Source organism: Lasioglossum baleicum, chromosome 5, assembly GCF_051020765.1.
Source record: "Lasioglossum baleicum chromosome 5, iyLasBale1, whole genome shotgun sequence".
In the NCBI taxonomy this organism is placed as follows: Eukaryota; Metazoa; Arthropoda; class Insecta; order Hymenoptera; family Halictidae; genus Lasioglossum; species Lasioglossum baleicum.
Window position 1 is genome coordinate 11476575 of NC_134933.1, and position 216256 is coordinate 11692830.

Here is a 216256-nt window from a genome sequence, read left to right on the forward strand (position 1 = left end):
ATTTTATAACAGAAGAAATTTTATTAATCATTTAACTGGATACGGATTTTATGGAGAACCAGGAAAAAAATTATTTTCTCCTATTTAGTGCATTTTAATATAAGCGTGGTTTTAGCAAAGATTTTTTTTATATATTTTATTTTCTAATTTTATTGTCATCGGAAGCAAGTATGTATACAAAATTTCAGCAGATTGGACTATGGGAAGAGGTTTAAAATTCGATTACAAGATTTGACGCATACAACAACACGGCAAAGTAATATAAGCGTGTTAATTAAATTAGATAATATTAGAAAATGTTGACGCTGCTACCTCTTTCTAAAATGAACGGCTTAAAACTCGAAAATATTTTTGAAGTGGAAACTTCCTTAGACGCACTGCGTACTCAATCGCTCGGCAGTGAATGAGTCTGATCCGTCACGCTCTGAGATGTAACATTATTCGGCTCCCTTGAGTTTATCCGAGCGAGCGGGAAAAAAGTGTGCCATAGAAGTTTTCACTTCGGTCACAGTATTTGTTAAATAAAGACTCCCAGATTTTCAGAAAAAAATTCTCAAGAATCACTTGAGCCTTTTGTGAGCCTCCTGATCGTATCCGATACTCCAGAAACGTGATTTTCGAACAGAATTGAGTAGTGTAAAAGATTAGCATCAGAATATTATCGTGTTACTTTGTTCGGCCGGCTGAAACGATTCGAATGGCAATAGCCAACAATTTCACAATATCATCGTAAATACCATTGGCAGATAAGAAAAAAAAAACAATGAACTGGACCAACATCGAATCGTCGAGATCAGCATTGAATACACGGTTTGAATACACCTTCTACGGTTATCCGTCGCGCAGGTAGCGGTCTTCAGGCCTCCGTCCGTTTCTTTACCGATAACTCTACATACGCATACAGTCGCATTAAATTGTAGGCGGCACGGAAGTGCTGATAAGACTGATATCGCGCGTGAGGCGTCCATACATGGCTGCGTAAAAGTATAAATGGAACATTCTTCTTCCACCGATAATACCACGAGAAAATGTCTTCTGCTCCTTTATAGTCTCGTTCGAAATCGCCCAACCACGATTTCGAGGGCGTTACGATCCTCGATTATGATTCGACTCGCCAAGAAGCACGTTTTATAAGCGAAATTATATTTCAATGAGCATCCATTATCTGCGACTTTCTTCGACTAATGTTCGATTGTGCTGTGGCTAACAATCGTGATCGATATTAAATTCTTGTTATTTTCTAATCACCGCTCACGTTTTCACTTTTGATGTGCGATAAGAAATCTACGTTACCGACATCAGCGCGTGCTTGTGTTGCCATCTAGCGACGCTCATTACATACCAACATGGCGGCGCCTTTACTTGACAAAAACTATGCAAGTTGCTGAACTTTAAACAAGCATAACTTTTGAACCAGTGAGTTAATGAGATTGAAACTTGTATTTTCTGCACTTTTTCACCAGAATCTACAAGATTACATTTGAAAAAAAGTTAAAAATTTCTTAGGACGGCTTCAGTACTGGAATTAGTAGTACTAAGAAATTCTACAAACGTTGTCGACACATGGAAACATAGTTTACCAACGTGAAGATCATGATTTTAAGAAAACTCGGTTGAAGTTTGAAGTAAATTACTGGATCAATGAATATTCATCTACAAAAAGAACTTGACCAGTTTGACGGGGAATAATCGGCAACGAAGATTGATAGCAAACGAAGCACAAATATCAGAAGAAGTTTCGCTCGATCTAGATCTGGCTCGGCCGTTTCAATGAGCGAACAAGTGCAGCCGAAACGATGTTTTGATCTTCGAATAGATCGTTCAATTAGCGAAGCGAGAGATGTAACGTGCGTTAAGCCGTGGTAGATGTCTACTTGCTCGTGTCGTAAAAGCAGAATCGATATGAAATAAAGAAGCAGCCGTGCACCGTGTACGCGTATCGTTGTAAAAGTCGTTATATAAGATCGTTCAAGCATAAAACTTTGAACCAGTCTGCAGGCGTGCGAAGGAAACGCCGCGGCGCGCCGCCGCGAATTCTAACGATGACACTTGCTCGTTTCGTAACTCCGCTGTCCGCAGATCTGAGATGTCAGATAGGCTTTCAAGACTGAAACTTTCGCTGTCCATTGGTCACGGCACGCGTAACGAGACGCGACAGAGTTAATTATTGTTTCAGTTATTGCTGAAACCGGTGCGGCGAACGTTCGGACTTGTCCGGACGTGTACTAAAAGCGCGGTACACGCGTATGATAATTCACTTAATACGTCTACAATTATGCAAAAAACCGTGGCGAATAACAAGAACCAAGTGCCGTGTAACAAACAGTTTGAGACTCGTAAAAAAGAAATGAATCGGCTGGTTATCGGGGGAATCGAATTGCGGGAACGTTGTTTAGATAAATCGTTTTGCAGGATGCATTTGTTAATAACCGGGATATTTTCGTTTGGCGGAACGAACGATGCAATTTTTCTCCGGCAAGGTTGAACCGTGCGAGACACGCAGCTAGTTAACGCAACGTTGATTGCGATACGGGGCGCAAGGCGCGCATGCAACGACGCGTTTCTCGCTTTATGTACAAGCGACATAAACTGAATGTGGCTCGGCTTCTTCCATCCACCAGCGAGACTCGCTCGTGATCTTTTATGAAAGCATAATGCAGCGGATCCACCTCGGGATACTTCACAGTCATTACGAGCGATTCCGTTCGTTTTATCTCGCTCTATGTCCCGCCACCGTTGGACCTTTCCCTCTCCGTCTTTTTCCCTTGATTATTCGCGGTTCGCACGGCGGAATCGTAAATCGCGAAACCGGCTTAACGAGCGGTGGACAACGAGTCGTGAAACGGCCAAGGCGAACCTCGGGGCACGGGCAAAACGCGCTTGCCGATCACCGATCGGCTCTACCGATTATAATTGCGCGAGACAAGGGTGAAATCCTTCGGGCACCTACTTACACTCTCCGACTCGAGATTTCAGAGATCATTCCCGATGAACGCCTCCGAGTCCTTTCACTTTTTAATCCTCGAAACGCGGACAGTAGATCGACCCGCCGAGACCGGTATCACGGTCGAACCGATTCCAAGCGAGATTTCGCTTTTCACCGGTGCGGTACTACAAAATAGTGACCGTACCGATTTGCAATTAACATTTCTTTCGATAATTACTCGGGTATCGCACTATCATAAATTCAAATTAATATTACACGAATGTTTATAGATGCTTATATGATCATCGGGATCGATCGGTCGGGGTGTGGTCGCTCGAGAAGTGAAAGTATCGTCGTGACAATAAAGACTGTACGTTATTATGTCTACCATCTTTTACGAAACCATTGTCGACAGACGCAAGTTGCGTTGAAATGGCGATATTTCTGTGGTGGCGAGGAAAAACGGCGCATGTCACAATCTCAAAAGTTGACTAATTTTTAACGAACTAATACGAACGATGAAAATAAATAAAACTTTCTCAGAAGGTGTTACGTCAATCGTTGGGGATTGTTATCGCCACTATGGGCGGGGGACATCGCTTCATGAAAATTTGTCAAGCGCACGCACTCTCTCCCGAGGACAGCTGGAGTAGCTAATTACATGCAAGATACGAAACATTTCACTGGTACCGGTCCATTAATATTGACTTCGACAGACGCGAACACGGTGGTCCACGAGGGAGGATTTCTCGAGCCGTCATTAATCACCGTATCAGTAACAGTACAACTTGAGAGACTTAGAAAGTATACCAAGTTTCTTCTACTAACGCCGCACCTACGATCGCGAATTGCGATTAAGAAAAATTTTGTTCTTGACCTTATCGCCGAGCAACTTGATGCAGAAACTATTAATCATTTTACCTGGTTTAATTGAATGCTTAGTCGTATTTCCTTCGTCTCGAACGAATGTAACATGTAGTTTGTTAAACATTCTTTTCGGTTAGAAGAATTACACCATTTCTGTATTCACATGTTTTAATTGTAAGTTGCTAATTAAGTAAGACCGCACAACCGAAGTGAACCATGACTGACCATTGAGTGACAAGTAACTGTAAATTTATTATTTTCAAACAATATCAATAATTTATGTAAGGTGTAGACTTCGGATCTTCATGCATTTACGGCGTATGAAAATGTTCAAAAAAGGCTAGAATATAAAATTTGATAGAATTTGGTACAATATTTATTTGTTTTAGATCTACAAAGCTTGTTCCCATTAAAAACAGGATTTTATTTCATTCCGCTTTCTTAAAAGTCTACAAAAATTGGAACTTACATAAACATCCGCAGTCTAGTAACGTGTCTATAAAATTGAATACAGTAAAGTCGCGATCTAGCTCCCATCGTCTGTTCCGAGCAGAGACAGAGATCGTGTAGGGAAACTATTTTGTTATGGCTGCATCGACCGCACCGAAAATCCAAAGGATGCCGAACGTAGAAAAGGACACCATGTAAACACGGCAGTTCAAGCTTCTTGGTCCCTCACGGGAATTCCCCCAGTGGAAGGGGTAGGCAAAGGGACAGTGATCGTGGAGATCCTCGGAGAGCAAGCTCGAGACTTCACTGTATGTACTATGGAACGACGTGCGCATTTTTTTTTTTTTTTTTTTTTATTTAAGCTTTAGGTCAATCTTGGCCCATAAGCTGAAAATATACAGGTACATAACTCTTATACATGACTCTTATCTATACTTACAGTACTAATAGAAGTTTATTCTTATTATCTACGCTCTCTATAATCTTCGTCTCTAACGACGTGCGCATTAAATACATCGTTGCACCATCTGTAGTGGTTTGTTCAAAGTTGTAAGACGAAATCTGAAAATCCGTACAACCTTCTGCACCGACGAAATGCCGTCAGTGGCCTTCCGTTTCTTAATCCAGCCACGACATATTCTAGAGAGCGTAAGAAAACGGCGAATTATTCGATCGATTACACGATCTACCGTAAAGTTATCTCGTCGACGGACTATTGAGCTCGCTACCTTACCAGAGCATTTTCTTCACAGTCGGTTATTCAGAACCCTAGATACAAGACGATAGTCGGAGCACCGACGAGGCTGCCAGACTACTGCCAGCACTGACGAGATACTATTAAAGACTGCCAGCCTTATGGGAGTTGGTGTCTCTCGAATATGTCGGTATTTCCTACGCCTTCTAGGATATATTCTGGCTCCATCCAGAGAAACAGAAGGCCATCGACGGCATTTTGTCGGTGAAGAAGACCATTGTGGAGATTCTCGTCGCGATGTATCGGTGAGAATGCGAATTATCACGAAACCATACCGATTATTATTAAATGTTACATTCTCCGCCATATTTCAGACGATGTTTTGGCATTATTGTGGCACTATTTCGAATTTTTAGCGATGTGGTATATCAGATCACTGTAACTTTCACGTTATCCCCGCGCCCGGTTACCCGTCACCCGTCCCCCTGAATAACACAGGGGCTGACAGTCTCTCGTCGGTGCCACAGGCGCTGGCAGTCTCGTCGGTGGTCGGAGTTATCCACGTAGGATTTTGAATTTATATAAATTAGTTCTACAAAATGTTGTCAAGCATAGAAAATAGACGCTATTCGTATTTGGTAATTTATTCTTTCTTACTTAATCTATAACTTAATAGAACGAATACATAATCTCAATCGGATACTTGCGCGAAATACAGTTACATTTGTCGAGTTCTTAAAATCTATTTTCAATAGAAATTGTACTAACATTTGTTGCTTGTATCAATCAATCTTAGAAATATTAGGGCACTGGAGTATTTAAAAGTTCGTATAAAAATTTATTAGATATGCATTTTTGGTTGTGTAAAGCAACCAGCTACAAAAATTTCTCTATTACATAAGTTTGTTTAACAGAAGTATAAAGAACTCTGAAATTTGGACGGATGTTTTCTTAGACCAATATCAGTCTTCTGCTATAAAATGAATGTCCCAGATCTTCGGGATGTGGGACTGGTTGTACATTAATGACACTTAGTATTATACGTATTGAAATAAATAATTATAAAGCAAGTCAAACATGGCAGATAATCGTGTTTTTGCTTAATTTATATTATTGTAAATAATGGTGTCTCTCTTGATCTGGCTATCGTTTATAAAATATATATAAAATAAAATCTGAGAGATAAACTCGTCTCTAACGACGTTGTATCTTACTTTGGTGCCAATTAATGTACTCTGTGACTCGAAAGTACTTAAATGTGAATACTTAGGGCCATAGAAGCTCGATATTCGGAGACTGCAGCTTCTCGAATATTTTGTACATAGAGAGAACAACCAACCAACAATATACCTATAAATTAAATTGGGAGAACATTGAAATACATCGCTATACTAGAGTCCCAGGTTTTAAGGGGGTAAACACGTTTCTCATTTCTCGATAATGCAAGGATGGGATTTTTCAGTAGTCAAAAGAGCTGGATAAAAGATCAATCTAGGCCGCAGCCCCCAAATTTCCTATTTTTACGTTTACTTCTAATTCGTATGCTATCTAGATTCTTACATGGAAATTAAAACCTGAGACAATCTGTATGTTACATGAAAGACAGTACTCACATTATATGACATCCAAAGCCAGAGACACATTGCTGCGAATGTTGCTTCAAGCTGGAAAAATGAATACCAAGGTATTAATTTCATAATTCCCAAAGTCTATTTACAATTCATTGGAGAACTTACGTAGATATAATATCCTCCTACGAGCCAAAGCCCGAAAACTAGTTGGAAGAGACATGCGATAAACCACAATATAAGCCAAGGCAGTAGCCAGCCTCGTATTCTTTCCTTTACTCCGTATATCATTATTAACGAGGCCATGATGAGAAAGATGAAATAAAGTATGAAAAACCCTCCAACGATTTGCATAGCTGAAAATGATACGTGTAAAAATTATATTATTGTGTAAATGATATGTGTCAAAATGATATTGCACTAGAACTTACATTCTCTGATATCAGCTTCGAATAAAGGATTATACAGTTGTGATGATTCTCCTCCATGTAGCTGGTAACTAACTAATGTAATCAGTATTATACATATTGCCTGAAAGAAAGAAAATTCTTGAACTTCAATGAATTGATCACAAGCTTAACATATAGAGAAAGTAAAACTGATATATTGTATAAATACATACAATTGTGTAAACAGCAATGGCTTTGCATCCTGTTTTAACACTATTAGTCCAAACAAACGGCGACCAACAGGATTCCAGAACTGCCATTTTTATTCTGCAAAAAGAAAAACGTGGATATTGTTTACAGTCACAACAAAATACGAATGATCGAACTACATAGTATACAACACCCACTTGTTATTAGTGTAATGCTTGGGCGTCGACGCGCAACAGGTCTGCCAACTGTGTGTACGGTGAACTATGGTTCTAGCAGGTTCTAGTTGTAAAAGTGAAACGGAAACTCGAAATTGTATACAAATACGCATTAGTTTGCATTTAGCTGTGTCCATTACGTTAAATTAGTGATTAATACTACGAAATTATCAAGAATTCAGTGCATCAAAATTAATTAAGACGAGCATCACAATTATGAAAGAAACTTGTCCAGAAAGGATGAATCATTGTGGATGAGTACAGTCATATATTTCATATAAATATTTCACATAACAGCAAGTGAGATCTGTGATATAGAAGTATGTAGCTTATTGTCCAAAGTAGACTGCAGGCAAATGGACCAGTTTGTTATTTGAATCCAAAAAATGTGTTAGGAATCACTGTGTAACGTACCTTTATAAAAGGACTACTTACTAATCGTTAGAGAAAACTTGTTTGAAGCCAGCTCTGCTCCACTATATCTTTGGGCCTCGGTCTCCAAGATTCAAACCTCCTAAGATATTTTACGGATAGCATGCAGGGCCATGCACGCGTCGGTATAGTTGTCAGCTGAATCCCCTCCACTTTGGAAGCAGGTCACGATGCCGCGCCGGCTGTTTCAAACAACAGATGTGCTCATCTTCCAGGATTTACTGTTTCTTAAATTATCACTTTTTTAACAATGATGTTGGACAAAGATGTCCAATATCAAGTTCTATTTTATTGATTATTTCCACACTTCTGCTGACATTACTTTCCACAAAATATAAACATTATTACATAGATTATAATTTTGCATAATGAGATGGTATACGCAATAATTTCTACATTGTTGTGAATAATCAATTTTCTGCTAAATTATCGTTTTATTTGCACATGAAATGCGTAAGAGATGATGAAAGAAATGAAAATTATTTGTGTATAATATGTCACGTTCGGTGGACCGCAGCCACAAAATATAAACAGTAAATGAAAATATGTATACATTGTATAATTGATTTCACTATTTTGTATATATTTTGGATATGTTTTTGCATATGTCGTGCATATATTTTTGCATATTTTGCATATTAATTTTGCAAAAAGATCCGCTGTCTAATTATTACACTTATTGTTTCTTAAATTATCATTTTTCTAACGACGATGGCGAAAAATTAAACACAAAGATGTCCAATATCGAGTTCAGTTTTATTGAATATTTCCACACTTCCGCTGACATTACTTTTCACAAAATATAAACATTGTTACATAGATTTTAATTTTGCATAATGAGAGATGGTATACGCAATAATTTCTACATTGTTGTGAATAATCAATTTCCTGCTAAAATTACAGGAAATTGTATAAGTTCAAGAAGCCTTTAGATTTATAATGAAACTGAGGATCTCCGTGCAAAATGAACATTTTCTGCATGCATATCATATTAATTAATGTCGCTCACTTATTTTTGTCATAAATGTATATGAAAATATATGAAAAATATGGCGGTGATAAAATGCATCTTGACGATGCAGGGCTAAAAATATTGCAGTTAAGACACGCGTATTAGCAAGAGGCAAGCATTGTCGGTGATTAACCCGTAGAAAATGTAGTTCAATGGTTTCGAATTACCTGGTTGTGGTTTCCGCGGCGAGCAGCCATTTTGGTGCCGCAAAACAAAATAAACCGCCTGAAACCAGATAAGATCTGCGACTGATAATGCATAATGCAGTCATAAAGAAAAACGAGCCCCGCTCAATGCATTCAATGTTCACTCACTTTAGAATTATACCTGTGTATAAGGATAGGGATCTTCAATCTAATTGCACGTACGCCGATACTTATAGTTCCGGGACTCATGAAACAATGAAGTTATAAGCGTGATAACTATGTCCATGGAAGAATCCTTTAACTTTCTAAACCTATACACACACACGTGTACACGCATACACAGACTTACCGTAATCTCGTCCAGGGAACACAATGAAAAAAGAAAAAATACCTTTGCAGGCAATCTAATTGAAAGCAACGCATTTGTTCTAAATGTTGGGCGAATCTTCCGATAGAAACTTACTGTTGGAATGTCAGGGTTCTACTATACAATACAATCGTGTGGAACGCGGCGCAATCTATTCGATGGTTTTAAATTCCTATAGTCATCGAACACAATAGCGCACTTTGTAATGGATGTACCATTCTCCGAGACAATAAAATTGTAGGGTATCGCCGTAATATGCTTACCGTTTTCGCCGTGGGAATGCTTCGACTGCGTAATACAGACTCGTTTGAATTTGTGCAATTATTCAGCGAAGGAAATGTATAATTATTGTAAAATTAACGATATACAGTGGTGAGCAAACATTTCTGAAATTGGACCCAACTGCTTGAGCTTTTTTGAGACGTTAGAAGATCTTTATTTTGAATTGTTATTGGCCCAATCGCGAAGGAAAAAGTAAAGGTCATGATTTTTAAATTTTTTATCTGTGCCTGTAATGCAAATTTATAAGTATATAATTAAGTTACGAATAGACTGCGGGTTCGCGTTTTTATTATTGTCGACCGGCAAGTTACTAACATTTTTATCTGTTAGTACATTATTTGTGTGCATAATGAAGCACTCAAAAGTGCACATTACAGTCACTTCTTCGTGAGAAGATATAATTAAAAAGGAGGTGTACAAATACATTCTTGGTCCTGTATCTACTCTTTCGAAAAAGAAAAATGCTGGTCTACCTTGCAGAATAAAAGAAGAAAGCACGAATTCCCTTCGTAGCGAGACGCCAATCTTAGAGCCGCAGATGCGTTTCGTAGTCTCAACCCGGCTAGTCCAAAAGCTATAAATATGTGAGTATGAATGCGTGGAACTCCTCTCAATACCTCGGACCATCAAAATCGTCTGTCCTGCTTCAGTACACTGTATCCCTCCGTCCATTTCTAAGATAGTCCGTCACCATGTTGACAGTTTTAGAGGGCGATCGTAAAGTATAGTTCACACTCGGACACTCTACGTTCAAATTTAATGATATATGATTTTCACCATCATATGGAATGCATCTACTGTCATGTAATTCTTTACGCGAAGATGAAGTATGATTGCTGTTTTTGTTCACACTAATGGCGAATGAAAAGTATATTGTGGCTTCTAAGATACCTTCAGCTCCAGCTCTACGAGATGAAGATATTCGTAAAATTTCAAGATCTCATATTTATCAAAAAGGTGCTAGAAAATTCAAACATGATTCGCATTTCTCGCTGGGTCTGCTCGTGCACCGAGCTATCACAGTTATCAGAAACACGATATAGCGGACGCTTCCTTCGCGCGGACGACTCCAAACCTAACTCCAATTCTTCCCTATTTTGAACGCAACATAAATCCAAATATATTAATCTCATAATTATACAGCGGAATTTATGCATTTATAACAAAAATCAGTGTTGAGAAAACTAGACGAATTCAGAAATACTTTTATATCATTCCCAACCTATCGAACATATTAAGAGAAAAAATAAATTTCTATGTCACTCCGGTCTGTTGGAATTCAGGTGAAAAATTTTTATCTTGCATAAAGTTCCGCTGTCATAATACAAAATCATAATACAAACAATAAATCAAACTGTAAATGATCCAGCAAAGTGTGTAAAATATGTATACCCTAACTAAAGACCGTTCAAGTTCAAACGACGGTCGCTTCCCACCAAACCAAATGGTTAAGTGAACATTCCATCGAATCGAAAAGGAACAGGGACAAATATAAATACTGCAACCCAGCAAATGGAATTACAGGTCTCCCATAATTTTCAGAATATCTAGAATTGTTACTCGATTGCGAGTGTATTGTTACTCGAGAATGATCTTACGCTCGGAAGAGGCGACGTGAAACGTAGCTGTCCGAAAAAGCCTTAGTAGCACGAAGCCCGAAGAATTCCGAGTTGTACGTACACGCGTCTGGAGTTAAGAGAAAGGCGCTATAGGGGTCCCCTCTAGTGAGATTGGGGCCCGTTCGGGTCTCTGTTGCACACACTCTCGCGACGTCGAAGGTTTCCTTCGCACCGGTTCGCGCCGTCGGGTCCGGCTCGGCTCGTGCACAGCGCCATGGTTTCTCGTGTCGAATCGGGCCAGCTTCGTGGTGCCCAGCTGGATCCGGACGCTCATTTGTCGGTTTCTTCGTCGGCGTTTCACGCGGCCCATCGCCGAACCAGCACCGGATAATCCGTTCTCGATCGGTGTGTGTCATCTCGCCGTGGAAACCAGCGGCGTGTCTCTCGGAGTGATCTGATGTAACCCCCTTCTCTCTTTCTCTCTCTCTCTGTTCCCCTCTCTCTCTTTTTCTGTTCGCCGTGAAACCGCATCGGCCGTGTGTGGATCGCCTCGATTAGACCAGAACGGTTGAGCGTCGCCGAGCGGTCCCAACGTCTGGATCCGTAGAGCGCACTTGTTGGTCGCTCCGATGCAGCCTGCATTTTCTCGCGCGCGCGTGGCCACGGTCCGATCACGCGGCTGCTAATTAAACCTGCTGGATCCTCTTCGCAGTCGAACTCGATCGTGGACAAGCCGGAATTCGGGGCCCGAATGGTGGAAATAGCGCGGGCCCGTGCGGATCATCCGTCGAGAACAGGATTTACGATCGTCGTCATGTGCAGTGAATTTCGCCGGGGTTTCGTAGCGTGCTGACACCGTACCTTGAAGCTCCCGTGACTCAGTGCTCGGTCAACCTTGTGCTAATTTTCGTCCGGACGGGATAGCTTGGATCCGAGGCGTCTCCGAAGAAGTTTCGACTATCTGTCAAAAGGTGGTTCTTCGTTTTCGTCAACGGGAGTCTCGCTGACTTTTCGGAGCAGGAAAGCTCCGGCGAGGAGAAAGCCAAGATATTCCGTAATTAATCAATTAACCGACCCGAGACGATTTTCTCGAACTGGTTTCTAGTGGTTGTTCGTTGTTTAGCGTGTTTAACGCGCTACTGTTACGGACACACAATTCCGCGTATAACCGCGAGGAGGAGATTAATGTTTCCATTGCAACCGGGGCCCGAGTAAATCAAAGCGTTGGCGCGGTGTCGTTTCTCGTGAACTGATAAAGCGATACGTGCACTCGCGGGGACGATTAAGATAAAACTACGGAGCTCTCGAAAAGAAAAATATTTATATTCCACGGTCGAACGTCGTCGGTGTTCGCTAGGCTAACAACGTTCGTCGGAGTAATTCCTTGGTCAATTAACGCTCGAAAATCGATCGATCGTTCGCTTTGCTCGACTCCGTGAAAAAGTTTTCAAGTGAAAGTGCTTTCGTTTGGTCGCCGGTGCTCCGTTGCATTCCGCGCGGTTTAATTCTAAATGCATTCGTGATTAATTAAGACCGGAGAAATGCGGTCTCTCTGGCATCGCCGAAGGATCCTGAAGACCTGGCTCTCCGCTGATACGTGACTCCTGATGCAGAAGCGGATCCGTTATTTACCAATCTAGTCACATTGACTTTCGATCGGCGGCTGCTCGTCGAAAAGCGGTCCACAAACGTTGCTCGGACAGGTTTCGCGAATTGTAATCGACACGAACAGAGTCGCGAGAAAATATATTATTACGATAATATTATCTCCGCTCCGATAACGCCGAGCGGTAAGCGAATTCTCTAATCTTGGCAAGCAAGGATATCCGATAAATCTTTCTGTCGCTATCGGGAAGAGAGCAACGTTGCGATTTTATGAGTTCTGCTTTTGATCGTTCGAAAGAAAGAGTCTCGTGAACAGAGATCGAAAAGGAACAATCAAACGCAACTGGAGCATCTAGATTTGAGGAACGTTCATTTATCGTTTAAACGTGCTGCCTCGTTGTCGAGTAATGTACGCGATTGAACGACATCGAGTCAACGAACGTTTCCGAACGACACGCGATGCGGCCAGCTCGAGAATAAGACAAATTTCTGTTTCGAAGTGCAACGTGTCAGCGTTGTGTCTTGCGGCTCGTGTTTCGCCAAGGTGTCGGTGATAATTCTCTGTGAACGAAGCGTCGTTGATCTAACAAAGTTCTTGTTATGGATATCCGCACGTCTCTTCAACGGGAATATCTTCTCGTCTGGGATTATGTGGATGGCGTCGATGGAAGCATTTTCAAACCCTCGCAGGAGTAAGTACTCGTCATTCAGCGAGGCTTTTCATCTTCATCTGCACATTGTGTTTAAGCAGTGGATGGAATTAGCAATGCTTTTAACAAAACATATTACGCGGAACGCAAACGATGTTCAATCAACGACTGACAATTTTCACAACCAAATTCACCTCATACATTCTGCCTCTCGCTCATTATTAGACTGCGGATCTTTATGCACTTATGGCGAATAAAAATTTTATACTGACGATAAGATTCCAGTTTCTTCAAATTTATCTACAAAAATTAAAAATTGCACGAACATTCGGAGTCTACTCGTTCTGATTCTTTCTCATTCTCACCCCACGTAAATTTACTTCATACATTCTGCCTCTCACTCATTATGTTTCTCTCCCATTCACATTGTTTCCAAATGGAGTAGAACTATTAGTTTCTTCAAAACTTGTTGTAAACTCACTTAACGATTGTACGACATTCGTCGTGCAGCTTAGCGACACAAATAACGATGCTTTCGATTTTTATTTTCTTTAAACATGGAAGCTCGCAAAAATTTGTCGAATAATTTTCTACAAGAAAAATGGAGCTAGCCTACACAAGTAGGTTGCAGGAGACTGTGCTCGTTTCAGACTTCCATCCCGCTCGCTGTCATTGAAAATAGTCTAGCAAGAAGCAAAAAAATGGAAAACGTACTCCACCTGCTAAGATGTGCACGGTAAACTGTACCATAATCACGATCCGTATCCATCTGGTGAACGAGTGCAGCTTCGATAACCGTATGAGAAAGTACAATGGAGCATGTTGGTCCGCTATTTATGAATATAATGTTCGATCGTCCTGTGTAGCTCGGGGAAGTGTTAGGGTAGTGTTGAACGGAAAAGATCTTGATTTTTTCACGATCGGTGAAAGTCGAAGTTCGCCGGTAATCTCGGCAATGCCGGAAGCTCAGCTCTGCTCCTCGTTGGTCGTCGGAGAAGAAAGAAATCGGCATTGTGCTCTAGGAATCCTGTTCGCTATGCTGAGAGACTCTGGAACCGTGGCCCATTACGGCTATACCGAAACGACGAACCGTAACGGGTGCCGATGGTTTTTTGATTCCCGTTTCATAGAAGCTCTTGGCCAGGGGATATAAATCGCGCGAAAATCGGGGACGAATCTTGATCCCCGCAATGATAAAAGAACGCGTGGAACGAGGGACGAGAAAGTGGCTGGCGCGCGGATCGCTTCGTTTGCAATTTTTACCGGCCATGCGACAGTCCGTTTTTATGAAGTATCTGGAATTTATTCTAACGTTTGAACCCTTTGCGCAGACGAAGATTTTATAAAATATTAAAGAATATATTGCTCGGAGAAGTAGATCATGTATCGAAATCTTGAGTACTGGGAAAAATGGAAGGTATATGCTAATATTTTATCATGTACACAATTACATTATTTGTCTGCAACTTTAGGAATTGAATAATAGAAAGAATGGCACAGTCACGATGCCGTCAATGTGACGACATTTGTCCGCAAACGGTTAATGTCATAAAATAAATTAAAACCGCAGCTTCCCGTAAGCTAATACTTGATTGACGTAGATGTCCAAGCAGTGGATTGAATTATAAATGTTAATACACGAAATATTACATGCAACGCAAACGATAATCTATCAACGACTTCATGCACACTCATTTATTTATTTCACACTACCGAATTCACTTCATACATTTTTGTGTCTCACTCATTACGTTTCTTTCTCGTTCTCGCCACACAGATCAACACATTCACCCCCTTCGTTTTTTATTAAATACTTACTTACGTCACGTTTGCAATACCAACAATAGTTCTCATAATCGATTTTCATACATTACACGCACACTCTACTCACCACCCTTGTACAACGACTAACAAATGTTCAAACAAACGTTCCTTCGTGCACACTCATTTCTTTATTTCACACACACTCATAGACTGAAAAATTTGTTAAATAAATAATAGTCAAGTTCAAGGTCGAAGTAACGTACCAGTACATCGCAGTTTCTATAATATAAGTCGTCGATCATTCTCGTATTCGTATTCTTCAGTACCCAATTACGGTACGACGTCATTGCTCGAGGAATTCGGCATGGCTGGTGGTAATCAGTTTCGCCAGCTGTATTAAGACAAGTGTCGAACTATTCAAATAAATATTCACTTTTCGACGTCGCTACCGTTCCACGGAATGTGATTATTAGTGTTAAGTTTCTCTCATTCTTGGTCCGCAAGCGTTCATTAATAGTTGAAAATATTGCAGCGTCGGCTCAGACAAATCTTCCTTGTTTATGGATAAGGGAAAGTTCCTTATAGTAATGAAAATTGTAATATAAATCTGTTGGCGTAGTGAATTATTTGGTGGTAATCATTAGCGTGGTATCATGCGTAGTCGTGCGTGAAGAATCAATTTATCGAAGACCCGTGTCACTGGCTTGATCATTTCTTTTTAGGAGTAATCCCCAATGATCTAGGAATTGCGCGTACGCGGATAGCCTCGCGGAGTTATTAGTTATTTATTCGACAATAATTCTGATTTTCCTCCTATAGCTATTTTTAGGAACGAATAAAAAGGCCATAATATAGTACCTTCGGTAATAACTTCAGATTTTATTGAGTTCAGTTTAATGGCTGGGTTTATCCAAGATACCGAGCCACGATTTCTATTATTGATCGTTTATTCGTTTCTGGTTTGTTACTCGGAGTTTCTAGAAGGAATTATAATTGCATGTCATTATTATTTTGTTAACGACAATTTCATTGTTCAACCATACACTTTTTCGTAGCGACTTGCCACGCTCAAATGACCAGGTTTATAATATTCTATAATTATTAACCTTTTGCACTCGGAGATATTTTCACTCGAAAATTAAACATTTATTCGACCTAGAATATCTCCATTCCCTATGATTTTCCAAATTTTATGGATATGAAATTGGTATAATACCTCATACAATACCTAAATGTTTAGTAAATGATTAGATACCCACAGATTTAATAATATAAACGATATTTTGTATAGTGGTACAGCAATGTTTAGTGGCGCCTCTCTTTCAGAGTTACCACTCGAGTGCTAAGTGTTAAAATAGGAAGACGCTTCCGAAAATCATTTCATACTTTCCATACACTTTTTCGTAGCGACTGGCCATCAAACAAACCACGTTCAAATGACTGGGTTTATAATTATCCCATAATTATTAAAATAAGAGGACACTTTTGTGGAAAATGATTGAATAAATTTCATCAAGATTCTGCGAGGTATTCGAATTCCCGAGACGATAAACATTAAAGAAGGCATTCGTCCCGTTCCTCGAAGCCGAGAAGAGGGATGTTCCTGGTCCGAGTCTCATCCACTGGCTTTCCAAAAGACACGACGTATAAATACCACCTCGTTTCGGGTCCTCTCTCCCCGCACTCTCGCTCTCCCTCTCTCTCGACTCTCTGGTAGCACGGAGTCTATTTAGATAATCTTCCGCTTAGCGGGAGCGGCACTCGGCGCGGCAAGGGAGCCTCTTCTTCGCGAAGGCTTTCACCAAGGTGGCATCATATTCCTGATCCGCGAACCGACCGCGTTTCCTCGGTCCACGGCTGGCTACCCTGTGCCAGTACACGATCTAATTTTTTGGCGATCGCCACGCCCGTGTCGCACAAACTCGAACCTCGCGATTTTCATCACTCGTAACTTGCCGTGACGTAGACGTGACCTTGAGCCGGAGAAACCTCTCGAGGACATCCGTCGGTATCGGTGCTCGTGAAACATCCACGATGGACACCGGGAACCAGACATCATCGTCTTTCCACGTTGGATACTCGTCCACGTGAACATGCGTCTCGATTAACCGGTAAGCGACACTGTTTTCACTCGTGCTCTCGGCGATGATGTGTGTTTGTTAATGAGTCTTGTGCAATCGAAGGGTCTTGATGCATGGCCGCGAGAATTCGTCTTACAAGAAACATCGGATCTAGCGGAATAATCTTGATATAATGACACGGTTGCGGTAAATATAGAAACACATGATGAAAGAGCAACAGAGGATGCGCGTGTCTGTCTTCTTGGCAAGTGAAATTGAAACTTCGTAGTGTTTGTTGTTGCTTCTGTTTGTCTCCTTAATATATGTTGCGGTTGGAGGGAATGTGTTTACTCGTTTACTTTATTCTAGCGGTTCTTATGATTCATTCAATATTCTTGCACATTTCATGTCCAACATGCTTTCCTGGACTTAGGCATTGACATGTTGAAAAGCACATTTCCAAACTGGGGACTTATCATGTGCCTTCGATAAAGACATTCCTGTTCATCATTCCTGTTTATCATGTGCCTTCGAACATATTCTGTTCGAGGATATTTTTCTCTACTTCGTAGCAGCTGGTTATTCAACCAAAACAATTTCCAACATATTCACCTGGATTTAGGCGTTGGAATGTTGAAAAGCACATTTCCAAACTGGGAACTTATCATGTGCCTTCGATAAAGACATTTCTGTTGGACGATATTTTTCTCTACTTCGTAGTAGCTTGTTATTCGACGAAACCAATTTGAAAAATTGATTTGGGTTGAGAAAAGCGTGTTGCAGTAAGAGGAGGATCTTCTCTCGGAGGCAAGCCTTTAGCATTTACATTGAATGCGCGTTAGATCTACAGTATCAACACGGAACGGATTGTTCAAAGAGCAACGATAACGATCGACGGATAAAGTTGAGGCACGCGAGCCTTTTATCTCGGCTGTGTTCATTGTTTATCATTGACTGCAATTGCCTGGGCTACGTGTGTAGCCGTACCATCAGGCAGATGTTCACGACAATTAAAAGTGATTGACGCGAATCTGCCCGATTCGAGAAGCGTCGCGACAAATTAGGGCAGTATACAGCGTGCCGAGGGCGAACGACGTCCATGCTCGTGTTAAAAGGTTACAGCGTGCCCTCTATCTTTAGACACGTTTCCCCGAAAAGAAAGCCTCGACAATGCAAAAGTGTTCGGATTTTTAAACGGCCGGGTGCAGAGGTTGCATTGTATGAGCGACTCGTTGCAACCGTGTGATGCCTTCAGAAGTAAGTATTAGTTCGTCCTGCACATAATGGCGGACCACTCGCTCGAACTTCGACAGACGAAATTAAAAATTGTTATTGAAACAAGTAGCGCCACGAAGAGAAAAAGTGCATAGTTGCATTTATGCAATCAAAGATCTTTTCTATCGTTTTTATTCTGGAAAGTATCATTAGGCGCGACCTAACATCGCAACGAATTACCCTCGAGATTAATTAGAAATGTGTGAGCTAGAACAAATCTAGTTATCTCCGACTTTCTATCGTCAGTTATGCACGTTCGTGTGTGTTTCCGGTTGATTATTTCAATTATGAACAGACAGAAATGTGTGCACAGTTTGTGAAATTGATGTTTCTAACAAATAATTTAGAAAAATCGTATTTTAGATAACGATCTGTAGTCAAATTATTACTGTTCCACCGAATGTAGAATTTTGTTTCGAACATTTCAGAGGAGGCGCTGACACAGACTTGAAGAGAACAGTTCTTTTTTTGCTTTATTTATCATCCTAATGTGCTCGGAGGTGAAACTCTCCTTAAGTCAGTCTTGACCGAAAAAAAAGAATTGGTGAAAGAGTTCTCGTGGACGCATCTCAGCGTGTCGCGGCAGCTTATCGTTTCGCAAATAAACCCAACGACGCCTTCTGCCAGATTGCGATGACAAAGCAACGCGCATGTTTATCGGTTGTTTGCACCGAGGCGCGTTGCGTCTCTCGTGCAAATAACGTCGCCCAAACGGAATGCGGTTGCCTTTTTTTTCTTCGACGCTTTCCTTATTCGCATCCTGTCCTAATTTGCCAACGAAGGCGGTTCTCCAAATAATGAGCACCCAAAATCAATCTCGCAACCGTCTTTCTGTTTACTGCGGCGATTACGCACGGTAGAATCTTCGGATCATTTATGGAAGTACGCCACACTTTTTTAAAACACGCGGTAACATCGTAATCGACAAACTCCATGTTTCTAGCGTGTATTTTTATATTTTATATTGGTAGAATTAAGACATGTAGTAGTGTAGAAAAATATTGAAAACAAGAAAGAATTAGCATTAAATTAGAATTTTAAAAATGAGTTCATCAGTTATTTCACGTCACATTATTTTATACTAAATTAATTCAATGTAATGTTTACGATATTGTAAAAAATGAACCGTGTAGATAGTGCTTGATATTTCAACACTATATGGAATTCATTTAGAAACAAGAAATATGACCCGGACTACTTTTATAATTATGGGCACATTTATGTATCGTAGAAAATTATTTCTTCTCAAAAAATGAAAATTATCACGTGTTAATATAACGTAGAAAAATAATTCTTTTTAAAATAAAAGCTTCCATAGAATGAGTCTATTAATACTGGTAAAATTCTGGCTACATTTGATATAGACCTTTTCTCGTCTTTTATTTTACACACATTTCTGCTTACTTCGCCGAAGAGTCTGCGGCTCCCGCATTTTTTAGTAGCTGCTATTCTTTATATCGAACTGTACCAGCGATAAAATATTAGGTCCGCGTTCTCCGGTATTTATGTTACATACGTTGTCCCTCAAATTCTTCGTATATGTATATCCCGCGTGCCAAACCGCTTCAGCGTATCTGGAACCTCGTTTCGATCGTTGAATCATCCAAATCCGGCGTTGCAGTTCCCGACGAAAATCGTGACAGGCAGAGTGCCAATAAGTGAGTCCGACTGCGTGCCATTCACATATAAGACGTTCTTGTCATTTCGTTCGCGGATTTTTTATTGTGAACTTGAACATCCTCATAAGATCTATTCCGAGAAACGCACGGCTAGACGTGTTTGGGTTCTTCAGCATACGAAGGGGTGAATTTATATATTCCTGAAAAGAAAACCCGAAGAGATTCGAAGAATTCCTGAATATTATTATCAAAATATAAAAATCGTCTGCATCATTTACAAGTCACCCTGTATTTCGTTCGCACAGCTTCCTGAATCTCACACAGATCGACAAGATTGTAAAACCGTAAATCGACTAGCTCAAATTACTATTCACGCACTTCCGAGAAGATGAATACGACATTAACATTCGCGTTTCTTTGTTTTTTTATTTGTGTGTTAAAATTTATCGATCGTGTTTCCGTAATGTCCGTTCGATGCGCGTAGGAGGAACGGGTTTTCTGTTGTGAAAGAGGAGGAAAGTCACCCCCAGCTGTGTACAAGATGTTCGAAATTCCGCGCCGCAGTGTCGCGTTCTGAATTTAATTAATTTAGCTGTCGCGCGATTCCGATGGCACGTGCCGACATAAACCAAGATGAAAATTCAGAATAATCCGGTCGTGTGGGTGCGTGCGTGCGCGCGCGTGTATCTCCGACGGAATTCGAGAATATCGCGGGTGTCGGTTCGCGGAACGAAAAGAAAGTGAAAGAAAACACCCTCGACGTATCCTGCCGCGAGCACCACGCGTCGCGTTCTCCTCCTCTTTTTCTTCTTTTTATTCGCATCGCGACCCTGGCACAAGTTCAATTCGTTTCGGCCAATTGGACTCGGCACTCTGAAAAAGTGCGGACCGTTTCCCGTGCCCCAATCGACCGTTTTCTCGAAAGGAATGTATCGGCGTGCGCGAATTTATAACGAATCTCGTCCACAGTTGCTCTCAAACTTCTTCAGAAATTTCTTCAGTGATCGAATTATTATGTTCACTTTTTTTAAGTTCGGTAACAAATAGAATTAATATATTGTACTTGTTATAATATAATACCTCTTCCACTGCTGAAATCAATTTTTAATACAGAGAAAAATTTTTATATAGGATATAAAAGTTAAATCTTTTCTACTGTTCCAATTTGTACAATTTATTTGCCACTTTTGTACCAAAGTAAACAAAAATATAGTAATCACTAGACTGCGGATCTTTCTGCAAAATAAAAAATGTTTGGATTAATTAAAAGACACAGGAGCCAAATAAAAATTTCATTCTTCTTCTTTTGATTATCTTGTTATGGTGAAGCTGGAGGCCCTAAATCTTTTTAATACCACCACTGTTTTAAATTGTACGTACCCATTTTTGTCATAAATGCATAAAATCCGCAGTCTAGTAATCACTCATAAAAACATTCATTTATACGTAGGATAATAAAAGGGATCGATTGGTTGAAGAAAAAAATGTTGTTGCATTAAAGAATAAAGTGCAATTGCACACCTGGCGGGCGCATCGATGCATCCGCATAAAAAATAAGGCCACAGGAAGTTAGGATGTATTATGTCACACGATTTTCTCCTCTATCATTTTTTTCTATTTTTACGTAAAAAGAGCAGTAACTTGTCCCAGTTCCCAGAATCACCCTGTATAGTTGTCAGCCTATAAAATGGAGATTAAAGTCGAATCGTGATTTTTGCATTTATCGCGAATATCTTATCAAGATTTAGCCAAATCGATTTCAATGTTATCGGGAGTATCACTACTATATGATAGTGATACGAAGAAATAATTCACTTCGGGAATTGAGTGTCACTTGGCCGCCACTATCTGATAGAAAATATATTGCACGGATGCTACACGAACGTGACACGAAAATCAAACGGTCTTTCTAGGATTTACGATGCTATGAATAACTGATAAACACGTTGTAGGAAATTGCATTCGTATAAAAAATATTCTTACGACTGGACCGCGGGTCTTTATGCGAAATAAAAGTTTTGCGTATGTTGGATAAAAATTTTAACAGAAAGTTTTATGGTCGAATTGGACGAGAACTTTTGAGATCATCTAACACATTTCTAGTTCTATTAATGAAATATTGATCCGTTAGTCTTTATGGCGAAATTGGTTGTTTACCGATCGGAGGCTCGCAATCTTCATTGTTATTTCTTCGCTTATAAACTGTTCACGATAATGCCTCTTTACTACGAAGCCACTCTAACTTAACTTAGTTTAGTTAACTTAGTTAACCTTCAGCTCTTGGAAATAGAAAAGACATACGGGGGTATTTATAAACTCTCAATATTTGCATCTATAAAGCCGCCATCGCGGTGATATTTCGGTGGAAGGTGGATTTTTGGAGATTTCCACGGAGGTCGATTGCACTGGTTGCATTATACTGCAATTATTCGAGGATATATTAAGAGATCATACAACAAAATGTCATAAACTTGTTCCAATATTTACTCAAATTATTATCACAACGCATGTTTGCAAAAATTAATTTGTAAAACAAACCATTCATCTACATTCTGACAATACCTTAATGATTTTAATAGTCGTCGAAAGTTTTATTTCTAAAATTGAGTTCTTTCGGAACCAGTTTATGCGAGTACCGTTTATTTCTCTAATCCATATTGAATGTGTTCTCTCGTTCCTTTCACGAAAAAAATAAGTTGCATTGCAACATGTTTTGCTTACCCTTGTTTTATTAATGTTAAGTGCTTTCCTTTCTTGTTCACATTCAGTCAGTGACACCTGAGTCGGATGTAACGGTTTGATGACGTCGATTTCCGATTCACTATACATATACAGCTACGGCCTATGCAGCTAAACTTCGTAATTATTTTCTGTTCGAAGAACAGTCTCCGCGAAATTTCACTTTGAAGTATGCTATGCTGTATCGTAAACTAAACATTGAAATCAAGAAAATAAAATCGTATCGACAGATTTGATTGGATCGACTCGCTTATATGCGAAGTCACGCACGCACTTACGCACGCCTAACGATTGCTCAATTCCGCACGGATACCTGCGAACGTTTGCGCATTCTCTGACAACTGTTGAGAAGGACTTTATTTATTTACGGTGCGCCGACGCTAGTGAATGAAACTCGCGAGCGAGTTCCATCAAAGTTTATCCGAAACTTATTGCGAATATACGTCGCGCCGTTACCGAATGCTTTACCGCCATTTTATGGACCGTATCGGTTCGTAAGGAGCAAGGCAATTGTGCTGGTTGATTTGTGATGGAAGTGAATCTGAATTTGTGACATAATCTCCGTCCTTCTGTCGTTGAAATTTGTTAATGTAAATGTTACAAATGTAAATGTATTTTCTTCAGGAAATTGCAGTATTTCGTGTGCTATAAATTGAGAGTGAGGGAAAGTGATTAATTATTAAAGCCTTTCAGAAAATGAAAAAGACGTCGCAATAATTCTGAATATATAAATTACAGTGTTTCATTAAATATTAATAATAATATGGTTGATTTGTGATCGAAGTGAATCTGAATTTGTGACATAATCTCCGTTCTTCAGTCGTTGAAAGTTAATGTATTTACATTTGTTACAAAGTGATTAATATTGAAACCATTTCAGAAAAAGATAGACGACGGAACAATTCTGAATAAATTACGGTGGGCAATTTAAATTACGGTGTTTCATTAAATAATAACAATAAATAGTTTAACGTCAACTTTGCGTAACAGGTGAACTAACGAACCCAAAAATGAGGAGTTTCGGAGACCAGAGACGTTAACGAGTGACGAAACAGGAGACTAACAAATCACCCTTCACATTCTTTATATGAACGGAAGAGAAAAGAAATATCCATCGGTTATTTATACTTAAACGTTTCGGCGTAATTTATATTCGTCTCTGCTAACAAATCGAGTCTGGTGCCTTGACGTCGTATTTACTCTAAATACAATTTAGATTTATCTTGCGCCATAAGGTTCGCCGTAATTCTATAAAACGTTGAGAAAAGCACACTGTAATGTGATATATTGTAATAAAGTTACTGCAGAAAGTAGTTTCATAGGACGTACCTTCGTGTTGTAGCGGTAATAGACTTGAATCTGATTATTTTATTTAGAGTGGTCCTTTTTGAGGGAGCATTTTCTTAATGGTTTTCCTATGGTGTCTGTGTGCAGGGTGAAGGGAGGATGAAGAATGCCCCGCGTCGGTGGAGACGGGGGTGGCGGGTCGGAGAAGGCAGGAGGGAGCGGATTCGGAGGATGGCTCGGGGGTGCAGCAAGAGCCATGACTGGGGCTACTGTTGGTGGCGGATACGTCGTTTTGGGGGGCACGAGATACGGTCTACGACTTTCTCAGGTAAGAATTTTATCTCGTTCATGTAATTTAGTACTGTCCAACATCGGTTTCTTTATGACCGCTACTGCCCACAAGTGCTTAGAGAGCCTTAAGGATACATAATGTGTGTAGAAAGTATTCGTACACCTTTCAAAAACGAATGACTTTTTATTTTTACCACGCTTATATTAGCTTGCCGAGTTGTTGTTGTATGCGTCAAATCTTGTAATTGAATTTTAAATCACTTGCCGATGAGCTAGAGACTTGAAACTTCAAACATAACACAGAACTGGACGACAATCCAATATTAAAAAACAAATTTTTAAAAAACTGTGCGTTCAGGAGAACAAATTTTTTAATATTAACCGTCACACATCGTCGCGCGACACTCGGTAGTACGTCATCGCGTTCAGCGATCCTCACTCCGCACACCAGCGCTCCCTACTCCACTACGCGTTCCCACTCCGACTCATCCCCACTCCACTGACCCATTTTGCACCGAAAGAGCTCAGTCAGTGTGGTGTTCCGTTTATTCAGTTCCATTCCGGACAATTTCGGACTCCATCAAGAGACGTCGTCTCTCGGAGTCATCCTCTCATTCTATCTCGTGTATTTCCATATCTTACTATTTCATACCAGTATTACTATATCTTGCGTTCCATTTAAAAGAGACTAAAAAGTAGAAAATAAAAAATATATAAATAAACTTTTTAAAAACCCCGCTTATATTAAAATGCACTAAAAAGGAGAAAATAATTTTTTTAGACATTAGTGACTACAAATAAAAGCGTGGAGCGCCCACGAACATTACGTCAATACAGTTTAGCGTTCAACGCTTTTATTTATAGTCACCAATGTCTAAAAAAATGATTTTCTGCTTTTTTAGTGCATTTTAATATAAGAATGGTTTTTAAAAAGTTATTTTATATATTTTTTTATTAATATTTTTTATCTGTGCCGGTAATGAAAATCTAGAAGGTGTCTCTGGTAGGTCTAAGCAAGTTATTGTACCAAGTTTCGTCGAAATCGATCAAGGATTTATGAAATATAATTGATTGAAAGAAGCAAAAATTCTAAGAATCTGCGGAATTTAAAGATTTTTACAACCACAGATATTATGAAAAAAATCGTTGGAGAAAGAAATACGTAAATACTCGTTATTTTTCTGAAATAATGTAAAATAGGCAAACTTGTCCATATTGAGTACGTGACGTCCACTCGGCTAAGAATCCGAAGTCCTGTTGGCTGTCGTGACGACCTTCGACGGATCCGCGACAGCGAAGTTTTGTATGAGCAAAATGAAGACGTTGAGAAACCTAAATATAGAGCCGATCGCGCAAATAGAATGCCGCCAGTCAGTGACTCTGTCCGATTTTGAGCCATCTCCCCGTTTTCCTTCTTTCTTCCTCTTCCTATTTTTCTGGCTGGCCGTCCTCGCTCAACCGGAATAATATCCACGTTGACATCATACGCACACGTAGCGGGTACGTGAATCTCGCGCGACACACATCGACGAACCGGTGAACCTTTGCCAAGTCTTCTCAATCGCGACAAATCACCGCGAATACGCCGGCCGATCGGGAGCTGATCATTCGGCATACTCGCCAGCCGATTAAAACCACTCCCGGTATGCCTTTCAATCTCCCTTTCCATCACGGGCATAGAAAGCAACAGTTATCTTTTTAGAAAAAATTCTGTTGGAAATTCTATGTTTCGTTTAACACTAAACCTACCGCTGTCGGTCAAATGACCGGTTTTATATTTTCCATTTCATAATTAATGAAATTATGAAGTTGCTTACGTGGAAATTGGTTCGATAAAATTCTGTATCCAAGCACATATTGTTGTAAAAATTGCACAAAATCGAAATAAATAGAGCCTCGTCATTTTTGCAAACTAAAACATGTTAATCGTTGTTAGTGTTCAGTACGTTTAGTGTTAAAAGCATTAAAAGTATCGGTAAATGTCGCCTTATAAAAATGGCAACACTGAATTTATTCAGATTGCTCATAAGTAGACTGCGGAAGTTTATGCAATTTTCAATTTTTGTAGGTACACTTTGAGAAAGAGAAATCATGTAAATTCTTATTGTCAGTAGCCTTTGTCGTTCTGAAAAAAAAGTTTTCAGAAGCCGTAAATGCGTAAAGATCCTCAGACTACTCATGATTTTCCATTTTAGTTTCCAAAAATGAATTTTTATACTTTCAATAATTGTAAAAATAGATGCCGCTCATTTGACCGTGGCGTGGTAGGTTTAGCGTTAGCCCTTCTACAGCGGAACCTGGGTCTATCCTGACCCAGAATAGCAGCGTTAGATCCCCGGGCCACGTGAGTATAGATCTCTCGCGAAAATATAACGATACCGGGCACCGGCATTTTGTTATCTTCCTATTTTATGCATTTCTGCGTAGTATCGTGTTTCCAGGCGCGGAACGTAAAATGCGGCGTCAGAATGAAGATCGAAACAGACATTTCAGGACGTATCTCGTTATCTCTTGGAGGATTTCGAGAAAGGAGATTAGATGGTTCTACTTTCCCGCATATCCTCTGTACACCGTGTTGCATACATAAGAGTCAGAGATCTATTTCAGAGGAGTTTATCTCCAGCTCGTTCGTGGGAAGAAACAGCGTCACCTTACCTCAACGCCATTGTCTCCTCTCAGATCCTCTTTACCACAATCGTTCCACTATACACACAGACGAGGTTCAGTCGTTTGGACAAACGTGAACAACGATTTACACAGAGTTGCCGACATTTAAAAAACCCGGTCAGTTTTAATCGAAGGAAATCATTTCTTGCGTGACAGGTAGCATCTCGGGAAATTATTATCAATTATAGTAATGAGTAATGTAGCAAGAGATCATTTACTGTTGTTTGTATATTACAGTAATGAGTGAAACTCGACATCAATCTTCTTGCCAGTTGATTATTATGTAAAATGAAAATTGTCTAGACCAACTCTAGGAAACAGAAATCAAAGAAAAATCATAATCACTTAAAAATAATGTAGCAATCTTCTGAAATTCTTCTAATAGCTTAACAGTTTTCCATTTCACCTGTTCATGTTTATCAAATGTTTGATCGTGCTTTCGCGAAGATGGGCGAGGAATGTACAATACAATCTGAATTAGGAAAAATTTATTTCACAACGGGGCAAGATGAAATTACCTTGTAGAGGCGAGTTCTACTTCCTACGTTTCGTTTTATGTGCCGCGGCAAAAAGCGGTCTTTGATTCTCTTTATACACGAAGCCACTTCATAGGCTTTACGGTCTCATTTGTTCCGCTTCTTTCGTACTGTATCGAACGAGGAAGTAAAACTTTAAATTGATCTAAACACATAAATTGTCTCCTTTTTCTTCGTTGTAACCCGTAAATTAGGAGTAAAGTACTTTGTATGTTCAAATGAGAACATCATCGCTAGATATAACTAGATCCCTCTTCCTCGTGTTACTTAAATGCCTTCAGCGAAAGTATGCACGCGTTCTCTTCTTCGTATCTCGGAGAATACAAAGTGCGCATGAAATTAAATAAAAACATTTCGCTCCCATCATGATGACTATAACTGTGCACGGAAGTTGTAAAACGCGATCCTGCAGTTTTCATAACTCTGTGGCATCTAGTATTAAATGTGAACGGCACTCTTTTCTTTTAAATTGAAATATAATTTCTTTCTCTGTAATCTGCTGTCGGACGAAATTCTACACTTCTCGGTAGCATAACATGGTGCTGAATTCTTGGACGAAATTCCAATACCATGTTAACACTCGTACAGCTAATTTATTGCTGATTAGAAAGTTGTGATATGTCGATTTCAACGTTCAGCAATTATTGGGAGTTCATTTTTGGAGCTCTCGTATGTTGCCAGTAGATGCGGAAATTCGACGACGAGCAACTTCTGCGTGCAGGTATTCGTTGGACATGTACAATTTGTTTAATCTCCGTCGATTCACCTCGTATTTATTTAAACTTGCCAGTGGAAATTCAACGACGAGCAACTTCTTCGTGCAGGTATTTCTTGGACATGTACAATTTGTTTAATCCTCGTAGATTCACTACGTATCCATTCAATCTTGTAAGTGGAAATTCGAAGACGAGCAATTTCTACGTGAGGGTATTTGTTGTACATGTACAATTTCTTTAATCCTCGTAGATTCACTTCGTGTCTATTCAAACTTACCAGTGGAAATTCGAGATATAACGGTATGAATGATCCACATGGACAAATTGACGAACATATTTTGATGAACAAATACCTCAGATCAAAACCACGGCGAATATATTTTGATGAACGAATACCTCACATCGATCTTCCTGATCGAATTCCTGCAGATTCCAATTTGTTTAATCCTCGTAGATTCACTCCGTATCCATTGAATCTTGTCAGTGGAAATTCGAAGACGAGCAACTTCCTCGTGCAGGTATTTGTTGTACATGTACAATTTCTTTAATCCTCGTAGATTCACTTCGTGTCTATTCAAACTTTCCAGTGGAAATTCGAGATATAACGGTATGAATGATCCACATGAACAAATTGACGAACCTATTTTGATGAAAATAGGTCAGATCGGTCCTCGTGATCGAATTCCTTCAGATTCCACATGAAACCCACAGCTCGTTTGTTTGCAGGAAAGCCTGCCGCCATCAAGCTCGAGGGAGGAGTCTCAGGAGCGAAGGCAGAAGAGGAACTCTCGGGAGAACGACTTGCGGGAACGTTTAACGGAGAAATCCTTGGAGAGTCCTGTGGTGGACTTGAGTTCGAGCATCGCGGATTGTTGTTGCATAGGTCCGCGATCCCGTCTGCCGTTGCCGCGGATCCCTCCGTCGACGGTGACGGCGTCGTCGTACACGTCGTCGACGTGTGGTGCGGCCGTCGTCGGAGGAAGTGTAGGTGGAGCTGGAGGTGGCGGTGGAGGAGTAGGTGGACAGACTACTCCGTTTCCTGGGCCTCCCACGTCTTCGAACAACCGTGGTGCTGCCGGCATGGAACAGCCGGCGACGCTGACGACGCCAACGACGTCGGCGCAACCGTTGGTGAACTCTAATAATAACCAAGGGATGCTGCAAACGTCGGTGGGGAACAGCACTGGCCAGCACCATCCACCACAATCGTCCGCAACTGTAACGGCAGCGGTACCGTCCTCCTCGTCGTCATCCTCCTCGACGTCGTTCAACGCGTCGACCAACGTCCCGACGCTGCAGTCCGTCTCGGTGCCGCGGCAGCTCGCGCAGTGGACCAAGCATCAGACCCTGAAGCTGCAGGTATACACCTATATTGTGTCCATCTAGCTCGACAAATATTGTCTCCTCCTCGATCAACCGAATCGACAGTCGTCCAAGCATCAGACCCTGAAGCTGCAGGTATACTTCGTCGTCGTGTCCACCTAGCTGTTCAATCTTCTCGATCAACCGAATTGACAGTCGTCGATCGTTGGAATCGGAACGTTGCGTTGTGCTGTTAGGCTCGTTAATGGAGGATATTTTTGGTGAGCCGTCGATGGAGGGACCGCGGCCCCGTGGAAAAACTGTTGTGATTTCGTAAGAGTGAGTCGGATGGTAGGAATTTGGGACGATGTGTCTTCGACCTGGGACGCTTTGTGTCAAAACTTGAGAGGTGGGTTATACTGTGACTGCTATAGACGCAGCTCTTTTAATGGCTGCGGACATAGTAAGACACGTTCCGAGAACATTCGGTGTGAGTCGCACGCCTCACTTCTTCGTTCCCTTGTTTCCATCGATATCTCTTTCCACGGACGGTGTCGGTCTCTCGAATACTCGCTTCTGCGTTTTATCGCGGTTGTGCCAGAATTTTCGATAGGTCTCCACGTTCCAAGGTAGGAATTTCTTCTTCAAACACTTCGATCCGAGGATTACGAAGACGATTAACATGTCGTCGAGTCGCTAATCCGTTTAATTAGCTATTTGCTTTAATTTACGAATTTCAACGAGACAGCCCGAACAAGAGAATAGAATTGATCGTGAAAAAGTGGCCTAGAGAATCGGAAACTCGTACGTACGATACGTAGGTGTCTAGTCGAACAGCGATATTCTATTTCGGTCGTCATCTGTCTTTTCCCTTGCGGCAGGCACGAGGCAGCGCACGTTGCGCAGCACAGTCGATTCAAAAATTGGACTGGCTACAAGTGCATGATCTTAGGATGCGTCTTGACGTGAGCTTCTGATCTGAAGTTTGGTTCAACTGGAGGGGGGATTAATGAAAGGATTTTTGTCTCTGAGGAGAATTGATAAGAGGCATTGACTTTTTTTTTTAATTCAGGAACCAGCAGTGATAGCGGTGGACCGATTGCACAGGTTCCGATGGAGCGGGGGCGGAGGAGGAAGCGGCAAGAAGTCCTCTTCCGCCCCCCGGAGCGACAAGGCTGAGCGCCTTCGAGAGCTCACCGAAAAACTGAAGGGCCCAGCACCGGTACCACCCCCAAGACGACCTTCCAGGGTGCAAGCATCCTCTCCACCACCCAGTGGATATCTGCCAACTCCGCAAAATTATCCGCAAGTAAGAGCTACACACCCTAACTTCAATCTTTCAACCCCTTCTTCAAGTTTGCCTTCCAATAATTTTTATATAGACTTGATTAGATAAAAAAAAGTAGATGTTCAAGTCGGTGATAATATAAAATATGAAGGAGTCGGGAGAGACCCGAAGAACGCAGCACAGTTAAACATCTGGGTTTATACGTGTTAAATTATTTTGCTGCGCAAACACGTTCCTCTACGCTGAATTGTAAACTGGTATTCTCTGTTTTTGAAATTGGACACCTGAAATACGCTCATAGTCATACGATCTGTCCACTCTTGTGTTACAAATCTGAAATAATAAAAGTGAGGTGGACCGCCATTACGAGCATGAGCGTATTTCAGGTGCCGTGGTTAAAATAATCGTACGATAAAAACATGACAGTTTTTAATCACATCGAGATAATTGATCAGCAAAAATTTTAATTTCACGGACTTCGATTTCTGCATTTCTAAAACAAATCTGCTTAAACTGTGCTTTACGATTCATCGTAAAGAAACTATGCTGAGTTTGTTTATACACTAATTTTACGTGTAGAAATGAAGATCTTCGATCCGCGCAAACAACATTCGGCGATGTGAAAATGTTTATTAGCCATTTAACATTTCGTGTCTTCTTGTTCCTAACGTACATCTGATAGTCGGTCGAGATTTATACGTTGTATCAAAGGAATGTACACAAACCGGAATACTTAGTATCTGAAAATACGGAGTCTAACAAAACACATCGGTTTTTATGGACCGTTTTATTACAGTTCTTGGCTCCTACTTAAAAATGTTTACGATACCGAATTTATAAAAATCGAACTTCAGTAGAGTGAACGAATCGACCAATACAGTTTGAGTAGTCGCATAAAAAGGGAATAAACAATAAAGGCATTAAATTTAATGAGCCTTTACATTTTAAAAATGTAAAACTTTTTCTACGTCGTTCAAAACATTGTAGAGCGCGGGTTTCACAATTTCAGCACACATTTGTCTGATCTATGTGCACAAATAAATTATTTATTTTATATTTATTTATTTATACAGCTCTCACCTGTCAACTAGAAAGCCAAACAAATTTTAAGGGGGTAGACTCATTTCTAGAATTGCAAGGGTGCGGAATGCGCGTTCTCATTTCTCAATTATGGAAAGATGGAGCTTTTCAGTAGTCAAAAGAGCTAGATAAAACACCATTCGAGGCCAAAGTCGCCCTCAAAAGTCCTATTTTTACGTTTACGAGTCGTAATTTGCATTATTCGGCAGCATGTATTTAGCTGTCGCAGCTTTATGAAAATAGCTACATGCGCAACTGTATACTTCCGAATCATGCAAATTACGCCTTGTAAACGTAAAAATAGGACTTTTGAGAGTGTTCGCGACCTAGATTGATCTTTTATCTAGCACTTTTGACTATACTAAAAATCCCCATCTTTGCATTATTGAGAAATGAGAAGGCACTTCCCGGATCCTGCGATCCTGGAAAAACGAGTCTACTCCCTTAAAGAAATATTGAAAGTGGGATCAGTAAAAAACGGTATTGTTTTCCAGACAATCGGTCAAGGATGCGGTCGTTGCGATGGCCGTCTGAGTTGTCGGAGCTACACGTACAGCGAGGGAAGCGGCCACGGTTCAAACAACCAGCATCCTCAGCAACATCATCTGAAGACGATCGGTCGAAGTGACAGTGTCGGTGACGAGTGTTTCAGTGAGTCGGGTAGGGATACGTGCAGGAAGACTTGCGCCGATTCGAGGAGATCGTTGCGATCGGGCAGGCAACACGACAGGAGCAGTGGTGATGTAAGTGACATAAAAAACGAGCTGAACGCCAGTGTGAACGCGGCGAAACATTTGAGACAGTATAGTGATTCGGTGGTGGATAGTGCTACATATGTGGACGATTTGTGCGACAATCTGAACGCTGCCTCCAGCGGGAACGAAGAGGCAAGGGACGCCATCACCAGGTTAGAACCAAGAGGACCTCTTCTTACCTTCCACAGGGCTGGTGCACCTTTCCGAAGCGCCTCCTTTGGACAGGTAGACTTCAATCAAGGTAACTGAACACCTCGCTGCATAACAAAACAATTTAACCAAACAATCATTTAGTCAACCTTCTCTGAAGGGAACTAAACATACCTCACTGCACAACAAAACAATTGAAGGGGGTAGACTCACGTTTCCACGATTGCAAGGGTGTGGGATGCGCCTTTTCATTTCTTCATAATGCAAAGATGGGTAATCATTAATTTAACATTTCAGTAAACGTTAATTGAATCAACCTCCCCTCAAGGAAACTGAATATACCTCACTGCATAACCAAACAATTTATGCAAACCCCTCTGAATCTTCTTGGTCCACCACAAAAATAATCCTGGTTTTCATTGATCAGTAGACTGAGAACTTTTATGCAAAATATTAGGTTGAAGGGAAAGTTCTGTCGTAATTAAATAAGCAGTTAATTTTGCTTGTAAATCAAAAACACATGTTGCTAGTGAGTCTTGTGGAAATAGGAATTGACAGGTTATCTGAAAGATATTTAAACAATATTAAATATATAATAATATTAAACATATATTTTTATAAATTGAACTTTGAAATTTCCTCCAACCTAATAGAAATTGTTTACGTTGGTTGTAGGGGGACAAAAGAAAAATATATTTCTATTTATTCGAACAGCGTTCATGGATACATTAATAGTTTAATTCTGGAGTTTTAGAGCGAGTGAAATCTTCGAAGATGTTTTTAGAAGCTGCTCTCGCGTTATTGAAAATCTTCTTTCATAGTTGCCAAGACGCTTCTCGTCTAATTTTGCTATGAAACCATTCGCGCATCGGTATTTCCCACAATCGATGTATCAAATTCAGCGAGGAATAGGTCGTCTAAATGCTATACGAGTTCTTCAACGCGTTCACCACTCGGGTTCTTGCAGTTAAGGTTACTGGGTGCTGTATCGTTGTATCTTCGGAGTTTAGCCAACTGAATGCTGGCAAAGCAACTATGTCATTTTTCATCGGTACAGTACTCCTATCCGGAAGCCCGTACAGTTTTAAATGTCCTGTCGCATTAATACCCTTTCTATTTATTGAAACTGTGCAGAAGACGTATAAAATACTTAATTCCACGATATACAACCATTAAGTGTTCCAGGTATATTTTCCTTAAACCAATCAATGGTCCAATCAATTCTTCAGGGATTATTTTTTTAAAGAGAGGAGAGTTTCTATTGCTATTCTGAGAAATTCGTTAAGAGATATCAAATTTTACGGTCGAACGATCACAAATAAAACGCCAGGAGTTATTTAAATGGACGCGACGGAGGGAGCCGAAGCGATCCTAAGAACAGTTACTCCGAAGCATTCATTGTGCTTTGTTTCCGTGTTTATCTTTTCGGGTCTTCACCTGCTTGAAACTGGTTCTGCCAGTCGGTCCCCGCAGAAGGTTCTGCTTTACTTCCTCGGAAAATGTTATTGTTACCGATTATTCGAAGAATCTTTATCCCCATCTGAGTCGTTTCATCCGCAAAAATATTGGAACTGATCGAGGAAAAATTAACATGTTTCTAACCATGTGTATTACACATGCCAGAGGAACTAGGTAAAAATAGGTGAAATCGTATATTCCAAAACAATGATCTTCGATTGATGCTTCTCATTAAACGTGGAATTTATTCGATGTAATCTTTACACAATTTGTAATACGTATAAATGATTTCGTCGAGGCATTAGTTGCCAATGAAAAACTAATTTGGTTAGTTCATTAAGTCTTTAAACTTTGCAAATCTGTTTCTCGTGAGATTGTTTCAATAATCTTGCAGATAATGGTACACAGAAACAATTTTTGTTATTCGGTCGTGATTTTCAGAGAATGGTAATTCTGTATCTCGTAATTCGTATACCTGTAACAAATGTGGGGATGCCATTACCAAAGGGTCTCTAGATTCTAAGAGTTCACGGTCTGCTCCCCCTGTTAGGATTGACAAAGAGATAGCATAGGAGGTTCACTCGTTAAAACCCTTTTGGTGATCTACCTGGGGTGGCTACGGATGGGCTTCTGGAAGTATTGCGATTACAACACCGAACCCTCGCTATAGATCAAGTGTAGTCTACGAATAGAATGGTCAGGAGGGGGAAGTTGACCGTACCTGCTACCTGTTCGACCAACTATGAGAAGAGTCGTATGTTAACCGTTTGCACTCGAAGTCATTTCAACTCGGGAATCCAAATTTTAGTGAACCCAGCAATTTTATTCAACCCAGAACATTTTAAAGTGACATTGATCCGTTATCGTGTAACAATAATTACCCTTTCTAAATGTAGGCAATTTTACCCAGATCTAACCCAAATTTTATTGGACCCAGCAATTTCATTCAACCCAGCACATTTTCTAAAAAAGAAATAAAATTGAACTCACTTGAATTTTATTTTATAATTACATTAACATAGGCAGACAAAAAATTCTGCACTTAAGAGCTCAAGAAAGTTGTAGAACTGCATATAATATCAGCTTGATACGTATAATCGTCGTGGAACCGTCGAGATCGTCTTACGCCCGCGTTCGAGACGCGATAAATAATCGCGCGTGTGCCGCGAAACGCGGAAATTTGGAAGGGAAAACATTGTCAATTAATTATATGAGTTGTATACAGTAGCTTGTAAATATTGGCCAGAGCCGGGCTCCCGCGAGAATGCAGACTTCGGCGGCATGGCTGTTCGCCAAATAAACACTACCCATTATGTCTATTATTACATTCATGTAGGTGTCAGTTTGTATAACTAAGATAGGGACAAATCTAAATCCGTGAGAACGATCTCCTCGCAAAGTTCTTGTCATTCGGGAAACGCGGGTAGAATTTTTCAGTCTTTTCCCTCGATTTTTCTTGGGTGCTTCGCAAGGCTGATTTTAACGTTTCTCCGCGCGTTTAAAGAGGCGTTCGCGTCCTAAATTCGTCGACGGGACCGAGGCATATTTTATTCGTGAATTCCAGTTCAATAATTCCCGAGGGTACCGAACACCGTGGTCTCAGCAGCGAAATTTCCCGTCGATCAACGCTAAGCCCGTTGTCGCACTTAATCTTCAACTGCGAAGACACCACGAATACTCTCTAAAGTCCCCGATACAATTACACACGTCGTGTCGTTTCGCGACCGTTTTATCGCATCGGAAAAAGTCGCTGGGTTTTATTCGGGGGAGGGGGGGGGGGGCTGAAAATAACGATTGTCCCTGAGGACCTCGACGTTCCGTGTTTTCGGCAACGTAACATTGACTTTCGTCTAGGTGGATAGTTATAACCCTGAACTACATACTGACATGACGGCAGATTCGGTTTCATAGTAGAGAACTTGAAGCACCGGAGACACTAGAGACCGTTATCTGCGGCATTGATGGAATGCATTTGCGTCCCTGACCTGAATCAACCAGCACTTCGGTAATTATTAAGTAAATCTCGTTTCGTAAACGTTTTGTTAATTGCGCTCGAATATCCGTTGTTCCTTTCTCAGACTGTCGCAGATCTTTAGTAACGAATGTTTATAATCAAACATTAATCACATCTCTACTCTATGCTCACCTTAAACATGATAAATTGAACTTGTTCATCGTTATGATTTCTATAAAATAATTCATGGAAGCTGGAATTTGCATAAAGATCCGTAGACAAAAAATGAAGACAGTCTAATTGCAACATTGCTTGATGAAATGTTTAGGGTATATGCAGGGTGTCTCAAAATTCCTTCAACATCCGAAAATGGGAGGTTCCTGAGATCATTTGAAGCAACATTTTCCTTTGCGAAAATGGCGTCCGCGGCTTTGTTAAGGAGTTATTAACGAAAAACATCTACCAATCAGAGCGTGTTTTTTTGTTAATAACTCCTTAACAAAGCCGCGGACGCCATATTCGCAAAGGAAAACGTTGCTTCAAATGATCTCAGGAACCTCCCATTTTCGGATGTTGAAGGAATTTTGGGACACCCTGTATAATTGACACAGATCTACAAAATGTATTTCTTAAATTTTCAATATAGGCCCATATAAAAAGTTAAAACCAACAATTATAGTATTTTCTCTGTAGTTCCGACCAATTGCAGTTTTTCAAAGATTTTGTTGTTGTATGGTCCGTTGTTAAAAAAATTATCGTCCTTTTAAAAGTGTCCGAATATTACCGTGATTCGCCGTATGTGTAAAATTTGAGGAAAACCGGTTAATTCATTATCGAGATATCATGGTGATCATTAAAAGTGATATTCTGCACGAATTCTACGGTGATTTAAATAACGATGACGGTAATTGCATGAAAACTACACTGTATCATCTTGAACTACAGGGTGAACCACGAATCATGGTCAGTAGGGATTACTCTGTTATTAGCAGTCCGATCAAAAATGTTTTTATCAGATATGTTTTTCATCTGATGATTGATGGCTCTGAACGAGAACACCTCGTCGATGCAAATGAAAAGTAACAGTCGAAACCGAAGGAAAGCAAAGTAAAGAAGCAGTGGAAAAAGCGTGTGTTGATTTATCAGTGTGTAACAAGGCCGAAGGCGTGAAACGCAACGAATCGCGTGCGCCGCGCAAGCCGGAAACGCTTCGCGCTAACGCGCCAACAAATCTCTCGCGGGACACCTTTTATGCTCGGAAGACGGTTTACGAGGACGGGTAACTAGGTATCTTCTGAAATACGACCGTTACGATCTTCGACTATTAACGGTCCTAGAACGCGGCGTGGTCAGGGAATAAAAAAAACAGATCGGGCGAATTCAGAAGAGATAACAGATTTCCTTTATCCGGTCGTGTTGGAAATAAATGTCCGCGATGACGGCGATCAGTTCTGTGGGAACGATCCGTTCGAAATTGCTTACGGACGTGAAGACTCGACGTGGACGAGTGAAACGTTCTCATTAGAAATTTACAGGGTGTGTCGGACAAAGTGTTCTTCGTCTTTTTAATCCTCGATTGATCAAGATTTTTCTGACACTCCATCAATATTTTCAAATGACTAATAAGTACATTTATCGTTAGTATGAATACATTTTATTACTGCAAACCACCGTCAAGACCCCTTGGTGTAACATTTGCTTCACAGTTACAGTGGTTAAAATGTCTTGATCCCCAAAAATGTCGTGGAAGAGGAAAGAAAATTTATATTTTTTGTATGGATAGATTTCTTTTAATGCTTAAATATTGATTAGAAACGAATCAAATTTTATTTTAATCTTCATCACTTGTAGTGCACTCTAACCTTTCATGTGCACTAAAGAAAAAATTGTATGTTGTTTAAGGAGAGGATGTACCATCGGATACCATTATTCTCGCATTTCTCAAATTTTTAAATGGTAAAAAATTGGCTTTAATTTTCCCTTGAGAGAATGAAATGACTTTTTGAGCGACCTAGTACATATACCCAGAGAAAGAGTCATTTTGAAGAAATGATAAGTAAAGCTACGTAAAAGAGTTCCGTCAATTTTTTCTAACAACAATCCAGAATGGTTGAAACGCGGGTGTATCATCCCAACTCTGGCGTGCTATTACTATACGGTCGTGAATCACCAGGAACGAAAACATTTAAGGGTGAACGCACTTGTAAAGATGGCAATAGTTTGTCCCGTTGAATTTGGATGATACGTTCTACCGATGACAGATATAAAATCGATAAAGGATCAAGAGAAGCTTTGAGAAAAGCAAGGTCCGTCTGTTGATCAAACACTATCTTTGCCGGAATTCGGCCAAGAAGACGTGCTGTCGATTTGGAGCGTCACCGAGATTTTCGTTCCCGTTCCCACTCTCACACTCCGCTCTTGTTATTATTGGAATGGTCCACCTCCTCGTGTTGAGAGGGCTGCCAAACTTACCTAACACTCGACGAGGTAATTAGAACTTCCTCTCTCTTTCTCGCGTGGTCCCGCTTCCGATGGCCTTGTGGCAGCCGGCACAAAAACAGCCGAGATACTGTTAAAAATACGACGAACACACAGGATCCACCGATGTGTATTTTTTTTGTGTGCACGCGGTATTCCGTGACAGACAGTTCGATTAAAAAATTGATGATTCACCCGGTCGAGAAGGTGTCGGAAACAAATAGATTCCGTTGAAGTTTATTTTATACCGAGTCCCTCCACGCCGTTTCACGTGGAAACGTGTGAAAGGTCAATTACTTGATTGTGCTGGAATCAAATTGAGGATCGGACAGGCTTATCCTATCAAATACAGAAATTTATGTATATTAAAGAATGGAATCGGCAACATGTTCCTTATTATTTAGTATTTTCTGAGACGCAAGTGGTATAATTATATATGTGGAATGACAATCACTAGACTGCGGATCTTCATGCAAAATAAAAATTTTTTGCATTAATCACGGGGTACTGGAATGAAATAAAAATTTCCTTTCTTCCTTTAATAATTTTAATATATATCGACACTCTCTCTCTCTCTCTCTATATATATATATATATATATATATATATATATATATATATATATATATAAAATTCCTTTTATCTTTCTCGTATTTTACATTCCATCTGCTCATTTTTATTATAAATGCATGAAATCCGCAGTCAGCTTGTTACATGTAACGATAATTATCTCTTATTGCTAGACTGCGGATCTTTATGCAAAGTAAAACTTTTCTGTATTAATTACAAGGTACTGGAATGAAATAAAAATGTTCTGCCTTTAATAATTTTAATAAGCCGATAATAACATGTCACTCATTTTTATTATAAATGCATAAAATCCGCAGTCAGCTTGTTATAAAATTATTGCAACAGCGTCAGGTCAAAATGTTGAGCGGGGGTTAATAATAGCTATGACGTTTTATTGATGTATGATGTTACGATTATGTTATTTCAGTAGACTTCCAGAAATTGAACGACACTTGAATTTTTCAGGGAATCGGACAAAGGCTCAGCCAATAGCGACGTCGAACCGTACGGAGAACAAGGATGTCCGTGCGAGCACGTTGCCACGAAGGCGAGGGGATGTCAGTCCGGTGGTCTCGACGCCGCAGAACAGCCCGAATCGTCAAAGTCCACGAACATCGACGCCAAGCGTCGACAGCGCTGTCGGTTCGGCGGAAGGCTTGGGTGTACCGCAGACCGGAAATCACGAAGAGATTCGACCGAGAAGCGATGGTTCCGACAGCCTGGCAACATCCAGTGCCCTCACCAGCCCGGAACCGCCGGTTCCTGAAATCCACGAGCCGAGAGTCGATTTGGTGCAACCGGATGGTCTTCCGATCGAGATCGTCACATCGGAACCCGTGTTCCCGCTCGTCGAGAACTCGGCGATCGAAGAGACCGTGCAGAAAGGTGAGCGACGCCATTACAGTCATACAGGATTTCGAAAATTGTTTAACCCATCGCGGTGGTACATATTTCTTACACAGTAGAATCTCGATTAGATCCCGATTATAAACAAATATGCGTTTAGATATGATTATATTATGAAGAGAAATAAATTTTCAAAAATAACATATTCACTTTGGAATATAATGTACATTTTAATTATTACATTTTAATTGTGTACATTTCTCTCGGGTCTCGATTATCCATCGGGCCTCAATTTACCCGGGCTGTTTGTCTCCCGATCAAGCCGGTTAATCGAGGTCCTACTGTACATAACATTATTAGTCTATCGGAGCAGCTAAGAAGCACAATTGTTCTCACGTGCCATGCCATTTTGGCATTGTGGATAAATGTAATGTGTAGACAGCGGATCTTTATGCAAAATCAAATTTTTGTGCATCGAGCACAAGATACAGGAGCTAAGTGAACATTTATTTTCCTCGTTAATAATTTTAATATGTTGACAGTTTTCAATCCTTTGAATTGGTTTACTGTTTTCAATTGCATCTACCCATTTTTGTCATAAATGCAGGAAGATCCGCAGGCTAGTAATATGAATTGGTAAAATTAGTAAGCGCAAAAATCAATGTCGAGTCTGAAATCAATGTAAAACAGTTAACCCTTTTTTGCAGTCGTAGCTATTTTATTTGAAAATTAAACATTTCTTCCGACCTAGAATAATTCCATTTTACCCGATTTTTCTCATTTTATGGATATGAAATTGATATAATACCTCATACAACACTTAAATATGTAGTAATTGATTGGATACCAACATATTTAACAATGTACACAATATTGTGGATGATGGTACAGCAAGTTTTAGACTGCTTTTAGAAATGATCAAGTTTGCCGTACGAAACCTATGACGTCTCTGAAACGTGATTTTAAGGCAACGGTTTAATCCTTCGATTGCTTTAAATTGCTCCTATTCGTTCCTGTTATAAATATGTAAAATTGCTGTCTAGACGAAAGCTAGTATCGGGTACGAGATTACAACAATTTAGTAGCATTTCGCTGGGCAAACGAGATCTTTGACAAGAACAAGCCGCGATTTTTGTTCTTGAATGAAATGTCGTCTGTTGCCTGCGGAGCCGTGATTAGTGGGTTTTCTGCTAGGCACCTCTGGTTTTAAATACTCAAAGTGTCTGCTGCTCGTGTCACTTGCCAGTCCGAGACGCCTAGATCCGATCGTTGGGGATTAAGAAGGATTACTCGAAATCTCTTTCTTAATCGTTGACATTCAACACTCGGAAGCTCTACTGTGCGAATCTCGAGACCTTTAATAAAGCCACTAGATTATGCTGTCAAGAAAGAAATTACTGCAAAGGAGTATGAATGTTTCGTAACAAAAATTATTATGCGAAGCTTCTTGATATCTCGCACAGGCGATTTGTGCCTGTAGAACAGTGCTCCTGTAGGAATTTGTAAAGATTGGATTCACATTGTAATTTTATTTGTGCAATTTTCCGATTGACGCTTGACAGTGTTCAGGTAACAGGATTTTCAACGCTTGGGATACGGTAGAACTTGTAAATTGGTTTCAGTGTAACCTGACAGCTTATTATTATTCAACTGATTTCGTCAGTAGAAATTGGCAACATAGTATTATTAATGCTGACATCGTCAGGGCTTGTAATTTTAATTTAATGACTTTATTCGTGCCAGATTCACACCTTGTTCCGTGTGACTCGGTCATTCTGGACGTCAGGATCATTTTCATACTCTTGACGTCCTTCCTCTGAACCATATTGATCTATAACCTTTCGAATTTAATATCATTTCTTTACGCGAATTATTGGTGACGAAGATTAGCGATCATTCGTTGAGTGTGTGCTTAATAATCGACTGCTGATTTTATGTTTTATCAATCTTGATCTGTTAAAATTGTTAACAAAATAAATCATATCAGCGCCAAAGCGACACGGATAAACAACAAAATGTTTTCTCTCGTTCACCGTGACAAAGGCTAGAGCATAAAGCACTATTTTCGGTACTTCGACAGAAATACAGTCAGAAAGGTGCACCCGAGTTTCCATTTTATTTCACGCCGATCTATTTTCAGAACTGTGGTTGCCAGCAAACGAAATAGAAATTTCAGCGTCATCGGGTTATAGCCATCCTTATTGATGACTTCACGCCCGTTTACCCGTGGCTGGAGTTCGCTAATCACAATAAATCCCCTAGCTCACGGGGATCTGTTTGACTATGACGAATACTATTCGTCAGCGTGCCGTTTCTTCAACGACTGCAAACATTTATTTCGTTTCGTCTATGAATCCCAGATTCTAAACTGTCAACTATTGCGTTGTACACGCGATGTCCCTGAACATTTTCACCATACCTTGTGCTATTGGATTTGAACGAAAATTCGTAGCGTTTTTAAATTAAAATTCGAAGGTAAAATTAAGATATTTATCCATAGGTTTATTCGATAAGTAGATAGCGGATCTTCATGCAGAATGGACATTTTTAACCTAAATTGCAACAAACTGGAGTGAAATAGAAATTTATTTTCTTTCTTAATAGATTTAATAGGTCGACAATAATATGACAATATTTTTAACACTAAACCTATCGAGTACTAAAAGCGATTAAAATGTGTTTTATTTTACAAAAATGACAAGGCTCTATTTATTTAGATTTAGTGCTACTTTAATTACAATATGTGCTTGGATAAAGAAATTTATCGAATCAATTTCCATGTAAGCAATTTTGTAATTTCAATAATTATAAGACGAAAAATATAAAACCGGTCATTTGACCGGCAGTGGTAGGTTTACTGTTCAATTCTCCCACTATTTCCTAAAAAAAACTATAAGTTTTAAATTAAATTAAAATCCACTGTTTTAAACTAAAATCCGCTGTATAATCATAAGTTAGCTCAAAACTGGAAAAAAGTAATAGATCAGAATGGAAAGTATGTTGCCCAATAAATGATACGAAGTGGTATCTCCCAGAAAATAGGATAGAGCCGCACGAAGTGATAATAACACCGCCACCGGAGGAGCCACGGCTGAGCCAAGCTAGCGAGGGTAGCGAGGCAGCGAGTGAGGCACCCTCGGAGACGTCCTCGCCGTCGGGTAAAACGAGAAGATGCAGAGGGGATACCAGCAAAAGGAGAAAGGGCGTGTACATAACCCAATGGCCGGAGCCCTTGGACACCGACAGGAACAAGCTGTCAGCTCAGAGCAGCGAGGAACGAGACGAGCCACCTGCGACGCCCAGTGACCTCTCCGACTGCGAGGGCCACACGCCTAGAAGGTAACACGAGAACCACCGCTAATATATCGGAATAGAATGCAAATAGACCTGAAGTGTCTGCCTACGGATAGGATTTAAGAGGAGAGGACGTAACAGAGTCCGCTGTTTGCCTAAGAGTACCTTTTTTCGTCGCCTCCCTTTTGTGTATGTAGCGGGAAATAATCAAGCAGACGTTTCGGGATGGTTGTTGTACTTTATTAATGTTAATTAAGCTTTGAAATGCGTGAATTTTCAACAGAGATTTATACTGAAATGTAAAATCTATCTACACGGGGTGAACCACGAATTGTAACCAGTAGAGATTACTCTCTTATTAGCAGTCCGATCGAAAATGTTTTTATCAGGTATATAGCATGGTTTCAAAAGAGCTCTCACGTGATTATAGCAAATTTTTCGTCAACTCTTTTTTTGTGATTTTTCAAGGTCACCATTAATTATCTTAATTTGTTAGAGGAATTCACGACGAATTCGACAAGTATCATAACATTAAAAAATTGCTTTTTAAATTTCTTTACGAAAAATTTTCTATAAACCATGTGTATACCTGATGAAAACATTTTCGATCGAACTGCTAACAGTAACCTCTACTGATCACGATTTGTGGTTCACCCTGTATATAAAATTGACACTTCCTCTGTCCTCTGTAACGGTAAAAAAATCTTGAAACACAGAAGCCTTAGAAAGCTGACATTTGGTACACAGGTAGCCGTTAGCCCAAAGGGGTGAACGAATACGCTTTTATCCCGGAAGTCATTCAGGATCAAGTGTTAAAATTAAATTGGTGGCATACCTCCAGAAATAAGCCAGCCGTTGATTTTCCAACGGGAATTATACTATTATGTCGATATTTTTTGGTTATATTTCAGAAATACCAAAATACGGTGTGACATTGTTCCAATTTTTTCGGTTTTCTTCTTTTATTGTAATACAATTTACTTTATTTCTAATTCTAGATTCTTATTTATTTCTAAGATTAAAGATCTACAGTCACTGTCATATTTGTTTGTTCAGATATAGTAAGAGGCCTCTCCGCGGCCCCTACGGGCAGATGCTCGAGGCAGAGATGGCGAAGCCACGAGCGACCGACATCGCTCTCGAGGAAGGTCTTCGTCCACGTAGAAAAGTTTCCGCGAATCTTTCGTACACCACCAGCTCGAATAACAGCGGGTCCGAGCCGCCAACACCCTGCCATCATCGAACAACCTCCAGCCCGAGCAAACTCGAAGGACTTCCGGGACCAAGTCCTGAACTCCTGGCGGAACTACTTCGAGGTTCTTCGGAAAGGGTGGCCCGCGCACCAGCACATCGAAACGTGAGTACCATTAAGCTCAATATTGCATTAGTTCGATGGAAACGTCTAGAAACGCTTGCGCGACCCATAAAATGATGCTGGAGTAAAATGTTGTAAATATTATGATGAAAAAACAGCAGCTTATAGTTCACATTAAACAAATGTTTATTTATACGCGACCTAGTATTCATTTTGTAGCATAGGTCACCATATTTTTCACAAAAGTCGCTAATGAACTATGACCATAACAATACAAAGATGACCTTCAATTTCCGAGGCGATTCATCGTGTAAAAAAAGTTGTTGTCACTTACACGACAAATTTTTCAGTAACTTTTATACATAGTTGCGAACATATTCAAGGGTGTCGCTTTTATTTGTTCATAAACAGGGGTTCCGACTGATCCAAGAATAACTGTTTGTCATTGTTCAATGCAAGCTTTTATTGAAATCGCGAGAAATCTGAACGGTGTTGTTCAGTATTTTTTACACCAAAGTTTATTTATAAAAATGTCTTGTTGAAAGATTTCTGGATAATTATTAATTGGCTCTTGAGACATCCACTAATTAGTTCTTCCTGCGAATAGAAGTGAGAATTTGCAAAAAGATTCACAGCCTAGTTATGACACCGTAGGGGCTCGGTCACTCGTTCTTCGTCAACCTAATGTTTCCATGCTTCTCGGACAGGGCATTTCAGCAATGAACGAACAAACTATCCAAACAGTCGTCATTTGTAATACACGACTCCAGGCTGGCGGGGAAAATGTAATCTAATAATAATGTTCGGCCATATTTCTGGGATGAGTTGGTGCTTTGGCCAGTGCACTCGAGATTTGCAGAGTGTCCCCTTGATTCTGGCACAGCGGGGGCGGCTGCGCGAATATCTACGAGGATATTCCTGGCCTTAGGTGTACCCGGGGACTGATCGGTCTCTGCCGATGCGCGTGGAATCCGTCGACTAACATTTTTATGCAATCCGACCTTGATACCTTGACGAGATGGTCCTCTGTGTCACATGCCTGTGGAGCTACCAGTTCGATCATGTGCACCAGCTAGAATCCTGCGGTTGCAAGGAAAAACGCCGCATGCCACAATTTCGTCAAATTTTAGTTTACGCATTAATTGAGCTTTCTAGTATAGGATTCACGTATTTACCAGAAAAATAGTTATGAAAACAAAATCGAAAGTTTCAAAAAAATAATGCAATTCGAAACTTTAAACGGCAATATCTCGAAAGCGAAAGTATGTGACATGCGGCGTTCTTCCTGACAACCCCTAGGGGACCATCAGAGCTTTTCCACTCATTTTTGTTTAAAAAACTCACTAGCGAAGACACTCTTCGGAGATTTGTCTAAATGTAGCCACCTAAATATCCCTTTTATTTGTGATGACTAGACTGCAGATTTTTATGTATTTATGAAGAAAATGGTGAGGTGAAATACAAAACAGTAAAAAATTCGAAAAATTTAAGAATATCATAATGTTGTTCTTAATGCAATAAAGTCATTAAGGAATGAGATTTTTTATATGGCTACAGATTTATTTTAATACTTAAGCAATTGATTGCAAACGAATCAAACTTTAATTCATCTAAAAAAAGATTCATGACATTCATATTTGTTAGACTTTGTTGAAACCTTCATCACGAGTCTGACTCGTTAAAATACCGCAAGGGGTTAAAAATCACATTTTCACAGAAAAATCCAGACGAAATAGAAATGGTTGTACAATTCGTACGGAAGATGAAATGACTGCGACAAACCCGACGCACGAAAGTAGATTTGTTTTACTCGGAAAACAACATCAGCCGTATATATCGTGATTAGTGTGCGTGATGCGAACCAACGGCGCGCCGCGGCGTGCGGAAATTAGTCATACCGGAGAAAAATGGATTTCCTCCGATTGAGAGAAAGCAGAATCGTTTGTGATGCGGGGCACGGAACGTTTACGGAAATGTATCGGAACTCTGCGTTTCCTCAGGCTTATATTACTCACTTTTACTTCAGCTTGAAGTGACCATTATGCAGTGACATATAAAAATATTAAGTTCCAAGAATACAGAGCGGGATGAACGAAATGTCGAGTTACATAAACAAGTAAAACACGAAGAACACGTCCGGTGGTTGAATTTCATGCGAAAATCTCAACTTTCGATAGCCGATATGTCTCGCAACGGTTCAAAAGGGAATATACGTCGTTCAACGAAATATATTCGGACCTGCCAAACGTCGCGATACGTTGATCGGATTTTTTTCGTGAAATCGAGGAAAAATGAAAGTTGAACGTAACGCTCTCTCGGTAGTTTATGAAATACGAAGATTAACGGAAATAGCGCGCCACTATTCAGATACACAAAGATATTTTCAGGTGAGCTCTTTATCTATCTCCTGATGTCATCGGCTTGCACGCTATTGCGTAGATTTCGAGATCTTCATGAATGGATCGCGATGCTGACAATTTACGACATTCGGGCGCGGTGACGTCGACGGCAAACGTGACGTTCGATCGCACGTACGTTGCCCGCAATGTTATAGCAACCCTCCCGCCCACTTCATCATTTTGATGAATGCTGCGTGGTGTCTGAAATTCTGTTCTTTTTTTACAAATGCTCGATGCAGAGAGTTCATACCAACTACGCGAGAAAATAAAGCTCGAGTCCTCTCAATAATCCCTCTGACCGTTTAATTGCGAATCACTTCGTTAGAGGATTAATCATTTGGGAAGAATTTAGTCTACTTCAGTTGGTATTGAAAGTTTCGAGCTCGGTGATTTGGTACAGTCGAATTTTGTTATTTTATATTCTGCTGTTAGAATGAATTAGAAGTTTTCACGTTGAATTTGAATGTTTCATATTGAGTTCAATAAAAGGATTCACCTATTATCGTAACATTTTCTTTACAGTTACAGTAATTAAAACGGCTTCATCGCCAAAAATGTCGTAGAACATTTTGATTCAAAAAGAAACGCATAACATGCATATTTGGTAGACTTCGTTAAAATCTTCATCGCGAGTCTGACTCGTTAAAATACGGCAAAGGGTTAATCCTGCATTTACAAAATAGAATTTTCAGCATTGTTGTTCTATTATGTGAATATTCTCTTGTGTGAACACTATTGTTCCCCGATTAGTTCATATAACGGAATGATACAAGTTGACAAAACGGAGCGAAAGAAGAAGCAGGTGAAAATTTACCTGTTATAGTAACATCAGATAAATGGATGAAAATCAAGCAGGCTAAAGACAAAGAAGAGGAGAAAAAAATTAAGCGAGAAAAAAGACTAGTATAAGTAGAAGAAAATAATACAATTAATGCAAAGAAATACGGAAAAAGCAGAAAGAATAGGATTTGTTGCTACGAAAATAAAAAATATTGATAATCCCTACTATTTCTGTACATTTGTTGTGTCGTCTGTTCTAGAACAAAGATTTGTGGAAATTGAAAGCTACAATTCTCGTGTCCGCATAACCAATTTCACTAGCCAAAATGGTACATCTACCCTGGCTAAAAACATATTAGCAGCGTGATACCACAATTCTGAGGGCAGCGTTGAAAAACGTCAGAGCTTCATCGAAGGTCGGTATCGCGAAATAAACTCTAATGGTCGCGGGGAAGAATTCTACGGGAAGGGTGCAGGCTAGATCCGGGAGCTTTTGCAGGGTTGAACGGCGCACTATGGGCCAAACCAACGAAATCTGTGTCAAAATCAAAGAACTTTCGATAGAAATGAGATAGAGCTGAAAAATTAAAGCTGAAACATTGCAAAATATGGGAAACATAGAGAGATTATAGTAGGAACGTTTTTTAACCTTTAAAAATTCGTTAAACGTGCACAATTTCAAGAAAATTGTGGTTTATTAACTTTACTTCTCATCAACAAATTTTTTAACCTCTGGTGATAAAAATAAAGAAATAAGGTATCTTATACCTGATATTTTATATGTGATATCTTATTTTTTATTTTTATCACCAGAAGTTAAAAAATGAGAAGTAAATTAAAAAGCTGAAATGCTTACCTCACTTTCTGTGTAAATGAAAAAGTCAGTTGCACACACAGCCTACAAGGAGTGCCAAAGCAATCGCAGCGATTCATCATGCGACCGTTCGTCAAGTGATATACGTCAAATAACCGTTCAAATACTTCGTGATATTTATTTTTATTGTGTTTTATATATGAGAATACAATACATATACCTTCAAACTAGTGGGTTTATCAATTCATTTCAACGAAAACATGATTTCATTAGTTTTGTTCACAAAAATCGATTTCTTGCAAAATCCTGAGGTCGTAGACAAATTTTGAAACCAGATTTGAGATCTGCGTGAAAAAATCTACGGGGTATAGCATGTTAAAAAAAAATTGTTCTGCGCGTGGTCCTGGAAAAACCACGATTTTCTTGAAATTGTGCAAGTTTAACGAATTCTTTCAAGGTTAATATTCTGCAAAGTTTCAGCTTACATTTAAAAAAAATCAAATTTCATCGCTCTATCTCATTTCTATCGAGATTTTGACACACAGATTTCATTGGTTTGGCCCATAGTGCGGCGCAACTAAAGTTGTGAGTCGGGAATGAAAGCGTCGCTTTGCGAGAGAGGCGATTGTCGATCGGGTGTTCTTTTGGTGGCAAAGGTACAAGGTCGTCGGAGCTTGGCTCCCCGGGACAAGGTCGTGGCGGGAAAGCTCTGGCAGGCTGGACAAGGCAGATCAGAGCAGAACGGAGGAGAGCAGAGCGCAGCAGAGTAGAGGAGAGTACTGCACGCAGAGAGCAGGCAGAACAAGCAGGCAAGATACCGTGGCGCGCGTGTAATCCACGTGAGATTGCGCGCCGGCGTTCTGGAACCGAAACATCTGCCTCTCTTCCTCCGCAGCGGCCGCTATTCTCTTGGGCATCGATCAGACTAGCTGTGGTTGTGCGACGGGTCGCCAGTTTCAGGCGTAACGCCGTGTCTCGCTGTCGCTCCGCAAAAGCTCTCCAGCAATCTCGCGAATCTCGCCGGGATACCTGCCGCGAAAATCGAAAGCCGACACGTGTGAACCTACTAGGAAAATCGGGGTGCACCGGGACATGTTCGCCGGGATGCTCGGGAATATACCTTTGATAGAAGGGAATCATCGTCGTGTAGCTTAGAGCAAGAGGGACATAGGCACCCTTCGTGACGATCAGACGTTTCGGAGAGGTTTCACTATCTCCCCGAGGCCGCAGCTCTCGATACACCCGTCACGTCTGGTGTCCGTCACGTGTGAGTCCTTTGAAAAACGTATCCCGAGGATGGTAACGGTAATCGACGAGAACATTGTACGCTTTGTAGACTAGTTTCAATTAATTTCTCGATGTGGTAGAGCGATTAGTCACACCGGTGGTAGCTACGGCTTTTGTTTGCGTATTGTGATCGAGGAGAATAGCTCCGGAGATAATGTTTATTCGAATGGCAGGGTATACTCTGTAGACGGAGAGCTGATTAGAATTGTTGAAATATCCTTTCTCTGTTGGTAGGATCAGAGAAAACGAGTATCGACCGTAAAGTTGTTTGGAAGATTCCAAAGACTTCATAGTACTGTTAGCCGCGGCTAGAACTAATATTACCCGACTAGAGTAACGGCATATTTGCTAGTGCATCACGTAAGCTCGGCCACCTTCTATTTATTCTCGATTCTATTCGGATCAACGTGTACCACTTGCTGCTCATAATCTAAGAAATCGTGCGAAATAATCGCGTCTCTGCAACAAGTAGCACGGCCGGTTGCTAAATGCGAATCTTTAGACCTTCTGCTCTCGGAAGTCGAGTGGCCACTTCTACGCTCGTAATTATTTCACACGCCCGCGCCCGCGGACCGCACTCGACTCAAATATTTCGGATTACTAGACTGCAGATTTTTAGGTGAAACAGGAATGTTCTGTATACATCGCGATAAACACAGAAGCTGCGTAGACGTTTATTTCTTCTCTTAATAATTTCAAAAAGCGACTGACAAACGAACTTTTCAAATCTTTCTACATTTTCATTATTTTGTGGTTGCGCATTTTCATGCGAAATAAAAATTGTCTTCACTAATTGCAAAATATAAGAGCTATGCAGACAGTTGTTTCTTTTCTTTTTTTAATTCCGATGAGCTGAAAGGAATGCAGTAATTTTTTAAAATTGGAGTATAGATTCAACATTTGGAAAAATGGACACATTTAAAACAATTTAACACTAAACCCTTTACGATTATTGATCTAATAAAAATAATTGTATAAGAAATGATTGTATAGGTATCTTCAGTGGAGCACATATTACAATAGGAGCTGCACAAAATCTAAATAAAATCAATCTTGTTATTTTTATAAGGGAGCATGTACCAGTTACTTTTAAAGCTCGGTAGTTTTAGTGTTAAGAATATCAATATATTGCCCCCGGCATACTAAAATCATTGAGAGAAGAAAGAAATTTCTATTGCATTTGACTCCCGCATATTGGAATCAATGCAGATTTTCAAACAGAACATATTTCTAAAGAATCGTTAGTTTTACTAAGAATTTAGAGAACGTCGAATGCAATTACATTTTCATGGAAATCCTTTATACCGTACGGACAAAATTTCATATTTGACTGCACAGTTGCTGGAACGAAGCATCCGCTTCAATGCAGACTGCGACCAGTTAAAGTATTGTCTGATATTGAATTCGACCGTGGAACGTATTCCGATGATGCACATCGTTTTCCCATATCCCGTTCAATAATTAACATTTTCGAGGCACAATCGTGAGAAAACGGTCGATCATAATTTTTCACAGTTAATGGTAACCGCGATGTAATTGTATTCAGCTACTGCTTCCGCGTTCATGGAACGGCATGGCGGACCGTTGACGTTCGTTCTATTATTGTGCAGTGAATATCGAAAATTATCACGAGAATCGCGCAGCGATGCAGCTCGGAGTATCGAAGAAATAGTTGTTTGATCCGCCTAATTGGAGGATAACAGAAATAATATAAGTACTGGACGGGTAATACTGATACTTGGCAAAGGTCAAAGGTTAACCTTCGGTTCCGCCACTAGTTAGGCAGGATTACGAGCGCAGCTCCTTTGAAACACGTTAAAACTCGTGGGCTATAGTTTCGTAGCGGGATCCTTTGAGCTGAATCTGCGTACCGGTAACTAATTTTCGCGCGGGACTATTCAATACTAGTGATGGGAGCGATCCAGTTCTTTCTCGCGATTTTCAAGTAATTCGCTGATCAAACGTTTTTGAAATAATATTCTTTCGCGAGTTTTGACAGTATTAGATTGTGAAACTATCGCATCTTTTTGATACTTGCAGATTCATACGGACCTTAATTGCAATCATACGTTGTTATAGGTTTTGCACTCCAAATTCACCCATCAAGAATATTTAAAATTGATTATTTATTTATTTGAATTAAATTATATATTCATTTAGACACACATGAACGGTGTCATTACTGCGAGGGAAACATAAGACTCGATACTCAATAAATTCAATAAATTCATGTGTACTTTCATTTTTTAAATTTAACAATCAGAAAATGGCTACAATGAACACACATATCTGCACACAGTTTTCATACATTTTTAGCATTTGATGCGCATCCTTGCAATAAATAAAATTTTGAATTTTGAATTGACTTTTCTTACAAAAACTTACTTAACAATACTTTACTTCAGAATCATACCCATCACTATTTAACACACGCGATTATCCGTAACACCAAAACTGTAATAATATCTCTTTCGATTTGCCTCGTGCGTGTCCGACTTTATAGCCTCATCATTTCCGATTTTACAGTGCTGTTTGCTTAATGATTCTAGCATGCAATTATATTATATAATTTCTGCGTTATTTTAAATCATTGAACCCGCGTTTATCGCGTCGCATAGAACAATCGTAATTTATCTCTCTGTTACGTCGCGATATTATGGAGAAAATATGAAGTAACAAATGTAACATTTTCATCAATTGTCATCCATTCAATAATACAAACTTCTGATAACACGTTTATGTCGCACGATTATGTTTCCTTTTTAACACGGAAGGTTGTCGATAATAGTTACGAGTAAAGTCGCTCGTCATGTACCTTCTGCGTTGCAATAATAAAAAGGTCAAAGAGTGCACTCTCCGCTTGCCTGCCTCTTAGAAAAGCTCCTTAGTTCTCAGATCTTTTCTCGTTGAGCTGTCGTTGTTTAATGCCACATGGGGGCAGATCCACACAATAAATAAAAACGATATGTCCGACGTAAAACAGTATAGCAGAAATTGTGACAGATATCTGTATGGAATCTTAGTTCATCTTTCTCAATTTTTACTGCAGTCCCAATGTAAAGAAATGTCTTCGAATTCTTTTTGAAGACGATTAAAATAAAAATTATCTACTACATGCACAATAGATCTATTTTTCGTATTGCGGCTCCGATAATTTGATCTTCGACTGTAAATTTGGCACTCCGTTCCGACAAAACTGTAAATTGCATAAACATCCGCGGTCTAGTAATCAGTTCGGTAATCGTATGGAATAGCGAGGTTCTCGGTGGAAGAAGGAAAGCCTCGGGAGCGAAAAAGATAGAAAAGGGAGCTTGTAAGCTCACGAGGGGGGCCTGAGTCAGCTCGCTAAATATAACACACCGTGGAACGGCACACGTACGACGTGTTCGACGTATGATCATCCAACTCGAAGTGTGAAAGCTCTGTAAAACGCCAAAACTTTGGCGGACGAGTGCGGGCCGAGCTTTTAAAGTGGCGCTGCTGAATCACATGCCACTGCAACGAGAGCCTCCGGCAGGGACACGAGACAGCTTTTGTCCGTGATTCCGAGATCAGAATTTCTCCGATCGAGGGTACGCAGCCTGACGATCATTAAATCAATATACACGAGCCGTTGCCCATCAGTTTTTCCCACGAACCTTCAATGTTTTTCACTTCGTGTACAGGCCGCGTCACGGGGCCGCTGTTCCACATTCTTAGCAAAGATTTTATAGTTAGAAGACATGAGCAATTTTATTAAATTTTATTAAATTTTAATTATAATTTCTCATTTGCTGAACCCTTAGCAGTCGAGTACCATTATTGTTTACATTATTAAATATGTTGGTATCTAGTCAATTACCACACATTTAAAGTAGCTGATGTGCATATTGTATTATAAAAATAACAAGATTAAATTTATTTATATTCTGCGCGATTTCTATCATAATACATACTGGAATAAAAATATCTTTATAATTATAATTGCAGAATAAATTTTAATACTACATTTTGATACGAGAAAATTACCAAAATCGTATACAACGGAATTATTCTGGGTCGGAAGAAATGTCTAATTTTCAAGTTAAAACAGTTCCGACTGCAAAAGGGTTAATAGTATTTTTCGACTCGGATAAATACTTCAATGATTTCTTGCGACATCATATTTACGATTTTCATATTCACATCCTCTGCCAGGGGTAGTGCCAGCCGTTTTGTTTTATTAGAATCTATTTTCTATTTTAGTTGATCGTAGTCATAGCTAACGGATGCAGTTCACCTATTACACGTTCAATGAAGTTAGTACAGAAATAAAACGTCGTATGAAAAAATTTAACTGTACACGATCCACTCACTTTTACGCGTCGGATCATGTACTCTCGACTGTGCCACTGCTTTATGGGGTATGTACTTTGTTCTTGTATTATTTTCGGAATTATTTCTGACCGTCATCTAATATAATTAGTAGAGATTGCGGATTTTTTGTGGATAATTAGGAGCAACGTAACTCTCCTGTAATTATCCTTCTTTGTTATTAATAATGCTTATGCCACGGTGTCAAGGAAATGTTACCAATAAAAGTAGCGGTGTAAAATTAATGACCCTTGTAGCTGATAAGGGGAACCTTGATCGAAAGAAACCTCCTTTTCTCACATCGTTAATTTTTCCGATATTATAACTCTTTCGCTTCTGTAAACGGGTACAACTTTTACGCGATTCAGGGTATTTTTACTGGAACAGCCGATACAGGTAAACGTATTCTGAGAATGATCTCGCGTTCATTCCAGCAAACAAACGTGTGTTGAAATTACTGTTTGGCTAATTACAAGAAATTGCATTCAACCACAATAAATTTTTCAGAGAACAGAATCATCTACCTCGAACAAATCACGCTCGAACGTATCTCCCATCTTCTTGATCTTTTCCTCCCAGTTCCATTTACTTCTTTAATCTTGCGAAAGTAAACGTAAACGAGATTAAACTAACGCAGAGTATCGATACAGTCTATTTTAAAATGGGACCATGAAAGTTTAATATAAGGTGTTCCATAGTATTTCATTAAAAATAAAATGCAAGTGCTTCGTAAACGTGGGTTCGTAACAATTTTCCTAGGATAAATAATTATAATTGGAAGTGCTTCAAATTGGAATTCGTTCTGTTTTGAGAGGTGTGCGATTTAAAGGACCTATAAATTTTTATATGCTATTTTCACATTTCCTACCCACCAGTTTTATATTTCATTTTTACATTTTATTTTCGCCGTTTTTATCGTTTTATTAAATCGGCTCTGTTATCATTGGGGGGATATTACTTTCAACACAATTGTATTTATCTTTCTATATTTGTTACAAAGTGTACCGGAATATATAAATTGCATATATTCGGGGAAATGAACATTTTTTTTGTAATGGACAGCGGATCTCTATGCAAAATAAAAATTTTCTTCGTGAATTTCAACAAACTGCAGTCAAATAGAAATTTATTTTCTTAATATGTTTAATAGGTTGAAGATAATACACCAGTATTTAAAAATTCTTCTGATATATTTACTGTTTTAAATTATACCTACACATTTTTTTGATGCACATGTAACAAAAAAGTAATCGAATTTCGTAAAGAATCGATTTCGTGTTTAAATACCACAAGAGAAAGAACGATAGGGCAAAAATTGGAAAGAATCGTGTGTCTCGTCGGTTTAAGTATAGTACGGTCGACGCCGGAGAAAAAGTTGGATCGAGATGATAGTGGTTGTCGATTTTTCCGTGCAGTGTCGATCGAAAACGCGGAGCGATCCAGATAGGAGTCCGCGCGATTGATATGCAAGTGAAAAGTTCACGTAATTGCGAAGGATTAGCAAAGGTGGTAGAAGAGGATGACGATGAACGCTGGTCGGAAACTCATCAGCCAGACGTCGGTGGACAGCGAAAGTAACGAGCGTGTCAGCACAGTCCGCGTGGGTAGTTTTCCTTTTCATGCTTACACGAATCCGAGCCATCTAAACGTGCACTGTGCACCCGCATCGAAAACGGTGTTTGTTGTTACCGCCGTCACAAGTTTTTCCCTCTCCGCACTCGACCCGATTTTATTACACTTTATTACGCTGGGTGCTCAAATGACCAGGATCACCGTACACGAAATGTCAAGGGCCATCCAAAAAACGCGCCCACATGCTTCTCTTTAATAAAACGTAAACTATTTGGAATTTTTCCCAGCTTGTGTTTCCATTGAAAGTGAAATCTGTTACAATTACACGTGGAAATTTTCAATGACTTTTCGAAATGTTCCTGGAGTTGTTTCATGAATTGCAACTCAATTGTTATTCTTTAGCTCATTCTCGCGTGGATTGTTACGTGATTAGTAGACTACGGATCTTTATGCATCTTTATGAGGATCTTTTCCGCTTTTGAAAATTTTCAAAGAATGCTAGGATATAACATATGATAGAATTTAGTACGATTTGAATTTATTTCAGATCTAAGATGGCTACTACCACAGAAAATAAGATTCCATTTGAGTTTCTTAAAATTCGTGTACAGAAATCGCAAATTGCATAAACATCCGCAGTCTAGACATGAGATTGCGAATCGCGTCACGTGACCGACCGACGATCGTGACGGAAGGGTGGGAGAATAGATAGTGGAAGGGGAAAGTACAGTGGGGGACCAGTCTTAATCTGGCGACTCTAGTACTACATTCTACTGAAACAAACTGGCTTAGTGTTGACATCTGGGCTTCACATGTGGATGATCCTTTATTTCGAAAGCTTTTGACACGATGCACGATCACGTATGACAACAATAAGAAAGGTTCCCGTTGATTTTGCGTGAAGTCGTGCGTTTCGAGTGCCCTAATCATTTGAGCACCCACTGTATTCGCGAATGCAGAACGCGTTGCCATAAACACGATCATTCTACGCTTTCCCAACCGTGTCCCCCACCTAGTTCACCGCCTAGTCGATATACGACGCAAAATCTATGTATGTTTGCGCTTCCACCCACCACACTTTCTACATTTGCGAAATTTCATTTTATTAGTCATCTGCTGGAAAATATACGGGAGGTTGAGTCAGAAGGTGAAGGTTGTGTTGCCAAACGATTTGCACCGCTGCATTCCACTGGAAGGGTCGTTCTTTCTGGTAGAACGGGTCGGACCGTGAAACCAATTTGTTCTATTTTTTTTTCAACTCTGAAACTGCAATTGGCGGCACAGTCGTGCGATTTTTCAGCGCTAACGAAATTTCTTTAATGCATGCATCGAAGCAAACCTGTACACAGAAGCTTGTTCCATTGGCTTGTCAAGCTTTCAACTGTAGAGGAAAAATTGTGGTCGTAGTTTGTGGGTTTGACTCTACCTTCCAACAACAATTTCTCGTTTGTCGTTTACTCGATAATCCCTGCATTTAAACGTGTCGTATTATTTCTTATCACGAAATTCTTTAATCCTTTATTTCAGATGGTATTAGTTGTAAGGATAATTATTAAAGCTAAGTTCATATTCGATATAGTACATCTTGTCAGACGCAGTGAAATAATTGACACAGTACTCTATTAACGCATAAATTATTATATGCACGGGGATGCAACAACGCTTATGTCATAATCCCCGATTACGAGGCTGCAGCCGGGTACCAGGACGTAAGATTATCTGTTCAGTCTTACACGTTACATAATAGATACAGTTTTTCTCGTAGTTAGTGTTATGACAATAACGGTGAACACGTGACGGAGAGCACGTGCTCACGCGATATGTGGTTACATGTGATCTTTATCGTGAGTCAACGCGATCAGCATGTAACAGCCTCGTCGTGCCTCCAACAAGTGTTCAGGACACGTTAGCAAAGGTTTAGCTACTGAAAATTAGTATACCTGCTTAACGCGTTAATTATACCATGTCGTTCATATATGATCGGCGCAATTTTTTACTAGATTTCAACAGTAATTCGTACGGTTGTAGGCAGACTACACCAAAATTTCGTTAGGACGTACGAGTTATGAGAAAGATAAAAAAAACATTGACTGTAATAAATGTTGACTCTTCAGTTACTGGTTAAGGGAGTAGACTCGTTTTTCCAGGGGTGCAAGGATCCGGGATGTACCTTCTCAATTCTAAATAATGCAAAGATGGAGTTTTCCAGTAGTCAAAAGTGCTAGATAAAAGATCGATCTATTCCGCGATCGCCCAGAAGCCCTATTTTTACGTTCACGAGGCGCAATTTGCATTATTCGGCAGCATGTAGCTTTTTTTTTTATTTTGTAAGGATGAGAGGAAAAATACCATTACGTACACCCCAGAAGGGGGTAGTGTGAGACTCCGAGGGAACAGATCTTCGGTTCCCCCAATACCCACTAAAAAAACCTCTCATCCGGGACCTTTTTAGAACAAGCCCAATCCTCCCAGTCCGAACTAGTTCGATAAGGCAGCACAGGGACTCGCTTTTTGCATTACTAGTAGTAATTTACTGCCTGTGCTACCTTATGTATCGAACTCATGCCACTCATGTTCTTGGCTGTCCGGCAGCATGTAGCTGTCGCAGCTTTATGAAAATACAGTAAATTTCTTTATGAAAGTAAATCTCTATAGTCGCAAAAGCCTCGGGGAGGTTCCTTTGCAAAGTTCGTAGACGGACACTACTTTTTTGAGCTTCAAAACCTGAGCCGAACGTAGAGAAGGACAGCGCGTGTTAAGAGTCTCTTTTTTCCCATACGCTGTCCTTCCTTGCGCCCGAAACGTTCATCGTCAATTAAAACACTAAATATAGTTGAAATTATATCGTGTTTGGTTTTATTTTATTCGGAAAAATGCCACAAATATATATTGGTGAAAGTTTCATAAAAAAAATAAGTAATAATAAAAAAGATTTTATATTGGTATTACATTTGGAGGACGCACGGGCCTTTGAACTGTGCCGGCGACTGCGACTCTCCGCGTCGCATTAGTAGTGGTTCACACCGATATACGCGAGGTGAAATCAGATTACTATAGTGGAGGGGATATTTCTTTGCGTTTATCGTGTACGGCCTTTTTGCGACTATAGAGGATTTACTGTAGCTACATGCTCAGCTTTATGCTTCCGGATAGTGCAAATTATTGCATTTCTATCAATATTGTATTTATGTATTTGTTTCTGATTTCTTTGAAACCTGCTCACTTTAATTCAAGCTTCGATCATTGTCATACGAGCAGGAGTGACGCAGAAACGTTTGTAAATGATTAATTTTACATGGAAATGTTGTGTTTATGTTTCAGGACACCAGGACTCACGTTGTCGTGGAGCTTTATGATACTGAACGATCCTACGTGGAGGCACTGCAAATACTAGTCAATGTAAGTACACATTAATGGAAATTATAAATCAATTTTGCTATATCAAATTATCAAATGCGGTATGATATCGTATTTGGAAAGCGTATTTTACCGAAGTACCAATTTACTCGATAATTCTAGAATCCACGCGTACGTTGTTTACTAATAATGATATCACTGTAAAAATAATGTTACACGAATATATTAATACAAAATGCTCGAATTACTGGATAATGGATTGGGGATAATTTCGAGTAAGCTTGCATCAAGCAGTTAATTGTAAACTGCCATTAAATATAGAGGAACGTTCATTTTCATGCTAATTCACGTTCTCTTTTGATGCTAATAAGGGGACAGTTTCTTCTTTTTACCACGCTTATTCTTTTCTAAAAATGGTTTCGGTTAGGTGTTCGCTGCCGATTATTTTCTCTTCCGGTGAAGTATCGACTGGAACGTGTTCCACGAAAGTTCTTAGAACATTGGAGCCGCGACCTTGTTCCTCGTAAACAAGCTCGTTGTCCGTTTATTTACTTCGGACAAGGATTCCACTTCAGTGATCTACTTGTCGAGCAATTTCTCGCTAAGTTATGCAGCCCCGTAACTCTCCCGGTTGTTGTTTTGATTAAATATGCCGCGCGCGAATTACGAGCGCAGTGCGGTGAATTCTTGAAATTGTCCCGACAATCAGTCCGATCAATTATAATTACACAGCGGATTTGAGGCATTTATAACAAAAATGGGTAGGTGTAATTGGAAACAGTAAAAGCAAAGAATAAATTGTATCTAGAATTTGATTTAATTTATATGTCAAAAATAAGTCTGATGCTGTGGACATGATGACATTCGTTCTCAGAAGGTTACATGTGGAAACAGAGAAGAAATGGAAATGTTTGTCCATTTCACAAAGCTCTCGTGGAAGTTCTATTACGAAATTTGCAGATTTTTGCGAAAGCTACTTAACTGCTTTAATTTCGTTGACATGGTAACACTATCGCAGTGAGAATGCCCTGGTTCGTTCTTTTCCAGGAAAATTAAATGGAGAAAGAAAACGCCATGATGAATTACCATAAAATCTTGCAAATTTAGATAGTAAATTTAACATGTGTTGTAGAAAATTAAATTAAATCTGTCGTTATGCTGCATATTATTTCAATGGTTAATTATGATTAAGCAATTATTCGCTTTTGAAAGAATTATACAAAACTTCATCTCTAAAACGTCTAGTCAATGAAACAAAAACCACAGACTTTTAAATGAAAATGATTTCGTTGAAGCTCCCACTTTGCGTCACGAAGCAAAGCTTTTAATGTAATCCAAGCTTAGTAGAGCTCCAAAGCTCTACTCGAATTCCTCATTACCCGAATTGTGTGCGTCATTACAGTCCAACGTCACAGAATTTCACGTATCTAACTGTTGAACGTATTTCTGACATTTACAAAGATGGACTTCAAAGTAACGGCATTATGAGTTAGCGAAATCGGCATAGGTATTCAGAGAAATTCGGATCCGATGGTCAATGGGGGTTGCCATGACAATACGGAAATGACATTTCGCTTTCGACCGTGCAAAACTGGCCGATAGTACGTATAATTATATATAACTAAATTGTATTTGTATTGAAATCGCACCGATAAAATTGCGAAAATATCGTAAACTGTAAGGGGTTATTGAGCTCATGTTCGTAACGTTCAACTTTAAAATGGAAGGTGTACCAGATTGCAACGTTCCATGCAATATAAAATAAGAAGTTTAGCGGATAATAAGAAAGTCTGGTATGCTTATAATTCTTAGAGTCACTGTATGTATATCGCGTCATTAAATAGCTAGACAATTGCAACCTTCCGGGCGTTATAAAATAAAATCGATGTCCTTCGAAGTATCAAGGGGCAGTTATTCATCGTTACACTCTCCAATCACTTGCATTTCTTTTCTCGTAAATACGGGACAAGGAATGCAAAACCATTATGCGCAACACGGTAGTAACAAAACCCTCCCGAAGGAGAAAACACTTTTCCTCACCGTTTGACATTTCAAGAAGCTGGTCTCGAATGCGTCTCCGCTTTCGACGCGTTACTCGGTACCGGGAGAAGAGACGGCTCGCTAGACCCCCACCCCCTCGCGTCCGATCGATAAATAATGCCTGCAATTAGTTCCTCGTAATTACCGTACCGCCTCTGCGACTCGATATGATCAAGGAAGGACGATTCTTCATAAACACCATTGAAAATCTACGTGGAAAATAGGTCGCAACCTTCGCGCCCGCCATCCAACATCCGCCACCAGCGCGGCGTGTGTTCTGAATTCAACCCCTAGCACACGAGTGGTCACTCAGGGTCACCATTCTCAAATTTTGAATATTTGAAAATTGGGGCGCTTGAGCTATCATACAATATTAAAAAACCTCGGCGCTAGGAATTTTGAATATTTAAAAATTGGGGCGCTTCAGCTATGGAATATTAAATTTCAGCGCTAGAAATGTTGAATATTTGAAACTTGGGGCGCTTGAACTATTGAATATTAAAAAATTTCAGCGCTAGAAATTTTGAATATTTGAAACTTGGGGCGCTTGAACTATTGAATATTAAAAAATTTCAGCGCTAAAAATTTTGAATATTTGAAAATTGGGGCGTTTGAATTGTCAAATATTAAAAAATTTCGGCGCCAGAAATTTTGAATATTTGAAAATTGGAGCACTGGAAATTTAAATATTTACATGTTTTAAATTTGTGGCGGTGGCGATTTTAAATATTTGAAATTTGGGACGCTAGAAATTTTGAATATTTGAAAATTGGAGCGCTAGAAATTTTAAATATTCGAAATTTCTGGCGCCAGTCTCGTGTAAACGCTGAAGAGTTTATCAAGTTTCATAAATTATTTTCGAAGCGATGGTGCGTTTTACGGAACAATTTCTGTTGTAATACATTTAGTTGCTCTTCCTTCGTACAGAACCATTTTCCATATAGTTTTAATCATACTAAAATCACTGGTTCATTTCAGAAATACCTGCAACCATTGAAGAGTTCCGAAAATGCCGGTTTGGTGGATGCAGCGACAGTGGACGAAATCTTTTACCAGGTAAAAGAACTTTATCATTCTCATTATTAAGTTCTGCACATTGTGTGCATTATTTCTAAACAAATAATGTGAGGTAAATATATTGATAAAAAATATATTGATTAGTAGACAGCGGGTCTTTATGCAAAATAAAAATTTTTTACATGGAATTTATTTTCTATCTTAATAGGTTTAATATGCTGACAATAATATGATAGTATTTTAAAATCCTTCTAATGTTTTTACTGTTTTAAATTACACCTACTCATTGTTGTCATAAATGCATAAAATCCGCTGTCTGTCAGGTCTGACTATGTTCCGACTTCTCTACTTGCTTGAAATTCTATTAAATATAGTGCACTAGAATTTTCGCGTAACACAGTCGAAACCAGTATGAAAGCCGAATCTCAGACGATAGAGTCCTTGAATTCAGTTTACTGCATCCATATTCATTTCGCATAAAATACTTCCTGAATACAAGTGAAGTACAATACGACCCGTCCAGCACAGAGTGCCATTTATCCGGTCTATTATTTCATGTAGAATGGTTCCTTATCAACGAGACGAGCAGCATTGTTGAAAGATGATTTTAACATGTTTCAGGTACCCTCTATCCTCAATCATCACGAAGTATTTCTGGAGGAACTGCGCAAAAAGCTCGATACTTGGGAACTTAAACAGACAATTGGCGATGTCTTTCTCGATGTGGTATGTTTTCCTCTGTATATACACGATAGAACACTGTCGATCTCTATTAATTGAAATCCGATAAAGTTTATCCAACACCTCGTTTTTAGAATCTCTATTTGCCGGTGCTCGATTCGTAACCCAGACGTTTTTCATCAATTGCTAGAAATATGTATTTTTCAAGCACTACGAATTTACTAAACTAAAAATAAATAATTCTTGCATTTATCTTGCACCATTCAAAATTGCTATACAATTATTCTAATGAATTACTAAATATTTAGGTATTGTATGAGCTATTAAATACCAATTAAAAAATCATAGGGAATGGAAATATCCTAGGTCGGAAGAAATGTCTAATTTTCATCATTAGGAATGCAACACGATGAGTTTCGATATTTATTATAATTATACTGCGGATCTTCATGCGTTTATGAAGAAATTGGTTAAGTAAAATATAAAACAGTAAAGGATTAGAAAAATTTAAGAATATTGTAATGTCGTTTTTAATGTAACAAAGTGATTAAGGGATGAAATCAATTTTTATTTTGTCTCATCTTCCCACAATCAATGCAGAACATTTTTATTTTGCATTAAGATCCGCAGTCTAATTATAATAATTACAGTCGATGATGAATGTTGATGTTGGACACAATTTCTGAAATTTCCTTTACAGTTCACGAAGCCAGTCGTCCTGGACACGTACACCCTTTACCTTGATAATTGGAAGTCCGCGAGAGAGTCGATAAAGACGGCTTGTCAAGCGAAACCGGCTTTTGCACGATTCCTCGAGGTACGCAGGATCTATTCCCTTTCATTTTCTATATTCCAATTAGCGGTTTTGTTCCCTCTGCTTCTCCCGTGCCAATCCTGATCACGAATTAGAAAGACCCGCAGAAACACTCTGTATCGTGTTCGTTAAATTCTGATTAGAAAGATAATATTCTTGATTGTTGCGTCGCAGACAATGGAACGAGAGCACAAGGGAAAGCTCGGGCTAGATCAATTACTAATCAAGCCGGTACAAAAGATACCCCGTTACGAGCTGCTCATCCAAAGATTGTTGAAGCACACCGATGCGACGCATCCCGATTTTGAGTTACTTCAAGCCGCCCAAAAGGAGGTGCACGAGTTAGTTGTGAAAATCAATTGCACGGAAAGACAGTCCCTTGAGGCGCAGCAACAGCAAACTACTTTGAGGGAAGTTCAAGCCCTCGTCGAGGGTCTTGATGGCATCGTTACCAACGACAGGTAAGCATCTTGAAGTGACCATGCAGCTCGTGTTGCATTTATTACGTTATCCCAAATCCAGATCATCAAATAAATCAGCCGTCTTTCAGTTTCAAACAAGTCTTACACCAACATATTCGCCACGCTTTTCCGACGCGAATGACACCAAACACGACGCGATTTCGATCATGTCCACTCGTTTCATTTATAATACAGTAGAGTCTCAATTGAAGGTGACCTTGAAATACTGAACTAACTATAATCACGTGAAAGTTCTCTTGAAACCATATATCTGTATAATAATGTCTACTGATCACGATTCATGGTTCATCCTATACATATGAAATACATATCAAATATCATCGGTTCCGATAATCGAGGTTCCACCGAATCGTCGATTGAAGAAGCAAATATACTTAGAATTGTGTCGTGTTTGGGCTCATTTTAATCAGAAAAATGTCGCGAATATGTCAGTAAAAGTTTCATAAAAGGAAAATTAGAAACATCAAATTTCTGTCAGTGTATTTGTACCGTCGCATGTTACGCTTCGCGCCGCTTTGTCCCTCGTGTCTAGCGTTTCTAGTTTCTGCCATTTCAAACTGGACACGACGTGTTTTCCAGTTTGAATGGAAACGTATGTACAATGACTCCTTCGAATATGTCCGCGTCGCGTCGCAAACACGCGAAAGCGTTGTGCCCGGTTTTTCATTTCGCCAGCTATTCAATCTTTAAGTGCGCATACTGTATTGATTCCCAATAGCGGTGTTTGTCGCGGTTAAAACTGCTATGAAAACAACATAAAGATCCGTTCGCATTGGCATGTCTATTTTTGCCGGCAGAGCTTTCGTCCGCCACGATCTCGTCACCATTGCCTCGAACCAGGGAGCGCGAAAGGAACACGCGTTGTTCCTGTTCTCCGATCTGCTTGTCATCACTAGTATCAAGCGGAGGAGCGGAACCATCAAGAAACCGTCGACGTGAGTCTCCAGTCTTCCAAACCGCAAAGACTTTATTATTAAAATTTACAAGTATTTTACCATAAGGTTGCTGTTGCATTCGGAATGTCCAATTTTATCGGTAACATAGTAGGAATTTAATTGTTTGGTCCTCACTATTTACAAGGCAAAATAAACATTTTCTACGCTAATTGCAAGGAGCAAGGATAAGTAGGAATTTCATAGTTTCTTTAATAACTAAATGAACCAGAGAGAATTCATTGATGTTCTAAAATTGATTAATTTTACTAATTTTTAATTGTTTGGTCTTCGCTATTTACAAAACAAAATAAACATTTTCTACGCTAATTGCAAGGAGCAAGGATAAGTAGGAATTTCATAGTTTCTTTAATAACTTGAATGAGCCCGAAAGAATTCATCGATGTTCTAAAATTGATTTTTAAAATTGCACCTACTAAACCTAGTCGTCTCTATCGACTAGTTTACTATAGGTAATTTACAGTCACCCTGGCTCCGTGGTATACGCTTCTTAATAAAATATTTTTTATAAAGAATAGTATCTTTTTAGATACTTAAGCTTTATGTTTTCTAGGAGTTCCTGTCCGAACAGTTTGGTCGGCCTACTGGAAGCAAATAAGTACAAAATGTTAACGAGAATACCACTGGACGACCTAGAAGTTATGAAAGGTATTTCATCGAACTGATCGTCTGATTTCAAACATGAGGAGGTGCAATAAGATTAAAAGTTGAACCTTCTCTGAACAGCCAAAGATGAAAATTTGAGGCGAATGGCACGGGAGGTGGACCACCTTCGAGAAGACTGCACTACGTTGGTGCAACTTCAGGAACTCGCATCAACGTTACACGGCGCGAAACCGCAGCTGGAGGATCTTATCAAGGACATGCTAGTGCAAGCGCAACGTCAATTAGCTGAGAGAAATGCGGCGCATTCACAATTGGCCTGTTTAGAATTAACACTTAATACTCCGTGAGTAATAATTTACTATCACAGACTAGTTTCGAAGTTTCAAAAAATTGCTCTGTGTCTTCGAATCACACGATTAATTCTTCAAGATTGAAAATCACTTTTTCCGTGAATATGATGCGAAATTGAGTACATATTTTCACAAACCACTCTGTCAGACTTATGTACTTTCGAAGTTTCACAAAATTGCATTTATTTCGCCAAATTTTATTTCCGCCGCTCTGTGTCTTCAAATCACGCGATCAATTCTTCAAGATTGAAAATCACTTTCTTCATGAATATCATTCGAAATTGAGTAAATACTTTCACCAACCACTCTGTCAGACCTCTGTACTTTCGAAATTTCACAAAATTGCATTTATTTCGTCAAATTATATTTCTGTTGCTCTGTGTCTTCAAATCATTCGATCAGTTCTTCAAGATTGAAAATCACTTTTTTCGTGAATATCATTCGAAATTGATTAGATGCTTTCACAAATCGTTCTGTCAAACATACATGATAATATCTGAGTAATCCATGTTTCCTTAAAAAACCTGAACGTGACTTAGCGCCTTGTGACACTAGGGTCATCGTTAATTTTAGGGCCGGGATCGAGAATATCTCCGTGATGTTCACGAAACCGGACAAGAGGGCCAGCTGGGAGGAGAGTTTCAACGAGGCCAAACAGAAGCTAGGTGAGTATCGTAAATTTTCGTTAGGAGAAATCAACAAAGCTGACCACTCTCGATGTCTTCACTTACAGCGTTGTCCGCTGATAGGAGACCCTGCCCCGAGTTTGTGGGACCTCTACCGATCCGAAAGACTCGGGCTGGCTTGCAGTTCACTTGCGCTGCGCCCACCTTGACCAATGGTCAGGTCTCTAGGGATGTGTGGGTGTGCAATAGCGACGGCTTCGTTGGCCAGGTGTGCGTGTTGAGCCTGATGCCGGAACCACCGCATGTCACTTCCTGCAACGGTGTTTGCAACGCCAGGATTCTGTGTGTCGCGGGAATCCCGGCGTGTACACAAAGGTGATTATCCTCTTTCCCTAATTAAACACGATCGTACAACGCCTAATTTGTTTAGCGATCTGATAGTAAAATTGTTTTATTACGCAACGTTTTGGAAAACATTGATTTTTGTGAAAATGCATGGTTTCGGTAAGAAATGAGGTGTTACGCGAGAACTAAACGTGGAAGACAGTTCAGGTTCGAGTGAAAAGATAGAGGGGACTCTCCTCTATACATCCATATACTCAATTATATCTTTTTGCACTTTCTAATAGTTGTAAATGCTTGTTAAAGTTTGAGAAAGAGCTGACGCGGGCACTTTATACGCTCTATTTTTGTATTTCTGTGAGAAACCCTTTATCTAGCAGGAATTTCGAAAACGTTGCGTGATAGAGCAATTTTACTTCCGGATTTGGTTTTCGTTTTTAAATAAACATTTGGTAAAAAGTTTAATTTTGCTGGATTGTTTAATCTGAGGAAATCGTTTTGCGATAGCTCGAGCTCCGAGGACTCGGACTCGGACGACATTCCATGTGCAGATACGGGTAGCCTGACCTTGGGCGGCGACGTTCCAAGTATCGATAGTTCTACGACAGAGGAGGAGACCAATCAAGCCACCATGTGGCTGGGAACGGAAGACGGATGCATACACGTTTACAATTGCAACGACAACATCAGAATAAAGAAGAACAAAGTGAAGCTCCAGCATAACAGCAGCGTGCATAGTATCATGTAAGATTTGATGTCAATCCACTGTACGATTTTTATTAATAAGACTCTTCACGTTTTGCATTTGATGTTCTAGATACTTGGACAATAAGGTGTTCGTGTCACTCGATAATGGAGACATCACCGTCTACACTAGAGATCATTGTAAGTATGAAGAAAGACTTGAAAATCTTACAGATTAAAAAAAAAAACTGTTGGATGGACCCACCTACAATTTCCTTGATTTTTATATATGTATTTTACCAAGATCACTGTCCGGATTTTTATGCAAAATAGAAATTTTGTACCTGAATTGCAACAAACTGGAGTGAAACAGAAGTTTATTTTCTTTTTTAATACGTTTAATAGGTTGAAAAGAGTATTTTAAAACTCTCCTAATGGTTTTACTGTTTTAAATTACACCTACTCATTTTTGTCATAAATGCATAAAATCCGATGTCTAGTGATAATAAACGCTATTTCGTGGGTAACCTTTTAACGAACACCGAGTAGAAACTAAACCCCATCAAAGAACAAAGTTGACACGACTGTAAATTTCTAGTGGGTGGCTGGGACACACCAGACCCAACAACTGTGACGGTAGGCACCAAAGCAACTCCCATCACAAGAATGCTTTCGGTGTCCGGGAAACTTTGGTGCGGCTGTCGCAACACCGTGAAAATCCTACACACCCACACCTACGACGTCGAGCATAGTTTCGCTGTCAGCAACGACACGTCTACTCCAGTTTCCTGCATGGCGAGTTCCGGTGGTCTGGGAGTTTGGATTTCTTTGCACAACAGCGCCGTGTTGCGACTGTTCCATTCTACCACTTACGAGTGCTTGACGGACATCAATATTGCTCCTGCTGTCACCAAAATGCTTACCAGTAAGTCTCTACCCGGATGTGCAAGAGATGCACACATTCACGTATACCATTCTGTAATTTTCTTCAGACTTACTATAACAGGAATCACCATTGCCCGCCGTCTATGGTATTTATTTTAACGGAAGCTTTAAACTTGCTGCAGGTTGCGATGACATAATACGACAGCACAAGGCTGCCTGTCTTCGAGTTACCGCACTTTTGGCTTGCAACGAGTTGCTTTGGATCGGTACAAGCGCCGGTGTACTCCTGACCGTGCCAATTCCCCATATAAAGCCATCCACTCAGAGGATGTCACAGCCGCCAATTGTAACCGGTCAGTATTGACGTCAGATTTAATCGTCTATAAGCGAGCATCCTTATTGCTTTCGTTATAATTAGAAGCTGGCTAGACTCGAGCACTTCTCGCGACGTGTCCGCTCCGACACCACGGAGATACAGGTTCGATCAATCATTCGTGAAATTTTTGGACCCGTGTACGCGAGGTATTTATAAAATCCTAGCTAGTCGCAATTTAATAAATCAAAAGAGACAGTGCCCTTGAAAGTCGAACTCGGACTTGTCCGCCTTGGTTGCGAAAAAGTTCGTAAGAGGATCAATCTTATTTTGAGATTCAATAATTATCTGATAGTACCGCGTGTAATGGGTCTCCATTCAAATTCGTATCTTGATAGATTGGAGAAGATTTTGGAACTTTAGAACGTTCTAATAACGTAGTTGGCGAAACTTCAAGCACCGTATCATTAATTATGATCCTTATTTTTCAGGGATTCCCCATGGACACACCGGCCACGTACGTTTCCTCACGTGCGTGGAGACATTGACGCCATCGAAGCCGGATCCACGTCCAAAAACGAATAGATACTCCCTGAAACCTAACAAGAGCAAACCGAACAACATTAATCGCGGAAAGCTCCTCGTGATATCTGGCGGGGATGGCTACGAGGATTTCAGAGGACCTCAAGCTTCCGCTGAGCCGCAGGCTGGTCGCGAAGACTCGACCAATCATCTGCTGCTTTGGAAAGTGTGATGTGATCTAGAACGACCCTCGGTGAGCTATTCGAAAATCATTCTGTTCTCACTCGTACACACAGCATCAAATTTCAGTTGCATTAACCCTTTGCACTCGGAGCTATTTCAACTGGAAAACTAAACATTTCTTCCGATCTAAAATATATTTCCCTATGATTTTTGAAATTTTATGGATATGAAATTGGTACAATACTACATACAATACCTAAATGTTTAGTATTTGGGAACTCTTTCGAATCCAGGATCAGTCCAACACTTCCTCCTTTTCGGTTGAATTAGATCCCAACCATCCTCTCTTCGCTACAGCTTGTTTGTTGTCCAGATTCATCAGAGGATCCACCAGGGGATCGTATAGTAAAAGTTTAAAACACGTGCCTACATGTTTAGTAATTGATTAGACACCGATACATTTAATAATGTGGACAATATTTTGAATAATGGTGTTCCCCTCTCTTTCAGAGGGGACAACCAAATGCAAAGGGTTAAAATCGTGTGAATCTTGATGTGTGCTATTATTTGTGTAAAACTTTTTATTCAAATAATGGATTTGTTGTGACTGTGCGCTGCAATAGTAAGTAATCTCTGGGAAATTCTGTTCGACAGGCAAGGGTCGCAGTTCACGCACGTCGGCATGACACGCCGTGGGAATCGTTGTCACGTGTGCACCCGACACGTGGTCGGGTCCAACATCGTCCGATCGTGGCTGTTCAGGACGTATTCGCTCGACGATTTTTCAGGGAACGCGGGAAGGTTCTCTGGCTCGTTTTAGCCGAGTGGATCAAGAGCAGAATGAGGGAGGTTCGTAATTCGCAAGGTGCCAAGAGTAACGGGTCGCGCAGCATTATGGAACCCGAGTAGGTATGTTTCACGAGTTACCTTCGACGCTGATAACGCATCAGACTTCGAGAAACGGAGTGATTCGTTCGACGATTGTTGAAAATCGAGTTGTTTTGGACGGAGACGTGACGGGACTGTGCAAACGATTTACTGAAATCAGGCGAACAGAAGGAAGCTCTGAAATCGACTGGATGATCAATCGAAAAATTGATTTTAAGAGGGTAGTTTCGTTTCTAGGATTGCAAGGATCGATAATGCAAAGTTGAGGGTTTTGAGTAGTCAAAACCGATAGATAAAAGATCAATCTAGAATAATGCAAATTACGTAAAAGTAAAAATAGGACCTTCGAGGGCGACCCCGGCCTAGGTTGATCTTTTATCTAGCGCTTTGGCTACTGAAAACCCCCATCTTTACATTATCGAGAAAATGTCTCGAGAAACCGAGACAACCCCCTCAAACTGACTAATTAAGTTAGCCTGGCCTCGGGAAATCGTTTCACAGGATATTTGTATTTTTGCACTGAATCGCGAGAGAGTTTCGTGTTGGATTTGTCACGCACTCGCGTTTACTATCGATGTATTTGTTCGTCGAAGAGAAAGACTGCGTCGCTCCGGCAAAGAACGCGCATACTTGGTTTGGAGAAGAGTAATTAGCGTAATGAGGTACGGTACCTGGGAGAGCGTTGAATCGAGCTTATTATACAACCGATACTGGCCTAACTTTACGTAGACACTAAAAAGAAAAAGAGACTAATCAAATGAATTGTGCCAAAACGAATTTATCATTCTCCATCGATCGACGCTGCGCAAGAACTGACGTACTTCATTATTCGTTTTATTAACCGATAGAAAACTGAATGTGTTCGTGTTGAACGCGGTGAGATTCGTTCAGATTCCATTGCGAACCTGGATGCGAGTATAGTCTTTTGGAATTGTGATGTCTCTAGGGACAACTGTTACGTAGTTGTTTGTCGAGACGTAAAAATTATAATCTGTCTCCTTGAATGATTAAGGGGATGACAACCGAAGAAACTTGATTTGTTGAATGGGAGGTGATAATGTATTTAGTGAGGTTGTTTGCCCGCCTTCTTACGCGAGAAAACGTAGTCGCAGGTGAAAAAGAGATTCAGAAAAGTCACTTGATAGACTTGATAGTCGCGAGATATTTTTATTCGGACAAGGAAAACATTTCGTGAAGCTTCGCCGCGATAATTACCTCGAGGAAAATCGTTCAATCGTTGTCGGCTGCATGAATGCTCGCAAATATTCGAGAGGCCAGTTTGTATAGTTTCCCTGGCCCCAGCGTGTTGTACTTTTCTTTAAATCTTTATGCTCTTTACACCTTCCGCGCGTTTTATCCGCTTAAACTGTTTAAGCGACTCGTACACTTTTCTACAAGGTTCCGACGATCCACGGAAATATCAACCATGTTATTAAACATACAGCGTATTTGACAATAATTAATGTTTATTCGAGTGATCCGGTATGCGAGACCAAGTATCGACACACCGACGACGTCAACCGAAAATCGGATGAAACGTTTTTGTTGTTCGCGTCGCTCGTCTCCACTCGCCGTGTTTCATAATAAATTTAGATTGTCGTTTAGATTCTCGAATCGCGGACTTCAGCTTCGAACGCTTCATCACTAAAGATTGTTGTTGCAAGGATTTCATTGTCCTCTTTTCCAAGGTACGATCTTCCAAAAGGAGGGTCCCAAATTTACTGTGGTTATAATATTGGGATCATCAATTTCTTCTGGCGACCAAACAACTGTTACGATCGAAGTTGTTGTGGAAAAATCATCAACAGAAACTTGGTAATTCTTTAAGTCGAGGACAATCATCAGAAAATGTTGAAAATATCGATTTCTAAAAGTTGCAGTTGCAAATAACAATTTTATAGAATTATGATTCTTTCGTTTTGGTTGTAACAGTTATGGTCCCTGGACTTCATACAATATATTTTCAATTGGACTTCAAACGAAATAATAAATTGGACTGAAATTCTTCGTCCTGTTTGCAAGACAATTTCGACCTGAAAATTATTAGAAAGAACAAATGGAAAATAATATGTTGAAAGAATGTTATGATCTTCAAAATTCTTTGTCCTGTTTGTAAGACAATTTCGACCTGAAAATGATTAGAAAGAACAAATGAAAAATAATATGTTGAAAGAATGTAATGATCTTCAAATTGAGCTTCATATGGAGCTTTTAAAATCATTGTCGCCTGTCGATGCTTTTTAATGTTATTTATGAAATCTTCTAATTCATTTTTTGCTATATGACAGTAATTAAACCAAATTGTTTCTACCCTATCAATTATCCGTCCCTGTCGTTATGACTATTAATATGAAAAGCCTCACCCATTTTGTCTCGCAAACAAACCAGGAATTCCCGTAACACGAAAACCATAGTTAGATCGCGTGACTTGCAGTGGAATAATTTTTCTCAGACAATTTATTGATAGTCTACGCCCTACGCATATCTGCTCAGGTATCATGACAATTAAAAATATCGATTCGAATGACCGAGCCCAATATTATGATTCCTCCTCGAGTAGAACGCAATGTACCTTGTTATATATACTTTACAATTTTTCTATATTTATCAGCGCTTCTTATTTCAGAGAGAATGCAGAATATTATAATATTCATTGCGAACTTTTTTGAAACATTGTACAAACACGTTACCTAATTATAAATACACATACACACACACAGACAGACAGTCTATACACACGGAAACAGTGATAAGAAGGCAGTCCAAATACACTAAACTAAGGGTCGCATCGTTTTACTGAAAGAGCCGGTACCGCTTCGTTTTGTATGTTTCAAGACTGAATACGATCTCCGAAAACGATGCTGAAAACAATTGTCATAACTAGACTGCGGATCTTTATGCGTTTATGGCTTATGAAAATGTTCAAGAAAGGCTCGAATATAAAATTTTTTTTAGATCTGCAATGGCTGTTCCCATTAAAAACAGAATTTTATTTCATTCCAATTTCATAAAGTTTGTCTACAAAAATTAGAAAATGCATGAACATCCGCAGTCTAGTCATAACGTCGTACAAATACAATAAACAAATAGTTTTGGTACATATTCCGATTCTAGCTAGGAATCCAATTTCTGTCATTAACCTGACTGGCTCAAACTGAAAAACGATCACCGCTTAAAAATCGCTCCTCAAATAGTTTAAGACCTTTTCGATGTATTTTTCCCTGCACCTGTATGTGTGATGATCGCTTTCCACAAACCTGTCGGTCGTGTGGCTCCGATTATAATTCGCGCTAAATCGTCACGAATTATTCAAACGGAGCGTCCAATTTGCCAGCAAAATTATCAGCCATGTACAGGGTTTATATAGTATATTTATCGGTGTGATTTCTATCGAGACGTTTGCATGAATTTATGGTCGCCTGGAAGAGAATCATTGCGAATCCAATGGCGATCTCTGCCTTCGACGTTTACCTTTCGCGAAGTGAATGATCACTCCTGACACGCGTAATCGTGTCGTTGATGCATGGCTGCGTGTATGCGTGTACGTGTGTGTGTGTAATTAAACAAGAAGTACGATTAAAAATTGGAGTAAACTTCCATAAAATCGGTCAAATCGGATTGAGCTAAAATTTTGCGCATAGGTTCATTTTGCAAACTCGAAAAGAATTTCCTATCATTTTTACCTAAAGTCTGAGTTAGATTTGGATGCGACTATGTTTAATTTTTATCAAACGTAATCCCGGCAAGGTAGAAAATGACGCTAAAATGATTAGAAATTTTTTACGCAAAATAAGGCTATGTGTAAAAGAAGTTTAGCGAAAAATTGTGCACACGATCGACAATAGTCGGGAGGGAGCCCGAAAAGTTTGCGCAATTGCTAAACTGTGAGTTTGATGAACTTTATTGATTTATGAGAAAATTGGTAGAAAGATTAGAACAAATTGAAAAATGTCGTTCCGTTCAACGAGTGAAAAATGATTGAATTTTCTGTATTTCACACAAGGATTCGCAGTTTAGTAGTTTCGGTTTGAAACGTTTTGTCTTCGTCGACGACCGCGGTCGTTAGTGGAAAGCAGATAACAAGAAATAATATTATTTATTATAGCCACGTAAGGTATATATATTATATATATATTATATATATAATATTATATGCGAAAGTACACACCAGCTGTGTCGCGATTGATACTGTATGAATGCATCTGTGGTATTTCTAGTGTGCAATAAGAAAGGTGTCATGTGTACAGCAACGATCGCGCCCATAAGTTGTTATTAATGTTATTAATGATAACTAGAAGCAAAATACGCAACTGTGCGCAGAAATATATTTGTATTATATGTATTCGTTCCTTCCTATTGGTGTCGTTATTTCATTATCCTAATCATTTCTCGACCGAGTCAATTATCATCCGATGGTCTCATTTCATTATTTATCAATCGAATAAAAATTGATCCTGGATAAACACGAACATTGTGTGTGTGATCTGTTTCGATACCTGATCTTAAAAACACATATTATAATGGTTTTACAAGTCTGATGCAAACAAGATAAACGTATATGCATGGTTTATTGATATTTTTTTATAAACACAGTAAAAGATCGTAAAATATATGTGACTATGAGTCTCACTGGCAGATATATAGTAAAATTACATTTCAAAGTAACAAACTGTTGTTATATGCACGTATAAATCATTGTGTCGATGTATTTGTATACACTCGAAAAAATATATATATGCATTTCTCTTAAAATCTATTTGTGAAAGTACACCGTACGATTAGATACACTTATCAACATTCAATACTTTGATAAACATCCACTTTGTGCTTACATTTCTGTTCATTTGCTCGCTTGCATTATTTTATTGACTAGACATACATTTATACGAATGTTACAGAAGCATGTATGGAATCTTGTAAAGCAATGTTTTCTCTTTGATGTATTCAGTTGGTTATCTATTATATTAACTTTTTACATTTTTCTTACGTTAGTTTTGGTGATTAGACTGCATTCACAGTGGATACAGCTAGATGATACAGTTAATTAGAAACTTCAATCTTCTTACTATTTTTTGATAAATTATCAAAATGTCAGTTTTCATAAATATCTGCAGTCTATCGTTAACGTTTATGTAGTTCTATTAAAACAAAAGGTACTCGCACTCACTTGCAATTTACAAACGAGTAGAGTTCTTTTCACAATGTCGGACATGAAACTCTTGAAAATAAGAACAATGTTTACTGGAAATAAAAATGCCGCAAAGTGGTTCTCAATTTTATGCTCGTTTAAGTCGACGAGTCTAATTGATCGTCACTCGCCGTTATCCAGAGAGTATGAATTATGGCAACGCAGAAATTCTAGCTGTACACCTTAACGCATAACCAGAAAAATCGTAGCAGAATGGAAGCAGATGTGAATTGTACACGAAATATCAGCGAGGTATTGTTCTCAACATATACTGATTTGCTCCTCAACGACTCGGAATCTCAAAGTTCCAGAAAAGGAAGAGAGATTCCAAATATGAACACTCTCTTCGATCTACAATAGTCCAGACCACCGAAGTGTTTATCGTCGTGTTCGAGTACGAACATCGCATTCGCGAATTCTTCTCGACAATCGTATCGATCGAATCAATTTCACTGTATTGTGCGAAGATCTCCCGACGCCTTCGAGTAGCTCAAACGTAGCTAACGCAGTCACTCTCGATTCGTCTCTGGAGAATCGTTCGCTGAGACCTGCCTCAAACAGACAGTGTCACTAGAGGTGAATCATGCACTTCGCTGACAGGTGTGGAGGGTGCCTCGGTGATCGGCGTCGATGGATCACCGCTGCTTCCGTGGTGATCTGTAGTGCCTGCCGAGAAAACAGGTTCAATTAATCCTTTCAAAGTGACGATGTCAGTGCATTCTTGTGAGTCTTTAAATAATTCATCGGGGAAGTGGTTTTCCATATAAAAGGGCTTACCTGTGAATGAACTCGACCGGCTTCTATCTGGCCAACAGATCTTGCAAAGAGGTTTCAGAAGACGGAATCGTGGTCTGGGCATCCTCAATAGCACGTAGATGTATGGATCCAGAGTGAAATGAATACAAAGGAGCACGTCCGCAGCTACGTGGAACATATGAATCGCTTTCTTTGCGAATATCGCCTTCTGGGGCAACTGCAGCGCGAACTGTGCCAGTGGAATGGAGATCTGCCGACAATGTGTCAAAAAATGATGCAACTAGAATACCTCAAACATCGCAGTATCAAAATATAGTTCGATCGACTGTAACATTTTTTCAAATCCAAATCTTTTATCTAACGAACTGAGGATTCGCTAATTGTTTATAAGGTGCAAATGTCGCAGTATAAAATATTAGATATGGAATTCGATCAGTTATAACATTTTTTCAAATCTAAGTCTTTTATCTAACGAATTGAGGATTCGATAACTATTTATGAGGTGAGGCAAATGCGTAAAAAGCGACAGACATTATTTTCGATAGTCAAATATATTTTAATTGTTTCCAACTCGTGATCAAAAGGCTACGAATTAATTTGCGCGCCTAATATTGTATAGTATTGCCAGCTTCAATATTTGAATAGTTTTATGCTGTTTTAATTTTCTTGGAATCAACGACAGAAGCGCGCAGAATTCGATAGGTCGCGAGGTGGATATTTTTTCCATCGTTCCTCCAAATCGCTCTACATCCGGTACATGCTCGAACCTCAACGATTTAACCAGCATCGATAGTTGGCGGATGTCGCGATCGATCGTACGTGAAGATATTCTAAACTAAATCGTTGTTTCCAACCTTCGCTCTGGCTAGCGGAAGTGCGTCACATTTAGCAACTTTACACGGTCGAATCGTTACATTAATTCTATGGTACACGCGTCTATCAGCCTAAACGGTTTCATTTATCAGTTCACGAAACGGTTCGAGATGTTTTTGTTTAATTTTGTAAACGATCGTTCGACTATACGATCCGAGCGTTCATTTCGATTCGAAAGAAAACTTCCGGCGTGCTCGAGAAGAAAAACGATCGAATAAGAAGATGGAGCTGCAGGAAGTTGTACGCGATTGAAGCAGCACCGGGTGCATTGTTCGATGCCATTGTATTCGTCAAGGCAGAATAAGTAGTGATTATATTGTGCTGAAAATGCGAAGAATGCGGCTGAGAGAATGACAAACATTCTTCCAACTAATTGACATAGATTCTCTTCCTTGAATAATTATGTATGTAAGGCTTGAATTATTTATATATGTAAGACTTTAATAATAAGCGAAAAGATTATAATTTTGAAGAATGTAATAGAAAGTTGCTTTCCTTTTTCACGGTGTGCGGAGTTGTGTAAAATTCATCGCCATATTGATTCTTATTTCAGGGATAGTAGATTGCTCATTATCGTTCCAACGCGTATTTAAATATTCATAATTTAAGGACACGACATTGAAAGTCTCGTCACGATTAATGCGAATACGAATTTTATCGAGGTTCCAACGTCGAGGGTAAATACTATTATCGACCGATAGAGTTCACAAGCAGTTCACGTAATCGCCATTCCTTCCCGTAAAAGAATCTAGCCGGAAGTTTCTTTTTCTTTCAGACAGCTCTTGCGGTTCGTTGTGGAAATATGTATATCGTCCGTGATATTTATTAGGATTATAGCGAGATGATATATACGATTTCGAACATTATTGAAACAGGAACTTGAGGATGTAAAATTAAGTTGTTCGCTGCATTTCTAGTGCCTTCAATAAAGAACGAAATTAATTTGTTCGAAGCATTTAGTGCCTTCGATAAAGAATGAAATTCATGTTTCAAAGCGTTTCGTGTCTTCAATGAAGAATTAATGTTCCGACGCTAGTCGAAAGCAATCAGGATAAGTGGTTCCGTGAACAGAGAGCCAATCAAGTAGGGGTTAATAATAAATCCTTCTCTATCTTTGGCGGAGATGTACGTTTTGCACCCCGAATTCACCCTTTTGTAAATCAATTTCACCTTTTTATAAATCAATTTCACATTTTTGCAAATCAATTTCGTAATCATATAAAAAGATTTCAGGAAAAATTATTTGCTTAAACAATATTTTAAAAATTCATCTTTTCTTTGCAATATTTCTTATTGATTGTTTATCGATAGGTATGTAACTTTGTGTACGTGATCTATGGACTAAAATAGGGGACACGTGGGTTTGGAATTTTTTTACATTATCGTTTATCAATTTTTGCAAATCAATTTCATAGTCATATAAAAAGTTTCCAGGAAAAATTGTTTGCTTAAATAATATTTAAAAAATTCATCTTTTCTTTATAATATTTCTTATTAATTGTTTATCCATATTTATGTAACTTTGTGTACGTGATCTATGGACTAAAATAGGGGACGCGTGTGTTTGGAATTTTTTTACATTTTCGTTTATCAATTTTTACAAATCAATTTCATAGTCGTATAAAAAGTTTCCAGGAAAAATTATTTGCTTAAATAATATTTAAAAAATTCATCTTTTCTTTATAATATTTCTTATTAATTGTTTATCCATATTTATGTAACTTTGTGTACGTGATCTATGGACCAAAATAGGGGACACGTGTTTTTAGAATTTTTTTCTTTCGTCATTTAAAAATAATCATTAAATATGTAACATCTAGACGATGAAGTATATGGGCAATTAAATACATACCATTTGCGGCATCCAACAAATAACGAACGATATTGAGAGCACAGCCATTAGTCTCGCGAATGCTCTTTCCTCTGCAGTTGTGACGACTTCTGACGGTGGACTAGCCATCGTCAATAATGGTTTCGGTCTTGAAGAGGATCTTGTTACGCGTCGTAAAGCACCAGCCTTTCGACTCAGTCTGCTAAGTGCTCTGGAAACGGCCAGATTACACCAGACTATGGACAAACAGAGACCGGTACCTGAAATTGAAAGGCAACGTTCAGCATTTGTCTTGTTATGTTTTACGAGCATCTTCAAACTTTCGGACGAAATGGAATAGCAGTAAAAAGAACAGAATATTTCAACTTTTAATAGACGAACTTCTACAACCGCTAGACAGGGCTGTACGGTAGATTGTCTCTGTATGATGCAAGTCTTCGAAATGCCGCCCCTTAAATGTTTTTTAACATGTTCCGTGCTGGCCGTTTTTGTTCGGTTTTTCATTCAGGCCATTTGCTTGGTTCCGTACTGCATCTTTTACAATACCTCATTCTTTTGGTGGGAATATATTCTAAAGTCTTAAACTTGTTATAAAATATATTTTCTTTTAACGCATTAAATCAATATGTAAGTGTGTAAGTGTGGTACACGCGGCCTGAATGGATATTTTAGCGGCACGGAATGTGTTAATTGATGATTATGAAAAATACGATACATCATAATATAGAAATAGACCAATATAGTAGTCGGAATACGTCAATGAACTTATCGATTGCTATAGTTTCCGTGTACTCACCGAAAAAGAACCAAACATAAGCGTACGCAACATCTGCTGGTTCAATGGCTTCTCTGTATCGAACGCATCGCTCGCCCTTATAGTACAAACCAAAACCCAAAACCGGCAAGCTAGTCAAGGCTAGGGCAATCAACCACAGTACCAGCATACAACGTACAATCATCGGATACGTCACCTGCTGGAAAATATATAGGTGTCACAGATTCAGTTATATCAGTTTTCGCAGATATTGCTACTTTTGTAATCAATAATCTATGAAATACGATAAGGGAAACGTGGGACGGTAAGAATGAAACTGAAAAAGATGATTAATGTGAGGATCGAAGGAGAAACGAAAGTGTTCGTTGGTCGAATTTCTGAACCTATCTTGGTGAGAGTTCAAAGTTCAGACCCTCGTCAATGCCATCAATAAACCTCATTAGCATCTATAAAGCAAGTAAACTATGTTCATCATAGTGAACAATGTTTGCTTGATAAATAGCTAAAATTGTCGAGGAAAATAATTTTCTTCAAACTATAAAATGTTTGAGAGTGCATAACACTGGTTTTATAATTCTCTTTTACTTATATGACGTCATTCCATAAAACGAAGATCGTCTAAAGAATATTGGTTCTATTTTTCAGCGGTCCATTTTCAACGAGATCGACGAGAACCGAAATTTCGATTTCGGTTGGTTATGAATGCGCATTTTCACCTAATGAATCACTCAACGCCAATTTGAATAGACTCTTTCACGCTCCCGTCACGGACAAGCCTGAAATCCACCAGCATTTCTGAAGCCACAAATATTCTGTCTGTCTAAAATTTTCGTGTTTACTCACTTAGGACATCCTCGCTATTGATTGACGCCAATATTTTTAAGGCCAATGATCTCACGACATCTTTTAGACCTGCCGGTTTGAAACCAGTGAAGTACAACAAAGACTTTCAAATTCTTTCAATTAATTTCAGGAATTATTTCAATTAAAAACTTTGGTGTCACGAGAAAAGCATAGCGAAGGCAAGCAGCTACGTGATAAAATAAAAAATGACAAATAGAGACGTAGGATTCGTTTTCATTCAATTTGTTTAAAAAAATATATTCTTTGCATTGTTACTAGATGCGCGAGGACCCGAAAATACCGAGAGCCTGACCTCGGCACGAGTCGGGAACAGACCCGGCTGTATTTCGAATCTCGAAAATGTCGGGACTCTCGGTAAACATTTCAGGACTAGGTATTCAGGTTTGTTCCTAATTCGTAATTATTGCAGATTGAAAGAAAATCATAGTGCAATTGGTTAATGACAGCGCGCGTTAGGCAACCGTTATTAAATTGATGCCACTGCTTTTCATTAAAGCCACATGTCTACCAATACTGTACCAAGTTTTATCACTGACCTGTTGTATCAAATCATATGTAAAATAATTTCGCACGTTGCGAAATCGGTAAGCCACTTTGATCACGTGTCTTTGAATTAGAATTGTTCGCTGGGTCTAGTTAGCTTAGGCCTGTAATTTTCATTCTACTCTGTATTTTATCGCTAACTTCGATCTCACGTTCGCTAAAGGTAAATTGCGTCGTGTTATTTTATAGTGTCCGCGGTAATCGAGGATTCCCTGAAGGAATGCTAACAGGGAGCTCAGATTTTCGTACAGGTTTCGCTTTCCAATTTGCTTGGAATCGGTGACCTATTTTGAAAGATACTTCACCGAACCGGAAGCACGAGATATATGAATGATAAAGTACATTCTATGCAGCAGAAATTCTTGCTTGATCATCAGAAAAATAATACTGTGACGTAAATTCAAGCAAATATGATTTCCTCTTATTTTCTGAATTCCGGTAATCCTACTACAACTATCTAATTAATACTGTTGCAAGTAATCTTGCACAAAATAATGTAGTAGTAGTATAATTCTATTCGTGCATACTTAGATACATCTTGTCATGCGAAATAATTAATAGAAGTGTACGAGAATTGGAATGATTCACTATTTTTCTTTAAAAAATACTCTTCACAAAAATCTTGTAATAGAATCTGTGTTTACTAAAAGATAACCAATATTTGTATACAGATATTTGTAATGAAATGAATAAAAATAACACGTTTCTATATCAACGAAATTTAATGTGCTTATTTGTATTTACAGTGTAAGATTCAATGAGGCAGTTAATCAGCTAAAACGATAACTTCGGAGAGTACGGTCGTGTCGAGTGTCACAACACGCGATTCAGGGTTCAATAAAATGCATGTACGTGCGAGGATACACGTACCGCAAGAAAAAGTAAAAATCCTCCTTAGCTTCGTTCACATCTGTTCAGCAAGGTTCACCATTAATTTCTCCGGCCTTGGCCAGCTGTCTGTCAAAAGTTGGAGTACGTATCTCGGAACTCCCAAACGAGAGTGTATTTTACTATTAAAAAGATTAGACAATAGCACTAAGACTTATTTCCAAAGCAAGAAAAAATTGAAAACTGGCCTGAAACTGGTCATTTAATCAAAGTTCGGTTCTTCATATGATAATTATCAAATTTGTTCCCTGTCTAAATTAGATTAAAAAGTCCAAATTAGACAGGTTGGATAAGTATAATTGTAAATAAAACAACTTTCAATGCCAGTTAGAATCAGAAAACCGTCGATAGACATCAAACAGAGTGTAGATGTAACTTACTACCGTATTTGGGTCACAGTATGGGCCAGAAGTTGTTCCCTCTGACATGACAAGTTTAAGTAGAAGCAGTATCAGTGCCAGTCACAATCATATACAACGACCTTAAATCAAACAAAACGCGGGACAAGCCGAGAAACGTACAGTCTGTGCCATTCGAGTATTCGAAATACGTAATTAGGCGCGATGTTCGCCATCACGTAGCTTGCCTCTTTTTCTCAGAAATAGTTAAAGGCGCCTGCGAGCTATCACCGATTATATTATCATTATCGCGAGAAAGACGAGGTACACGCGCGTCTTTCCATATGACCCACGACCTTCCCTAATCGTTACATCCTGAATCAGTCAAAAATGTAACTATGTCCGTTCCAAAATCCACGCAACTAGGTAAAGATTAGACAGTCTATCTATTTCAAATAAAACGAGAGTTATCGATTTGACAAAAATCGTTATCGACTTCAACGAGCCGCTTTAATATACAAAATGAAATTATTTAATTCTTTCTCCCAAATTGGAGAGTACTGGAAAAATCGGATTAAATCTTTTCTTATCATAATAATAAGTAGACTGCGAACCTTTATGCAATTGTGACAAAAACGAGTAGATCGAATTCAAAACAGTGAAAATATTTTAGTAATCGTTCTGATTCTTTAACACTAAACCTACCACGATCAAATGACCGGATTTATTTTTCCCAATGATTGGAATTATAGCAATTCATTTATGGAAAAGAATGGAATAAATTTCCTTATCCAAGCATAATTGTGTCGTATTGAGGATTGTATTGAAAATTACAGACAATCTCAATAAATTTAGAGTCGCCATTTTCATAAGGCAATATTTATCAGACACCTTTAATGCTCGGCAGGTTTATTGTTAATTCTACAAGTACCGTAACGAAGCAGAAGACGGACCGGAAGCGAATAGTTTCGGCAGTCAAATTCTATTACGGCGGAGCGAGTTTAAATAATTATTTCCGGCGCGTTTTAAAAGGACGCAAATTGATACAAACACATTACCGCGGAGTTAATATTCGCGCGGTGTCCATCCGATAACTAAAGGTACAATCGCCTTGCGGAATCCGGAGAATGTCAATGTATAGTCTCGTCCATCATAGATTCTGTCAGCGGGTAGCGTAAACGATCGATGCGTATGCTACGCAAGCTAATGATCCCATTAACCTTGAGAAAACGGACACTATTAAACTGTTCTTGAAATACTTTAATGCGTCAAGAAAATGTCGTTTAAGTTAATGACATAATTAGGGATAGGCCCCACGTGTCGATATTTCTGGAAACTGCATCTTAATAATAGCATCCTCTGTTCCGTATTTTCCGTTACGTGAACGAAAGAAAATGGTCGCGTTCAATGAAAGAATTATAGATCAGTTGTCTAATTAACTCTTCATTGGACGTCCATTAATTAAAGATTGATTAAGATTATGACTGTTATACAAGTAAATGAGCTTCGTTCATTTTTATAGAATGAAAGAGGGTACTTATCAGTTTTAATGCATTTTCTGAAAATGCTGTCAGGTCTAACATACGTATGGCAAATATACTCCCAACAATAACTTAGCCAAAGAAGTATACCAACGTCAATAAGACGTTAAGTGGTATTGTCACTTTCATTGGCAGTCACAACAATCGGGGACGCATTAAATCGGTTAAAAAATGGGTCAGTTCCATACGGAAAGTGGGGCCAACGTAATACGAGTGTTATCACGTACAGATAAAACCGACAGAGATGTCAGGACTCGAAAAATATCTTCTTGCTCCCGCATTTATCTGGATGAGCTTATTTTTACCAAGAAAGTACATACGCAATAAATCTCCTGATTTCTACGATGTGTGTATCTTTCTTAAAATTGATAACTCATTGAATAATTGACGTCATTTAACTTCGATAAGACGGCACATTTGTTGGAGGATGCTGATTACATTTTGAGGATGCTTTTTGCAAATCTCAGATATTCTCCACTCTACAAACACTTTCATTATCCATTTTAACATATCTAAAAATAGCTGGAGAAAGCGGTTGATTTTCTGTCACGTCAAAAAACTGTACCCAATGCACCCCCGAAACAAGGTTATCGAGGATCTTGACTTACCTTTTGATAAACGAAGGGCCTCGTCAAGGCCAACCACCTTTCAGCAGCCATTACGATCGCCACGCAACCACTGAATAAACCAAATAGCCTCCAAACTACACGAAGGGAGCAAAACCCTCTGGTGGATATCACGCTGCCTACGTATATTGTGATATACATCTGTACCAGCATTCCCAATAGTGCAACGAGATCGTTCGTTGCCAGACATCGCAGCATCAGCAAGTGTTTTGGGTTTCTCCTCTAGAAAAACACATCTTTCATCAATTCTTTAATTTGATCTTTTCATTCAAATTTTTCATCACTAATTATTGATTCATTTTAAAACTCGAAACCCCTACTATCCTGTTCTACCTTCATTTTCTGGGATATTTTCGCATGATACGAAGGAGGGAAAATTGTTGTCAAGTTTTCCTCAAATATTTAATTCGATCTTTTCAATAAAATTTGTAACCAATACTCGTCCATTGTAAAACTTGAAACCCCTACTTTCCTATTGTATCTTCCTTTGTTTTTGGTTGTTTTCGCATGATACAGCGGGCGAAAATTCAACACAAGTTTCCCCCAAATGGCTATGAATCGAAACGTCTCTAAAGATATTGAAAAACTTTTCTGTGACTGAATTCACCATAGATATGGAAATTGAACACTGCCTTCAACAACGACCCCCAAGGTACACATTTCCTGTCCCTTTTATGCGACAGAGATGAAGAATAACTTCGGTCGTATAAAATCCTCATGGTGCACCGTACATTACTATAAAGTTGATAGTACACCTTTCATTCAAAGTTGTGTAATACAAATAAAAAGAATCTTATAATAAAAATAAAAAGAATTGTGTATAAAATAGCCCCGTTGTATAGAAGAAGGTATTAAAATATTTACAAAATGTTTGCATTATTATTTCCGGATTCCTGAACGACAGACTCAATTTTCGCAATAAACCGAGTAAAATTGCCTGTTGCTGCACCCTTCCCAAAAGCTGGCACGACCGGGCCAATTAATACAGTATCGATTAACATTCTGCTCGACGTAATTACCTTATCACGATGGAAAAGAATGATTAGGGCCGACACGTTGCCGATCACTCCGGTAAAGTACACAAGGGTGAGCACGAATTGAGCGGCGACAGTCACGTGTCGTTTTGGCGGGTTCAGAACAATGTTTGGAACGGTGCTGGTCGTGAAATTGTATCCCAACATCGACACGACGGTCTCGTTCCAGTCTTCCGTCGAGGTGAGCGACATTTTTGACGAGTCTCGTAGTAACCAGAAAACCAATGATGATGATCGATCAGTATTACAGACTGTTTTGTTCGGACAGCTTGTATAGTGATTCAGGGACCTCAATGTTTATAAAGTTCGTTCACCGTCGCGTCGCCTCGATACCGTGGATATGGTAATCGATTGTAAATGATCTTTGGCTATGTTTTGTCTTTCCTACACGAGCGGATGGATTTTTCCAGCGATTTTCCTATTAGAGAGCATAGTTATCGTCTGTCGGATGAACACTCGACGGTTTTCGAGTGCGTATCGTCCCAGTTATCATGTACCTTTCGGACTTTATTATCGTATCGTTCTCTCTCGAGCCTCGAGCGCTGTTGCTCTTCCTCGATGTGTTGCGTCGACTTTCCCGAAGAAACGTGACAACGTTGGGACCTGGACCCTTCTGTAAGACTACCTGCAGCCCTTGGGCCCTTATTCGAGCCGCTGGCAAGAGGGCTCAACGCTTCTCGATCCACGCGCGTCTATCGATTGCTATACGTACTGGAAAACTGCCTTCTTCTCGCAAACTTTCGATAAGCGCGGCTGAAAGTAATTACAAATACTCAATCGTGATCACTTCAGAAATCTTCGGACATCCCCCTTTAGCACTTCTTTCCTCTCTGCAATGTATTTATTTTTTCAGAGAAGTGGTAATCAGTCCTCTTCCTGTAGACTTTTCCCAATTAAAATCGCGACTACAGTCAGTTGCAATTACTCGATGTTGACTCTAACGCTTTCAAGATATTCCTCGGACATTTCCTCGAAACCAGCCTTTTTTCCAAAGAAATCGCCTCTCAAGAAGATTACCAATGGTCAAACACTCTTGCAGAGATCTTCTTAAGACATCTCTCCAGCACTATATTTGAATTTTATTTTTTGGAACGACTGGAAACCAGATTTTTTTAGCAATTATAACCGCCTCTCAAGATGATTACGAATAATCGTGGCCCTAACACTTCAAAGATCTTCCTCGATCATCCATCAAGCACTATATTTTAATTTTATCTTTTGGAACGACTGGAAATCAGACTTGTTTCCAATAAAATCGTTTCTAAAGATGATTACCACTGATCGTAACTCTAACGCTCTTGCAGAGATCTTCTCGAGACATCTCTCCAGCACTTCATCCCTTATTCTCTCGAATGAATCGACTGTCGACGAAGTTTCAAAGAGAAATATTCGTCTTGGACCTCGATCACCGTGTCCCGATCGGAGTCGCCGTTCTTTGTCGATCGCTCGACACGTTCTTCTCTCGGTGAAGGGTTGGAGAATTAACGGTACGAACTTGCGATGCGTCCGATCGAGAGAAAAATGATTTCACTGACTCCTTCGACCGCGGGAGTCGTCGGCTCACTGATCCGAACCACGCGGTCGCCTCCGGTTTTGTTTACAATCGACGGTTTCCTCGATAGTGCGCGTGCGCTCGATTTTGAAGGCGGCGGCGCAACCCGCCACTTTGGCGCCACATTTCCGCGACAACCCCCGCGGGATTTTTTAGCCGTTATTGATATGCATCAGGTTGAATAATGTGTGACAGTTTTGATCGTGAGCTGAGTACATTCTGAACAAAAAGTATTGGGAATGTAGAAGAAATGAATTCATTTAATCCTTTGCACGCGGAGCTATTTTAACTGGAAAATTAAACATTTCTTCCGAACTAGAATATTTCAATTCCCCATGATTTTTGAAATTTTATGGATATGAAATTGGTGTAATACCTCATACAATACTTAAATGTTTAGTAATTGATTAGATACTGATATATTTAACAATGTAAACAATATTTTGGGACAGCAATTTTTAGTGGTGCTTTAGAGGGGACAACCGAGTGCAAAGGGTTAATAATTCCCCAAAAATGTATCTTTGCAGTCTCGATAGTCATAAATGAAAAAATTTAGAAAAATGACTCTGTGCAAAACTAGTGTTAAATAATATCTTCCCACTAATTTTCTAGAGAATTTAATTATTGATAGAATGCGAATTTCATGCATTTATAATAAAAATGGAAAATTAAATTGCAATGAAAATACAATAAAATGTTGTACATATTTTCCACTTCTACATAGTTTCTACATCTTGTAATTAATACATACAATTTTTGTTTTGCACAGAAATCCATAGTCTAGTCCTAATCATAATAAAAACAATATGCAATCGCTATCAATGTCATAATTTTATATGCGACTATAAGATATAAAATTATTATGCACTAAACATAAATAATAGAGTTCCCGAATAAGGGTAGAATATAAATAATAATTGACAAATGCTTGATCGCAAGCGCAACGTTAAACACAGCAGCATTTCGTTGGTATGCAGATAGTGATAAATAATGCATCGTACATAATACTTTTTTCGTATACAACGCGGCACATTCGCCATTCAGATTGATAAATAATTTCACGCACGACGCGATAAAGGCTCGTTGCGTGTTCTGAGTAAACACGATCCTCCTCAAGGATGCAGGACACATTAAGGTAAGGATTCTGCCTACGAATGGCGTTGATCTTTGATACAAGATTAGCCAAGATTTGGAATGAATCCAGAGAAAGTGGTGACGCGAAAACTTGAAGTGACGAAGAAAAACTATTTTCCACGAATTGTTTGTTCATTCATTTATTACATTTAAAAGAAAATACAGCCTTCGGTTTTTGTTAAAATTGTTCTATGTGAAAACAAACTATCTGATATTCTTCTGAAAAAATTTTCTACGTCAAGTGCGACAAACTGGAGTGAACTGGATATTTAGTTTCTTTCTTAATGTGTTTAATAAGCTGAAAATAAGGTAACAGTATTTTTAAATTGTTCTAATATTTTTATTGTTTCAGATGGCACCAACTCATTTTTGTCATAAATGCATAAAATGCGCTGTCCAACTATAACAATATATTTTTGATAGATAGGTCTGTAAATATCTAATTTAAGAAACTCACTTAAAATTCTATAGTGTAGGTACGTGAAGTTTCACGTCACAATTTAGTTATGTTAAATTGCAATTTTCACTAGTGCTGTTTGCCCACGTATCGCTATACTGAAAACGCAGAGAAACGTAGTACAGAAGGAAACATTTCGGAAGAAAGCGGGCTACACGCTATTTGTCTGCCATAGAGGTCACCACGTGTTCATTGAATTGTCTCGAGGTGAATGAACCCTTATGTGTCTGGGAGACGACCGATAATTGATGTCTTTTTTATCCAATTTGATACACGGGTACCACACGCTAAACTTAAACTAAGATATATATTACTATCCGTCACATATACCAATCAGTTTCTTCGAATGTAACTCGATCGAAATCCATAATTGCATTTACTTTTTCATCATTGCGCCAATCATTATACAAAGAGCATCTTTATGTGTTTATGACTTTAATAATTTTCAATAAATGCAGGAATATAAAAAATTCCTTAAAATTTAGTACGATTTTTATTTATTCCAAGATATTAAAACAAGATTCAACATTATTGCACTTTCTTAAAATTTGTCTGCAAAAATTGAAAATTACATTAACATTTGCAATCAGCATTTTCGTTCGATGCTATGGAAAAAATTTCGCAGTGAATTTTTTGCATCTTGATACCGGATGCCCTGGCGTCCTAGTATCAAGACAGCTTTAATAAAATGATGAACAGAGGAGGTAGTGTTATAATCATTAACGAGAAGCTTCTTTCTCGCTGTATCAACGGAGGCCACCAACAGCAATGAATTGCAATCGCGGCCCTTTAGAAACTGGCTCGAGTGTTATGCAAAGCAATTACGGCAATTAAATTGAGCACGTTAAATCGCTGAAGGCGCAAACTGTTTGAAGTCGACTTTAAATCCCACTGAAGTTGTTCGAGTATTACACAAAATGCTATAATTGTATCTAATAGACTCTTCTATCAGAAATAATAAAGCTGACTGTCTAATTTTGACATTTTCAGACTATTTTAAAATGTTAACATGGCACCTGTTTTACCTGATTAACACAATGAAAATGTCTACATTGAAGACATCAAGTTCTTTGGTAGCGATTTCTTATCTAATAATAAACATGAAAATTGAGTAAAGTATACAAATGCTTCAATTTACAAATGATCAAATATGTAAATATGAAAATACAATAAATTTTTAAAACACAACGATCAAATGCACACTTATTTTTGCACAGTTCTAAAAGCAAGCGCAAGCGTGAAGTGTGCAATATTTTTGTTCGCGAGTACCTATATTTATTTGTTTGCACAGGAAGTCCATAATCGATGTATATTTTCTTTTTGATTATTAGATGCAGTGTACGTAGTTAGCGAGCCCGTTATTTATACGATTGATGTTATGAACTGGTTTCCGAAATTATTACGACGGACATGCATTTTCGTTTGTCTCGAGGACATAACTTGCCGCCTGCCAATGCAAATAACGCTCCGAAAAGCCACATGTGCGCTCAAAACGCAAGGAATCTCAATATGAATTGCTAGTTAAATCAGAGTGGAGCATGTGAAATATTATTACATAGTTGATGTAACGCAGCGAACGTGATAAAAAAGAAACCGAGGCATAATTTGATCAAGCAATTGTAATTTAACGTTGAAGCATATAGATAGTATTTTTTAGTAGTTCACCGGAGCTGATCCAATCAATTGAAAAAATAATTGCGGTTGTAGAGACCCTGCTGCGTCACAACGAGAGTTTCCCGTAATATGGTTTATTTTATCGGCCGCGGTATTGACGAAAACCCTGAATTGAATCCTCTGGATTCATTAGATGCTATTTTTAAAGTGCATCGATCGCTGAAGATCGCCTCTGCGAATGCAAAACTCGAGTTATCTGCATTCATGCGATAGACGGATGCAGCGCTTACAATGATGGTTCGTCTATATATGGCGATCTATAAGCATACAATGGGTAATACGGAAATTAATGTGGAAATTCATTTAAATCAAGCGAACTTGATGACCGCCATTTTCGCACAACGTGATTATAGTATCTGCCTGACGTGCGGAGAATTTGATGCAGCAATGTCTGAATCTTCTATTAGATATTAAAAAATGAACCAGGTGTAAATGTTGTCGACGTTTTAATTTGTTCACATATTTTATGCAATTCTATTTGTAAGAAGTAGATTGCGGACGTTTATGCAATTTCCAATTCTTATAGACAAATTTCAAGAAAGTGGAATGGAATAAAATTCTATTTGTCATGGGAACAGCCTTTGTAGATCTAAACATAAATAAAAATCGTACTAAGTTCTATAGAATTTTATATTATAGCATTTTTTGAAAATTTTCATAAGTTATAAATGCATAAACATCTGTAGTCTAGTAATAAGTCTATCTCACATCTCTCTAACAAGTCATAAATCTTAAATTTAATCTATTCCACTTAATAATTGTAATTGAACGGATGTGTTTAGATACGATAGTAAGAAAAATAATTAATTATTACGAAAAATGTATTAATACGAAGCCTAAGAAGTTAGGCTGCCAGCTCCTGTGCTATTCAGCGGCGCCAAAACTGGGCTCAAGAACTAACAATGATTTACAATACTAACATCGCTAAAAATTCCGTCAACGACGAAATACTTTCTACCTATTTAGGTAGAACCTAAGAACCTTTATAACCAGAGAATGTATGTGGTCTAAGTGCACTCATTTTTAAAAAATTTCCACTTAAACCACTTTCATAATTATGGAGACATACGAGAATGCTCACGCCCGGGGTGAACAAACTTGAATAATATTATATATTTTGATCTAAGGGAAGATGACGTTGCAAAATGTTATGGAAGGGAACAGGCTTGAAATAAGCATAGGTATTAATTTACAAAATCTTGATTGAAAATCTTTCAATACATTTGTTCCCAACACAAATTTTTAATAATATCTAATCCACCTCTGGTAAGTCCCTGGTCCTCCTGGCCCTCTGGTCCCGGAGCCCGACCGTATTTCAAATAGTAAATAATAAATAATTCTATTTATTTTAAAGTTTGCGTACAACTTTGAAAATACAATATTTTATTTGATGTAGTAACTTATGAATTTTATTTGAAGAATATATTGTAAATATTTGTATTTTTTATTTTAATTATAAATATTATTGCTGAAAATAATGGCTCGGATTCAGTACATTTATGAGTGTAAATCGTGTCCTAACGATAATATGTTTATGCAGTTTCTCAGAGTATTACAACAATGCAAAAAGTAAAATATTTTATTTTGTGTTTCAGATTGTTAATATAGAAATATTTCATTTTCTGGATCAAATTGTTGAAATAGATATATTTTATCTTGAGGTTCAGATTGTTAAAATAGAAATATTTTATTTTCGAAGTTGTATATCTTATTTGAAATACTATTTTATTTAGCCAAAATAAAATCTAAAATATTAAATAGTATTTGAAATATTTTTTTCGCTAAATAATGCCCACTTGGACTCGGCGCTCTCGCCGAGCTCATTGTCAGACGCGCTTGCAAGCAGCGATGCGCAACTCTCTTATTGATGATCGACAATTATTGATAAATTTATTATTTCTAGCTGTTTAATGTTTATAACAACTCCTTTTGTCAACGATGTCAACGAGCACTCTCTTGACCACCTTGCCACCTAATTTTTTAGTAAAAATAGGCAATACAACTCGAGGTGCAGAATAACTTTTAAAGTACATTATGATTAAATTTATTATTTCCAGCGGGTTAATACTTATAACAATTCCTTTTGCCAACGATATTGACAAGCACTCCTTTGACCACCTTGCCATCTACTTTTTTACAGTATATGTAGTCTTTAAGTCGGATCCTCGGGTCCGTTCTGCGACATAGATCTTGTAGAACTACTATCTTTTTGTGACCTCACCGACTGCGCCGAAGACAAGTAATTTTGTTATCTTTTATTCGCGGTTTGAAATGGCTATTTCATTTGACAATTGATGATAATATCGATATGGTTACGTGGTGATTCGCCTCCTCACCGACAAGAATCTCGTCAGTGGCCTTCTGCACCGACGACCATCGGTGGCTTTCTGTTTCTTACTCCAGCCACAATATATCCTAGATGGCGTTTGAAAACAGCATAATTTTTGGGAGGACACGATGTACCGTAAGGCTGGCCTCGTCGGTGCACAGGGTCAAGTGCATAATTGCACCTATCTTAGAATGAGACTAGCCATCACCTAGTTCGAATGAAAGTAGCTACTACCTTTAACATTTCTGCGAATAGAAATGCTTATTAGAATGATATTCATAATTGAAGTAAATGAAGAATAAGTCGATCAAATATTTTAACGCTTCCCAGCAAAGTAAAAGGCACGGTTTCACTCTAAAATCGGTGTAGCGGAATGCACTGTTACGTCATTCGATATTTCCTCGGAACTCGAACCATCCGCAACAGCTGTAAACATATGAACAATTATACGTTTTTTTAATCAAATTGTTACAAGAAATCAGAAATCAGGCAGTTATACAGCCACCATAATTAAACAAAATGTCGTATCACTGAAAATTGAAAATATAGAGTCTGTGTTTATCGATTACTATGGATTACTATGGAATCACATGTGGATCAGCAAGATTTGTAAAATTTGCAATTCCTTTACGATTAAAAATTCTTGTTTCTATTTTTTGTGGGCATGTCTATTATTACTAAAATTTCAATAGACTGTCGAACGTTTTACAGACCTACTTGAAAAAACTATTCGATCTTGCTTACGGGCCGATCAATTCGCTGGACTCTCAATGAACGCACGAGGATCCCGTTATCGTTTCGTCCGAGTGGGTCACCGACACTTCGACACAGGAGGTTTTACTCATAGCTGCTTCGATGTGCACGTATCGAACCTGTACTGAACAGACTGTTCTTCTGGAAGCTTGGTGGGGTTGAACAGGACCGTCCATATTCCCAAAGAATCGCAGAAAATACGATTTTTCTTTTTCACCTTCTTTTAAAAATTTCACAATTCTATCTGGACCATAATACATCAAACTAGCCATTAAACCTCTTAACACTAAATCAAACTACCAGAATTTCGAAATTTCATCGTTTATGACAACATTTCTTTGGACGTTTCATAAAAATCGCCAGAGATCTAAATAAATCCAAGTGATATCTAACTACATAATAATAGATTTTTCATTTCACAATTATTGGAACTATGAAGTTGCTTACGAGGAGATTGATTCAATAAATTTCTTTATCCAAACGCATATTGCAATCAAAATTGCAGAAAATATGAATAAACAGAGCCTTGTCATTTATATAAGCTAAAACATTTTGATCGCTTTAAGCGCTCGGTGTTAACACTGATATTTTTCATTCTACAATGATTGAAATGATGAGGTTGCTTACGTGGAGATTGATTCGATAAATTTCTTTGTCCAAACGCATAGTGCAATAAAAACTACACACAATACAAATAAATAGAGCCTTGTCATTCATATAAGTTAAAACATTTTAATCGCTTCTGGTGCTGTTCAGTTTTAAAGCGTGCATTTTGATCAACCGTACGCGAGTGTATGCAACGCACGCACACAAGAAGTGTACATCTATATATAAACTAATAAAACGTTTGTTACACTTGCGCGAGAAAGGGGAAGGGTGGGGGCCAAGAAAGTGGAGCCAAGTTTCAGCCGTCCCTGGAAACCAGATGGGGTCTGAAAGTGCCCCGCGTGCTCGCCTTCGAAGAACATATCCATGCAGTATTAGTGTTCACGGGAACGAGTTACCTGTCGCAACTCTTTATCTCCCAATCGTTGACGATCACGTTCGCCAGCGGCTCGACAGGACAGTTTCCTTCAGGTGACTCTTCTCCATCGCTGTGCGAACACGTTCTAAATAAGTTTTCGAGTTGTTCCTGTTGGAGAAGGAATCATCGGAGGAAGTTCGAAATCTATCAACTTTCTAAGAACTGTGACAAATCAAAACTGGATCGACCAGTATGAAGATCGCCACGACCTTGTTCCTCTTCTTAGTCGTCGGTATGTACGATTTGCCCTTACTTCGACTAAACGCAGTTTCTAGCTTCGATCCTTTTAATTTTTAATCGATTAAGTCGTTGGATCTTTCCTCAACAGTCTCTGTATTCTATGAACTAACTGATTGTGCATTTCGTATTTAATTGAGTGCGTTTCACATTTAATTACGTGCATTCCTAATTTTGCTCGGAAGTATTATTCGTATTCGTTTTAACCTGAATGTAATCTGTGTATTATATTTTGTCTGTGATTAAGAAATTTTACTACTAATGAATGAACTACAGGCGCTCCCATTTGTGGAGGAGTAACCTAATTTATACCAGCGTCTAAATCGAAGGACCATGTATGAAAAAGAAAAATGTTCCTAGTATTGTTAATGGTATTAGTTGTCTGTGAATGTTGCTTTGAATCTGACTTAGCTAAAAGGAAAGGAATAGTTGCAGTGTTATTAGTGATGCTAATTAAATCTGATCTCAGCACTGATTCAAGTTCCTCTCCCTTATTATACATGCACAAGATTTATAATTTATACTTCTAATAAGATCTTTTATATATAAATAATATGGAAGGACACAAATTCTTAGAAAATATGAGCATATTTGAGGAAAGATTGAACATAGCTTAGTCGACGTGAATTGTGCCCATAATTATACAAGTGGTCTAAGTGAAAATTTTTAAAACTAAATGAATTCAATATAATTATTACGATATTATAAAAAATTGATCGTTAGATAGTGCTTGTTATTTCAACATTCTTTGGAATTCATTAATAAATATCTCGAAACAAGAAATATACGACTTAGACCACTTTCATAATGATGGGCATAATTATGTCCGCGTCTAAGACGTCACGTGGCCAAATAAATTACCTTCCGGGAGCTAAGCCCGTTTGACAATCTCTAAAAGGTTGTCCTTTTTGGTGGCACAGTACACGCGTCACGTTTCGTAATGATTTTGCGTAGAAGCGTGAAAGTGTAAGCACTATAGATCACGTAATTGTCACACGAGATCGCAATCTTAGTAACTGATTTTTCGTATGTTGCATCCTCTTCTGATTCCTCGAATATCGAAACTAGAAACTGTGGTATCGATTGCTCGGCTAACACTTTGGTATGCAGATGCAATTATTGGTGCATCCATGTATCAAATCTATTTTTTTCGGGGCTGTGCAAATATCTTAGTGTTAGCAATAAGCCTTAAGAAAATCTCTACTTAACATTTTGTTAAATTCATGCATTTTATTTTGATCAATGTTAATTTACATTAATATTCCAAGTAGAGCCTATTCGGTGCACAAATTAAATCGTGGTTTCGTGCATAATTGAAATTAATAAATTTTACTTTATAATAAACTTCATGTCAAATTATTTTATGCATTTATGACAAAAATAAATAGGTGTAATTTAAAACAGTAGAAACATTCAAAGAATTTAAAAGTCTTGTAAAATTATTTTCATCCTATTATATGTATTAAGAAAGAAAATAATCTTCCACTCCAGAGTTTGTTGCAATTCAGGTTATAATATTTTTATTTTGCATAAAGATCCGCTGTCTAGTGATTAGCTACTCGTAAGATAGAATAAATGCATAGAAGGTATTGGAGATTATTATTAATAAATTCACGAATAAACAAACTGATTTGTGCCCCTAATATAATGGAAGATATAAAAGCTTAGTAGAATGTCTTACAATTAGTAGAATGTAACAAAATGTTTAGTAAAGATCCGTACGCAGATTTCGTTGCTACTATATTTATTATAATATTTTATGAAGTATCTAATCACGGGTCCCTAATTTTTATCGCTTTCTTTTATTACTGAATTATTTCGAATTTACGTTGGAAGCGTGTATCTACATTTCTTGGGTTATTTTTTCGGGCCTTTTCCATATAATTTATGCCTTGTATTAAAGCATATTATTTATACTCTGTGCTATCGAGCCCTGACTTATCTCGACTGGCTGCACTGTCCACTCGATCTTATCACTCAAATTTCCTTTATTACTCGGTCCCATTACTATCGGACATAACACACGTGGTCTTCAAATAATGTTCTTCTTTCGATACTAATGGCGTAGTACTTCTTCAGAGTGGTATCTGCGACTTTCTTCACTTGAGTGCAGAAGATCTCTATGTAAATACGATCTTGCATACGAAATATTGTAAAATCAGGTTACTTCTCTTGATCCCGTGAGCTTGGTTCCGTGCGCTTTCGCGGGACAACGAACATAATCTGCGATCATTTCACGGTTTTCTTCGCGACGACGTAACCGTGACTCGTATGTTAGATTCGATATACTATGAAGGATTATATAAATTATATATATTGGTTTATTCGCGCATTTTATGTTACGAAAAATTCAAAGACTCTTAAAAATCCATGTCACATAAGAGGGTAAGGTACGTGAAGGAATGAATAAATGAAATTGAAATATAAACCTCACAGCTCAAAATATAAATAACCTGTTATTATGTTAAACAGTGTTCATACAATATAGTACGAGAAAAATTATGATTTAATGTAACAAAGATAAAAATGTACATATTAATGTAAATAGGTGACTGAATAACAGGTGTTACAACATATTTAACCGTGTGTAAGATTATGACTCGATCTTGCACGTATAGAAACTCGATTTCGAATCGAAAAAGTCAGATTTGACTGAGCGCAGCATGCTTAACCCCTTGCCGTATCACTTTCTTTACAGTTACAGTGATTAAAACGTATTTATCCCCAAAAATGTCGTAGAAGAGAAAAGAAAATTTATATTATTTGTATGGGTAAATTTATTTTAATGCTCAAGTATCGATTACAAACGAATCAAATTTTATTTCATCTAAAAAGAAACGCGTAACATTCATATTCGTTAGACTTTGTTAAAATCTTCATGACGAGTCTGACTCGATAAAATACGGCAAGGGATTAATTCATTTAGACGCCATCATAGGTGTCACTTTGAGCGGCATGTTTATCCACGTATACTCCGCAGTGGAGGGGAGATTCGTTTTTCGTAGATCCTGCGGTTTCCGTTTTGGTTTTCTTAGATCAAGGCATTACTGTGCCTATGAAGGATCGATGTTTTTGAGTAGGTATCATTTGATACTCTAACTATTAGTACATTTTATTACTATTACGTACTATTAGGAGCTCATACTAATTGAGAATGATCATGCACGTCGAAGATCACGTACATCGAGATCATGCACATCAAAAACATCAGGATCGATGTTTTTGTGTTTTTGACTAGGTATCATTGGATACTCTTGATTATTATGATATTTTGTTACTATTACGTACTATTAGGAATCGATACTAATTGAGAATGATCATGCACATCACCAGAGCAGCAGCAAAGTCGATTGTACGCACCGTTGCGATCTAGAAAGTGCAAAAGTATCGGGTGTCATTGCTGAAAATGGCCAGATCGTGAAAACAGAAAGAAATAGAACAGATCGTCGACGAAAGTAAGCAATTCCACCGTTCGATTGCCGGCATGCGGGAAAGGGGATCGAAATCGATGGTAATTACATATTCTCGAGATTTGAGGCAATGCTCCTGTAACACACGTGCCGACTATGATGGAATATAGGTCAGAGGAAGAAGGTGTCTACGCGACGCAGTGACTTCGTCCACCTGCACCGATTTTCGTTGGCAGGATGTAATGAATTCACCATTATCCTGTCAAATCGATCGTAACACTTTCCCTGTATTTAGCGAAACAATAACTTTCACCTATTAATTGCTGGATCTGTTACAACAACGCGCCACACGAATCGCGTGCAAGTCGAAGCCGTTTAGCCAGCGATTAAAAATTCAGTAAATTATATAAAATTAATTTTGTCGTGGGATAGACACGTTTGGGTATCAAGAAATAATTAAAAAAATTTACGTCCTTCTGTATTACCATTGGATCGAGGATTTTGTAACGAGTTTGTAACTTTGAATAATTAAGAGACGTCTTTTTCATAACAAAACAAATTTCTATTTATTATTTAGTTCCATATATGTATGGACTAAAAATTTTATGGTATCTAGCGAATATCTGAAATTAATTTCGATTCTGTGGGATGATAAATAATGATTCCCACTAGGATTTCGACGGTTCGGCTATTTGGGGAACCGGGTCAACAACGGGTCTGCGCGATCGCTTTATTTCTGACTGGATACTTTCTATCCACCTCTAATCAGCCGTAGGACCCCTCCATGTGTTCCATGCTAGTCGATTATCAAGAGAACTTGTTTTTTATTAAGCAATCTCAGCTTCTTATTGCGGATTTTTGTACATTTATGAAGAAATTGGCTGGTTGAACAGACATAAACAATCGATTAAGGGATGACGTGAAAATATTTTTATTTTGCATAAAGATCCGCAGTCTACTTATTAGAAAATATTTTCTTACATCTTCAGCTTGTAATATTTAAAAAACGAATACATGGCCACCTAATATGATCGTATACATAGAAATGGCAATGGCAGCAGCGGCTTTGAAGGCGCGTCACCATCAAGGTGAAGGTAAAGGTCGTTCAAGGGAAACAGTTGCGCAGGTTTGTTCGTTCATCATTTCTAAATAGAACAACGGTAATCATGGGATCCATTCAACGAGGAAAAGAGAATTTTGCCTTGATTCATGGCCTACTACTGCTTCCCAATTATATCATGACTCGGTTACATTAGGTGAACTCTGAGATGAGCAGTGAAAGTATCCTTGAGATTTGTACCGCAAAAGTCATCGTCCTAGATCGTAGCGAAACAGAAATTGATTTTATTCCTTAAGATGTTTGATAGGTTGAGAACTAATGTAATTTTTAAATTCTTCCAGTCTTCGATATTTTCCCAGGGAAAGCATATTGGTCTAATAATTGTTCGCAGCCATTCATGTGTTCTACATTTGATTCGTCTGATAGACGTGCACGCGAGCCATTATTGTTCATGAGGTTTCGAAGAAGTCAGGATACAGCTAATTCTGGCGACAAGAATGGGACACGCGCTTGCAACCATTTTTCCAGAGCTTTTTTTCCATCATACATTACAGTCATTTTAGATTGCAGAAACTGAGAACCAGTATTTGTTTACGGTAGATTAAATTGACTGCTCGAGGTGTCAGGCTAAAAACTCTCACGTTGATCGTAATTGTCCAATAATGGAAAAGAACAAGCAATTAACTGACATTTTCTTCCGTAAGCCGGTCAAGCGATGGATTCTCATTAGTTCTGATTGTGCTGGACAAAGTTAAGCTTTCTCGTTCGAAAATTTCACCGTGTTCGAACAGCTATAAAATTTCTACAGGCTCTTTTCATTTTTAGCACTCTTCGAAATTCATTTCTCAAGTTCCGTTACCAGCGGATACAACCAGTTTGATTAAACTGACTTCATAATTTCGTTAGTTACATTCTATACGCAGAATTCAAGAAACAGGTTGATATTGAATTTTCTTAAAAAATTAATTTATAGAAATATCAATTCTCATAAAAATCTATTCATACCTGTACGTTTTAAATTGTACTTATATATGCAGTGACCACGGAAAATTAGATTGATTTAAAGAGAAATGTTTATTATTAATAATGCAGTTTATAATATATTTGTAATTCCATACCGAATCTGTATCATCAACCTTACGTAATTAATTTTTACTCGAACGTTTCATCATTTCATCTGACAATCATGTTGTGCAATTTCACGAAGTCGGTGCTGAACAATAAGATGACACTAACCATTCCACTATTTGGAGCATGAAGGAGAATTGTCGAGAAAATTGGCATGAAATGGAAACGAGCTGCTTTGTTTCCATCGACTGTAAATCTGTCCGGTTATGTTACGACTTTTCCTTTTTTCGTAAAAACGGAGGAAGTGAGAAACGGAACTGACTTTTGGAGTATGAGGAACCTCTGTCGTCGGTCAACATGGTCGAAAGATGAGTCGACCGTTCAAGTGGGTCAGTAGGCTGTGGCCCAATGGCACGCCCGAGATCCGGCAAATCTTTTCCGAACACGAATTCCGGACTTACCTTTCACAACCTTTGGGACATTCTTTGAATAATTAGAAAATATGCTTAAATGAAGAGTAAACACGTACGTGAAATGTACTAATGATTGTTGTCTGAGAATAATCCACATTATTTATCAACACTAAACCTTCCGCTGGCAGTTTTATATTTTTCATTTCATAATTATTGGAATTATAAAGTTGCTTACGTGGAAATTGATTCGATAAATTTTTTTATCCAAGCATATATTGTAATCAAAATTGCAGAAAATCTAAATAAATAGAGCCTTATCATTTTTGTAAGCTAAAACATTTTAATCGCCTTCAGTGCTCGGTAGGTTTAGTGTTAAGGTTTTAGTTATTAATAGACGGCGGATTTTATGCATTTATGGGAAAAATGAGTGGGTGCAATTTAATACAGTAGAAAAGTTACAATGATTTAAAAGTGCTACTCTAGTTTTTTCTCAGCTTGTAATTATTAAAGTAGGAATAAACTGTTTATATGGTTCAAGTCACTTGCAATTGGTGCAAACAATTTTTATTTTGCATGAAGGTCCGCACTCTAGTTATTATTATATTAAGTTATTTATGTGAATCATAAAGAGGATCGATTTTTTCCTGCACTAAATTAAGTTCATTGAGCAACGGATTTACAAATTTGTTCGGCAGAATCGATATGATTCATCGATTTATTCCAGAAGTGAAAGTAGCTGGGACGATTGACCGATGCATTTTGTTAAGAATCTTCGAAACAATATCATCTAAAGGAGATTTCCAATTATTCAGCAATTTCCATTTTAGAACATACACTACTGTGCAAAAGAAAGAAGCATCCAATATAATTATAAGATATAATGACAAACAATATCTTTATGTAGAAATTGTATTGTACAATCATTGATTTATTGCATTTAAAGTGTTAGATAATCCGCAATAACAAATATATTCTCAGAACTATTCAATTAAACAGCGGAATCCTTTTTCATAACTTACTGTCTTTCTATTCGATTTTTTACGATTTTCTATTAAATATGGCCGGGTGCTTCTTTCTTTTTCACAGCAGTGTATAGTACAAATGTACAGTACACATAACGTACGTTTGAATTATGGCACGGTCTTGGCACGTTCCTTTCCAGAAACCGCAAATAAAGGACGACTTCGTGATTTCCTTAAGAAATGCCATTATTCCTGACGCCTGGGGACAATCTGACGGTCAGCGTTAGAAACCTGTCGTCGTTGTTTCGTGATTATGGTTGACAATAGAATATGTAACGCTAGATGACTCATTTCACTGGAAGATTACTTTCTCGAAAAGAAAACGATCTCGTGAAAACATTAAGCAATTACGCCGTATGCAGGGGATAAACGTCGTTCTGAAATTACTGTCAATCTCCGCAGCATATGGGATTCATCTACAGGGTGTCTTGAAACGAAAGAACCTTTCTCAGCGAGAAGGTTCCAATACATCATTTTCACCAATTTTATAATTTCATTAAATGTGTCAAAATGAACATTTCCGAAGAGAAAAAATTAGAAAACAATTATTCAAGAAGTTTGCACAGCATACTTCGCTTTGTAGGTATTGTTCCGTTACATGTTTCGTTAAACAGCATTCCTGACTCCTGAATCCCATCACGATGTTCAGAAAATGATAAAGAATCGATAGCACAGATTAGGTGCAATGAATTATGGCCCATACGAACGTAAATCATTTTAGTCGACACATTAGAGTCTTGCCGACTGCTAACTCAACGAATTGTAGCTTCATTTAGACAAAATGCTAAATTTCCGGTTTCCACAGAAAACTTTCTCCGAAAGTATTTCCTCGTTCTCAAAATTTGCATGGATTACTTTTCGCCATAGTACTTTGTTCAAGCGGATTTTAGTCACGTTTTATTTATGTTTCAAAAAGAGATAAATCCTGGAGCTAAAAACTCTTGCCTAAGACAAGACATTTAAAATTTATCTCGAGTTCGATTTAAGCATGCAAATCTATGCGTTAATTACGATGGAATGTATAGGGTGTTTCGAAAATCCAGTGAAATCGAGCGATGCTACGAAGTTGGATCGGAACAGAGATCCATGGTGTTCTTTTCTTCCCGTTTGGTTGCAGGCTGCATGTGGCGGGAGACGCTAGGCCAATGCGTGTTTCAATCGGACTTTGGTTTTGCACTAAACTGTGCCTTCAAAAAGTCCACCCTCTTTCGAGTGCGAAATCTTGGAGGTGTCAAAGGCTACGTAGGCTTGGGTGAGTCGAAACAAACCGCCGATGCCGATGGAAAAATAACATTTCATCATTGTCATGTATTGCGAAAGAGAATATCATTCAATCGAGTTACAGAGGATCCAAAATCTCGCAATTTGTCGCTCGAACTATTAATTATACTGTAGACCGATGAGTCTGATGTAAATCTGTCTCTGTAGAATTATTGTGAATATATCTATCTTATTATTAACATCTAAAATGTATGTATTGCTGAATCCTGGTGGAGGCTTGCTTGTAGTTGCTTTGCGTGCGTATTTAAATCACTTGTGGCTACAGCTTGTGTGACGATAATTATCGCAGATCCTGCAAATGTATTAATAATGTACTTTCTATTTCTGATCACACTACGTGTTTCGTGACTAATTTTTCCAGCCTACAAAATAATATACTGTCTCGTTCAGAAGGAAAAAATTTAATTCTCCGTTTAATCCCATGCCCCAGATTCTTACATAAGGTACAAGTTATGGCACACTCTGGAAATATCATATAAACGTGTAATTACCTATAAATGAATGAATATAAACGAAGTAAAATTATTTAGTGAATAAATGAAATCTGTAAGCATATATTTGCACGTGGAAGAACTATCAGTTTCATTGGAGTAAAAATTCAAAGAAATTTTGGTTTATCACATAATAACCTTGTACTTTAAATATTTTATTAAATTCTATCACAAAAATCGGCCAGTCAAAAATTTGAGAGACTTATCAGAGCCAGACCCGATAGCATAATCTTTGTCGCTCCGGTAATGCTCGTTGCGTTTAATGTCCGGAAAATTATGCGTGAATTTCACATGATGAGGTATCCAGTTCGGAAGGAAATGATGCAGAAAGTGAAGGAGTATGTCAAGTATACCGCAATTAATAATGCCAGGCATAAATGATCGAGGATGACATTAACGACGACTATCTGATCAATACACATACTTCTGCCTAACCTACTTCCACCGTGCATTTTGTCAATCCGAGGTTGACTATGGAAAAAAGGTTCACCGCCTTGACCTGGCCTGAATCGTTGACAGAGGTGCCTGTGTCGCGGTAAAAAGACGACACCTCTACAGAAACTTAATTTGCATTAGAAGTGTGTAAACCATAAAGATCAAACGAACCTCTTTGTAAAAAATGATGGTTCGCTAATTTGCGCGTTCGCAGACCGCAGAAAAACCAGCTGTGGACTCTTACGTAATCCATAGTTGCTCAACTTTCTTCGAGGTTTCTTCTCCGCGCTGATCTTAAACCCTTTCGGAGCAACGGAACTTGCTTTATACATAATTCAGCACGAAAGTAGATTTTTGTATGCCCACGAAGGATTGTCGTGGGAAAGAAATTCTTTCGAAACTTAAAATTTACTTTTGGCAGTGGTTAATAAAAATCTTTTAATATGATTGGAAGTTAATGATATGGTAATTGTGTTGTTTTTGTGTATTTATCATTAGAATGTGTATGAATTTGTCTGTGTTTTATATGTATAATAACATAGTATTGTATATAATAACATAGCATTTATTAAGGATTCAGAATGTGTCATTATATATCGATATTTAAAATAGTAGATTATTTCTGCATTATTACTGATCTGCACTGTTAATTTCAGGATTTTCCGTCGGCGACGAGTTGGGTTTCGGCCAATCGTTGTCTAACGTAGAAGTTTCCAAAAGGAGAAGCGTGTCTACCAGAGGAAATGTGCCATCTTACACAAACACGGTAAAAAATTGTGCAATAGTAAAATAAAAATAGATTCACTCACAACACGAAAACGAAAAATGCGCATAATCACTACGAAGTTTTTTATGAAAATTTTCAAAAAATCTTGGAACATACAATATTTGATAGAATCCAGTACGTTTTTGATTTATTTTAAATTTAAATAAAATAAAATTCTATTCGGTCCACTTTCAAGAATTGAAAGTTGCATAAACATCCGCAGTCAAAAGTTGGAAAACGCTGAAAATTGATGGAAATGGAGATATATTTGTTAAACAAAGTTTAGGAACCGTGAACAATTGAGTTGATCTATAAAAAGTAAGAGTTTCCATAGTTGTGTCGAAAAACTCGAGCTTCAAAATTTGTTGCGCAATGTCTATGAAAAATTGGAAACGATATTTACCGATTCGAAATGTTTGGCCTGTACAGTAATTTCAATTCTCGAAAACGTAATATTTGGAAGATTGTATGCTTGTACTTTTATCCAATCATTTACTTTCTCTCGTCTCGAACGGGCGAGACGCCTAGTACGGCACAAACTCGACCCGAAAGCACAAGTTCGGCCTTGTGGTAATTGGTGCATGAATGTCGATCCACCTCTTTTCACGAACAACTGTCTGCAACAATAACACCGGCTAGTACAAGGTACATGTGCATATATTAACGGTAGTACATTAGCAGTCTGTACTACAAATAATAGTATCGAGATGCGATAAAAAGCAAGGAAGAAGGACGAACGAATGAGGACAAGGCAGAGATTTTTCTACGGTGCTACTCAAAACTCTATGAGGTCGGAGTGCACATTAGACACTATACACTTTCATCCGTCATTGCGTACACTGCCGTCCAGAAGTCACTTATAATATTTGGATACAGATGATCTTTCGTTATTAATTAATGGTATTAATGATACTTACTAATTTTTTCTCTAATGCACATATTTTCTGAATTATAATTATTATTCTTATATTTTCTAATCCGAGTTGGCTTCTAGAGCTGTCCATAATCATCCCACAGTTCCTCAATCTCCTTTTCCCAACATTTATTCAAATAGTAATGAGATAGAAATGATAGAAATGAAACAATAAAATCAACCTGGACGCTTGTACTCTTTAATTACCGTACGTTTTACAATTTCAAGATAGCAATGGCGAATATCGGAAAGTGACCTACGGATTATGGTAACACGTGTAACATGATAGAAAGTCGATCGCACAGAAAGGAAACGACGATCGTAGGTGAGCCTTGAAGAGTGAGCAGATCTGATTTCTCTCTATAATTCGAAACATCTCACCTTCAATAACAGGATCTTGCTCTCAGTTCGATAACCAATCGAAATGTCTTACAATTTCGTAATCTAGTAAACGAGATTTTAAAAGATTGCTCAATTCCTTGTTCAAGGCTACCAATCGAGGAGACGTTCGACAACAAACGCAGAACAACAATCGCCAAGTGGTGCCTCCTTTCAAGCCTCTGCCATCGGGTGCAGTTCGACCGATGGCTCAGCAACCAGAACGACAGAAATTAGTTGTTCAGCAGAATAGTACAGCTCTGAGGACTGTACCAGCGCCATCTTTGTCGGTGACGCAGCAGGATGTGCTGAAGCAGCAGCAACAGCAACAGCTAATTCAACAGGAATCGAAGCAGAAACAGCAACAGAGGCTGCAGCAGGAGGCGTTTGCGTTGCAAATGCTGAAGCAGCAACGGTTGCAACAACAGGAGGCCATGAGGCAACAGCAATTGCAGAAGATCCAGCAACAACAGAAACAACAGGAGCAACAGCTGGCGCAGCAGCAGAAGAGGCATCAGCAGATGCAGGTGAAGAGGGATCAGGTAATTGTCCTTCCTTGTCTTTGCATCTGAATTACATTATGAAAATTTATACATCTTTTTACATTTATAGACACCCCAGATACTCGCAGTTGCAGCCGCAACGCCAGGAAAACTGCCTAACATCGTCGCTGCGATTCCGCCAGCTGGAAGCATAGTAGAACCTGACTCTGCATCGAGAACGGTGGTTGCAACCGCAGGTCTGCCACCGTTCCTCTCAATGCCTCCATCGTCAGCACAGTTGACTGACAGGATCAGCAACAGTCCAACCATTTTGGAAGATGCCGACAATGAAGTCTCGAAAGACGACCCTAATCAGGTAATCCTTTTCTTTGTTACAACGATTGGTTTCCAACGGTTCTACATACGTGTCACAAAGACACTGATTTACTGATTTTTATTTATTGATCTTCAGCTGCCATTACCTGGAGACGACGTAGCATCCTCTGTGAATGAAATGACATTGCTTTCTCTCCACCCTATCACGTCTGAGAACAATCACAACTTCCGTCAGCAACAAACGGAGAAACGACAATCGTTGCCATCGTCTCTGCCATCTTTGGCACCCATTCAAGGAATGGAGACGTCGCTGAAAGCCCTCGCGGAAGCTAGTAACATCACTCTCGAAGCTCTGGAAGCTGCGATTTTACTTAGGCAACAACAATTATTACGGAAACAACAAGGACCGACAAGTACCACCACCACTACGACAATAGCTCCTCCCAAAACGTAATCTAAATTTTGTTTACCTCGCACAGGATTTATTAAAAAGTGCCAAGCTTCAGAGATCATATTAAATCCACTTTATTCGAGACCACTTGATTTCACTTCGAAGATTAAATTTATTACTTTGCTTTTTCAGTAAATATAACTCGGGAGCCACAAAAGTGATGAACGCACCTCGAGAATACTACCCATTGGGTTACGACAAAAATTTCGATGACAATTTCGCTAGTCGCGTCGATCTTCCGGATACGAGCTTCTACTGCGGTGATCAGAAACATTTCCCGGGGCTGTATGCTGACGAAGACCTTGGGTGCATGGTAAATTGCTGATTCACAATTGCATCGTGATTTAACTAGACAAGTTTAGTAGGTTCCAAAAATCCGAGTTTTAAGTTTGGGGATTCACTGGTTCAAAAGTTATACGTGTGTAAAGTTGAGCAATTTTAAGCCCTTTTGACTGATAAGGGCGTTTGTGTGCACTTAGAAGGTTGGTCAGGTGCAAATCTACGTTGTCGACGTCACCACGTGCTTGTAGTTATCGACGCGCGGCGCTGAGTACTTACCAACATGGTGGCGCCCTTACCTACTCCGCGTGCCTCACAAAAAATCCTTCTAGTCAATGGTTACGCTTTGACGTCACATGCTTCAGCCAATAATTCGGCTAGAACCGAAAGTCCGTGTGGAATGACCAATCGGACGGCTAGCTGCCGCATTCCTTTCGAACTTGTGAAGCACGGAGAGTCCTGAAAACGCTTAAATCGCTCAACCTTAAACATGCATAGCTTTCGAACCAGTGGATTTCTAAAGTAACAACTTGGATTTTTGTCATTCCTCGTCAAAATCTACAAGATTATACAAAAACAAGTCCAAAATTCGGATTTAACCTCAAGTGAAGCATTCTGATTACAAATTTCTGTGTACTCAGGTTTTCCACGTCTGCGCACTAACAGACGATGGACTCATTATGAAGAGTTTCCTGTGCCCTGAATCAACGTTGTTCGACCAAACGATCCTGAAATGCAATTGGTGGTTCTACGTCGACTGTAAATCATCGAAAAACCTATACGACAGCAACATTCCCATCAGCAAGAGCTACCAGCTGATGAAAGCTCTCGCGTTCTTCTCGGCGTACAAAAACCATGAAAATAGTACAATGAATGCTCAAGAAAGCTTAGAACCCACTAGCTCCTGAACCTCCTAAGAAGTAGGCGAGTCGTAAATCTTCACTAAATAGTCGTACATCTATTGTTAGATTTTAATCGGTTCTACGATTGCCAATTAATGTTCTCCTAATCCATTAACTCTCGAATTATCTTGAATTGTCTCTGTCTTTAATTAAGTTTCATTTTTGTTGGGTGGGAATTAATGGATTACAAAGAATGTATAAGCCTAGGCATACTATTCGGTTATTCGTTCTGCAGTGTAACGATTCTTCTCGAATAAGTAGACTGCGAGTGTTTATGCGAGAGCTACAATTCATTGATTTGAAAGTTGATCGAGGATTATGGTAAAACAGAAAAACTAAAATTTTAATTTGTCCGACTGTTCGGGTTTCTGTAAAACTCGCACTCTGCAAGTAACTGCAAACACTGCCGATGTTAATCGCAAACGGCGAAAGTATGTACATATAATTTATTGCGTTAGCGCGTAGTATTTGTAGGAAATAATTTTTTACAATAACGACTGTAAATAGTTATTATGTTGGTCTCTTCTTCGTTGATATGGCTTGTTCAATAATAATTCTATTTTCCATAACAACCACTGCTGTTCTTATCCTAAGCTTACCTCGTAGAACAATGATCTTATTCGGCGAGGAGGGAGAACAATATTACGTAGAAAGCGTAACATTTATTATGGCAAGTAAAGATAAATGGAAAATAATACAAATTAAATGCCAATATTGCCTTATCACCGATGTACACAGTCAGTCTATAATTTCTCGTCGATGATCACGTTGTCAATCGTCACTTGAAATTTCATGATACCGAAGGCACAATCCTTGATAACTTGAATAGTTAGTATATATGTTCTAGAATGCCTACGATTATCGCAATTGATAAATAATTCGCTTTCTAAAAGGTACAAAACGTTATAAATGTTATAATTTACTATTGATTACGAAAGCGCGGACCGATTAGATTCGCTGAGGAGTACGTGTCGAGTTGTTAATGTTTAAACATTATATAAAACATAGAAATCTTAATGATACTTTAGTGGGCAGTGTCACCTTTCGGTGCAAGGTGTTCTCGAATTATAGCTGAAATTAATCAATAGGAGACGATGAGTGAAACTCTAAGATAAGTTCGTAAATATACAGATACAGGTTCTGCACTCCAAATGCACCATTTTGCAAATGAATAGTACAAAACCTATAAATATGATTGCGAGTTTTGTTAGATCTCTAAGAAGGATACTCTCTAAACATACAGCTTTGTTACAATCGTAATACTACGTTTACGTGTCTTATAAATCAGTTGAATTGCATCTACAATTCTGAAACGCCCTGTATAAAAATCGACGTCGAACATTCTATCAGACGATGTGAAGGTAAGCAGAACTCTACACGTACGTACGACACTTACCGTAATTCAGTCGCGAGCCTAACTATTCGACGTTACATTTCTATCGAAGACACGTTCGATCAATTAGAACTCACTCTACTTCTTGCTTCGCTCTGGAGCATGAATGGCAGCAAAACTGTTGGTAGTACTGGTAGGTGCAGAGCCGGGCTTGCGCGACTAAATTGCAGTTCGATATACTGTCCTTGCAATGAGGATTCTCTTCTAAAACTGAAAATGAAATAATTAACATTGCAAAAAACATTTTACAACAGAAAACGATTCTTTAATATACCATTCGAGATTTCTGGATCGTCTTGAACTTGCAGAACTCTGTGATGATTCTCGGAGACGTGTACGTCATCCTTGCAGGGATAGTCGTTGCAGGTCCGTCGAGGTGTAGGCTTGTCTTTTTCCTTGCAATGGAGTTCGTGAGGCTCCGGCGATTGGCCGTTTCTGTTCAGACATTTCACTTCTCTTTCCTGAATGCCTTTTCCGCACGATCGGGAACACTGGAATCGTTCGAGGGTATATTTGAAGACAAAAGTAGTACGTTCATTCAAATCCAGCCGTGGATTAATATTTTAGACACCCTGTATATAATTGTAAACTACAGTAAAGTCGTGAACTAACTCCCACCGCCTGTTCCGAGCAGGGACACAGATCGTGTAGGCAAATTATATTTTTATGACTGCGTCGACCGCGCCAAAAGTACAAAGGATGCCGAACGCAGAGAAGTACTGCCATGTAAACGCAGTGGAAGGAGAAGGCGAAGGAACAGTGATCGTGGAGATCCTCAGGGAGCTAGATCGCGACTTTACTGTAGAATGTATGCAAGAATGTAAGTGTAAAAATCGATTCGCTAATATTACTTCTGCCCATTCCGATATGAACCATGTGGACTCGCATGGTGGACCGTTGCATGGTTTCCTTGTTTCCGGTTTGGTTGCCGGGCAGTTCATGTCCCGGACCAGTAGCAGCGATCCACGAAGAGTGGTTACACAGACCGCTTCTCTGACCTGTTCACCCGAGTCACATTGCGAAGAGCACTGAGAAATAAAGAAAGAATACTCGAAATGTAAGATTGAATTAACTAACTTTAACTTTTGTCTTTCCAGCTTGACTTATGGAGAAACAAATCATTAGATTGCGTATCTTTATGCAAAATAAAAGCTGTCTGCATCGATTGTAAGGAATAGAAACTAAATCGAACGTTATTTCTTCACTTAATGATTTGAACAGAGGAGAAATCATATATTGACATCTTCAGTTTGAAAAATTTTCCAACAATTTTCAATTTCATCCGCTCAATTTTGCTATAAATGCACAAAGATCCGCAGTCTACTAATCATTGTACCTCTGACCAAGGTCCCGTGAACCATTGTCCGCTGCAGGTCCTATTGCTAGAGCAAGTTCTCGTAGTTTCCGGTCGAGTCGAGTGATCACAGAATTCCAGATGCGGTCTACTTTCGCAGAAGACTTTCCTAGTTTGCACGCCTGTTCCGCATTCGGATGAACACTGGGAAAGGATCATGCATACACATCTGTTCGTAAAACCAGAAGTTTGATACTTTGATAAAAACTTCGTGAGAACTCTTACCCCTTCGGACCAGTCGGTGTACAACCACTGTGGACTCTGGAGTCCCGTAGAGATGGCGGTTAATGACGGCGCTTTATTTGAACAGGGTCCATAATCGCAAGGTTCTTGAGTGTCAGGCTTCGTTTCGAGATCGCAGGGAGGTCCTTGTGTGACGCAAGTCGCCATTCTTGTCCTCTTGCCTGGCCCACAAGACGTGGAGCACTTTAATTCGAAAATTAAACTGATTAGAAACACGTGTTAACTGTTAATATTATTGTAACAGTTGATAGCATTTATCAGTTCCATGGAATATAGAAAGTACATACTGATTCCTACGTATAGCTGAAGTGATGGCCTCTTTAATGTTAAGAAATGTTCTACCTTACACACATGACTATTATTAAGTACGATTTACTGTACTCTTGTGGATAAACCAGAATTGGCTTCTAAAATAAATTTGGATTAACCGCATAAACGCTATTTACTGTTTTCGAGCGTGTCAGATTTATGAACCTCTAAAACCGAATAAGGTGTTCGAGGTGCGTAATATGCAATAGGAGAAGATTAATACCGAAGACCATGTGCCCACGTTCCATTGCGGAGGCGGTATCGTCGTCGCCGTTATTTTCGCGTCGTATTCACACGCCGGCATTTCACAAGGCTCGCTCGTAGGAAGAATTTTCGGCTCCATACAGGCGCCGTCAGCTATCCTCATTACCAGCGATGGTTTTATCTCTTGAACGCATTCTAATTCACGCGCACGAGTCCCAGTACCGCAAGTCACAGAGCAGTGGTTCCAAGGACCGGCTCTCCATCTTTAGTGAATTTTTATGCAAAATAAATATTGTCTTCAGGATTTGCAAAACACAGTAGCTACGCAGACGTTATATTTTTTCCGCTTAATAATTTAAACGAGCTAAAAACTCGTAATTATGAAAGTGAAGATTTTAAAAAAAATGAGATTATCAGTTGTTTCATATCACATTATTCTAAACTAATTTGATTCAATGTAATTTTTACGATATTGTCAAAAATGAATCGATAGTGCTTTCATAATTATGGGCACAAATGTCTAAATTTTCTTTACTCTTTTAAATGTAACTGTTTTTGAATGTAAATGTTATTATTTTGTGCGTTAGAGCTTACCTGGGCGGGCAAGGCGTGGTATTGCAACGTTGAACGTCTCGTGGCTTTTCTGTATGACATCTTTTCCCAGGCACTACTGTCTGCGTGTGTTCTTTTACGCATATGTATTTTAACATTTGGAAACCTTGAGTTTAGAAGAAAGAAGGACACGTGTTACCAAAATTTTGATTTAATTGATGATGATCAAATTTAATGGAAGACTCATAAAGATGAGAACAAAAGATGAACAATGATGAAGATACCTCCGCCACAAGTTTGGCTGCACCCGGTGTAGCCGACTGCTTTCCAAACGAATTTCCTCTTTTTATATCGTCTCGAAAGGTACGGTGATTGCGTGCCATTGTTGATCGCGGGACCGCTTTCGACTCTGAAAAATAACGACGGCGATTACGCATTTTTCTACAGTTAAAGACCAGAAATAAATGTTACGTTAAATCTGAATAAAATACCTTCTGTTTAGAGTGCTCGGTATAACTGGTTCTCCAGCTTTGCTAGAAACTATAAGTAAAAAATGAAAACTTGGAAATGTTGTATTTAATATTGCAATATATACCTGTTTTGTGCCCAAAATGAGTATTCGTTGGGACGTTCCCATTTCCAGGGATGATGTATCGATAAACTATCCCCGGATTTGGTTCTTGGTATAGAACCTAGTGGAAACATTAATATACAGACTTTATATACAATATAATAAGGTAATATACAAAAGATAAAATATTCACCATGACATCGATTGGCTCTTGCAATGGGCCAGTAGCAGAGAAGCTTTCCAGATGCTGAGACCCTTGACGAAGGTACACGAAAGTTGTTCCAGCTGCTTGATATTTGCCGGACAAGTTAATATTGTAATTCCCATTGAGTAAAAAGCTGCCATTTTGCAACTTGATCGCTGAAAAAATAATTTCAAAGTTTATTCCGCGTCAATTGCTTACTTCCTAATTTTCTGTCAATTTCGAAAGGTTCGTTTCACCCAGCAATGTAATAATTATAATGCGGATCTTTGAAATCGAATCATTTTTCCAAATACCCGTCCTCTCTAAGTTGAGTCTAAATTGATTCTATATTTTCAATTAAATCCAGGAACGTCCCTGTTCTTTTAATTATTTTATTAAGCTGAAACTTTTCCTCTCCATTTGATCGTGATTCAAACATGAATGAAAAAAGCCGATCATTTTCATTGTTCGACCTAATAATAATGCAACACGTGGCAAAACCACATTTCACAAAGTACTTTTCGAGATGCGAATTAACACATTCACGAGTGCATTAGAGACTATTAGAGAGATCACGGTCGATAAACCTAACAGCCTCCCCCACCCCCCGTGGCTAATTATTTCACGCTCGTGTCATGCGTTGAGAAGTAAATCGCATAATCAGTCATCTAATGAAACGTATAGTCATTCACGGAGCTGGAATACGGGAATCGCTGTCTCTGTCGGTGTTGTGTACGCGATATGATACATTAGAAATATAGACACGTCATTTATTACCCGCTGGTTTGTCTTTCATCTCTCTTCAGGCGTAGTTGAACGAAACATTAGATTGATATTAGCAGCCATTAGAGAGCAAATTCGCTCGGAGGAAAAACTGCAATCTCTTCATCTCGTTCCGTAAAATAACTAACACTTCGTACGTAATTATTGTACACGTGTGTCTTTGAAAATAGTCCACGTGATTGATAGTGTACCAGTGATTATTTTATTTTTAAGGAAATCGATCGGTGACAAATTATTTTCAGAACGTCACAATACATTGTTGAATCGTAGAAAGCATAAACAGGTTCTATTAATACAGCTTACTCAATGGTTTCAGTTTCCGACATAACCCCGCCGTTTCGATAGGAAACGTCATCGTAACTTTGACGAAATGCCAACAAAGCGTTCGATTCTGTTATGAATTTAATATAGACATGCGAAACGGTTGTCAGGAACTCGCATTAACGCTGACGAGATTGATCACTATTCTAAAACCTTCGGATAGTTTCACGTTATTTCACACCTACCTAGCCCCTTTCATATCCAAAGAATGGACACACATCGGAAACGTTCTGCGCGGCGTTTAATCTTCTTAGCGATCTATGACACGTCGATTGACCGCCGTAAAAATCCTGATCGCAATCGTTTAGCCAAGAATTATACCCCCTTCTTACAAGGGCGCTGGTCGGCGTGGATTTTACGACCGATCGATTTATACGATCCGCGATAGATACGTTCCAGGAAACGGCACATTCATAATAACAACTTTTTGAGTTTCGCAAGGCGCGGGAAAATGAAACTGATCGGCGATATAATTGGGCCGCGGAATTTTATGTGTCTCTGTACGAAATTATTACACACCTTTCCAATAATACATAATAATACGCTTCTATTATTCGCATTTGACCCATGAGAGTGTGTAGTAAATTCTTCCTTATCGAGGAGGGTGTGTACATGTTTCAAGATGTGTTATTCGAAACATTACATTTATTTTTTTCATTATATAGGGTGTGGCCGGACGGGTGGAACAGCCGAGCAGTGGGTGATATTACATGTAAAACTAAGTCGAGAAAAAGGAATAACATTTCACGTTTGACGCTTCCTTTTCGAGAAAATCGAGTTTCAAGTTCCGCTAGGTTCGCATAATGTAGTATATCACAAAGTAGAATTGGTTGATCATGGTCAGACGCGTCAGACGATTCCTATGCAATAGCACGGGTATTCGCTGCATTTTCAAACTCAATTTTCTCGAAAACGAAGCGTCAAACAAAAAAGTGTTATTCCTTTTTTGCGACTTATTTTTACATGTAGTATCACTCCCTGCTCGGTTGTACCACTCGTCCGGCAGAGTTGGGCAAAAATTTAATCAACGATTGATGATTAACTTCATCAATCGATTGCATCAATCGTCGATTTTTCATTGTTTACCTTTTTTAATCGTACACATTAATCAATCAATCTTGATTAAAATTTTAATCGATTAATGCCCAACTCTGTCGTCCGGCCACACCCTGTATATACAGAAATAGAATAATATACGTATGTTTCTATTATTTAGAGCATATCGGTAAGTTAGATCTCGTGTATAGCACGTATCGATTTAAATTGTATTATGCTGTTATATTATTATTGGATTGCGGACCTTATGCAAAATAACAAATGTTTGCATTGATTGCCAGACACCGGAGCCATATAAAAATTTTGTTCTTCTTTTAATTATCTTATTAAGGTGAAACTAATACACTGATGGCCTTAAATCTTTTTAATAGTTCCACTCTTTTAAATTGTACGTGCCCATTTTTGTCATAAATACATAAAATGCGCAGAGTCTAGTTATTATGCAAGGTTGGCCTATGAGTACTTTGTTGCTAGTTCTGAGGTGCATTTAAAGCAGAACGCAGGAGATTTGCAGAATTCACCAATACATTGAAAGATCGAGATTAATCCAGAGCGATGATAATGAGACAGCGAACTAAGTTGAAGGATATCCTGTTGATCAACCTGCAAATGGTAATCCCGCAATAATTTGATCAGCTACCGCAAATACCCGCAATGAAATCACAGGCGAGTGTATAAAACTGTCAAGCGAGAACCAGGTAGGTTTAAATAAACAAATCCCGATCGTTATCGGTGTCGCAGCCAGCACACGTCAGGAATTATCAAGAAATCCTAGAAACCAGATTCTCGAAGCGCAACACAGTGTGTGACATGCCTATCAACAGCTGTTGCAGTGCATTTGCCACAGACAGCTCTCCACGTCCCACTTAGCACGCGGACAGGAGATTGGATTACGAGAGGGTTGATGCTGCGAGGACTCGTTCATCCTACGGATTCGTACGATAACAGATCCCGCGTTGATAATAAAGGGCGATCGCGAAACCGACGACGCAAGCTGATTGCTTACAATCGCAAACAATCACGGCGACGATTCGCTCGCTGGCACAGTTCATTAAAATCAGTTTGCCGCGCGGCACGAACCAGGACTACGTGTATCAGCCCGATTCAATATTGCCTGGCAACCTTCGTTTGATCCCATTTCTCTTCATTCGTTATGCGCCCGTTCGTGTTCCGCTTTATTATCCCCACGGTCACTTTCACGCCTTTGTTGTCGAACGACGTGTTTGCGATTCCATAAATCGCGGGTTTTCTGCCCTGTCGTTCGACTTCACCGAGATTGTCATTGATGATGTCATTCAGGTACGGCTGGATCTTCGATATTTCAATTAAGATATCCACTGTCCGCGTTCGGGTGACACGATTTTTGATAATGAGTCTTTGTGGGACGACATCGCGTAAAATAAACTCGAGGAGATTCAGACAGTTACGTTTTTATTTTAAAAAAGTGTCCCAATTTCGTGGACTTTCTGCGTTCACTCATTTGATATTATAGTTAGGATGTCAATAGAATTAGTGAATTTTTCGAATCGTAAAGAATTTCTTCGCGGGCGTCATAAAGTTATTACTAGGCTGCCGATCTTTATGCATTTATGGTTCCTGAAAATTTTTTTAAATTCGTCTACGAAAAACTTTTTAAAAACCACGCTTATATTAAAATGTACTAAAAAGGAGAAAATAATTTTTATTCTGGTTCTCCATAAAATACCGAATCCAGTTAAATGATTAATAATATTTTTTCCCAAAATTCTAAGCGATTAGTTCAAACTTCCTTCTGTTATAAAATTAGTGTCGGAATAGATAGAAAAATTTAATATTTTAAATAAAATCATGACGTTAGTGACTATAAAAATAAAAGCGTGGTGCTGCCACGAACATTATGTCAATATAGTTTAGCCCTCGACGCTTTTATTTTTATAGTCACTAATGTTACGATTTTATTTAAATTTATATTAAATTTTTCTATCTATTCCGACACTAATTTTATAAGAGAAGAAATTTTGAACTAATTGCTTAAAATTTTGGGGAAAAATATTATTAATCATTTAACTGGATTCGGTATTTTATGGAAAACCAGGATAAAAATGATTTTCCCCTTTTTAGTGCCTTTTAATATAAGAGCGGTTTTTAAAAAGTTTTTATTATATATGTTATTTTCTACTTTTATTGTCATCGGAAGCAAGTGTGTATACAAAATTTCAGCAAGATTGGGCTATGTGAAGAGGTTTAAAATACGATTACAAGATTTGACGCATACAACAACACGGCAAGTTAATATAAGCGTGGTAATAAAAATTGCAAATCGCATAAACATACACACTAATCCGCAGTCTAGTTATCACATAGTGTTGGCTGCCTTGCCGAAGCACGTGGAAATCTGTCAACGTCACAGCAGCCACACTAACCAATACGAAACTTTCAACATTTACTACATCGATTGTTGTTGCAACCTGAATTTGTTTAACCTTAAACAGGAAACTGTGTCACGCAGATGTGTGCAGCATGGCGAGCGCTAAATTCGTAATCGAGAAGTATTCCAAATAACACTAATCACACCAGGCGATATGTGCACACATGGAATTTAATCCTGAAACATTCTCGCAATCGAGTTGCGAGATTCCAAGAAGTAGGCTCGTAAGTATCGCAAGATATTATCGCGAATATGTTTCAGAATTTCAGTCCGCGCATTGTTTGGATAACGGAATGGATAGTCGAATAATAAGTATTCGTATACGGCGAGTTCTACTGCATTTTCGTCGTGCCTAAAAATACACAACGGTGCTAAATATACAATTGTCACTCCCTTACCCAAATAATTCTCCGTGTGTCGCAATTGTGTCACGTTCAGAGCCAAAGCACCTCGAGGAACTGTAGCTACTAGATTGTAACCCAGCTCCAAGGTCGGTTCCGTGAAAATCCCATCGATCAAGTGTCCACTGCAATAACTCGAGAAACACTGCAACCAGAATTAGCATGGCGTTAATTCATTATTCATGTATTTATTGAATTTTCTAACAGCCAAGACGAGTTTCATCATTCCCGAGCGGTTTTCGATCGCGAATGCGCTAAGACGTCTACATTTTATAGAGTAATTAAGGGATTATGTTCAGGCATTTTATCAGCTAATCGATTATTCAGTGCTTCAATATCCTTTAATTAGTCATGCGATGAAAGAGCGAATGTGTTCAGTATACGTTCCTTTTAAATTGTTTATGTATAGTAAATAATTATTGTAGATGATATCAAGATAAGATTAAAAGTATATATTATTAAAATAAAAATATTCTGTGTTCTGCATAAAAATTGATTTCACCCCTTACTCCGGCGTTAGTTAGGTGGTGTCTCACAGACCCCAGAGATTTTAGATTGATCGTATAACATTGTAACAACGCGTGACAGTTGTTAAGTATTTTTTAATAATAAAAATTTAATTTCGTGGATCTGCGTTTTTACTCTGATAAATTACAAGCCTCTTACGCAATACCTAATCTTTATATTTATGAAAAAGGTATTTATATTTCTATAATACAATATATTATTTCGGGGGCTCTGTGAGACCCCACCTTACCACTTACGATACATTTTCCCACCTTACCAACGCCGGGTTAATGACTTTATTTCGTTAAAAACAACATTACAATATTCCAGAATTTATATAATCTATTACTGTTTTATATTTCGCCCAACTAATTTATTCATAAATGAACCAATTGTTGGCACTTTTCATTGTACAATGAACTAAACGATACACATATTTATTACGTCATAAACAAGTGTGAAGCCCACTTTCGAACATATTTGTGTTTGCAGTCCCACCTCGAACAGTGATGAAACAGTATCAGAAAAGGAAATGCGCTTGCCTGAAAATTGTTAAGGGATCAGGTTTCCAGCAATCGAGGCCGATACCTTATTCAGTCATACGTATTTGAGTAGGTGACCACTCTAATCACTCGCAACAGTGTGGCAATCCTTTGTTTTCCCGATGAAACGTGACAATTTCGTTGTCGCATAAATTATAAATTGATTGCATTGTAGGTACTTATGATTATTAGAAATCTACCCACTTTTTTAATTTTAGAAAAATCGTGGAAGTAACAATACATCTTTCCAACACGTCGGTTAAACAATTACTTTCCAATATTACCGACATAATCTTAAAGCTGTAAATACCTATATTGTTCCAAATACGTTTGATTGGCTCATTCCATTTATGAATAATCTTAATTGATCGAACAATTTCGCAAACAAGTGTACATACTTAAAATTGGAATTCATGAAAAGCAAAAATTATTTGTGCAAGTAAAAATTTCAGGGCACACGGTTCCTCGAGTGTCGACGCAGCTAGTGTAGCACGGAAGTTCGCGAATCGCGTTCGGGACTCCATTCATCTCGTCATTCAGAATCGCCGATGTCTACGGAATAATTAGTCAAAACAGAAGTGCTGTTTACACACGTGGCTGCTTGACCGCGTCTGAGCAAACAGCCCCGCAGCGTTATTGAATCAAGTAGATCTGAGCCGCGAGCTTGCGACGCGAATTAGTAAGTCACAACACGTGTCGCGTGACACGTGTTTGGACGCGCGAAACCACGGCGAAAATTATGGCTGTGACTGCGCAAATTTAGACCCATCGTGTCGCGAACCTCTTCGGGCCTCGGCTGCGTTCTGTCCTCGAATCGAGGCAGCTGTCGAGTGCACCGGAAGTCGAGACACCGGACGTCGATACATCGATCGAGCACCACTCTTGGTCACTGACAGCACTTGGACCAGGAATCTCAAGAATTTCTACGGCGCCGGACGCACACTTGTGTGGCCCTCGATGGAAGCACAGTGGCAGACACATGCAAATGTATCTGAAGACATGGTTGTACTTTCAGGATCTTCGTCATAAAAATTATGGAACATTTAATAATTACGAGTCAGAGTTTTGATGATACAATTTGTGTACTGTTTACCTGGATATCTCTCCAATACTTATACAAAATACCTTTATACAAAATAAAAATGTTCTTCGTCAATTACAAGACACTGAAACCATGTAAAAATTCTTTCTATTTTTAACCATTTTAATAAATTGCAAATAACATATGGACGCTCTTAAATTGTTCTAATATATTTACTGTTTTAAATTACATCCACCCATTTGTGTCACGAACGCATAAAATCCGCAGTCTAATCATTTAGACAGCGGATCTTTATGCAAAATAAAATTTTTCCACTTGAATTGCGACAAACCGGAGTGACATAGAAATTTACTCAATAGGTTGAAAATGATATGAAAGTATTTTGAAATCCGTCTTTATCCGTCTTTATCCGTTTTTAATGTTTTAAATTGCACCTACTCATTTTAGTCATAATTATATCTATTAAATTACATCTATTAATTATAATCATCCTGCTATGACGATGCTTTCAGGGTCTTTGTCATAAAAATGATGGAACATTTGATAATTATCAGCGAGAGTTTTGAAGAGATACAATTTATATGCTGTTTATCTGAAATACTATATGTACATATACGTGTCTGCCACTGTACGTGCTTCCATCAAGGACCAATCGGCGTTGCATCGTGAATTTGCATGAAATACCGTTTCGATATTAATCATGCTGCTATGACGATATTATTAGCATTCATGGTCCGCGCCTATGCGACCGTACGCGATTTTAATCGGAAATAGAATAAGATATTGCAATGGTTTCCTGGAAAAGGATTCTTTGTCTCGTGGCAGAGGATACTTTGTGATTAGTAGCTATGCAAATCTGAGAAGCTGGATTTACGATTCGCGCGAGACGATGCAGTGTTAAAAATAACGTAACGAGAAGGAAAAACCTGGTAGATATTGTAACATTGTCGAGTGTTCGGTGATTCTAGGGATGATGAAGTTGAACATGATTTAAGGCGATAAGGAATTGTATGTTAAACTGCGCAGTACCCTACGTGGGTTAGCGTTACATGGGCGTGGAATCGGTATATAGGACGCGAAAGACGAGTATAAATTATAGGGAAGACCACATGGCTATGTAGCAGCGAGTGCTTCGGTGGTGATTCAAGTCGGATCTGGAACTTCGTATCTATTACTACCGTTTGATTGGGTGATTAATCACTGATGGCTTTCTTGAATGTTCTATTCTATTTCGGCTGCGCACGTAGTTTCGTAATTCGGGGATGCATCACGGCCGACGTGACGTCAACACATTTATTTATTTATCCCACTTTACCAAGGTCACCGCGATCGTGTCAACAGATGGTTTCATTCTTACCGAATAATTATTATTAAGCTATTCGCTCTAATCCTTTGCACAACATCGACTTCATTGTACAATTTTTTAAAAATGAATACACGGTCAGCTTTAATATTATACTTCTCTTATAATCTCTTCTTTCACAATTACTGAAATTCTAAGAATCGTTTCCACGATCGAACCCTTGCGGTAATAAAAATGAATAATTGATATTGCATATTTGATGTGATGATAAAAAAATGCTTGAAAGGTTAGAAAGCAATACAAGGCAATAAATGACGTCATAACACCAGCTGCCAAGATATACCAGGATTTTGCGATTTAAAATAAGTTTGAGTAATGACTAGACTGCGGATCTTTATGCAAAATAAAAATGTTTTACATTGTTTGTGAGCGGCAGGAATAAAATACAAATTGATGTCATCCCTTAATGACTCTGCTACACTAAAAACAACATCACAATGCTCTTAAATTATCTAATCTTTTATTGTTTTATAATTCACCCAACCAATTTCTTCACAAATGCATAAAGATCTTCGCACGAAAATCGAAGTTACTTTCCGAACGACGAGCTAATAGTATTAAGATGCATCCTATGCAACTATCCGCAGGGAACACCAATGTCGATTCATCGTCGACGAACGTCCGCAATTGTCCTTGATACTTGCCAGAGCTGAACGCGGCGTTGTTCCGCTGCGCGACACTTCTTTTTTTCAGTAAAAGCTAATCAGTAACGTGCATATGAAAGCCGCGCCCAAAGTGACTCTCCTCACTCTGATTGGATTAACCCCGGATGAATGTCAAGTTGCTCGTTGCTCACACGATCGATGTTAATTGTATGAATATCGCATGAGCGAATTTATAAATCGACCCGTAGGGGAACAATGAGAACTCAGAGCCACGGTTCTCGATTACTGTTCGATAATGTCAAACGACGTGAAACAGGTCCCTCACCCTACCGTTCTCTTCTCGTTTTATCGATCGATCGATATTAACGATGAGGGTCGACAGTATCATACCGACGAGTACCGGACGTTAACATTATCTTGCATCGATGGTTATCTAGGATTTATATTTATGACGGTGACGGTGATTTAGATGCATCCCCCCCGGCATTATAATTACAAAGAAATTTATGGAATCTCTTAATTACGTAACGATTCGGTACGAAAACCTACCGACAATAATTTACTTACGGGGGTTACCATCGATAGCGCAATTTTCTCCGAGACATGCAAATAAATGTAACGCGGCAACCCCTGGTTCGATCCACTTATGCATATTTTCTTCGAGGATATTGTGGCGCCTGGCGGCGTCACTGGCCAGTCGTGTTTTATTAGTACAATCTGGTACGGCAATTTCTAGACTATGGACAAGTACAGCTGAAATTCATCGTATCGTGAGCATGAGAGTTTTACAGTATTTTTAGACCACAAATAGACGGCGTTCATTTGGACAGAGCACGTTGGAATCTTTTTTTCTCGGTGGAAAACGCGATAAAAATTATCTACAAATAAGTAAACAATTAAAAATAAAATTATTTACACGTTAGCTAGTATACTGAATCTTCTAACGTCCCAAAAAACTGAAGCTGTTGCAATTTTGAAAAAGTTGTTCGCTTTTAAAAGGTGTACGAATATTGTGTATTTTCAAGATTTTATAAATTGTAAATATAGTGCAAGAAAATAATTAAACCGTACTTGAAAAATCCTGTGAAAGCGACTGAAACGTGTAAAAATTATTTAAGTAAAAAGAGAGATCCAGTTGATCGTGGATGGATCCTCGCGACCATGCCCGCTAATTCGGTGCCGTGAAATCACAAACTGTGGTCTCTGGACAGCTGCGGATCATTTGTCTTCAAGATATTATTTATTACTATAAAGACACTGTCTCTAGAAATCCTAGAATAATGTGCACACTATTTCTTCATCTACAATATCATCGTTTGCATATATTCGTCATCAGTGACATAATAGAGACAAAACACGGTAATCAACCAGTCTAGACAAAGATTTTTGTAAAAAAAAAGTACAGTAGAACCGTGTGCCGGGAAGTATAAATCTGTGGAGGCGTTAGAGTGCATTAAACTATGTCGCGCGTGTTAACTTGTAATAAGCGAGTTATAATTCTACCGGCTACATTTACAAGTGGGTCCCAGCGCGAACACACGTCAGGTGTTTACACTGTGATAAAACAACCTGCGTGGCTATGTGCGTGTTGAGTTTTCGGGCCGCTTGTGTAGGTGATTCCAGTGGAAACCGCCTTCCGGACGGCCTGGATAATACGCCGGGGGCATTGATAACAAACGTATCGCGCGGAATCCCGTGACCGAATGAAGTAACATCGTAAGCCCACGGAAATAGAGTGACTGGAAATTTGGTTATTCGTGTGGTACACACAGCCAGAGTTGGGCAAAAATTTGATTTATATAAAAATTTCGAATAAAGTGGGTTTAAAACCCACTTGGAAAAAAACCCATTTTATTCAAAATTTTGATTTAAATAACATTTTTGCCCAACTCTGCACATAGGTACATGCGCAGGTCGATAAAGAACAAAAGTATTCGCGCTACATATAATTTTCATTGCAATAGTAGCAGCTGATATTGAATTCTCTGTGAATATGGTACATAAAGTGTCCTGTAAAGTAAAATAAAAATTGTCTGCATCAATTGCAACAGACAGGACGCAAATAGACGTGTGCTTCTTCTAATTATTCTGAAAAGTTGATAATAATGTACTAGTACTTTTCAAGATTTTATAAATTGTAAATATACTGCAAAAGAAAATTTGGATTGTATTGTATTTTGTAAGTGCTTGTATATGTTTCCAAACTAATTTTATCATAATTTAAAACAATAAAGATATTAAAACAATTTAGAGATGCCGTTATATTATTTCACTCCAGTTTGATGCAATCTGGGTGAACAATTTTTATTTTGCATTGATTGCAAGACAGAGGAGCGAATTAAAAATTTCTTTCTTCTTTTAATTATCTAATTAAGCTGAAACCAATACACTGATAACTTTAAATCTTTTTAATATGTTCACTGCTTGAAATTGTGCTTACCCATTTTTGTGATAAATGCATAAAATCCGCAGTCCACTAATGATAAATTATAAAATTAAGGCGAATGTACAGTAGATGATTAAATGAAAAGTTAACTGGAATAAATATTAGAGAAATAAGAAATCGTATCAAGTCCCGGTGTCTCTTACTATTCCCTTATAAGATCCCTGTTACGGTCAGTTCCGGATTCAGGATCACCCGCGCAACATTAGCGTTCGAGTTCTAAGGTGTCCGCGTTGATTTATATCATTCCCTTCACGCTAAGCCTGTTTTCATTGCGAGAACATTAAGGGAGGAAAGAAAAAGGAACGAAAGTTGCGCGAAGTCATTAAGATAAGCGGCTAATTAATAATCGGCTTCGAAAGGGCCGAATGAATCATCCCGGTCCAATCAGGAACACCGATGTTGCGCTCCGAATTCTTGACATCGAGGATTAAACAGCTCTAGTGACCACGAAAATAACGCAACACGAATAAACGTCGAACTCGATTCGTGTTATCGGAAGGATCTCCACGACGCCGACGCGACGCGACGCCTTATGGCAGTGCCGGTGTCGCGTTGTTAGAGTGACACGTAAATCTGGCTCCTTTGTCTGTATTCGGTGCGAGACGTCCGGTTTTTACCGATCTAATTCTGTATCAAAATGCACAACACAAGACTCGGCCGGGAATTTATGATTTGTCGAGTTGAACAGATTGAAATTGTTCCAGTTGAGTTGTAGAAATGGTTGAAAATAAAAAATTCCACAGAACTTCGTGCGAGGATACAACAAATTTACAATGTTTTCAATGCAAACATAATGAAGTACACGTAAAGTTATGCTGATAGATTATTTACCCTATCTTAGCTACTTTACTAGCTTACTTAAAATATTACGCTCCTCTGCCAATAAAATAGCCAGCGTATTCCCAGATCTCTTCTTCAGAATAAGCTGTTCTATGGTTCACTAATCCTAAGAATTCAACTTTCTGTTTTCAAAAATGAGTGGAAAATGTGAATGAGTTCAAACGCGTAGAATTACATATTTCTTTAAGAATCCTTTAAGAATTTGTAGAGGTCGGAAATATGTTAAAAATTCTTCCGCATTACCTTTCGAGTATCTATTTTATAGTAGCTCAGAAATTCATTACATCACACGTCGTCTCCATTATGTTAAATCAGCAAAGATAAAAATATTCACTTTAAAGTTATATATTGAATATCTTGTTTCCAGCATTAAATCCAACACAGTAAATCTGTACGTTACATAACTACAGTTATTCGACTCTAAATCTGATCATGAATGTGCGTTACTGTGACGTTCGGAAATGCCAGAACCACAAATGTGTCTCTTTCCCCATTGAAAGAAAGATGAGTATTCAAAGTGTTTTGCAAGAGAAATTTTAGTGAACCAGCATTTGTAGAAGCGAGTGGTTCGGAAGAAAAAGGTCATCGCCCGTTAGTCAGCTCCGTTTCAACCTTATGTACATTGAGTCCATTAATTTTTTTGAAAAAAAAACTTCTTTAGGCGCACCGCGTACACAATTGCTAAGTAATGAATTAGTCTGATCCGTCACGGTCCGAGGTGAAACGCTATTGGTTTGGTATATAACGTTTAATTGTAATTAGTCGAACTTGCAGAGAAAATAGTGGAGTTGTATTTTCCAAACTTTTTACATGAGCTTATATTGAAAATTTAGAAACTAATTTCAATTTCCCGCGTTTCGAGATATGTACAGTTTGCCACTGAACGTAACGCGGCTCGAACATCAACGACGTCATGATTCGCAATGACGGTGTACGTGACCGTGCTTATTCGCGGGCTATCGGTTCTGCTTTCGCTACTCATCCCATTCTCATCTTGGCGCATCATGAAGCGTACGCGCAACCGATGCACAGTGGAACGACCGAGAGAAACAGCTGGATGTGCCAACCACCTTTCTCGTTGTTGATTTTATGGAAAAATTCTTTCTTTTTGAAAAAGAATGCATCAATAATAATTTTCAATGGAAGTCATTTTGTTATTTGGATAATTGTGTAATTTGAATAAATGTATACAAATGTCAGAGGTCTTGGGTTGAAAATGTATTAGTGTACGAGTTGTAAAGCTTTGAAGAAGAATGCATCTGTAATAATTTTCAATGGAAGCCTTTTTGTAACTTGGATAATTGTGTAATTTGAATAATAGGTATAGAGAGAGGTCTTGGGTTGAAAATGTATTAGTTTACGAGTTGTAAGTTTTGAAAAAGAGTGCATCTATACTAATTTTCAATGGAAGCCTTTTTGTAATTTGGATAATTGTGTAATTTGAATAAATGTATACAAATGTCAGAGGTCTTGGGTTGAAAATGTATTAGTGTACGAGTTGTAAAGCTTTGAAAAAGAATGCATCTGTAATAATTTTCAATGGAAGCCTTTTTGTAACTTGGATAATTGTGTAATTTGAATAATAGGTATAGAGAGAGGTCTTGGGTTGAAAATGTATTAGTTTACGAGTTGTAAGTTTTGAAAAAGAGTGCATCTATACTAATTTTTAATGGAAGCCTTTTTGTAATTTGGATAATTGTGTAATTTGAGTAATAGGTATACAAATATCAGAGGTCTTGGGATGAAAATGTATTAGTTTACGATTTGTAAAGTTCTGAGAAAGAGTGCATCTATAATAATTTTCAATGGAAGTCTTTTTGTGATTTGGATAATTGTGTAATTTGAGTAATAGGTATACAAATATCAGAGGTCTTGGGTTGAAAATGTATTAGTTTCGGAGTCGTAAATTTTCTCTCGAATGACCATATATTCGTCAGACTGTAGAGACGAGTAGACAGGCCGACGACGTCGACGTCAACGTCGACGAGAGACGAGTTGGACGCGCTTCACCCTGTGGGACCACCAAGAAAAAGCATTTCGAATTCGATGCCACGGAATCCGGTCTTACCACGGACAGTCAATTATATCCGGAAAACAGGTTGCCAGGCGTGAAAAAAAGGATGGAATTCCGCGAAACCGTGAAACGATTCTCGGAACGTTTGCTGTAACTCGATCGTGCGTTTCACGCATGTTGGCAACGACTGGGTCATTTTAATTAACAGCGACTTTTTAACCTTTGGCACATGCTGTGCCATCAGCAATTTCAACACGATTCTGTCACGCAGATTACAGGAACCGACTGTTGAATGTGACCAACCTTGGATCATTTTATTTATTCCACAAGCGTCAATTCGTAAAGAAATATAAAAGGCTGAACTTTCACTCAGGTGACCAAAAATTTTCAACTTTTCTGAATGTAGTATTATACAATCCAACGAAAAACTTATAATTTTCTTTTAGGCACATTACTTGTCTAAAGATAAAATATCACACACCATAAAATGGGGTAGTATTTGAGTTTAATAAAGCGATTCAGAAAAGAAAACCGTGTATGAAAATTTAAACACCATGCGATGTCTGCTCGGCGTGCAGTGAAACTCGAGTGACTGCAACCTGCATGATCATGACCCTGCACTAACCGCGTGTCATAACGTTGGGGAAGGAACGAGACACGAAACTGATGGTCCATGAAGGAGTATCTTCCTACTGCCAGTCGAGTAAGAGAATATAAAAGCAAATTGATTGTGTAACGGAGATGAAAATTTAATCGAGACGTCGCGTCGTCGTGTGCCTCATAAGACATCCAAGAAACAAAGAACTACAATTTTCGTCAGTGTCAATTCAAATACCACTGTGAACTGTAATAAAATTGATTCTTCAATCAAAGGAACTCGACAACGTTCAAGAAAATCATGTTGCACCGTTATGCACCTATTGTGTTGTAAACATAATAAAAGTCGTAGACAATAGCCCGCAGTGTGTGTGCATTTCTGACAGAAGTGAGCAGGTGAAATTTGAAAGAGAAAAAAGATAATAAATGTTCTTGTTTAGTCGCACATCGATCTTGGTCTAATTTCATTTCGAAAATGTTGATGTAGCAGTCAGCAGAACAGTGTACAGGGGTTAAGGACACTTGTCTGCCTTGCAAAAGTAATGTTCTCTGACGATTACAATTCACGACACATATACGTTTACCTCGTTAGAGAACTATAAAGACGTTTGTCGCGACAGAAGGTTTATTTATAATGATAAAGGAGACGTCACGAGCAAATGCATTTATAGGAAGCTACAAAACATTCGTAATTTATTACAATGCCTCAACCTAGAGAATACGCGGCCCGCTCGTGACACGCAAACGAGGAAACGCTGTAACAACTCGTACTTCCTGGATGGATGTGTGCAGCTTATCCACCGCTGGAAGATATATTGAATTTTTAATTCGATCTATCAAACTATCAACTCGTACACGGGCACCGCGAATGTACTCCTTCAAGCTATCAGCATTGTACAGACCACTACTGATTCGCCTGTTTAGATAGCTGGTAATGGCTTTTAGTAGTTAACACTTTACGCTATCAAATATTAGAAACGACCAGGTGAAAATATCTCGAAATTATTAGAAATATAAAAATATTTCCTGTAGAAAGTGATTTCTTGCAGCATTCCTCGATCTAAAGCTTTCATTGGGAAATGTTTGAATGACGCAGAATGTTTAACAACCAATGGCGACTAATTTGTATTTATTGACATAGAACAATTATTTTAAAAAATATGCGCACGCGTAAGTGTTTAAAATATTATATGATTCTCTCGTTCGCGCACTGGCTCTGCATTTTATTCCGTTAATAAACATAGTAGCACTGCATAATTAATTAGCAAAGATAGATTTTCTTGATAGTAATAAAACTTGTTATGGTAATTATTACATCTCGTTTACGAGTGCTGTTAATAATTAAAGACATTGATTTGATGTTTGCTTTCCATTTCCAGATAGTGTATGCTAATAAAAATTTGTTTTATATCGTGTAGGGAAATCCATTTCGATTCAAATCTGAATAAGTGGGGAATTAAAAAATGAAAACTTTGGGTCCAATTTTGAAAAAGTTGTTCGACGAATACTTTGTACAGCCACTGTACGTTTCTCTTATTTTTCCATTATTTTCAGTACTCATTTCTATCAACTTTCACGGCAACCAGTTACGCAGAATTCTTCCGTCCAATTGACCTTTTGTAATCGTCTATGGATCATGCTCGAGCGATAATCCACAGAATGTTATAGCAGGTATCCATTGATATGATTAATGAACATCCCCATGAAAGAAAGTTACGTGAACGCGGCTCGGTGGATTTGGATCAAGGATAAAGTAGGATCGTGTCTGCTTCCTGCAACACTTTAAAAGCGGTTCGGGATCTATACGCGGCTGAATCTGTTCTAATCTGCTAGCCGACCGGTCTAAGAATACGCGTCACTCGCAACATTTACCAACAGGAATGTGATCCGCACGCAATATGGACCTTCCTAGACAGACGTTGGACATCACGGACGGGATTCCACTGATCCGCGGAATCAAGGAAAAAATCGGCGTCGCTCGTCGTCCGTAATTAAACTCCGGTGGTAATTTACGAGCGACATCTCAGGCATGCTAATAAAGCGCCTTCTTTGTCCGTCAAAAAGTAGCTCGCCGTTCCGTTTTTGTAATCGATCGTTAGGAGTATCGTGATATTTTCTCCGCGAGCGAACATGCCCGCCTCGATTCCGATCCTTGCGATTACATTTGATTTATGCGACTACTTGGGTAATCACGAAGGCGAACCTCTGTATTTTAAACATTCATATCTTCTTTGCAGTCGAGTATAATATAGTAATTAATAGACGTTTCTTCCAATGGCCAGAACTTCTGCTTCTTTTTTTTTTCTTTCACCGTCGATCAATTCGATTGGGCAATCACGAAGGCGAACCTCTGCGTTTTAAACATTTATGTTTCCTTTGCTGTCGAGTATAATATAGTCATTAATAGGCGTTTCTTCCAATGGTCAAAGAACAAGACTACATCGATCCTTTCGCACATTTTAGATTCTTTTACTATGTATTAGGTTGGCAACTAAATTCGCGACCTTTTATTTCGTAATTCACTATTTCTTCACTATTCACTATCTCTTTTATTGAAAGTTGGAAACTTGGAAAGCTCTGAATTTTTCGATTAATTTGATATAAAATACTTGCGCTTCAAAAATATATATAAATGACTTTGTTTGAGAAAATGTGGAGATCGCGAACTTAGTTGCCAATCTAATAGGACAGGCCGGGCAACTGGTGCTCCGAGAGTCGATGATGTAGAATCGGCTCCGGTGCCTGTCCGAACCTGCCTCGACTCGCACTGGCTACGTCATCGACTCTCGGCCGGCCAGCGCAAACGCGATTCCTTTTTCCAATATTCAGTTTCAAGTATTATTTATATTGGGCTCAATGAGAGGAAAAATGTTCATTTCAAACAGTATTTTTAAGAATGTGCAGGAGAAAATTGATACGCGCAAGTATTTGACTGGATCTACCCATGGCTTGTATAAAATCATTAAAAATATGTGGCTTGCAAAATAAACATTAATGTAGGGTACTAACTTGATGTACAAGATATCTACAAGATCGTGACGACAGAAAACAAGTCTATCCTTGTCTTAAGAAGTATTCTTGATTCCTTGTGGTGATGAATTCTTCTTTCGAAAATCTTTTGAAAGGACCTGTTACGATACTCGAGATAATAGCAGTCAGTGGAAGAAAAAGCGTGGAGAATACACTGGGCGAAGTGAAGTTCCCAGTTCGTGGCATTTATGCAGAGTCATTTGCGAAACATGCGGTCAGGCGTTGTCACGAAGGAGTATGGATCCTTTTCAGTTGACATTCTTTTTGAATTTTTTTCCTTTATCGACCCTTCGCCAAATTATTTTCTCGTGTTCTTTCATTTTGAACGGATATAGCAACATCATGAGGATTCACCCAAGTTTCGTGAGAAAGACAGAATCTCTACAGGGACGTACGTTCCATATGATCACCATTTTATTCTTCATAGTTCTTAATGGACACGAAAAAAACCGGTTTAAACGAGAGACGGTTGGGAGTCACGATGTCCCGGAGTAATTTTAAAATACAAGCATTCATTAAGGAATGCGCGAGGACTATTTACCTTTTGCCAGCGACAACGTGACCCCCTCATTAGGCCATTGCAAATGGTAATAATAACGCTGATTAACGTAATGACGAATACCCGGCGACGATTCATTAACGGCTTGACGCGTAAACATTGCTGAATTTACGGAACACGCGGCACCGATTCGTTGAACGCGTTCTGCGCCACTTCAGGCTCGTTGGAACTCGCGTTTCATTATCGTTTTAGAGAATTAGACCGACTCTGTCTCGAATATACAGTGGCCCAAAATGTACGCGGACATTAAACTTCCGAATAATTGTCAACAGTCATAATTCTCTAAAATTTTTTTTAAATAAACCTGAATTCATTTTGAAGCCTAAAGCCTTTACTTTCACAATCTATCATTTTCCCCCAAAATCTTTTTGCGTGACGTCTAGATTTTTCTTTTCCCCATAAACAAATTAAATTTTAATCACTGTGCTTGTAAAATAAATTGTAAGGCAAGCGGTTAAAGGGCTCGTTCAATATACTGTACTTTAATTCTATACAGTTTGATATAAATTGTGCCATCTTCGGAGCACCCACGAGACAGTCCTCGCTCATTCCCATCAAGTTCGGACCACGCTCCCAAATACGGTATATCGAAGAAGCGTCCAATCTACAAGTTAAACAAATAGTCGATTCACTTCGTCACTCATGCGGCCCGGAATGAGCAATAAATTCGAACGGGAAACGAAACGAGCAGCGTTTTATTGCCGAGGAAATTCATTTACAAGCAGAACAACGCTGAGGAATCCGTTCGAGACGCTGCGTTCGGTGCCCGAGGGAATCTTCGGGGATAACTCCCACACGTTACCGATCCCGATAGTGTCAAGGGAAAAAATACACCGACGCTCTTCCGACGAACTTCGGTGACGCACACGGATAAAGGGATGCTCCCAAAAAGAGTTTCTTATCACGGTGACACGAACGAGACACGGCCGTGTAACACTTTTTATTGGGCCGGTGTGGTGGTAAGCCGCCGGGAGCGAGACACTTCTTCTCTCTTCTCTCGGCTCTCCCAGGTTTTCTCGAACGGCCGAGACGGAGAGTACGAACGAAAAAAGAAGGAGAAGAAAGTCAGAGACCAAAAAAGAGAAGAGCGAAAAAATAGGGGAGGGGAGAAAGCCGAAGAAAAAAGAAGAGGGCTCCTCGTGTTCGTGCTTTTCAGCATGTGCTAAGAACGGGACGGGCTTGAAGCACGAGGCGCCAGATATCCAGTAATTTGTCTTTCAACGAATCACTTTGGATGACGACAAGACGCAACCATTTTCGTGGACCGTATAAATTACTATATTCCGGGACCATGCGAACGATAGCCACCGTTGCTGCTTCCGTCGGAACTGAGAAATGGAGTCGTTTTTTATCGAAATTGGTTAAAGAGTTACTTTGAACAGTTGAAAATAAGAGAAACTCGACGATTTGCTTTATATTTAACCCTTAAGTGCTGCAGACTGTCTGCGAGACCACTCGCAATGTTTCCATTTTATAGCATGTTTAGAAAAGTATTCCAAAAAATTCAACAGTCTTTTTATGTGCAATAAAGTTTGTGTTCGACTTCATCTTTTTTATAAATCAACTCATTACAGTTTTTATGGTCTATTCATGAGACGTGAAAAAATCATCAATTCCATTCTTTGTAAGTGTTTCAAAAAGTTCAATAGTCTTTTTATGTTCAATAAAGTTTCTGCTCGACTCCATTTTTTATGAATCAACTAATTGCAATTTTTATGGTCTATTCATGAGACGTAAATATGTCATCACTTCCATTCTTTTTAAGCAAAATATTCAACAGCCTTTTTATGTTCAATAAAGTTTTTGCTCGATTCCATTTTCTATTCATCATTCATGAGACGTGAAAGAATCATCAATTTCATTCAGTATTCGAACAGTTATGTTACACAATAATTTGATATAATTTATATTCTAGACCATTGCAGTAAATAACGTTTCTTAAGTAAAAGTCATCAATCCAACTCTTTCACAATTAACCAGGATAAATCACTATCAAGTTACTACTAGTATGGACTAGTGATCAAGACCTGGCATGAATCATTAGCGAATAAAGTAGAACAGAACATAATAAAAATGGAAAGTTCACAAAGAATATTGAGTAATAATGACCACATAATTCAGAGTAAGTAAGTTAATAGTGCTCGCAGGTTGCTTACATTTTTCTCAGCTACCTATTGAAGTTTTCTAAAAGAGCCGGCTCACGTCCATGTTATTAATATGATTTCCACGTATACATATATGTACATATGTATATATGTCACGCATAACTCGTGTAAGGGTGTAGTATTACACCTCTTATGAGAAGAAAACAAGTTTCACTTTCAGTTCTATTTCAATCGTTATTATGTGAAAGGGGACTAATCGATAAGTACAATCGATTCGAAACCTTTCGACGTATTACATAAACCGTTTAATTTGACAGCGACACTTTACCATTAAATATACAACGAAAATTTTTATTAAAGATACTAATTTTCAAAAGCTGTGCAAAATTGAGTCAATAGAAGAACAATGTTACAGATAAGTGAATGATTATTTTCTACTGTATTTCACTCTCTTCTCACTGTATTTTATCTCAAGATTGAATGTTCATTATTATTTTCGTCGCATGTAGAGCGAACATTAAAACAAGAAGTATCGTAATGGACAGATTACGCAACAAGTCATTGACGCATTCGATGAATGAACGTCGAAATGAAGTGAGTACCTAAAGTATATTGAATTGAAATCGAAAAGCGTTGAACATTACGCTAATCGAAAGCGTTCAACGTGACTAATTTTCGAGACGCTCGGGACAAAAGTTCTTTAGAAAATTCGATGACGTATTCGCTTTAAAGAAGCGTGTCCTTTGAATCCAGCTTCAAAGAGGCCGCTTTGCGGTCACTCATTTTTTCCCGTTCGGCCGCGTGTACACGACTGCACATTAATTTGATCTACGAGGTTGGCATTGAAGTTCAAGTCGAATTGGAGGTGACCCAGAAGTGTCTCGACCGACACAGAAAATCGTGCGCGAATGTTTCGGATTTTCATACTGGAAGCTTACCGTGAAAGATATCAATAGAACGAAGACGAGAGCTCGGTTCATCTTGAAGAAGATTGGCATTCTGCTTCAGAGTGGGCTCATCATCATCGTCGTCTACGACTTCAACAGTTGTCTTCTTCTTCGCGGTGAACTGCTTCGTGGTCCATTCGCGAAATACACATCGTTTCCCACGAACTCGGGCGATCGTTTTTTCCACTGCACCACGATCTCCAATTCTATTTCAGTCCCTTCCACTGTCATCGAAATCACCATTCCACATTTCACTCGCACTTTTTTCCTCGTTCACTCTTGCCCCGACCAGCCGTTCATTTCCCGAATTTTAAGGCAGCTTCTTCCCTAAATAACATTCATCAGATTTATGCGGACCTACATATTCGCGAATGATAGCAATTTTTATCGACCACTGATTTATTTCAACCACGAAATTAAATTAAGATCTGTGTGCACTCAGATTTTCGAAAAATCACAATTTTAATTAACCACTGATTCATTTCCCCTTCTCGATTCATTTTTCAATTTTTTTCTTGTAAATTTTCTAATTTCAACATGGCTGCAATTTCACTTTTCGTGTAAAATGAATTGCTTACTTTAAGTAGAACCACGAAATTAAATCAAAATCTGTATGATTGATTTCCATTAATTCTCTAGCTTTTCTCTTGTAAATTGTCTAATTTCAACATGGTTGAAATTTCTCAATGGCTGCTCACTGTAAAATTACAACTACAAAATCAAATTGAGATTCGATGCACCCAGATTTCCGTCTTTGATCTGCTTTCATGTAAAACTACGAAAAAGTTTATACGAAAAGTGTGCGGATAAGACAATTGAAAAAATATTCCCAATCGTTGACATGCGTTGACAGTTCTTGACCACTGGCTAGCACACCTGAATAACACATCAGGTTGTCCGATTGGCAATCTTTATCAATTTTCCGTTATCCTCGTTTTAATTCGCGGTCCAGGGAGCACACGATTTCCTCGATGAACGAAGGGGGCAGGTTTCTTTCGTTGGAATTGGTCAATGAAACCAGGGTGTCGACAAGAGTGATCGATATGCTTAGCTCAAATTACAGGCTACTTTCAACGAAATAAGCGCCGAGGCAGCGAGAGCGCCGGTTTCTAAACAGATTAGCCAATCCCTGTCTCAGAGGGAAATGTTGCTCACGGGGTAACTAGTGACATATTGTTTCCTGCAATATCTGCCCGATGAAAAATCTCCTGAGTGATTAATGATGGCCTGTGTAAATCAAACAGTGAAGGCATACGCGTGATTTGAATACCAGCCTCGTTATTTCGTTCACGGGATCTTTCTGTTGTCGTGATCACCATTGAGACATATAATTTCACTATTCGTATGTGGTTAGGTGAATCATCGTGGAAATTGTACAATAGCGACGCATGCCGGAACTATTCAATTAAGAAAGAAGAATGTGACTTTAAGAAGTAACCATAAGCAAAGATTTATTGCCTAATTACCCAGCCTTCGGCTCGAAAATGGTGTTTTCAGTGGTCGTGTGAGCTTATGATAAAGATGAGATAGCAAATTTAACATGGGTACGGTATGTGCTGATAGACAGAGCATGCTGGGACGAGAAAACCTTGATGGAACTCTTGATTTAAAACGATTTTCAATATTTCATAGATATGTGATTAATAGACTCCGGATGTTTATGCAAAATAAAAAGTTTGTGCATCAATTGTCAGATGCAGGAGCTAAATATAAATTTATACTCTTCATTAATAACTTTAATTTGATGAAAACAATGTATTAACACTCAAAATCATTTAATATTTTCACTGTTTTAAATTGTACTTGTTCATTTTTGTTATAAATGCATAAAATCGGGAAAGTCTAGTGATTAAATATGTTGGTGTATCTAATCAAAAGCACTTAAGTATTGCACGGGGTATTACATCAATTTCATATCCATAAAATTTTAAAAATCAAATAGAATGGAATTATTCTAGGTCGGAAGAAATGTTTAATTTTCGAGATAAAATAGCTTCGAGTGCAAAGGGTTAAACCAATAATTGTGTAGAAATGAATAATGCAGATAAATCGAAGCGACAAATTGAATCGCGGTCCGTGTTTACACACGCGGTCGGTGAGGTCACAAAGACATAGCAGAACTACAGGATCTAAGAAACAGCACGGACCCGATAGTTTTCGTTAGATCAAGGCTTTAATGTAGATAAGCACTAGTTGAAATTTTTAAATATGATACAAAGTAAAGCAAGACGTTTACATGAATGAATGAATTTTCTACTTTCTGCATCACTTAGAACGAGAATAGAAAGGAAAGCATTTTTGTAGACTGATATTTCAGGGATTGTTTAGAAATCTATTAATTCGGTATTTCGTAGGAATGCACTTCGATGCAAAAATACACGGCCCGGGGTTTGGATAATATTTTCAATGCCTCTCAAGGCAGGCGACGTATCGGCCACTATTTTTAAGTCTTGTCCTCATTTTTGTGAACGAAGCTGCAGCCGTGGGTCTCCTTTACAAATCTTTCATTTATGTACGGACACGTTTTCTGTATTTGCGTGTTATCTAAATGGAGAAAGGTATTACCAAACAAGATTAGTTCCGTTAGAGTTAAACGCGTTAATACAATGGAGTATCTGTTGTAATAGCGTTCGATTTCGGCCGAGCGATCGATTGGAATCGTTAACATCGTGAGAAACTGTTTATAATACGTCGTAGAAGGAAATTAGATATTATTGGAGTCATCGAGGGCTGGTGTACGTATACGCACGCACATAATGCTTTCATGCTCCAGTTGTTAGTGAGTGTTACACGAGGATCGATATTAGCCGTGCGTCGACCTGTCGAACGTAATCGCTCCTGCATAGAATTATTCGCTGAAAGACCGGCGAAGAACGTTTTCTTTGCCGACGCATTCCACGGCCGTTTTAATTTAAAATTACGCGCCGGTTGAAAGTTCTGCTTGAAATCGTAGCTAATGATTTTCTTCGGTGGCGCCAGTCGGTGGGTTCCACTAGATCGATCTCAATTACCAATGTTCCTTTATCTCCACTCCAATCTATTGTTTATGTGCTCCGTTTTGCGCTGTGTCTTGCGGCACGCCGGCAGTTGAATAAATTATTAAGCTACTTCTCAACTGAAGGATCGATCCCTATTTTCCGTGTAAAACAAGTATCAAAGTCTATTACGTATTAGACACGTTTTAAAAATTAACTAACGACAGCAAGTAGATCTATTTGAATGATCAATAAAATAATTCCAAGGAAATGGATCAATCAGACTTTATGCACTTCGTAACATTTACAGTATTCACACGCATTATTAACACACGATCATATAGTATTTCCTATAATTAACTAATTGATCTTCCACATCAAAGTACTCCATTCCGTTATTAAATTTTTAATTACCTAGAACTAAAACGAGAATTTAACACATTGGCCATTAAGCGATCACATATTTCCTATAAATATGTAATTACTCTTCCATCAAAGTGGAAATTGCTAATTAGTCTCCATTCCATTACTAAATTTTTCATTTCCCCTAAAAATAAAACGACAATTTTCCACATTCGTCACATTACACGATCACATAATGTTTCCTATAATTATCTAATTATTAAACTGCGGATCTTTATGCATTTACGAAGAAATTGGTTGGACGAAATATAAAACAGTAGAAGATTTAAAAAATTCAAGAATGTTGTAATGTAACAAAATCTTTAAGGGATGAAATCATTTTTTATGTTATTCCTGCATCCCACAATAATTGCAAAATATTTTTATATTGCTTAAAGATCCGCTGTCTACTAATTACTCTTCCATCAAAGTGCTTCATTCTATTACTCAAGTTTTCTTTACCTAGAACTAAAAAACGTCCTTTTTCCACATTCACCATTAAGCTTTTATGGTGCTAGATAAAGTGTTACACTTGACGGATATGATCAGCAAATTGCACATTGTTCTTGTTCCAGCAATCGATCATTTGCTCACTTCAGCGGGTTACAAAACGGCGGGAATCGCATAAATAAATCATGAGGCCAGTTTTAATCGAGAAATCGGCCAGCTCTCGCATTTTCTGAAACTAGAATCGCGTGAAATTCGATTACACGTTGCGCGAGCATAACTAACGAACGCAATGACATCTTTATGAAGCCTGAAGGGTAATAAGTAAACGAGATCATTGCGAGGTTAATTAAACGTAATCACTGGGTGACTAAGTTATTATTATGCAACTCTTCACAGGCATTTAGAAAAATAAAACTGTATGAAAGGCATTGATAGCTTGTCTCCGACCGCGTGCAATTTGTAGTACATGACGATTTGGAATCATAATTACTTGTGGCGTGCGAAACTTACGGCTTCCGCGTTCTTGTTTATCTATCTTGTATTTTAAGACCGATCGGAATTAGCATTTAATACGACGGCGGTACGGAATATTAAACGTTCATCTGTATAGCAGAGTTTTGTAACAGCATTTAAAGTAACTTAACACTTTATCTACCGAAAGCCTATTAACCCCTTGCTTAATAATTTCCTTTAAACGGAAAGAAAATTCTATTTTGGTTTTATTAATATACAGCTGTTGGAGAACATATAGGAATACAATTTATATCAATTTTTTCCTCTTTTAGGAAATTACGATTACTGAAACCGGAAAATAAATCGAAGGCAAGGGGTTAATAGGATTTTCAATAATTGTGCTATACCAAAAGAGAGTATAGAAATTTTCTTATACATTACAATCTTAAATGAAAGTATTAGATGACGTTATTAAGGGTGACTTGTTAGTTCACAATGAACGTGTTTAGCCATAAATCACAGATTTTTCAAAATTATGCAATAATCACCGGTCGGTAATGAGTTAATTGTTCATAAACATAAATGGCAATTATGTAAATGTTTGCTATGGAACTTGAATGCTGTTTTGAAGCAGAATTCTGTATTAGTTTCGCAGGGATAAAAAATGTTCGTGTAAAATATTCAACGATCCAGAAAACACGGTTTGTCAGATTCGCGGCCAGTTATTCAGCGATCTGGACGTAATTAAATTATTCTCCGATTATTTATTAGATTAAGTGCCGGCGAGCGTGCATATTAATTACAGGTTACCGTCGTATAAATATTGCCCGTTAAGTGTGCAGTAAGAGCGTGATAAGTAGTCTTATATGCGCTTATATGAATTATGCGGCGTCTGTTTCGTTGCTATTCCCATGTCGTTCGAATGCGAGACATTATAGAATACATTAATAGCGTAATATTTCAAGCCACGTTCTGTGTATTAATTAATCAATGTCTCTACATCGTGACAAAGTCTTGTATAAATATACGAAGCCTCTTCTAATGGTCTTTTCGTCACCTTCGTTACCGACTTGTGTGCATTGAAACGAGGCTTAAATAAATTCACATTTTTATATATTTATTGCAATTCCGATCTACAAATGCATTGAATGTGCAACCTACTTACGGTGCAAGCTCCGTTTATGTAACTGCAGCTCACAATGACGTCACCGAATTCACTAATTCACACTTGGATAGGGCAAACAAGCTTCGCCGAAGTTTCCGCGAAAGCTTTGATTGCTCGTTAAGCGGTCTATTTTTTTTTCTCTCTCTCTCTCTCTCTCTCACCTCTCTCTCTCTCGGCCGACGTTTACAAAAGCCGGTTACTTTATTGCAATGAAAACAGACCAGAAAGAATGGAACCATTCGAAAAGTTCTATACTTACGTAAGTACCGATGTATACTGGTGATACCGTTTATTTTTACAATTATCGACCTGCCGAGATCGCCTACTAACTATTAATACGCGTTCGCAAAAAGGTCGGCTGGGGAAGATGCGATTCCCCCGCGAATTAAATCGATGGGGCACTTATCAAGTAGATAGCCATGCTCGTGCCGCTTAGGCTTATAAGTTGCTCCTCCATTCGCGCTTTTACCTTCCGATCTTAGACATTGTATTTACAGAAATGATTTTTCGGTGCCAATCTTAGAGGAACATACATATTATTGAAATTAAATTTTAGGAGGTTGAAATAATTTCATAGAAAATTTTAATATTGCAGGAGGAATATTAAGATTTCATTCTACCACTTTTTATTTTCTCATTCCTTTTGTCAAACGATTCATTCAAGATCCAATTTCGTCTTTTTGGCAAGTTTCGAAATGTTTCATCTTTTTATTTTCTGCTAGGTCGAACATTTTTTAGAAATTCCAAGGAGTCCAATAATTATAATTGATTCCCTCTTTCATTACTTTCAATTAAAATTCTTTCGAATGCATTCATTTTTACTATAAATTCATAAAACAGTAAAAGATTAGAAAAATTTCAGAAGAATGTGATCTTGTATTTAATGCAACGAAGTTGTTGAGAGATGAGATGAAATCAATTTTTATTTTATTTTTGCTGCACACAATCCATGCAGAACATCTTTATTTTGCATAAAGATCCGCAGTCTACGTTACACACTAGCAATGAAAGTACTGGATGGACATTCAGAAGGATTGAATAACTTATAACAAACTGAATGAAGCGAATAAAATTCGTGAGAGGTAGAAGTTTCACAAATTAGTACAAATTCAGACTGCAGAAAAGCTGGAAGCCAGAAAGGGCACAAAGTCAAGGCCGCTTGCATTCGAGAACGAGAATAGTGTTCGATCGGATCAAAGGGAGCGTAAATTTAGATTTGTGCGATAGGCGTCGCATTAAGCTATTCCGTGCGGATTCCGATAAAAAAAGCTTCAGTGGAGCAATCAGGAAGAAAAACGTTCGAGCTCTCTGGTCAAGAGCGAAGAGGCTCGCATGATTCGGCGGTCATAGGCGTCTCTATGTATATCACCGGTATGCCACGTTTTTCAGAAGCATCGAACTCCTGAGTGATCGTACAACCAGACGCATTCCTCTCGTATCTTAATGTCATGCTGAATTTTTTAGCATAATCATTGACGGAGAAAAAGAAAACCGTCAGCAAGTGTATACGTGCACCGGTATCTTTAGATACACCTTTCATCGACTTTTAATTGGTTGTCGGTGTTGACAAATAAGACATTCGGGTTAATTAGAAGAAGGCTTGTAAAAAGGTGTCAGCTCTCCCAACATAGAATGTAGCACGAACTGTTGATACGTCGAACTCACGACCGCATTGTAGGAACAAAAAGATTAAGACATCTGATCGATCTATTGGAACGATCACTCAGGTATAAACTACCGTTTAGAAGTTACCGGACACTCGATTGTTCCGGGGAATATTAAAATTCTCTTACAGGTTTAACTTCTTTCCGCGTATCTTATTACCTGCGTTTATTTCTCCGTTAAACAATCAGACTCGGTATGTGTACTAACATAAAACACTAAACACGGTGTGTTTCATGAATGAAACATGTCTGCTGGTTAGTAATAAAACTGGTCTTGTTGCTGGGTCGTAATCAAACAATTACCAGTAGTCTTTCAACAATTAGAAATGTAATGTTCTCCAACGATTATGGAACAACCTCGAGTAATAAAACTTGTCGTGTCGCCGAGTCAGTGTTAGACAGTTTATCATTGATATTTAGAAAAATTTAATTATTAGACAAAAAGTTTGTGCATCAATTGCAAGACACAGGAGCTAAACATAAAATTATATTCTTCATTAATAATTTTAATGATGGTGAAAACAATATATTAACACTTTAAAAGTCATTTAATATTTTCACTGTTTTAAATTACGCTTGCTCACTTTTGTTGCAAATGCATAAATTCAGGAATCCAGTAATTATACTGTTTTCCAACTTTTATGTTAGAATCATGATATCAGTACAAGTACGTGTACTGTTATCAATATTTTTAAATAGTCAGGAGCTGTTATCCATAAAATCTCTCAAATTGGTTAAATAATAATTAGTAAAATTTTCTATCAGAATTGCAACAAACTGAAGTGAAATAAAAATTTATTTTCAAATTCTACTTATGTTTTTACTGTTCCAAATTACAGCTACACATTTTTGTCACGAATGCATGAACAGCTGCTGTCTAATAACAACAAATATGTCATTTGAATCAAAACTGTTTCATTCAAATGAACTAACAGGGAATTATAAATCGGTTGCAATAAAAATCGGTAAATCTAAATTCAAAGAAATGTTATCTACGAGATCATATCAATTTTTAGAGCCATGTCTAAAATAATTTCTGTCAATTCTTTAATTAGTGAGCACAATATCTACCTACTCTTACTTGAACTACACTTCAGCGGTAAGTCAAGTATGTAACAAGAACTGTGCAATAGTTTCATGAACAATGAACACTCAGTCACATGGTACCACCTGCGATTCGATTTCTATTCCCTGAAAGGAACTGAAACGGTTCTACAATTTCGAGTTTCCCAGAATATCGAATTATCCTACACTCAGTGTTCGTATCAACTTGTTGGACACACTCGATCTTACTGTGTACGAAAACAAGAAAGTAGTTAAATTTGTTTAATCGTTCACGGTCTGCACTGGTTTATTTGGTTTTTAAGTGATGCTACGGTGGCATGCTGCGTGTTACAGAAAACCGAGAGGCGAGTTCCTCTGTCGTACTAAACAGAGGTGTCGTGCCGAACTGACGGCTCCCGTCGGTGGAGGATCGACTTTATACAGCCTCGTGTGTCTCGCGCGCTCTATGAGCGGAGCATTAGGAGGCTCCAGCTTCGTCTGTCACCTGACAACGAGATCTTACCAATTTCTATCTTATCGTGGCTCCCACGTGTCCTTTACCTTTGGTATTACATGCACGGACCACCAAAAGTCTCTGTTCCACATTGCGTTCATTAAAAATAATTACTAAGCTGCAGATCTTTAAAATAAAAATTGTCCAAGTGATTGTAAGGAACAGTGAAAATGCATTTCTTCTTTTGAACGATTTTAATAAGTCGGAAATACAATAAGGAATTCTTTTAGAGAACCTACAATTTTGTGTTTCACCTATTCATTTTTGCCATAAACTTTTATACATTTTTATTCGACTCCTTTTCTTACTATCGGCTTGGGAAATTTTTAGAAGGCTTCAGCTTCTTCCGTCACCTGGCAACGCGATCTTTCGAATTTTTATCTTATCGCTCCTCTCTTGTGCCCTTTACCTTTTACATACCTAAAAAGCGTTTATTTTACATTACTTCGTAAAAATGACAAACGTGTATAAAATGCAACGAGATTTTCTCAAATGAAAATTTCTAATTGAAATTTAAGTCTCACCACAAACATAAAATAAAAATTATTCGACAATCGGCTGCTACGTTCAGGTTCCGTTTGTTTACTTGAAAAACAGAGAAATATTTATGGCAATCTAAATAATTCAGCTGAGAGCATGCTAACCAGCACAAAGGACAATCCATCAATTCTAAAAATGGACCTGCACGATTAACTTCGTCCGTTCGGTATTTTTTCCCGGGACAAAGAGTAAGAAATCAAAGAGTAAGACCAGCCTTTCTCCTTTCCATGTGTATTTTTTTCTCGATAATGGATGCTGAACGCCGGCGACAATTTGACGCAGGATCGAGGAGTAAAAGTAGCAGAGTATTAAGTGATCCTCATAATGGTTGTTTATCGCGAAAGGAGCTTACGCGGATGCACGGTCGCTCTAACAGGCTTGTTTGTACCGTCCGCTCGCGATTGCTTTTTTGTAAACTCGTGGAGCTAGGTGGTAACCGGAGGGTTAACTAATTTTAGGCTCATAATCCAGAACCCACTAAAACCGTGTGCATCACTGAAACCAAATATCGTAGACCCATGCCACCTCGAGCAATTCTCGAACGCAGAAGTATGCATTATCTGCTTATCCGCGTCTTTCGTCAGTGTGGACACGAACTTTTTGCTTGGACACTAATCATGGACGTCCAAACGTAGGTCCAAAATTTCATCATCATAATTTAACAATTATTGCTCATAATAATTTTCGTAATAATTTTGCTCTTAAATTTGCTCGTATTCACCTGTTTAGATTATCTTCTATCTTCTATCTTCTATCTTCTATCTTCTATCTTCTATCTTCTATCTTCTATCTTCTATCTTCTATCTTCTATCTTCTATCTTCTTCTTCTATCTTCTATCTTCTATCTTCTATCTTGTATCTTCTATCTTCTCCTTCCATATATGTCTTTATATTATATATAGTATATAAAATAGAAAAGTATGTGTGCGTATGTATGATCCCATCGATCTGATTCGGTAGGTCTGTCGCACGTGTTGTCTATCTGTCGGGGTTGAAGTTGTCGGGTGCTTGTAAATAATCGGCCGGTTCGGAGCTGATTCGTGCACGTTTTTTGTCTGCTATAACAACTTTTTCAGGAATACCGCCAGTGGTCGGGCGCAACCCGCCCGGAGGGCCTAGTTAAATATATTGCTATCTAATCAATTACTAAACATTTACGTACGAGGTATTATATCATTTTCATATCCATAAAATGAAAAGAATGATATATGTAGAATGGAATTGTTCTAGGTAGGAAGAAACCCTTAATTTTCGAGTTAAAATAATTTCGACTGCAAAGGGTTAATAACAAGTATCTATAATAAATAGACAGCGGATGTTTATGCGAAATAAAAATGTTCTCCCTGAATTGCAACAGACGAGAGTGATATATAAAAATTTATTTTCCTTTTTAATATACATAATACGTGGAACATAATATAAGAGTATGTATTTTTAAATTCTTCTAGTGTTTTCACTTTACCAAATTACACCTAGTCATTTTTGCTATAAATTCATAAAATCCGCTGTCTAATAATAGAGCTCGAGTATCTGCAGACATGGTGAAATTTTTCCGAAAATCTCGTTTTATTTTCTATGATTAATAGCGATCTTTTGTAGAGGCGGACATGCAAACGAGAAACTAGAGTTTAATTATTTCGATACATTGAACGTATGGTGCTAACTTCTATTCCGTGTCGTAATTTATTGCCAGCGCGCTATTTAAATTGGGGACCATAAATATGGTTGGATAATATCGAAAATTAATGTCACCGCCTAGTTCTAATGCCTGGTAGCATCGAACGAAACGCAGAAGCGACGATTCGACGATACAACGTGGTTAGTCTCCGCTACGAGAGGAAAAAGAGAACATACCGAGCAACCGGTCGCAAGAAAAGATCGCGACGATACGAAACGTGGATATAACGCGTAATCGTAGTTATAGACGCATCCTGAATAGCGTAAAATATTTACGTTAAACTCCGGTGTTGGGCAATCTTGCATATGGCACGACAGTACTTCGTTAAACTGTCCTGTTTCTTTTTTCCACACATTCTATTCGAGGTAGTTTGAATTTTATTGTTTCATAAAGTTTTAGTGCGACGTGCTCGTAGAATGTTAGTATGTGGAATATTGATATTTCCAAAATAAACAGTGATCATCGAGAAATTAAATATTCGATTCCAACTACCGACGTAGAGATCATCGAAATGAACAGTATTGTTTAATATAAATGGGAATACCAAATAAGAATTTAAGAATATTCAATTTCCTTGCAAATGGTGCATCCGAAATTTCATTTTGCATAAATGTTTACTGACTGGAAAGTGTTGAAACAATCGGTCAGAATTTATGAAGAATAAATCGACCAGGACAAAAATATCAAAAATGCGAGTTGTGTAAAATATTCTCAATGAAAATTGAATATACCGAGAGATATCGAATTGTTCTCATAATTCATATTGAATTGCTTAGCATGATTGGCCACCGATATCGCAATGATCAGCGAAACCGTGGAAACATCGAATTATCTTCGCGTGTGTTCCGAACATTATTAATGACAACAGTCATCGAAGCGACTACAATGCCTGCTACCCAATGATACTTTTCGCGGACATAGTGTCATGTACGTAACGCGATATTAATCTGAAATATGATGCTAATATTTCACACTACTTAGACTCACGTACGCACATTAAGATCGCACCACCTTCCATTATGATGCTACCGCCATTACGAAACCACAAGGGATATCGGACATTTTTCAGTCTCTGTTTTACATAAAATTCATGAACGTTATTTGTCCGGAATTTAGCGTAAACATATCTTCCACTTTAACCTAACAATATTCTCTCCACGTGGGGTCCAGTCCTCCAGTGTTCTGCTTCTGCGAGGTTACTTATTAGCTAATCCTGCTTGGGTACATCGAAATACATCATCCCGAGTGTTTGTAGTATACTTGAAGTGGCTGCAATTAATTTATAGTCCTTCTACAATGTTTCTGTTGACCGTTTTATGCGCTTTCGTAGTCTGGTAAATCGCGAAGAAATTCGCGCGGGACCGACGCGAGAAACGTGCAAGATAATGTAGAGGAAGATGGCTAAACAAAATAGTTTAATACACGTATTTCTATTAAACCCGTCTGCTTTGTCTGTTATATAAATTGTGTACTATAAAATGGGTACTGCTAAAATGCAATATAGAGTAAAAACGTTTAAAGAATGTATTGAAATCATTAACACAAAAGAATTAACGCAGAGGATTTCTGTATTACATAAAAATCCGCAGCCACAATAAAAGAACTCGCAGTCAGACTGTGAGTTACGATTGTTTGTCATCTTCCCAATAATTACGCAGACTCGAGGCAATGAATATTTTGTTATGGTTAAGCTGTTTATTATACCGCGCGGAAAACTAATTAAATAAAATCAATGCCGTAGAACCTGTCTACCGAGACTTCTCGCCACCACATCCTTCCACGCGCCGAAATAACCAATAATTACGTCGGAGAATCGGTAGCATTGATCCAATTACACCCTAATCCAGGGCAAAATTATGCGACATGGTTGAATAAATCTCTTTATTAGACATATCTGGTTCGACCAGCGCGCCACGAGGTAGCCAGTAATCAGGTATGTATCTCGACACACTGTCGATCTAATTCGCTCTGATTCGATCGAATTTGAGCCGCGAAATGTGCCGCGAACCAACATCGCCGGGGTTCGCCGGTGTTCTTGCGAAAACGGCCGGTCATTAGCGATTTCTTAGTGGCACCGATATCATTTTCCGCCGGGCAAATTATCGAGTGGCGCGCAGATAGAATTAGCCGCGTCGGTCTGGCTGATATCGGTAAATTGCTGCATTCCTATAAGACGTCCGGAGTGCATCTCTCTCTCGTTATATCATCATCGTTCATCAGCCTCTGGTCTACGCGGCGCGCTGTATAAATATATCGCGATTTGATCATCCTCTTGGTCGGTGGCGAACGCGCGAGCGCACTCACGTTCGTAAACCTCACGTCCGATTGGTCCAAACTCTCCCCTAGTGGTCCGGGTGGCCGATCTAGTTCGTTTAGTAAAAGATCACGTGCCTCATGTCGGTATTTAATGCATCCACATTGCTTTCTAAATCTTTAGAAGTGCCGAAAATGTCGATAATGGAATTTAATCAAAATTTTAATTAGAACAAGCATTTAAAAATGAAAATTTTGTGAATATGATTTACAATCGAGAAAATTCTCTTTTGTGAACTCTGCCGAACCTATTTAATATTCCTAAAAAGTTTTACTTTTTAAATGAAGAGCGTACAGTTCGTTATTTAACAAATAAGTAATCCTTAATAGACTAATGAAAGTCGTCGAAGTTATTAAATAGTTCCGCATTTTTACAAATTAGAATATTTTCAGCATACTTTTCCTTGCATGATGCCGCAAGAATCGTTTCCACCTTCGTTCCCCTTCAGGAATTATTATTGTTTAAAGCGTCATAGATACTTCAGTGGATATTAATGTTTATTGCTTTCTAAATGTCCATCACACCTTCGAACACGATTACATGAATAAGATTTAGTAAAATTCTTGTACAAGTTTGAAACGAAAGGATGATGCGAAATACTTCGAACGATAATTCACAGCATGGAAAACATTTTATTTTCACGGATACAAGGTGTCCCACAATAAACTCCGCAACATAATCACGATCACTATAGCAGATAAGCGAAAAATGTGAGCAGACTGTTTATGAAAATTGCAGATACTTATTCCGGATCGTTTCCACGCCCCGAAGCGATCAAATAAGTTTTTCTGAATCGGTGCCCGTAACGTTTCTGCATTACGTGCTTTCGCATCGGATGTTACTCCGAATGGACGATACAAGATTATACAATCTAGTTCCCGTGATATTTACACACTGTACACATTTTAAGTTTCGTACAATATTGCTGGGGTGTCGGGGAAATCCAGCTCCCATTTTCAGTGATCTGCATACAACTGATACATATGTATAATTTCAAAGGGCTGTAAAGATATTTTATAATACGGAATAAAGATAATTGAAAGGGACTAAAACGTCAGCATTAGGATGGCTCATTTTAGAGGATTTAAGGGGAACCAAAAAATTTGTATAACTCTTCATAAAAAGTCTTAATAAAACTTCTAAAAAAAAAAAGTACACATTTTTCGGTAATGTTTACTGATAGAATTAAATTTCAGAGAGAATTGAAAGGGATTAAAACATCTGCGTACACCTGATACACGCAATTCTGACGCACTGTACAATATTATCTAATATTCGGCAGAAAAAGCATGTCACCGGTCCACGTCACTATAAAATAAAGTGACACGTCAGATTGGAAATACCTTAGATGTTTAGGTCATCGCCTAATATTAAACGGTGTGCGAGCGATCGAGTGTTCGGCGGAGCAGATTTTAGCGATGAATTACGCCCGGTGATGTTATTAACGCGTATGAATTGCCCGTTTATTTGCACGCGTTAATAAATAACGCTCGGCGGATCATAGAAAAATTGGAGCGATCGTGGCGCTACGCCGCGTCAAGATATTCTGAAACGTTCTCCGATAAAAGTCGCCGGGCCGGCCGCACAAAGAATCTATTTATGCGACTCGCAAGGTGAATTGTGGCAATTAACTGCAGTCTCGGCTACTAGACGTGTGCAATGGCGGTAAATGTCTCGATCCTCGCGGCATCCCTGGCATTCAAACGTTGAAATCCCAACAGCGACCATAGATATGAACGTTTCGAAGCAACAATCTTTGCAAAGAAAAAACACACGCGCATAAACTCGCGCAAAAGTTTCAAGAACGACAGTCCTTCTCGACTTGCTGATTATAGACGAAGCTAACAGGTTCGTTCCATAAATGGCGTCGGCGGCGTAGCTAATCTATTTACTTATAGGCTGAAAAATTGTAATCCTTGATTAATGGGCGGCTCTCGGGGAATGTTTGTAAAAGTGATTCGAATAACCTCAGTCGAAGCGTTCCGCTCGTTAGCAGATTTTTCAGTTCGTAGGTTCGCGTACAAAACGTCGTTGGATGTGTATGCGATTAGCGCGTTTATTGGTCAATCGTTGTCGATTTTACGAGTGTGTCGCGACGCTTAATTAAAACTTTACTAGCGAAAGGAGCTCGGGCTGTTAGTATTTGCATGATCGGCGCCAAGTGAAATCTCGTATTCCGCTATCGGGATGCAATATTATTGATACTGAAATTCGCCTGGCCAGATACGCGCATGCTTTTTGTTTTTATTTGCGAGAGAATTCGACCGGCCCAATGTGGACCGGCGCCGTTTCTTCCTGTTCCATTCATTATTCACCATGTAAATCCGTCGATTGTTGTCGCCTCGACGGAACAATTGTGATGTAACGTTAATTATCCTGATGGATCGTGTCATCGAGTCAATGACACCCGGTGGAAGTGGCAGAAAGACAGGTAGTACTCGGTCCAAACAATTACCATGCGTTTATTGCGATGTGCACTCGTGATTACTCAACTGTTAAAACCCCAATGAAAGTCAGCCGAGGCTCATTAACGTTAATTCCCAAACTTTCCAAAGCAATATATTTCCCCGTAGTTTTTCTCCTCTCGCGACTACGCTTTCATAATGTAATTCATAATCTTTTAAAAGATAAATGCATGTAGGAGTTGCTGATAATAATCTTTCTCTTTTTCCACCTCTTATTCTTCTTATTTATCATTCATAATTACTCAATGTACTTCGTAATTGTATTTCAATCGTAGCAACGAATTACATTGTAATCCAATTGAACAAGAGACCAGAATTACAAATTACAGAATGAATGAAGCGACTGAATTTCGAATCACAAAATAAATGAATTACCTTGTAATTATAATTCGTGAGATAATTCAATTGTAATCAGAGTTGGACTACAACTCTGATTGTAATTCAACACAACTCTGCTCGTAGTAGGCTCCAGCATATTGGAGACTTAAGTCAGTACCAACGGTAATAAATTTTTTATAACGACCTGTACCAAACAGGTCCAAATAGGGTAAAGGATGTTTTATAGATCAATCGTTGATTTATAAAATGCCTCGAAACGGTCAGGTCCAATCGGAAATCTGAGCTGTTCTTGGCTTTTCATCAAAGTGAAGGAGATTGACCCATAACCCGGACCCAAGATTGCGTCACATCCTGAATCTTTATAGAAGCGGGCGTGCAGTCGATCTTAGGAAAAATTCCTGTAGGCGCTTTCACGTGGATGCTGCATTTTAGCGAGCACAAATACCTTGGTGAACCTCGAGCATGTGCCACTTTTGTGACGTCGACGCCGAGAGCGCCATTTAGCGTCGTTAATAGAGTTGCATCAGCGTCGAGTGCACGGTGATACATCGATAGGAGTGGTTCGGCAAATAGATCGGGGCTGAAGATACTATATGTTCGTTCGCGAACGAGCGAAAGAAAGACTGGGAGAGAAACGCGAACACACTCTCGGCTCCGATGTTTCTATACTCTGTCCAGTCGTACTTGAAGAGCAGGCTGGTCAGCATGAATATTTTTTTCAATTTCACGTAATTTTTATTGCAACTACTGGGATTAATGCACCGCTTCTCTCAAAATTTTAGTTTAACCCTCCGACGGCTGTAAGTGGCTATATTTTTACCCGGAACATCAAAATTAATGAAACTAAATGAATAGCTGTTGCTTAAAACAATAAAAAAGTTAGAAAAATATAGAAATATGGAGACATTATTTTCAAACAATTAAAATTATCTACATAAGAAATACATTTTTATTCAGCTTCATTTCTGAAAATTATGCAGAAGTATTCGCTGTCTACTAATGTGTCTACACGAAATATCATCAAAAGAAAATTTTTAAAAATATTATTTAAATATGTACTTGAATAGAGAAGTTGACTAACAAAATTTCTCAAAAGACGATATTTATAATTTTAATATTTCTAATAATGAGAATAAGCTATTCATTTGTGTCATAAATGCAGTGTATTCATCGTGATTGGCAGATGAGGAGAGAGAGCACGAATCGAGGGGAAAAAGTTACGTGACCGGGCCGTGGAAGGGTGGGGGGAGTGGCGTGGTAGAAGGGGAAGATAGAGCGGGGACACAAGATAATCTGGCCACTCTGGTTCTCATGGATCCATAATATGGATCAGTCTGTACATCCCTGAGTCGTCGGAGGAAAGCAGAGTTAGAAAATCCGGTAAATGGTTTATCAGTTAGTTCCGAGCGAGTTTGAGCACGCCTTTGCCGCGCCGCGAGGGAGAAAAAGGAACGTGGAACGCCGTATTAAGTAAAAACGAAAGCACGCGGTGAAAGCAAACTCATAGGACCACGTAAAGTACACAGTTGATAATTACAGCGGCCAGTTGTAAAATGCTGGTAGCGCAAGAATCAGATATCCCTGCGGTATCGAGTGAGATAAAAGGGGAGGTCATATATACGTGTCAAGTAATTTTCTTACAGTAATCTAGTCAAGATCGGCGATTGTTTGTTTATTAGCGACCGTGTGAGCCGTTCACTGTGTTGGTGTAATAATGTACTGACACACTCGGCCGAGAATAAAAAAAAGACAATTGTTCTTCACGTCGTCGGTAGGCGACTATGTATATTAGAGATCGATCACGTTTGTTATGCGGCTACCATATAATGCAATGTACGGTCGCTGTCAATGGTATGTTGGTGCGAAGCCAGGAATGCGAAGTGTGAAGTCAGAAAGTGTTAGGCTGAATTATGAACAAAGAATTATGAAACTTTGAATGGCTAGCTGTTTTGAAAACGGACAGGTTGAATTGTGGGACTTTAATTTGATGACGGTGCGTAATAGAAGTTGCGTGAGTATATTGATGATGAAAATAGACGTTTCATAGAAATTATTGTAGTTATTTAAGTGCTAAGTAGTTGTTTCTCCTAGAAACGATTAATATAAATATAATAAAGTAATAAAATTATATATAATAAAATAATAAAATATAATAAAATAGCATTAATACAGGTTGGTTTGCTGAACGGATAATTGAATTCGGCGATCATTTAAAACCAGAGAGCAAAAATAACAGTTATTCTAAAATTTTCTACGATAAAAATCATGAATAAAAAGTTGATTATTATTAAAATTTAAGATAATGTACACAAAATATAAAGAAAAAAATTAGGAGAACTAAATTATTAAAAAATATCGATTTTTATACTTTTTGGTTACAAATAACAATTATTAGTGTCCAAAAATTTGATTCTCCTCGATAACTGTTATCGAACTGTTATCTGATAACTGTTATGAGTGACCGAGATGAACTTCTCCCATCGATAACTGTTATGAGCGATCGAAATAAATTTCTCTCATTGATAACTGTTATAAGTGATCGAAATGAATTTTTCTCAACAATAACATTTACCAACAAGAAAAAGTATTTTCGGTTATTTATAATCGTTATTTACAACCAATTTGATTTTAGTTGATGAAATACTCGTTATTCTATGACTTTTTTTCTTTTTGATTATAACAGTTATGGTCCCTGTTTAAAACAATTGCAGTTGATTCACGTTACTGTCACTCACATGATCATTGTTTAAAAGTCAAATGTTTGAGCAATAGAAGACCGATTCTGCAGGCTCGATCATTAGGTCTAAGCTTCCACATTATGTTTTCCACTTTCGACCTCCATTCGTGACAACTATTTGTCTTCATTTATAGGACACTGCTCATTGATCATGGCAGAATAAGGCCTTAGTATGAATTCCGCCAACTCTGGTGCAAAAGTCACTGTAGATAGTACATTGATTAATCTCATCAGTGGCTGTAATTCTTGGGAAACCACCGTACGAGATATTATAAAAAGATTATAAAACATCTGGAATAAATTGCTACCATTTCTCCTAAGGATTTCGTAACTCATTCGCATCTCCTTCCTGACTTCTCCCGTATCCCCATTAATAGGTGACAAATCAATTTTTTGAATCTTCGAGTGATAAATAACATTATGCATTGTACAAATTTTTTCGGATAAATTTATGATAACAATAACATAAAAGATGGTACATTAAATGTTTCAATGGACGTTACAATCATAAAAATTATTTAATAAATTCTGCGATCTGAAAAATATTCAGTTTAAATAATTTTACATATTTTAACATTACTATTTAATTTAATTTCGATACTTCAGAAGCGACAGATGATGTCTTCATGATGTCTTCCCACTTGACGCGACGGAAGAAAGTAGTTCTTCCTCGATTAGCCATGTACGGAACAGTTGAAGCTTATTTTGAGAAATTACGCATCGTGATAATTTTAGTTGAACAACCTGATAACGTTAATGCGATACCGCGGCGTTGCTGCTTAGAGTGTCCTTTTCGCTGCGATCGTTTGAACGCGACTGCCACTAACCTGTTCTGAAATCGTTAGATTCAATCTAGACGCTACATCATTCCAGCAATGAAACGGAGGGTGCCGATTCCCCATGGAAACTTAACTACGTCCTACATGAAATAGCTGTGCACTCAATGTAACCTTTGATACGCTATCATTGGTCTGTGGAATTAATTGCGACAAAATTTCTTTCATTTCCGTTCCGTTGTCTTTCTCCATTACACACACCATTACTATACATTATACGTTAATTCAGATAGTCCTACCGGACTGTTAATTTTTTATTTCAATTATTCACAGTTGGACGTGGAAGCAAATTTTCGTAAGTTTATCGAGTTACTTTTATTCATTCATGTATTATTTTTACGTATTTATTTGTACATTAAGAAAATGTATCAGATCATTTTCTTCTTTGAACGTTCAGTTTCAACGCCAATGGACTCGCACACTCCATTAAAAACAAAATGAGTTAGATCTCAGTTAGAAAATGCTATCATCTTCACATTATATTCCACGTCGGTTGACAAATTATCTACGACCAGTTTCCCATTGGGAATATTTATTGTATAAGAACTGCAGGTTAAACATTCGAGCGATAGCAACGAAAAGAATCTTGCAGTGGGTACGTTCAATCTCTAGCCACGTAACTTATTTCAATTTTAATCTCTCTGTGTCGGTGCGTGCCGCCTTCTAATCTGACTTCAACTAATTCTCGATTCCGTATCTAATTCACCACTACACCGTCGGTAGCTTGTACATTAACGACACATGGTCTGCCGATTTTTCCCTACCCACAGGCTGATCATCGATCGACCGTGTCCATTTTCCGTAACTGTACTAATTTATTGCGCGATTCGATCTTATCGAGCCGCGAGTTTATGGCGCCGAGACACGGGTAACCGTCATGACGTTAATAGACATTAATCCGTCGCATACGGAGGAGAATCAATTCGCGTTCACTCGGTTCCCAGAGCTGGTGACAATTTCCCAGTCGATCGAATATACGATTTCCTCTCAAGTATCAAGACTTCGAGAATTCCGCGCTATCGATTGTCCCTTCGGCGTTGCGTTTTGCAAGAATCCGCAATCGTTGCTCGTTGTATCTAGGGGGGAAAGAGTTACATTCGCCAATACGTTCGACAATACGTTTATCAAGCTTACTGTTATTTATCGAATGAAACGCGGGAATATGCCACGTCGTCGATGAGAAAGCAATTTTTTTGTTGCAAAATTGTAGGGGTAGATAGTCTCCTGGCGATACATCATTGTACGATTAGAGTGGTATTGTATCCAGAAAACACTCGGGTTGCCGATTGTTTATGGATGTTCGTGGCCAAGCGCAAATGTCTTTCGATCGCGGTCTTTCGCAGTTAGTATATCTTCTTGACACAGGAAGGATAGTTTCCACGCTGGACGGATTTATGTATTGTTGGCTGTTGGGCAAGAGATGTGGTAACAATTAGAGAAAGGGGTGCCATAAATTATTCGAACGTTTAGCCTGAGAACTGTTTCATGCGTATCTGATCATCGTTTCATTTCTATCGTCTTGTTATAACAATTAATATCATTTTTGTTGTAGAAGACATTTTGACAACATCCCCAAACATGAGAGTGTCTACATATTTTTCTATGGTTGTGTAAATTGTGAAAATATTACTTTTATTATAGAAGAATTAATATCACATTTGTTATACATATGTACATACGTAGAAGACATTTCGGCAACATCTACAAACATGTAAATGTCTACATATATTTGTGTGTAAATTGTGAAAATATGACTTTTATTATACAAGAATTAATATCACTGTGGTCATAGAAGACATTTGGCAACATCCGCAAACATGCAAGATTGCATTGAAGTGAAAATTTGACGAAACAAATTTTTTTTAAATTTTAAATCATCGATGTACCATTTCGTGCGACCTGTTCCACTTTACGACCCAATAACTTCGTCGAAGGAGTTTCGCGCAATGGCAATCATTTTCAAATTCATCGTGAAGCGTAACGCTTGCGGTTCCACAAACCAAATCATGACCGCACAAACGCAACTACTAATTATCGCGTGACCGCGCGACCATTCTCATCAACGTCACCACACAAATGACTTTTCAACATTTGTATTGTGCTCGTCGAGTGCGCTACGGTTATTACCCGACGATTATTTCACTCGAGCATGAAGCATAAAATTCGTGGGTTAACCACCGCGTGTCTATTTTATTTGCCAACGTGATTGCCGAAGTATGTAACTTTTATGCATAGACATATAGAGATAGACTGCGCGGCCTGTACGAAGCGCTGAAGCCCACAATGGCGGCAAAAAACAAAAATAAAACATCAATAAATACATCAATTGGAAAGAGAGCGCTATGGACCCCGGCTAATGCTCTCTCTCTCACTCTTTGTACCGCGCGCCGCCATTGTGGGCTTCAACTCGCCCATAAGACGGCGCAGTCTATCTCTATATGTCTATGCTTTTATGTAACCCTAGTACACAACCGGCGACACCTTGAATGCAGCCTTGGGCGTTTGATCGTTTTACTTTGAACAAGCCGCGCGCTTATTCCGCAGACTTCACTGCTTCATATTTTATAGTCGCATTCGTCGTCTACTCAATATACGGATAAACTGAATTTACGGTAGTCGTAGAATAGACTATATGTGTCACGCTTCTTCCATCATTTCGGAAACTTTTCGACGTGAATCAAATGACCGGTCTTACATTTTTAATTTTATAATTATTAAAATTATCACGTTGCTTACATGGAAAATGATTCACGAAATTGCACGAAATCTAACTGTATAGAGCCTTGTCATTTTTATCAGCTAAAACATTTTAATCGCTTTCAGTGCTCGGTAGTTTTCGTGTTAACACTAAACCAGCGAGCCTTAAAAGTAACTGGTATATATATATATATATATATATATATATATATATATATATATAATATATTCCCTTATTAAAATGACAAGATTCATTTTATTTAGACTTTGTGCAGGTCCTGTTGTAATATACATATGCTCCACTAAAGATATCCATAGTCATTTCTTATGAAATTATTTTTATCATATCAATAATAGTAAAATAAAAAATCTGGAACCGGTCATTTTGACCGGTGATGATAGGTTTAGTGTTAAAATGGCGCGACGCCTCTTTCGGTAATTACATTATTTTGCAGTCGGAGCCATTTTAACTTGAAAATTAAACATTTCCTCCGACCTAGAATAATTCCATTGAATAAGAAATTGATATAATACCTCATGCAATACTTAAATAAGTAGTAATTGATTAAATAGCTGATTAATCCGTCTTTAGTAAGTTCTATGGTAAGTTCATTTCAGTACACCTCAGATTTGCTTTTATAAGATTAATCATTAATAAGATTAAAAAAAAATGTAGAAGACCAAAGAAAGTTTATATTTTTTGTAAGGTAGTAAATATATTGTGGTAAGTTAGAAAATGACACCGAGATGATAAATAAAATTTCTTCGAATCGACAAAAATCGTTTTGGGAAACATGTTTTTATTGCAAATTGAGGCTGTGGGCAAAATTTTACCTCAATCCGATTTGACCGATTTTCGCGGTTGCAACCCCGTGTAGTTCACTAGCTGATCGTTCGACTTCGATAGAGTCCGCTGTCGTACGAAAGCATTTTCTACAGAGTCGATAATTCAGAACCGTAAATGCATTGCAGAAATGCAGAACAGAAAAATGCATTGCATCTTAGAACCCCAAAACGCGTAGACGAAGAAACCCCTATGCTGTAATGTCTGTACTGTGATAAAATGTTCAGTCTGTCTGTATTTTTTATTTTATAACTACAGCTAGTAACGTAGGAACCTAATGTGAGCAAAGTTTAATCGAAACTGAATGTATTTAATGTGTTATAACTAATTAATTTCTGTGCAGATTAAAGAAATAATTTACAAGTATGAAAGGTATAAAAGAATAAAGATTTTTGTAAAATAATTGAAACAGCACGAACGGTACGAACATGCAATACCTAATATCGGTGAGGAAGGAGTGCGTTTCGAACATGATCAAAAATTAAATTAGAAATTCCTTGTTAAAAAATATCTTTGAGAAACATGCTTCGCAGTTTATCTGTGGTTAAATACTGCAATCAAAAAGTATGCACGACTTGTTTTGCTTTTAACATGATAACGTTATTTATATTTTCTTATTAGGGAGAACATAAAAATTTCATTTTTCGTTTGTCAATGGTATTGAAATTACGTATCTTTTTTTGCAACCAAAATCCGGTCTCACAGGAAAATGACAAATCGATATTTTCACATGTTACATTTTTTCGGATAGGGATCGTACTTCACGATGAACGAAATGTGTTTTCAAGACGTATATGATAAATCAAAAACTTCGTTATTGCGTGACACGGTCCAAGAATATCGTTAAATGCATTCTGTCACCGTTGGCAGATGAAAAGAGGGGTTGCAAGATTAAGAGTATATCCGAAAAAACAACCAGTTCAATGGGCAATTGTATAGGTGCATCCGAGCCTGTTCCAGCGGTCATTAATGTCAATACTGAACCTTTAAAAAACCGCTATTTTCCGGTCGTTTTTCTCCTTGGAGGACCAGGCGCCGGAAAAAGTTATCAAATTTCTTAATTATACACTTTGCATTCTTTGATATCAGTGCTTAACCCAGTAACAAAACAGCAGACCTTTATGCAAAATTAAAATTGTTCACTTGTAACATAATTATCTTCAAATTTAGGATTGCACGAAATAAAAGTGGTACTTACTAATTTTTTCGAATGTCGAGAACATGTAAATCAAATCTGACCTATGTTATATCCTATGTTCACGAAATTTTAATCATTATTCTTATATTTTCTAATCTTCCAAATTTAAGTGGGGCCACAATTTTTAAATAGCTATCAAGCTGGAAGCTTGTATTCTTTAATTACCACATTTTGTGGAAGATAAGTAAGTGTCCGGAGATTTATGGACGGGAGTGAGCATCGGTCCAAATAAAATTTGAATGGATTAACCATGTTTTCCAAGATTCGCCGATATCTGTTTTTATTTCCATGACTCGTGGATGATTGTTACAGGAACGCTGATCGAGAAAGTGGCGCAGAAGTATGATTTCCTCCACCTCGTGACCGCGGATCTGATCCGACAAGAAATAACGACGCGAACGGAGAGAGCTTTCACATTAGCGCGATTGATGTCGCAAGGCCAACTGGTACCGACCGATGTACTGATCGAATTAATCGCTACTAAAATTATGGACAACCTGTACAAGAAGAAGGGTGTGATCATAAGCGGTTTCCCAAGGCGGAAGGAACAGTGCATAACATTCGACAAAACCGTGAAGCCTCCCGATGTCGTTTTGTATCTGAACGTAAGGAATTCCGTGTTGAGCGATCGAATAATGGGCAGAGCGGCTACTACCACTGAAAGAGCGGTCACGAATTATGATTTCGTTAAGAAGCAGATCACAGAATTCCATAAAAAAAACCGAACGGTTGTTAAACACTATAAAGATCGTTTGATAAAAATCGACGGTGAAGCCGACTTGGTTAACGTCATGGAGGACGTGTGCAAAGCTATCGATAACTACCTTCGGACTGCAACCGCGAGTTCTTAAACAGAAGACTTTTATTGTTTAAGTAGAACTGAAGTACACTCTTAGTTTCTAGAAAATATTATGTAACATTTATTGCTTCTACTGTTGTAGATTTTAATGGCTAGTTGTTTATAGGATGCCTATGTATGGACGGCTTTTAATTTAAGGGAACAAAAGCATTTGTTATATACGTATTGTACTAGATTCATAAAGATGAATGAGCTTTGCCAATCAGCACAGTATATGTCACGCTCCTTGGATTGTGCGATTTAACATTCTTGTATGATACAGTGTAATTACACAGTGTAATATTCTGTGGACGATTGACTCGATGAGTATGTTACACTGATCAATTAAATTTTGTGAGATGTACTTCACATATGTGTACAGTCGGTCACGAAAATATTGGGACACAATATATTATTTTGGATTTTGAGCTGTGTATTTCGAATGGATATGCGATTATGTACAAAACTGAGTTGGATTATGTTGAAGTACAGTATAAACTATGTATTACTTGAAAAACGGCTTGTCTCTTATTAATAATTCCGTTGGTATAAAAGATAAATCTTGGGACACTTTATTTACTTAATATTTTGCTGAGTAGAGTAATTATTTCTTGCACACAATCCTTGCTACATTTGCACTGTTCTTCTTCTATCCTGTTCTCTAATTCTTCTCTGTTACGTATTGGCGTTTTATGAACTCTACGGTCCAAATCATCCCTATAATTCTCAATTGTATTTAAGTCAGGGGATCGGGCAGGGGACCGCAATACTTTTGCACAATTGTGTAGTAGAAATTCCTGCATAATTCGGACCTTATGCTTTGGGTCATTGTCTTGATAAAATTTAACCCGTTGCTGTCATTATCTAATCCAATCAATTACTGAACATTTGAGTATTGTATGAGGTATTATGTCAATCTCATATCCATCAAAAGAAAGAAATCATATACAGTGGAATTATTCTAAGTCGAAAGAAATATTTCATTTTCGAGTTAAAATAGCTCCGAGTGCAAAGGGTTAAACTCGAAACAAAAATTATTGATTAAAATAACTAATACTGAAATTATTGGGTTGGCAAGAAAGTAATTTGGGTATATTAAGGTGAAATAGAAAACCCAGTTTGTTTAGTCAAGCAATGAACTTTACTATATTTTATATTTTACATTTTCTTCGATGATCTTTTACCATCTTTCTGATAGCTTCACAATTCGCGCTCATGAAACTTCTGGTTCTAACGATATTTTAACCTAAACTGGTATTTTACAGATTTTCTCCCGTGAAAAGCAGTATGATTTCTGTTAGTATAACCCATACAAGTGTATGATCGCTAAGCAAACAGCTCGGTACAGCAGGTAAACTGACTGTCGTCTACACATTTTTCCCGCGTACGCAGGAATAGTGTTTTTGATGGGCGGGTTATTCATTCCACGTCTGTGTGCCTTCATTTATACCGCGACGTACGTCAGTATTTATTCATCTCCTCTATGTTGTTTCCGCTCGTTTTAATCAGTAGATGGATGGTTGCATCCATTTATGAGAACACATCTACATGCGCACACGTAAGATCGTCGTTTTCGTATCTACATAGAAACTTCACTCCCTTCCCGACACACGTACATCGTTTCGCCGGCGTTTCTATACGACTCGCTTGGCAGATATATATTCATAAACATACATGTACCTTCCATAGTAGTCATCTGCACGTGAGTCCTCCTCCGCGTCTCGGTGGATGACTGATAGACCGTGTTCACCGATGGTCCTGGCATGGATGGACGGTTGCTCGATAAAACCCGGCGCCAGGTTTCTCGAAAAATCTGAATTCCTTTCTGCATTCTTTTCTTCCGGAATCTGCTTTAAGCTTGAACAAAAATTCATTGTTAAGCTTACACAAATAGTTCGAAAAGAAATGACACCCTTAGTCACATCGGGTTGCATTCTATTCATACGCCAAAAAAAATATGACAATATTTCAAAATTCTTCGAATGTCTTCAAAATATTATCATTAGAAAGCGGATCTTTGTGCACAATAAAAATGGCTTGCGTCGATTACAAGATAGCCTCTTACTTTCTTCATGTTTGAATTCGTTCAATCTCTCCACTATTTTAGATAGCACCAATTTATTTTAGTCGTAAGCAGAATTCGATGCGTTTGTGACAGAAATGAGCAGGTGCAATTTAGAACAGTAATGACAGAAGAATTTAAAAATACTGTTTCATTATTTTCATTCTCATAATTTCCTAAAAAAGAAGAAAATTTATATCTATTGTATGGTTACATTTTCTCCAATAACTTTACGAATGAACGAAACCAAAAAAGAATCTCTGTTCAGAATCTTCATCACGAGTCTGACACGATATTGCAGGACAAGGGGTTAAGAAAGAAAATAGACGTCCAAGAAAATAAAGCTCCAGTTTGTCGCAATGCAGGTAGAAAATGTTTATTTTGCATAGAGATCCGCAGTCTAGTCGGAACAATTTTGATACGTCATGTTTTCAAACCTTTCTCTGATATGAAAAACATCCCTCTCTTCGATCGCCACTTGTGCATCCGCCCCTGGCAGCCAACACCGTCGATGGTACGCTCGTCGGATTTCTATGTGTTGGTGGCGACCTATCGAAGTGTGTTGGGGTGGGTGGACGGGTGGTTGGCTGCGTTTATGAGGGTGCGGGCCCGAAATTGAAAAGCACCCCAGCGAGAGCTAGCGAGGGTGGTCGTGCAGCAGTCATTGACAAGCGAAAGACCGTATCAGAGGGTAATCCTATTGGTGGACGGCAGCGTCGCGATGTCTCGACGTCATTGGTCCGCCATGGAGGTTCGGGGCGTGGCTTCTAGCTGCTCGTTGGCTGGTGGGGGCTAGGATGCCTGTCTGCATCCCTGGCAACGATTACCGGAAAACCACAGGGTCGTTCGGCGACAGGAATCCAGTATGGCGGACCTGGCAATCCCTCCGGCTGAATTTACCACTACCCCGTCGCCTGCCACCCCCGCAGCTATTACCTAGGCCACTGCAACTTCACCGCTAAACCTCGCTGCCAGTGGATTTCGCTCGATTTGTCCAGGGGAACACTTCAGGAATCGAAAGTTCGATCGAACGATTAATTGCTCCGTTAACTAGTCTTTTCAAATCCTGACTCTTTGACGGCGTACACAAGACGACGCCTCTGTGCACCGTATGTCAGATCCTGATCAAACGTCTGCAACTGGTTCTATCGAAAACAATTCACTCGAACTATATTCTACTCTGTTATACTCTATGTCAACATATCTTCTATTCATTTCTATTCATTGTATAAACATAGACAAATATGAAATTGGAGACGCCTCTGTAAAATAATACTCTACGTGCTGTATGTATATCTTTTTCCGAGAATTCGAATCGACGGAACGTAACGTCCCCGATTCGTTAATCCTAGCCCAGCGATAAATTAAAGCTGTTGGAGTGCTCGAAAAGCATTTCTTGGATAGAACGTGGCCCCGTTGTGTCGCGGGTGCATCTGATTCCAGCATCCCCGAGCATTTCCAGCTCGGATTCTCGTGGTAGGGGGTTGAAACGGGGAAAGAAACGCATCGGTAGCCGGGGGTGGCAAGAGGAAAAGAGAAGGAGAGCGAGTTTCACTACCACGTAACCAACGATCAACAATTGCACGACGTTCAGTGGGCGAAGGTAGGCGTCGTCTCGTGACGATGCCGCGAGAGGGTGGGGGGTTGAAGCGTCGTCGACCAGGCGTCAGCCGGTACGGAGGGGTGCGCGCAGGCGCCGGGACGCGCGTCGTCGGCGAAGCGCCGCATCAAACGTGCCGGCTATAGGTTAAATCCTCCCGCTCGTCGTTTTTGTTGTTTTTCCGGCGTTGCCTCCTGATCCCGCCTTCAAAAGTGCCAACGGACCAATCGGTGGCTGGTTGCTCGCGGGACGCTCGGCGTCGAGACACCACTGCAACCACCAACGGCGCCGACCTCCGGTGACACGGGACGATCGCGTCGGAGCTAATGTCGATCTCTCGCCGAGATACCGACTCCGAGACGTCATCCATCGTTGTTGGCCTCCCTGACGCGAACGCAGCTCTTCGGAGGCTCCGGGTTTCGTGGACAGTCTCCGTGAAGCTAGCCGACGGTGAATCCAGTGGACGTTTCCGTCACCACGTCGTAGACTACCGTGAAAACTGAAGAACAAACCAGCGAACAGACCTAAGTGTTTAGAACCTTGAGACAGCTCAGTGATTCCGACCTTTACGAACCCCGTGGTGTGCGCGAGTGATACGCAAGTGAGCTTTCCGGAGCTTTGCAACCAGGTGAGACCTCCACAGTGATTTATCCATGCGAATCGTTTAGATTAGAGTAAGAACTATCAATGGAAACCGTAGTTTATACTCTGGAAGCTTTGTTAGCCTCTTGCTAGTTGGTTGTGTACCGTTAAAGTCCCAGTTCTTGTGAGTACGGTACGTATAGTGAACGGAGATGAATTCTTTTGATGATGTAAGTTGTAGAGTCGAAATGGTAATTGTTTATTGATGAGCAGTAACGATTGTGGGTAAAACATGTTACAGTACATTGATCCCATAACAGGGAATGCGTACTGACACACCATGAACGGAGCAACGTCGATCACCACTTCCGAGGAACACCAACATCAGCACCAACAATCGCAGAATGACGCGCCGTCAGAACATCCCAGAAGCCCTAAAAGCCCTATGAGCATCCGTCACGGTAAGATAGAGTTCATAATTGGTTATCTTTGCGTTTGGAATTTAATTGGTGTTCGTAGAAACTGTAGGGATACGACACTCGGTGCAATGATGAGTAATTTTGATTGTGTACATCGTGAAATAAAATACAGAATGTAACAATTGTGACAGCAAACTTTTACGTTGAAAGAATTTCACTAAAGAACTCCATTTTAGCAGACAGAATTTAGACAAATCCACTTCCGTCGCGTTTCTACGTCGGCCGCAGTTCTAGGCCGCAAAGTAGAAAAGGTGGGCACTGCACAGCCAACGAAATTATACTATTAGAGTAATCGGATATAAGTTAAGGAAATTAGAGGTGCATTCGTGGGAATGAAATGAAGATTAAAAATGTTGGTTCACTTTGTACTAAACATTCTCATCTGTACACTTTTCGTTGTGTCAATAGAATAAAAGAGTAAAATAGTCATAAATCAAATTGGATAACCTTATCCAATCAAATGAACATAGAAAATGGTGACATAATTGATAGATGTTCAAAAATGTTGTGTTTAAAGTGATGTTTTTAATGAATTAGTGTGGACAATATTACAGCGGAGATCTTATAGATCGTATGTATTATAAAATTAGATCTTTGGCGAATTGTACTATGCATTCCAAAAACACTAAAGTAACTGATAGACCCCCCCCCCGCAGATATAAAACTAACTAGACATGAAACTGATTATCTAAATTGATATCTGAATTATTCTCCATCATTTGGATACGTGTTTCAACACACACACAGTTCAATCTACATCCATGTATGATTCAATCTAGCACTGTAGTCATAGGTAACAGAACGCAAATGTTATGAAACGTTTTGATCAAGCAATACTATTAGAGCCTACAGATTTATTATACACCACTTTTGGGTACAAAACCGATCTTGAAGGTCTTCAGTTTTCGTCATGGTGAAATCGTATAACCCTTAGCACTCGGAGCTACTTCAACTCGAAAATTAAACATTTCTTCCGACCTAGAATATTTCCATTCTCAATGATTCGTTAAATTTGGTGGATACATAAATAATGGTACAGCAATTTTTAGTGGCGCCTCAAAGTCACCACTCAAGTGCTAAGGGTTAAAATTATTTTATTGAAGTGTTGAACTAGACAAACATCGAATTACACCGCTTTTACTTGAAATGGTTCATGTACCGAGGCGTTACTGTGATTAAAGCTTAGGGGATGCACAAAACACTAGCATTAAGAGAACACTTTAGAAAACTACCCGGAACAGATGAGCAAGAATCAGGTCGATATGAGACGCAATCCCAGACAGGATCGGAGTCACCGTATCTCCCTAATGCGGTAACAATTAGTCGACGGTGGGCGGGGAGCGTGAGGAGGTAGGGTGACCAAACTGGTCGCTGGTAGTTACGAAATCCCTTTTTTTCGCTCTTTCCAAGCTGCATCCCCTATGCCGGTACGTCATTCCGTGCAACCCCACTATAGTTCCTCGATGATCCCATAATACGGGGGCGCAGGTGGCGCCTCGCCATCCGCCAGCATTGATATGCTAATGAAATTTGACGCCCCTGCTTTCGCGCCCGTTATTTATACACACGCACGCACTACACGAATACGTGCATACATGTGTGTGTGCACGTGAATCCCGTCGACCGGTCACCATACGACCGTGCAATTTTTCTCTTCTCGTTTAACCCCTGGCAGTCGCGGCATTTCGCGAGCTTCCGCCGAGATTTGATTACTCTAATGGCGTAACGTTGTCGCGTACGTGGCCCGGCGCCGTCGTCGCCGCGACCATAAACTTCGGTGAATTTATGGTCGACCGTATCGAGCGAACCCCGCGCTTTTTCCGAACCACCCTGTCGAATTTTATTAACAAAGTCGAGCAGTCGCGTCTTTGGAAATTCTCAGCTGACGTTCAATTTCATGCGTTTCGCGCAAATGACCGTTTCCATGAGATTCACAAAAAATTTCACATTCATAATAAAATTTCATTAATCGAGACTAATAAAATTCTAAATTAAAATGTTACATAACGTACAAATATTTTTTAATTCATTGAAATGTGTAATCCTTTAAATGTCTCGGAACAAGAAATATATGACTTTCATAATTTTACGCACATATTACGAAGCGGATCTTTATGCAATATAAAAACTTCGTGCGCGTAACATTCTGTTCATGTTTTGGTATCCTCGATGCAAATGCCATTTTTATTCGTGACAGCGCGTCGACGCCATCTTGGAGAATTGATTTCACATGTCGCAATTTGTGTCTCTCCGTACCCGTTCACTGGGATTAGGGTGTTAACGAGATCGAAAGACCGACAAGCTTAGGACGTTACGTGAGTTGCATTAATAAGATCGCCTCTAGTTCATCCCCCTACGACTGTAACGACGAAACGATGCGATTGAAGTCTCTCCAACGCGTCTGGATGATACGTGGATCAGTCAGTTTTCAACGTGCTTCACAGGCTCGATCGTTTATTATGATTGGAGATACTCATCTCTTGATTCGATACGATCAGGACATCTAAATTTCAAATTAAGCAAGATTAGACCATATGTACCGTATCGGTAAAACTTTTATGGAAAACAAAAATTGTTTGTATTAATTACAAGGTACAGGAGCTACGTAGCCATTTTTATTTTCTATTCATTTCGCAAATAATACAACAGCAGTTTTATATTCTCTAAATGATCTACTCATTTTTGTTATAAATGCTCAATACTTGTCACTATAATGGACTGAATCAACACAATCTTTTGCAAAACTATTTTTTTTTTTAGAAAATGAAGCTTCAGATTAAATAATTCGATATCGTTTACAATTTTCACAATTTACACAAATGTACATTCTCACAAACGTACAATTTCACAAATGTATTACAATTTCACAAATGTACATTCTCATAAATGTACAATGTCACAAATGTACATTCTCATAAATGTACAATGTCACAAATGTACATTCTCATAAATGTACAATTTCACAAATGTACAATCTCACAAATGTACAATTTCAAAAATGTACATTCTCATAAATGTACAATTTCACAAATGTTTGTACAATTTCACAAATGTACAATTTCACAAAAATACATTCTCACAAATGTTTGTACAATTTCACAAATGTACATTCTCACAAATGTAGATTTTCATTAATGTACATTATCACGAATGTACATTTCTAGAAATGATTGAACAGATTGTACTGTTTCGTCACGTTTAGTCGGTTCATAATTGAATGAAATCCGCAGACCGGCAATTTCTTTTGAGGGGATGTTTGGGGCCGGATCAGTTCGAAATAAGTCCGTAGACTTGGACACAGTTAAATTATTTTGCAGTGGGTTACAAGCAGGACCCTAACCCTGCATCGACCTGTTGTCGATTCGTATGGTAATTCGAGCGGATCCTATCTGACCCCGTGGCATTAACGAGACCGGAACGAGTTTTCGATCGGGTACGAGGCAGTCGACAAATACGATTCCAGGGAGATCTCGCGGCTCGTCGGGGTTGGCAGCGTGACTAATAAACCCGAGTGGAGAAGCGAAATCACATTTCGTTGATCACGCAGATGTTCGCCGGTTTCCGATCTCTTTGCACCTCCATCTTCCAATTAATATCGTTAACGGAAGGAACTTGCCGATGAAATTTATTTTCCAATTAATTACACTTGTCAGATTACCACCTATCCCAGTTAATATTGTACAATCGAACCCCTTTTTGACTCGAGATAACGATTTATCCTTATCGCTCTTCACTTCATCGATCTCTAATTTGATTTTCTTCTTTCTCGACCGAAAACGTTAAAATTCATTTGAATTTTCTTTTCATTCTGTACAATTGTGTTTTGTTCTTCGGCCCTATTGCAAATTGAATGCACGAGGAATACGTGTTCTATTAATACTTCGTCATACGTCAACTTGTTACTGCCGGTCGTGTAATATTTTTGTCGTAACATTTTTTATAGAGGGTCTTCGTAGCTATAAATAACCCTATTGATAAAATACACTGCCAAAGTTTTATTACCTTAACTTCGGGACACCCTGCATACTGTTAGACTGCATTTTCAAACTTTCTATAATTCGAATATTAATGAATATCATATGAAATAAAATGTGAAAATATATCTTTTTCAAACCTTTGAGATAATTTCGTTTTAAGGTTCGTGCTTGAATTTATGCTTCCGAAATTATGAACAATTTGAACGAAACTTTTGTACTATCTGACGAAGGTTTACTAGTTAATATCGACGCGAAATGTCGAAAGTAAAGCCTCCAATTAAGGAAGATAATGAAACCAGAATCTTCTAACCTTTCTCTGCCTTTCGTTCCCATTTGGAGGTATAAATATTTATGTCGGCTCACTTTTACTTTCTGTGGTTTTTACGAACTCATTTCTCAATGTAAATACTGTTTGCCCTCGCGACTCAGCCGGTAAGCCTGAAGGGATGCGGAAAAGAAATCGCTGGTCCCTTAGGAACGGAAAGCTAGTAACTCAAACTGTATACCTCCGAAAAATATGTATCATTCATATAAATTTATCTTCCATTCAAACAACCAGGTCTCCTCACAATACACTGGAACTCAGTTTCGTTGGAATTTATATTTACAGTTTGTACACGTTTATGTTTCTTGCAACAATCTGTAAGTTGTGCAATCCATTTCTGTAACAAGCAATCATTTTTGGTAAACATTTACCAATAAATACTGACATCAGTCAACCAACTGGTAAATTCTCTATGTTAATCCATAACGTTCCCTGTGAGTGTGTAATTATTTTATGCGCGATCGTTGTGTCCACTGGCTCCGCCCTACGGGAATCAATCAAGAATAGAGAATGCGCTATACATACAGTCCGGGATTGGTCATACGAATGCACGGGAAGATTCCTGGGATTAACGGATTGAGAACCACCAGCTGATCGAGAACGATAAATCAAACTCTGTCGCGGAAATGTTATCTTTCGATCACCGAGGATGACAAACAAATCGAAAATTTGCGCTACCTCAATTTTACTTGCCCATCGTTATTGTATCTTCGTGAGTGTTCGTAATCGAAGCGTCACCTAGTTCAAAGGTTATAGAGGTGTTAATCCTTCAGGAAACTTATAGGACTATTATAATTAGACTGCGGATCTTTATGCAAAATAGAAAATATTTGCATTGATTGCAAGACACAGGAGCCAAATAAAAATTGTATTCTTCTTTTAATTATCCTATTAAGCTGAAACTAATACGTTGATGTCCTTAAATATTTTTAACATGTCCACTGCTTTAAATTGTACGTGTCCATTTTCGCAGTCTAATTATAATATATGTATATATAATTATATATATTCACAAACAATAAATTTGCAGTGTAAAGGCTCAAAGATCTAAATGTTTTTACAAATTCACTAAATATCGAACGAGTAGGGTAACTGTCCCAATAGTCAGCCATCTTAAGGGTTGTTATGTGATTGGTATATTGTTTTCGAAATATTTTTTAAAAACGAGACACGAGGTGCGCGTTGGAAGTGAGGAGCAGGTAGACCATGTTCACTGAAATGAATGAGAGCTTGTTAGCAGTTTTTTTTCAAGAATTCTGACTATTGGGTAGACGCTGAAACAAGGCACATTTACCCTAATCGAATAATGACGAATGGCAGCGTCCGCGGATTTTTTCTGCGACTCGTTTGGACGGGGAAAGCTCACAGAAAAACCATTTGCTTCTAGACTCGGGAGAGAGCAGCGTAATCTCCCCAGGATTACCAGAACGATACAGTCCTATAGGGGCGACAGGATCGACCTCGAGTCACGATCCTTATGCCTCGAGGTCTGTTCAGGAGTGTTCGGTCCCTCTGTGCAGAGGGATACCAACGGATTTCCCACTCGCGAGGTCACCGTATTTAACTGCGCTCGGGAATGGCCACCCTCATTTACTGGGACAAGTCCAGCAGCAGCAGCAACAGCACCAGCAACAGCAGCAGCAACAACAGCAGCAACAGCGACCGCAACACGGCAGCAAACCACCGCGCAGCCTTGGTTTGACATGCGTGGTTTGCGACGACACCAGCTCCGGGAAACACTACGGTATCCTGGCTTGTAATGGGTGCAGCGGCTTCTTCAAACGAAGTGTCCGACGGAAGCTGATCTACAGGTGAGCTTCAAATCTACAATGCTACTTTACAGGGTTCGAAAGGACTCTGGACCTTTCAACCCACTTGTATGATAACTAGACTGCGGATTTTGTGCATTGTTTACGAAAACGAGTACGTGTACTTTCAAACAGTGAAAATATTGGTAGAATTTATTTATTGAATTTATCTATCAAACATATTAACACTAAACCTACCGAGCCTTAGAAGGCTCGATTTTATTTAGTCTTTGTGCACCTCCTATTGGAATATGCGCTCCACTAAAGATATCTTATGAAATATCTTATATATTATATATTATATTATATAATATATCTTATAATCATTTCTTATGAAATTATTTTTATTACATCAATAATCGTAAAATAAAAAATCTGGAACCGGTCATCTTGAACCGGTGTTAAGACAGAAAATTAATTCCTATTTCACTTCAGTTTGTTGTAATCCAGGTAGAAAATTTTTATTTTGCATAAAGATCCGCTGTCTAATGATAACGAGTCAGGCTCGAGATGAACACTTCAAACAAAGGAATTACATATCCCTTCCAAGGAAGTAGTGCCTGAACAGCTTCAAAAGTTGTAAAAAAGATTCTAAATAAAACGTCAATCGTCATGAACCTGAAGTAGCTCTTACGGTATACTCAGAAAAGTCCAATTTCCCTTAAAACTCTGAACGGTATAGGGAAAAGGGACTCGGAAAGATCCGAGCAGAAAAGAAGGCAGCACGGTTGTTGTTCGAGCTCGGTTTGCATGCCGGTCACGCATGTAAAGCGGCCGGCGGCAGCTCCAGCAACATTTATTTTTCAAAGAGCGCGCACGGGGGTTAATAGTTTGTATATCGAGTCGTGTATCTCCTCGACAGGCTTAACGCGCACACCTATGGCGTCTGTTATCGATAGTCACGTACGTAGTCAAAGGGATGCACACGCACACGAGCCTGAGGAACAGAGCCGGGCGCGTATGTGGCCCGGCGTAAAACGGATCGAGCGTATCAGACAGCGATTCCGGGTTGAGAGGGATCCGATGGAGATGGATGGCCGTTCCCAGGGGATGGTAATAGTATGCCGTGCGCACACCGAGCCGTCGGGTTAGGTGGATAGGTCCTCCAGGGTTCAACATTATGCCGTTCCGCATTGTTGCCCGGTATTACGATGAGCCTACTCGACTTGGACCACATGGCGCCACTGGCTAGCCAGTTTGACATTAAACGCCATAACAACCTCCGCTGACAAATTTCGATCTAATAGCACACCAGCCCTTGCCGGGGGTTATGGCAACTTTTCTAACCCGTGGTTAAATGACTGGCTTTTTATTTTACGATTCAGAGGTGCAATGCAAACATTGTGTGAATGGTAATACATCTTTAGATTCTGTACACCGACAAAACTGTAAATGTACCATTTTTGGCTAAAAGTTCCTTTCTTCATTATTTATTAATTCGAGGATCCAAAAATCAATTTCATTTCATTCTCTTCAATCGTACCTTGAACCTTTGGAATTACCTAATATTGATAAAGTGTTTAAACCTGTTTGCCTAAGATTTCAAACAGGTTCTAGTAGATATGAATGTTGCAGTAGACTCCAGCAGCAAATGCACACAAGAATTATTGAAAATAACTGAACATTTACAGTCTCTTTGATTGAATATTTAGGCAAACATTCTTTTTCAATATGTATAAGACGCGCAAAAATGAATGGCACATCGTCGATTGAAGTTTTCCATTCTCCCCATTCCGCAGGTTGTGTCTAGTTGCAAGGGTTCTTTATTCTCTACCAGCAACTCGTGTCGAACGGCCGTAATGCGGTAAAAAGTGAAGAGCCTTCGCACAGATAACCAATTATTCGTCGAGGGGAACGGATCGCGACAGATGCGTCCCGACGTGATACGCCGCGGCGGCACAGCGCATCGACCATAATCGTCGGATTACAGTCCAACTTCACGGATCGGTTAGATGCAATTAAATAGATCGTGCATGGTGCAGATTGCGCCGAGAGTTTGCGCCAATTCCCATCGGGCCACACTTGAATTTCGCGCGCAATGAATCAGCTCATCTCGCTATGATAGATAAACAAGAGTCTCTCTAACAAGACATCAATGACGGATTCTCCTCTACGTTTTAGACGATATGGCGCGCAATCTGATACCCGAACCGGCTCAAACCTGTCAATAAATATCTTAATTTTCATTGAGGAACGCTACGAACTTTTGTTCCATCCCAACGCTATTACATAATATTTTTTCATTCTCATTTTCATGCTGGAAAGTATACTGTATTAGTGCAACATAATAATGCAATAATATAATACAAGAACTATAATATAATAGCATTTTTATCATAGTTATACAATGAGGAACGTTTAGTTGACACAGGAACATTTTTTCTAATTATGATTCTGATTAAATAATTCCCTGTGTCAGCTAAAAGGTTCCTCATCGTAAAAACAAAAATTCTATTGGTTCTTGTATTACATTATCATTATTATAATATTTTGCATGATCTCCATTAAATGATTTCCTGTGTCAGCTGAAAGGTTCCTCATCGTAAAAATAAAAATGCTATTGGTTCTTCCATTACATTATTACACACGTCAGAAATGCCTAAAGATCCGCAGTCTAATGATCACTTCGACCATATCACAAGAATCCAGATCACCGGAAGCTACTTCAAGCAAAGACTCACGCCACCCTAATCAATTTCCTGCGAACTAGCGCTTTGTTCCGGACTGTCTTGTCACATTTCTTCCACAAATCGGGAGTCCACGGAGTTCTGTCAGTTTGATAGCAGGACCGTTAAGTCATTGAATCATCCGGAGCCGCGATCGACGGGCGTGATAACAGGCAGCACATGTTTCCGGTAACTCAATGAGCCAAACAATGGATGGCGTCCGCGGAACAGAGAGATGCGTAAATAAATGTATGATGTGGTTCTGAAGGGTGAATGCCAGGGGAGGGCAAGGGCGAGGGCTCGATGTATCCCTTCGTGTTGCACCAGGACACCCCGGCGGGGGCCACCAGCTCCGGCGAGGCTCGCTGGGGTGTGAACGCAAATCAATTTGCGAGAGGAACCCTGCTGGCAAGACAGCACGCAGCCACCCTTCGGTGCCCTTCGTACTCAACCGCCTCGGGACAAGATAGTTCCAGGATGGTGTGGCGTCCTTTCATCGCGCGACTGCATCCAGCCTCCTCCTTGTGAGTGACGTTAGTTAAAATCGTGCTAACGGAGTCTCGGGAACCGATCGATCGACCCGCCGACGAACGATCCAGCCTCCGGCTATTACTCCCGAGCTACAACTCTGCCGATTCACCTCTTCTCGCTTTTCCGAACGGTCAGCTCTTTATTTACCCGACTATGAAACCTTTCTTTCCCTTTCGCTGCCACCTGCGAGGAAACTGCCACGCTCTAACGTTCTGATTCTTGGGCTTTGCTACCTCGAGAACTGTTACGGGCACTCATTGCTGTACAGTCGAATCATTTTTTATTATTTATATTATATTTTGAAGTGTAAACTCCTTTAGCCGCACGAATGAGTCTGATCCGTCACGCTCCGAGATGAAACGCTATTCGGGTAAACTCGTTTCAGATATTTCGAGAGATTTCAATCTCAACTATTTTTTCTTTCTTAGATTATAATTAGACTGCGGATCTTTGTGCATGTATGGGTTATAAAAATTTTCAAAAAATGTTGAAGTATTAAATTCAACGGAATTTAGTACGATTTTTATTTATTTTGGATCAACAATTTGGATCTACTTTCTTAATATATATCTACAAAAATTGAAAATTGCATATACATAATACTTTTATATGAATAATTTATAAAATAGAAACACTAAATTGAATGTTATTTTTTCCTTTAATGATTTTAATAGAGGAGAAATCATATACTGACTTCTTCAATTTTGAAAATATTCCAACAATTTTGAATTTCATCTACTTGATTTTGCTATAAACATGCGCAGTCTACTAATAATATTCATATTATCAATCGCCGTAGAAGTTTTCACTTCGGTGGTGCGGTCCTATGCGAACAGTATTGGTCTGTTCTTTTTATATTATCATTTATTTGCAAATTCCTTTAACCGTTCTCACTGTTATGCACTTGATCACTATATGCACTATTATCATTAATGCACAAAATCGGTAATACTATTTAAAGACAAGAAACTCGCGTTATCGTGGATACAGTTTATTCGATAATTTCCGCATCAAACGCTGCGCGACAGAATTGCGAGGAAGGACGGTGAAAGGGGGGATTTAAGCCCCGAGAAAGAGACTACCACGAGACTACCGCGGGATTGGATGAAATTAAGAGGGATAAGAAGGTACGTGACCTCGAACGGTCGCCTCTTTACGTTAGTCAGCCTGAAGGGATAACCGGGTTAGTCCAACAATGAAAGTAATCGAATTTAACGCCAACTCCTGAGTGCGCAGCCAGGATTTCCGGCAAGTGCGTTCGAAATTCGTCGTCTTTCCAGAAGGGACAACAGACGCCAAGTTGCCACGGTCGTCGGTGAAACGTCATCGTCGATAATCGATCGATTTCTTTGAAATTGAAAACTTCCCCCGTCTATCACGAGCTACGAGATTTCTGTCTTATAACAATATGCATAGCATAATGCACATGTTTAAAAAAATCGGAAAAATTACCCAATATGCAGCTCGGTTACGACAATGCTGGGAAATTTTTCCGTAATTTTAACAAGCAGTTCAATAGAGAAAATTAATAAAAAATCGAGGTTACCCTACAGCTACCCTTCCAGGCAAGATAGGAATTAAAAATTTTTGGTATTAAATTATGTATTAAGTATAATTAAGTTTGGTATTAAATTTACCTTTTTTAATGAACTATTGAAGAGGGGGTTACACAAAATTCAGAATAATTGATTTGGAGTAAATTTGAGGAACTAGGTTCTTTCGTTCGAGAACCTTGTTATATGTTTCGAAATATTTTCTGTTCAGATGTCAAGCTGGTACCGGAAGATGTATCGTGGATAAAGCTCACCGAAATCAGTGTCAGGCGTGTCGTCTGAAGAAATGTCTGCAGATGGGGATGAATAAAGACGGTGAGTAAAATATCATTGGAGAATACGGGAGGAATTTGTTGTCTCGCAGAAATTCATTTTTCCCTTTGTTTCTTGTTTCGCATTCCTTATAATTTCTGATTATAAAGGAAACAGAGAATTGTTGATTTGGGAGCACTAGAGAATGAAGAGTGAAGAGAGTTGGTTCACACATTTGGGATGACTTCTACTTGAATCGAGTCGCCTTTCAACTAAAAGTTATTCAGATACTATAACTGCAAGGCTATCTTCGTGATTCAGATGTTTAAGTGAATTTCTAGAACGATGAAGTTGTTCGAAATGTTCAGACGTGTGCTTGTGACATTGATAGATCTCAATAGTTCGACTGGAATTCAATTCTAAAATCAATTGCTCAGATTCTATAAGATAGACAGTATCTTAATCGTTTTGATTTTTTTCTATTCAATGTACGATGTTTCATCAATGGAAGAACTTTGTTTTAAATAGAAACAATTTGTTTGTTTTGTTACGTTTTAAAGAACATGTCTTTTCCACTACATGGATTCCGTACGGTGAGCATATATTCAACTTCTTTCTAATCGAAAATACAAATTAATTATTCCTTAATTTTCTGGACAAGCTTGATTGAAAAGCATAAAGAGACTTTAATTCTATTCATTAGATTGATTGTATTCGTGAACAATGAATTAGTTTGATTGAGAAATTTTCCAGGTTACTTGAAATGTAAAAAGGGCAGAATAATTTGAATTTACGCAACTGTACACACGAATTTTATATGTATACAGGAATTATATTGATTGCACCACTTTCCATTAAACGTATGCAACAAAGGAATAACGAAAACCCGAATATTTTACTACAGTTGGCTGGAATTAATAACATTTTTCAAATTGAACTAAACGATATTATTTTGAGCAGTTAAAATATTAGTTTACTAGACGAGGCATAAATGAAATTCTTAAATAATTACAATTTGTCGGAATCGCGAAGAAAATTTAAAACATCCGATCGATAGACTTGTGACCTTTATACAGGGTGTCCCAAAAATGTTGTCGTCCCTTGAAAGGGGTGATCATTTCAAATGATCTTAGAGATTACCCTTTTCAAGGAGATGCAACATTTTTGGGACACCCTGTATGCATTCTGAAAATTTATAGCACAATTGAGTAGATGAAATTCAAAATTGTTGGAAAATTTTTAAAATTGAAGATGTCAATATATGATTTCTCCTCTATTAAAATCGTTAAGGGAAGAAATAACATTTCAATTAGTTTCTATTCCTTACAATCGATGCAGACAATTTTTATCTGGCATAAAGATCTATTTATGAGTTATACAAAGGTGGTGAAAATTTCAATTGTTCACGATTATCTCTAACTTCGATTTTCGCAATTTTTTATTATAAATTCGATAAGTAAGGGGAGGTCTGTGATTCGAAGATTTCGGCTCTTCTCCTGAAATTCGAATTACCGAGGTTCGACTAAACTTTCCAAATGTAAGAATCGGTATTCGTCTGTTAGAAAGCTCGCGAAATAAACCGGCGTTTAAGAACCGACAAATCCTGGCAACAACTTTCTGATAAATGTGAAATCCTCGGCTCTTCGCGCCGCGAGGGAACGTGTCACCCGCAGCGAAGAAAGAAATATCCATTTCAGTGTTCACGGGAGGCGACATTCCGAGGACACCGGTTATCGATACATTAGATTACCCGTTGTCGTAGGTAAACCCGTATTGTGGGAATCAATCAACGCTCTCCCGTTTCCCGTGTCCGGGAAGAACGAAATTCGAACGAGGGTCCTTTATGTTCGCAACATAAATAACTGGATAAAAGGCGGGGTAGAAGTCTGCTTTGGTGGCAGCATTCGATTCAACTCTTAATGCCTCTCAGCCAACCGTGGGCGCACCTGCCACGGCAAAAGAGCATTTTCGCCGTGCCTCTGTTTCTCTTCAGCTTCTTCTTCTTCTTCTTCTTTTCCACCCTCTGTCGCGTTCTCTCGCTGAAACCCCTCTCGGGGCGCAGCAACTTTCTTATTGCCGAACTTGACGTCGTAAGAAGAAATACTTCCAATTGGATCCCGGTTCCCTTGACGACTGGAACGACGATGTTTCTATGGAACGTCTCCTCTTCCCGGGGAATTAGATCCTCGAGTGTCGGGAGTTACGTTCCGCGCCGGCAAAATTGAACGAACTTCTTTGCCCCTGTGCGGTTCGATTGCTCGCGAACCTGTTCTCTGCAAAAAGTTGCTCGAAATTATTGGATACGACAATTCTTCGTGGAAAATAATATTGTTCATGATATAGTTGCTTGAACTGAGCTTCATCAGGATTTGCACGATTTAGAAGAGGTCAAGGAGTAACTGGTCAAAAAACCACAGAGTAGCTTTCCTGAGGTCGTTTGAAGGATTCAGAAATGCTAGACAGTTCGAAGGAAATTATTCGATATGACAATTCTTTGTACAAATTAATTTTGTACATAATACAGTTGCTTGAACTTTATCAGAATTTGTACGATCTAGAAGAGGTCAAGAAGTAACTGTTCAAGAACCCCAGAGTAGCTTTCCTGAGGTCGTTTGAGGGATTCAGAAATGGTAGACAGTTTGGCAGAAATTATTGGATACGACAATTCTTCGTAAAAATTAAGTTTGTTCATGATACAGTTGCTTCAACTGACTTTCATCAGGATTTGCACGATGTAGAAGAGATCAAGTGACTGGAGAAAAAAGCCACAGAGTGTCAGATACGTTCCCGAAGGAGCGTTAAAATGATCCTGACGATAAAATCGATCCACATGGGCGAATCCAGTCTAGAAACGGCGGCGTCGTTAAAGCAGTAGTTGGACAACGGAATTACCGCGGTTATTACGGGGATTTAATGAAAATCGGTAGTCGGGATGCGGCGAAGCATAAAGTAACTGCGCGGATTCGGCGTTTTGCCGCATGCGGAGCGGTGCGGTTCACCGCGACGGGCGAAACGACGCTCGGCGTCGTAAACACCGCGGTCGTTAGCGACGGTCGCGTGGCCTCTGCCAAGCCCCGAAGGGTTAATTGGGGGAAATAAACGTATGCAACGTGAATCTCCGTAACCGTCGATCTCTCTGTCTCGTTCTTTTTTTCACACGGGGTGGCCCCGCCAGGAGAGACAGACTCTCCTATGTAAATTGTGTCATAGTGGTGGATCCAGGGAGAGAGATAGGTAGAGGATGTCGGAAGGAGCAAAGTGAAAAAGGGAGGCGGACCTCCCACGGCGAGTTACACGCAAATGAGAGTGAAACGATCTGTAAAAGGGCGTTTATCTCTCATGGTGCGAAACCGGACGGCAGAGACGCGAAAATAATGGGAAGGGTTTCGACGGCCAGCTAGAAAGTCTTCATTTGGCGATCGCACAGTGGGGTCGCAGCCTCAAAGACCTGGCAGAAACTCGAAATATGACCATTCAAGAATACATGATTATCCGTCAGTAAATTATAGTTAAGAATATGTTCTTGTAAAGTCAGTAAAAATAACGATCTTGAAACGCTAAGTTTGTTGTCATTTGAGTTCAAAATTGGTCATTGCTATTGAGTTTAGTTGTGGAGTGAATAATAGACGTTCTAATAATTAATTATCAATTGTTTATTTATTGATGCCGTAAACTTTGTTTGGTTTATATAGCATTCATTAGTATAACACCAGATGTTCTAATAAGTATATTTTTACGAGTACGCGACAATATTTACCAACCAAATTAGTATAGCTCGTTTGTTTAGTGCGTTCAGCATTTTTATGCTGCAAGTATAAAACTAATTGTAGTTAACCCTTCAGGAACCACAATCGACTGTCAGGTTGCTTCTGTATATGATGTTACAATAATTCCTTGACTATTTGGACTTCTTGATATTTTCTCTAGCTGTCTTCACATTCTAGAAAGCGAACAATACAGCACGAAAGCACATACGTCTACAATAAATTTTGAAATATTCCTGTTAAAACTCGCCTGACCTTTCCATAATTAATAATACCTCTTACAAGCTTGCTCTACTATTCGCGACAAACTTTCTAAACCAATGATTCCATGAACCTGATTCGCACAATAGTGGTCGTTTTGCTGCGGACAATAGTATGCATAAGAGAACAGTCGTTACGAAAGCCCGCCCTCGCAGCTTTATTTCAACTAGTATATGCACGAGAAGGGAAGAACGATAATAGAAAATCCATAGCAGGAGGGAGACAATATAACAATAGTGATTCAAAGGGCGAGGTTCAACGACGATTACGTGCTACTAAACCCGACACTAAGTATTATTAATCTCCCTTTCTATTCGCCTAGACACAAATATAATTCGATGTTACACACTTGCCTGATTTTCGAAGACGACGTTACAAGAAAGTTTAGAGCTCGGGCGCGAGATGATAAAGTGTCTCTTGTGAACAGCCCGTGAAATCATCGAATACTCCCTTCCGATCTTGGTTGTAGACTGTATCGGGTACCGGTTACTCGGTCGGTACGCGCCAAAGTAAAGAAATACAAAGTGGTGCGGGATAAAAAGTATCCAGGGGACGGCGGACTGTGTGAAAATAAGCGGACTGAAGAGTTAAAAAGACAAAAGGGAAAGCACGCGTATAACACCGGGGAAGAAAAATTTCCTGGGGTAGCAGAGAGAAGAGGTAACGCCGGCCAACGGCTACGGGTATAGGGCGTTTATCTTTCCCGACGGTGGTGGTGTGGCTCCGCTCGGCTCGGCGTGGCTCGGCATGGTAGCACGGCAGGGTAAACGGTAGAAAAAGTGAGAGACCGAGAGCAAAGGAAGGGAAGAAACCGCGCGAAAAAGGGAGACGCCGATGCCAAAGGCTTGACGAAGTAGGAGGATCCCATTAAGCCGCTCAGCAGGCAGCACGACGGTGATACAGTGAGCCGGCACGCTTTTTATTATTACGAAATTACTGTGCACCCGTACCGCGCTAAAAGGGAAGCTGGAAAAAATTCTGCTCGCTGTTACACGCCACTGAGTGCCCTAATCGTTTCCCCATTAACATGTGTCTGACGTCATGCAGCCTCTTTGCCCGCCAAAAACGGAGAAATGATCGTCGCGTTCTCGAAGCTTTCATTTTTTTTCCTAAAACTTTGTACAGGGTGAACCACGAATCGTGACCAATAGAGATTACTCTGGTATTAGCAGTCCGATTCAAGAGAGCTTTCACGTGATTATAGCAAATGTTTTGTAAAAAAACAGCAGTTTTTTTGCAAGTTTCTTAGTTATGATATTTACCAAATTCGCCTTGGAATTCTCTAAACAATAGGCGTAAAAAAATTGTAGGAGTATTTGCATAAAATTGAAGGTGACCTTGAAAAATCATGAAAAAAAAGAGTTGACGAGAAATTTGCTATAATCACACGAAAGCTCTCTTGAAACCATGCTACTGGTCACGATTCGTGGTTCACCCTGTATTAACCCTTTGCTCCGACCTAGAATAATTCCATTGTATTTGATTTTTATCCCTTTAATGGGTATGAAATTTATATAATACCTCATGCAATGTTTAAATGTGTTATTGAATAGATACCAACACATTTAAGAGTTCAGTTTATTTGCAAAGGGTTAATAACAGGTATAATAAATAGACAACGTGGATCCTTATGCAAAATAAATATTTTCTAACTGAATTGCAATATGTATGCAATAATATACTACATAATAGGTGGAAAATAATATAACAGCATTTTTAAATTCTTCTAATGTTTTTACTTTTCCAAATTACACTTACTCATTTTTGTTATAATAAAAACACATTCATTTTTTTCCATATTCTATGTTTTATTTGAATAAAATTGTATTCCTTAATTTGCTCCTATTCACCCTTGGCACTCGTGGGGTGACTCAGAGTCATCACTAAAAATTGCTGTGCCATTATTCACAATATTGTTTACATTACTAAAAATATGTTGGTATCTAATCAATAGACTGAGTTTAGGCAGTTATGACAAAAATGGACACGACAATTTAAAGCTGTGGACAATTCCTACACATTTAAGTATTGTACGAGGTATTACATCAATTTCATATCCATAAAATGAAGAAATCATATACGATGGAATTATTCTAAGTCAGAAGAGATGTCTAATTTTCAAGTTAAAATATCTCCGACTGCAAAATGTTGGTGATAGCACTGTGCTAACCGTATTATAAATTTAATATACGTAGCAACGTATGAATAGGTAGTTTCCTGAAACGAACACGTGCTGCGATGGAATAGAAAGAAGACATGCGCTGGAGAGGTCCACAAGTACATAAGGTTATTCCAGGAGAGACGATACCGTTCTATTTAGCTGTGCGCCGAACGGGAGTTTATCGAACAGCAATATATACAAACAATAAACGCAGCTGATTCCTGCACGTCTGTTAAATTCACGCTTGTCAGATACAGACTGCTGGCGTGATATAACGGCGCGTTACGTGAATTTGACGAGAGGGTGGCGGCCAATCGTTTGTTCCCCGATTAATCGAGCAAGACTCCTCGAACCAAGTCGTTCCACTAATATTTCAATAACCAAGAAACTCCCCCGGGGCTGGGATTTTCTATGCAGTGAACGCATTATCGAAGAATATTCGATGGAACGGTTGTCGGCAGCCTCTTTCGGTCGATTGCCTCATTTGGCTGGTGGTTTTATTCCTCCGAGACCATCCAAAATTTTCATCGTTCCGACCAAGACGATCCCTTGCATGGTATTATGTAAAAATTACTCAATGTTCACTTTTTATTCGTGTTTTCCAGATGGATCGTCTGAAAAGTTGTAAAAGTACAGAAGTAAAGCTGTTAACCCTTAGCAGTCGACTCTTTTACCATTAAAAATTGCTGTACCGTTGTTTACAATATTGTTTACATTATTAAATATTTTGGCATATCCATAAAATGAAAAAAATCATGTACTATGTAATTATTCCAGGTCGGAAGAAATTTTCAAGTTGAAATAGTTCCAACTGCAAAGGGTTGAGACATTTAATGTTACATATTTAATTTATACACAATCCCGCATTGATTTGATTTAATTATTACTGAAAATTTCAACAACGAAATAACGGAATAAACTCAGCAGGTTGTGTAATATTTAAACACAAATTACGTTACAGTGAAAATCAATTACTCCAAACAGTAGAAACGATTCAAATAAACGATTCATTAAAAATAATAAAAGACGTATCACTCTGAATAATGTTTTCATTATAATAGAATAGTCTTTAAATAGATAATGCTAAATCTACCTCCTTTTTCTGCAACATAGAAACTTCAGAATTCGTTGAACGTAACTTAATGATAAATTCAATTCTTTCTTTGAATTAGTTAGAAATCGGATCTGTTTAGTACGTTCCCTCATAAGATAATCGATGATCACAGCGTTAGAACGCGTCAATTCTGAAAGACATTACCACGAGTAGCAATGGCACGTGTGCGAGGCGGTGCACGGGAACGTTTCGCGTTAATTTACCAGCGTGTAATTAATTCGTGGTTGCAATTAACGCCTGTTATCGACGTTACATCGAAGGTGTGCGCTTCTGTTGCAGCCGTGCAAAATGAACGGCAACCCAGAAACACTGCCACCATCAGACCAGAGGCTCTCGTCGAGATGGACCAGGAGCGCGCGTTACGGGAAGCTGCAGTGGCCGTCGGTGTTTTCGGGTGAGTGACGTACTCCATTAGCAATTCTTCAACTATTGCGATATCTGTGAACGTTATTCAGAATACCTTTTGCACTCCAAGCAATTTGGCTGAACGTACTCCATTTTCCGTATAAATTTTCAAATGAACATTGTGAACATTATTTATAATATCCTTTTATAAACGTTGAAAAATATGAACACTCGATGTCATTGCTGGACGGTGATCACTAGACTGCCGACCTTTATGCAAAATAAAAATCGTACACATTAATTGTAAGACATAGGGACCAAATAGAAATTTATTTCTCTTTTTAGTGGTTTTAGTCAGTTGTAAGAAATGTATCGATACTTTTGAGTTCTTGTAGTCCATATCCTCATAAAATGTGGGTAGTGGTCCTGGCTGTAAGGGTAGACAGGGAGTGCAAAGGGTTAATTCTGCTGTTCCTGTGAATATTCTAAAGAATATCACCTTTCTTACGGATGTTATAAAAAGTAATGAGAAATGATTCTAACAACCATAAACGAGTAAAATCATCCGCATCAGTGCTCACACAGAAATTGAGAAGATCGAAAATTCTGTATGAAAGGAGCCACCGTTTCTGAATAAACGTTTGCGTCGCCTTTGGTCCAGGATTAGTGAACTTAAAATAAATCGCTCTATGTATATTAGTGAACGGTTTAATATTAGTATCCGGGAACCAGGATTAGCGAGGGAACCTTAATGAAAGCTGGGAAAGTATCGAAAACAGCGGTCTCTATGTATAAGAACCTTGCTCCAGTTCTAGGAACAGCGTGTGAAATGTATTTTCGCGTCGAGCTAGCTGTTCCCGTTGCGTGTATTTAGGTGACGCAAAGCCTGGATGAATTTTAAAGCGATCCAAGGGGTCAGAGGAAGGGGGATTAAAGGTAACATTGAGGACTCGCGATCGATAATCACCGATTGCATCGGGAGCAACGGCAAGACCAAGAGAACCGACGACGTTGTTGGCACGTTTGATCTTCTGCTGCAGAGCAGCATACTTTTCGCCGTCGTGAGCAGGCTGCGCTCGCGACACGCCACGCCGAGCGTGATCTATCATGAAAAATTACCTTTGACTACTAGCCCGTAGCTGACCGTTTTTCAGGTAATCGGGTACTCAGGTTGGAACTAATGGAAAATCCATAGACCGCCAAGGGGTGAACGTTAAAAGCGACAGCGAGTGTGCTCCGACGACGCTTTGAGTCGATACTGACGTTCTCTGGAAATTATGTATTCCTCTTTGGACAACGTCAAAACCTACCACACGTTTCTCCAATTTCGTATACAGTGGGTGTACGAAGTATTCGCACACATTTGAAAAACAAATAACTTTTTCTAAATTCGACCCAACAGCTTCAATTTGTTTGAGCCGCTAGAAGAATTAGTTTGCTAGCTAATGTGTAAATAATTTTTTTTTAATTGTCACTGGTCGCAATTGCGACACTGAAAAAAATGATTCATTTTTAATCTTCAAAATTCAAAACAAACTCGACGATTCTCGCTTAACTAATATTGCTCACTCAACGTATTTGTGAAACTGTTTTGGATATACTAAACTATTAACGTTTTAGTACACATTTTACTCCATTCGTGTGTATTTTTAAGAAGGAAAGAAATTTTATTTATCTTCTTTTACGTTTGCTAAACACATCTCGAGTATCACCCACAGTGAATACAAAAAAGTATACGAGTACTATATTTTCCATTCTCCAGGAACACACTTGGTAATTGAACTATGATGATTATTGATTAAAGGATAAACAACCTACCCCTAAATTCTAAATCTCATCGAATGTCCATCTACGACAAATACGAACGAAACACCGCACCTTAGAAACAATAAATGACGTTTATTCAGTATACAACAATGCAGCTATGAAAAATGTGACAATACAAATAGTTCATTTGCACAATGGAAAATCCACCGATCCCTGTTCAGACCGGTAGTTTCTATTGCTTCAAGAAGATCAGGAGACCGATACTCGATCTATCAATTTCCCTCCCATTGGTTTTCCTTTTTTCGTATTCAATCATTACATTTATTCTACGCGTACGACTATTTCGCTCTCGAATACTTATGTTTTCTCAGCACGATTCAACGAAGGTGCGTGTGTGTAAATAAATATTTTTTCTATAAAACTCAAGATTCCCTCGTTGAACGTTCACCGGTTTCTAATCCTCGTTGGTAGAAAATTCTACGACCGCGTCTCCTTGAACGATTTGAGCGAACAATGCTCTCGCTCTCTTTCTGGGAGACATCAGCTCTCCTTCCATTTCGTGGCGTATGATTCTGCCGTCCAGTGAAGGTGATCTTACGTCTGGGCTGTCTCCTATGTTTCTCTCGAGATACACCGGTGGCGAAGTCGATCTCACGTCGCTCTCCGACTTGGCGAACTTCTTGATTGGCTCGGTGTCATTGTTCAGATCCACCGTGAAGGTGCGTCTCAGATTCTCAGACTTCGTGTGACGAATTACAGAGTTAACGCACTTCTTGATATCATCCTTGACGAAAGCCGCCTCGGTCCTGTTGGGGTTTTTCGTGACGCTGTCCAGCACGTTCATCAGACGCTGGAAGGTGCCGCAGATTTCGTCCATGGATTGCTGGCTGAGCATCATGGACCCGCTGGTCTCCTGCTCCTTCTCCTTCAGAGCCTTCTCCAGTTGGTCCAGGTTCTGCTTCATCGCGTTCAGCTTCGCCTCAGCTTCTTCTCTTCGATCGCGTTCCTCCTCCAGCAGCAGACAGCTTTGTCTAGTCTCCTCTACCAAACGTTCGTGCTCCACCTTCGCCTCTGCCAGCTGAATCTCGATCATCTCAATCCTAGCGGAGCTGTCTAGCTCCTGGGCCAAGTCGTCCGCCATTTGCGTCGCAGCATCAACCTTAGCCGCCTGACGTAAATCCACGTTCTTCAATGACGTTCTATCACTCTGCTGAACACTACCATCGTACGTCTGATTGCACGCGGTGTTCCCACTAGCTTCGCCCATCACCGACTGAATATGAGGCCGAAGATCTAAGTGGAGGGACACCTTCTGCTTCGTGTTAGCTTCGATACTCTGAACGCTCTGCTGCCGGTCTTGCTGCCGCCTTTGAGTATTGACGCTTTTATACGGCGGAATGTGTGGTCTCAGTCTCGTCTTCCTCGCGTTGTTCGTCAAGCTGATCGCGTTCCTAGGTGGGACCTGGTAAGGTCTCTTAACGTACTCCGTCATGGCGCTGCGTGGTCTCGTCAGCGTTTTATTTTCACTTTCAGTCCTCTTCCTACTACCCGCTGACACGACTCTTCGATTCTGATCGGACGACCCGAGCCATCTGTATTCACACTTCGCGTCCGCGTTGTTCTCCGCCAGCCTTTTCATGATGTGCTTCGACAGCTCCTCGTTCAGGTTCACGTTCTGTCTGACGTCCAGCACGACCAACGTGGTGTTGTAGTCGAGCAGCTCGAAGAGGTCTGTGGCGACCTTGTCCGTCAGACCGCAGCGCTGCATGTCCAACGCCTTCAGCCACAGACTGTCCCTGATCGCCTCGATGATCTCGCTGGCTGCCGCGTCGCCTAACTGAGGATTATCGTTCAGCGTTAAACGACGCAGTCCGGGCATCGCCTCGAGGTTCGGCTCCTGGTAGCGCAACGATTGCTGCCAGGTGTCATGGTACAGCGACAGCTTCTGTCGGGACAACGCGGCCGCCAATGCGGGCCCGCATTTGCACGTCAGGTCGCAGGAACTGAGATTTAACGTTCTGATGCTGGGAATATCGGCTACGGTGCGACACACCACCTCGCAGGAGCCGTCACCCACGTAGCAACGCTGCAAAGACAGATAGCGGAGTGTCTTCGTGTGAGACAGGCCGACGCACAACACCGTTAAACAATCCGGTGGAAACGGAATCCCTTCCAGCTCCAAAGTAGTCAGCACCGGAGAGTTTCGCACGCATTGACCCACGCTGTGACACATCCATTCCAGAAGATAACGAGACAACACCACCGGAGCTTTGCCCATCGTCCTCGCCTTATCTTCTGAATTAATTTCCTCCAACGGTTTCCGACACTGGTACCTGCTACGCACGCTGATCGCTTTTAGGCTACGATCAAGGGCCAAAGAATTCAAGATCGGACCCCAATCATCCATCTTCACGCGATCGGTCGTGAAATCCAAGTTATGGGGCAACGTCACGCAGATCACCGGCAATGGTCGCAGCCGCTGCTGCTTGCACAACTCCATGTAACAGTTGGCGAAGTTCCTGCTGGTCGGCAACGCCATTTTGGTAACGGACACCGTAGCCGCGCCGCTGTTTCTACGACCGTTCCGACATTCCTGTTGACTGGACATGATGCGACGATTGTTTTAGTTGAAACGTTTTGCTCCCTGGCGAATATGAATCTAGCTATATACATATTTTCTATGTGCTCTTTTTGATCTATTCCGAACTTTATTCAAAGTCTCTCGTGACTGTTATCAATGTTTGTTTTATCGTCGATGTGATGAGAGAATGATTGTGCTCTGATTGTCACGTATACTAACCTCCCTCCCTGTTGTTTCGTTCTCTCGTTAACCACAACTTTGTTGTTCACCGTCATCTGCCTCTCTGATGTTCACAATGATCCCGCGAAAATGCTGTGATATGTGATCTCGGAGGATGACGACTGAATTCGCTAGATGAAAAGCCCGATTTCTCGCCTCACTGTTCTCGACGACTTATTTTTAACCCATCCACCTACCCAAAATCGGCGATACGAAATTTCCGTGCGGCATACGTTTATGTATAATATGTAAACAAAACTGCACGCGCGCGAACAAGTTAAAGTTGCCGCGAGTCGGCCGATCGATCGACCCTGGATTCGAATCGCGTTTTGTGGGCAACGAATTTGCAGAGTGCTGTTTTACTGAATAATTTTAGAAGGCAGGGTAGAATTCAATCAAACATTCAGTCAATCATTCTTCATTCAGTCAAACAATTTCAATCTCGTTAAAAATAAATGATATAAAGAAGATAGGGAAGAGTTTAATCAAACATTCAGTCAAACAATTTAAATACCGATATACGTTAAACATAAATGGTATAAAGAAGAAACGGAAGAATTCAATCAAACATTCGGTCAAACAATTTCAGTCTCGATAATACGTTAAAAATAAATGGTACGAAGAAGATGGGGAAAAATTTGATTAACATTCGGAATAAAATGTTTCAGGCCACCTGTGTCTTTAGCTATGGCCAGATACACGACACCACTGCCTCTGCCCACTGTACCGCCGACTACAAATTCGACGAACCCTCCGGCGTCACCTCGACAAGATAACGCGGATGGTAGCTATCCACATTCTCTTACTTTGTTAATTAACTCTTTAATTAACTATTCACGATTTCGCTTATAATTCTAGAAAGCATTCTTGTGCTCGATTGCAGTTTATTCTCATTTTACCATACATATTATGCAATGAGTCGAAAACATTATGTAATTGTTTGAATTCTCAATATGTACTCTTGCTTAAAAAATTCGAGAATATTTCCTTAATGAATTTCTGGTAGCTAAAATGTTAATATGAATTATTTCGAAATTTTGTTTGTCATGTTAGGCTCGAGTCTCGCTTTAATCAGGTTTCTTATAAATTTTGAAAACAGGAAACGCCTCCGAGGATAGCATAGACGTGACTAACGAGGAGCCGTTGACGCCTCAAAGGAGCGGGTGCACGCAACTTCCGCCTGTGATTCCGTCGATGTACTCTCCCGCTAGTGCAGAAACAGTTTACGAAACCAGCGCGAGACTACTCTTTATGGCTGTGAAATGGGCGAAAAATCTTCCGTCCTTCGCAAGCCTACCCTTCAGAGATCAGGTTTGTCAGCATTATTTTAACCTTCACTCGAGTGGTGACTCTGAGGCGCCACTAAAAATTGCTGTACTCAATTATTGATATGAGGCATTACATCAATTTCGTATCCACCAAATTTCGAAAATCATTCAGGATGAAAATATTCCAGGCCGGAAGAAATGTTTAATTCTCGAGTGAAGATAGCTCCGAGTGCAAAGAGTTAATTGTACAAATTGTTTTCCACTCCCAAATAATGTCCCCGAAATGATTAACGATATCGACAAATGTTCCGAACAAAAGTTATACGAGTGTTCTAGTTTCGAATGATCCTGTGTGTTGACCCCAGGTGATCCTTCTCGAGGAAGCCTGGTCCGAGCTTTTCCTTCTGAACGCGGTACAGTGGTGCCTTCCACTGGAGTCGTCGCCCCTCTTTAACTCTGCAGAACTGACAGCGTTGACTTTATCGCCGCAACCGCACCCGCATTCCGGAATTCACATGCAAACCGCCACGGGCAAACCGAGCCAGGTTGCAGCGGATGTCAGGCATTTGCACGACACTTTGCAGAGATACAAAGCTGTCATGGTCGATCCTGCGGAGTTCGCCTGCATGAAAGCCATTGTCCTCTTCAGACCAGGTTGGTAACTTTGTTCCACGGCAACCATAAGTAAGTTTGCCAATTCGATTAACAATACGTCGGCGAGTAGAAGGATGAACGCACTGTCGAGAGAACCTCGTGTAACGTGTTGGAAGTACAGTAATTCATCTTGACTTGATTTTTTCGTGAGTGTTTTACCTCACAAATATGACAAAACAGAATTTGCTTGGATATTGTACCATTTTTATTACAGTATGTGATGGAATAAAAAAATGTATTGAAGCATTTCCCATAGAAGTAGCTGTATAACTTTAATAGTTCTAAACTAAAAATTATTGAAAATTTTTAATCTTAGAAAAACATTCAATACCCAATTAATAAACCCTGAATCGTACTGGGTTAATTTTCCCCGGCCATTGTTCCTCTACAAATATATCAGGTTTGCATAAAATAAAGTTTTATCTTTTAAATACTCGCAATACTTACAGTCTCAAAACATTAAATTTAGTGTTTCAAGCGTAAACAAAGGTGTCGACTTAACACTTTAAATTTAATAGGATTCTCAATAATTCTGCTGTACCAAAAGAAGGAATAGAAATTTTCTTTTACATTACAATCTTAAATGAAACTATTAGATGACGTTATTGAGGGTGACTTGTTAGTTCACAATGAAAATTACTGTTGCTATTGTAGGTTTCATTAAAAAGTGTTTATCCGCGTACCATAGATTTTTCAAAATTATACGATAATCACCGATCGGTAATGTGTTAACGGATAAAGTTGCAAAAATCGTGAGAGCCCCGCCCGTGCAACAATTCCGCTTTTTGTTGCAGAGACCCGCGGCCTGAAAGACTCTAGCCAGATCGAGAACCTGCAGGACCAAGCGCAGGTGATGTTAGGTCAACACGCGAGGGCTCAACAACCAGGCAATCCAGCACGATTCGGCAGGTTGTTATTATTGCTGCCACTGTTGAGGACGGTGCCAGCATCTCGTGTCGAACTGATCTATTTTCATAGAACGATCGGCAACACTCCGATGGAGAAAGTCTTATGCGACATGTACAAAAATTAAGAGCATCCAAGGACCATCGATCGGAAGGACTTCTTTCCGCCAGTTACCAAAAAAGTCGATACTTACACAATGTACATATACAGTGCCACTCGCGAAGTGAGTGAAGCCGCACTCTTCCACTGGAGATGTTTAAACTATGTCTGTGATGCATTTAACTCATTCATATTTAGACGACACTGACTGTCCGCTGTCGGAGAAGTTGGACCGCGATCCTCGAGGAACTTAACGCAGATTCCTTCATCAGACATAACTACTTTAATGTGTGTAACACGAAGAAAAAAAAAAGTATAGGTTATCACGGGAATATCTCTTTGGATAGGGAGGAGACTAACGAACGATTAGGAAACGAATGAAACTATTGCGCCGATCAAATGTACGAGCTGGATCAATTGTAGTCGATCGTTTCTACGATTGAGAAAGGTTTGGCCTAAGGATAAAGCCCCAAAGCATGACCCTTCGATTCACGATCCCGTTTCGAATGCATCAATCTCCGCTAGATCGGGATCGATTAACGATGGATACTTCGAGAAACGGTAACGCATCGACGCATACAGTATTTAGGTAACAATTCAACGGTATCTAAGGCGAACGAGAAACGCTCGATCGCGGTGTAAGAACGATAGAAATAAATATATATATATATATATACACACACACATTTATTTATTATAGAAATGTTTATCGAACATTAGGTTCGACGTGTTGACCAACTCGTTTTGCGTTTATCGTTTTCACGCGCCCCTGAAACGATTTTGTACGAAAGTCTGACGAAATTATGTTTTAGATTCGAGGGAGGCGGGTAGAGGGTAGTTTTCGTTTGTTCTCGATTGTTTTTCGTTCCTGTATTATTCGATATAAGGATTTCAATGTACGAGTAATAGGTATCAGTTCGACGACAATTGTAAAGACAAATAGTCGTCTGTGCTTTTCTTGCATATTTCGTGTTGTGATACTATTTGCTGTAAAAGTCTAGGTACCGAGTCACGTGACATGTATTGTAACGATTGCGTAACTACTTGTAATAAAACTATACATGCATAAGTATTTTGTCTGGATTGATTTCCTCCCCGACCTCTGCCATTTTAATTACAACCTGCTGTATCGCCATTTAAATCCACAAGGCTCTATTTATTTAAATTTTGTGCAATTTTTACCCCAATATGTGGTTGAATAAAAAAATGTATCCAAGCAATTTCCATGTAAACAACTTCATAATTTCAATAATTTTGAAATGACGAATATAAAACCGGTCCTTTGACCGGCAGCGGTAGATTTAATTCTAAACAGAGACTAGTAAAAATTACAATGAAAATAAATAAATACACAATCTAAATCACAGTAATTCTCATAAACTTGCGAAGATTATGTATACGGTGCTCGCAATAATAAATGGATAAAATGTAGAAATGAACATACGGGTTTTTGAGATTTTGATCTGAAAGATCACTCGGGTCTTGCTCCGTGTCAAGAGCCAGAGATCACGACCCCGAACGGCTTTAATTTCTGTTTATTTAACGGAGGGTGCACGGAGAATCCCGGCGAATCGAAATTTGACTTGCTACACGCCTGTTAGCGTCCCAATGTGTAATGGATTCCCCGAGTCACGGTGGTTGTTGCATAAACGTACATATTTATTTATCACCGCATAATCCCTGACTTTCCCTCGGGGGTTTTGCCACATGGCAGTTTGACGGTCCCCAACGGAATTACCCCCTCGGTCGCTTATAAATTACATCGAGGTTCCAGCAAGGTTTAAGGGCCTGCTTAAGTTGTCAAAGCAATCGGAGAGTTAAACGCCCCGGCATTAGGGGGGGGGTGAGACACCCTTAATACTTTTCGAACCGGAATGCTCCTTCGACTCGGGGCTCTTTGGAAATCACTCCCCGTGATATTCTACGTCTCCTATATTTTTGCAATCGTAGAAACACTACTCTCAATTGATATTCAACATATCTATCATAATAATGACTAGCTGAAATACTAAACGGAAGATGTTGGAGAAGAAGTTAAGAATCTTGTTACATTCTTTGCAATTGCATTCGCAATTTATCAAAGTTATTAAAACATGGAACACATTTTTATTTAACCTCTGTTTTTTGCAATTGACGTGATACGATTTTTTACGACGCGAAAGCCGACGGAGGCGCCAAACTCCTTTCAAACTGTGTTGGGCACTCATTGAACAAAAGTAGGTAATAAATAATTATTCACTATTCGATTTATCATTCAAGTTATTCGCCTTGCTCGTTATTTGCCATTCGTGATTTCTTATTTGCGGACTAATTTGTGTAGAAATTACATTTTTCATCAATCATTCTTTTACTCGAAAAGTTTAAAGAACGAATAAGTACAATTTATTTGTAATTTGTGAATAACGAATAAATTGATCAGCGTCATTCCCGAATAACAATTAATTGGATTGACTCGTTAGCCTGAATAACATTTACCCAGCACCGTTTCCGAACCGATTCCGATTTCTACGTCGCCACAAGCCGAAAACACGCGTTTGCTTCATGACACCGCGTCGGGAATCTTCGAGTCGAGGATTCTCGCTACGACACGTAACGAATTTCGATATCCTGTGGCTCGAGCACAAAGAGAGAAAGGGGTGAAAGAGAGAGAGAGAGAGAAAGAGAGCGAGAGGGAGGTGGGGGAATAGAGAGGGAGGCGGAAGGCAGCGCGGGTTACCGAGAGGGCATTCGTAGGAGAAAGGATGGGTGGTCATAGTATTGACTCGCTTTTGCGGATGCAGGGGCGGAGTTTTCGACCTCTCTCCCTACCTGTCTCTCTTCATCCCTCTCTCCATGTTACCATTCGTCTCGCTTTCTTTTTCCTTCTTCCATTCGCTTTCTCCCTATAAATAAACTGCACCCAACCCTTCGATCCCGCACCCTCTATCCCTCTCTCTCCGACCTGTATCTCTTTTCTCACTCCCTTGGTTTACCTGATGACAAACTGCGTTCTCCTTCTTTCTCCATCTTGGAAGCGTTAACCCTGTTCTGCATCTTCCTCCGTTACACTATTCTCTGATATTCTCCTCGAACGATAAATGCATCTTCCTCCCTCGATTCCTCTTTGCTGTCTCCCTCTCTCTATCTACCATGGATCCCCACCCTTTCCCTAAACCGAGGCAGTCGGGGTCGAAAGGGGGTGACACGTCGCATAGGGCTGTCAAACCCCCACCCACGCAACGACAAAACTCCTGTTGAAGGGTGACCCAGCAATGGCGGCGGGACTTGTTGTATTTCGCTTTCGAGGTGAGCTCCATTCCCTTCTACCGTCTCGATTCTCGTTTCAACCCCTCCGACGGCGGCTGAGGGGAGGGCAAAATGCGAGAGAGGGCTGGCTGAAATGAAACTGAGTGGGTCGGAGAGCGAGCAACCAGGACAAGCCAGGACAACGACGGGTCCAAACGGAAACAGGATGGAAGAATCGAAGGTGCACCAGAGCGACGAAGAAAATACGAAGAGGGTGTTCTTCTTCTTCGTCGTCGTCGTCGAATAAACGAAGAAGCCCGAACACCAGGACAGGAACGGGCGCAGAGTCTATATCGCTCGGAAACAGCAACCTCCATTTATTTTATTACATTATCATACCAACTAGGCGTTCGATAAGTGGGGCTTTAAAGCGACGGTTCTCAAATCGTTTCACATGAAACGGAAGCTGCCGCGTCGGCCTCCGTAACTCCGCTCAAAAAACCAGATCGGAAGTTAACTCCTTAACCCTACGCACGAATTTTTGTCGAATTTCTTCCGCATCAAATTCATCGTTTTCGGCAGTTTCACTTCAAATGTACCTCGGAAGACTGTTCCTTGAGTCGAATTGATCTTAAACAATTTTTTGGTGTAATTTCAAACAGGAAAAAACATTAGAAGAATTTAAAAATACTGTTACATTATTTTCAACCTACTAAGGCAGAAATTACATTTTTATTTCGCTACAGTTCATTGCAATTCAGGTAGAAAATTCATATTTTGCATAGAGATCCGATGTCTAGTTATGACATTTCCATATACAGGTATCTGCAACTTCCAATTATCAAGAACAATATACAGTGAGGGACGAAAGTATTCGTACACCCATTAAAACAGAATAACTTTTTTATAATTGTACCAAACGACCTGATTTTTTATTATCAATTTGAAGCATTGATTATAAATTACGAAAATTATAATTTACAAGGTTACATGGAAAAATAAAAAAAGGCATTTTTTTTTAACTTCTTATTTGGGCCCTTAATGAAAATTTAAAATATATGTTTTGTACATCTATGTTAGTTATACTCCTGCTGAAAATTTCATCGAAATCGGTTGACGCAGGACAAAATGACACGCACTTGAACGTTCCTCACTCGAACAATAATTTCAATGTTTTTGCCTTAAATACATTTGAACTGCATACTTTTAGACACGAATAATCTAGAGATTCTCGTCTAAAATTGATTTAGCCTGATTCCTTCATGATAATAAAAAGAACAGCTTCATATTCTAGCTTCGTGAGGGGTATAAGGGACGAAGTTAAAGTAGGGAAAAACAGGAGGATCGAAGGGATGATTCGACCGTTGTTTGTGGATATCCGAAATGAAGTGGCCGTCCTGCTCGAAGACGAATACCCGAGTAATCCTTCGATATACGTGAGGAGAAAATCAGATTCCTTAAGTGTCAGAGCCAGCGTAGCGAATTCAGGAGTTCAAGCGGGCCGGATGAAAAATTTTTGGGAACTTTCCCGAGTCTCACGTTTCCCTGTAAATTGAAATCTACTGACCCCACCATCAAATATTTACTAGGCAAGGGTGAGAATATCAGCAAAATAAAAATCCGTGTATCAATTCTAATCGTATAAATTATCCTATAAATTATCCTTCTTTCTTTACAAATTTGAGTAAGATGAAATTCGTTTAAATTTTCATTAAGATTAAATTATAATTATACATATACTAAATTTGTATATTAAGTAAATTTTATTTATAGCGATACTTTTAAATTCGTTCAATCCTTTCTCAATTCTATCTGCTCGAACCCAAATGAATCTCTAATGGTTGAATTACAAATAATAAGTAATTATACAATTACTTAAAACTAAATAGTTTGAATACTCGTAAAAAAATGCGTATTCACAACATTTTTACCGAGATTGGAAATGTCACAACGTCGCTCCATATTTTCAAGATAATTCCGACGTGTTTAATAATTCGCTATGTTTAATAAAATGAAATATAATTTATCGACAAATTACGAGCGCGCGATTCGCGAATATATTTTCCTCCGCTAATTATAATTATTTATCCAGCGTTTGTCAAACAAAAGCTTGCCTCGGAACCTCTGTTTGTTTTCAATCGAATCGTTCGTGACCGATGAATCCGACAAAACTCCGAGATACGTCAGCATAATTGTGTTCGCACGTAATTTAAATTCACGATGATAATCGATGGTCATTAAACGAGCGTCACAACTCTACACAGAAATAGGTACGTCGCCGCTTTTGGTTTTAATTTCACTTAACGGTTGAACAATTCCAAGTGATTTATGCAAATACAGCCGCCAAGCAAACGTATCGAATCCTTTTCTGATAGGAATTAAAGTTGCTGCGTTCTGTACGTTTTATAGAAATCTAATGTGTTTTGTAAACGTCAACAGCTGCCGCCATTTTTGTCGACATTTTTTTTCAATGAAGCACAAAATCTTATAAAAATTGCAAAAACTCTATATGTATAAATTCAGTCTCGTCATTTTTTATAAAGCGACGTCCATCAATCACATTTTGTGCTCGGTACAGATGGTGTTAAGAAATGGTCAACAAGTTGTATAGTCGTAAATGTTTGATGCAGATTCAAAAAACTTTATTTATATCGTCGAGCAGATTTCCGTTAATGCGAAAAGAATATTTGTAAGTGAGCGGTCCCGGGAAATGAAGCTGCATCGGTCAGAAGGAACTGTCGGACCACATTTACCCCCTTGCCCTCCCTTATTCCTCTCGTTCATTTTGCCTCTCCTGTAAAATCAATAGGTGCGTCGGCGTCCGGCACGATAGAATTCTGCCATATAACCTCGGACGATTTACTAAAAATCGATCAAACTCGACGGGCACCGGACAGGACCAAATAAACCACGAGAGTTGGTACAATATAAACTATAAACAACGAGAACGATAAATCTTTTGGTTGTACCGCAAATATGCTTATATGTATATATACGCTTATGAAAATAAAGAATAACATTTTTCATACGAGGTTTAGTTTTTGCAAAAATCCAGTTTAAAAATTCGATGAACATGGCAAAGTTGATGGATCTTTAAAAATCGATTCTTTTGAAAACAAAACCTCGTAGATTTAATTTTTGCCATATCTTCCTATCTTATCTATGTATAATACTCTTTACCGAGAATCGTATTCGAATAGGTACCTTACCTAAAACGTTAGACTGAAGTGGAGCTCGTTTCTCATCGTAGTTGCAATTCGCATCGCAGTATTAGGGACATTCCTACTGATTTTTGTGCCGCAGTAATGGGCTCCTTCTTCACTTTAATGTACGTAATGCCGAAGGTTTAATTTTTTTATTAAAAAGGCAAGAGAAGTTTCTTTTACAATCATATAAACAACAGTCCTTTGGTGATCGGAGATAGAAGAAAAGTGATTTTATTTTTACCTTTTATCAAGAATGTTTTCTCAAATCCTGAGATTACAAAAATATGAGAATAATTGACAATTTCCCACATTGAATTGTACAAATTCATTCAGGGCAAAATATTTGTTCTTACGTATTTTAATGTTATTGGATAAAAATACCGCAGTAAAACGTACACCCGCGATAATAGGTACATTTACCCTACTTCATCGCGTAGCACATTGCAGCGGTTCGTCAACCGTGAAGCTTGAACAATGCTCGACGACGAGCAGAACACGCCTTTGTCTCTTTTGCGAATTAATTTCAAGGACGAGGACCTTTGTGCCCCGCGAGGGCTCTTACTTGGCATCGAGCAAACCCAATTTGCGCTTAAACAAGAAGCATCTTCGCATAACTTAGCCTTGCGTGAAATCCAGCGTCAAAGGGAGGGAAGCTCCTTTTTTAAGCTCCTCGACCTCCTAGGATTTAGACAGTGAACTTCAAAGCCTTGAAGGATGGAAGGGAAAGAATACGCAGGATTTAAAATTACACGGCGGACCATCCTTTCCGTGTATGCGAGGAAATCAATTATAACTTGAACCGTCCGCAACGTACGTTTCTAGAGGATAAAAAAAGTTATTTAAGCAGGCAATAATGTGGATATAATTTTTCAAGTTTCTCCCGTTTGTTTATATACATTCGTTATTATAATTCGAGAAGACATTTTTCGTTCTTAGAGCTTGCAGACTCATTTATGTATTTTAGCAATATTTTAAAAATCGGGATTCAAAAACGGAGAAATTTTCATGTGATATTTCAATTGTGATCATTTCGTAAATACGAATAGTACAACCATCTGTGTGGCCTTACTGCAAAGCTTGAAGCCTCTACTTTTGCATAGCACCGTTCATTTTCATAGAAAATATTTTTCCATGATCTAACAGGAGAGAAACTGAAAACTCATTTTTCCTAAAAAATGCGGAAATTCAAACGTCACCAGAAGCTTTCAAAAATTTTTCTCGTAAATGAAATTGCCATGGACTTGAAGATTGAAACCTCCTCTTTACAACAACTCTTTGAAAATTCATGTACGATTTTTTCTATCTGTTTTATGGAAGAAATGGTGTACCCTTATGTCACTGTACAGCGCGATTAAACGACTACCAATATTTAGGGTGTCGTTGTATAGAGTTGTACTTTAGAGGTTGTATAGACATGTAAATGTATATCATTTTCATGGGAAACGTATTAGAATAAAATGAATGGTGGATTATGAAATAGAAGCTCCAATGGTTGTTCCGAAAAGTAAGTTTTCGACGGGCATTGTGGCGGATGTCGATAATGTTGGCAGATGTCGATAATGTGAATCTCTATTGTAATATTGACACCGACGAATCTCGTCGGTAGAAATGCTCATGCCACCTAGCGCACCGACGAGATACTATTAAAGACTGCTACACTGCCACTACTGCCAGCTGCCAGCCCCTGCAAGTGCAATGTCGCGCTCGGCGTTACTGACATCAGAGAGAGGAAATGAGAGTGCTCAGTGAGCACTGCTGGCAGTCTACGGTGGTATAGGTTTTGTTCCATGCTAAAAGTGGGTATGGTCTATCTCTGTCTATACCGACAAAAGTGGGGGCAGAAAAATCTCGGTCGTGCGCGTTCTTATATCCTCTCAATCTATGTGTTACGAAAACAAAAATTTGGCGGTTCATTTCATAGTGGTTCATGTCCATGTTCATACTGGTTCATACCTAGATATATAGTTATAGTATACGTGTGTGCACGTGTGTTTATTGTTGTCTTTCGTTTGCTAAGTACATATTTCTATTTATATACCGACGTTTCATTTCTTTGATGTCAGATAACGAACAAATGTTAGAAAGTGTATTTATAAAAAGGCATTAATAATATTTTGAAATGTACTGTGCAAAATAGATGTGTAAATATATTCAGAAGAGTATTGCAATGACTACGAAATTAAATAAATATTCAGACAATCAGATACTCGCAGCCCTTGATGCACAATCCGATTCCGATTCGAAAGGCGTAACTAAACAGGCTACGAATAAATTGCATAGAAAACGATCTCCGCGAAATCTATTTGATAGCGTTCGTTACGCGCTACAGAAAAAGCATATTTTATGCGACGAGGAAGTGTCGCTCAAAACTAAATTAAGACGATCCACGGAACAGAGTTTGTGCAAAATTGATACCGATTCCGAGTGCGAAAAACGTACACGCAAAACGCAAGGTAATCGAGGGTTGAAACAGAGTAGAAAAAGTTGTTCGGACGTAGAAAACAAAAGCTCTTGTAACGATAGTAAAAGCGATTCTGGATTTACCAGAGGGAAACTCTCAAAGGAATTAAAAAATTTAGGAACCGGGAATGAAATATTAACACGAGCTAGAACGAGAAGACCACCCCTGAGACTTTCTTCTTATCATTGCGGTTCGTCAGAATCCTTGAATAATACAAAAAAAAGCTTCTACGCCACAAAAGAAAAATAGTATAAGAAGAAACATTGAAGCGCAACTGGATGAAGTTCTACCGAGCACCCCTAAATCGCGTTCGCTGAAACCTAACAATTTAACACCCTCGATCGGAAAAAGATGCAGCGCCTTACTGAAACCAACTACACCCTTGCAGGAGGCTATGTCTAGATTGCACGTTAGCGCTGTGCCAAAGTCTTTGCCTTGCAGAGAAGAGGAGTTCAATAATATCTTCACATTCCTCAAAGGAAAATTGGAAGACAAGAGTGGAGGGTACGTATCGATTAAGAAAATTCTATCTTGTAAACCGCAGTTTGTAATGTAAGGGTTGTGGAGGTAGGTTTGTAAAGTTAAAGTTTTGTTTAAGTTTTATAAAACTATAAGAATGATATGAACATTCTTCACAGGTGCATATACATAAGCGGAGTACCAGAGACTGGAAAGACTGCAACTGTAAACGAGGCTGTGAGATGCTTGCAGAAACTGATAATTGAGGGCCAATTAGGTAACTTTGATTACGTTGCCATTAATGGAATAAAATTAACAGAACCGAGACAGTCTTACGTGCAAATTTTGAAACAGCTGGATGGTAGAACAGTTACCCAGGAGCAAGCTTATCGTGTACTCGAGCAGAGGTTTCACAGGGCCAGTTCTAAAATGATGCTGCTTCTTGTAGATGAAGTATGATTTATTTTGAACAGTTCCACCAATTGTTATTGCAGCTCGACTTTTTGTGCACGAAGCGCAAGGATGTCGTATACAATCTATTAGATTGGCCAATAAAGACAACAGCACAGCTGATCGTGGTGACCATTGCCAATACCATTTACTTGCCTGAAAGAGTGTTAATGGGCCGTGTTACGTCACGGTTGGGCCTTACGCGATTAACATTTCAACCGTACAATTACAAACAGTTACAAGAGATAGTAATGTCCAGATTGAAAGACTTCAGCGGTTTCAGGAGCGAAGCTGTACAACTTGTTGCATGGTATTCATTCAAATCAATTCAATGGAATTGTGAAATTTTGAATTGCTGTTGCTCAGAAAAAATGTACTGTTACAGAAAAGTTTCTGCCGTATCTGGAGATGCCAGGCGAGATTTAGACATATGTCGTCGCACAATGGAGATCGCCGAGTCGCGAAAAGCTGAAACGATATCTGTACGTGGCTGTATCCGAAATGATCGCATCCGCAAAAGTTCAGGTCATAAAGCATTGCTCGAGAATGGAGCAAGTGTTTTTACAAGCGATATCCGCGGAGGTAACGCGAACATCCATCGAGGAAGTATACTTCAAAGATGCGTACATGCAGCTCGAGGCGCTATGCTCCTTTGATGGTCAGTTTATTTTTGGCCAGTTTATTTCTGGTATATATATATCGGCACATATTTCCTCAAAATAACGCATTCGATTTTTATGTTACAGGCATCAAAATTCCTACGGTAACGTAAAAATTATTATTATTATTATTATTATTATTATTATTCCTAAGGCTAGTAAAGGTTCTGTTTCATGCTAAAACATATCAGTGGCTGCATGGTATGGTCGCTGTTTCGTGGTAAAAGCGGGCTCTACGATGCGCTTAGGAGCTGTTCCGTGCTAAGCGTGAGCGTGCCAGAAAGTGGTGGCAACTCAGACCCGGGCGTGAGCACTCTCTTATCCTCTCTGCTGACATTACATGAATCTGCGCATGTTAGAAAGAATCTAGTATCTTGCATCACAAACGAGATATAAGTATGTAGGTGCAGAGAATATTACATATGTCTGATGTCGATAATTATGTATTTACACAGATCTGTTGCACAGAGTTTAGTTTCGTTTTATTGAATAATGCAGAAGTAATAGTGAGTCAACACGCCTGCAGGTGTCAGTGAGGAAGTGAATGACAAATGGTGTCAAACGACGTTGAATCACTTTTGCAATAAATGCAGATTTCACGAAGTTATACTGGCTGATCCAGAATCGGGATATTCGGAATCGATTAAAAACTAGTCGAGAATTCGTATTGAATATTTGTCTCGTGAACGTGCGACAAATTTTGTGTCAGTTTTGTGTAGAGATCGATAAATTCGAGTCGACCGTCGAACCTTGCGCGCAGGTTTCTCTGTCGTGTATTATTTCTTTCAACCGAATATCTTCGGCGTCAAGATGTCTACATCCGTCACAGCCAAACTTCAAGATGACATGAATAGCATACCGTTGGCAGACGACGACCCACAAGGTGAACACATTGTATCCACGTTTTTCACAGTTTTTCCTAATCGCATTATCGTTCCTCACTCGATTATAACCTGTTCTCCCTTCCGTTTTCACTCGAATCAAATATTTACATATTTGCCAAGTGTATCGATGTCTAGCACTTTCCAAATCTTATATAAATGTATATCGTTCGTACGATTTTAAACCCAACTAGTTTAACATTGTTTATGGAAATGATTATATGCTCCTTTATTGTTGAATAAACATTTTCTTGAATAAAGTGTTTATTTAGCTGTTATACATTATTGAACCCTTCATTATTGAACTCTTCATTCAGAAATTATGACGTTTATAAGTATTTTTCTGCTCAGTGATTATTCCCGAAGAAGAAATTTTAGATAACAGCTGTCACTTATCTGATGCATTAGGATCTTGAATGTTTTTATTAGATTAGAGTCACATTTTCTTGAGTTATTTCATTATTTAACCCTGTTTCTTTATACAGAAATTATGAAGTTTATAAGTATTTTTCTGCACAGTGATTATTCCCGAAGAAGAAATTTTAGATAACAGCTGTCACTTATCTGATGCGCTAGGCAGAGGACGCAGCATGGACTCCATTCCTTCGACATTCACGAATGGCAGCTGTAGTCCTAATAGTACGTTTTAAACAGTTCCCTTTGGGTAAAAGCTAGTTCTTGTAATATATAATAATTTTATTACAGGCTTAGATCCTGATATTAGCCCTGATGAACAAGAGGAGAAGGCTAGATTAATTGCTCAAGTTCTTGAACTCCAGAATACTTTAGATGGTAAGAACTATCTTTAAACTACAGTCGAACCTCTATAACTTATAAATAGACTGCGAATGTTTATGCAATTCTTAATTTTTCTAGACGAATTATGAATTATAAGAAAGTGGAATCATGTAAAATCTCATTTTCAGTGGTAGTAGTCTCTGTAGTTCGAAAATAAATAAAAATTGTACTAAATTCTCTGGAATTTTATATTCAGGCAGATTTTGAAAATTTTCAGAAGCCATGAATGCCTAAAGATCCGCAGCCTACTTATGAATTTCTCTAAGACAACAATCGCTCTCATTCTATCTTCTACCTCACGCTGATAAATCGTGTAGCTGAATTTTCCCTATTGCTTCTTCTGTTCAGATTTGTCGCAGAGAGTGGACAGTGTGAAGGAGGAGAACCTAAAACTGAGAAGCGAGAATCAAGTACTGAATCAGTATATCGAAAACTTAATGTCTGCATCCAGTGTTTTTCAGTCCACGAGCCCGAACACCAAGAAAAAGTGAATCTATGTCTTAAACTAGAGAAAAATTCAGAAAAAAACAGGGATCTTGAAATAATGTGATCGTCGGATCTTCGTAAAACGTATGTACACGCTTTCATTTTATAACACCTTATTAAAAATCAAGTTAAAAGGGGAAAGAACAAATTTATTGTAGATATAAGAGATGTCAAGATGCCGTATAAAATAGATGTGCTTATTCAGGTAATTCCTGTTTTGTTAGTGTGTAGATACTTTTTACGAGGACGGCATATATGAGCGAAAATATACTTGTTTTCTCTTAAGAATTTTGGACATTGTCCATTCGAATATTCGTGGAACGAACATATTTACTTTTTCCTTCAGTCACTTTGTACGCTTTTTGCTTCGAAAGCAACGTGCTTGTAATTATTATGTATTGCCAAAGAATTCCATTTTGCATTTATATACTGCAGTTTAATTTATTGATTTATGCTAGGTGTGTAAGAGGCGTGTAATCTCAACGATTATAAAGTTTATGAAAATTTAGGATCAGAAGGAACGGAATTAATTCTTCCGATGCTAAGTATATATATTAACAAAACCAATTCAATTGTGAGTTGGACATTTATAGGCTTCGAACAAGTACGCATCGGAGGTTACATGCATCGTAATGAAAGATAACAAATCAATTTTGTTAATTTCTCTAGATGTATGTAACCCTTTAATGTTTGGACAGCATTGTTGACATCAGATCCATGTTTTGAAAAGATTCCTTCGACTCGCAGACGTATGGTGACCAGTTTAAGCTAATGGTTGCTCATGTTAAATGTATTTATAAGAGGTAGCTCTAAAAAGAAGTCTATTTATAAGAAATAGTATTAGAAAGAAAGACGCATACGTATCCGAATGGAAAATGTTATTCCAAGCTCAGATTTCAACGAATTTAGTGATTCTGTTGAGTGTTCTTGAGGTGGCGCTGTAAGCAATACAAATTACGAGGTGTACTATGAATTCTTCAATTGATGAAGTGCTTTTGCTTTGTACATCTCAGAGAATCACTATATTTGTTGCGTAGTAACGATACAGTGAGGTTGTAAATCTGATTGAACTATAAATGGAAGCTCCTTTTGTGCCCTTTTATCTCAGGATCGCCTGAACCACTTGAAAAATTATCGAAATTGATCTAAAAAGGTCCTTTTTTCTATACTGGTGTTATTATTGGCACTCTCTGATGGTTGTTGATCCTCAAAATTGTTATCACGATCATACTAGATTGATTACCACACTATACCGTTACCTCAAAGTATATATAAATGTTTGAATCTTGGCATTGAAAGAATTAATTGCGAAAATCGAACGATACTCATAATTACTCACGAACAACTGTTATTATATTTTATTAGCGTCTCGTCTCGGCTAAATTTCATTTATTGATATTTTCAATTGCGTTTGTTGAAGTTGATTGCTGGCAGCATATTTGATATTTACGGAATAATATGCGAGGGTAATAAGTGTTTGTAGTTACCGTATTTAATCAAACACCGGCGTTTTTTAATTGAGGCTTTCGCTTAAGGGTTTCGATATACCTGTATACAATGTATGTAGGTGTACAAAAAGAGATAAATAGTAATTACATATAAATATATTATATTACATATATAATTATTATATAATAAAATACAGATTGGCGTTCGTACGAATGCTGCGAACGAAGTGTCGGTACACTTTGTTCGCAGCATGATCGATCAACAACTAATATTATTAAATTGAAAAAAAGAAATAAGGAAAAATGTACTGCAATTTGGAACTGTAACTTGAAGGTTCAGTTGAAGGGCACAAGCAGAATGCACAATCCCAAACTATTCCGTTGTTGAGTAACAGTGTTATAATAAACATTATATTCTATTGGAAGGTAACGAAGTTGTTTATTTATCTCACAAGTACCATAGAAACTCGTATCTAAATGGTCCACGACAGAGCTAACTGTTCAATAGTAATCGTTTTTGTGTTTCTCGATCCATAGAATTTTCGTCACTTAATCAAATCATTGATTTACAATGTGAGGCATTAGGTACAGGAGTGTGAAAATTAATCTTGACGTACAGCTAAAAATTGTATCGCCTTTTGGCCCCAACGTGTTTTTGGTCCCGGTTTTGCCCGTCCATTTTTCTTTATGCCTATCCACCATCCGTGATTAGCATATTTTCGCGAACGAAATGCGTCGTATGAACCAACGTTCCATTGTTCCCATTCTGTGTTGTCCTTGTTTACGTTCGGCTATAAAACATGCATAAAATACGCAGTCAATCATTTGTGCCCATCATCATGACAGTAAAAAGAAATGAGTTTATCAGTTATTTCGCATCACATTATTCTAAACTAAATTAATTCACTGTAATGTTTACGATATTGTTAAAAATGGGCAAATTTACATATGTAATCTTCCTATACCGAAATTTTTTATTAGTTCAGATTGATTTGTTTTTTTTTTTTATACTTAAAACGCATGATCTCACCTCTCCGTACAGACGACCCTTTTTGTTGAAAGCCAGGTAAAAACTAGTTTCGATGCTCTGCATTCGAATTATACCAAACGCAACTGGTATAACGTGAAATAAGGCTAAAAATTAAAAGTATATTATTTAATGTCTTCGTAAATGATGAATAATCATAATTACCATGTGGTTCACTGGTACCGCTTAAACCCAAAACGCGGCCCGAATTTGATACAGCAAGATGGTAACCGGTCCGACAGAAGAATTTGATTACCAGACAATTGTAGACTGGATTTTCCGTGAGTTTCTTCGGATCCCATATTACGCAAGGTGGGGGTTTCACTGATCCAGTTGTCACAAAATGCGGTTTACTGAAAGAATGGACATTTCAAAGTGTTCATTTGAACCATATAGCGTTGCACAAAATATGTTCGCTAAATTATAGTTGCTGGAAGGTTGACCTCATAAGCTGAAGCTTCGCCGTATAAAACTGGGTTTATACCCCCTTAACTTTTACTGTGCTGTATCTTTTTCGCTCCAGTGACAATGTGTGTCGTGCAGTTTATTAGTTGCTTTTCTTACACGGTAGTCTTATACGATATAATAATTTTAACCCTTAATAGATAAACTTAATGAGAACAGACACACGAAGATGGCGTGCTATTTATAACATATCATTGCGTTTGGAAAAATGGGCCGATCGACTTTTCAGGTCAGTGAGCTTCGTGAATGAAGCGTGCCCGTTGCAGTGTTGATGTTTTCCAACCCTGTTAAATTTAAACGTACGCTCGAGGGGAAGAATGGCAATGCCGATAGACTCCAAGAAGCGGAACGTCAACTGATAATAATCAAGCTAATGGCACCGATAACGAGACACGAATACATTCATATTCCTTGCATGTTTGCAGTGGTGTCTCAGTGTTGTACACCTTGAATAAGGAAAGTATTAATCCATGCAGTCCACTCTGGCAAATGACAAATTGTTTCCTTATTTTTCTATATAAGATAAAAATGGTAATAATGTATGTAACGTTACATGTTACACATCTCGTTTCATTTCGTCGAGAATGTAAATAAATTAGGTGCAGTACACTTAACACCGAGTATATTCATTCGCTTTTTTATGCATTCACGAAGAAATTAACTGGGTGAAATATAAAAAAATCTAAGAATATCGTTATGTCGTTTTCAACGTAAAAAGACTATTAAGGGGTGAAATGAATTTTGATTTAACTGCTTTTTCTCACAATCGACGCGAAATATTTTTATTTTGCACAGAGATCCGCAGTCTAATAATAATATGTGACACGAATTTTAACAGTGGATTGCTCACAGAAATTAAAAATAAGCTGTACAAGCGAGCCAGTTTCAAATTTGGAACATTGAATCTATTAAAATGGATCCGCTTCGATATAGTAACATTTAGAAATAATTTTAATATTGGATTGCTCACAGAATAAAAAATAAGCAACACAACTGATCCAGTTTCAAATTTGGAAAATTGAGTCTGTTAAAGTTGGAGACCCTTCGAACAAATGGCATGAACGTTTGATGGAGCAAAAATTCGCGAGATGTTTAAAATTCAACATTAGTAGGATTACGTCTTGACATTGCGCAAATACGCCTCCGTTAATTACACGCGGCACGATCTATTTGTTAGAACTCGAGCACGTTCATAAACGTCGATCCCAATTTCGCGGGACATGTCGTGCGTGCGCTATAATGCAATTCGAGCGGAATTGCAGTTCTGTCGGTTGCCACGGTTCTCGAATGTCGGTAATGATATAACACGAACGGTACCTACTACACCTAGTGACCCTGCAACAATACAACGCTGAAAGTTAATCGAGTCAAGTGACCAATCTGTTCAGATCGTACCGAGTATTGGAGGGTAACTATGCGTTCATCGTCAATGTCGTGATCGAGGGACGTATTTGCTAGATTGGATATTTATTGCTGCACCTTCAACCATATATAGCGATACCTACTGATGAATATTTGTCATTCTTTTTCCTACAGGAATCAATTTACTTTCTCGTACGACTCGTCCTAATCGTTCCAGATCGAAAGAGCCGCGGAAGTTGATAACAAATTTAAAACTGTTAAGTTAGCAGCGCACGGGATGTAGAGTTAATCGATTCATGTGATTAATGAACGCCTGCTGTAGTGTACACGTTACAGGGAAATTACGTCCGCGGACTTAGCGGCACATTGTGCTTGCGGGAAACTTACTGTAAAATATGCATTGCCTTTTCATCAATGTCAGCGGGTCGTGCATCATTGAGAATATTAATGCCGATAGTGGAACTATCATTTGATTGACATCAAACAAAGTCGTAATACGTTCGCACATAGTTTTCTGCAAATTACTATTTTTTGTTTAAATTACTTGTAATTGTATACACTCGAAAATTAATAGAAATAATCTTTTACGAATTACCGGTTCGCTAAGGATTTTATGCATTTATAGCAAATATGTGCTTAATAATATTATTTAACTTTTATCTCGACAAAAATTTAAATGCATAATATGAATTCCTATTTGACTTCTATATTTATAAATTGAACTGCAAAAACATCAATTAATATTAAGTACTGATTGATTATAAAATAAGTGATAAAGATTCATGAATGTTGTTAGGAATATTATCTTGGATTTTTTATGAACTATTTTGATCATATGAACTATTCATTCTATCAACGTAGGTAGTCGTAATTACAATTGAATTTTAATTGGTCAATCAACGATAGAATGTTGGAACTATCAGTTGAAACTTCTTAAGCTGTATCCGGGCGTGTGATCAATACTTAAACAAGATTACAAAGATTGAGCTTTGTCGATAGTTCGTAATTACTGGCAAATACCCATTCTCATCGAACTTCACTGTAGTCGTGTGGCGTCTCGTCTCCCGTTTCCCTCTGCGATCACCATTGATCTCCTTTTCGTTCTTCGTCCCTTTCTCCTCGCCGATCGATAGATCCGAATCGTAGCTGTCGTCACTGCAACTGTCATCGATGTCGCTGCATTCTTCGTCGCATGTTGGCGCTTCCAAGTTTTCGTGAATCCAGCGGAGACTCATTCTAGCTACAATTAGTGTTTCAAACATTATTCAAAATTCTCGTATTTGTTGAAATTGAAAGTTATAGTTTGTTCAATCATTCGTACAGTTCATTACACGTTCGATCTTTAATCTGTTGTGATATATTAATTAAAATAACATAGACTGCAACATTTCCGCAATAAATGTTCACTATAAAAGTTCATTTCTATTAAACGTATTTTTATCACAGTGTCGTGGAAGCGTTTCTTTTTGTCAGGTTACCAGCAGAAGAAGCACAAGGGACTAACGGTGGTTTCGGTCTGTTAATGTTCAATTACATGATCGAGGAAACAATGACACAGCCACAAGCGCCAATCCATGTAACATTAATACGGGAGTTCAGATTTTAATTATAGGACAACGTCCCATAAATATTATCGGAGGTCTATTTACATATTCGATACCCGATTAATATAGATCAAAGGAGGTCTATTTAATTTTCGATCTAATGTTAGGTTACTAGATAGCGGATTTTGTGTATTTATGACAAAAATGAATAGGTGAAATTTAAAACAGTAAAAACATTTCATTTGATTTGAATCAGAAACAATATCCAGTCTCTTTCGAAGCGTATAGTATTACCAATTCCGACACAGTTAACCAGATTTCCAATTTACTTTCCAATTTACTGTGGAAAGTCCGTCTTTGTTCTTTTCTAATAGCAATTAAACTCAGGTACTCAACGTTTTATTACATAATATCACACGAAATATATGTATATTCCCAAGATAAATGATATTTCTGCGTTGAAGCTTCTAAGTAAATAATACTTTCGCTATGAATTTTAATTTAGCGTTAATTAAAACGCCGGATTACGCTCACTCGCAATACTAAATCAAAGTAGAGTTTCTACTGCACTGTTGATTTCGAAACCTGCTGTATTTCATCATAGCGATGCCATGGAGAACAATTAAGATCATTTTTAAAATTGCTGTGTTGCATTTATGTCTTCTGAAAATTTTCAAAAAATGCCGGAATATATCCTTTGACAAGATTTAGTCAAATTTTGATATATTTCAGATCTACAAAGGCTATTACCACTGAAAATAATATTTTATTTCCTTTCCCCATCTTAAAAATCGTCTCGAAAAATTGCAAATTGCATAAACCTCTGTAGTCTACTTATTAGTGTCAAGAAACGTCATTTAAGGGGGTGTTCGCGTTCCCAACGATACAAAAATCAATTTTATTTCATTCTCTTCAAGTGTAAGTGTTCTCAGCGAGGAGTAAAATGGAATCTGTGAAATTACCTAATATCGGTCAAATGTTTACCGTTTCCGAGAGCGCAGCTTGAAAAAACAAAATGAGTCTGACGTTGAGAGGAAAAATGCTGGTCACCGTCGTTAACCCCGGGGAATGGAAAATACGATTCTCTATACTTGCAACAATCACTAAAAAACAGTGCAACTACTCCTTGTGCATTATTATTGCTATTAGACAGCGGATCTTTATGCATTTACGGCTTTTGAGAATTTTCAAAAAATGCCGGAATATATCCTTCGACAGAATTTAGTCAAATTTTGATAGTATTGCTGATCTACAAAGGCTACTACCACTGAAAATAATATTTTATTTGGTTCCCCCTTCTCTCTCTGAAAAATATAATAAACTTCCGCACTCTACTTATTAGTGTCATGAAACGTCATTTAAGGCGGTTCCCAACGATCCAAAAATCAATTTTATTTCATTCTCTTCAAGTGTTAGTGTTCTCAGCGAGGAGTAAAATGGAATCTGTGAAATTACCTAATATTGGTCAAATGTTTACCGTTCCCGAGAGCGCAGCTTGGAGAACGAAATGAGTCGGACGTTGAGAATGGAAAGCACGATTCTCTATATTTGCAACACTCACTGAAAAATAAGTGGAACTATAAGATCCACGAGGAAACGAACGAGCGGAGCAAGTGCCTCTGTGAAGTTCCGGACACGGTTTTCCGACTGACAGTGTCGGGCCGGTCAGAACGCCGGCAAAAAAACACGGTAGCCGAACGACAGTCCTGGTTTTGCAACACTTCCTAGCACGTCTATTGAACAGGTCGAGTTCCGTTTCACGAGGTCCACGAGCACATTGTTCGCCGCAACGATTCACTACCGTCGATGGATGTGCAGACGCACCTCTACCCACCTAGGTGCTCCACGTTTATCACACGACTGAGCCGGCTCCGCCGAGAGAGCTTCGTTGGATAATACTGGATATGACGCCGGTCTATTGGTAGACGGCGTAGTCAGCAGTGGTCAGCAATCCGAGGTAGACTAAATTAAAAATGGGACACGCGGCGAAACCTGAAGAACAAGAAAGAAAGATCTTTTGTTACCGGCGCGCTCACGTTCGCGCTCGCGCGAATTTTCTGTAACTCCACCTATCAACGACAATCGCCGAGAGAGAATGTTGACGTTTCGCGGTTCGTTAGTTCCTCTCTGTTCGCTTTTCCGGGTGTCTGCTCGCATTTGACAGAACCGGAGATCTTTTTGTTTTTGATCGACTGATGAACTCTCCGCGCGGAACGTCACTCTCGCAGGCACGTTGTAATTGGGATTACAGGGACGAGCGAAATTGAACCGGTGCACAGTGGGGATGCGAAATCCTGGCAGAAACTCGTACGAGAATGTACGAGAATTCAAAAATTCTAGTTAAGTAAATTATAGTTAAGAATACGCTCTTGTAGAATCGCTAAAAAATAATGATGTTGAAAGGCTAAGTTCAGAGTTGTTTCAGTTCGAAATTGGTCACTGCTATTGAGTTTAGTTGTGGAGTGAAAAATAGAGATGTTCTAAAAAGTATATTTTATATTTCTAAAAAGAAAATTTTTTTCAAAAATTGATGAAGAAAATAATGCTGGGCGAGGTTAATAAATATGTGAAAGTAATATAGAATTCATGCTTACGTCTACATGTATGGATGCACCTAGTTAACACGACCCTTACCAAGTCTAGTATGCTTGGAGACTCGTTAACCGCTATGGGACACGTCGTGGTTCCTTGACAAGCAACAACTGTTGTGGTTAGCACACTCGCATCGTCTCGAACAACCACTACTTTTCACTGTGAAACTTCTAACTGGATTATGGATCACCAGAGATCAGACCGCATCGTTTGGAGTGATTAAAAGGACTGTAGAGAGCAAACGTATTTTTCCCCTCAAATGGAAAATATAGTAGATGGAAAGTTTTGTAATTCGCTGGACATTTGCCCGTTTCGAGGAAACAGAAAGTTACAATAAAAGTACACCTTCCTGACGCAATCGGAATATTTCCCATTCCTGCAAACCAGTTGCTTTGAACGCAATGGCGACATTGATATAACGTTCAGTCAGGGAAAACAGGAAGTCGATTGAAGATTTGAAATTCAAAGAATGTACAGCGTTGTATTATATGCTGTCAATGTATAGAATTTTCAATGCAAATTTGAGTACGAACTATTTCCAGGAAATTGAGTTAATCCTTAAGTGAATAATTTCTATTTTTATGTTAATAATTATTTAATGTGGAACTATTACTAATATAACCGTTTGTATAGATATATGTAGATGAAATTGTACTATTAGTTTGGCGTGTCATTTTACCAAATTAGTTTGGCGTGTCATTTGACTATCGATTCGAAGATAATTTCTATTGTATACAGTGCTTTCACTTAGAAACGGCGCGTCGTTAACAAGCGGTTTAAGGGGTGCACTAATTAAAGGTTAAATATGCTCGTGAGCAACGCATTTCTCGAGGGTGGAGATGTTCCGGCGTTCTATCGAAAAAATAAGTTTGTTTCTCGCCGCTCGATTACGCTACAATGTGAAGCATAGCGAAGCAGGTGCTCGCCTATTAATAGAGAGTACTCAAATTAACGATGCCAATAAACCGATTCGACAGATCGTTGTATTATTTCGTGGAGATTTTTGGGAATCGTTGCTATCTTCCACTAAAATCGAAATTTTCCTATCAACTTCTTTACGAGAAAAACAAAGAATTTTTAACCATGAATTTTTAAAGAGAATTCAATGTACAATATGTTAATAAATTGTACATTTTAATATTTAAAGAACGTTTTTAGTAATTGCCTGTCTATTTAACAAATTAATCATTTACGGTTGAAAACGACCTAAACCGAGTAGAAGCGCTACGCTCTAGTTCAGGGTTCGTGTTCGTATTGTGCTTAACGGAGTGAGGACAGGCATACGTATGTAACGGTGTCGTGCGAATATGGAAAGAGATCTTTTTACTTACTGCACAACGGGAAAAATGTTCGAATACAGATGGGTGCTTCAAGTATAACGCATTTTTTTAACGATGAGAATAACGTTCATTATTGTGGATCAATTTAAAATTTTGAATCTATTCCAATCTGCATTAGAATTTTGAACCGAAAGCAGTATACAGTTATAAACAATTTTGAAAAAGTTACTCGTTTTTAAAAGATGTACTTTCTACACTCACTGTAAATGTATTAATCTGATACCTGTTGTGTACTCTGCTATTATTATTATTCACTGGCTCCGACTATGTTAAATTTTCTTGATCATCATCATCATTTACTCTTGATAATATGATTTAAAGATTTAGATTTAAAGATTAAAGACTGTATTCAATTTCTCTTATGTTTTATGCAGAGCATTCTTGAACACGTGGGCCGCTAATGAAGCATCGATTATATCATTAACCCTGTACGCCCCGTAGTGGAGTACAATAATCGATATCAGCTCGTAACCAAAAAAAATTTTTGGCAAAACTCATTCCTCCTCTAATACCGCATATGAAACTTTCTGATAACGAAACCACATTTTATAGCATATTTATATTTTCCATTTATATTTATATTTAAAATCTAGTGTCTATAGAGTTTCAGTAGTAAATGTATATTTTTGTGTTGAACAGTGCATAATAATAATTTTGTCGTTTTAGTAGGCAACCCATAAAACTTCTGTAAAGAGCGACCACCCCAAAGCGACCCATATGAGTTGACCTAATTTCCTCACGCGCAGCCCTCCGGCTCGTAAAAATAGTCTGAGAAAATGATCGACTAATATCCCAAAAACGAACAAAAATAATCAATCATTGTGACAGCGGCGATGTTCGAATGAGAACGAACATTTACAATTTTCCTTTAGACGATTGCTTGCTCTTGGCTTTTTTATGGGAAAATATAAATACTGATTAGAAATTGTGCGCCTGTTATGACATGTGCAGCTGTTATCCCTGACAAACCACGTGCGTTTTATTACTAACCGAAGGTCAGTGTATTCAGACGTGCAGGTTATCCTATTTGTGTACGCTATAGTGCAATAGTAGCAACCATACAGTTCAGATGTCGGTGATGTTCACTACATCAATGGTGCTGGTACATTTAATAATTATTTTGATTGAATTGGTACATCGATATTCTTAAAAATTGTTTTGCTTTGTCTATTGTTCTAACCCTTTGCACTCAAGCGGTGACTCGGAGGCGCCAAAAAATATTTGTTGCATCATTAACTTTATATTCAAGAAATTACTAAACGTATTTAGTATTTTCATAAACTACTCAAAAAAATTAAGAAAATCCTATAAAATAGAAATATTTCATGTCGGAGGAAAAATTCGGTTTTCGAATTAGAATAGTATTTAGTATTTGAATAAACCACTAAAAGTATTGTATGAGGTATTACAGTAGGACCTCGATCAACCGGATCCCGATTATAAACAAATATGCGTGTAAATATGATTATATTATGAAGGGAAGAAATTTTCAAAAATAAAAAATTTATTTCCTCGGGTCTCGATTATCCATCGGGCCTTGATTTATCCGGGCTGTTTGTCTCCCCATCAAGCCGGTTAATGGAGGTTCTACTGTATATCAGTTTCATATCGACGAAATTAAGAAAATCATATAAAATAGAAATATTTCAGGTCGGAAGTAAAATTCGGTTCTCGAATTAGAATAGCTGCGGGTGCAAAGGGTTAAATTGAATCTAGTCATAATAATTTTTGTCATAAACGCATTTAATCGAGCTTACTAACGACACTATAGAACTAATCCAGGAATCAGTTTCCACAACAGCTGCGACCGTGTGTCGAATTCTTGTAACCGAGTCCGCCTCTGTAACTCGACTCGAAAACATGACGTCCGCTGCATGAAGATCGCGGAAACTGGTGACAGGGATTCGCGTAGTTTCGCATTGCACCCCCGCCTCGTATACATATACCCGTTCTCCACAAGCCTATGCGACTCTCATCTATTAATAGAGGGACGCTGCTCGAATTACTGAAACTGATAAAGCGAGTCGAGAAGTGGTCGGTAATTCAATTCCGCTTGACGGACCACGACGCAGTGCTCGGCTACCGATTCCGTCTCCCTTCGACGTTGGTTTTCACGATTATGCAACGCGACCTAGAATTAATTGCTTTCAAGGAAGTAGGGTGCGGCGAAACGGATACCCGGCTCCTGTGTTTGCCGGCATTACGCTCTATTTGTTTACACTATCGTGACCGAGAGTTTAACGACGCCTCGGACTCCTAACTCGATTTTGTTGCTCGAAGAATTATTTATAACGCGGACGCCTTTCCTGGCGAATCTTCTGGTTTCATGAAAACGCTTTACGCGGTTAATTCGTTGCAGCGCTTTCTGCATAAGTCGAATAATGCCTGAGCGCCATCGCTGGAAGGTTATTAAGGGGGAAGAAGATTCTCATTTCTCGATAATGCAAAGATGGGGTTTTTCAATAGTCAAAAGCGCTAGATAAAAGATCAATCTGTTCTCGTTT

At 38.8% G+C, this 216256-nt stretch overlaps 11 protein-coding genes across 37 annotated transcripts; 5 read left to right on the top strand and 6 right to left on the bottom strand.

Moving 5' to 3' along the window:
* Positions 1-4694: 4694 nt before the first annotated feature.
* On the bottom strand, positions 4695-7607 carry Pasi1 (septate junction component pasiflora 1). 2 transcript variants are annotated; one of them, XM_076424593.1, is made up of 6 exons: positions 7302-7607; positions 7128-7221; positions 6937-7036; positions 6674-6861; positions 6551-6601; positions 4695-5496 (listed from the first exon to the last, which is right to left on the bottom strand). In XM_076424593.1, the coding sequence occupies exons 1-6, from the start codon at positions 7454-7456 to the stop codon at positions 5404-5406; spliced, it is 681 nt and encodes a 226-aa protein (XP_076280708.1). In that variant the 5' UTR covers positions 7457-7607; the 3' UTR covers positions 4695-5403. The 2 variants fall into 2 exon arrangements, with proteins under 2 accessions (XP_076280708.1, XP_076280709.1); XM_076424594.1 differs by lacking the exon at positions 4695-5496 and adding an exon at positions 5566-6287 and having other exon boundaries at positions 7302-7452.
* Positions 7302-11523, bottom strand: LOC143209221 (uncharacterized). Of its 2 annotated transcripts, none has more exons than XM_076424595.1 (4): positions 10032-11523; positions 8931-8988; positions 7755-7933; positions 7302-7383 (listed from the first exon to the last, which is right to left on the bottom strand). In XM_076424595.1, exons 1-3 carry the CDS (start codon positions 10228-10230, stop codon positions 7834-7836), a joined length of 357 nt encoding a protein of 118 aa, XP_076280710.1. In that variant the 5' UTR covers positions 10231-11523; the 3' UTR covers positions 7302-7383; positions 7755-7833. The 2 variants fall into 2 exon arrangements, with proteins under 2 accessions (XP_076280710.1, XP_076280711.1); XM_076424596.1 differs by having other exon boundaries at positions 7302-7407.
* Positions 11304-75099, top strand: LOC143209217 (rho guanine nucleotide exchange factor 17). Of its 5 annotated transcripts, none has more exons than XM_076424586.1 (24): positions 11304-13414; positions 24264-24444; positions 29053-29685; positions 30701-30937; positions 32491-32992; positions 39827-40246; positions 43243-43546; positions 44558-44858; positions 59322-59399; positions 62376-62453; positions 63036-63140; positions 63796-63912; positions 64084-64370; positions 65189-65326; positions 65898-65992; positions 66071-66293; positions 66856-66965; positions 67034-67301; positions 67776-68012; positions 68086-68153; positions 68551-68877; positions 69017-69190; positions 69642-69925; positions 70510-75099. In XM_076424586.1, exons 2-23 carry the CDS (start codon positions 24283-24285, stop codon positions 69902-69904), a joined length of 5127 nt encoding a protein of 1708 aa, XP_076280701.1. In that variant the 5' UTR covers positions 11304-13414; positions 24264-24282; the 3' UTR covers positions 69905-69925; positions 70510-75099. The 5 variants fall into 5 exon arrangements, with proteins under 5 accessions (XP_076280701.1, XP_076280703.1, XP_076280704.1 ...); XM_076424588.1 differs by having other exon boundaries at positions 69020-69190; XM_076424589.1 differs by having other exon boundaries at positions 66874-66965.
* A 210-nt stretch (positions 75100-75309) lies between these two features.
* LOC143209218 (prostaglandin E2 receptor EP3 subtype) lies at positions 75310-87616 on the bottom strand. 2 transcript variants are annotated; one of them, XM_076424591.1, is made up of 6 exons: positions 85986-87616; positions 84949-85188; positions 80188-80365; positions 79413-79651; positions 76709-76937; positions 75310-76597 (listed from the first exon to the last, which is right to left on the bottom strand). In XM_076424591.1, exons 1-6 carry the CDS (start codon positions 86190-86192, stop codon positions 76485-76487), a joined length of 1206 nt encoding a protein of 401 aa, XP_076280706.1. In that variant the 5' UTR covers positions 86193-87616; the 3' UTR covers positions 75310-76484. The 2 variants fall into 2 exon arrangements, with proteins under 2 accessions (XP_076280706.1, XP_076280707.1); XM_076424592.1 differs by having other exon boundaries at positions 80188-80362; positions 85986-87615.
* A 7201-nt stretch (positions 87617-94817) lies between these two features.
* Mtg (mind the gap) lies at positions 94818-109506 on the top strand. 2 transcript variants are annotated; one of them, XM_076423197.1, is made up of 8 exons: positions 94818-95155; positions 103251-103385; positions 104997-105106; positions 106508-106939; positions 107010-107255; positions 107352-107665; positions 107799-107979; positions 108587-109506. In XM_076423197.1, the coding sequence occupies exons 1-8, from the start codon at positions 95116-95118 to the stop codon at positions 108851-108853; spliced, it is 1725 nt and encodes a 574-aa protein (XP_076279312.1). In that variant the 5' UTR covers positions 94818-95115; the 3' UTR covers positions 108854-109506. The 2 variants fall into 2 exon arrangements, with proteins under 2 accessions (XP_076279312.1, XP_076279313.1); XM_076423198.1 differs by lacking the exon at positions 103251-103385 and having other exon boundaries at positions 94819-95155.
* Positions 109507-109528: 22 nt separating this feature from the next.
* On the bottom strand, positions 109529-143775 carry LOC143208627 (ADAMTS-like protein 4). 10 transcript variants are annotated; one of them, XM_076423189.1, is made up of 15 exons: positions 143407-143775; positions 135921-135997; positions 135214-135549; positions 118623-118770; positions 113667-113833; positions 113498-113594; positions 113394-113442; positions 113187-113311; positions 112945-113068; positions 112370-112613; positions 111820-112020; positions 111577-111738; positions 111092-111268; positions 110515-110731; positions 109529-110450 (listed from the first exon to the last, which is right to left on the bottom strand). In XM_076423189.1, exons 3-15 carry the CDS (start codon positions 135271-135273, stop codon positions 110314-110316), a joined length of 1908 nt encoding a protein of 635 aa, XP_076279304.1. In that variant the 5' UTR covers positions 135274-135549; positions 135921-135997; positions 143407-143775; the 3' UTR covers positions 109529-110313. The 10 variants fall into 10 exon arrangements, with proteins under 10 accessions (XP_076279304.1, XP_076279303.1, XP_076279308.1 ...); XM_076423188.1 differs by lacking the exon at positions 135921-135997 and adding an exon at positions 140668-140866; XM_076423193.1 differs by lacking the exon at positions 135921-135997 and having other exon boundaries at positions 143502-143775.
* A 15487-nt stretch (positions 143776-159262) lies between these two features.
* LOC143208540 (adenylate kinase isoenzyme 1) lies at positions 159263-160388 on the top strand. Its single transcript, XM_076422997.1, has 2 exons — positions 159263-159383; positions 159850-160388. Exons 1-2 carry the CDS (start codon positions 159263-159265, stop codon positions 160386-160388), a joined length of 660 nt encoding a protein of 219 aa, XP_076279112.1.
* A 3582-nt stretch (positions 160389-163970) lies between these two features.
* LOC143208649 (photoreceptor-specific nuclear receptor) lies at positions 163971-192421 on the top strand. Of its 5 annotated transcripts, none has more exons than XM_076423235.1 (10): positions 163971-164665; positions 164921-165080; positions 170788-171211; positions 176170-176273; positions 176771-176803; positions 183790-183904; positions 189091-189206; positions 189522-189733; positions 190056-190344; positions 191139-192421. In XM_076423235.1, the coding sequence occupies exons 2-10, from the start codon at positions 164960-164962 to the stop codon at positions 191375-191377; spliced, it is 1653 nt and encodes a 550-aa protein (XP_076279350.1). In that variant the 5' UTR covers positions 163971-164665; positions 164921-164959; the 3' UTR covers positions 191378-192421. The 5 variants fall into 5 exon arrangements, with proteins under 5 accessions (XP_076279350.1, XP_076279351.1, XP_076279355.1 ...); XM_076423236.1 differs by having other exon boundaries at positions 163972-164665; positions 164940-165080; XM_076423239.1 differs by lacking the exon at positions 163971-164665 and adding an exon at positions 164672-164849 and having other exon boundaries at positions 164940-165080.
* On the bottom strand, positions 185691-188405 carry LOC143208648 (uncharacterized). Its single transcript, XM_076423234.1, has one exon. It carries the CDS (start codon positions 188228-188230, stop codon positions 186077-186079), a length of 2154 nt encoding a protein of 717 aa, XP_076279349.1. The 5' UTR covers positions 188231-188405; the 3' UTR covers positions 185691-186076.
* A 7239-nt stretch (positions 192422-199660) lies between the features above and the next one.
* LOC143208931 (uncharacterized) lies at positions 199661-204579 on the top strand. 2 transcript variants are annotated; one of them, XM_076423918.1, is made up of 9 exons: positions 200728-200745; positions 200880-200977; positions 201055-201460; positions 201536-201808; positions 201897-201913; positions 202001-202692; positions 203210-203329; positions 203396-203482; positions 203837-204579. In XM_076423918.1, exons 6-9 carry the CDS (start codon positions 202620-202622, stop codon positions 203977-203979), a joined length of 423 nt encoding a protein of 140 aa, XP_076280033.1. In that variant the 5' UTR covers positions 200728-200745; positions 200880-200977; positions 201055-201460; positions 201536-201808; positions 201897-201913; positions 202001-202619; the 3' UTR covers positions 203980-204579. The 2 variants fall into 2 exon arrangements, 1 of the variants encoding a protein (XP_076280033.1); XR_013009008.1 differs by lacking the exons at positions 203210-203329; positions 203396-203482; positions 203837-204579 and adding an exon at positions 203042-203203 and having other exon boundaries at positions 199661-200745; positions 200880-201460.
* A 1045-nt stretch (positions 204580-205624) lies between these two features.
* On the bottom strand, positions 205625-212792 carry LOC143208930 (fibroblast growth factor 1). Of its 5 annotated transcripts, none has more exons than XM_076423917.1 (6): positions 212415-212792; positions 211645-211812; positions 209297-209516; positions 206615-206802; positions 206453-206556; positions 205625-206213 (listed from the first exon to the last, which is right to left on the bottom strand). In XM_076423917.1, the coding sequence occupies exons 3-6, from the start codon at positions 209509-209511 to the stop codon at positions 206025-206027; spliced, it is 696 nt and encodes a 231-aa protein (XP_076280032.1). In that variant the 5' UTR covers positions 209512-209516; positions 211645-211812; positions 212415-212792; the 3' UTR covers positions 205625-206024. The 5 variants fall into 5 exon arrangements, with proteins under 5 accessions (XP_076280032.1, XP_076280029.1, XP_076280031.1 ...); XM_076423914.1 differs by having other exon boundaries at positions 211298-211812; XM_076423916.1 differs by having other exon boundaries at positions 205626-206213; positions 211655-211812; positions 212415-212791.
* Between the last annotated feature and the right edge of the window lie 3464 nt (positions 212793-216256).

What these genes read in the sequence shown, in the direction of transcription:
- LOC143209217 (XM_076424586.1), top strand. Translation starts at nt 24,283, where the DNA reads ATGCCCCGCGTCGGTGGAGACGGGGGTGGCGGGTCGGAGAAGGCAGGA. An exon ending in ATCAGACCCTGAAGCTGCAG is followed by an intron (nt 29,686 to 30,700) that starts GTATACACCTAT and finishes TTTTTAATTCAG; the next exon opens with GAACCAGCAGTGATAGCGGT. An exon ending in GGCATCGTTACCAACGACAG is followed by an intron (nt 64,371 to 65,188) that starts GTAAGCATCTTG and finishes TTTTGCCGGCAG; the next exon opens with AGCTTTCGTCCGCCACGATC.
- LOC143208540 (XM_076422997.1), top strand. Translation starts at nt 159,263, where the DNA reads ATGGGCAATTGTATAGGTGCATCCGAGCCTGTTCCAGCGGTCATTAAT. An exon ending in AGGACCAGGCGCCGGAAAAA is followed by an intron (nt 159,384 to 159,849) that starts GTTATCAAATTT and finishes TGATTGTTACAG; the next exon opens with GAACGCTGATCGAGAAAGTG.
- LOC143208649 (XM_076423235.1), top strand. Translation starts at nt 164,960, where the DNA reads ATGAACGGAGCAACGTCGATCACCACTTCCGAGGAACACCAACATCAG. An exon ending in CGACGGAAGCTGATCTACAG is followed by an intron (nt 171,212 to 176,169) that starts GTGAGCTTCAAA and finishes TTTTCTGTTCAG; the next exon opens with ATGTCAAGCTGGTACCGGAA. An exon ending in CATTGTCCTCTTCAGACCAG is followed by an intron (nt 190,345 to 191,138) that starts GTTGGTAACTTT and finishes TTTTTGTTGCAG; the next exon opens with AGACCCGCGGCCTGAAAGAC.
- LOC143209221 (XM_076424595.1), bottom strand. Translation starts at nt 10,230, where the DNA reads ATGGACGGAGGGATACAGTGTACTGAAGCAGGACAGACGATTTTGATG. An exon ending in TTCTTCTTTTATTCTGCAAG is followed by an intron (nt 8,989 to 10,031) that starts GTAGACCAGCAT and finishes ATCTGGTTTCAG; the next exon opens with GCGGTTTATTTTGTTTTGCG. An exon ending in GCCGCGGAAACCACAACCAG is followed by an intron (nt 7,934 to 8,930) that starts GTAATTCGAAAC and finishes TGTTTGAAACAG; the next exon opens with CCGGCGCGGCATCGTGACCT.
- LOC143209218 (XM_076424591.1), bottom strand. Translation starts at nt 86,192, where the DNA reads ATGTCGCTCACCTCGACGGAAGACTGGAACGAGACCGTCGTGTCGATG. An exon ending in TTCTTTTCCATCGTGATAAG is followed by an intron (nt 85,189 to 85,985) that starts GTAATTACGTCG and finishes GTGTTTTTCTAG; the next exon opens with AGGAGAAACCCAAAACACTT. An exon ending in TTTGTTGGATGCCGCAAATG is followed by an intron (nt 76,938 to 79,412) that starts GTATGTATTTAA and finishes CATTGTCGGCAG; the next exon opens with ATCTCCATTCCACTGGCACA.
- LOC143208648 (XM_076423234.1), bottom strand. Translation starts at nt 188,230, where the DNA reads ATGTCCAGTCAACAGGAATGTCGGAACGGTCGTAGAAACAGCGGCGCG.
- LOC143208931 (XM_076423918.1), top strand. Translation starts at nt 202,620, where the DNA reads ATGTCTACATCCGTCACAGCCAAACTTCAAGATGACATGAATAGCATA. An exon ending in GGCAGACGACGACCCACAAG is followed by an intron (nt 202,693 to 203,209) that starts GTGAACACATTG and finishes TTTTCTGCACAG; the next exon opens with TGATTATTCCCGAAGAAGAA. An exon ending in TGGCAGCTGTAGTCCTAATA is followed by an intron (nt 203,330 to 203,395) that starts GTACGTTTTAAA and finishes ATTTTATTACAG; the next exon opens with GCTTAGATCCTGATATTAGC.
- Mtg (XM_076423197.1), top strand. Translation starts at nt 95,116, where the DNA reads ATGAAGATCGCCACGACCTTGTTCCTCTTCTTAGTCGTCG. An exon ending in GTTCCTCTTCTTAGTCGTCG is followed by an intron (nt 95,156 to 103,250) that starts GTATGTACGATT and finishes GTTTGGTTGCAG; the next exon opens with GCTGCATGTGGCGGGAGACG. An exon ending in ACAATAGCTCCTCCCAAAAC is followed by an intron (nt 107,666 to 107,798) that starts GTAATCTAAATT and finishes TTGCTTTTTCAG; the next exon opens with TAAATATAACTCGGGAGCCA.
- LOC143208627 (XM_076423193.1), bottom strand. Translation starts at nt 135,273, where the DNA reads ATGCCAATCTTCTTCAAGATGAACCGAGCTCTCGTCTTCGTTCTATTG. An exon ending in ACACACGGAGAATTATTTGG is followed by an intron (nt 113,834 to 118,622) that starts GTAAGGGAGTGA and finishes TTATTTTTTCAG; the next exon opens with CGATCAAGTTGCAAAATGGC. An exon ending in ACCACGCCTTGCCCGCCCAG is followed by an intron (nt 112,614 to 112,944) that starts GTAAGCTCTAAC and finishes AATTCACTAAAG; the next exon opens with ATGGAGAGCCGGTCCTTGGA.
- LOC143208930 (XM_076423917.1), bottom strand. Translation starts at nt 209,511, where the DNA reads ATGAGTCTCCGCTGGATTCACGAAAACTTGGAAGCGCCAACATGCGAC. An exon ending in GTGAAGTTCGATGAGAATGG is followed by an intron (nt 206,803 to 209,296) that starts GTATTTGCCAGT and finishes CCATTCTTTCAG; the next exon opens with TAAACCGCATTTTGTGACAA. An exon ending in AGGGTCGTCTGTACGGAGAG is followed by an intron (nt 206,214 to 206,452) that starts GTGAGATCATGC and finishes CATGTTTTATAG; the next exon opens with CCGAACGTAAACAAGGACAA.
- Pasi1 (XM_076424593.1), bottom strand. Translation starts at nt 7,456, where the DNA reads ATGGACACAGCTAAATGCAAACTAATGCGTATTTGTATACAATTTCGA. An exon ending in AAGCATTACACTAATAACAA is followed by an intron (nt 7,222 to 7,301) that starts GTGGGTGTTGTA and finishes TTCTTTTTGCAG; the next exon opens with AATAAAAATGGCAGTTCTGG. An exon ending in CGAAGCTGATATCAGAGAAT is followed by an intron (nt 6,862 to 6,936) that starts GTAAGTTCTAGT and finishes TATCATTTTCAG; the next exon opens with CTATGCAAATCGTTGGAGGG.